Here is a 288,358-nt window from a genome sequence, read left to right on the forward strand (position 1 = left end):
GCAGAGAGAGAATCAGTTGCAGGTGTGAGGGAGAGAGAGAGAATCAGTGACGGCTGTGAGGGAGACAGAGAAAATCAGTTACAGCTGTGAGGGAGGGAGAGAGAATCAGTTACAGGTGTGAGGGAGAGAGAGAATCAGTTGCAGGTGAGAGGGAAAGAGATAGAATCAGTTACAGGTGTGAGGGCGATAGAGAGAATCAGTTGCAGGTGTGAGGGAGTTAGAGATAATCAGTTACAGGTGTGAGGTTGAGAGAGAGAATCAGTTACAGGTGTGAGGGAGAGAGAGAATCAGTTGCAGGTGAGAGGGAGAGAGAGAGAATCAGTTATAGGTGTGAGGGGGATAGAGAGAACCAGTTACAGGTGTGAGGGAGTTAGAGATAATCAGTTACAGGTGTGAGGTTGAGAGAGAGAATCAGTTACCGGTGTGAGTGAGAGGGAGAGAATCAGTTACAGGTGTGAGGGAGAGAGAGAGAATCAGTTACAGGTGTGAGGGAGAGAGAGAGAATCAGTAGCAGATCTGAGGGAGGGAGAGAATCATTTGCAGGTTTGAGGGAGAGAGAGAGAATCATTTACAGGTGTGAGGGCGAGAGAGAAAATCAATTACAGGTGTGAGAGAGAGAGAGAGAGAATCAGTTGCAGGTATGAGGGAGGGAGAGAGAATCAGTTACAGGTGTGATGGGGAGAGAGAGAATCATTTGCAGGTGTCACGGCGAGAAAGAGATTCAGTTACAGGTGTGAGGAAGAGAGATAATGAGTTACAAGTGTGCGGGAGAGAGATAATCAGTTACAGATGTGCGGGAGAAAGAGAGAATCTGTTGCTGGTGTGAGGAAGAGTGAGAATCAGAAACATGTGTGAGGAAGAGAGATAATCAGTTACAGGTGTGCGGGAGAGAGATAATCAGTTACAGGTGTGCGGGAGAGAGAGAGAGATTTAGTTACAGGTGTGAGGGAGAGAGCGAGCATCAGTTACAGGTGTGAGAGAGAGAGAGAATCATTTACAGGTGTGAGGGAGAGAGAGAATCAGTTACAGTTGTGAGGGAGAAAGAATCAGTTGCAGGTGTGAGGGAAGGAGAGAGAACCAGTTACAGGTTTGAGGGAGAGAGAGAATCAGTTACAGGTGTGAGGGAGAGAGAATTAGTTACAGGTGTGAGGGAAGGAGAGAGAACCAGTTACAGGTTTGAGGGAGAGGGAGAGAATCAGTTACAGGTGGGAGGGAGAGAGAGAATCAGTTTCAGGTGGGAGGGAGAGAGAGAATATGTTACAGGTGTGAGGGAGGGAGAATCAGTTCCAGGAGTGAGGGAGAGAGAGAATCAGTTGCAGGTGTGAGGGAGAGTGAGAATCAGTTACAGATCTGTGGGAGCGAGAGAATCAGTTACAGGTGTGAGGGAGGTGGAGAGAATCTGTTACAGCTGTGAGGGGGATAGAGAGAATCAGTTACAGGTGTGAGGGAGTTAGAGATAATCAGTTACAGGTGTGAGGTTGAGAGAGAGAATCAGTTGCAGGTGAGAGGGAGAGAGAGAGAATCAGTTATAGTTGTGAGGGCAGAGAGAGAATCAGTTACAGGTGTGAGGGAGAGAGAGAGAATCAGTTACAGGTGTGAGGGAGTGATAGAATCAGTTGCAGTTGAGAGGGAGAGAGAGAATCAGTTACAGGTGTGAGGTTGAGAGAGATAATCAGTTACAGGTGTGAGGGAGAGAGAGAGAATCAGTTACAGGTGTGAGGGAGAGAAAGAATCAGTTGCAGGTGAGAGGGAGAGAGAGAGAATCAGTTACAGGTGTGAGGGGGATAGAGAGAACCAGTTACAGGTGTGAGGGAGTTAGAGATAATCAGTTACAGGTGTGAGGTTGACAGAGAGAGTCAGTTGCAGGTGTGAGGGAGAGAGAGAGAATCAGTTGCAGATCTGAGGGAGGGAGAGAATAATTTACAGGTTTGAGGGAGAGAGAGAGAGAATCATTTACAGGTGTGAGGGCGAGAGAGAGAATCAGAAACATGTGTGAGGAAGAGAGACAGTCGGTTACAGGTGTGCGTGGGAGAGAGAGAATCATTTACAGGTGTGAGGGAGAGAAAGATTCAGTTGCAGGTGAGAGGGAGAGAGAGAGAATCAGTTGCAGGTGTGCGGGGGAGAGAGAGATTTAGTTACAGGTGTGAGGGAGAGAGCAAGAATCAGTTACAGGTGTGAGAGAGAGAGAGAATCATTTACAGGTGTGAGGGAGAGAGAGAATAAGTTACAGTTGTGAGGGAGAGAGAATCAGTTGCAGGAGTGAGGGAGAGAGAGAATCAGTTATAGGTGTGAGGGAGAGAGAATTAGTTACAGGTGTGAGGGAAGGAGAGAGAACCAGTTACAGGTGGGAGGGAGAGAGAGAATCAGTTACAGCTGTGAGGGAGAGAGAATCAGTTTCAGGTGGGCGGGAGAGAGAGAATCAGTTACAGATGTGAGGGAGAGAGAATCAGTTACTGATCTGAGGGAGCGAGAGAATCATTTACAGGTGTGAGGGAAGTAGAGAGAATCTGTTACAGCTGTGAGGGGGATAGAGAGAATCAGTTACAGGTGTGAGGGAGTTAGAGATAATCAGTTACAGGTGTGAGTGAGAGAGAGAGAATCAGTTACAGGTGTGAGTGAGAGAGAGAGAATCAGTTACAGTTGTGAGGGCAGAGAGAGAATCAGTTACAGGTGTGAGGGAGAGAGAGAGAATCAGTGACGGCTGTGAGGGAGACAGAGAAAATCAGTTACAGCTGTGAGGGAGGGAGAGAGAATCAGTTACAGGTGTGAGAGAGCGAGAATCAATTCCAGGAGTGAGGCAGAGAGAGAATCAGTTACAGGTGTGAGGGAGATTGAGAATCAGTTACAGATCTGAGGGAGCGAGAGAATCATTTACAGGTGTGAGGGAGGTAGAGAGAATCTGTTACAGCTGTGAGCGAGAGAGAGAATCAGTTACAGGTGTGAGGGAGAGAGAAAGAATCAGTTATAGGTTTGAGGGAGAGAGAGAGAATCAGTTTCAGGTCTCAGGAAGAGAGAATCAGTTACAGGTATGAGGGAGAGAGAGAGAATCAGTTGCAGGTGTGAGTGAGAGAGAATCAGTTACAGGCGTGAGAGAGAGGGGGAGAATCAGTTATAGGTGTGTGGTAGAGAGCAAATCAGTTACAGCTGTGAGGGAGAGAGGGTCAGTTACAGCTGTGAGGGAGAGAGAGAGAATCAGTCACAGGTGTGAGGGAGAGGGGGAGAATCAGTTACAGGTGTGTGGTAGAGAGCAAATCAGTTACAGCTGTGAGGGAGAGAGGGTCAGTTGCAGGTGTGAGGGAGAGAGAGAGAATCAGTTACAGGTGTCAGGGAGAGAGAGTCAGTTACAGGTGTGAGGGAGAGCGATCGAATCAGTTACAGGTGTGAGGGAAAGAGAGAAGCAGTTGCAGGTATGAGTAAGAGAGAGAGAATCAGTTACAGGTGTGAGGGAGAGAGAGAATGTTGCAGGTGTGAGGGAGAGAGAGAATGAGTTACAGGTGTGAGGGAGAGAGAGAGAGAATCAGTTACAAGTGTGAGGGAAAGAGACAAAGAATCAATTACAGGTGTGAGGGTGAAACAGAGAATCAATTACAGGTGTGAGGGTGAGAGAGAGATTCAGTTACAGGTGTGAGGCAGAGCAAGGGAATCAGTTGCAGGTGTGAGTGTGAGAGAAAATAATTTACAGGTGTGTGAGAGAGAGAGAATCAGTTACAGGTGTGAGGGAGAGAGAGAGAATCAGTTGTACGTGTGAGGAAGTGAAAGAATGTTGCAGGTGTGAGGGAGAGAGAGAATCAGTTGCAGGTGTGAGGGAGAGAGAGAAAGTCATTTTCAGGTGTGTGAGAGTGAGAGAATCAGTTACAGGTGTGAGGGAGAGAGAGTGAATCAGTTGCAGGTGTGAGTGAGAGAGAGAATCAATTACAGGTGTGAGGGAGAGAGAGAATCAGTGACAGCTGTGGGGAGAGAGAGAAAATCATTTGCAGGTGTGAGGGAGAGAGAGAATGTTGCAGGTGTGAGGGAGAGAAGGAACCTGTTATAGGTGGGAGGGAGTGAGAGAGAATCAGTTACTGGTGAGGAGAGAGAGATATTCAGTTACAGGTGTCAGGGTGATAGAAAAAATCAGTTGCAGGTGTGAGGGGAGAGAGAGAGTCAGTTACAGGTGTAAGGGCGAGATAGAGAATCAGTTACAGGTGTGAGGGAGAGAGAATCAGTTACAGGAGTGAGGGAGAGAGAGAATCAGTTACAGGTGTGAGGGAGAGAGAATTAGTTACAGGTGGGAGGGAGAGAGAGAATCGGTAACAGATGTGAGGGAGAGAGAATCAGTTCCAGGAGTGAGGGAGAGAGAGAATCAGTTGCAGGTGTGAGTGAGAGAGAGAATCAATTACAGGTGTGAGGGAGAGAGAGAATCAGTGACAGCTGTGGGGAGAGAGAGAAAATCATTTGCAGGTGTGAGGGAGAGAGAGAATGTTGCAGGTGTGAGGGAGAGAAGGAACCTGTTATAGGTGGGAGGGAGTGAGAGAGAATCAGTTACTGGTGAGGAGAGAGAGAGATTCAGTTACAGGTGTCAGGGTGATAGAAAAAATCAGTTGCAGGTGTGAGGGGAGAGAGAGAGTCAGTTACAGGTGTAAGGGCGAGATAGAGAATCAGTTACAGGTGTGAGGGAGAGAGAATCAGTTACAGGAGTGAGGGAGAGAGAGAATCAGTTACAGGTGTGAGGGAGAGAGAATTAGTTACAGGTGTGAGGGAAGGAGAGAGAACCAGTTACAGGTGGGAGGGAGAGAGAGAATCAGTTACAGGTGTGAGGGAGAGAGAATCAGTTTCAGGTGGGAGGGAGAGAGAGAATCGGTAACAGATGTGAGGGAGAGAGAATCAGTTCCAGGAGTGAGGGAGAGAGAGAATCAGTTGCAGGTGTGAGGGAGAGTGAGAATCAGTTACTGATCTGAGGGAGCGAGAGAATCATTTACAGGTGTGAGGGAAGTAGAGAGAATCTGTTACAGCTGTGAGGGGGATAGAGAGAATCAGTTACAGGTGTGAGGGAGTTAGAGATAATCAGTTACAGGTGTGAGGTTGAGAGAGAGAATCAGTTCCAGTTGTAAGGGCAGAGAGAGAATCAGTTACAGGTGTGAGGGAGAGAGAGAGAATCAGTGACGGCTGTGAGGGAGGGAGAGAGAATCAGTGACGGCTGTGAGGGAGGGAGAGAGAATCAGTTCCAGGTGTGAGGGAGAGAGAGAATCAGTTACAGGTGTGAGGGAGAGTGAGAATCAGTTACAGATCTGAGGGAGCGAGAGAATCATTTACAGGTGTGAGGGAGGTAGAGAGAATCTGTTACAGCTGTGAGCGAGAGAGAAAGAATCAGTTATAGGTTTGAGGGAGAGAGAGAGAATCAGTTTCAGGTGTCAGGAAGAGAGAATCAGTTACAGGTATGAGGGAGAGATAATGAATCAGTTGCAGGTGTGAGGGAGAGAGAGAATCAGTTGCAGGTATGAGGGAGAGAGAGAGAATCAGTTACAGGTGTGAGGGAGAGAGAGAATCAGTTGCAGGTATGAGGGAGAGATAGTGAATCAGTTACAGGTGTGAGGGAGAGAGAATCAGTTACAGGCGTGAGAGAGAGGGGGAGAATCAGTTACAGGTGTGAGAGAGAGGGGGAGAATCAGTTACAGGTGTGTGGGAGAGAGCAAATCAGTTACAGCTGTGAGGGAGAGAGGGTCACTTACAGGTGTGAGGGGGAGAGATTGAATCAGTAACAGGTGAGAGGGAGAGAGAGAGAATCAGTTACAGGTGTCAGGGAGAGAGAGTCAGTTACAGGTGTGAGGGAGAGCGATCGAATCAGTTACAGGTGTGAGGGAAAGAGAGAAGCAGTTGCAGGTATGAGGAAGAGAGAGAGAATCAGTTACAGGTGTGAGGGAGAGAGAGAATATTGCAGGTGTGAGCGAGAGAGAGAATGAGTTACAGGTGTGAGGGAGAGAGAGAGAGAATCAGTTACAAGTGTGAGGGAAAGAGACAAAGAATCAATTACAGGTGTGAGGGTGAAAGAGAGAATCAATTACAGGTGTGAGGGTGAGAGAGAGAATCAGTTGCAGGTGTGAGGCAGAGCGAGGGAATCAGTTGCAGGTGTGAGGGTGAGAGAAAATCATTTACATGTGTGTGAGAGAGAGAGAATTAGTTACAGGTGTGAGGGAGAGAGAGAGAATCAGTTGCAGGTGTGAGGGAGACAAAGAAAGTCATTTTCAGGTGTGTGAGAGTGAGAGAATCAGTTACAGGTGTGAGGGAGAGAGAGAGAATCAGTTGCAGGTGTGAGTGAGAGAGAGAATCAATTACAGGTGTGAGGGAGAGAGAGAGAATCAGTGACAGCTGTGGGGAGAGAGAGAAAATCATTTACAGGTGTGAGGGAGAGAGAGATTCAGTTTCAGGTGTCAGGAAGAGAGAGAGAATCAGTTGCAGGTGTGAGGGATGGAGAGAATGTTGCAGGTGTGAGGGAGAGAAGGAACCTGTTATAGGTGGGAGGGAGTGAGAGAGAATCAGTTACTGGTGAGGAGAGAGAGAGATTCAGTTACAGGTGTCAGGGAGATAGAAAAAATCAGTTGCAGGTGTGAGGGGAGAGAGAGAGTCAGTTGCAGGTGTGAGGGGAGAGAGAGAGTCAGTTACAGGTGTAAGGGCGAGATAGAGAATCAGTTACAGGTGTGAGGGAGAGAGAGAATCAGTTACAGGTGTGAGGGAGAGTGAGAGAAACACATACAGGTGTGAGGGATAGAGCGAATCAATTACAGGTGTGAGGGCGAGAGAGCAAATCAGTTACAGGTGTGAGGGAGAGAGAGAATCTGTTACAGGTGTGAGGGAGAGAGAGAGAGAATCAGTTACAAGTGTGATGAAGAGAGGGAACCAGTTACAGGTGTGTGGGCAAAGAGCGAGAGAAACACATAAAGGTGTGAGGGATAGAGAGCGAATCAATTACAGGTGTGAGGGCGAGAGAGCGAATCAGTTACAGGTGTGAGGGAGAGAGAGAATCTGTTACAGGTGTGAGGGAGAGAGAGAGAGAATCAGTTACAGGTGTGATGAAGAGATGGAACCAGTTACAGGTGTGTGGGCAAAGAGAGAGAGAAACACATACAGGTATGATGGATAGAGAAAGAATCAATTACAGCTGTGAGGGCGAGAGAGCGAACCAGTTACAGGTGTGAGGGAGAGAGAGAATCTGTTATGGGTGTGAAGGAGAGAGAGAATCTGTTACAGGTGTGAGGGAGAGAGCGAAAATCAGTTACAGGAGTGAGGGAGGGTAAGAATCAGTTACAGGCTTGAGGGAGAGAGACAGAATCAGTTACAGCTATGAGTGAGAGAGAGAGAATCAGTTGCAGTTGTGAGGGCAGAGAGAGAATCAGTTACAGATGTGAGGAAGAGAGAGAGAATCAGTGACGGCTGTGAGGGAGGGAGAGAGAATCAGTTACTGGTTTGAGGGAGAGAGAGAGAATCAGTTACTGGTGTGAGGGAGAGAGAGAGAATCAGTTACAGGTGTGAGGGAGTTAGAGGTAATCAGTTACAGGTGTGAGGTTGAGAGAGAGAATCAGTTACAGGTGTGAGGGAGAGAGAGAGAATCAGTTGCAGGTGTGAGGTTGAGAGAGAGAATCAGTTACAGGTGTGAGGGAGAGAGAGAGAATCAGTTACAGGTGTGAGGGAGAGAGAGAATCAGTTGCAGGTGAGAGGGAGAGAGAGAGTGTCAGTTACAGGTGTGAAGGAGAGAGAGAGAATCAGTTACAGGTGTGAAGGAGAGAGAGAGAATCAGTTACAGGTGTGACGGAGAGAGAGAGAATCAGTTACAGGTGTGAGGGCGAGAGAGAGAATCAGTTACAGGTGTGAGGGAGAGAGAGAGAATCAGTTACAGGTGTGAGGGCGAGAGAGAGAATCAGTTAAGGTGTGACGGAAAGAGAGAGAACCAGTTACAGGTGTGATGGAGAGAGAGAGAGAATCAGTTACAGGTGTGAGGGAGAGAGAGAGAATCAGTTACAGATGTGAGGGAAAGAGAGATAATCATTTGCAGGTGTGAGGAAGAGAGAGAGAATCAGTTACAGGTGTGATGGGGAGAGAGAGAATCAGTTACAGGTGTGAGGGAGAGAGTGAGAATCAGTTACAGGTGTGAGGGAGAGAGAGAGAATCAGTTGCAGGTGTGAGGGGGATAGAGAGAACCAGTTACAGGTGTGAGGGAGTTAGAGATAATCAGTTACAGTTGTGAGGTTGAGAGAGAGAATCAGTTACAGGTGTGAGGGAGAGAGAGAGATTCAGTTACAGGAGTGAGGGAGAGAGAGAGAGAATCAGTTACAGGTGTGAGGGAGAGAGAGAGAATCAGTTGCAGATCTGGGGGAGGGAGAGAATAATTTACAGGTTTGAGGGAGAGAGAGAGAATCATTTACAGGTGTGAGGGCGAGAAAGAGAATCAATTACAAGTGTGAGGGAGAGAGAGAATCAGTTACAGGTGTGAGTGCGAGAGAGAGAAGCAGTTACAGGTGTGACTGGGAGAGAGAGAATCATTTACAGGTGTGAGGGAGAGAGAGAGAGAGAGAATCAGTTACAGGTATGAGGTAGTGAGAGAGAATTAGTTGCAGGTGTGAGGGAGAGAAACTCAGTTACCGGTGTGAGGGAGAGAGAGGGAATTAGTTACAGGAATGAGGGAGAGAGAAAGAAGCAGTTACAGGTGTGAAGGGTGAGAATCAGTTACAGGTGTGAGGGAGAGAGTGAGATTTAGTTACAGGTGTGAGGGACAGAGCGAGAATCAGTTACAGGTGTGAGAGAGAGAGAGAATCATTTACAAGTGTGAGGGAGAGAGAGAATCAGTTACATTTGTGAGGGAGAGAGAATCAGTTACAGGTGTGAGGGAGAGAGAATTAGTTACAGGTGTGAGGGAAGGAGAGAGAATCAGTTACAGGTGTGAGGGAGAGGGAGAGAATCAGTTACAGGTGTGAGGGAGAGAGAATCAGTTACAGGTGTGAGGGAGAGAGAATCAGTTCCAGGAGTGAGGGAGAGAGAGAATCAGTTACAGGTGTGAGGGAGAGTGAGAATCAGTTACAGGTGTGAGGAAGAGAGAGAATCAGTTACAGGTGTGAGGGAGAGTGAGAATCAGTTACAGGTGTGAGGGAGAGAGAGAGAATCAGTTACAGGTGTGAGGGAGAGTGAGAATCAGTTACAGATCTGAGGGAGCGAGAGAATCATTTACAGGTGTGAGGGAGGTAGAGAGAATCTGTTACAGCTGTGAGCGAGAGAGATAATCAGTTACAGATGTGAGGCAGAGAGAAAGAATCAGTTATAGGTTTGAGGGAGAGAGAGAGAATCAGTTTCAGGTGTCAGGAAGAGAGAATCAGTTACAGGTATGAGGGAGAGATAATGAATCAGTTGCAGGTGTGAGGGAGAGAGAGAATCAGTTGCAGGTATGAGGAAGAGAGAGAGAATCAGTTACAGGTGTGAGGGAGAGAGAGAATCAGTTGCAGGTATGAGGGAGAGATAGTGAATCAGTTACAGGTGTGAGGGAGAGAGAATCAGTTACAGGTGTGAGAGAGAGAATCAGTTACAGGCGTGAGAGAGAGGGGGAGAATCAGTTACAGCTGTGAGGGCGAGAGAGAGAATCAGTCACAGGTGTGAGGGAGAGGGGGAGAATCAGTTACAGGTGTGTGGGAGAGAGCAAATCAGTTACAGCTGTGAGGGAGAGAGGGTCACTTACAGGTGTGAGGGAGAGAGATTGAATCAGTAACAGGTGAGAGGGAGAGAGAGAGAATCAGTTACAGGTGTCAGGGAGAGAGAGTCAGTTACAGGTGTGAGGGAAAGAGAGAAGCAGTTGCAGGTATGAGGAAGAGAGAGAGAATCAGTTACAGGTGTGAGGGAGAGAGAGAATATTGCAGGTGTGAGGGAGAGAGAGAATGAGTTACAGGTGTGAGGGAGAGAGAGAGAGAATCAGTTACAAGTGTGAGGGAAAGAGATAAAGGATCAATTACAGGTGTGAGCGTGAAAGAGAGAATCAATTACAGGTGTGAGGGTGAGAGAGAGAATCAGTTACAGGTGTGAGGCAGAGCGAGGGAATCAGTTACAGGTGTGAGGGAGAGCGATCGAATCAGTTACAGGTGTGAGGGAAAGAGAGAAGCAGTTGCAGGTATGAGGAAGAGAGAGAGAATCAGTTACAGGTGTGAGGGAGAGAGAGAATATTGCAGGTGTGAGGGAGAGAGAGAATGAGTTACAGGTGTGAGGGAGAGAGAGAGAGAATCAGTTACAAGTGTGAGGGAAAGAGACAAAGGATCAATTACAGGTGTGAGGGTGAAAGAGAGAATCAATTACAGGTGTGAGGGTGAGAGAGAGAATCAGTTACAGGTGTGAGGCAGAGCGAGGGAATCAGTTGCAGGTGTGAGGGTGAGAGAAAATCATTTACAGGTGTGTGAGAGAGAGAGAATTAGTTACAGGTGTGAGGGAGAGAGAGAGAATCAGTTGCAGGTGTGAGGGAGACAGAGAGAGAATCAGTTGTACGTGTGAGGAAGTGAAAGAAGGTTGCAGGTGTGAGGGAGAGAGAGAATCAGTTGCAGGTGTGAGGGAGAAAGAGAAAGTCATTTTCAGGTGTGTGAGAGTGAGAGAATCAGTTACAGGTGTGAGGGAGAGAGAGAGAATCAGTTGCAGGTGTGAGTGAGAGAGAGAATCAATTACAGGTGTGAGGGAGAGAGAGAGAATCAGTGACAGCTGTGGGGAGAGAGAGAAAATCATTTACAGGTGTGAGGGAGAGAGAGATTCAGTTTCAGGTGTCAGGAAGAGACAGAGAATCAGTTGCAGGTGTGAGGGATAGAGAGAATGTTGCAGGTGTGAGGGAGAGAAGGAACCTGTTATAGGTGGGATGGAGTGAGAGAGAATCAGTTACTGGTGAGGAGAGAGAGAGATTCAGTTACAGGTGTCAGGGAGATAGAAAAAATCAGTTGCAGGTGTGAGGGGAGAGAGAGAGTCAGTTGCAGGTGTGAGGGGAGAGAGAGAGTCAGTTACAGGTGTAAGGGCGAGATAGAGAATCAGTTACAGGTGTGAGGGAAAGAGAGAATCAGTTACAGGTGTGAGGGAGAGTGAGAGAAACACATACAGGTGTGAGGGATAGAGAGCGAATCAATTACAGGTGTGAGGGCGAGAGAGCAAATCAGTAACAGGTGTAAGGGAGAGAGAGAATCTGTTACAGGTGTGAGGGAGAGAGAGAGAGAATCAGTTACAAGTGTGATGAAGAGAGGGAACCAGTTACAGGTGTGTGGGCAAAGAGCGAGAGAAACACATGAAGGTGTGAGGGATAGAGAGCGAATCAATTACAGGTGTGAGGGCGAGAGAGCGAATCAGTTACAGGTGTGAGGGAGAGAGAGAATCTGTTACAGGTGTGAGGGAGAGAGAGAGAGAATCAGTTACTGGTGTGATGAAGAGATGGAACCAGTTACAGGTGTGTGGGCAAAGAGAGAGAGAAACACATACAGGTGTGATGGATTGAGAAAGAATCAATTACAGCTGTGAGGGCGAGAGAGCGAATCAGTTACAGGCGTGAGGGAGAGAGAGAGAATCTGTTATGGGTGTGAGGGAGAGAGAGAATCTGTTACAGGTGTGAGGGAGAGAGCGAAAATCAGTCACAGGAGTGAGGGAGGGTAGGAATCAGTTACAGGCGTGAGGGAGAGAGAGAGAATCAGTTACAGCTATGAGGGCGAGAGAGAGAATCATTTGCAGGTGTGAGGGAGAGAGAGAATCAGTTACAGATGTGAGGAAGAGAGAGAGAATCAGTGACGGCTGTGAGGGAGGGAGAGAGAATCAGTTACTGGTTTGAGGGAGAGAGAGAGAATCAGTTACTGGTGTGAGGGAGAGAGAGAATCAGTTGCAGGTGAGAAGGAGAGAGAGAGAATCAGTTACAGGTGTGAGGGGGAGAGAGAGAATCAGTTACAGGTGTGAGGTTGAGAGAGAGAATTAGTTACAGGTGTGAGGGAGAGAGAGAGAATCAGTTGCAGGTGAGAGGGAGAGAGAGAGAATCAGTTACAGGTGTGAGGGGGAGAGAGAGAATCAGTTACAGGTGTGAGGTTGAGAGAGAGAATTAGTTACAGGTGTGAGGGAGAGAGAGAGAATCAGTTGCAGGTGTGAGGTTGAGAGAGAGAATCAGTTACAGGTGTGAGGGAGAGAGAGAGAATCAGTTACAGGTGTAAGGGAGAGAGAGAATCAGTTGCAGGTGAGAGGGAGAGAGAGAGAGTGTCAGTTACAGGTGTGAAGGAGAGAGAGAGAATCAGTTACAGCTGTGAGGGAGAGAGAGAGAATCAGTTACAGGTGTGAGGGCGAGAGAGAGAATCAGTTACAGGTGTGAAGGAGCGAGAGAGAATCAGTTACAGGTGTGACGAAGAGAGAGAATCAGTTACAGGTGTGAGGGCGAGAGAGAGAATCAGTTACAGGTGTGAAGGAGTGAGAGAGAATCAGTTACAGGTGTGAGGGGGAGAGAGAGAATCAGTTACAGGTGTGAAGGAGAGAGAGAGAATCAGTTACAGATGTGAGGGAGAGAGAGAGAATCAGTTACAGCTGTGAGGGCGAGAGAGAGAATCAGTTACAGGTGTGACGGAAAGAGAGAGAACCAGTTACAGGTGTGAGGAAGAGAGAGAGAATCAGTTACAGTTGTGATGGGGAGAGAGAGAATCAGTTAAAGGTGTGAGGGAGAGAGTGAGAATCAGTTACAGGTGTGAGGGAGAGAGTGAGAATCAGTTACAGGTGTGAGGGAGAGAGAGAGAATCAGTTACAGGTGTGAGGGAGAGAGAGAGAATCAGTTACAGGTGTGACGGAGAGAGAGAGAATCAATTGCAGATCTGGGGGAGGGAGAGAATCATTTACAGGTTTGAGGGAGAGAGAGAGAATCATTTACAGGTGTGAGGGTGAGAAAGAGAATCAATTACAGGTGTGATGGAGAGAGAGAGAATCAGTTACAGGTGTGAGTGCGAGAGAGAGAAGCAGTTACAGGTGTGACTGGGAGAGAGAGAATCATTTACAGGTGTGAGGGAGAGAGAGAGGGAGAGAATCAGTTACAGGTGTGAGGTAGTGAGAGAGAATTAGTTACAGGTGTGAGGGAGAGAAACTCAGTTACCGGTGTGAGGGAGAGAGAGGGAATTAGTTACAGGAATGAGGGAGAGAGAAAGAAGCAGTTACAGGTGTGAAGGGTGAGAATCAGTTACAGGTGTGAGGGACAGAGCGAGAATCAGTTACAGGTGTGAGAGAGAGAGAGAATCACTTACAAGTGTGAGGGAGAGAGAGAATCAGTTACAGTTGTGAGGGAGAGAATCAGTTGCAGGTATGAGGGAGAGAGAGTGAATCAGTTACAGGTGTGAGGCAGAGAGAGATTCAGTTTCAGGTGTCAGGAAGAGAGAGAGAATCAGTTGCAGGTGTGAAGAATAGAGAGAATGTTGCAGGTGTGAGGGAGAGAAGGAACCTGTTATAGGTGGGAGGGAGTGAGAGAGAATCAGCTCCTGGTGAGGAGAGAGAGAGATTCAGTTACAGGTGTCAGGGAGATAGAAAAAATCAGTTGCAGGTGTGAGGGGAGAGAGAGAGTCAGTTACAGGTGTAAGGGTGAGATAGAGAATCAGTTACAGGTGTGAGGGAGAGAGAGAATCAGTTACAGGTGTGAGGGAGAGTGAGAGAAACACATACAGGTGTGAGGGATAGAGAGCGAATCAATTACAGGTGTGAGGGCGAGAGAGCAAATCAGTTACAGGTGTGAGGGAGAGAGAGAATCTGTTACAGGTGTGAGGGAGAGAGAGAGAGAATCAGTTACAAGTGTGATGAAGAGAGGGAACCAGTTACAGGTGTGTGGGCAAAGAGCGAGAGAAACACATGAAGGTGTGAGGGATAGAGAGCGAATCAATTACAGGTGTGAGGGCGAGAGAGCGAATCAGTTACAGGTGTGAGGGAGAGAGAGAATCTGTTACAGGTGTGAGGGAGAGAGAGAGAGAATCAGTTACTGGTGTGATGAAGAGATGGAACCAGTTACAGGTGTGTGGGCAAAGAGAGAGAAACACATACAGGTGTGATGGATAGAGAAATAATCAATTACAGCTGTGAGGGAGAGAGAGTGAATCAGTTACAGGCGTGAGGGAGAGAGAGAGAATCAGTTGCAGGTGTGAGGGAGAGAGAGAATCAGTTACAGATGTGAGGAAGAGAGAGAGAATCAGTGACGGCTGTGAGGGAGGGAGAGAGAATCAGTTACTGGTTTGAGGGAGAGAGAGAGAATCAGTTACTGGTGTGAGGGAGAGAGAGAATCAGTTGCAGGTGAGAGGGAGAGAGAGAGAATCAGTTGCAGGTGAGAGGGAGAGAGAGAGAATCAGTTACAGGTGTGAGGGGGAGAGAGAGAATCAGTTACAGGTGTGAGGGTGAGAGAGAGAATCAGTTGCAGGTGTGAGGTTGAGAGAGAGAATCAGTTACAGGTGTGAGGGAGAGAGAGAGAATCAGTTACAGGTGTGAGGGAGAGAGAGAATCAGTTGCAGGTGAGAGGGAGAGAGAGAGTGTCAGTTACAGGTGTGAAGGAGAGAGAGAGAATCAGTTACAGCTGTGAGGGAGAGAGAGAGAATCAGTTGCAGGTGTGAGGGCGAGAGAGAGAATCAGTTACAGGTGTGAAGGAGAGAGAGAGAATCAGTTACAGGTGTGACGGAGAGAGAGAGAATCAGTTACAGGTGTGAGGGCGAGAGAGAGAATCAGTTACAGGTGTGAAGGAGTGAGAGAGAATCAGTTGCAGGTGTGAGGGGGAGAGAGAGAATCAGTTACAGGTGTGAAGGAGAGAGAGAGAATCAGTTACAGATGTGAGGGAGAGAGAGAGAATCAGTTACAGGTGTGAGGGCGAGAGAAAGAATCAGTTACAGGTGTGACGGAAAGAGAGAGAACCAGTTACAGGTGTGATGGAGAGAGAGAGAATCAGTTATAGGTGTGAGGGAGAGAGAGAGAATCAGTTACAGGTGTGAGGGAAAGAGAGATAATCATTTACAGGTGTGAGGAAGAGAGAGAATCAGTTACAGGTGTGATGGGGAGAGAGAGAATCAGTTACAGGTGTGAGGGAGAGAGTGAGAATCAGTTACAGGTGTGAGGGAGAGAGAGAGACTCAGTTGCAGGTGTGAGGGGGATAGAGAGAACCAGTTACAGGTGTGAGGGAGTTAGAGAAAATCAGTTACAGTTGTGAGGTTGAGAGAGAGAATCAGTTACAGGTGTGAGGGAGAGAGAGAGATTCAGTTACAGGTGTGAGGGAGAGAGAGAGAATCAATTGCAGATCTGGGGAGGGAGAGAATCATTTACAGGTTTGAGGGAGAGAGAGAGAATCATTTACAGGTGTGAGGGTGAGAAAGAGAATCAATTACAGGTGTGAGGGAGAGAGAGAGAATCAGTTACAGGTGTGAGTGCGAGAGAGAGAAGCAGTTACAGGTGTGACTGGGAGAGAGAGAATCATTTACAGGTGTGAGGGAGAGAGAGAGGGAGAGAATCAATTGCAGGTGTGAGGTAGTGAGAGAGAATTAGTTACAGGTGTGAGGGAGAGAAACTCAGTTACCGGTGTGAGGGAGAGAGAGGGAATTAGTTACAGGAATGAGGGAGAGAGAAAGAAGCAGTTACAGGTGTGAAGGGTGAGAATCAGTTACAGGTGTGTGGGAGAGAGTGAGATTTAGTTACAGGTGTGAGGGACAGAGCGAGAATCAGTTACAGGTGTGAGAGAGAGAGAGAATCACTTACAAGTGTGAGGGAGAGAGAGAATCAGTTACAGTTGTGAGGGAGAGAGAATCAGTTACAGGTGTGAGGGAGAGATAATTAGTTACAGGTGTGAGGGAAGGAGAGAGAATCAGTTACAGGTGTGAGGGAGAGGGAGAGAATCAGTTACAGGTATGAGGGAGAGAGAATCAGTTACAGGTGTGAGGGAGAGAGAGATTCAGTTTCAGGTGTCAGGAAGAGAGAGAGAGAATCAGTTGCAGGTGTGAGTGATAGAGAGAATGTTGCAGGTGTGAGGGAGAGAAGGAACCTGTTATAGGTGGGAGGGAGTGAGAGAGAATCAGTTATAGGTGAGGAGAGAGAGAGATTCAGTTACAGGTGTCAGGGAGATAGAAAAAATCAGTTGCAGGTGTGAGGGGAGAGAGAGAGTCAGTTTCAGGTGTGAGGGGAGAGAGAGAGTCAGTTACAGGTGTAAGGGCGAGATAGAGAATCAGTTACAGGTGTGAGGGAGAGAGAGAATCAGTTACAGGTGTGAGGGAGAGTGAGAGAAACACATACAGGTATGAGGGATAGAGAGCGAATCAATTACAGGTGTGAGGGCGAGAGAGCAAATCAGTTACAGGTGTGAGGGAGAGAGAGAATCTGTTACAGATGTGAGGGAGAGAGAGAGAGAATCAGTTACAAGTGTGATGAAGAGAGGGAACCAGTTACAGGTGTGTGGGCAAAGAGCGAGAGAAACACATAAAGGTGTGAGGGATAGAGAGCGAATCAATTACAGGTGTGAGGGCGAGAGAGCGAATCAGTTACAGGTGTGAGGGAGAGAGAGAATCTGTTACAGGTGTGAGGGAGAGAGAGAGAGAATCAGTTACTGGTGTGATGAAGAGATTGAACCAGTTACAGGTGTGTGGGCAAAGAGAGAGAGAAACACATACAGGTGTGATGGATAGAGGAAGAATCAATTACAGCTGTGAGGGCGAGAGAGCGAATCAGTTACAGGTGTGAGGGCGAGAGAGAGAATCAGTTACAGGTGTGAGGGCGAGAGAGAGAATCAGTTACAGGTGTGACGGAAAGAGAGAGAACCAGTTACAGGTGTGATGCAGAGAGAGAGAATCAGTTACAGGTGTGAGGGAGAGAGAGAGAATCAGTTACAGGTGTGAGGGAAAGAGAGATAATCATTTATAGGTGTGAGGAAGAGAGAGAGAATCAGTTACAGGTGTGATGGGGAGAGAGAGAATCAGTTACAGGTGTGAGGGAGAGAGTGAGAATCAGTTACAGGTGTGAGGGAGAGAGAGAGACTCAGTTGCAGGTGTGAGGGGGATAGAGAGAACCAGTTACAGGTGTGAGGGAGTTAGAGATAATCAGTTACAGTTGTGAAGTTGAGAGAGAGAATCAGTTACAGGTGTGAGGGAGAGAGAGAGATTCAGTTATAGGTGTGGGGGAGAGAGAGAGAATCAGTTGCAGATCTGGGGGAGGGAGAGAATCATTTACAGGTTTGAGGGAGAGAGAGAGAATCATTTACAGGTGTGAGGGAGAGAGAGAATCAGTTGCAGGTGAGAGGGAGAGAGAGAGAATCAGTGACGGCTGTGAGGGAGGGAGAGAGAATCAGTTACTGGTTTGAGGGAGAGAGAGAGAATCAGTTACTGGTGTGAGGGAGAGAGAGAATCAGTTGCAGGTGAGAGGGAGAGAGAAAGAATCAGTTACAGGTGTGAGGGAGAGAGAATCAGTTACAGGTGTGAGGGAGAGAGAGAATCAGTTGCAGGTGAGAGGGAGAGAGAGAGTGTCAGTTACAGGTGTGAAGGAGAGAGAGAGAATCAATTACAGCTGTGAGGGAGAGAGAGAGAATCAGTTGCAGGTGTGAGGGCGAGAGAGAGAATCAGTTACAGGTGTGAAGGAGAGAGAGAGAATCAGTTACAGGTGTGACGGAGAGAGAGAGAATCAGTTACAGGTGTGAGGGCGAGAGAGAGAATCAGATACAGGTGTGAAGGAGTGAGAGAGAATCAGTTACAGGTGTGAAGGAGAGAGAGAGAATCAGTTACAGATGTGAGGGAGAGAGAGAGAATCAGTTACAGGTGTGAGGGCGAGAGAGAGAATCAGTTACAGGTGTGAGGGCGTGAGAGAGAATCAGTTACAGGTGTGACGGAAAGAGAGAGAACCAGTTACAGGTGTGATGGAGAGAGAGAGAATCAGTTACAGGTGTGAGGGAGAGAGAGAGAATCAGTTACAGGTGTGAGGGAAAGAGAGATAATCATTTACAGGTGTGAGGAAGAGAGAAAGAATCAGTTACAGGTGTGATGGGGAGAGAGAGAATCAGTTACAGGTGTGAGGGAGAGAGTGAGAATCAGTTACAGGTGTGAGGGAGAGAGAGAGACTCAGTTGCAGGTGTGAGGGGGATAGAGAGAACCAGTTACAGGTGTGAGGGAGTTAGAGATAATCAGTTACAGTTGTGAGGTTGAGAGAGAGAATCAGTTACAGGTGTGGGGGAGAGAGAGAGAATCAGTTGCAGATCTGGGGGAGGGAGAGAATCATTTACAGGTTTGAGGGAGAGAGAGAGAATCATTTACAGGTGTGAGGGTGAGAAAGAGAATCAATTACAGGTGTGAGGGAGAGAGAATCAGTTACAGGTGTGAGTGCGAGAGAGAGAAGCAGTTACAGGTGTGAGTGCGAGAGAGAGAAGCAGTTACAGGTGTGACTGGAGAGAGAGAATCATTTACAGGTGTGAGGGAGAGAGAGAGAGAGAGAATCAGTTACAGATGTGAGGTAGTGAGAGAGAATTAGTTACAGGTGTGAGGGAGAGAAACTCAGTTACCGGTGTGAGGGAGAGAGAGGGAATTAGTTACAGGAATGAGGGAGAGAGAAAGAAGCAGTTACAGGTGTGAAGGGTGAGAATCAGTTACAGGTGTGAGGGAGAGAGTGAGATTTAGTTACAGGTGTGAGGGACAGAGCGAGAATCAGTTACAGGTGTGAGAGAGAGAGAGAATCATTTACAAGTGTGAGGGAGAGAGAGAATCAGTTACAGTTGTGAGGGAGAGAGAATCAGTTACAGGTGTGAGGGAGAGAGAATTAGTTACAGGTGTGAGGGAAGGAGAGAGAATCAGTTACAGGTGTGAGGGAGAGGGAGAGAATCAGTTACAGGTGTGAGGGAGAGAGAATCAGTTACAGGTGTGAGGGAGAGAGAATCAGTTCCAGGAGTGAGGGAGAGAGAGAATCAGTTACAGGTGTGAGGGAGAGTGAGAATCAGTTACAGGTGTGAGGAAGAGAGAGAATCAGTTACAGGTGTGAGGGAGAGTGAGAATCAGTTACAGGTGTGAGTGAGAGTGAGAATCAGTTACAGATCTGAGGGAGCGAGAGAAACAGTTGTGGTCGATCCCTGTGGCACACCACTAACCACCGATTTCCAACCCTACTCTCCATTTATCCCGACTCTCTGCTTTCTGTTAGCCAGCCAATTCTCTATCCATGCTAATACATTTCCTCTGATTCCGCGTACCTCTATCTTCTGCAGTAACCTTTTGTGTGGCACCTTTTCGAATGCCTTTTGGAAATCTAAATACACCACATCCATCGGTACACCTCTATCCACCATGCTCGTTATATCCTCAAAGAATTCCAGTAAATTAGTTAAACATGATTTCCCTTTCATGAATCCATGCTGCGTCTGCTTGATTGCACTATTCCTATCTAGATGTCCCGCTATTTCTTCCTTAATGATAGTTTCAAGCATTTTCCCCACTACAGATGTTAAACTAACCGGCCTATAGTTACCTGCCTTTTGTCTGCCCCCTTTTTTAAACAGAGGCGTTACATTAGCTGCTTTCCAATGCGCTGGTACCTCCCCAGAGTCCAGAGAATTTTGGTAGATTATAACGAATGCATCTGCTAGAACTTCCGCCATCTCTTTTAATACCCTGGGATGCATTTCATCAGGACCAGGGGACTTGTCTACCTTGAGTCCCATTAACCTGTCCAGCACTACCCCCCTAGTGATAGTGATTGTCTCAAGGTCCTCCCTTCCCACATTCCTGTGACCAGCAATTTATGGCATGGTTTTTGTGTCTTCCACTGTGAAGACCAAAGCAAAATAATTGTTTAAGGTCTCAGCCATTGCCACATTTCCCATTATTAAATCCCCCTTCTCATCTTCTCAGGGACCAACATTTACTTTAGTCACTCTTTTCCGTTTTATATATCTGTAAAAGCTTTTATGATCTGTTTTTATGTTTTGCGCAAGTTTACCTTCGAAATCTATCTTTCCTTTCTTTATTGCTTTTTTAGTCATTCTTTGCTGTTGTTTAAAATTTTCCCAATCCTCTAGTTTCCCACTACCCTTGGCCACCTTATACGCATTGGTCTTTGATTTGATACTCTCCTTTATTTCCTTGGTTATCCACTGCTGGTTATCCCTTCTCTTACCGCCCTTCTTTTTCACTGGAATATATTTTTGTTGCGCACTATGAAAGAGCTCCTTAAAAGTCCTCCACTGTTCCTCAATTGTGCCACCGTTTAGTCTGTGTTTCCAGTCTACTTTAGCCAACTCTGCCCTCATCCCACTATAGTCCCCTTTGTTTAAGCATAGTACGCTCGTTTCTGACACAACTTCCTCACCCTCAATCTGTATTACAAATTCAACCATACTGTGATCACTCATTCCAAGAGGATCTTTTACTAGGAGAGCATTTATTTTTCCTGTCTCATTACACAGGACCAGATCTAAGATAGCTTGCTCCCTTGTAGGTTCTGTTATATACTGTTCTAAGAAACAATCCCGTATGCATTCTATGAATTCCTCCTCCAGGCTACCCCTGTGATTTGAGTTGACCAATCGATATGTAGGTATTAAATCCCCCATGACTACTGCCGTTCCTTTTTCACATGCCTCCATTATTCCCTTGATTATTGCCCGCCCCACCGTGAAGTTATTATTTGGGGGCCTATAAACTACGCCCACCAGTGACTTTTTCCCCTTACTATCTCTAATCTTCACCCACAATGATTCAACATTTTGTTCATTACAGCCAATATCGTCTCTCACAACTGCCCTGATATCATCCTTTATTAACAGAGCTACCCCACCTCCTTTCCCTTCTTGTCTATCTTTCCAAATTGTCAGATACCTCTGTATGTTTAATTCCCAGTCTTGGCCACCCTGCAACCACGTTTCTGTAATGGTCACCAAATCATTCCCATTTGTAATGATTTGTGCCGTCAACTCATTTACCTTATTTTGAATGCTGCATGCATTTAGGTAGAGTGTTTTAATACTAGTTTTTAAACCATGATTTATAGTTTTGACCCCTCCTGCAGCCCCTTTATATTCAGTGGTCCTTTTTGTTTTTTGCCTTGGTTGAGAGAGAGAATCAGTGACAGGTGTGAGGGAGAGAGAGAATCATTTACAGGTGTGAGCGAGAGAGAGAAGCAGTTACAGGTGTGAGGGGAGAGAGAATCAGTTACAGGTGTGAGGGAGAGAGAGAATAGCAGTTACAGGTGTGAGGGAGAGAGAGAGAAGCAGTTACAGGTGTGCAGGAGTCAGAGAGAATCAGTTACAGGTGTGATGGAGGGGGAGAGAGAGAATCATTTACAGGTGTGAGGGAGAGAGAGAATCAGTTGCAGATGTGACAGGAGAGAGAATCAGTTACAGGTGTGAGGGAGCGAGAATCAGTTACAGGTGTGAGGGAGAGAGAGAATCAGTTACAGATGTGAGGGAGAGAGAGAATCAGTTACAGGTGTGAGGGAGAGCGAGAATCATTTACAGGTGTGAGGGAGAGATAGAATGCAAGTGTGAGGGAGAGAGAGAGATTCAGTTGCAGATGTGAGGGAGAGAATCAGTTACAGGTGTGAGGAAGAGAGATTGAATTATTTACAGGTGTGAGGGAGAGAGATAGAATCAGTTACAGGTGTGAGGGAGAGCGAGAATCAGTTACAGGTGTGAGGGAGAGAGAGAGAGAATCAGGTTCAGGTGTGTGGGAGAGAGAGAGAATCAGTTGCAGGTGTGAGGTTGAGAGAGAGAATCAGTTACAGGTGTGAGGAAGAGAGGGAATCTGTTACAGGTGTGAGGGAGAGAGAGAGAATCAGTTACAGGTGTGAGGGAGAGAGAGAGAATCAATTGCAGGTGTGAGGGAGAGAGAGAGAATCAGTTGCAGGTGTGAGGGAGAGAGAGAATCAGTTACAGGTGTGATGGAGGGAGAGGGAGAGAATCAATTCCAGGTGTGATGGAGGAAAAGGGAGTGAATCAGCTACAGGTGTGAGGGAGAGAGAGAGTCAGTTCCAGGTGTGTGGGAGAGAGAGAATCAGTTACAGGTGTGTGGGAGAGAGAGAGAGAGAGAATCAGTTGCAGGTTTGAGGGAGGGAGAGAGAATCAGTTGCAGGTGTGAGGGAGAGAGAGAGAATCAGTTGCAGGTGTGAGGTTGGGAGAGATAATCAGTTACAGGTGTGAGAGGGAGAGAGAGAATTAGTTACAGGTGTGATGGAGAGAGAGAGAATCAGTTACAGGTGTGAGGGAGGGAGAGAGAATCAATTGCAGGTGTGAGGGAGAGAGAGAGAATCAGTTGCAGGTGTGAGGGAGAGAGAGAATCAGTTACAGGTGTGATGGAGGGAGAGGGAGAGAATCAATTACAGGTGTGATGGAGGAAAAGGGAGAGAATCAGCTACAGGTGTGAGGGAGAGAGAGAGTCAGTTCCAAGTATGTGGGAGAGAGAGAATCAATTACAGGTGTGTGGGAGAGAGAGAATCAGTTACAGGTGTGATGGAGGGAGAGGGAGAGAATCAGTTACAGGTGTGATGGAGGGAAAGGGAGAGAATCAGTTGCAGGTACGAGGGAGAGAGAGAGTCAGTTGCAGGTGTGAGGGAGAGAATCATGTACAGGTGTGAGGGTGATAGAGAGAAGCAGTTACAGGTTTGAGGATTGAAAGAGATAGTTACAGGTTTGAGGGAGATATAGAGAAACTGTCATGGGTTTGAGGTAGATGTTATGTATGTAACTATGTAATAGAGAAACTGTCATGGGTTTGAGGTAGATGTTATGTATGTAACTATGTAATACTTGCCACCAGAGGGCGCGACTGTTGGATTCCTAATGGTCACCTGCAAACACATGCAGGGCCAGTATAAAAAGTTGGCTGCTCTGTTGTTTAGGCACTCTGGAGTTGTAATATAGAAGACTAAGGTCACACTAAGTTTAGCTCACAGTACTCAGCCTCGTGAAGTTCTTCTATACACAACAATTGGCGACAAGTAACAGAATACGAACCTTCACGCAACCATGGCTGCCATTGGAATATTAGAGAGATTTGTAGAGGGTGATGATTGGGAAGCCTTCATCGAGCATCTCGACCAGCACTTCGTGGCCAAGGAGCTGGAAGGAGTCACTAACGCAGCCAAGCGCAGGGCGGTTCTCCTCACCGTCTGTGGGCCTAAAATATACGGCCTCATCAAGAATCTGCTTGCACCGACAAAACCAATGGAGAAGGAATATACAGAGTTGTGCACGCTGGTTCTGGACCACCTCAAGTCGAAGGAGAGTATTCTCATGGCCAGATATCGTTTTTACACGCGCCATCGCTCCGGGGGCCAGGACCTGGCGGATTATGTCGACGACTTGAGACACCTCGCAGAACCTTGCGATTTTGGAGCTGCGTTGGGGGAAGTGCTGTGGGGCTTTTTCGTGCTGGGCATCAGCCACAAGGTCATTCTTCGAAAGCTGCTGGCTAGACCTGAGCAGGGCCATCGCAATTGCCCAGGCATGCATGGCCACGGACAATAACACCAAACAGATATCTTCTCGACGTCGAAGCTCACTGGCAAGTACTGTGCATAAAATGACGTCGCTAGCAGGCCGAACAGCATATGGCGGGACCTATACGTCTGCGGCTGAAAGACCTGTGATGACTCAGAGTCCACCATCGCGGGTGAATGTGAATCCATTAGCACCATGTTGGCGCTGCGGGGGTAATCATCAGGCCCATCAATGTCGTTCAAGCACTACGTGGCAGAGGATGATCGATCCGGCACGGATCATGCAGCACAGGCAACTCAACCCGAGGAAGAAGTGTATGGGGTACATACCTTCACCACCAAGAGCCCGCCTATAATGCTGAAAGTCAAATTAAATAGAGTTCCAGTATCCATGGAGTTGGAAACGGGTGCGAGTCAGTCAATAATGAGCCAGAAGGCTTTCGAGAAACTGTAGGGCAATAAAGCACAAAGGCCCAAACTAGCCCGATTAATGTAAAGCTGCGTACCTACACCAAAGAGCTCATACCAGTCATTGGAAGTGTGGCAGTGAAGGTATCGTATGATAGAGCTGTGCATGACCTATCATTGTGGATTGTTCCAGGCAATGGCCCAACATTGTTCCGCAGAAGCTGGCTAGAAAAGATTAGATGGAATTGGAACGACATCAAAGCACTATCTTCAGTGGATGACGCCTCGTGAACTCAAGTGCTGAGCAAGTTTCCCTCGCTATTCGAACCAGGCATCGGCAACTTTAGAGGCACCAAGGTACAGATCCATCTAGGCCCCGATGCACGGCCCGTCCATCACAAGGCTCAGGCGGTTCTGTACATGATGAAGGAGAAAGTCGAGATCAAACTGGACAGACTCCAATGCGAAGGAATCATATTGCCAGTCGAGTTCAACGAGTGGGCCAATCCAATTGTTCTGGTGTTGAAAAGCGATGGCACGGTCAGAATCTGCGGAGACCACAAGGTAACAATTAACCGAGTCTCACTACCCAAGGTGGGTGACCTGTTTGCAACGTTAGCGGGGGGAAGTCGTTCACCAAGTTGGACCTAATGTTCGCCTACATGACAGAGGAGCTGGCTGAATTTTCGAAAAGACTGACATGCATCAACACACACAAAGGGCTGTTTATATACCACAGGTGCCCTTTCGGGATTTGCTCGGTTGCAGAGAAATATGGAGAGCTTGCTGAAATGTGTTCCGCGCACCGTTGCGTGTCAAGACAACATCCTGATTACTGGTTGTGACACCATCGAACATCTACACAACCTGGAAGAAGTTCTAAGTCGCCTAGGCAGAGTGGGACTCAGGCTGAAATGCTCCAAGTGTGTTTTCCTGGTGCCAGAAGTCGAATTTGTGGGGAGAAATACTGCAGCAGACTGCATCAGGCCCACGGACTCAAAGACAGAGGCCGCCAAGAATGCACCCAGACCACAGAATGTGACAGAGCTGCGTTCGTTCCTGGGACTCCTCAACTATTTCGGTAACTTTTTACCCAGGTTGAGCACGTTGTTAGAGCTTTTGCACATGTTGCTGCGTAAGGGTGACGACTGGGTTTGGGGCAAATCTCAAGACACAGCCTTTGAGAAGGCAGGAATCTGCTATGTTCAAATAAGTTACTTGTACACTATGACCCATGTAAGCATTTAGTGCTAGCTTGTGACGCCTCATTGTACGGGGTCGGCTGTGTGTTACAGCAAGCCAATGTATCGGCTCCAACCAGCTGCATAAGCTTCTAGAAGTCTGTCTAAGACTGAGAGAGTCTATAGTATGGTCGAGAAAGAGGTGTTTGCATGTGTATATGGAGTTAAAAAAATGCACCAATACCTATTTGGACTTCGGTTTGAGCTTGAAACTGACCACAAGCTGCTCACTTCGCTGTTTTCAGAGAGCAAAGGGATAAATACCAATGCTTCATCCCACATCCAAAGATGGGCACTAACATTATCAGCTTATGACTATGTTATCCGCCACAGACCAGGCACTAAAAACTGTGCCGATGCTCTCAGCCGGCTACCATTACCTACCACTGGAGTTGAAATGGCGCAGACCGCAGACTTGCTACTGGTCATGGATGCTTTTGAGAGTGAGGGGTCACCTGTCACAGCTCGCCAGATCAGGACCTGGACCAGCCAGGATCCTGTGCTATTATTAGTAAAGAGTTGCATCCTAAATGGGAGCTGGTCGGCCGTTCCCAGGGAAATGCAAGATGAAATTAAGCCGTTTCACTGACGCAAAGATGAAATGTCCATTTAGTCGGATTGTCTCTTGTGGGGTAATCGTGTGGTTTTGCCAAAAAAAGGCAGGGAAACGTTTATACGTGACCTACACTGTTCCCACCCAGGCATGGTCATTATGAAGACAATTGACAGATCGCATGTTTTGTGGCCCGGCATTGACTTGGACTTGGAGTCATGCGTGCATCAGTGCAACACTTGCTCGCAACTGAGCAATGCACCAAGGGAGGCTCCACTGAGTCTGTGATCATGGCCCTCCAAACCGTGGTCCAGATCCACGTAGATTTTGCCGGCCCCTTTCTAGGAAAGATGTTTTTAATAGTTGTGGACACTTACATCCAGCACGTCCACAGCCACCATTGAAAGCCTCCGGGCCATGTTCGCCGCCCACGGCTTGCCTGACGTCCTCGTCAGCAACAATGGACTGTGTTTCACGTCGGAATTCAGCGAGTTTATGACCCGCAATGGCATCAAGCATGTCAGGTCTGCTCTGTTTAAGCCTGCATCCAATGGTCAAGCGGAACGGGCAGTCCAAACAATCAAGCAAAGCATGAAACGCGTGACGGACGGCTCCCTGCAGACCCGCTTATCTCGGGTTCTGCTCAGTTACCGGACGTGACCCCACTCGCTCACTGGGGTTCCCCCGGCAGAATTAGAGCACTCAAACTCAGTCTCTCCCTCGTCCACCCGGATCTTAATGATCATGTGGAAACCCGGCGTCACCGGCTAAATATGTACCACGATCGCGTGGCTGTTTCACATGACATTGATGTTAACGACCCTGTGTTTGTCCTGAAATACGGTCATGGTCTCAAGTGGGTTGCTGGCACTGTTTTGGCCAAGGAAGGGAATAGGGTATTTATAATCAAACTGTTAAATGGGCAAATGTGCAGAAAGGAAATTGCGACAACCAGGAACGACTTGAAGAGGACATCACCATCGACGATCCACCAAACACACCCAACCAGCAATCGACCTCGCTGTCAATCACGAGGATGAACCGACCGTTCCTGACAGTCCGGTCAAACCAGCCGCAGTGCAGTGCAGCACTGGTCCGGCCAACTCACACACCCCAGGGCTTGAACTTAGACGATCAACTAGGGAGCGAAGGGCTCCGGATCGCCTCAACTTGTAAATAACTTGTACCGAAGACTTTGGGGGCGGGGGAGTGATGTTGTGTATGCCACCAGAGGGCGTGACTCTTGGAGTCCTAATGGTCAACTGCACTCACGTGCAGGACCAGTATAAAAGGTTGGCTGCCATGTTGTTTAGGCACTCTGGAGTTGTAATAAAGAAGACTAAGGTCACACTATGTTTAGCTCACAGTACTCCGCCTCGTGGAGTTCTTCTATAGACAAGAGGGTTCACAGGGAGCGAGCAGGTGGGGTCGATCTCCAGGCCGCTAGCCATTGATTTAGGGTCACTCCACACAAAATGGATGTGCGTCCTGCTGAAATGGGAGCAGCAGGTGTCAGGAGTCCAATGGGTCGACTTTATGTTAGCCCACAGAATCATAATGGATTTGCGGAATCACTGCCTTTGGGGAGCAGTGGGTTCCGATAAGGAGGAAGAAGTTGTAGTGATCCCAAGGAAGGGGGAGGGTAAAGGCACAGTGTGTACAATGAAGCCGAAGGGTAGTTACGACCTAGAGCAATTGGTCAATACTACCCCGGCCGAGTAACAGGCTTACGTGCGGGACAATCTCGCATCGTTCGCCACACACAAACGCGACTGCGGTAGGGTGACGGGGGTAGAAGTCAGGGTACAAGGGGACCCTATGTCCCGGTCGCAGAAACAGTATAATTTCCCCAGGGAGGCAGAGACCGTCTTCGAGACGGCACTGGGACCTCTGGTGGCCCAGGAGTGTTGAGGCCCATAGCCACACACGTGAACTCTCCACTTTGGCCGTTTCGGAAACCGGACCAGTCGTGGATGGCCACCGTGGACTATCGGGTGCTCAACAAGTGCATCCCAGCTTGAATGGCCACTGTCGCGGCCGTAGCCAACCTGATAGGGAGCATTCCAGCATCCGCGACCACATTCACGGTGCTGGTTATATCGAACGGGTGCTGGTCAATTCCCCTCAAGAGAAGACCAGTACAAGTTCGCATTCACATTTAAAGGGCAACAATATACCTGGACGTGCCTTCCCCAGGGTTTCCACAATAGCCCCTCCATCTTTCACCAGTGTATGGCCAACAGTTTAAAGGGTTTCAGCAGACCCCAGCAGTTGGTGCAGTATGCGCATGTCCCCCTTTTGTTCTCCGACGAGGGGGAGCAGCGTGGTCCGCTGCTGGCCGAGCTGCTGGAGCTGGTGGAGGACACCGGGTTCAAGGTCAATCCCAGGAAAGCTCAGATCGGTCAGAGGGAAGTCAAATTCCTCGGGCCGACCGTGAGGGCTGGGGAAAGGGCTGTGGACGAGGCCAAACGGAAGGCGGTACAGGAGTTACCAGCCCCCACGACCGTGACGGGGGGTGAGATCCTCCCTGGGGCTCACGGGGTACTGCAGGGATTTTATTGAGGATTACGCCGCCATGGCAGCCCCTCTACTTCGGCGCCTCCGCGAGGGGGTGGGATGGAAGTGGGATGAGTATTGCACGGCAGCGTTCAATCATCTCAAGGGACACCTGCACTCGGCACCCGCACTGGAGGCAATTAATGGTGGGGAGGACTTCTTTTTAGAAGTCGCAGCCAGCGGGGACAGTTTGAGCGCGGTGCTGCTCCAGGCGCGGCACGGCAAACTGCGACCCGTGGCGTACTCCTCAAGAGTCCTCGCAGATGTAGAACAGGGATACTCCAATTGCGAGAGGCATCTCCTCGCCGCGGGTTGGGCTGTGAAGCGCTCCCAGCTCTTCACGGGGTCATCCCAGATCATTCTACACACCCACCATGCCCTCACTCAGATATTGTTAGATGGGAGGATAAAGGACAGCACGGTGAGCAGCGCTTGCATTGCTCGCTGGACTTTATTGCTCTCACAGATGAATCTGAGAGTGCAAGGCCTGTATGAGCCCAAGCTGGCAGCTAACATGATCGATGCAGGGACGGCCCATAAGTGTTCAGCAGAGGGAGTATGGGACGCAGACATAGGATTTCGGGCCGGGTTGCACCCCACGGGCCGCGAGATCGTCACCGACGGATCCAGTTCGGTGGGTCGCAGGGGGGCGTTTCACCAGGTGTGGGATTTATGACCCGACGGCAGGCATTGCAAGGGTCATTAAACTCCCGAGCACCCTGAGCGCTCAGCACGCCGAACTGTCGGCGATGGTGTACGTCGTTACCCACGCCGACGAGTTCCCGACCCCATACACCATCTACTCGGATTCCATGTTCACATGCAATTCGTGCACCGACTACTTGGCCATCTGGTCTCGTCGTGGTTTCACATCCCTTAGCAACCAAACCACTGTTGCAAAGGATCCTAGAGGCCACGGGAACCCAGGGAAGCCATTACATTCATAAAGTAAAGGCCCATTCCAAGACAGAGCCCAGAGGGGAAGGCAACCAAAAGGCTGATGAGTTAGCCAAGGAGGGAGCCAAAACAGGAGAGTTTTGGGACCCATACGGATCCAGCCCAGTAGCAGCAAACCGGGACAAAGGGGGGACACAAGGGAGTGTAGGGGTAGCATTGGCCCCAGACTTGAGGAAAGTCCAGGCACAGGATCCCGTCTTCAATGTTGTCCTGGAGCTGCTGGCTAGGGGAGAAAAGGTAGAAGGCCCGTTCGGGGTAGTGGGCGTTACTTTAAAGGAGGGAATGCTTTTCAGGGGAGATCAGTGGGTGGTCCCAGAACAGCACCAGAGAGAATTCCTCCAGATAGCCCACGGGGGGCCCAAGAGCGGGATACCCAGGGCCGGAGACTACCTGGCAGAGGGTAGAACAGGCAGGGTGGTGGCCGCAACTGGGGACGATGACCACGATTTTTGCACAGACTCTGATGTGCACAACGAACAACCCCGATCCCCAGAAAAGAAAGGTTCCCACGGCACACACGAGAAAGGTAGAGGGACCATGGCAGTCGGTATAGGTCGATTACATCGGGCCACTGCCCACCGCAGTGGGGGGGTTACAAGTACTGTTTGGTCCTAGTGGACGTTTTCTCAAAATAGGTTGAAGCCTTCCCTTGCCGATCAGCCACAGCGTTGGCGACGGCAAGGATCTTGGTGAGGGAAGTGTTCTCTCGGTGGGGACTGCCGCAGATCGTGGAGTTCGACCAAGGGAGCCACTTCACGGGGCAAGTCATGCAGGCTACCTTGAAAGTGCAAGGGATAGAAGGGAAATGGCATGTGGCTCACAACCCACAGTCATCGGGGGTTGTGGAGCGACTTAATCGGACCATCAAAGAAAGACTGCGGAAGGAAACAGGGCCGTCCCCGAAAAGGTGGGTTGAGGTCCTGCCATTTGTCCTGATGGGGGTCCGAGCCAGCCTCTCCAGAAGCACAGGGTATTCCCCGTATGAGTTCATGACTGGTCGGGTCATGCGCACGCCCACCTATATTCTGCCGCCGGTTCTCACAGTGGGCAGGTTAGAGAGGTAAGCCAGGACAAGTTTGTCAAGAATCTGTTCGAGCACTTGAAACAGATTCATTGGCAGGCTGCCAGCAACTTGGGAAAGCAGTGCCGAAGGAATCAGTTGTTGCTCGAGCCCCGGAGAATCCACGAGGGGAAGGTAGGGGATCATGGTCCGCAATTACGCTCGGGTGGGCTCGTTTGAGCCTTTGTACATGGGACCCTACTGCATCGTAGATAAGGCCAGTCCCATGGTGTACGCAGTTAAGCTTCCGAAGCGCACAAATGGGAACCAATGAAGGGAGACAGAGGGAAACAAAAAGGAGACAAAAGCAAAGGACAGAAAGGAGATGAGTAAAAGTGGAGGGCAGAGAAACCCAAGGCAAAAAACAAAAAGGGCCACTGAATATAAAGGGGCTGCAGGAGGGGTCAAAACTAAAAATCATGGTTTAAAAACTAGTATTAAAACACTCTACCTAAACGCACGCAGCATTCGAAATAAAGTAAATGAGTTGACGGCACAAATCATTACAAATGGGTATGATTTGGTGGCCATTACAGAAACATGGTTGCAGGGTGGCCAAGACTGGGAATTAAACATACAGGGGTATCTGACGATTCGGAAAGATAGACAAGAAGGGAAAGGAGGTGGGGTAGCTCTGTTAATAAAGGATGATATCAGGGCAGTTGTGAGAGACGATATTGGCTCTAATGAACAAAATGTTGAATCATTGTGGGTGGAGATTAGAGATAGTAAGGGGATAAAAGTCACTGGTGGGCGTAGTTTATAGGCCCCCAAATAATAACTTCACGGTGGGGCGGGCAATAATCAAGGGAATAATGGAGGCATGTGAAAAAGGAACGGCAGTAGTCATGGGGGATTTTAACCTACATATCGATTGGTCAACTCAAATCGCACGGGGTAGCCTGGAGGAGGAATTCATAGAATGCATACGGGATTATTTCTTCGAACAGTATGTAACAGAACCTACAAGGGAACTAGCTATCTTAGATCTGGTCCTGTGTAATGAGACAGGAAAAATAAACGATCTCCTAGTAAAAGATCCTGTCAGAATGAGTGATCACAGTATGGTTGAATTTGTAATACAGATTGAGGGTGAGGAAGTTGTGTCAGAAATGAGCGTACTATGCTAAAACAAAGGGGACTACAGTGGGATGAGGGCAGAGTTGCTAAAGTAGACTGGAAACACAGACTAAACGGCGGCACAATTGAGGAACAGTGGAGGACTTTTAAGGAGCTCTTTCATAGTGCGCAACAAAAATATATTCCAGTGAAAAAGAAGGGCGGAAAGAGAAGGGATAACCAGCCGTGGATAACCAAGGAAATAAAGGAGAGTATCAAATCAAAGACCAATGCGTATAAGGTGGCCAAGGTTAGTGGGAAACTAGAAGATTGGGAACATTTTAAACAACAGCAAAGAATGACTAAAAAAGCAATAAAGAAAGGAAAGATAGATTACGAAGGTAAACTTGCGCAAAACATAAAAATAGATAGTAAAAGCTTTTACAGATATATAAAACGGAAAAGAGTGACTAAAGTAAATGTTGGTCCCTTAGAAGATGAGAAGGGGGATTTAATAATGGGAAATGTGGAAATGGCTGAGACCTCAAACAATTATTTTGCTTCGGTCTTCACAGTGGAAGACACAAAAACCATGCCAAAAATTGCTGGTCACAGGAATGTTGGAAGGGAGGACCTTGAGACAATCACTATCACTAGTGGGGTAGTGCTGGATAGGCTAATGGGACTCAAGGTAGACAAGTCCCCTGGTCCTGATGAAATGCATCCCAGGGTATTAAAAGAGATGGCGGAAGTTATAGCAGATGCATTCGTTATAATCTACCAAAATTCTCTGGACTCTGGGGAGGTACCAGCGCATTGGAAAGCAGCTAATGTAACACCTCTGTTTAAAAAAGGGGGCAGACAAAAGACAGGTAACTATAGGCCGGTTAGTTTAACATCTGTAGTGGGGAAAATGCTTGAAACTATCATTAAGGAAGAAATAGCGGGACATCTAGATAGGAATAGTGCAATCAAGCAGACGCAGCATGGATTCATGAAGGGGAAATCATGTTTAACTAATTTACTGGAATTCTTTGAGGATATAACGAGCATGGTGGATAGAGGTGTACTGATGGATGTGGTGTATTTAGATTTCCAAAAGGCATTCGATAAGGTGCCATACAAAAGGTTACTGCAGAAGATAGAGGTACACGGAGTCAGAGGAAATGTATTAGCATGGATAGAGAATTGGCTGGCGAACAGAAAGCAGAGAGTCGGGATAAATGGGTCCTTTTCGGGTTGGAAATCGGTGGTTTGTGGTGTGCCACAGGGATCAGTGCTGGGACCACAATTGTTTACAATATACATAGATAACCTGGAAGAGGGGACAGAGTGTAATGTAACAAAATTTGCAGATGACACAAAGATTAGTGGGAAAGCGGGTTGTGTAGAGGACACAGAGAGGCTGCAAAGAGATTTGGATAGGTTAAGCGAATGGGCTAAGGTTTGGCAGATGGAATACAATGTCGGAAAGTGTGAGGTCATCCACCTTGGGGAAAAAAAACAGTAAAAGGGACTATTATTTGAATGGGGAGAAATTACAACATGCTGAGGTGCAGAGGGACCTGGGGGTCCTTGTGCATGAAACTCTTTTGAGTTTACCTGCGAAAACATAAAACATTAAACGGTGCCACCCGACCTGGGTGACACTCCAGACATTTACAAGGCCCTTTTTTTTTTCCCCCCTTTTTTTTTTTGTGTTTTTCTTTTTTTTGGTTTTTTTTTTGGGCACTAGAATCACAATTTTCCCCAGTGCCCCCTATAAAAGGGAAGGGGGACACTAAAAGCACCGGCAATTAAAACAAATTAAACTTAAAAACGTAAAATCAAATTAAAATTTGGTTGCCGGGCGTGATGATGCACTCCAGTCCCTCCGGTGCCCACCTCTCGCGGAAGGCCGCGAGCGTACCGGTGGACACCGCGTGCTCCATCTCCAAGGACACCCTGGACCGGATGTAAGAGCGGAAGAGAGGCAGGCAGTCAGGTTGAACGACCCCCTCGACCGCCCGCTGCCTGGACCGGCTGATGGCACCCTTGGCCGTGCCCAGGAGCAGTCCTACAAGGAGGCCCTCGGACCTACCCGCTCCCCTCCGCACAGGGTGCCCAAAGATCAGGAGAGTGGGACTGAAGTGCAGCCAGAATTTCAGGAGCAGCCCCTTCAAATAATGGAACAGGGGCTGCAACCTCGTGCACTCAATAAAAACATGGAACACGGACTCCTCCAGACCGCAGAAATTGCAGGCAGCCTGGGAGTCCGTGAACCGGCTTAAAAATTTGTTGCACGGCACTGCTCCATGCACCACACTCCAGGCCAAGTCCCCGATGAATAGTGGGAGGACCCCTGCGTAGAGTGCCCTCCATCGGGGACCCCCGCCTCCTCCGGACGGCAAGATGGTACGCCATGGCGTGTCCGGACGGCCGGCGAGGATGGCAAAGTTGAGGGTGTGCAGGAGCAGCCCGTACAGGAAACCCCTCCGCGCGGAACTGAAAGGCACGGAGGGGATTTCCCTGAGGCGGCTCAAGTTGTGAGGCGCCGGCCCCCGAGGGAGGTTCCGGGGTTTGGCGCCGATGAGGAATTCCGTCCGGACGGGGGTCAGTTCGGACGGGATCTCCCCACGTGCTTGAGCCTCCTCGATGCACCTAACGGAGTCAGGGCCCAGAGCTGTTTTTAGCGACTCGATGGCATCGGCCGCGTGGCGGACGTTGGCAGAATTTAGGCGCCGCGCCAGCGTGTCTGGCGCCATCCAGCCCGCTCCTCCGCCATCGAGCAGGTCCCTGACCCTGGTCACCTCACCAGCCACAGCCCTCTCTTCCGACCGCCACATAAAACCTCGGCCGTGGAGGTACGGATTCCCGAGCAGCGGTTCCTGCAGGACGGCCGCCACTCCAGCCGGCGGAGAGCTGCGCTTGGTGGAGACTTTGTTCCAGACCCTGATGAGTTCCCTGTAAAAGACAGGCAGCTCCCGGAGGGCGGTCCTGGCACCCCCCAAGTTCACAAACAGGAGCTGCGTGTCATAATTGAGGTCGAGCTGCTGGCGGAAGAAATACCTCGCCAGAGCGCACCACCTAGGAGGGGGCTCGACGTAAAGGTATCTCTGCAGGGTCTGAAGACGGAAAGTCACGAGCTGGGCGCTGACGCACACCAACGACTGACCGCCCTCCTCAAGCGGGAGACTCAAGACCGCGGCAGAGACCCAGTGCTTCCTGTTGTTCCAGAAGAAGTCCACCAGCTTCTTCTGTATCTTGGCGACAAACGCAGGGGGAGGGGTCAAAGTGACCAGCCGGTACCACAGCATTGCGGCCACCAGCTGGTTTATGACTAGCGCTCGACCCCTGTAGGACAGCACTCGGAGCAGTCCTGTCCAGCGCCCTAGGCGAGCGGCGACCTTGGCCTCCAGCTCCTGCCAGTTCGCCGGCCAGGCTCCCTCGTCGGGGCTAAGGTAGACTCCCAGATAGAGGAGATGGGTCGTGCTCCAGGCAAAAGGCCTGAGCTCCTCCGGCAGGGAGTCCACCCGCCACTGACCCACCAGGAGTCCGGAACATTTCTCCCAGTTGATCCTGGCGGAGGATGCGGCCGAGTAAATCTCCTGGCACTCACGCATCCTCCGCAGGTCAGCGGGATCCTCTATTGCGAGGAGCACGTCATCAGCGTAAGCCGAGAGGACGACCTCCACGCCCAGCCCTTGCAGAGCCAGTCCCGTCAACCTCGTCCGCAAGAGGCGCAGGAAAGGCTCCACGCAAACGGCGTATAACTGGCTGGACATGGGGCATCCCTGGCGCACCCCTCTCCTAAAGCGAAGGGGCGCCGTCAAGGACCCGTTAACCTTAATCAGACACTCCGCGGCGGCGTACAAAAGTCGGATCCGGGCGACGAAATGCGTCCCGAACCCGAAAGCGCGCAGAGTTCCGAGTAGATAGTCGTGATCCACCCTGTCGAACGCCTTCTCTTGGTCGAGGGATAAGAAGGCGACCGACAGACCAGCCTCCTGGGAACAATGGATGAGGTCCCGGACCAGATGGATGTTATCGTGGATTGTCCGGCCCGGGACCGTGTAGGACTGGTCGGGGTGGATCATGTGGTCCATCCTTGTGCATGAATCCCAAAAAGTTAGTTTGCAGGTGCAGCAGGTAATCAGGAAGGCAAATAGAATGTTGGCCTTCATTGCGAGAGGGATGGAGGACAAAAGCAGGGAGGTCCTGCTGCAACTGTACAGGGTATTGGTGAGGCCGCACCTGGAGTACTGCGTGCAGTTTTGGTCACCTTACTTAAGGAAGGATATACTGGCTTTGGAAGGGGTACAGAGATGATTCTCTATGCTGATTCCGGAGATGAGGGGGTTACCTTATGATGATAGATTGAGTAGACTGGGTCTTTACTCGTTGGAGTTCAGAAGGATGAGGGGTGATCTTATAGAAACATTTAAAATAATGAAAGGGATAGACAAGATAGAGGCTAGTTGTTTCCACTGGGAGGGGAGACTAGAACTAGGGGGCACAGCCTCAAAATACGGGGGAGCCAATTTAAAACCGAGTTGAGAAGGAATTTCTTCTCCCAGAGGGTTGTGAATCTGTGGAATTCTCTGCCCAAGGAAGCAGTTGAGGCTAGCTCATTGAATGTATTCAAGTCACAGATAGATAGATTTTTAACCAATAAGGGAATTAAGGGTTAAGGGGAGAGGGCGGGTAAGTGGAGCTGAGTCCACGGCCAGATCAGCCATGATCTTATTGAATGGCGGAGCAAGCTCGAAGGGCTAGATGGCCTACTCCTCCTATTCCAAATTCTTATGTTCTTATGTTCTTAAAGTGGTTCCATGTGAACCAGTGCAAGTTGTTTAACCTGGGGGAAAGAACCACCAAGGCGCTGTAAACAGCATGGTGGGCGCTGGTCTTCCTCCCATAGTTTGGGACATCGAGGAACCCGTCGTGGTGGTGGTTAGGAGGTGTAGCAGGATCCCACGGCCGAGAGTGCCGTGGTCGACTCCTTACACACCACCGAGGAGCTGTAAAAGGTCCAGGGTCGTAGAGACATAGCGGGGCCACCCAGAGACGGGTGGCGGTGTATATAGTTTCCTTCTCAGTTTCGTGTTTTTACAGAGTGTGTTTTTGATGAAGCCAGACCTGTGGAGGTATCATCACAGGAAGCCAAGAGAAAGTTGGAGACAACCCTGGTAATCGTTCTTTGGAGCTTGGCCGGAACAGGGTACAGCAGGAGGGGGTTGTCCTTCCTCTACGGATGTACTGGGGTGAACGGTCCCACCATGACACAGGGGCGCAGGACAGGGGACACGGACAGGATGGCAGCCTACTTCCACGAGTAAAGGTGGCCAGGCTGGCTGGGGTCAAATTCGGCAAAATACTCCAGCCACGCTGGGTAGCTTCCATACCGTGTCCCAGACTGAAGGACACAGCCACACGGGTTAGGGTGACCGAGGGCAAGTGCGTATGCTTTGAAGTGCAAGGGACACATTCCCCTGGGACGGTGGTGGTGGCTCAGGAAATTGAGTCAAGACAGGGGGAACCAGACAGCGGACTGGGAATGACTGGGGAACAATACGTACCAACAGATCACGGGGCCAAAGGGGGGAGTGGAAGTATGCTGGGACAAGTGGTGGAAGGAGGAACAGGGAATGTGTGTGTGTATGTGGGGGTCGGAGTGGATCTGCCCAGCAGGTGTGTCGATTGCCTTTTCAAGGCAATGGCAGGACGCCGGGGCTGGGATCCAGATGGGATCGGAGTATGGACTCCTGCGCGATCCCAGAACCCCCCCCAACACAATAAATGCCACTGAACTTGTAGCACACAAGAGGAAGCCCCTGCCCACAGCCCCACCGGTACAGGCGACAGATGGTAGGTGTCCAGCCACCAAAGCAGGCCCAGGGAATGGTTTCGTTTTAGTCCCGACTGGAAAGGTTTTATTCCAGGGGGTGCATTACGTGATCAAGTCAGTCGTTTTAAAACTAACTGGGGTACATCTGCCCGAGTGGTGTCCGAAAGAAACTGAGCGGCTGTATGAGGCCAGTTCTTTGAACTCAGTTATGGGGATGTGAATCGGGAAAGGTTGTATGATATAGGAGTGTACGATAACGTTGGTCCGGGGAGGCGAGGGTTGCTCAATGAAGTTGCGACGGCGTTTAGCGCGGGTACATAAAAGCCGTTGAGCTCTCGCAGAAACATTATTTTACACTGGAACAGACAAATTGGAACATGGAAGGCGATTAAAGGGATAAATTCCTCGCCCTGGTGGGACCTTGGTATAAGTGTGGAGGTTCCTCCTTGGATCCGGATATGCTCACATGCTCTCGTCATGGTACAGTTTTCGATTGTGATATACCTGTTGTGTATTTCTTGTCGATGGGAGGCCGTAGTTAACGAACCTTGAATGTAGCTTTCTGTATCTATATGGTAACAGTGCGATGCATGATTGTATTTCAAGGATGTATTTTCGGGGTGTTTTAAAAATAAAAAGGGATAGGGTTGGTTGGAACACGATATGTTTTCACCAGCGGATGTTTGGTATTCCAGAAGGATCCTTGAAATATCACAGGGGCGACTGTAAGAACCGGCGAAACCATTGACGTAAACTTTTGGACTTATAAGTTTTGAACTTTGCTGGGACACATTCACTGTACAGCAGAAGAGCTAACCTGGGCAATTCCAAATATGTTTTAACTGTGTGTATGTATAACATAAGTATATACCCTGTACACTCAATGTACAGTTACATAAGACTACTGGATGTATCTTCACACTGCATGCACTCTGCCTGTACCACCAGAGGGTGCAACTGGTGGAGACCTAGGGGGTCACCTGTACACTACAGGTAACCAAGTATAAAAGGGAGCTCACCATGCTGTACCTTCACTCAGCAGCTGCAATAAATGAACTAAGGTTGTTGTGTATGGAGAAAGAGTCAGACTGAACACTGTGAGTTCAAAGTAAAGTGTGACCGTAGTCTTTTATTGCAGGTCTCCAGAGTGCCTCTCCAACCTGTGAAGCCTCCTTAAATACCTGCGTTCCCAAGGGATTATGGGATTCCTTGGGACTCCAGGGGATGAGCCCTCTGGTGGCTGTACAGAGCAAATACAAATATACATATATAACATCAGTCCCCCGCAAAGTCAACAGTGTAACTATTTACAATGTGAATTGATCTGGGGCCCTTCTTGCCCTGGTTGATCGCCTTGGTGTGAAAGCTGATGTTGTTGAATCATTTGTTGGGCCCTCGCTGGGCTGCTGTGCAGCTGGCCTTGCTTGGCTGCCTGGTGTGTTGGGCCCTGCAGGGCTGCTGTAGATGATGGGTTCTGCTTCGTGGTCAACCGTGGTGCCGATTGCCACTGGTGTGTGTGTTGGGGGATCAAAAAAGGTAGGGTCCAAGGTGGGTTGCTCAGGATAGTCCATGAATCTGAGCTTGATTTGGTCCAAGTGTTTCTGGTGAATGAGTCCATTTGAAAGTTTGACCCGAAACACCCTGCTCCCCTCTTTGGCCACGACAGTGCCGGGAAGCCACTTGGGACCTTGTCCATAATTCAATACAAATACAGGATCATTGATTTCAATCTCGCGTGACACATTTGCGCTATCATGGTATGCACTTTGTTAAGCCGCCTGCTCTCTATCTGTTCATGTAGATCAGGGTGAACTAACGAGAGCCTTGTCTTAAGTGCTCTTTTCACGAGCAGTTCAGCAGGTAGGATCCCAGTGAGTGAGTGTGGTCTCGTGCGGTAGCTAAGCAGGACTCGGGATAGGTGAGTCTGCAGTGAGCCTTCAGTTACTCTTTTCAAGCCTTGCTTGATGGTTTGCACTGCTCTCTCTGCCTGACCATTGGACGCTGGTTTAAACGGGGCCGATGTGACATGTTTGATCCCATTATGGGTCATGAATTCTTTGAACTCAACACTGGTAAAACAAGGTCCGTTGTCGCTCACCAGGACATCGGGTAAGCTGTGTGCGGCAAACATGGCCCGCAGGCTTTCAGTAGTGGCAGCGGACGTGCTAGCCGACATTATCTCACATTCAATCCACTTGGAGTATGTGTCTACAACCACAAAGAACATTTTACCCAAGAACGGGCCTGCATAGTCGACGTGTACCCTAGACCACGGTTTGGAGGGCCAAGACCATAAACTTTGCGACACCTCCCTGGGTGCATTGCTTAACTGCGAGCATGTATTACATCTGTGAACGCGGGACTCTAAGTCCGCATCGATACCGGGCCACCACACGTGGGATCTGGCTATCGCTTTCATCATTACGATGCCTGGGTGGGTACTGTGGAGGTGCCTCTGCCCTTCTTGGGGACCACTACTCGATTGCCCCACAGAAGGCAGTCTGCCTGTATAGACATTTCATCTTTGCGCCGCTGGAACGGCTTTATCTCTTCCTGCATTTCCACTGAGACACTGGACCAGCTCCCATGAAGCACACAGCTTTTGACTAGAGATAATAAGGGGTCCTGGTTTGTCCCGGTTTTAATCTGCCAGGCAGTGACGGATGATTGCTCACTCTTACATGCTTCAATAACCATGGCTAGATTTGTGGGCTGCGCCATTTCCACCCCGTGGTGGGCAATGGCAGCCTACTGAGAGCATCGGCGCAGTTTTCTGTGCCTGGCCTGTGGCGGATAGCGTAGTTATATGTGGACAACATGAGCGCCCATCTCTGGATGCGGGCCGATGCGTTGGTATTTATCTCTTTACTCTCGGAGAACAGGGATCTAAGTGGCATATGGTCAGTTACCAATTCGAATTTTAGCCCAAACAGGTATTGATACATTTTCTTTACCCCATAGACACATGCTAATACTTCTTTCTCAATCATGCTGCAGGCTCTCTCAGCCTTAGTCAGACTCCTGGATGCATAAGCAACCGGTTGCAGTTTCCCAAAATCATTAGCTTGTTGCAATACACACCCGACGCCATATGACGACACATCACATGCTAGTACCAAACGCTTACATGGATCATACAACACAAGCAATTTGTTTGAGCATAATAATTTTCTCGCTTTTACAAAGGCATTTTCTTTGCTTTTGCCCCAAACCTATTTGTCCCCTTTTCATAGTAAGACATGCAGTTGTTCTAACAATGTGCTGAGACCCGGTAAGAAGTTACCAAAGTAGTTCAGGCGTCCAAGAAACGAACGCAGCTCCGTCACGTTCTGTGGCTTTGGTGCGTACTCAATTGCCTCCAGCTTCGCGTTGGTAGGCCTGATGCCGTCCGCTGCAATCCTCCTTCCCAGGAACTCCACTTCAGGCACCAGGAAAACGCACTTCGAGCATTTTAACCTGAGCCCCACACGGTTGAGTCGACTAAGAACCTCCTCCAGGTTCTGCAGATGCTCGACTGTGTTCCGATCTGTGACCAAGATGTCGTCCTGGAAGACCACAGTGTGCGGGACCGACTTCAGTAAACTTTCCATGTTTCTCTGGAATATCGCCGCCACCGATTGGATTCCAAACGGGCATTTGTTATAAACAAAAAGACCTTTGTTTGTGTTAATGCAGGTGAGGGCCTTCGATGATTTCTCCAGTTCCTCTGTCATGTAGGCTGAATGCAATAAAGGTGCAGCAGTTATAATGGGTGACTTTAATATGCACATAGATTGGGCTAGCTTAAGGGATGGTTTTCTCGACCAATATATCGAGGAAACAACTAGGGGGGGAGGCCATCTTAGACTGGGTGTTGTGTAATGAGAGAGGACTAATTAGCAATCTCGTTGTGCGAGGCCCCTTGGGGAAGAGTGACCATAATATGGTGGAATTCTGCATTAGGATGGAGAATGAAACAGTTAATTCAGAGACCATGGTCCAGAACTTAAAGAAGGGTAACTTTGAAGGTATGAGGTGTGAATTGGCTAGGATAGATTGGCGAATGATACATAAGGGGTTGACTGTGGATGGGCAATGGCAGACATTTAGAGACCGCATGGATGAATTACAACAATTGTACATTCCTGTCTGGCATAAAAATAAAAAAGGGAAGGTGGCTCAACCGTGGCTATCTAGGGAAATCAGGGATAGTATTAAAGCCAAGGAAATGGCATACAAATTGGTCAGAAATAGCAGCGAAGCTGGGGACTGGGAGAAATTTAGAACTCAGCAGAGGAGGACAAAGGGTTTGATTAGGGCAGGGAAAATGGAGTACGAGAAAGAAGCTTGCAGGGAACATTAAGGCGGATTGCAAAAGTTTCTATAGATATGTAAAGAGAAAAAGGTTAGTAAAGACAAACGTAGGTACCCTGCAGTCAGAATCAGGGGAAGTCATAACGGGGAACAAAGAAATGGCAGACCAATTGAACAAGTACTTTGGTTCAGTATTCACTAAGGAGGACACAAACAACCTTCCGGATATAAAAGGGGTCAGAGGGTCTAGTAAGGAGGAGGAACTGAGGGAAATCTTTATTAGTCGGGAAATTGTGTTGGGGAAATTGATGGGATTGAAGGCCGATAAATCCCCAGGGCCTGATGGACTGCATCCCAGAGTACTTAAGGAGGTGGCCTTGGAAATAGCGGATGCATTGACAGTCATTTTCCAACATTCCATTGACTCTGGATCAGTTCCTATCGAGTGGAGGGTAGCCAATGTAACCCCACTTTTTAAAAAAGGAGGGAGAGAGAATACAGGGAATTATCGACCGGTCAGCCTGACCTCAGTAGTGGGTAAAATGATGGAATCAATTATTAAGGATGTCATAGCAGTGAATTTGGAAAATGGTGACATGATAGGTCCAAGTCAGCATGGATTTGTGAAGGGGAAATCATGCTTGACAAATCTTCTGGAATTTTTTGAGGATGTTTCCAGTAAAGTGGACAAAGGAGAACCAGTTGATGTGGTATATTTGGACTTTCAGAAGGCTTTCGACAAGGTCCCACACAGGAGATTAATGTGCAAAGTTAAAGCACATGGGATTGGGGGTAGTGTGCGGACGTGGATTGAGAACTGGTTGTCAGACAGGAAGCAAAGAGTAGGAGTAAATGGGTACTTTTCAGAATGGCAGGCAGTGACTAGTGGGGTACCGCAAGGTTCTGTGCTGGGGCCCCAGCTGTTTACATTGTACATTAATGATTTAGACGAGGGGATTAAATGTAGTATCTCCAAATTTGCAGATGACACGAAGTTGGGTGGCAGTGTGAACTGCGAGGAGGATGCTATGAGGCTGCAGAGTGACTTGGATAGGTTAGGTGAGTGGGCAAATGCATGGCAGATGAAGTATAATGTGGATAAATGTGAGGTTATCCACTTTGGTGGTAAAAACAGAGAGACAGACTATTATCTGAATGGTGACAGATTAGGAAGGGGGAAGGTGCAACGAGACCTGGATGTCATGGTACATCAGTCATTGAAGGTTGACATGCAGGTACAGCAGACGGTTAAGAAAGCAAATGGCATGTTGGCCTTCATAGCGAGAGGATTTGAATACAGGGGCAGGGAGGTGTTGCTACAGTTGTACAGGGCCTTGGTGAGGCCACACCTGGAGTATTGTGTACAATTTTGGTCTCCTAACTTGAGGAAAGACATTCTTGCTATTGAGGGAGTGCAGCGAAGATTCACCAGACTGATTCCCGGGATGGTGGGACTGACCTATCAAGAAAGACTGGATCAACTGGGCTTGTATTCACTGGAGTTCAGAAGAATGAGAGGGGACCTCATAGAAACGTTTAAAATTCTGACGGGTTTAGACAGGTTAGATGCAGGAAGAATGTTCCCAATGTTGGGGAAGTCCAGAACCAGGGGTCACAGTCTAAGGATAAGGGGTAAGCCATTTAGGGCCGAGATGAGGAGAAACTTCTTCACCCAGAGAGTGGTGAATCTGTGGAATTCTCTGCCACAGAAAGTGGCTGGGGCCAATTCACTAAATATATTCAAAAGGGAATTAGATGAAGTCCTTACTACTCGGGGGATCAAGGGGTATGGCGAGAAAGCAGGAAGTGGGTACTGAAGTTTCAGTTCAGCCATGAACTTATTGAATGGTGGTGCAGGCTAGAAGGGCTGAATGGCCTACTCCTGCACCTATTTTCTATGTTTCTATGTTTCTAAGTCAGATCCAGCTTCGTGAACATCTTTCCTCCTGCCAGCGTTGCAAAGAGGTCATCAGCTTTTGGTATTGGGTATTGGTCCGGCAGGGAGAAACGATTGATAGTTACTGAGTAATCGCCACAGATTCTGACAGTGCCATCTCCATTGAGGACTGGGACAATAGGACTGGCCCACTCATTGAACTCGATCGAGGAAATGATGCCCTATCTTTGCAGCCGGTCTAGCTCAATCTCTACCCTTTCTCTCATCACTTATGGTATTGCTCTCACCTTGTGATGGATGGGTCGCTCCCCCGGAATTAGGTGGATCTGCACTTTTGCTCCTTGGAATTTCCAGATGCCTGGTTCAATCAGCGAAGCAAGTTTGTTTAAGACCTTTGCACATGAAGTGTCGTCAGCGGGCGATAGCGTTCGGATGTCGTCCCAGTTCAATTCCAGCGTATCTTTCCCAGCCAGCTCCTGCTGAGCAGCGTGGGACCATCGCCCAGTACCACCCAGAGTGGTAGCTTGTGCACCGCTCCATCGTAGGAGACCTTTACGGTAGCACTGCCAATTACAGGAATCAGTTCTTTCATGTAAGTTCTTAGTTTCGTGCGAACTGGAGTTAAGACTGGCCTTGAGTCCTTGTTGCACCACAACCTTTCGAAAGTCTTTTTGCCCATGATGGACTGGTTCGTGCCTGTGTCCAGCTCCATTGATATAGAAACATAGAAAATAGGTGCAGGAGCAGGCCATTCAGCCCTTCTAGCCTGCACCGCCATTCAATGAGTTCATGGCTGAACATGAAACTTCAGTACCCTCTTCCTGCTTTCTCGCCATACCCCTTGATCCCCCGAGTAGTAAGGACTTCATGTAACTCCATTTTGAATATATTTAGTGAATTGGCCTCAACAACTTTCTGTGGTAGAGAATTCCACAGGTTCACCACTCTCTGGGTGAAGAAGTTTCTCCTCATCTCGGTCCTAAATGGCTTACCCCTTATCCTTAGACTGTGACCCCTGGTTCTGGACTTCCCCAACATTGGGAACATTCTTCCTGAATCCAACCTGTCCAAACCCGTCAGAATTTTAAACGTTTCTATGAGGTCCCCTCTCACTCTTCTGAACTCCAGTGAATACAAGCCCAGTTGATCCAGTCTTTCTTGATAGGTCAGTCCCACCATCCCGGGAATCAGTCTGGTGAATCTTCGCTGCACTCCCTCAATAGCAAGAACGTCCTTCCTCAAGTTAGGAGACCAAAACTGTACACAATACTCCAGGTGTGGCCTCACCAAGGCCCTATACAACTGTAGCAACACCTCCCTGCCCCTGTACTCAAATCCCCTCGCTATGAAGGCCAACATGCCATTTGCTTTCTTAACTGCCTGCTGTACCTGCATGCCAACCTTCAATGACTGATGTACCATGACACCCAGGTCTCGCTGCACCTTCCCCCTTCCTAATCTGTCACCATTCAGATAATAGTCTGTCTCTCTGTTTTTACCACCAAAGTGGATAACCTCACATTTATCCACATTATACTTCATCTGCCACGCATTTGCCCACTCACCTAACCTATCCAAGTCACTCTGCAGCCTCATAGCATCCTCCTCGCAGCTCACACTGCCACCCAACTTAGTGTCATCCGCAAATTTGGAGATACTACATTTAATCCCCTCGTCTAAATCATTAATGTACAATGTAAACAGCTGGGGCCCCAGCACAGAACCTTGCGGTACCCCACTAGTCACTGCCTGCCATTCTGAAAAGTACCCATTAACTCCTACTCTTTGCTTCCTGTCTGATAACCAGTTCTCAATCCACGTCAGCACACTACCCCCAATCCCTTGTGCTTTAACTTTGCACATTAATCTCCTGTGTGGGACCTTGTCGAAAGCCTTCTGAAAGTCCAAATATACCACATCAACTGGTTCTCCTTTGTCCACTTTACTGGAAACATCCTCAAAAAATTCCAGAAGATTTGTCAAGCATGATCTCCCTTTCACAAATCCATGCTGACTTGGACCTATCATGTCACCATTTTCCAAATGCGCTGCTATGACATCCTTAATAATTGATTCCATCATTTTACCCACTACTGAGGTCAGGCTGACCGGTCTATAATTCCCTGCTTTCTCTCTCCCTCCTTTTTTAAAAAGTGGGGTTACATTGGCTACCTCCACTCAATAGGAACTGATCCAGAGTCAATGGAATGTTGGAATGACACTGGGAGTTCATTCAGTTCAACATTCAGCATTATCGGGGGACAATTCGTGGTGAATGTGTGCACCCCATGAACCTCTATCTGAGGCTCTGGTTCGTCGTGGTCCCCTGTGGATCTGTCCTCCTCTGCAACATGGTGGTTTGCAGGTTTAACAGGCTTTGCAGCTTGCCTACTACACACTCATTGGAGGCGTTCCATTGTTGCACAGCCCTTGCAAACATACTCTTTGAACCGGCATGAATATAAACGATGATCACCCCTGCAGCGCCAACAAGGTGTTAATGGCCTTTCATTCATCACCCTTGATGGTGGACTCTGAGACATCTGCGGATGTGTAGCTGCAGGTATGTGTGACCTGCCCTGTACGTTGCGATTCGAAAACAACATCACTTTGTTCACAGTACTTGTAGCAGCACATGTGTGCTGAGAAATTTGCTTCGTATTGTCACTGGTGGCAATGAACGCCTGGGCTATCGCTATGGCCTTACTCAGGGTTGGGGTCTCTACAGTCAAAAATTTGCGAAGTATGGTTTCGTGGCCAATGCCAAGTATGAAAATGTCTCTGAGCATGTGCTCCAAATGTCCTTCAAATTTGCAATGTTCTGTAAGGCATCTCAGCTCGGTGACATAACTCGCCACTTCCTGGCCTTCAGACCTTTTGTAGGTGTAGAACCGGTACCTCGCCATCAGAACACTTTCCTTCATGTTCAGATGCTCCCGGACCAGTGTGCACAAATCGTCATTCGATTTCTCCGTGGTTTTCGCTGGCGTGAACAGATTTTTCATGAGGCCATACGTTTATGCCACACAGACGGTGAGGAGTATCGCCCTTCGTTTGGCAGCGCTCTCTTCCCTATCTAGCTCGTTGGCCACAAAGTATTGGTCGAGTCGCTCCACAAAAGTTTCCCAATCATCTCCCTCCGAGAATTTCTCCACGATGACCACTGTTCTCTGCATCTTTGGGTTCGCTATCTGTATCTCGTCGCCAGTTGTTGTGTATGGAGAACGAGCCAGACTGAACACTATGAGCCCAAAGTAAAATACCTTAGTCTTTTATTGCAGGTCTCCAGAGTGCCTCTCCAACCTGTGAAGCCTTCTTAAGTACCTATGCTCCCAAGGGATTATGGGATTCCTTGGGACTACAGGGGATGAGCCCTCTGTACAGAGTAAATACAAGTATACATATATAACAAAGGTCACAACAGTTCAAGTACAATACCTTACCTCGTGGAGTCATACTAGAGTGCTTACAAACACAACAACTGGCGACGAGATTACGAATTTCCATGCAAAAAATTGCTAACCTTGGCAAGTTCCAACAATTTGCCGATGGGGAAGATTGAAGATTTGTGGAAAGGCTCGAACACTTTTTCATTGCGAACGGCCTGGCTGGAGACACATCGACCTCGCTGGCTGATAAGCCGCAGAGCCATCCTGCTCAGCAGTTGTGGGCCCACCGTCGATGGCCTTGTCAGGGACTTGCTAGCCCCAGAGAAGACAATAACCAAAACGTATGCGGAGCTCGTAACGATGATACAGGAACAGCTCAATCCTAATGAGAGCATCCTCACAGCCAGACACCGGTTTTACACACACCGGCTGCCCGAAGGCCAAGAAATCGCAAAATATGCTGCAGACCTCAGACGATTGACTGCATCATGTGACTTTAGCGACCATCTCACCGAAGCACTGCTTCGTTATTGGAATCGGCCATGAGGGCCTTCTCCACAGCCTGCTTTCTGCGGACACCACGGTCACCCTGCAGAAGGCAATTAACGTGAGCCAAGCATGCATGGCCTTGGCCTACGATTCCAAGTGGATGATGACTCACCCCCAGGACTCTAACCCAGCAAGTACTGTGAACTGACTGGCGCCTTGTAGAGGCAAGGCTGCTGCAAGCGGTCTCTCTCAGGATAGGGAGAACAGAACCCCGAGTCCCACAACCCTGAGCCCGCCACATGGGACCAACCAGCGAGCCCCATGCTGGCGCTGTGGAGGAAATCACAGGGCCCACCAGTGCCACTACAAAGACTATATTTGCAAAGGCTGTAACACGAAGGGCCACTTCCAGCGAATGTGCAATAGAAATTTCACTCACCGAGTCGCTGAAGAGTTTGCCGATCATCCGGACTCCAGCGGCGATGAAGAGAGAGTCCATGAGGCAGCTCAGCCCCACGAAGAGGTGTACCAAGTGTTTACCTGCTCCACTGAGAGTTCTCCGTTGAAAATGGAAGTTGAAATCAACGCTGTTCCAGTCACGATGGAGGTGGACACAGGGGCAAGCCAATCGCTGATGAATCAGGCAGTCTTTGAGAAACTCTGGGACAACCCAATCAAACGGCCGAAAATGATCCCGATCCAAGTGAAGCTGCTCACCTACACAAATGACACCATACAGTCGTTGGCTGTGTGGATATCCAGGTGTCCCACGGCGGCACAATGCACAAGTTACCTTTGTGGATCGTTGCTGGTGATGGTCCAATGCTGCTAGGAAAAGATGGATGAAACAAATCCGTTGGAGCTGGGAGAACCTCCAGCCCCCAGTGATCGACGTCTGATGTGGCCCCAAATTTGGGTCCAGCACAACACCTGAAAAACCAATCGCCCAACTCGACTGCGTGGAGACGACTCAGACCGCTCAACCCAACGGTGAGATGATCCAGCCCAAACGACCCGACCTCACCTTCCGGGCTCCAGTGGCAGGACTCCGGAGGAAGAAAATCGGCGCAGAAGGTAACTTCCCTGTTTCCATGGCAGAACCTGGGGAGAAAAGGATCACCGCAGCCTACCTCGTGGAGAGAAAGAAGATGGCGCCCGCACCACAAGGTGAAGTGCCTGAAGTAAAGATGGCGGCAACCAGACCACGAGGGGCAGCGTTGAGGGACCAATGCGTGATGCCGAGGAGTGAACTGGATTGGGGTAAAGATTGCAAGGCCCTCTTAAAGGAGACCGGCAACCCATCACAATTAAAGGGACAGTGCCACTCTTTGTACAGCGATGCCGGTAATACACATGTAAAAGATGTAATTGACAAATGCAAGTATGTAAAGGCAACTAACAGTGTCGAGTCGGGTGATTGCTGTCGGAGCCAATGTATTATGACAGTAAATGAAGAAAATGGTGTGCGATGCTGGGTTCTACATGTACGCCGGCAAAACCAAGGGCAACCTCCTGTCGGAAGCATCCAGGTCCAGCGGGCTACCCGATCATGTAGCCTGCGTCTCCGGGACCAATGTGATGCCCCAGGGAGCATGGCCACACACAGAGGGAGTATACCAGCTGCAGGGCCAGTGATCAACGGATGGCAAAGGCACCACTACTGGCACGCTGCCCCAGATAGGCTCTATCTCTCTGGCCACTAGAACCAGTACTGGGAGCAAGAAGCTAGCATCCTCCAGTCCTCCCAATGGGACCTGGGATGACCAGGCTCCCACTACCGCTGAAGGACAGCAGGGAGACACTGCAGCCCTCAGAGGAGGACAGGGAAGCCAGACATTCCTGTGGCTCTGTCCACCACTAGGCAATGGCAAAGGCCCTGAGACTCAGCCAGGTGAGCAATCCGAGCCCACCCAGCTGGCAGTGGGTGCAGCGCCACCATCAGACAACCTGGACATAGTCCGGTCACTCTGAAACTAGCGTCCTCACCCACCTGCACCTACACAACCCAGGGGCAAGACTGTGATGCCATGTATGAACCTTACCTGTAAAATGTACTTGTTCCACTACTGCAAAACCCAAACACTGATGTAATTAATCCTATGTTCCCTTTTTTTTGGTTCTTTCCTTCTGTACATGTATGCACATGCAGATGTTGAGCCACACACATGGTCTATGTATGTGGGGCGGGGGGGGGGGGGTGGGGGGGGAAATGGATGTACGTAACCATCAACCCACTCAGCCCCTACTGCAACCTCTAACCGTCCACTGCTGACCACTTCCCAATGTTGTGGCAATAAGGACTTGGGGGATCTACAGGGAGAGAGCCAAGCCAAAGCATAAACAAGGTGCAAGGGCTTTGGGCACTCAAGTCCAGGATGAGAGCACACAAAGCCGAGACCAGTGGCACAAGACTTAGGGGAGAGTGATGTTGTGTATGTATAACATAAGTATATATCCTGTACACTCAATGTTCTGTTACATAAGATTACTGGATGTATCTTCACACTGTATACACTATGCCTATCCCACCAGAGGATGCAGCTGGTGGAGACCTAGCGGTCACCTGTACACGACAGGTAACCAGGTATAAAAGGGAGCTCACCATGCTGTAACCTCACTCAGGAGCTGCAATGATGGACTAAGGTCACAACAGTTCAAGTACAATACCTTACCTCGTGGAGTCATAACTAGAGTGCTTACAGACACAATATTATACAACATAAGAACATAAGAAATAGGAGCAGGAGTAGGCCATATGGCCCCTTGAGCCTGCTCCACCATTCAATAAGATCATGGCTGATCTGATTATGGACTCAGCTCCACTTCCCTGCCCGCTCCCCATAACCCCTTATTCCCTTATCATTTAAGAAACTATCTATTTCTGTCTTAAATTTATACAATGTCCCAGCTTCTACAGCTCTCTGAGGCAGCGAATTCCACAGATTTACAACCCTCTGAGAGAAGAAATTTCTCCTCATCTCTGTTTTAAATGGGCGGCCCCTTATTTTAAGATCGTGCCCTCTAGTTCTAGTCTCACCCACCCATCAGTGGAAACATCCTCTCTGCATCCACCTTGTCAAGCCCCCTCATAATCTTATACATTTCAATAAGATCACCTCTCATTCTTCTGAATTCCAATGAGTAGAGGCCCAACCTACTCAACCTTTACACATAAGTCAACCCCCTCATCCCCAGAATCAACCTTGTGAACCTTCTCTGAACTGCCTCCAAAGCAAATATATCCTTTCATAAATATGGAAACCAAAACTGCACGCAGTATTCCAGGTGTGTCTTCACCAAAAACTTATATAGCTGTAGCAAGACTTCCCTGCTTTTATACTCCATCCCCTTTACAATAAAGGTCAAGATACCATTGGCCTTCCTGATCACTTGCTGTACCTGCATACTATCCTTTTGTGTTTCATGCACAAGTACCCCCAGGTCCCGCTGTACTGCGGCACTTAGCAATCTTTCTCCATTTAAATAATAACTTTCTCTTTGATTTTTTCTGCCAAAGTGCATGACCTCACACTTTCCAACATTATACTCCATTTGCCAAATTTTTGCTCACTCACTTAGCCTGTCTATGTCCTTTTGCAGATTTTTTGTGTCCTCCTCACACATTGCTTTTCATCCTATCTTTGTATCATCAGCAAACTTGGCTACGTTACACTCAGTCCCTTCTTCCAAGTCGTTAATATAGATTGTAAATAGTTGGGGTCCCAGCGCTGATCCCTGCAGCGCCTCACTAGTTACTGGTTTCCAACCAGAGAATGAACCATTTATCCTGACTCTCTATTCTCTGTTAGTTAGCTAATCCTCTATCCATGCTAATATATTACCCCCAACCCCGTGACTTTTATCTTGTGCAGTAACCTTTTGTGTGGCACCTTGTCAAATGTCTTCTGGAAGTCCAAATACACCACATCCACCGGTTCCCCTTTATCCACCCTGTTCGTTACATCTTCAAAGAACTCCAGCAAATTTGTCAAACAGGTCTTCCCATTCATAAATCTATGCTGACTCTGCCTGACCGAATTATGCTTTTCCAAATGCCCTGCTATTGCTTCTTTAATAATGGACTCCAACATTTTCCCAACCACAGATGTTAGGCTAACTGGTCTATAGTTTCCTGCTTTTTGTCTGCCTCCTTTTTTAAATAGGGGCGTTACATTTGCAGTTTTCCAATCTGCTGGGACCTCCCCAGAATCCAGGGAATTTTGGTAAATTACAACCAATGCATCCACAATCCCTGCCGCTACTTCTCTTAAGACCCTAGGATGCAAGCCATCGGGTCCAGGGGATTTATCTGCCTTTAGTTCCATTATCTTACTGAGTACCACCTCCTTAGTGATTGTGATTGCGTTAAGTTCCTTCCCTCCATAGCCCCTTGACTATCCACTGTCGGAATACACTTGAATACACATCAGCTGGGTGGGAATGAGAATGGCTGAAAGCAGGAACATCATGGTTAAGTGGGCGCCTTTTAGCATGGATTTGGAACCCATCAGTGAGACAGTAAGTAAAGTGGCCGAGATTTCAGGCCATCGAAAGACAAAGGAAAGCTATTTTGACAACAGACTCATCGGAGCCACCCAGCGAGGGACAGCCCAGTTATCAAAGGGGCAGGCAAAGACTTGATTTTTGCTTTTCAGTTGGACAGCCTCAGGTGGGAAGGACAATTGGATTTTAAGCAGTCTTGCAGGTATAAGAACGCCAGTTGTAAGCTATCTCTCTCTCTCCCTCTTCTACTCCTGCTTGCAACGCACAAGGACTGAGCACTCCATCTGGGACGGAGAGAAGAAACCACCATCTACGAGCCAAGAGAGCCTTGCGACTTCGACTGGGAGGCTGATCCTGAGAATGGACTTGAATACCATTGTTTGGTATGGGCCCAGAAGCTACGCCTCATCGGGAGAAGCAGCGAGTAAGCCAGAGGGGTAATTGGTGAGCATTTATCCCAGCCCATGGATCTTTAAGACCAGCGCATAGTGTGAAAGGATGTTGTGTGTTCCAAACAAGCATTAGGGGTTTACAGGGGAGGTGTTTTAGATGTGGGTACTTCACATTAGGGGCCTGTTTAGACAGGCCAGACTGTGTATTGTTCTGCATTTGTTTGCTTTACACACCGGGGTGTGTGTGGTTACTGCGTGCAGGTGTGTATTTTAACTTTAATAAAGCATTGCCGGTTGAGACCAAGGTATTTGTCCGTGACTTGTTCATCTGTTCCGTACAGTAATAATTCCCAACGTTAGGTCTATTGTAAAGTGGGGGTGCTTTGAAAATACCTAAGAGAAACCACATACATAGGGGCCAAATTAAAAAGCCGAACAACAAAGGTAATAATCTCTGGATTACTACCTGAGCCACGAGCAAATTTGCCTAGGGTAAATAAGATCAGTGAGATGAACATGTGGCTCAAAGACTGGTGTGGGAGAAATGGGTTTTTATTCATGAGGCACTGGCACCGGTACTGATTTAAGAGGGAGCTGTTCCGTTGGGACAGGCTTCACTTGAACCAGGCTGGGACTAGTGTCCTGGTGAAGCGAATAACTGGGGCTGTAGAGAGGGCTTTAAACTAAATAGGGGTTGGGAGGAACGTTCAGGTGAGTGGAAATTTAAAAAGTCAAAGAACAAGGAGAAGGCAATAGAGCAGGGTTGCGGTGGGGGAAATGAAAACCAGGGTGTATAAAAATAAGAATGTTTCAGAAAGTGAGGAAAAATGCTAAAAAGACTAAATTAAAAGCTCTTTATCTGAATGCATGCAGCATTCATAACAAGATAGATGCGTTGACGGCACAAAAAAATATAAATGGGTATGAGCTGATAGCTGTGGGAGCACAAGCCTGCATTTCTGAACTCTTTGCTTTGGCACAGTCTGGAGAAATCAAAAGGGTTAAAAGTTGGAAGATAATATGGTGCCTTTTAGCCACTGAAATGAGAGCTGGTCATCTGTATGTTAATTATTTGTATGTATCATCGATACTATCTATACACGCTGATCATCTGGTTTGTGTGCAGTAATTCACATCATCTGTACTTTAATTATTTGAATGTCCCATTTGTTACTATGCAAGGAAACAATCTGGTTTGTGTATAGTAATTCAGAAAGCAGTTAGCCATGATTTCAGGACAATTCTACATCGTCTGCGTGTTAAGAGTTCAACGTTTTTTTTAGTATAAAGCTGAGGGTTTGACACGGACTGCTCAGACACTGGAATCTCAGAAGGTGTGTCACAAGCAGCCACGGAACTCGGAGCAAGCTAGAGCTGCCTTTGTGATGTATTTCAGTAACTTCCATAATGTTTAGAATGAATGTCTAAATAAGAGACACGATCCTGCCTTTACTACAACTGAGTGTGTGCGTAAAACGAAGAGAAAAGAGCGAGACAGCCGTTACAACATATTGGTGACCCCGACATGATTTTCAAAAGTTCGTTGGCTGAGTTTTTCGAAGAAGCAACAAGTGTTTCCCACACGTCAGTTCGAGGGGTGAGCATTCTCTTAGTTGTCGTGACTTAAAGGGATCTCCAGTTAGTAATGGGAGGATCAGGGGATATTCCAGATGAGGTCTGGTCATTTCTTCGTGAGTGGATTGAGTCAAAAGGGAGATCTTATGGGATAAGGCAGGAAACAATGACAGGAGGATGGAGAGAGACATGACAGTCCTTAGTGGAGAGTGTCCAGTTAAAAAAGATTAAAGTGTTTGGGTTAAAAAGTGATAAAAAGAGAAAAGCATTAATGTTGCAATGTCGAATGCTGGGGATTCAAAAGTTAGGAGAAGAGGCTGAGGCTAGAGATAGGGAAGTCTTAGAACTCAGAGAGCAGTTAACAACAGTGATGAAAAAAATAGAGAATTGGCGATTTCAGGCATTCGGGGCAGCCAGGACTGTTCTGATGCTGAATCAGCATCTTGCTGATGAACAGAACCGTAATCAAGATTAGCAACATTAGCGTCCTCGACCAGGCCAACATCCCCAGCATTGAAACACTGATGACACTTGATCAGCTCCATTGGGCGAGCCACACTGTTCGCATGCCTGACACGAGACTCCCAAAGCAAGCGCTCTACTCGGAACTCCTTCATGGGCAACGAGCCAAAGGTGGGCAGAGGAAACGTTACAGGGACACCCTCAAAGCCTCCCTGATAAAGTGCAACATCCCCACTGACACCTAGGAGTCCTTGGCCAAAGACCACCCTAAGCGGAGGAAGTGCATCTGTGAGGGCGCTGAGCTCCTCGAGTATCGTCGCCGAGAGCATGCAGAAATCAAACGCAGACAGCAGAAGGAGCGTGTGGCAAACCAGTCCCACCCACCCCTTCCCTCAACCACTGTCTGTCCCACCTGTGACAGAGACTGTGGTTCTCATATTGGACTGTACAGCCACCTAAGAACTCATGCTAAGAGTGGAAGCAAGTCTTCCTCGATTTCGAGGGACTGCCTATGATGATGATGAATCAAGATCTAGATAAAGGAATATCTAAGCTGCAGCAGATGGTGGTATTGCCCAGTGGAGACAGCAGTTGATAAAGCTGGGTGGTATTCGGAGGATTCCCCGGGTCTGAGAGTTGAAAAGGGGATTAAGGGAGAGGGAGAATGCCCACCGTTCCCTTCCGCAGCTCCTTTGTCTTCTCTGACTTCGGAGCCTCGAACCCGTGCGGTTCGTGTGGCAACGTTGGGTATGGAAGCGGAGCAGTTAGATGCTTCTTTGGTTCCTCAGACGCTTCACACTCCACAACATTACACACGGCCTTCCGATAATGTGGAGAGTGGGGGAAACACGTTCGAGCGGACAAGGCGAGAGCAGGGTCATGATTCCTCTGCTCCCTATGGAGCTCGTGAACGGAACTCTACCTTAAGTGGTTTTGGGGATTTGCTGGTATGAGCGAGGAGGGATAAGGTTACAGGACATGAGAGCTATCCTTAATGTAGTGGGACCTGCACAGCTTCAGGACCTTAATAAGTTTGCCCAATGGTGGTGCAATATTCTGCAATGGTGGCAGTCAGGGGACATATCAGAGAAACCAAGGGTTGTAATGATTCTGCGAGCTTTAGGGAATCACCGGGGAAAGGTATTAGGTTTTGAAACAACTTCCAGGTCCCTGCTTGGTAGAATAATAGTTGCAATCTTTGGTGCTCACTCAGGGCCACAGTTAATAAAGCGGCTTGCATTATTACCAGGGAAAGGACTCAGGGAAGCTGGGGAACGTATATTCCAGTTGTGTAAAAGTTTGGAAAGTAATTGGATTGATATCAGTCATTACGAGGATGGTACACATAGAGAGATCATTTTGACTGTCCTACCCTCCTCAGTAGTTCTGGAAGTAGATGCCTGGGGCACGGACGATAGTTTTGGTTGGCAAGGGTAGAAATCTTGTATCAGAGAGCTGCAGGTATCCCAATCATGGAAGTGAGACAGGGGTTACAGCGATGGAAGGCAGAAGAGCCTGTGTGGATGAATCCCGCGAGGAGTCGCATAAAAGAAGCAGGATCAAGTGGTGCCTGGATCCGGACCCGTCAGTTGATAGAGGACAGGGATAGACTGGCTAAAGAATTGGAAAAGTTCAAAGAAAAGTTGAAGAATCAGGAAAGAGAAGCTAGAGTCACAGACAGGGATGGTACCTCGGTTCAGTTGATGAGTTCAGGGGTAGATTCCGCAGGTGAGGGAGGATTCCTATAGGAATACCGCGCCTCACCCATGCATGTCTTTTCTTTCGACCCTTAATTCAGGATAGGGGTGGCCATACCCTTATCGAGGCTTGTGTGGAAGGGCAGCGGGAAATTAACACAGGGTCTGCCGGACAAATGGAGGTTGAGGTGTTCCTGGAGGAAGGGGATTCCCCTCTTCAGAGAAATACCCCAACATCCCAGATACACGAAGAGCTATCAGAGATGAAAGCAGTGGGAGAAGCTTGTTCAGAAGCATTTAACATTTCTGTAGGAATGGGCTGTCTCAGAATTGATGAGATGTTCAGTGAAAAGCTCAAATGTGGGAGTTATAAACATGATCTTAAACAATGCGAAATAGAAGTTGGAGCGTTGCAAATATCGAGAGAGGAAATGACAGCAGTTCCTAAGGGTGAACTGAGAGAAGGACTGGGTCTCTCGACTGACGATTCAGCATTTCCGTCATCCTTTACTCTATGTTGTTACACTTCTCCCACAAAGCAGAGGAAATTGTTAAAACCTGTGCAGAGGGCAACAGACTTGGTCGAAGACATCGATTGCGAGTTTACATTTCTAAATGTAAACAGCATGAAATTCAGTTGAAAATGGATATGGTGATCACAGACCAACGGATTTTAAAATGGCATCCTGAGAATCAGGATCTGCAGCAACCCGACTTTGACCCTAATCGTGCTGCTGTTTGGAAGAAGGAAATGCGGAAATGGAGTACAAGATTTCAACAGCTAAGGAGTTTGAATTAAGCAATTGTGGACATTGTGCTGGTCATTTTGATTTATTATGGATGGCGTGTTCGAAACCAAGGACTACAATTGGAGAATGCTGTTGAACAAGCCCAAATGGCCATACAAATGTTACCCAGATAAGACCTGCAGGGAGGCAAAGAGAAGAACGGGGGGAATGTGGGAGCACAAGCCTGCATTTCTGAAACTCTTTGCTTCGGCGTAGTCTGGAGAAATCAAAAGGGTTAAAAGTTGGAAGATTGAAGTTTGGATTAGAACAAGCTGCGGGGCGATATGGTGCCTTTTAGCCATTGAAATGAGAGCTGGTCATTTGTATGTTAATTATTTGTATGTATCATCGATACTATCTATGCATGCTGATCACCTGGTTTGTGTACAGTAATTCACATTGTTTGTATGTTAATTATTTGAATGTACCATTTGTTACTAAGCGAGGAAACGATCTGGTTTGTGTATAGTAATTCAGAAAGTAGTTAGCCGTCATTTCAGGATAATTCTACATCGTCTGCGTGTTAAGAGTTCAACGCTTATTTTAGTATAAAGATGAGAGTTTGACACGGACTGTTCAGACACTGGAATCTCGGAAGGTGTGTCACAAGTAGCCACGGAACTCGGAGCAAGCTAGAGCTGCCTCTGTGAAGTATTTCAGTAACTTCCATACTGGGTTTGTTTAGTATGAATGTCTAAATAAGAGACACAATCCTGCCTTTACTACAACTGAGTGTGTGTGTAATTCGATGTTTAAAGCAACGAAGTGAAAAGAGCGAGACAGTCATTCCAACAATAGCCATTACAGGGGTTGCAAGGCGACCAAGGCTGGGAACCAAATAATCAGGGGTATTTGACAATTTGGAAGGACAGGCAATCATTAAAGATGAAATAGCAGCACATTTGGAAAGCAGTGACAGGATCAGTCCAAGTCAGCATGGATTTATGAAAGGGAAATCATGCTTGACAAATCTTCTGGAATTTTTTGAGGATGTAACTCGTAAAGTGAACAAGGGAGAAGCAGTGGATGTGGTGTATTTGAACTTTCAAAAGGCTTTTGACAAGGTCCCACACAAGAGATTAGTGTGCAAAATTAAGGCACATGGGATTGGGGGTAATGTATTGACGTGGATAGAGAACTGGTTGACAGACCGGAAGCAGATAGTGGGAATAAATGGGTCCTTTTCAGAATGGCAGGCAGTGACTAGTGGGGTACCGTAAGATTCAGTGCTGGGACCCCAGCTATTTACAATATATATTAATGATTTGGACGAAAGAATTGAGTCTAATATCTCCAAGTTTGCAGATGACACTAAGCTGGGTGGCAGTGTGAGCTGTGAGGAGGATGTTAAGAGACTGCAGGATGACTTGGACAGGTTAGGTGAGTGGGCAAATGCATGACAGATGCAGTATAATGTGGATAAATGTGAGGTTATCCACTTTGATGGCAAAAACAGGAAGGCAGATTATTATCTGAATGGTGACAGATCAGTAAAAGGGGACGTGCAACGAGACCTGGGAGTCATGGTACATCAGTCATTGAAAGTAGGCGTACAGGTACAGCAGGCAGTAAAGAAAGCAAATGGCATGTTGGCCTTCATGGCGAGAGGATTTGAGTATAGGAGTAGGGAGGTCTTACTGCAGTTGTACAGGGCCTTGATGAGACCACACCTTGAGTATTGTGTGCCGTTTTAGTCTCCTAATCTGAGGAAGGACATTCCTGCTATTGAGGGAGTACAGCGAAGGTTCACCAGACTGATTCCCAGGATGGCAGGACTGACATATGAAAAAAGACTGGATCGACTAGGCTTATATTCACTGGAATTTAGAAGAATGAGAGGCGATCTCATAGAAACATATGAAATGATGACGAGGCTGGACAGGTTAGATGCAGGAAGAATGTTCCCGATGTTGGGGAAGTCCAGAACCAGGGGGTCACAGACTAAGGATAAGGGGTAAGCCATTTAGGACTGACATGAGGAGAAACTTTTTCACCCAGAGAATTGTGAACCTGTGGAATTCTCTACCACAGAAAGTTATTGAGTCCAGTTCGTTGGATATATTCAAGAGGGAGTTAGATGTGGCCCTTACGGCTAAAGGGATCAGTGGGTATGGAGAGAAGACAGGAATGGGGTACTGAAGTTACATGATCAGCCATGATCATATTGAATGGTGGTGCAGGCTCGAAGGGCCGAATGGCCTGCTCCTGCACCTATTTTTTTTTCTATGAAAGGAAAAGGAGGTGGGGTAGCTCTCTTTATAAAGGATAAGATCAGTGCAGTAGTGAGAAATGATATTGGCTCAGAAGATCGAGATCTAGAATCAGTTTGGGTGGAGGTAAGGAATAAGGGGAAGAAGTCACTGGTGGGCGTAGTCTATAGGCCCCCTAACAGTAGCTACACTGTTGGACAGAGTATAAATCAAGAAATAATGGAGGCTTGTAAGAAAGGAACGGCAATAATCATGGGCGATTTTAATCATCATATTGATTGGAAAAATCAAATTGGCCCAGGTAGCCTTGAGGAAGAGTCCATAGAGTGTATCTGGGATGGTTTCCTTGAACAGTTGTTGCGGAACCAACTAAGGTAGCAGGCTATCTTAGATCTGGTACTGTGTAATGAGACAGGATTAATAAATGATCTCATAGTAAAAGATCCTCTAGGAAAGAGTGATCATAGCATGATTGAATTTCAAATTCAGTTAGAGGGTGAGAAAGTTGGATCTCAAACCAGGGTCCTAAGCTTAAATAAAGGAGACTACAAAGGTATGAAGGCAGAATTGGCTAAAGTGGACTGGGAAAATAGATTAAAGTGTGGGACAGTTGATGAGCAGTGGCAGACATTTAAGGAGATATTTCATAACTCAACAAAAATATATCCCAGTGAGAAGGAAAGACTTTAAGAGAAGGGAGAACCATTTGTGGCTAACTAAGGAAATAAGGGATGGTATCAAATACAAAACTAGGGCATACAAAGGGGCCAAGATTATTGGGAGGCCAGAGGATTGGGAAATTTTTAAAAACCAGCAAAGGACGACAAAAAAAAATAAAGAGAGGGAAGATAGATTATGAGAGTAAACTAGCAAGAAATATAAAAAACAGATAGTAAGCTTCTACAGGTATATAAAAAGGAAGAGAGTAGCTAAAGTAAACATTGGTCCCTTAGAGGATGAGACTGGGGAATTAATAATGGGGAAGAGGGAAATGGCAGAGACATTGAACAAATATTTTGTATCGGTCTTCACGGTAGAAGACACTAAAAATATCCCAATGGGGGATAATCAAGGGGCTATAGGGAGGGAGGAACTTAATACAACCACTATCACAAAAGATAAAGTACTCAGTAAAATAATGGGACTAAAGGTGGACAAGTCCGCTGGACCTGATGGCTTACATCCCAGGGTCTTAAAGAAGTGGCTGTAGAGACACTGGATGCATTGGTTGTAATCTAGCAAAATTCCCTGGATTCTGGCGAGGTCCCAGTGGATCGGAAAACCGCAAATGTATCGCCCCTATTTTAAAAAGGAGGCAGACAGACAGCAGGAAACTATAGACCAGTTAGCCTAACATCTGTCGTTGGGAAAATGCTGCAGTCCATTATTAAGGAAGCAGTAGCATTATGTTTTTGAAGTGAGATACCTTAACTCCAGTTTCCTACAATATCCCCATGTCTCTTGATTCCCTTAATATCCAAATATTTATCGATCTCGAATATATTCAACGACTGAGCCTCCACAGCCCTCTGGGGTAGAGAATTCAAAAGACTCACAACCCTTTGAGGCTGAACGCCTCATCCGAATCACGGCGCCTCCAACAGTAACATACTGGAGTGTCAGGCTAGATTGAATGTGCAAGTCTCTGGAGTGAGTCCTGAACCCACAGCTTTATGACTCAGAGGCGAGAGTGCTACGGCACCGAGCTAAGACTGAAATTCAGTTAGAAAAAGATGTTCAAAATTAAGAGGTGTTTTGATCAGGTAAATTCCGCTGCTCGGTGAGTCAGTAATCTAGAGGACATCGGCTAAAAGTTTGGTAGCACTTCGTTAACAGCTGCAAGGTGGGAGTTCCTATGCCCGGTGCACAAGCCCCACCCCTCGAGCTATATTGGGCATAACGCCCCCGAGAGGAAGTGGAGCACAACATCTCAGGTTCCACTTCCTCTCGGGGGCGGGATCGGGATGCAAAGCCACGTGAAGTTTCCCGCACTACGCGGAGGGATATGTAGCACTGGCGGGAACATAAGAAATAGGAGCAGGAGTAGGCCATTTGGCCCCTCGAGCCTGCTCCGCTATTTAATACGATCATGGCTGATCTGATCATGGACTCAGCTCCATCTCCCTGCCCGCTCCCCATAACCCTTTACTCCCTTATTGCTCAAAAATCTGTCTATCTCCACCTTAAATATAGTCAATGACCCAGCCTCCACAGCTCTCTGGGGCAGAGAATCCCACAGATTTACAACCCTCTGAGAGAAGAAATTTCATCTCAGTTTTAAATGGGCGACCCTTATTCATGTCCCCTAGTTTTCGTGTCCCCTATGAGTGGAACTATCCTCTCTGCATCCACCTTATCGAGCCCCCTCATTACCTTATATGTTTCGATAAGATCACCTCTCATTCTTCTGAACTCCAATGAGTATAGGCCTAACTTACTCAACCTATCCTCATAAGTCAACCCCCTCATCTCCGGAATCAACTTCATGAACCTTCTCTGAACAGCCTCCAATGCAAGTAGATCCTTCCTTAAATTCGGAGACCAAAACTGTACGTAGTACTCCAGGTGTGGCCTCACCAATATCCTGTACAGTTGTAGCAGGACTTCTCTGCTTTTATACTCCACCCCCCTTGAATAAAGGCCAACATTCCATTTGCCTTACTGATTCATCACTTTACCTGCATACTAACTTTTTGCCTTTCATGCACAAGGATCCCCAGGGCCCTCTGCACTAAAGCACTTTGCAATGTTTCTCCATTTAAATTATAATTTGCTTTTCTATTTTTTCTGCCCGAGTGGATAACCTCACATTTTCCCACATTATATGCCATCTGCAAAATGTTTGCCCACTCACTTAGCCTGTCTGTATCCCTTTGCAGATATATTGTGCCCTCCTCACAGCTTGTTCTCCCACCCATCTTTGTATCATCAGCAATCTTGGCTACATTACACTCAGTCCCTTCATCCAAGTCATCAATATAGATTGTAAATAGTTGATAGTCAAAGATGATCGCCAAGGTGCCGACCCTGCAGGAGGGAGAAGGGGCCGTCACTAGACTGCCGGGGAGCGGGGTGCCGGGCTGCAAGATGCCACAAACCCCGCGATCTGCAGTGAAGAAGGCCGTTTTAAAAACATTTTTCACTGCTGCACCTCCCCTTTTCACCCCGCCTCTTATGTATGCATGCCAATGTTGTAATGATGTACTGTAACACTAGACCTGTATATACCTTCCCTGTACACCAGAGGGTGCTGCTGCTGGAGACCTAAGGGTCACCTGTACACTGCAGGTAACCCAGTATAAAAGGGAGCTCACCTCTTGATGTCCTCACTCTAGGAGCTGCAATAAAGGACTGCAGTCTGTACAGTTCAAGTGCCATACCCCTGCCTCGTGGAGTCATTTACAGAGTGCTTACATACACAATACCGCCAGAGGCATAAAGCCCGGGCGGCGTCCCGCAGAGCTGTTACAGCACTACCAGTAGGAGTGGGGCGCTACCGGTTAGCATTGCCGCTAAACTCCAGCGAGAGTCATTAGTGGTTCCTCGCACATACGGAAAGTCGTTTGCGCCTCATTAGCGCCCCCCGGGGGAACAAACGCGAGGCACACATGACCCGAATTTTTATATTTAAATTCATCAACGATTGTATGAAGGGAGGGGCTCGGAGAGTTTGTTTTTACCCAGAAGGCTTTTAAGATCTGTGGTGGAAGCAGTGTCTAGAATAGGTTTTAGCAGGCATCTTGAGAAATATCTTAAAAGGAAAAAATGTAAATGGGTAATAAGAACATAAGAAATCGGAAATAAGAGTAGGTCATACGGCCCCTCGAGCCTGCTCCACCATTTAATGCGATCATGGCTGATCCGATCATGGACTCAGCTCCACTTCCCCGCCCGCTCCCCATAAACCCTTATTCCCTTATCGGTTAAGAAACTATCTATTTCTGTCTTAAATTTATTCAATGTCCCAGCTTCCACAGCTCTCTGAGGCAGCGAATTCCACAGATTTACAACCCTCTGACAGAAGAAATTTCTCCTCATCTCTGTTTTAAATGGATGGCCCTTTATTCTAAGATTATGTCTCCCCCAACAGTGGAACCATCCTCTCTGCATCCACCTTGTCAAGCCCCCTCATAATCTTATACGTTTCGATAAGATCACCTCTCATTCTTCTGAATTCCAATGAGTAGCGGCCCAACCTACTCAACCTTTCCTCAGAAGTCAACCCCCTCATCTCCGGAATTACCCTCGTGAACCTTCTCTGAACTGCCTCCAAAGCAAGTGTATCCTTTTGTAAATTTGGAAACCAAAACTGCACGCAGTATTCCAGGTGTGACTTCGCCAATACCCTGTATAGCTGTAGCAAGACTTCCCAGCTTTTAAAGTCCATCCCCTTTGCAATAAAGGCCAAGATTCCATGATGGAAGAGAAGAGTACTGGGATTAGTTAATTCAGAAAGTCAGCACAGGTGTGATGGGCCGAATGGCCTCTTGTGTGGTAGAATTCTATATTGTCCTAAGTTGCCCAGTAACTACAATGCTGGAGTAATAGCAAAGAAAAATGGAGCATGAGGTCATAGAATAAGCAAGTCTAATGTTGTATCGATATGTTCACCCTGCTTAAACAATAGACCTAGTTAATGAGTTGTTTGGTGCTATGGCAGCTTTTGTAAAGCATCAACTTGCATTTATATAGCGCCTTATCGTTAAAACAATGGTCTCAAAGTGCTTCACAGATGTAGGGTCAAATGGACGCTGAGATAAAGAAGGATATTCTGGGAGGCGTTGACTGAAAGCTTGGTCATAGAGCTGGGTTTCAAATGGGCTTAAAGGTGGAGAGAGAGATGGAGTGGTTCAGGAAGGGGACTGCAGGGGGTGAGGCCAAAGCACGGCCAGCAATGGTGGGACAAAAGGGTAGGGGGTGCACAGCAGGTCAGAGTTAAGGGTGTTGGGGTTAGGACTGCTGGAGGTTACAGAGATAGGAGGGGCGAGGCCGTGAAGGATGATAATTTTAAGTTCGAGGCATTGGTGAACTGGAAGCTGGTGTCGGTAAGCGAGCACAGAGCTGATGGGTGGGAGGGAAATAGGCAAATAAATGCGGCAAAGGTGAGAATTAAAACAAGCCGTCCCACAGTGAGAGCTGCACAATGAGATTATTCACCCAGTCTGTTAGTTCCTCTTGGTTCCCTTGTACCTTTGCTTCTTTGTGTATTTCAATCTTTTAATCCCTAGAGCTCATTATCAAGCGATACAGTGCCCTAGCTAGGATGTCTGTGGTGCCGCTACATACTGGGCCGTCTGGGCTATGAGGCAACACACAGGAGAGTAGAATAGCAAGGCTGATCACAGTGTCAAGTGAAATGTTTCCAAGTCAGGATGGTGTGTGACTTGGAGGTGAATGTGGAAGGGGATTTGAGTACAGGGGCAGGGAGGTGTTGCTACAGTTGTACAGGGCCTTGGTGAGGCCACACCTGGAGTATTGTGTACAGTTTTGGTCTCCTAACCTGAGGAAGGACATTCTTGCTATTGAGGGAGTGCAGCGAAGGTTCACCAGACTGATTCCCGGGATGGCGGGACTGACCTATCAAGAAAGACTGGATCAACTGGGCTTGTATTCACTGGAGTTCAGAAGAATGAGAGGGGACCTCATAGAAACATATAAAATTCTGACGGGGTTAGACAGGTTAGATGCAGGAAGAATGTTCCCAATGTTGGGGAAGTCACAGTCTAAGGATAAGGGGTAAGCCATTTAGGACCGAGATGCGGAGGAACTTCTTCACCCAGAGAGTGGTGAACCTGTGGAATTCTCTACCACAGAAAGTTGTTGAGGCCAATTCACTAAATATATTCAAAAAGGAGTTAGATGAGGTCCTTACTACTAGGGGGATCAAGGGGTATGGCGAGAAAGCAGGAATGGGGTACTGAAGTTGAATGTTCAGCCATGAACTCATTGAATGGTGGTGCAGGCTAGAAGGGCCGAATGGCCTACTCCTGCACCTATTTTCTATGTTTCTATGTTTCTATGACGGTGTTCCATGCACCTGCTGCCCTTGTCCTTCTAGGTGGTAGAGGTCGCGGGTTTGGGGGGTGCTGTTGAAGAAGCCTTGGCGAGTTGCTGCAGTGCATCTTGTAGATGGTACACACTGCAGCCACGGTGCGCCGGTGGTGGAGGGAGTGGATGTTGAAGGTGGTGGATGGGGTGCCAATCAAGCGGCTGCTTTGTCCTGGATGGTGTCGAGCTTCTTGAGTGTTGTTGGAGCTGCACTCATCCAGGCAAGTGGAGAGTATTCCATCACACTCCTGACTTGTGCCTCGGAGATGGTGGAAAGGCTTTGAGGAGTCAGGAGGTGAGACACTCGCCGCAGAATACCCATCCTCTGACCTGCTCTTGTTTCCACAGTATTTATGTGGTTGGTCCAGTTAAGTTTCTGGTTTAGGATATTGATGGTGGGGGATTTGATGATGGTATTACCAATGAATGTCCAGCGGTGGTGGTTATACTCTATCAATAAAGACACCATCATCCACGGTGTCCTGGCCAATATTTATCCCACAAGCAACATCACTCAAACAGATGATCTGGTCATTATCACTGTTTGTGGGAGCTTGTTGTGCGCAAATTGGCTGCATTATAACAGTGACTACACTTCAAAAGTATTTCATTCGCTGTAAAGCACTTTGGGATGTCCTGAGGCCGTGAAAGGTGCGATTGAAACGTAAGTCTTTCTTTCATTTTTTAATTATTTTATAGACCTCTATCAGGTCACCTCTAAGTCTGCACAGCTTTAAAGAAAGGTCCTACCTTTCTGGGTAGCTTGTGATATATTTTTTACGACATCACAAACACACATATACAAGATGGCTCGACAGGAACTTGTCATGTGACCCTGTCGCATGATCCTTTTATTGTATTTACTGCAGCAGTTGCATTACCACAGTAGTCCACTAAGTGGAGCAGTAGTCCACTAGGTGGAGCTCTATTACACTTCTTCCTCCTTAATGAAGAAGTAATCATAACAAAATAATCATTAACATAACTTGCATGGTTATACACAACAAAAGATGTAAACTTATTTTGCCATATTTACAAATCAAACTTAACCACTGGTTTTCTGTTTCGAAAAGGATAGCTTCACTCTCGAACAGAACTTTCCAAATTTGATGTCGAACTCCGACTCATTCTAGGCTGAGCCTGAGGAGAATTTTTGTCGAAGGGCAACCCTTGATCTACATTTGGACTCTCTACAACTTCAGACTGTTTGTCTGCCTGACTCGGACTCAGACTTAAATTCTGACTTTCACTTGGACTTGTATCTAGTACATCTGATGTAGGATTTTCTACTGGTACTCTACTTGTAACAATCAGAAATAATCAAATCATTCCAACTTCCAACTCCTTCCACATCTGTAAGTAAAATATGACCAATGTGAACAAAGCTAACCTGTCCATGATCAACCTGTCCATGTCCATGTCCTGGACCAAATATGTGCGAGGACCACATATCTTCACTGCTCTTCCCGGTAGCCACTTTAATAATTTATGGTGATAGTTCTTCACTCTAACCTTCTGATTCAATTTCACACTTGTCTCTTTCTTTCTTAATTGTTTCTCTTCTACTGACTGTGCCAGGTTTGGATTTAACAACGAGAACATGGTTTATGGCTGTCGTTTGAGAAACAACTCTGCTGGTGTTCTACCAGTAGTTGTAGGAGGAGTATTATGATAAGTAATCATAACATTTGCTAGTTTGTGATTCAATGACAATTTCTTTGGAATTGGATCCAACATTTGCTTGATGAGGGTACATTTTATAAGTTGTACTGTGCACTCTGCTGCACCATTTGAAGCAGGGTGGTATGGTGGAACTTTCGTATGTTTCACACCATTTTTGCTCATGAACTGTGCAAATTCTGAACAAAATTGTGGCCCATTATCAGACACAATTTCTACTGGGAGGCCATATGAAGAAAACAATCTTTTCAAATTGTCTAGCGTTTTACTTATTGTTACTTTCTGCATAGGAAACACTTCTACCCACTTCGAATGGCTATCAATCACAATGAACAATTGCTGTCCTTCTAGCACAGCAAAATCTACATGTAACCTTTGCCACACCCTGGGAGGCCATTTCCATGGCTGGAGTGGTTTCTTGCTTATCGATTGACATATTGTACACTGACTGAAGTTGTACTCTATGGCTCTGAAATTCCGTTCAACCTCTTCCCACGGGGAAACAACCTAAAAAAACAAAAAGATATGCACTTAGCTGCTGCTGTGACTGTCCAAACTTCCGAGCTTGAGGCTCAGAGGTGATTGCGCGCACAGCTCGTGCACGTGGGGACGTGCGTAGGCCGGGATCTGGTGACAGCAGCCAATCAGGTACAGTATAGTTTCTCATTCATAGCAATAGGAGTTCCGTAGGTACAGAAATCCTACTGTTATGAATGAAAAACCCCACCCCCAAACACATAAAAACCAAAAAAAAATAGAAAATGAAATACACAATTAACATGCATTTAAATTAAAGTTGTTATAAAAAAAGTTTTCCGACTTAAAAAAAACTTTTTATTAACACTTAAAATAAACTTACAGTCGTTGGGAGGGTTTTTAAACATAAAAAGTGCTTTTATAACTTTATTTTTTATTTGTATGTGTATTTTTAACCACTTGAGCCTACAAAAGTAAGCTATACGTCTGCTTTTTCAGGCGCAGGATTTTAAAGGACATTTGCAGGGCAAGATATTTGTAAATATCAGAAATCTTACCCTGCAAGTGTTCTCGCTCCCAAGATACGACCATCTGTCAAGACCAAAAAACTTGACAGATCGGAAATGTCGGTTCCCAGTGCGTGCGCATTGCGCGCTGGAAACCGGCTTTTCCGATGCCTTCCCGGGTCTGTAGGAACTTCTTACGGACCCGGGACATCGGAATTTCAGGTCCTATATCTTTATCTAGACCTGGTCACCATAAGTAACCATGTGCAAAACTCTTGGTCAAGTACATTCCCGGGTGCTGGTCATGAAGATCTCCTAATAATTTGGACCTGAATTTATTTGGGATAACCACTCTTGCACCCCACATGATACAATCTTTATCCACTGATAATTCATTCCTATGAACGAAGTATGGATGAATATCCTCCTCTGATACCTGGTTTGGCCAGCCATTTGCTATGTAATCATACACCTTTGATATAACTGGGTCACGTTTGATTGCTCTACCAATCTCTTCAGCTATGACTGGCAGTTCATCAATGTATGAAAAATAGAACACTTCTTCCCTATTGGCTGTAACTTGTGATGGGGATGGCAACCTGGACATAGCATTAGCATTACCATCTGACTTAGGTACAACAATGGGTGTAGCCCAGTTACTTAAATTAACCTTAGAGATAATATTCTCAGTCTCTCGTCTTTTGAGTTCTTGCTCAACTTTCTCCTTGAGTGCATATGGTATGGAACGTGGCTTGCAGTAAACTGGTCTAGCATCCTTCTGTTCCCTGACACTCACCTTGAAGCTTGGATTGGACTGCCTATTTCATGGAACACTTTCAGACACTTCGTGATAACATCTACTTTCATTCCAATCCAGCTACACATCCCAATCAATTTCTACCTATTAAGGCAGGCTTGTCTCCTGCCACTACTAAGAAAGGCAAGCTCTGAAACTGATCCTTGTGTTTCACCGGTATGGTGTTACGTCCTACCACAGAAATGTTCTCTCCTGAGTAGCCTCGCAGCTCTATCTTCGATTTTCCAATGGAAAATCACTCAACTTGTCGAGTTATAGCGATTCTAGTACTATACTCACGGATGCACCAGTGTGGATTTCCATGGGTATCTGGTTCCTGCAACATCTACTTGAACAATGATACTTCATGAATCATTGCTAGATACCCTTGTGCTCCTGATGACATATATCTCCAGAACCTCATCGTCCTGTTGCTTCTCTTCAATGCTATGTAGTCTCTGGCGATTTCTACTTATAGCATTGAACATCGGTTTACTCTTCAGTCTGCATGCCTTTGCAAGCTGCCCAATTTTATTGCAGAAGAAACACTCTGCCTTCACATGTGGACAACTTTGAGCAATGTGTTGTCCCAGATAGCATGACTTCAATGCACTATTACCTTGGTCAGTTGCTGAGGCCTTGGGGCCCAACTGCCTTTTATTTTTAACCTGCAGGCGATTCACCTCGGTTGTCTGGCGACTGGAAATGGCGCAATATTCTCGGGAGTATTGGTCGGCCATATCCACCGACATAGCTGTCTGACAAGCTAAATCAAAAGTTAAGCTCGGAGTTGTCAACAACTTTCTTCTGATTGCTTCATTTTTCATCCCACAAACAAAGCGGTCATGCAATGCTTGGTCCTGAAAGTTTCCGAAATGACAGTGAATGAAAGCTTTTTTAATGCTACAATGTACTCACTGATACTCTCGTCAATTAATTGATCTCGTATTCCAAAATGATAATTTTCAGCAATTTCCAGGAGCTCAGGACTGCAGTGATGTTCTAACCTCCATCAGTGGCATGACAGGAAGAAGCAACGTTTTTAGGGTTTCATACACCTCGGGGCCTGCTTCAGCCAGGAAAATAGCCCGTTTCCTTTCTAACACCACCCGGTGACGGGTTTCATCATCGGGGACTTCAACTATACTATTTGCAGTGAAAAACATTTCTAGCCGCTCCACATGCGCTCTGAAAGTCTCTCGGTTACGATGGAACTTCCCCAAGCTCCCTATTATGCCCATAGGCGCGGCCATCTGGATTCTTCAGTTCAGACAAGTGTGCTCTAAGCTTGGAATCATTTTTGCAGCTCTCCTCTGGTCCTTTTCCAAGGCCACTATGTCATCCACCATTATTCCTCAGTGCCTTTCCTCCTCTATGTTTTACAGCCCCTTTATCACACTCCATCAGTCTTTCTCTCTTTGTTTCTCACTATTTCTCAATCTCTTTCTCGCTGTTCTTCACTCTTTTTCTCTTTGTTTCACATTTTCTCTCACAGTTTTTCTCTCTCTTTCTCATTCTCTCTCTTTCTCTCTGTCCCTCACTCTCTTTCTCTGTTCCTTTCCCTTTCTCTCTCTTTCTCTCTGTTCCTCTTTCTCTCTGTCCCTCTCTCGTTCTCTCTGGTCCTCTCTTTCTTTCTCTCTCTTTCTCTCTGTTGCTCTCTTTCTCTCTGTTCCTTTCTCATTCTCTCTCTTTCTCTCTGTTCCTCACTCTCTTTCTCTCTGTCCCTCTCACTTTCTCTCTGTCCCTCACTATCTTTCTCTCTGTCCCTCTCTCTTTCTCTCTGTCCCACACAATCTTTCTCTCTGTCCCTCTCTCTTTCTCTGTCCCTCACTCTCTTTCTCTCTGTCCCTCTCGCTTTCTCTCTGTCCCTCACTCTCTTTCTTTCTGTCCCTCTATATTTCTCTCTGTCCCTCATTCTTTCTCTCTGTCCCTCTCTCTCTTTCTCTCTGTCCCTCTCTCTTTCTCTCTGTCCCTCACTCTCTTTCTCTCTGTACCTCTCTCTTTCTCTCTGTCCCTCACTCTCTTTCTCTCTGTCCCTCTCTCTTTCTCTCTGTCCCTCTCTTTCTCTCTGTCCCTCACTCTCTTTCTCTCTGTCCCTCTCGCTTTCTCTCTGTCCCTCACTCTCTTTCTCTCTGTCCCTCTCTATTTCTCTCTGTCCCTCACTCTTTCTCTCTGTCCCTCTCTCTCTTTCTCTCTGTCCCTCACTCTTTCTCTCTGTCCCTCTTTCTCTTTCTCTCTGTCCCTCACTCTCTTTCTCTCTGTCCCTCTCTCTTTCGCTCTGTCCCTCACTCCCTTTCTCTCTGTCCCTCACTCTCTTTCTCTCTGTCCCTCACTCTCTTTCTCTCTGTCCCTCTTTCTCTTTCTCTCTGTCCCTCACTCTCTTTCTCTGTTCCTTTCTCTTTCTCTCTGTTTCTCTCTGTTCCTCTTTCTCTCTGTCCCTATCTTGTACTCTCTGGACCTCTCTTTCATTCTCTCTCTTTCTCTCTGTTCCTCTCTTTCTCTCTGTTCCTTTCTCATTCTCTCTCTTTCTCTCTGTTCCTCTCTCTCTTTCTCCCTGTCTCTCACTATCTTTCTCTCTGTCCCTCTCTCTTTCTCCCTGTCCCTCACTATCTTTCTCTCTGTCCCTCTCTCTTTCTCTCTGTCCCACACTATCTTTCTCTCTGTCCCTCTCTCTTTCTCTCTGTCCCACACTCTCTTTCTCTCTGTCCCTCTCACTTTCTCTCTGTCCCTCACTCTCTTTCTCTCTGTCCCTCTCTCTTTCGCTCTGTCCCTCACTCCCTTTCTCTCTGTCCCTCACTCTCTTTCTCTCTGTCCCTCTCGCTTTCTCTCTGTCCCTCACTTTCTTTCTCTCTGTCCCTCTCTATTTCTCTCTGTCCCTCACTCTTTCTCTCTGTCCCTCTCTCTCTTTCTCTCTGTCCCTCTCTCTTTCTCTCTGTCCCTCACTCTCTTTCTCTCTGTCCCTCTCTCTTTCTCTCGTTCTCTCTGTCCCTCTCTCTCTTTCTCCCTGTCCCTCACTCTCTTTCTCTCTGTCCCTCACTCTCTTTCTCTCTATCCCTCTCTCTTTCTCTCTGTCCCTCTCTCTCTTTCTCTCTGTCCCTCACTCTCTTTCTTGCTGTTTCTCTCTGTTCCTCTTTCTCTCTGTCCCTATCTCGTACTCTCTGGACATCTCTTTCTTTCTCTCTCTTTCTCTCTGTTCCTCTCTTTCTCTCTGTTCCTTTCTCATTCTCTCTCTTTCTCTCTGTTCCTCACTCGCTTTCTCTCTGTCCCTCTCACTTTCTCTCTGTCCCTCACTCTCTTTCTCTCTATCCCTCACTCTCTTTCGCTCTGTCCCTCTCTCTTTCTCTCTGTCCCTCACTCTCTTTCTCTCTGTCCCTCTCTATTTCTCTGTCCCTCACTCTCTTTCTCTCTGTCCCTCACTCTCTTTCTCTCTGTCCCTCTCTCTTTCTCTCTGTCCCTCACTCTCTTTCTCTCTGTCCCTCTTTCTTTCTCTCTGTCCCTCACTCTCTTTCTCTCTGTCCCTCTCTCTCTTTCTCTCTGTCCCTCTCTCTCTTTCTCTCTGTCCCTCTCTCTTTCGCTCTGTCCCTCACTCTCTTTCTCTCAGTCACTCTCTCTCTTTCTCTCTGTCCCTCACTCTCTTTCTCTCTGTCCCTCTCTCTTTCTCTCAGTCCCTCTCTCGTTCTCTCTGTCCCTCACTCTCTTTCTCTCACTCTCTCCCTCATTCTCTCAGTTCCTCACTCTTTCTCTCTGTTACTTTCTCTCTCGTTCTCTCTGGCCCTTACTCTCTTTCGTTCTGTCTCTTTCTCTCTGTCCCTCTCTCTTTCTCTCTGTCTCTCACTCTCTTTCTCTCTGTTCCTCACTCTTTCTCTGTGTCCCTCACTATTTCTTTCTGTCCCTCACTCTCTTTCGCTCTGTCTCCTCTGTCCCTCACTCTCTTTCTCTCTGTTCCTCACTCTTTCTCTCTGTTCCTTATTCCTTCTCTCTGTCCCTCACTCTCTTTCTCTCTGTCCCTCTCTCTTTCGCTCTGTCCCTCACTCTCTTTCTCTCTGTCCCTCACTCTCTTTCTCTCTATCCCTCTCTCTTTCTCTCTGTCCCTCTTTCTCTTTCTCTCTGTCCCTCACTCTCTTTCTCTGTTCCTTTCTCTTTCTCGCTGTTTCTCTCTGTTCCTCTTTCTCTCTGTCCCTATCTCGTACTCTCTGGACCTCTCTTTCTTTCTCTCTCTTTCTCTCTGTTCCTCTCTTTCTCTCTGTTCCTTTCTCATTCTCTCTCTTTCTCTCTGTTCCTCACTCTCTTTCTCTCTGTCCCTCTCACTTTCTCTCTGTCCCTCACTCTCTTTCTCTCTATCCCTTACTCTCTTTCGCTCTGGCCCTCTCTCTTTCTGTCTGTCCCTCACTATCTTTCTCTCTGTCCCTCTCTCTTTCTCTCTGTCCCTCACTCTCTTTCTCTCTGTCCATCTCTCTTTCTCTCTGTCCCTCACTCTCTTTCTCTCTGTCCCTCTCTATTTCTCTCTGTCCCTCACTCTCTTTCTCTCTGTCCCTCACTCTCTTTCTCTCTGTCCCTCACTCTCTTTCTCTCTGTCCCTCTTTCTCTTTCTCTCTGTCCCTCACTCTCTTTCTCTGTTCCTTTCTGTTTCTCGCTGTTTCTCTCTGTTCCTCTTTCTCTCTGTCCCTATCTCGTACTCTCTGGACCTCTCTTTCTTTCTCTCTCTTTCTCTCTGTCCCTCTCTTTCTCTCTGTCCCTCACTCTCTTTCTCTCTGTCCCTCTCGCTTTCTCTCTGTCCCTCACTTTCTTTCTCTCTGTCCCACTCTATTTCTCTCTGTCCCTCACTCTTTCTCTCTGTCCCTCTCTCTCTTTCTCTCTGTCCCTCACTATTTCTCTCTGTCCCTCTTTCTCTTTCTCTCTGTCCCTCACTCTCTTTCTCTCTGTCCCTCTCTCTTTCGCTCTGTCCCTCACTCCCTTTCTCTCTGTCCCTCACTCTCTTTCTCTCTGTCCCTCACTCTCTTTCTCTCTGTCCCTCTTTCTCTTTCTCTCTGTCCCTCACTCTCTTTCTTTGTTCCTTTCTCTTTCTCGCTGTTTCTCTCTGTCCTCTTTCTCTCTGTCCCTATCTTGTACTCTCCTGACCTCTCTTTAATTCTCTCTCTTTCTCTCTGTTCCTCTCTTTCTCTCTGTTCCTTTCTCATTCTCTCTCTTTCTCTCTGTTCCTCTCTCTCTTTCTCCCTGTCCCTCACTATCTTTCTCTCTGTCCCTCTCTCTTTCTCCCTGTCCCTCACTATCTTTCTCTCTGTCCCTCTCTCTTTCTCTCTGTCCCACACTATCTTTCTCTCTGTCCCTCTCTCTTTCTCTCTGTCCCTCACTCTCTTTCTCTCTGTCCCTCTCGCTTTCTCTCTGTCCCTCACTCTCTTTCTCTCTGTCCCTCTCTCTTTCGCTCTGTCCCTCACTCCCTTTCTCTCTGTCCCTCACTCTCTTTCTCTCTGTCCCTCACTCTCTTTCTCTCTGTCCCTCTTTCTCTTTCTCTCTGTCCCTCATTCTCTTTCTCTGTTCCTTTCTCTTTCTCGCTGTTTCTCTCTGTTCCTCTTTCTCTCTGTCCCTATCTCGTACTCTCTGCACCTCTTTCATTCTCTCTCTTTCTCTCTGTTCCTTTCTCATTCTCTCTCTTTCTCTCTGTTCCTCTCTCTCTTTCTCCCTGTCCCTCACTATCTTTCTCTCTGTCCCTCTCTCTTTCTCCGTGTCCATCACTATCTTTCTCTCTGTCCCTCTCTCTTTCTCTCTGTCCCACACTATCTTTCTCTCTGTCCCTCTCGCTTTCTCTCTGTCCCTCACTCTCTTTCTCTCTGTCCCTCTCGCTTTCTCTCTGTCCCTCACTCTCTTTCTCTCTGTCCCTCTCTATTTCTCTCTGTCCCTCACTCTTTCTCTCTGTCCCTCTCTCTCTTTCTCTCTGTCCCTCTCTCTTTCTCTCTGTCCCTCACTCTCTTTCTCTCTGTCCCTCTCTCTTTCTCTCGTTCTCTCTGTCCCTCTCTCTCTTTCTCCCTGTCCCTCACTCTCTTTCTCTCTGTCCCTCACTCTCTTTCTCTCTATCCCTCTCTCTTTCTCTCTGTCCCTCTCTCTCTTTCTCTCTGTCCCTCACTCTCTTTCTCGCTGTTTCTCTCTGTTCCTCTTTCTCTCTGTCCCTATCTCGTACTCTCTGGACATCTCTTTCTTTCTCTCTCTTCCTCTCTGTTCCTCTCTTTCTCTCTGTTCCTTTCTCATTCTCTCTCTTTCTCTCTGTTCCTCTCTCTCTTTCTCCCTGTCCCTCACTATCTTTCTCTCTGTCCCTCTCTCTTTCTCTCTGTCCCACACTATCTTTCTCTCTGTCCCTCTCTCTTTCTCTCTGTCCCTCACTCTCTTTCTCTCTGTCCCTCTCGCTTTCTCTCTGTCCCTCACTCTCTTTCTCTCTGTCCCTCTCTCTTTCGCTCTGTCCCTCACTCCCTTTCTCTCTGTCCCTCACTCTCTTTCTCTCTGTCCCTCACTCTCTTTCTCTCTGTCCCTCTTTCTCTTTCTCTCTGTCCCTCATTCTCTTTCTCTGTTCCTTTCTCTTTCTCGCTGTTTCTCTCTGTTCCTCTTTCTCTCTGTCCCTATCTCGTACTCTCTGGACCTCTTTCATTCTCTCTCTTTCTCTCTGTTCCTTTCTCATTCTCTCTCTTTCTCTCTGTTCCTCTCTCTCTTTCTCCCTGTCCCTCACTATCTTTCTCTCTGTCCCTCTCTCTTTCTCCGTGTCCATCACTATCTTTCTCTCTGTCCCTCTCTCTTTCTCTCTGTCCCACACTATCTTTCTCTCTGTCCCTCTCGCTTTCTCTCTGTCCCTCACTCTCTTTCTCTCTGTCCCTCTCGCTTTCTCTCTGTCCCTCACTCTCTTTCTCTCTGTCCCTCTCAATTTCTCTCTGTCCCTCACTCTTTCTCTCTGTCCCTCTCTCTCTTTCTCTCTGTCCCTCTCTCTTTCTCTCTGTCCCTCACTCTCTTTCTCTCTGTCCCTCTCTCTTTCTCTCGTTCTCTCTGTCCCTCTCTCTCTTTCTCCCTGTCCCTCACTCTCTTTCTCTCTGTCCCTCACTCTCTTTCTCTCTGTCCCTCTCTCTTTCTCTCTGTCCCTCTCTCTCTTTCTCTCTGTCCCTCACTCTCTTTCTCGCTGTTTCTCTCTGTTCCTCTTTCTCTCTGTCCCTATCTCGTACTCTCTGGACATCTCTTTCTTTCTCTCTCTTCCTCTCTGTTCCTCTCTTTCTCTCTGTTCCTTTCTCATTCTCTCTCTTTCTCTCTGTTCCTCACTCTCTTTCTCTCTGTCCCTCTCTCTTTCTCTCTGTCCCTCACTCTCTTTCTCTCTGTCCCTCTCTCTTTCTCTCTGTCCCTCACTCTCTTTCTCTCTGTCCCTCTCTCTCTTTCTCTCTGTCCCTCTCTCTCTTTCTCTCTGTCCCTCTCTCTCTTTCTCTCTGTCTCTCACTCTCTTTCTCTCTGTTCCTCACTCTTTCTCTGTGTCCCTCACTCTTTCTTTCTGTCCCTCACTCTCTTTCTCTCTGTCCCTCTCTATTTCTCTGTCCCTCACTCTCTTTCTCTCTGTTCCTCACTCTTTCTCTCTGTTCCTTATTCCTTCTCTCTGTCCCTCACTCTCTTTCTCTCTGTCCCTCTATCTTTTGCTCTGTCCCTCACTCTCATTCTCTCTGTCCCTCACTCTCTTTCTCTCTATCCCTCTCTCTTTCTCTCTGTCCCTCACTCTCTTTCTCTGTTCCTTTCTCTTTCTCGCTGTTTCTCTCTGTTCCTCTTTCTCTCTGTCCCGATCTCGTACTCTCTGGACCTCGCTTTCTTTCTCTCTCTTTCTCTCTGTTCCTGTCTTTCTCTCTTTTCCTTTCTCATTCTCTCTCTTTCTCTCTGTTCCTCACTCTCTTTCTCTCTGTCCCTCTCACTTTCTCTCTGTCCCTCACTCTCTTTCTCTCTATCCCTCACTCTCTTTCGCTTTGTCCCTCTCTCTTTCTCTCTGTCCCTCACTATCTTTCTCTCTGTCCCTCTCTCTTTCTCTCTGTTCCTCACTCTCTTTCTCTCTCTTTCTCTCTGTTCCTCTCTTTCTCTCTGTTCCTTTCTCATTCTCTCTCTTTCTCTCTGTTCCTCACTCTCTTTCTCTCTGTCCCTCTCACTTTCTCTCTGTCCCTCACTCTCTTTCTCTCTATTCCTCACTCTCTTTCGCTCTGTCCCTCTCTCTTTCTCTCTGTCCCTCACTATCTTTCTCTCTGTCCCTCTCTCTTTCTCTCTGTCCCTCACTCTCTTTCTCTCTGTCCATCTCTCTTTCTCTCTGTCACTCACTCTCTTTCTCTCTGTCCCTCTCTATTTCTCTCTGTCCCTCTCGCTTTCTCTCTGTCCCTCACTCTCTTTCTCTCTGTCCCTCACTCTTTCTCTCTGTCCCTCTTTCTCTTTCTCTCTGTCCCTCACTCTCTTTCTCTGTTCCTTTCTCTTTCTCGCTGTTTCTCTCTGTTCCTCTTTCTCTCTGTCCCTATCTCGTACTCTCTGGACCTCTCTTTCTTTCTCTCTCTTTCTCTCTGTTCCTCTCTTTCTCTCTGTTCCTTTCTCATTCTCTCTCTTTCTCTCTGTTCCTCACTCTCTTTCTCTCTGTCCCTCTCACTTTCTCTCTGTCCCTCACTCTCTTTCTCTCTATCCCTCACTCTCTTTCACTCTGTCCCTCTCTCTTTCTCTCTGTCCCTCACAATCTTTCTCTCTGTCCCTCTCTCTTTCTCTCTGTCCCTCACTCTCTTTCTCTCTGTCCCTCTCTATTTCTCTCTGTCCCTTACTCTCTTTCTCTCTGTCCCTCACTCTCTTTCTCTCTGTCCCTCTCTCTTTCTCTCTGTCCCTCACTCTCTTTCTCTCTGTCCCTCTCTCTTTCGCTCTGTCCCTCACTCTCTTTCTCTCTGTCCCTCACTCTCTTTCTCTCTGTCCCTCTCGCTTTCTCTCTGTCCCTCACTCTCTTTCTCTCTGTCCCCCTCGCTTTCTCTCTGTCCCTCACTCTCTTTCTCTCTGTCCCTCTCTATTTCTCTCTGTCCCTCACTCTTTCTCTCTGTCCATCTCTCACTTTCTCTCTGTCCCTCACTCTCTTACTCTCTATCCCTCACTCTCTTTCGCTCTGTCCCTCTCTCTTTCTCTCTGTCCCTCACTCTCTTTCTCTCACTCTCTCCCTCATTCTCTCAGTTCCTCACTCTTTTTCTCTGTTACATTCTCTCTCGTTCTCTCTGGCCCTCACTCTCTTTCGTTCTGTCTCTTTCTCTCTGTCCCTCTCTCTTTCTCTCTGTCTCTCACTCTCTTTCTCTCTGTTCCTCACTCTTTCTCTGTGTCCCTCACTCTTTCTTTCTGTCCCTCACTCTCTTTCGCTCTGTCTCCTCTGTCCCTCACTCTCTTTCTCTCTGTTCCTCACTCTTTCTCTCTGTTCCTTACTCCTTCTCTCTGTCCCTCACTCTCTTTCTCTCTGTCCCTCTCTCTTTCACTCTGTCCCTCACTCTCTTTCTCTCTGTCCCTCACTCTCTTTCTCTCTGTCCCTCACTCTCTTTCTCTGTTCCTTTCTCTTTCTCGCTGTTTCTCTCTGTTCCTCTTTCTCTCTGTCCCTATCTCGTACTCTCTGGACCTCTCTTTCTTTCTCTCTTTTTCTCTCTGTTCCTCTCTTTATCTCTGTTCCTTTCTCATTCTCTCTCTTTCTCTCTGTTCCACACTCTCTTTCTCTCTGTCCCTCTCACTTTCTCACTTTCTCTCTGTCCCTCACTCTCTTTCTCTATATCCCTCACTCTCTTTCGCTCTGTCCCTCTCTCTTTCTCTCTGTCGGGGCCAGAGAGAACGAGAGAGAATGTAACAGAGAAAAAGAGTGAGGAACTGAGAGAATGAGGGAGAGAGTGAGAGAAAGAGAGTGAGGGACAGAGAGAAAGAGAGAGGGACAGAGCGAAAGAGAGTGAGGGATAGAGAGTAAGAGAGTGAGGGACAGAGAGAAAGTGAGAGATGGACAGAGAGAGGCGGGAGTCGAGAGAGGCAGCGGCCTATAAAAGGCTCAGCAGTCCGGGGAGCGTCGAGAGAGGCGGGAGTCGAGAGAGGCAGCGGCCTATAAAAGGCTCAGCAGTCCGGGGAGCGTCGAGAGAGGCGGGAGTCGAGAGAGGCAGCGGCCTATAAAAGGCTCAGCAGTCCGGGGAGCGTCGAGAGAGGCGGGAGTCGAGAGAGGCAGCGGCCTATGAAAGGCTCAGCAGTCCGGGGAGCGTCGAGAGAGGCGGGAGTTGAGAGAGGCGTACCGGTGCAGCTCCAGCTGGGAGAGAAGGCAAAAAAGAAGTAGAAAGAAATCAAAAGGTGACGTCACAGCCAACGTGGTAAGTGATTGGCTGCTGATTGGTGAGTAGTTTTTCTTTTTCTTTATTAGTCAGTAACTTTTAACATTGTTGTCGGCAATTTAAGTGTATCTAAGGGTTAAGTCATGGCAGGACAGCTCGGTCATGTGATATGCTCCTCCTGTACCATGTGGGAACACAGGGACAACACCAATGTCCCTGACGACTACATGTGCGGGAAGTGTGTCCACCTCCGGCTACTGACGGTCCGCGTTGCGGAGTTGGAGCTGAAGGTGGATTCACTCTGGAGCATCCACGATGCTGAGAATGACGTGAGTATCACGTGTAGCGAGTTGGTCTTACTGCAGGAGAAGGGTCCACAGCCAGCGAGGGAATGGAAGACCAGCAGGAAGAGTAGTGCAAGGAAGGTAGTGCAGGGGTCCCCTGTGGTCATCCCCCTGCAAAACAGATACACCGCTTTGAGTACTGTTGAGGGGGATGACTCATCAGGGGAGGGCAGCAGCAGCCAAGTTCATGGCACCGTGGCTGGCTCTGTTGCACAGGAGGGCAGGAAAAAGAGTGGGAGAGCGATAGTGATAGGGGATTCAATTGTAAGGGGAATAGATAGGCGTTTCTGCGACCGCAACCGAGACTCCAGGATGGTATGTTGCCTCCCTGGTGCAAGGGTCAAGGATGTCTCGGAGCGGGTGGAGGACATTCTAAAAAGGGAGGGAGAACAGCCAGTTGTCGTGGTGCACGTTGGTACCAATGACATAGGTAAAAAAAGGGATGAGTTCCTACGAAATGAATTTAAGGAGCTAGGAGCTAAATTAAAAAGTAGGACCTCAAAAGTAGTAATCTCAGGATTGCTACCAGTGCCACGTGCTAGTCAGAGTAGGAATCGCAGGATAGCTCAGATGAATACGTGGCTTGAGCAATGGTGCAGCAGGGAGGGATTCAAATTCCTGGGGCATTGGAACCGGTTCTGGGGGAGGTGGGACCAGTACAATCCGGACGGTCTGCACCTGGGCAGAATCGGAACCAATGTCCTCGGGGGAGTGTTTGCTAGTGCTGTTGGGGAGGAGTTAAAAACTAATATGGCAGGGGGATGGGAACCAATGCAGGGAGATAGAGGGAAACAAAAAGGAGGCAAAAACAAAAGACAGAAAGGAGATGAGGAAAAGTGGAGGGCAGAGAAACCCAAGGCAAAGAACAAAAAGGGCCATTGTACAGCAAAATTCTAAAAGGACAGAGGGTGTTAAAAAAACAAGCCTAAAGGCTTTGTGTCTTAATGCAAGGAGTATCCGCAATAAGGTGGATGAATTAACTGTGCAAATAGATGTTAACAAATATGATGTGATTGGGATTACGGAGACGTGGCTCCAGGATGAGCAGGGCTGGGAACTCAACATCCAGGGGTATTCAACATTCAGGAAGGATAGAATAAAAGGAAAAGGAGGTGGGGTAGCATTGCTGGTTAAGGAGGAGATTAAGGCAATAGTTAGGAAGGACATTAGCTTGGATAATGTGGAATCTATATGGGTAGAGCTGCAGAACACCAAAGGGCAAAAAACGTTAGTGGGAGTTGTGTACAGACCTCCAAACAGTAGTAGTGATGTTGGGGAGGGCATCAAACAGGAAATTAGGGGTGCGTGCAATAAAGGTGCAGCAGTTATAATGGGTGACTTTAATATGCACATAGATTGGGCTAACCAAACTGGAAGCAATACGTTGGAGGAGGATTTTCTGGAGTGCATAAGGGATGGTTTTTTAGACCAATATGTCGAGGAACCAACTAGGGGGGAGGCCATCTTAGACTGGGTGTTATGTAATGAGAAAGGATTAATTAGCAATCTCATTGTGCGAGGCCCCTTGGGGAAGAGTGACCATAATATGGTGGAATTCTGCATTAGGATGGAGAATGAAACAGTTAATTCAGAGACCATGGTCCAGAACTTAAAGAAGGCTAACTTTGAAGGTATGAGGCGTGAATTGGCTGAGATGGATTGGCGAATGATACTTAAGGGGTTGACTGTGGATGGGCAATGGCAGACATTTAGAGACCGCATGGATGAACTACAACAATTGTACATTCCTGTCTGGCATAGAAATAAAAAAGGGAAGGTGGCTCAACCGTGGCTATCAAGGGAAATCAGGGATAGTATTAAAGCCAAGGAAGTGGCATACAAATTGGCCAGAAATAGCAGCGAACCTGGGGACTGGGAGAAATTTAGAACTCAGCAGAGGAGGACAAAGGGTTTGATTAGGGCAGGGAAAATGGAGTATGAGAAGAAGCTTGCAGGGAACATTAAGACGGATTGCAAAAGTTTCTATAGATATGTAAAGAGAAAAAGGTTAGTAAAGACAAATGTAGGTCCCCTGCAGTCAGAATCAGGGGAAGTCATAACGGGGAACAAAGAAATGGCGGACCAATTGAACAAGTACTTTGGTTCGGTATTCACGAAGGAGGACACGAACAACCTTCCGGTTATAAAAGGGGTCGGGGGGTCTAGTAAGGAGGAGGAACTGAGGGAAATCCTTATTAGCCGGGAAATTGTGTTGGCGAAATTGATGGGATTGAAGGCCGATAAATCCCCAGGGCCTGATGGACTGCATCCCAGAGTACTTAAGGAGGTGGCCTTGGAAATAGTGGATGCGTTGACAGTCATTTTCCAACATTCCATTGACTCTGGATCAGTTCCTATGGAGTGGAGGGTAGCCAATGTAACCCCACTTTTTAAAAAAGGAGGGAGAGAGAAAACAGGGAATTATAGACCGGTCAGCCTGACATCGGTAGTGGGTAAAATGATGGAATCAATTATTAAGGATGTCATAGCAGTGCATTTGGAAAGAGGTGACATGATAGGTCCAAGTCAGCATGGATTTGTGAAAGGGAAATCATGCTTGACAAATCTTCTGGAATTTTTTGAGGATGTTTCCAGTAGAGTGGATAAGGGAGAACCAGTTGATGTGGTATATTTGGACTTTCAGAAGGCGTTCGACAAGGTCCCACACAAGAGATTGATGTGCAAAGTTAGAGCACATGGGATTGGGGGTAGTGTACTGACATGGATTGAGAACTGGTTGTCAGACAGGAAGCAAAGAGTAGGAGTAAATGGGTACTTTTCAGAATGGCAGGCAGTGACTAGTGGGGTACCGCAAGGTTCTGTGCTGGGGCCCCAGCTGTTTACACTGTACATTAATGATTTAGATGAGGGGATTAAATGTAGTATCTCCAAATTTGCGGATGACACTAAGTTGGGTGGCAGTGTGAGCTGCGAGGAGGATGCTGTGAGGCTGCAGAGCGACTTGGATAGGTTGGGTGAGTGGGCAAATGCATGGCAGATGAAGTATAATGTGGATAAATGTGAGGTTATCCACTTTGGTGGTAAAAACAGAGAGACAGACTATTATCTGAATGGTGACAGATTAGGAAAAGGGGAGGTGCAAAGAGACCTGGGTGTCATGGTACATCAGTCATTGAAGGTTGGCATGCAGGTGCAGCAGGCGGTTAAGAAAGCAAATGGCATGTTGGCCTTCATAGCAAGGGGATTTGAGTACAGGGGCAGGGAGGTGTTGCTACAGTTGTACAGGGCATTGGTGAGGCCACACCTGGAGTATTGTGTACAGTTTTGGTCTCCTAACCTGAGGAAGGACATTCTTGCTATTGAGGGAGTGCAGCGAAGGTTCACCAGACTGATTCCCGGGATGGCGGGACTGACCTATCAAGAAAGACTGGATCAACTGGGCTTGTATTCACTGGAGTTCAGAAGAATGAGAGGGGACCTCATAGAAACATATAAAATTCTGACAGGGTTAGACAGGTTAGATGCAGGAAGAATGTTCCCAATGTTGGGGAAGTCCAGAACCAGGGGTCACAGTCTAAGGATAAGGGGTAAGCCATTTAGGACCGAGATGCGGAGGAACTTCTTCACCCAGAGAGTGGTGAACCTGTGGAATTCTCTACCACAGAAAGTTGTTGAGGCCAATTCACTAAATATATTCAAAAAGGAGTTAGATGAGGTCCTTACTGCTAGGGGGATCAAGGGGTATGGCGAGAAAGCAGGAATGGGGTACTGAAGTTGAATGTTCAGCCATGAACTCATTGAATGGTGGTGCAGGCTAGAAGGGCCGAATGGCCTACTCCTGCACCTATTTTCTATGTTTCTATGTTTCTATGTTTCTATGTCCCTCACTATCTTTCTCTCTGTCCCTCTCTCTTTCTCTCTGTCCCTCACTCTCTTTCTCTCTGTCCCTCTCTCTTTCTCTCTGTCCCTCACGCTCTTTCTCTCTGTCCCTCTCTATTTCTCTCTGTCCCTCACTCTCTTTCTCTCTGTCCCTCACGCTCTTTCTCTCTGTCCCTCTCTATTTCTCTCTGTCCCTCTCACTTTCTCTCTGTCCCTCACTCTCTTATTCTCTATCCCTCACTCTCTTTCGCTCTGTGCCTCTCTCTTTCTCTCTGTCCCTCACTATCTTTCTCTCTGTCCCTCACTCTCTTTCTCTCTGTCCCTCTCTCTTTCTCTCTGTCCCTCACTCTCTTTCTCTCTGTCCCTCTCTATTTCTCTCTGTCCCTCACTCTCTTTCTCTCTGTCCCTCTCTCTCTTTCTCTCTGTCCCTCTCTCTCTTTCTCTCTGTCCCTCTCTCTTTCTCTCTGTCCCTCTCTCTTTCTCTCAGTCCCTCTCTCGTTCTCTCAGTCCCTCACACTCTTTCTCTCACTCTCTCCCTCATTCTCTCAGTTCCTCACTCTTTCTCTCTGTTACTTTCTCTCTCTTTCTCTCTGGCCCTCACTCTCTTTCGTTCTGTCTCTTTCTCTCTGTCCCTCTCTCTTTCTCTCTGTCTCTCACTCTCTTTCTCTCTGTTCCTCACTCTTTCTCTGTGTCCCTCACTCTTTCTTTTTGTCCCTCACTCTCTTTCGCTCTGTCTCCTCTGTCCCTCACTCTCTTTCTCTCTGTTCCTCACTCTTTCTCTCTGTTCCTTACTCCTTCTCTCTGTCCCTCACTCTCTTTCTCTCTGCCCCTCTCTCTTTCGCTCTGTCCCTCACTCTCTTTCTCTCTGTCCCTCACTCTCTTTCTCTCTATCCCTCTCTCTTTCTCTCTGTCCCTCTTTCTCTTTCTCTCTGTCCCTCACTCTCTTTCTCTGTTCCTTTCTCTTTCTCGCTGTTTCTCTCTGTTCCTCTTTCTCTCTGTCCCTATCTCGTACTCTCTGGACCTCTCTTTCTTTCTCTCTCTTTCTCTCTGTTCCTCTCTTTCTCTCTGTTCCTTTCTCATTCTCTCTCTTTCTCTCTGTTCCTCACTCTATTTCTCTCTGTCCCTCACTCTCTTTCTCTCTGTCCCTCACTCTCTTTCTCTCTGTCCCTCACTCTCTTTCTCTCTGTCCCTCACTCTCTTTCTCTCTGTCCCTCTCTCTTTCTCTGTCCCTCACTCTCTTTCTCTCTGTCCCTCTCTCTCTTTCTCTCTGTCCCTCTCTCTTTCTCTCTGTCCCTCTCTCTTTCGCTCTGTCCCTCACTCTCTTTCTCTCTGTCCCTCTCTCTTTCTCTCAGTCCCTCTCTCGTTCTCTCTGTCCCTCACTCTCTTTCTCTCACTCTCTCCCTCATTCTCTCAGTTCCTCACTCTTTCTCTCTGTTACTTTCTCTCTCTTTCTCTCTGTCCCTCACTCTCTTTCGATCTGTCTCTTTATCTCTGTCCCTCTCTCTTTCTCTCTGTCTCTCACTCTCTTTCTCTCTGTTTCTCACTCTTTCTCTCTGTCCCTCACTCTTTCTTTCTGTCCCTCACTCTCTTTCGCTCTGTCTCCTCTGTCCCTCACTCTCTTTCTCTATGTCCCTCACTCTTTATCTCTGTTCCTTACTCTTTCTCTCTGTCCCTCACTCTCTTTCTCTCTATCCCTCACTCTCCTTCTCTCTGTCCCTCTCTATTTCTCTCTGTCCCTCACTCTTTCTCTCTGTCCCCCTCTCTCTCTTTCTCTCTGTCCCTCTCTCTTTCTCTCTGTCCCTCACTCTCTTTCTCTCTGTCGCTCTCTCTTTCTCTCTGTCCCTCACTCTCTTTCTCTCTGTCCCTCTCTCTTTCGCTCTGTCCCTCACTCTCTTTCTCTCTGTCCCTCACTCTCTTTCTCTCTGTCCCTCTCGCTTTCTCTCTGTACCTCACTCTCTTTCTCTCTGTCCCTCTCTATTTCTCTCTGTCCCTCACTCTTTCTCTGTCTGGCATAGAAATAAAAAAGGGAAGGTGGCTCAACCGTGGCTATCAAGGGAAATCAGGGATAGTATTAAAGCCAAGGAAGTGGCATACAAATTGGCCAGAAATAGCAGCGAACCTGGGGACTGGGAGAAATTTAGAACTCAGCAGAGGAGGACAAAGGGTTTGATTAGGGCAGGGAAAATGGAGTATGAGAAGAAGCTTGCAGGGAACATTAAGACGGATTGCAAAAGTTTCTATAGATATGTAAAGAGAAAAAGGTTAGTAAAGACAAATGTAGGTCCCCTGCAGTCAGAATCAGGGGAAGTCATAACGGGGAACAAAGAAATGGCGGACCAATTGAACAAGTACTTTGGTTCGGTATTCACGAAGGAGGACACGAACAACCTTCCGGTTATAAAAGGGGTCGGGGGGTCTAGTAAGGAGGAGGAACTGAGGGAAATCCTTATTAGCCGGGAAATTGTGTTGGCGAAATTGATGGGATTGAAGGCCGATAAATCCCCAGGGCCTGATGGACTGCATCCCAGAGTACTTAAGGAGGTGGCCTTGGAAATAGTGGATGCGTTGACAGTCATTTTCCAACATTCCATTGACTCTGGATCAGTTCCTATGGAGTGGAGGGTAGCCAATGTAACCCCACTTTTTAAAAAAGGAGGGAGAGAGAAAACAGGGAATTATAGACCGGTCAGCCTGACATCGGTAGTGGGTAAAATGATGGAATCAATTATTAAGGATGTCATAGCAGTGCATTTGGAAAGAGGTGACATGATAGGTCCAAGTCAGCATGGATTTGTGAAAGGGAAATCATGCTTGACAAATCTTCTGGAATTTTTTGAGGATGTTTCCAGTAGAGTGGATAAGGGAGAACCAGTTGATGTGGTATATTTGGACTTTCAGAAGGCGTTCGACAAGGTCCCACACAAGAGATTGATGTGCAAAGTTAGAGCACATGGGATTGGGGGTAGTGTACTGACATGGATTGAGAACTGGTTGTCAGACAGGAAGCAAAGAGTAGGAGTAAATGGGTACTTTTCAGAATGGCAGGCAGTGACTAGTGGGGTACCGCAAGGTTCTGTGCTGGGGCCCCAGCTGTTTACACTGTACATTAATGATTTAGATGAGGGGATTAAATGTAGTATCTCCAAATTTGCGGATGACACTAAGTTGGGTGGCAGTGTGAGCTGCGAGGAGGATGCTGTGAGGCTGCAGAGCGACTTGGATAGGTTGGGTGAGTGGGCAAATGCATGGCAGATGAAGTATAATGTGGATAAATGTGAGGTTATCCACTTTGGTGGTAAAAACAGAGAGACAGACTATTATCTGAATGGTGACAGATTAGGAAAAGGGGAGGTGCAAAGAGACCTGGGTGTCATGGTACATCAGTCATTGAAGGTTGGCATGCAGGTGCAGCAGGCGGTTAAGAAAGCAAATGGCATGTTGGCCTTCATAGCAAGGGGATTTGAGTACAGGGGCAGGGAGGTGTTGCTACAGTTGTACAGGGCATTGGTGAGGCCACACCTGGAGTATTGTGTACAGTTTTGGTCTCCTAACCTGAGGAAGGACATTCTTGCTATTGAGGGAGTGCAGCGAAGGTTCACCAGACTGATTCCCGGGATGGCGGGACTGACCTATCAAGAAAGACTGGATCAACTGGGCTTGTATTCACTGGAGTTCAGAAGAATGAGAGGGGACCTCATAGAAACATATAAAATTCTGACAGGGTTAGACAGGTTAGATGCAGGAAGAATGTTCCCAATGTTGGGGAAGTCCAGAACCAGGGGTCACAGTCTAAGGATAAGGGGTAAGCCATTTAGGACCGAGATGCGGAGGAACTTCTTCACCCAGAGAGTGGTGAACCTGTGGAATTCTCTACCACAGAAAGTTGTTGAGGCCAATTCACTAAATATATTCAAAAAGGAGTTAGATGAGGTCCTTACTGCTAGGGGGATCAAGGGGTATGGCGAGAAAGCAGGAATGGGGTACTGAAGTTGAATGTTCAGCCATGAACTCATTGAATGGTGGTGCAGGCTAGAAGGGCCGAATGGCCTACTCCTGCACCTATTTTCTATGTTTCTATGTTTCTATGTTTCTATGTCCCTCACTATCTTTCTCTCTGTCCCTCTCTCTTTCTCTCTGTCCCTCACTCTCTTTCTCTCTGTCCCTCTCTCTTTCTCTCTGTCCCTCACGCTCTTTCTCTCTGTCCCTCTCTATTTCTCTCTGTCCCTCACTCTCTTTCTCTCTGTCCCTCACGCTCTTTCTCTCTGTCCCTCTCTATTTCTCTCTGTCCCTCTCACTTTCTCTCTGTCCCTCACTCTCTTATTCTCTATCCCTCACTCTCTTTCGCTCTGTGCCTCTCTCTTTCTCTCTGTCCCTCACTATCTTTCTCTCTGTCCCTCACTCTCTTTCTCTCTGTCCCTCTCTCTTTCTCTCTGTCCCTCACTCTCTTTCTCTCTGTCCCTCTCTATTTCTCTCTGTCCCTCACTCTCTTTCTCTCTGTCCCTCTCTCTCTTTCTCTCTGTCCCTCTCTCTCTTTCTCTCTGTCCCTCTCTCTTTCTCTCTGTCCCTCTCTCTTTCTCTCAGTCCCTCTCTCGTTCTCTCAGTCCCTCACACTCTTTCTCTCACTCTCTCCCTCATTCTCTCAGTTCCTCACTCTTTCTCTCTGTTACTTTCTCTCTCTTTCTCTCTGGCCCTCACTCTCTTTCGTTCTGTCTCTTTCTCTCTGTCCCTCTCTCTTTCTCTCTGTCTCTCACTCTCTTTCTCTCTGTTCCTCACTCTTTCTCTGTGTCCCTCACTCTTTCTTTTTGTCCCTCACTCTCTTTCGCTCTGTCTCCTCTGTCCCTCACTCTCTTTCTCTCTGTTCCTCACTCTTTCTCTCTGTTCCTTACTCCTTCTCTCTGTCCCTCACTCTCTTTCTCTCTGCCCCTCTCTCTTTCGCTCTGTCCCTCACTCTCTTTCTCTCTGTCCCTCACTCTCTTTCTCTCTATCCCTCTCTCTTTCTCTCTGTCCCTCTTTCTCTTTCTCTCTGTCCCTCACTCTCTTTCTCTGTTCCTTTCTCTTTCTCGCTGTTTCTCTCTGTTCCTCTTTCTCTCTGTCCCTATCTCGTACTCTCTGGACCTCTCTTTCTTTCTCTCTCTTTCTCTCTGTTCCTCTCTTTCTCTCTGTTCCTTTCTCATTCTCTCTCTTTCTCTCTGTTCCTCACTCTATTTCTCTCTGTCCCTCACTCTCTTTCTCTCTGTCCCTCACTCTCTTTCTCTCTGTCCCTCACTCTCTTTCTCTCTGTCCCTCACTCTCTTTCTCTCTGTCCCTCTCTCTTTCTCTGTCCCTCACTCTCTTTCTCTCTGTCCCTCTCTCTCTTTCTCTCTGTCCCTCTCTCTTTCTCTCTGTCCCTCTCTCTTTCGCTCTGTCCCTCACTCTCTTTCTCTCTGTCCCTCTCTCTTTCTCTCAGTCCCTCTCTCGTTCTCTCTGTCCCTCACTCTCTTTCTCTCACTCTCTCCCTCATTCTCTCAGTTCCTCACTCTTTCTCTCTGTTACTTTCTCTCTCTTTCTCTCTGTCCCTCACTCTCTTTCGATCTGTCTCTTTATCTCTGTCCCTCTCTCTTTCTCTCTGTCTCTCACTCTCTTTCTCTCTGTTTCTCACTCTTTCTCTCTGTCCCTCACTCTTTCTTTCTGTCCCTCACTCTCTTTCGCTCTGTCTCCTCTGTCCCTCACTCTCTTTCTCTATGTCCCTCACTCTTTATCTCTGTTCCTTACTCTTTCTCTCTGTCCCTCACTCTCTTTCTCTCTATCCCTCACTCTCTTTCTCTCTGTCCCTCTCTATTTCTCTCTGTCCCTCACTCTTTCTCTCTGTCCCTCTCTCTCTCTTTCTCTCTGTCCCTCTCTCTTTCTCTCTGTCCCTCACTCTCTTTCTCTCTGTCGCTCTCTCTTTCTCTCTGTCCCTCACTCTCTTTCTCTCTGTCCCTCTCTCTTTCGCTCTGTCCCTCACTCTCTTTCTCTCTGTCCCTCACTCTCTTTCTCTCTGTCCCTCTCTCTCTCTTTCTCTCTGTCCCTCTCTCTTTCTCTCTGTCCCTCACTCTCTTTCTCTCTGTCGCTCTCTCTTTCTCTCTGTCCCTCACTCTCTTTCTCTCTGTCCCTCTCTCTTTCGCTCTGTCCCTCACTCTCTTTCTCTCTGTCCCTCACTCTCTTTCTCTCTGTCCCTCTCGCTTTCTCTCTGTCGCTCTCTCTTTCTCTCTGTCCCTCTCTATTTCTCTCTGTCCCTCACTCTTTCTCTGTCTGGCATAGAAATAAAAAAGGGAAGGTGGCTCAACCGTGGCTATCAAGGGAAATCAGGGATAGTATTAAAGCCAAGGAAGTGGCATACAAATTGGCCAGAAATAGCAGCGAACCTGGGGACTGGGAGAAATTTAGAACTCAGCAGAGGAGGACAAAGGGTTTGATTAGGGCAGGGAAAATGGAGTATGAGAAGAAGCTTGCAGGGAACATTAAGACGGATTGCAAAAGTTTCTATAGATATGTAAAGAGAAAAAGGTTAGTAAAGACAAATGTAGGTCCCCTGCAGTCAGAATCAGGGGAAGTCATAACGGGGAACAAAGAAATGGCGGACCAATTGAACAAGTACTTTGGTTCGGTATTCACGAAGGAGGACACGAACAACCTTCCGGTTATAAAAGGGGTCGGGGGGTCTAGTAAGGAGGAGGAACTGAGGGAAATCCTTATTAGCCGGGAAATTGTGTTGGGGAAATTGATGGGATTGAAGGCCGATAAATCCCCAGGGCCTGATGGACTGCATCCCAGAGTACTTAAGGAGGTGGCCTTGGAAATAGTGGATGCGTTGACAGTCATTTTCCAACATTCCATTGACTCTGGATCAGTTCCTATGGAGTGGAGGGTAGCCAATGTAACCCCACTTTTTAAAAAAGGAGGGAGAGAGAAAACAGGGAATTATAGACCGGTCAGCCTGACATCGGTAGTGGGTAAAATGATGGAATCAATTATTAAGGATGTCATAGCAGTGCATTTGGAAAGAGGTGACATGATAGGTCCAAGTCAGCATGGATTTGTGAAAGGGAAATCATGCTTGACAAATCTTCTGGAATTTTTTGAGGATGTTTCCAGTAGAGTGGATAAGGGAGAACCAGTTGATGTGGTATATTTGGACTTTCAGAAGGCGTTCGACAAGGTCCCACACAAGAGATTGATGTGCAAAGTTAGAGCACATGGGATTGGGGGTAGTGTACTGACATGGATTGAGAACTGGTTGTCAGACAGGAAGCAAAGAGTAGGAGTAAATGGGTACTTTTCAGAATGGCAGGCAGTGACTAGTGGGGTACCGCAAGGTTCTGTGCTGGGGCCCCAGCTGTTTACACTGTACATTAATGATTTAGATGAGGGGATTAAATGTAGTATCTCCAAATTTGCGGATGACACTAAGTTGGGTGGCAGTGTGAGCTGCGAGGAGGATGCTGTGAGGCTGCAGAGCGACTTGGATAGGTTGGGTGAGTGGGCAAATGCATGGCAGATGAAGTATAATGTGGATAAATGTGAGGTTATCCACTTTGGTGGTAAAAACAGAGAGACAGACTATTATCTGAATGGTGACAGATTAGGAAAAGGGGAGGTGCAAAGAGACCTGGGTGTCATGGTACATCAGTCATTGAAGGTTGGCATGCAGGTGCAGCAGGCGGTTAAGAAAGCAAATGGCATGTTGGCCTTCATAGCAAGAGGATTTGAGTACAGGGGCAGGGAGGTGTTGCTACAGTTGTACAGGGCATTGGTGAGGCCACACCTGGAGTATTGTGTACAGTTTTGGTCTCCTAACCTGAGGAAGGACATTCTTGCTATTGAGGGAGTGCAGCGAAGGTTCACCAGACTGATTCCCGGGATGGCGGGACTGACCTATCAAGAAAGACTGGATCAACTGGGCTTGTATTCACTGGAGTTCAGAAGAATGAGAGGGGACCTCATAGAAACGTTTAAAATTCTGACGGGGTTAGACAGGTTAGATGCAGGAAGAATGTTCCCAATGTTGGGGAAGTCCAGAACCAGGGGTCACAGTCTAAGGATAAGGGGTAAGCCATTTAGGACCGAGATGCGGAGGAACTTCTTCACCCAGAGAGTGGTGAACCTGTGGAATTCTCTACCACAGAAAGTTGTTGAGGCCAATTCACTAAATATATTCAAAAAGGAGTTAGATGAGGTCCTTACTGCTAGGGGGATCAAGGGGTATGGCGAGAAAGCGGGAATGGGGTACTGAAGTTGAATGTTCAGCCATGAACTCATTGAATGGCGGTGCAGGCTAGAAGGGCCGAATGGCCTACTCCTGCACCTATTTTCTATGTTTCTATGTTTCTATGTTTCTCTGTCCCTCTCTCTCTTTCTCTCTGTCCCTCTCTCTCTTTCTCTCTGTACCTCTTTCTCTTTCTCTCTGTCCCTCACTCTCTTTCTCTCTGTCCCTCTCTCTTTCGCTCTGTCCCTCACTCTCATTCTCTCTGTCCCTCTTTCTCTTTCTCTCTGTCCCTCACTCTCTTTCTCTGTTCCTTTCTCTTTCTCGCTGTTTCTCTTTGTTCCTCTTTCTCTCTGTCCCTTTCTCGTACTCTCTGGACCTCTCTTTCATTCTCTCTCTTTCTCTCTGTTCCTCTCTTTCTCTCTGTTCCTTTCTCATTCTCTCTCTTTCTCTCTGTTCCTCACTCTCTTTCTCTCTGTCCCTCTCACTTTCTCTCTGTCCCTCACTCTCTTTCTCTCTATCCCTCACTCTCTTTCTCTCTATCCCTCACTCTTTCTCTCTGTCCCTCACTATCTTTCTCTCTGTCCCTCTCTCTTTCTCTCTGTCCCTCACTCTCTTTCTCTCTGTCCATCTCTCTTTCTCTCTGTCCCTCACTCTCTTTCTCTCTGTCCCTCTCTATTTCTCTCTGTCCCTCACTCTCTTTCTCTCTGTCCCTCACTCTCTTTCTCTCTGTCCCTCACTCTCTTTCTCTGTTCCTTTCTCTTTCTCGCTGTTTCTCTCTGTTCCTCTTTCTCTCTGTCCCTATCTCGTACTCTCTGGACCTCTCTTTCTTTCTCTCTCTTTCTCTCTGTTCCTCTCTTTCTCTCTGTTCCTTTCTCATTCTCTCTCTTTCTCTCTGTTCCTCACTCTCTTTCTCTCTGTCCCTCTCACTTTCTCTCTGTCCCTCACGATCTTTCTCTCTCTCCCTCACTCTCTTTCGCTCTGTCCTTTTCTCTTTCTCTCTGTCCCACTATCTTTCTCTCTGTCCCTCTCTCTTTCTCTCTGTCCCTCACTCTCTTTCTCTCTGTCCCTCTCTCTTTCTCTCTGTCCCTCACTCTCTTTCTCTCTGTCCCTCTCTCTTTCGCTCTGTCCCTCACTCTCTTTCTCTCTGTCCCTCACTCTCTTTCTCTCTGTCCCTCTCGCTTTCTCTCTGTCCCTCACTCTCTTTCTCTCTGTCCCTCTCTATTTCTCTCTGTCCCTCACTCTTTCTCTCTGTCCCTCTCTCTCTTTCTCTCTGTCCCTCACTCTCTTTCTCTGTTCTTTTCTCTTTCTCGCTGTTTCTCTCTGTTCCTCTTTCTCTCTGTCCCTAAATCGTACTCTCTGGACCTCTCTTTCATTCTCTCTTTTTCTCTCTGTTCCTCTCTTTCTCTCTGTTCCTTTCTCATTCTCTCTCTTTCTCTCTGTTCCTCTCTCTCTTTCTCCCTGTCTCTCACTATCTTTCTCTCTGTCCCTCTCTCTTTCTCCCTGTCCCTCACTATCTTTCTCTCTGTCCCTCTCTCTTTCTCTCTGTCCCACACTATTTTTCTCTCTGTCCCTCTCTCTTTCTCTCTGTCCCTCACTCTCTTTCTCTCTGTTCCTTTCTCATTCTCTCTCTTTCTCTCTGTTCCTCACTCTCTTTCTCTCTGTCCCTCTCACTTTCTCTCTGTCCCTCACTCTCTTTCTCTCTGTCCCTCTCTATTTCTCTCTGTCCCTCACTCTTTCTCTGTCCCTCTCTCTCTTTCTCTCTGTCCCTCTCTCTTTCTCTCTGTCCCTCACTCTCTTTCGCTCTGTCCCTCACTCTCTTTCTCTCTTTCTCTCTGTCCCTCTCTCTCTTTCTCCCCGTCCCTCACTCTCTTTCTCTCTGTCCCTCACTCTCTTTCTCTCTATCCCTCTCTCTTTCTCTCTGTCCCTCTTTCTCTTTCTCTCTGTCCCTCACTCTCTTTCTCGCTGTTTCTCTCTGTTCCTCTTTCTCTCTGTCCCTATCTCGTACTCTCTGGACATCTCTTTCTTTCTCTCTCTTTCTCTCTGTTCCTCTCTTTCTCTCTGTTCCTTTCTCATTCTCTCTCTTTCTCTCTGTCCCTCTCTCTCTTTCTCTCTGTCCCTCTCTCTTTCTGTCTGTCCCTCACTATCTTTCTCTCTGTCCCTCTCTCTTTCTCTCTGTCCCTCACTCTCTTTCTCTCTGTCCCTCTCTCTTTCTCTCTGTCCCTCACGCTCTTTCTCTCTGTCCCTCTCTATTTCTCTCTGTCCCTCACTCTCTTTCTCTCTGTCCCTCACGCTCTTTCTCTCTGTCCCTCTCTATTTCTCTCTGTCCCTCTCACTTTCTCTCTGTCCCTCACTCTCTTATTCTCTATCCCTCACTCTCTTTCGCTCTGTGCCTCTCTCTTTCTCTCTGTCCCTCACTATCTTTCTCTCTGTCCCTGTCTCTTTCTCTCTGTCCCTCACTCTCTTTCTCTCTGTCCCTCTCTCTTTCTCTCTGTCCCTCACTCTCTTTCTCTCTGTCCCTCTCTATTTCTCTCTGTCCCTCACTCTTTTCTCTCTGTCCCTCACTCTCTTTCTCTCTGTCCCTCTCTCTTTCTCTCTGTCCCTCACTCTCTTTCTCTCCGTCCCTCTCTCTTTCTCTCTGTCCCTCACTCTCTTTCTCTCTGTCCCTCTCTCTCTTTCTCTCTGTCCCTCTCTCTCTTTCTCTCTGTCCCTCTCTCTTTCTCTCTGTCCCTCACTCTCTTTCTCTCTGTCCCTCATCTCTTTCTCTCTGTCCCTCTCTCTCTTTCTCTCTGTCCCTCTCTCTCTTTCTCTCTGTCCCTCTCTCTTTCTCTCTGTCCCTCTCTCTTTTGCTCTGTCCCTCACTCTCTTTCGCTCTGTCACTCTCTCTCTTTCTCTCTGTCCCTCACTCTCTTTCTCTCTGTCCCTCTCTCTTTCTCTCAGTCCCTCTCTCGTTCTCTCTGTCCCTCAATCTCTTTCTCTCACTCTCTCCCTCATTCTCTCAGTTCCTCACTCTTTCTCTCTGTTACTTTCTCTCTCTTTCTCTCTGGCCCTCACTCTCTTTCGTTCTGTCTCTTTCTCTCTGTCCCTCTCTCTTTCTCTCTGTCTCTCACTCTTTCTTTCTGTCCCTCACTCTCTTTCGCTCTGTCTCCTCTGTCCCTCACTCTCTTTCTCTCTGTTCCTCACTCTTTCTCTCTGTTCCTTACTCCTTCTCTCTGTCCCTCACTCTCTTTCTCTCTGTCCCTCTCTCTTTCTCTCTGTCCCTCACACTCTTTCTCTCTATCCCTCTCTCTTTCTCTCTGTCCCTCTTTCTCTTTCTCTCTGTCTCTCACTCTCTTTCTCTGTTCCTTTCTCTTTCTCTCTCTTTCTCTCTGTTCCTCTCTTTCTCTCTGTTCCTTTCTCATTCTCTCTCTTTCTCTCTGTCCCTCTCTATTTCTCTCTGTCCCTCACTCTCGTTCTCTCTGTCCCTCACTCTCTTTCTCTCTGTCCCTCTCTCTTTCTCTCTGTCCCTCACTCTCTTTCTCTCTGTCCCTCTCTCTTTCTCTCTGTCTCTCACTCTCTTTCTCTCTGTCCCTCTCTCTCTTTCTCTCTGTCCCTCTCTCTCTTTCTCTCTGTCCCTCTCTCTTTCTCTCTGTCCCTCTCTCTTTCGCTCAGTCCCTCATTCTCTTTCTCTCTGTCCCTCTCTCTCTTTCTCTCTGTCCCTCTCTCTTTCTCTCTGTCCCTCTCTCTTTCTCTCTGTCCCTCACTCTCTTTCTCTCTGTCCCTCACTCTCTTTCTCTCTGTCCCTCACTCTCTTTCTCTCTGTCCCTCTCTCTTTCTCTCTGTCCCTCACTCTCTTTCTCTCTGTCCCGCTCTCTTTCTCGCTGTCCCTCACTCTCTTTCTCTCTGTTCCTCACTCTTTCTCTCTGTCCCTCACTCTTTCTCTCTGTTACTTTCTCTCTCTTTCTCTCTGTCCCTCACTCTCTTTCGATCTGTCTCTTTCTCTCTGTCCCTCTCTCTTTCTCTCTGTCTCTCACTCTCTTTCTCTCTGTTTCTCACTTTTTCTCTCTGTCCCTCACTCTTTCTTTCTGTCCCTCACTCTCTTTCGCTCTGTCTCCTCTGTCCCTCACTCTCTTTCTCTCTGTTCCTCACTCTTTTTCTCTGTCCCTCACTCTCTTTCTCTCTGTCCCTCACTCTCTTTCTCTCTGTCCCTCTCTCTTTCTCTCAGCCCCTCTCTCATTCTCTCTGTCCCTCACTCTCTTTCTCTCACTCTCTCCCTCATTCTCTCAGTTCCTCACTCTTTCTCTGTTACTTTCTCTCTCTTTCTCTCTGTCCCTCACTCCCTTTCGATCTGTCTCTTTCTCTCTATCCCTCTCTCTTTCTCTCTGTCTCTCACTCTCTTTCTCTCTGTTCCTCACTCTTTCTCTCTGTCCCTCACTCTTTCTTTCTGTCCCTCACTCTCTTTCGCTCTGTCTCCTCTGTCCCTCACTCTCTTTCTCTCTGATCCTCACTCTTTCTCTCAGTTCCTTACTCTTTCTCTCTGTCCCTCACTCTCTTTCTCTCTGTCCCTCTCTCTTTCTCTCTGTCCCTCACGCTCTTTCTCTCTGTCCCTCTCTATTTCTCTCTGTCCCTCACTCTCTTTCTCTCTGTCCCTCACGCTCTTTCTCTCTGTCCCTCTCTATTTCTCTCTGTCCCTCTCACTTTCTCTCTGTCCCTCACTCTCTTATTCTCTATCCCTCACTCTCTTTCGCTCTGTGCCTCTCTCTTTCTCTCTGTCCCTCACTCTCTTTCTCTCTGTCCCTCTCTCTTTCTCTCTGTCCCTCACTCTCTTTCTCTCTGTCCCTCTCTATTTCTCTCTGTCCCTCACTCTCTTTCTCTCTGTCCCTCTCTCTCTTTCTCTCTGTCCCTCTCTCTCTTTCTCTCAGTCCCTCTCTCGTTCTCTCTGTCCCTCAATCTCTTTCTCTCTGTCCCTCAATCTCTTTCTCTCACTCTCTCCCTCATTCTCTCAGTTCCTCACTCTTTCTCTCTGTCCCTCACTCTCTTTCGCTCTGTCTCCTCTGTCCCTCACTCTCTTTCTCTCTGTTCCTCACTCTTTCTCTCTGTTCCTTACTCCTTCTCTCTGTCCCTCACTCTCTTTCTCTCTGTCCCTCTCTCTTTCGCTCTGTCCCTCACTCTCTTTCTCTCTGTCCCTCACTCTCTTTCTCTCTATCCCTCTCTCTTTCTCTCTGTCCCTCTTTCTCTTTCTCTCTGTCTCTCACTCTCTTTCTCTGTTCTTTTCTCTTTCTCTCTCTTTCTCTCTGTTCCTCTCTTTCTCTCTGTTCCTTTCTCATTCTCTCTCTTTCTCTCTGTCCCTCTCTATTTCTCTCTGTCCCTCACTCTCTTTCTCTCTGTCCCTCACTCTCTTTCTCTCTGTCCCTCTCTCTTTCTCTCTGTCCCTCACTCTCTTTCTCTCTGTCCCTCTCTCTTTCTCTCTGTCTCTCACTCTCTTTCTCTCTGTCCCTCTCTCTCTTTCTCTCTGTCCCTCTCTCTCTTTCTCTCTGTCCCTCTCTCTTTCTCTCTGTCCCTCACTCTCTTTCGCTCAGTCCCTCACTCTCTTTCTCTCTGTCCCTCTCTCTTTCTGTCCCTCTCTCTCTTTCTCCCTGTCCCTCACTCTCTTTCTCTCTGTCCCTCACTCTCTTTCTCTCTATCCCTCTCTCTTTCTCTCTGTCCCTCTCTCTCTTTCTCTCTGTCCCTGACTCTCTTTCTCGCTGTTTCTCTCTGTTCCTCTTTCTCTCTGTCCCTATCTCGTACTCTCTGGACATCTCTTTCTTTCTCTCTCTTTCTCTCTGTTCCTCTCTTTCTCTCTGTTCCTTTCTCATTCTCTCTCTTTCTCTCTGTTCTTCACTCTCTTTCTCTCTGTCCCTCTCACTTTCTCTCTGTCCCTCACTCTCTTTCGCTCTATCCCTCACTCTCTTTCGCTCTGTCCCTCTCTCTTTCTCTCTGTCCCTCACTATCTTTCTCTCTGTCCCTCTCTCTTTCTCTCTGTCCCTCACTCTCTTTCTCTCTGTCCCTCTCTCTTTCTCTCTGTCCCTCACTCTCTTTCTCTCTGTCCCTCTCTATTTCTCTGTCCCTCACTCTCTTTCTCTCTGTACCTCACTCTCTTTCTCTCTGTCCCTCTCTCTTTCTCTCTGTCCCTCACTCTCTTTCTCTCTGTCCCTCTTTCTTTCTCTCTGTCCCTCACTCTCTTTCTCTCTGTCCCTCTCCCTCTTTCTCTCTGTCCCTCTCTCTCTTTCTTTCTGTCCCTCTCTCTTTCTCCCTGTCCCTCTCTCTTTCGCTCTGTCCTTCACTCTCTTTCTCTCAGTCACCCTCTCTCTTTCTCTCTGTCCCTCACTCTCTTTCTCTCTGTCCCTCTCTCTTTCTCTCAGTCCCTCTCTCGTTCTCTCTGTCCCTCACTCTCTTTCTCTCACTCTCTCCCTCATTCTCTCAGTTCCTCACTCTTTCTCTCTGTTACTTTCTCTCTCGTTCTCTCTGGCCCTCACTCTCTTTCGTTCTGTCACTTTCTCTCTGTCCCTCTCTCTTTTTCTCTGTCTCTCACTCTCTTTCTCTCTGTCCCTCTCTATTTCTCTGTCCCTCAATCTCTTTCTCTCTGTCCCTCACTCTCTTTCTCTCTGTCCCTCTCTCTTTCTCTCTGTCCCTCACTCTCTTTCTCTCTGTCCCTCACTCTCTTTCTCTCTGTCCCTCTCTCTTTCTCTCTGTCCCTCACTCTCTTTCTCTCTGTCCCTCTCTATTTCTCTGTCCCTCACTCTCTTTCTCTCTGTCCCTCACTCCCTTTCTCTCTGTCCCTCTCTCTTTCTCTCTGTCCCTCACTCTCTTTCTCTCTGTCCCTCTCTCTCTTTCTCTCTGTCCCTCTCTCTTTCGCTCTGTCCCTCACTCTCTTTCTCTCAGTCACTCTCTCTCTTTCTCTCTGTCCCTCACTCTCTTTCTCTCTGTCCCTCTCTCTTTCTCTCAGTCCCTCTCTCTTTCTCTCAGTCCCTCACTCTCTTTCTCTCACTCTCTCCCTCATTCTCTCAGTTCCTCACTCTTTCTCTCTGTTACTTTCTCTCTCGTTCTCTCTGGACCTCACTCTCTTTCGTTCTGTCTCTTTCTCTCTGTTCCTCACTCTTTCTCTGTGTCCCTCACTCTTTCTTTCTGTCCCTCACTCTCTTTCGCTCTGTCTCCTCTGTCCCTCACTCTCTTTCTCTCTGTTCCTCACTCTTTCTCTCTGTTCCTTATTCCTTCTCTCTGTCCCTCACTCTCTTTCTCTCTGTCCCTCTCTCTTTTGCTCTGTCCCTCACTCTCTTTCTCTCTGTCCCTCACTCTCTTTCTCTCTATCCCTCTCTCTTTCTCTCTGTCCCTCTTTCTCTTTCTCTCTGTCCCTCACTCTCTTTCTCTGTTCCTTTCTCTTTCTCGCTGTTTCTCTCTGTTCCTCTTTCTCTCTGTCCCTATCTCGTACTCTCTGGACCTCTCTTTCTTTCTCTCTCTTTCTCTCTGTTCCTCTCTTTCTCTCTGTTCCTTTCTCATTCTCTCTCTTTCTCTCTGTTCCTCACTCTCTTTCTCTCTGTCCCTCTCACTTTCTCTCTGTCCCTCACTCTCTTTCTCTCTATCCCTCACTCTCTTTCGCTTTGTCCCTCTCTCTTTCTCTCTGTCCCTCACTATCTTTCTCTCTGTCCCTCTCTCTTTCTCTCTGTTCCTCACTCTCTTTCTCTCTCTTTCTCTCTGTTCCTTTCTCATTCTCTCTCTTTCTCTCTGTTCCTCACTCTCTTTCTCTCTGTCCCTCTCACTTTCTCTCTGTCCCTCACTCTCTTTCTCTATCCCTCACTCTCTTTCTCTCTATACCTCACTCTTTCTCTCTGTCCCTCACTATCTTTCTCTCTGTCCCTATCTCTTTCTCTCTGTCCCTCACTCTCTTTCTCTCTGTCCATCTCTCTTTCTCTCTGTCCCTCACTCTCTTTCTCTCTGTCCCTCTCTATTTCTCTCTGTCCCTCACTCTCTTTCTCTCTGTCCCTCACTCTCTTTCTCTCTGTCCCCCTCTCTTTCTCTCTGTCCCTCTTTCTCTTTCTCTCTGTCCCTCACTCTCTTTCTCTGTTCCTTTCTCTTTCTCGTTGTTTCTCTCTGTTCCTCTTTCTCTCTGTCCCTATCTCGTACTCTCTGGACCTCTCTTTCTTTCTCTCTCTTTCTCTCTGTTCCTCTCTTTCTCTCTGTTCCTTTCTCATTCTCTCTCTTTCTCTCTGTTCCTCACTCTCTTTCTCTCTGTCCCTCTCACTTTCTCTCTGTCCCTCACGATCTTTCTCTCTCTCCCTCACTCTCTTTCGCTCTGTCCTTCTCTCTTTCTCTCTGTCCCTCTCTCTTTCTCTCTGTCCCTCTCTCTTTCTCTCTGTCCCTCTCTCTTTCTCTCTGTCCCTCACTCTCTTTCTCTCTGTCCCTCTCTCTTTCTCTCTGTCCCTCACTCTCTTTCTCTCTGTCCCTCTCTCTTTCGCTCTGTCCCTCACTCTCTTTCTCTCTGTCCCTCACTCTCTTTCTCTCTGTCCCTCTCGCTTTCTCTCTGTCCCTCACTCTCTTTCTCTCTGTCCCTCTCTATTTCTCTCTGTCCCTCACTCTTTCTCTCTGTCCCTCTCTCTCTTTCTCTCTGTCCCTCACTCTCTTTCTCTGTTCCTTTCTCTTTCTCGCTGTTTCTCTCTGTTCCTCTTTCTCTCTGTCCCTAAATCGTACTCTCTGGACCTCTCTTTCATTCTCTCTCTTTCTCCCTGTTCCTCTCTTTCTCTCTGTTCCTTTCTCATTCTCTCTCTTTCTCTCTGTTCCTCTCTCTCTTTCTCCCTGTCTCTCACTATCTTTCTCTCTGTCCCTCTCTCTTTCTCCCTGTCCCTCACTATCTTTCTCTCTGTCCCTCTCTCTTTCTCTCTGTCCCACACTATTTTTCTCTCTGTCCCTCTCTCTTTCTCTCTGTCCCTCACTCTCTTTCTCTCTGTTCCTTTCTCATTCTCTCTCTTTCTCTCTGTTCCTCACTCTCTTTCTCTCTGTCCCTCTCACTTTCTCTCTGTCCCTCACTCTCTTTCTCTCTGTCCCTCTCTATTTCTCTCTGTCCCTCACTCTTTCTCTGTCCCTCTCTCTCTTTCTCTCTGTCCCTCTCTCTTTCTCTCTGTCCCTCACTCTCTTTCGCTCTGTCCCTCTCTCTTTCTCTCTTTCTCTCTGTCCCTCTCTCTCTTTCTCCCCGTCCCTCACTCTCTTTCTCTCTGTCCCTCAATCTCTTTCTCTCTATCCCTCTCTCTTTCTCTCTGTCCCTCTTTCTCTTTCTCTCTGTCCCTCACTCTCTTTCTCGCTGTTTCTCTCTGTTATCTTTCTCTCTGTCCCTATCTCATACTCTCTGGACCTCTCTTTCTTTCTCTCTCTTTCTCTCTGTTCCTCTCTTTCTCTCTGTTCCTTTCTCATTCTCTCTCTTTCTCTCTGTTCCTCACTCTCTTTCTCTCTGTCCCTCTCACTTTCTCACTTTCTCTCTGTCCCTCACTCTCTTTCTCTCTGTCCCTCACTCTCTTTCTCTCTATCCCTCTCTCTTTCTCTCTGTCCCTCTTTCTCTTTCTCTCTGTCCCTCACTCTCTTTCTCGCTGTTTCTCTCTGTTCCTCTTTCTCTCTGTCCCTATCTCGTACTCTCTGGACCTCTCTTTCTTTCTCTCTCTTTCTCTCTGTTCCTCTCTTTCTCTCTGTTCCTTTCTCATTCTCTCTCTTTCTCTCTGTTCCTCACTCTCTTTCGCTCTGTCCCTCTCTCTTTCTGTCTGTCCCTCACTATCTTTCTCTCTGTCCCTCTCTCTTTCTCTCTGTCCCTCACTCTCTTTCTCTCTGTCCCTCTCTCTTTCTCTCTGTCCCTCATGCTCTTTCTCTCTGTCCCTCTCTATTTCTCTCTGTCCCTCACTCTCTTTCTCTCTGTCCCTCACGCTCTTTCTCTCTGTCCCTCTCTATTTCTCTCTGTCCCTCTCACTTTCTCTCTGTCCCTCACTCTCTTATTCTCTATCCCTCACTCTCTTTCGCTCTGTGCCTCTCTCTTTCTCTCTGTCCCTCACTATCTTTCTCTCTGTCCCTCTCTCTTTCTCTCTGTCCCTCACTCTCTTTCTCTCTGTCCCTCTCTCTTTCTCTCTGTCCCTCACTCTCTTTCTCTCTGTCCCTCTCTATTTCTCTCTGTCCCTCACTCTTTTCTCTCTGTCCCTCTCTCTTTCTCTCTGTCCCTCACTCTCTTTCTCTCTGTTCCTTTCTCATTCTCTCTCTTTCTCTCTGTTCCTCACTCTCTTTCTCTCTGTCCCTCTCACTTTCTCTCTGTCCCTCACTCTCTTTCTCTCTGTCCCTCTCTATTTCTCTCTGTCCCTCACTCTTTCTCTGTCCCTCTCTCTCTTTCTCTCTGTCCCTCTCTCTTTCTCTCTGTCCCTCACTCTCTTTCGCTCTGTCCCTCTCTCTTTCTCTCTTTCTCTCTGTCCCTCTCTCTCTTTCTCCCCGTCCCTCACTCTCTTTCTCTCTGTCCCTCAATCTCTTTCTCTCTATCCCTCTCTCTTTCTCTCTGTCCCTCTTTCTCTTTCTCTCTGTCCCTCACTCTCTTTCTCGCTGTTTCTCTCTGTTATCTTTCTCTCTGTCCCTATCTCATACTCTCTGGACCTCTCTTTCTTTCTCTCTCTTTCTCTCTGTTCCTCTCTTTCTCTCTGTTCCTTTCTCATTCTCTCTCTTTCTCTCTGTTCCTCACTCTCTTTCTCTCTGTCCCTCTCACTTTCTCACTTTCTCTCTGTCCCTCACTCTCTTTCTCTCTGTCCCTCACTCTCTTTCTCTCTATCCCTCTCTCTTTCTCTCTGTCCCTCTTTCTCTTTCTCTCTGTCCCTCACTCTCTTTCTCGCTGTTTCTCTCTGTTCCTCTTTCTCTCTGTCCCTATCTCGTACTCTCTGGACCTCTCTTTCTTTCTCTCTCTTTCTCTCTGTTCCTCTCTTTCTCTCTGTTCCTTTCTCATTCTCTCTCTTTCTCTCTGTTCCTCACTCTCTTTCGCTCTGTCCCTCTCTCTTTCTGTCTGTCCCTCACTATCTTTCTCTCTGTCCCTCTCTCTTTCTCTCTGTCCCTCACTCTCTTTCTCTCTGTCCCTCTCTCTTTCTCTCTGTCCCTCATGCTCTTTCTCTCTGTCCCTCTCTATTTCTCTCTGTCCCTCACTCTCTTTCTCTCTGTCCCTCACGCTCTTTCTCTCTGTCCCTCTCTATTTCTCTCTGTCCCTCTCACTTTCTCTCTGTCCCTCACTCTCTTATTCTCTATCCCTCACTCTCTTTCGCTCTGTGCCTCTCTCTTTCTCTCTGTCCCTCACTATCTTTCTCTCTGTCCCTCTCTCTTTCTCTCTGTCCCTCACTCTCTTTCTCTCTGTCCCTCTCTCTTTCTCTCTGTCCCTCACTCTCTTTCTCTCTGTCCCTCTCTATTTCTCTCTGTCCCTCACTCTTTTCTCTCTGTCCCTCACTCTCTTTCTCTCTGTCCCTCACTCTCTTTCTCTCTGTCCCTCACTCTCTTTCTCTCTGTCCCTCACTCTCTTTCTCTCTGTCCCTCTCTCTCTTTCTCTCTGTCCCTCTCTCTCTTTCTCTCTGTCCCTCTCTCTTTCTCTCTGTCCCTCTCTCTTTTGCTCTGTCCCTCACTCTCTTTCGCTCTGTCACTCTCTCTCTTTCTCTCTGTCCCTCACTCTCTTTCTCTCTGTCCCTCTCTCTTTCTCTCAGTCCCTCTCTCGTTCTCTCTGTCCCTCAATCTCTTTCTCTCACTCTCTCCCTCATTCTCTCAGTTCCTCACTCTTTCTCTCTGTTACTTTTTCTCTCTTTCTCTCTGGCCCTCACTCTCTTTCGTTCTGTCTCTTTCTCTCTGTCCCTCTCTCTTTCTCTCTGTCTCTCACTCTTTCTTTCTGTCCCTCACTCTCTTTCGCTCTGTCTCCTCTGTCCCTCACTCTCTTTCTCTCTGTTCCTCACTCTTTCTCTCTGTTCCTTACTCCTTCTCTCTGTCCCTCACTCTCTTTCTCTCTGTCCCTCTCTCTTTCGCTCTGTCCCTCACTCTCTTTCTCTCTGTCCCTCACTCTCTTTCTCTCTATCCCTCTCTCTTTCTCTCTGTCCCTCTTTCTCTTTCTCTCTGTCTCTCACTCTCTTTCTCTGTTCCTTTCTCTTTCTCTCTCTTTCTCTCTGTTCCTCTCTTTCTCTCTGTTCCTTTCTCATTCTCTCTCTTTCTCTCTGTCCCTCTCTCTTTCTCTCTGTCCCTCACTCTCTTTCTCTCTGTCCCTCACTCTCTTTCTCTCTGTCCCTCACTCTCTTTCTCTCTGTCCCTCACTCTCTTTCTCTCTGTCCCTCACTCTTTCTCTCTGTCCCTCACTCTCTTTCTCTCTGTCCCTCACTCTCTTTCTCGCTGTCCCTCACTCTCTTTCTCTCTGTTCCTCACTCTTTCTCTCTGTCCCTCACTCTTTCTCTCTGTCCCTCACTCTCTTTCGCTCTGTCTCTTTCTCTCTGTCCCTCACTCTCTTTCGCTCTGTCTCTTTCTCTCTAGCCCTTACTCTCTTTCTCTCTGTTCCTCACTCTCTTTCTCTCTGTTCCTCACTCTTTCACTCTGTCCCTCACTCTCTTTCTCTCTGTCCCTCTCTCTTTCTCTCTGTCCCTCTCTCTTTCTCTCTGTCCCTCTCTCTTTCTCTCAGTCCCTCTCTCTTTCTCTCTGTCCCTCACTCTCTTTCTCTCACTCTCTCCCTCATTCTCTCAGTTCCTCACTCTTTCTCTCTGTTACTTTTTCTCTCTTTCTCTCTGTCCCTCACTCTCTTTCGATCTGTCTCTTTCTCTCTGTCCCTCTCTCTTTCTCTCTGTCTCTCACTCTCTTTCTCTCTGTTTCTCACTCTTTCTCTCTGTCCCTCACTCTTTCTTTCTGTCCCTCACTCTCTTTCGCTCTGTCTCCTCTGTCCCTCACTCTCTTTCTCTCTGTTCCTCACTCTTTTTCTCTGTTCCTTACTCTTTCTCTCTGTCCCTCACTCTCTTTCTCTCTGTCCCTCACTCTCTTTCTCTCTGTCCCTCTCTCTTTCTCTCAGCCCCTCTCTCATTCTCTCTGTCCCTCACTCTCTTTCTCTCACTCTCTCCCTCATTCTCTCAGTTCCTCACTCTTTCTCTCTGTTACTTTCTCTCTCTTTCTCTCTGTCCCTCACTCCCTTTCGATCTGTCTCTTTCTCTCTATCCCTCTCTCTTTCTCTCTGTCTCTCACTCTCTTTCTCTCTGTTCCTCACTCTTTCTCTCTGTCCCTCACTCTTTCTTTCTGTCCCTCACTCTCTTTCGCTCTGTCTCCTCTGTCCCTCACTCTCTTTCTCTCTGATCCTCACTCTTTCTCTCAGTTCCTTACTCTTTCTCTCTGTCCCCAACTCTCTTTCTTTCTGTCCCTCACTCTCTTTCGCTCTGTCTCCTCTGTCCCTCACTCTCTTTCTCTCTGTTCCTCACTCTTTTTCTCTGTTCCTTACTCTTTCTCTCTGTCCCTCACTCTCTTTCTCTCTGTCCCTCACTCTCTTTCTCTCTGTCCCTCTCTCTTTCTCTCAGTCCCTCTCTCTTTCTCTCAGTCCCTCTCTCTCTTTCTCTCACTCTCTCCCTCATTCTCTCAGCTCCTCACTCTTTCTCTCTGTTACTTTCTCTCTCTTTCTCTCTGTCCCTCACTCTCTTTCGATCTGTCTCTTTCTCTCTATCCCTCTCTCCTTCTCTCTGTCTCTCACTCTCTTTCTCTCTGTTCATCACTCTTTCTCTCTGTCCCTCACTCTTTCTTTCTGTCCCTCACTCTCTTTCGCTCTGTCTCCTCTGTCCCTCACTCTCTTTCTCTCTGTTCCTCACTCTTTCTCTCAGTTCCTTACTCTTTCTCTCTGTCCCTCACTTTCTTTCTCTTTGTCCCTCACTCTCTTTCTCTCTGTGTTCCTCAGTCCTTTTATTTCTGTATCTCTGTCTGCACTCTCACCATTGTAAAATGACATTGATATTGGCTGGATGCAAAAAATAATAGCTATGGGATAGGATCACACATCGTCAGTTCCAAATTAAACATATTTTTTTCATTCACATGAGAGCCATTATTTACCTCGAATTGAATCAGAGGTGAAGACCCCAAAAGAGGTAGTTTGATCCTGTCCAGGAATTAGTTACGTTTCTTTTGATGGCTGAGTTTTGATGAGTTTTACGATCAAATATTCAATGTCTCACCAGCCAGGAGTTGTAAGCGGTGCTAAGTATTCAGTAGCGAACTGAGTATCAGAGGGCTCACTTGGCATGGATATTAAAAGTGAGTTTGGAAGGCCAATCTCTGCCTTGTGTCACTGTCAAGTCAAACTCCATCTTAAATCCATCTACAAATCAAATCTGTTAGAAATGAATATCAGCCAACCTTCCAGTTCCTGAACCGTCTCTATTAGCCGCTCCTTGAAACTACACAGAATGATAAAGCATTTGCAGCATAGAAACAGGCCATTCGGCCCATCAGGGTGCGGCCGGTGTTTGTGCTCCACACAAGCCTCCTCCCACCCTGCTCCATCTAACCCTATCTGCGTATCCCTCAATTCCTTTCTCCCTCATATTTATCTAGTTTCCCCTTAAATGCACCTCTGTTATTCCCTCAACTACTCCTTGTGGTACCGAGTAACGTTCCCTCCAATTTTAGGGGAGGCGGGTCTACCGTGACCCCTTTATCAGAATTAGACAGTGCTCCGGGTCTAACCAGTTTTCAATACAAATTCAACATAACTTCTCTGCTTTTTAATTCTATCCCTCTTGACATGAACCCCAGTGTTTTGTTTACTTTTTCATGGTCTTATTGACCTGTGTCATTACTTTTAGTGCTTTGAGTATCTGTAGCCCCAAATCCCTCAGCTCCTCTACCCCATTTAGACTCTTAACATCCAAGCACTATGTGGCCTCCTTATACTTCTTACCAAAGTGCATCAGCTCACACATTGCTGTTTGTGGGAGCTTGCTGTGCGCAAATTGGCTGCCACGTTTCCTACATTACAACAGTGACTACACTTCAAAAAGTTCTTTATTGGTTGTGAATTGCTTTGGGAGGTCCGGAAGTCATGAAAGGTGCTATAGAAATGCAAGTATGTATTATTTCTTTTTGCTGAATTTCCAATCACCAAAGTGCTTTAAAACTCTTGACATGATAAACAGAATCATAGAATGGTTACAGCACAGAAGGAGGCCATTCGGCCCATCGAGCCCATGCGGGAGCATTTCAGCTAGTTCCACTCCCCCGCTCTTTCCTGATGCCTTGCTAATTTTTTTTCTTCACATAATTATCCAATTCCCTTTGACTTTGGAGTGCAATGATTGTGGAGATAAACATAAGAAATAGGAGCAGGAGTCGGCCATTTGGTCCCTCAAGCCTGCTCCACCATTCAATAAGATCATAGCTGATCTGATTTTGCCCTCAACTTGACTTTCCTGCCCGCTCCCTATCAGCCTGGATTCCCCTATAGTTCAAAAATCTGTCTCTCTCTACCTTAAATATATTCAATGACCCAGCCTCCACAGCTCTCTGGTATAGAGAATTCTAAAGATTCACAACCCTCAGAGAAAAGAAATTCCTCCTCATCTCTGTTTTAAATGGGCAATCCCTTATTCTGAAACTATGCCCCTAGTTCTAGATTCCCCCACAAGGGGAAAACATCCTCTCTGCATCGACCTTGTCGAGCCCCCTCAGAATCTTATATGTTTCAATAAGATCACCTCTCATTTTTCTAAGCTCACATTTTCCCACATTATACTACATCGGCCAAATTTTTGCCCACTCACTTAGCCTGTCAATATCCTGTTGGAGATTCTTTGCATACTCTTCACAAGTTGCTTTCCCATCTATCTCTGTATCATCAGCAAATTTGGTTATATTGCACTTGGTTCCTTCATCCAAGTCATCAATATAAATTTTGTTTCTTACCAGTCTGACTGGACTAAAATTTAAGCGCTGCGCATTCCCAACCGGAGCGACCACTGACCCGAGAGGCCCCGACCCGAGAGACCCCAAACCCTGACCCTGACCCAAGAGACCCCAAACTCCGACCCTGACCCGAGAGGCCCCGACCCGAGAGACCCCAACCCCCGACCCTGACCCGAGAGACCCCGATCCCCGACCCCGACCCGAGAGACCCCGACCCCTGACCCTGACCCGAGAGACCCCGACCCCCGACCCCGACCCGAGAGACCCCGATCCCCGACCCCGACCCGAGAGACCCCGATCCCCGACCCAAGAGACCCCGACCCCTGACCCTGACCCGAGAGACCCCGACCCCCGACCCCGACCAGAGAGACCCCGACCCCCGACCTTGACCCGAGAGTCCACATCCCCCGACCCCGACCCGAGAGACCCCGACCCCCGACCCCGACCCGAGAGACCCCGACCCCCAACCCCGACCCAAGAGATCCGCACCACCGACCCTGACCCGAGAGACCCCGATCCCCGACCCCGACCCGAGAGGCCCCGACCCGAGAGACCCCAAACCCCGACCCTGACCCGAGAGACCCCGACCCAAGAGGCCCCAACCCCCGACCCTGACCCGAGAGACCCCGACCCGAGAGACCCCAACCCCCGACCCCGACCCGAGAGACCCCGACACCCGACCCCGACCCGAGAGACCCCGACCCCCAACCCCGACCCAAGAGACCCGCACTCCCGACCCTGACCCGAGAGACCCCGATCCCCGACCCCGACCCGAGGGACCCCGACCCCCGACCCCGACCAGAGAGACCCCGACCCCTGACCCGAGAGACCCCGACCCCCAACCCCGACCCGAGAGACCCACAACCCCTGACCCCTGACCCCGGCCCGAGAGACCCCGATCCTCGATCCCCGACCAGAGAGGCCCCGACCCGACACATCACGACCCCCGACCCCGACCCCTGACCCCGACCTAAGAGCCTCGACCCTGAACCCCCGACCGCCGACCCAAGCGGCCCCAACCCCCGACCTGAGAGACCCCGACCCCGACCCGAGAGACCCCGACCCCCGACTCTGACCTGAGAGACCCCGACCCCCGACCCCGACCCGAGAGACCCCGATCCCCGACCCGAGAGACCCCGACCCCTGACCCTGACCCGAGAGACCCCGACCCCCGACCCCGACCCGAGAGACCCCGACCCCGACCCGAGAGCCCCCGACCCCCAACCCCGACCCAAGAGACCCGCACCCCCGACCCTGACCCGAGAGACCCTGATCCCCGACCCCGACCCAAGAGACCCCGACCCCCGACCCCGACCCGAGAGACCCCGACCCCTGACCCGAGAGGCCCCGACCCCCAACCCCGACCCGAGAGACCCACAACCCCTGACCCCTGACCCCGGCCCGAGAGACCCCGATCCTCGATCCCCGACCCGAGAGGTCCCAACCCCCGACCCTGACCCGAGAGACCCCGACCCGAGAGACCCCAACCCCCGACCCTGACCCGAGAGACCCCGACCCGAGAGACCCCAACCCCCGTCCTGACCCGAGAGACCCCGACCTCCGACCCCGACCCGAGAGACCCCGATCCCCGACCCCGACCCGAGAGACCCCGACCCCTGACCCTGACCCGAGAGACCCCGACCCCCGACCCCGACCCGAGAGACCCCGATCCCCGACCCCGACCCGAGAGACCCCGATCCCCGACCCAAGAGACCCCGACCCCTGACCCTGACCCGAGAGACCCCGACCCCCGACCCCGACCAGAGAGACCCCGACCCCCGACCTTGACCCGAGAGTCCACATCCCCCGACCCCGACCCGAGAGACCCCGACCCCCGACCCCGACCCGAGAGACCCCGACCCCCAACCCCGACCCAAGAGATCCGCACCACCGACCCTGACCCGAGAGACCCCGATCCCCGACCCCGACCCGAGAGGCCCCGACCCGAGAGACCCCAAACCCCGACCCTGACCCGAGAGACCCCGACCCAAGAGGCCCCAACCCCCGACCCTGACCCGAGAGACCCCGACCCGAGAGACCCCAACCCCCGACCCCGACCCGAGAGACCCCGACACCCGACCCCGACCCGAGAGACCCCGACCCCCAACCCCGACCCAAGAGACCCGCACTCCCGACCCTGACCCGAGAGACCCCGATCCCCGACCCCGACCCGAGGGACCCCGACCCCCGACCCCGACCAGAGAGACCCCGACCCCTGACCCGAGAGACCCCGACCCCCAACCCCGACCCGAGAGACCCACAACCCCTGACCCCTGACCCCGGCCCGAGAGACCCCGATCCTCGATCCCCGACCAGAGAGGCCCCGACCCGAGAGACCCCGACCCCCGACCAGAGAGGCCCCGACCCGACACATCACGACCCCCGACCCCGACCCCTGACCCCGACCTAAGAGCCTCGACCCTGAACCCCCGACCGCCGACCCAAGCGGCCCCAACCCCCGACCTGAGAGACCCCGACCCCGACCCGAGAGACCCCGATCCCCGACCCCGACCCGAGAGACCCCGACCCCCGACTCTGACCTGAGAGACCCCGACCCCCGACCCCGACCCGAGAGACCCCGATCCCCGACCCGAGAGACCCCGACCCCTGACCCTGACCCGAGAGACCCCGACCCCCGACCCCGACCCGAGAGACCCCGACCCCGACCCGAGAGCCCCCGACCCCCAACCCCGACCCAAGAGACCCGCACCCCCGACCCTGACCCGAGAGACCCTGATCCCCGACCCCGACCCAAGAGACCCCGACCCCCGACCCCGACCCGAGAGACCCCGACCCCTGACCCGAGAGGCCCCGACCCCCAACCCCGACCCGAGAGACCCACAACCCCTGACCCCTGACCCCGGCCCGAGAGACCCCGATCCTCGATCCCCGACCAGAGAGGCCCCGACCCGAGAGACCCCGACCCCCGACCAGAGAGGCCCCGACCCGAGACACCACGACCCCCGACCCCGACCCCTGACCCCGACCTAAGAGCCTCGACCCTGAACCCCCGACCGCCGACCCAAGCGGCCCCAACCTCCGACCTGAGAGACCCCGACCCCCGACCCCGACCCGAGAGATCCCGACCCCTAACCTCCGACCCGAGAGGACCCGACCCCCAACCCCGACCCTGACCCGAGAGACTCCGACCCCAGCCCGAGAGACACCCGGCCCGAGAGACCCCCGACTCGAGTGACCCCGACCCCCGACCCTGAACTCTGACCCCAACCCGAGAGACCATAACCCCCGACCCGAGAGACCCCGACCCCGACCCTGAACTCTGACCCCGACCCGAGAGACCTCGCCCCCCGACCTGCGAGACCCCCGCCCCTGACCCGAGAGACCGCAACCCCCGATCCCTGACCAGAGAGGCCCCGATCCAAGACACCTCGAACCCCGACCCGAGAGACCCCGACCCCTGACCCGAGAGACCCGACCCGAGAGACCCCCGACCCGTGAGAACCCAATCCGAGAGACCCCCGACCTGAGAGATCTCAACCCTCAACCCGAGAGACCACGACCCGAGAGACCCCAACCCTCAATTCGAGAGACCCCGACACCGACCCCGACACGAGCAACCCCGATCCCCGACCCCGACCCTAAACCCTGACTCTCAACCCCGACCCGAGAGACCCCTACCTGAGAGGCCCCGACCCTCGACCCCGACCCCAACCCCGACCTGAGAGACTGCCGACCCGAGAGACCCCGACCCCGATCCCTGACCCGAGAGACCCCGACACCCGACCCCTGACCCGAGAGACTCCGACCCCCGACACGAGACACCCAACCCCTGACGCGAGTGACCTCGGCCCGAGAGACCACGACCCGAGCGGCCCCGACCCCTGACCCCCGACCCACGATTTGAGAGCCCCCGACCCCCAACCCCCGACCCCGACCCGAGTGACCCCGACCCGAGAGCCCTCGACCCCGACCCGAGAGGCCCCAACCCTCGACCCCGACCCCCGACCCCGACCCGAGAGACCCTGACCCCGACCCGAGAAACCCCGACCCTGACCCGAGAGACCACGACCCGAGAGACCCTGACCCCGACCCCCGACCCGAGAGACCCCGACCCCGACCCGAGAGACCCAGACCCCAACCCCCGACCCCGATCTGAGAACCTGACCCCCGAACCCCGACCAAAGATGCCCCGACCCGAGAGACCTCGACCCCCGACCCCGACCCGAGAGACCCCGATCCCCGACCAAAGAGGCCCCGACCCGAGAGACACTGACCCCCGACCCGACCCGAGAGACCACGACCTGAGAGACCTGTGAAGTCCAAAAAACCATAGGGCAGTAACAGGGGATTTTAACTATCCTAATATTGATTGGGACAAATATAGTGTGAAGGGTATAGAGGGTGCCGAATTCTTAAAATCATTCAAGAGAACTTTTTTAGTCAGTATGTAACAAGTCCAACACGAGAGGGGGCGGTCTTGGATTTAGTTTTGGCGAATGAAGCCGGGCAGGTTGAAAGGATGTTAATGGGAGAGCACTTGGGTGCCAGTGACCATAATTCAGTCAGATTCAAATTGGTTATGGATAAGGACAAGGATATACCAGGAATAAAAGTCCCAAATTGTGTAAAAACTAACTTGGGAAGTGATTTGGCCACAGTGGACTGAAAACAGCTACTTGAAGGTAAATTAGTGTCGGAACAGTGAGAGGCATTCAAGGAGGAGATCTGGAGGGCTCAGGCCAAACATGTGCCCTTAAAGAAAAAGGGTGGGAATAACAATTCTAGAGCCCCCTGGATGTCTAAGGACTTACAGGGGAGGATAAAGAAAAATACTGTAGAATCTTTGGAGGAATATAGAAAGTTCAGAGGTAAAATTCAAAAGGATATTAGGAATGCTAAACGAGAGCATGAAAAATTCTTGGCAAATGAAATTAAGGAAAACCCCAACGATGTTCTATAAATATATTAAGAGCAAGAGGATAACTAAAGAAAGGGTAAATCCTATTAGAGACTATGAGGGTAATCTCTGTGTGGAGGCTAAAGATGTTGGTGTGGTTCTTAATGAATACTTTGCGTCTGTTTTCACAAAGGAAGGGGGCAATGCAGATACTGCTATCGAGGAGGAGTGTGAAATTCTGGATGAAATAAACATAGTGAGAGAGGAGGTATTAAGAGGTTTAGCAGCTTTGAAAGTGGATAACTCCCCAAGCCCAGCTGAAATGCATCCCAGGCTGTTGAGCAAAGCAAAAGAGGAAATAGCAGAGGCCTTGACCATCATTTTCCAGTCCTCTTTGGATTCAGGCATGGTGCAGGAGGACTGCTAATGTGGTACCCTTGTTTAAGAAGGGAGAAAGGGATAGGCCGAGTAATTACAGGCCTGTTGGCCTAATCTCAGTGTGGGAAAATTATTGGAAAAAATCCTGAAGGACAGGATAAATCTACATTTAGAAAGGCAAGGATTAATTAGTCAGCACGGATTTGTTAAGGGAAAATCGTGTTTGACAAACTTGATTGAATATTTTGAGGAGGTAACCAAGAGGGTCAATGAGGATAGTGCGTACAATGTCGTGTATATGGACTTCAGCAAAGCTTTTGATAAGGTCCCACATGGTAGACTGGTCATGAAGGTTAAAGCCCATGGGATACAGGGCAAAGTGGAAAGTTAGAACCAAACTTGGCTTAGAGGTAGGAAACAAAGGGTAATGATTGATAAATGTTTTTGTGGCTGGAAGGATGTTTCCAGTGGGGTTCCACAGGGCTCAGTACTGGGTCCCTTGTTTTTGTGATTATACATCAATGATCTAGATTTGAATATAGGGAGTACGATTAAGAAGTTTGCAGATGACACTAAAATTGGCTGTGTGGTTGATAATGAAGAGGAAAGTCATGGGCTGCAGGAGGATATCAATCTATTGGTCAGGTGGGCAGAGCAGTGGCAAATGGAATTTAATTTGGAGAAGTGTGAGGTAATGCACTTGGGGAGGGTTAATAAGGAAAGGGTATACACATTAAACGGTAGGCCACTTAGAAGCGTAGATAAACAAAGGGACCTTAGAGTACTTGTCCACAGATCCCTGAAAGTAGCAGGCCAGGTGGATAAGGTGTTAAGAAAGAATACGGAATGCTTGCCTTTATTGGCCGAGGCATAGAATACAAAAGCAGGGAGGTTATGCTTAAATTGTATAATATTCTGGTTAGGCCACAGCTGGAGTCCTGCGTGCAGTTCTGGTCGCCATATTATAGGAAGGACGTGATTGCACTGGAAAGGTTGCAGAGGAGATTTACTAGGATGGTGCCTGGAATGGAAAATCTTAGCTATGAGGACAGATTGGATAGTCTGGGTTTGTTCTCCTTTGAATAGAGGAGGCTGAGAGGAGACCTCATTGAGGAGAATAAAATTTTGAGGGTCCTGCATATAATGGATAGCAAGGCCTATTTCCCTTGGTGGAGAGGTCAATTATGAAGGGGCATAGTTTTAAGGTGGTTGGTGGAAGGGTCAGAGGGGTTTTGAGGAGAGCCTTCCTCACGCAGAGGGTTGTGGGGGTCTGGAACTCACTGCCTGGAAGTGTGGTGTATGCAGAAACCCTCACCACAGTTAAGAGATGGTTGGATGGGCACTTGAAGTGGTTACGGACCTAGAGCTGGTAAGTGGGAGTAGACTGGATAACCTTTTGTTGGCTGGTGCAGATATGATGGTAAGTACTGCAGGGAATCAAGGGTGATCTCCTGGACTAGTTTTGATTACCTGGATGGGTCCCCGATTTTTTTCCCCAATTGGCCTGGGTTTTTACCTGGTTTTTTTGCCTCTCCCAGGAGATCACATGACTCCGGTTGGGATGGAGTGTAGAATGTTTCAGTATAAGGGGTGTCGCAGTTGTGTGGGGCGGACTGGTTGGGCTGGATGCTCTTTGCCTTTCCGTCATTGTTCATAGGTTTATATGTAACTTTCAGGGCTGCTGACCGAGGGCCCTGCGGCTCTTTGTCGGCCGGCGCGGACACGATGGGCCAAAATGGCCTCCTTCTGCGCTGTAAATTCCCATGTCTCTATGTTTCTAAATAGTTGAGGCCACAGCACCGATCCCTGTGGCACGCTACAGTTTGTCAACCTGAAATTGAACATTTATCCCATCTCTCTGTTTTCTGTTCGTTAGCCAATCCTCTATCCATGCTAATATATTGGGGCTAAAATTCCAGCCTTGCCGGGTCTGTACACAGTGTGTATGGACCCAGCGAGGCCTTGCAAAAGCAGGTTTTCGGCGTGCAATGCGCATGCATCGAAAACCGGCTTTTCCGATCTGTCAAGAGTTCTCCTGAAAGATCATCCACATCTCCACAGCAAGGACATTCGCGTGGGAGAGATTGGGCTATTTGCCCAACTCTTGCCCAGCGAATGTCCTGAAAACTTGTGCGCCTGGTAAAAGCAGACACATAGCCTACCTTCACCAGCGTAAGAGTTTTAAAACACATAAAAATAAAATTTATACACACATTTTTATAGTGGGGGCCCTGTTCATTGAGGTAAATTTATTTTGGACCCGATTAAAAGATATAAAAAATAAATCCCCAAAATATATTCTTTTTATAAAACATTTGATTCACTTTAATTTCAATTGGTTTTGGAATTGTGGGGTGGGTTTTGTTGTTTGTTGTGTTGTGTTTGGGTGTTTTGGGGTTGCTTCTCATGGATAACAATGAGAAATTGGAGATACAGAGTTCCCATTACGATCAATGAGAATGCTGTACTGTGATTGGTTGTCCAAGCCCACGTAAATCCAGCTTCTCCATGCGTACCTGAAAGAAGTGAACATGTTCCGATTGGAATCTAAGGCGCTTCCAGGACCACCAGGTACATTCACAAAAGATTCTCGGGTCAGAAGCGTTCGTCCGAAGGAATCCTCCGACCAGAACTTCAGGGCCATTACCCCCAACCCCGTGAACTTTTATCTTGTGCAGTAACCTTTTATGTGGCACCATATCGAATGCCTTCTGGAAATCCAAATACACAACATCTACTGGTTCCTCCTTATCCACCCTGCTCGTTACCTCCTCAAAGAACTCCAACAAATTTGTCAAACATGATTTCCCTTTCACAAAACCATGCTGACTCTGCTTGACTGCATTGTGATTTTCCCAATGTCCTGCTAATACTTCCTTAATAATGGACTCCAGCATTTTCCCAGGCTAACTGGTCTATAGAAACATAGAAACATAGAAAATAGGTGCAGGAGTAGGCCATTCAGCCCTTCTAGCCTGCACCGCCATTCAATGAGTTCATGGCTGAACATGCAACTTCAGTACCCCCTTCCTGCTTTCTCGCCATACCCCTTGATCCCTCTAGTAGTAAGGACTTCATCTAACTCCCTTTTGAATATATTTAGTGAATTGGCCTCAACTACTTTCTGTGGTAGAGAATTCCACAGGTTCACCACTCTCTGGGTGAAGAAGTTTCTCCTCATCTCGGTCCTAAATGGCTTACCCCTTATCCTTCGACTGTGACCCCTGGTTCTGGACTTCCCCAACATTGGGAACATTCTTCCTGCATCTAACCTGTCTAAACCCGTCAGAATTTTAAACGTTTCTATGAGGTCTCCTCTCATTCTTCTGAACTCCAGTGAATACAAGCCCAGTTGATCCAGTCTTTCTTGATAGGTCAGTCCCACCATCCCGGGAATCAGTCTGGTGAATCTTTGCTGCACTCCCTCAATAGCAAGAATGTCCTTCCTCAAATTAGGAGACCAAAACTGTACACAATACTCCAGGTGTGGCCTCACAAAGGCCCTGTACAACTGTAGCAACACCTCCCTGCCCCTGTACTCAAATCCCCTCGCTATGAAGGCCAACATGCCATTTGCTTTCTTAACCGCCTGCTGTACCTGCATGCCAACCTTCAATGACTGATGTACCATGACACCCAGGTCTCGTTGCACCTTCCCTTTTCCTAATCTGTCACCATTCAGATAATAGTCTGTCTCTCTGTTTTTACCACCAAAGTGGATAACCTCACATTTATCCACATTATACTTCATCTGCCATGCATTTGCCCACTCAGCTAACCTATCCAAGTCACTCTGCAGCCTCATAGCATCCTCCTCGCAGCTCACACTGCCACCCAACTTAGTGTCATCCACAAATTTGGAGATACTACATTTAATCCCCTCGTCTAAATCATTAATGTAAAATGTAAACAGCTGGGGCCCCAGCACAGAACCTTGCGGTACCCCACTAGTCACTGCCTGCCATTCTGAAAAGTACCCATTTACTCCTACTCTTTGCTTCCTGTCTGACAACCAGTTCTCAATCCATGTCAGTACACTACCCCCAATCCCATGTGCTCTAACTTTGCACATTAATCTCTTGTGTGGGACCTTGTCGAAAGCCTTCTGAAAGTCCAAATATACCACATCAACTGGTTCTCCTTTGTCCACTTTACTGGAAACATCCTCAAAAAATTCCAGAAGATTTGTCAAGCATGATTTCCCTTTCACAAATCCATGCTGACTTGGACCTATCATGTCATCAATTTCCAAATGCGCTGCTATGACATCCTTAATAATTGATTCCATCATATTACCCACTACTGATGTCAGGCTGACCGGTCGATAATTCCCTGTTTTCTCTTTCCCTCCTTTTTTAAAAAGTGGGGTTACATTGGCTACCCTCCACTCGATAGGAACTAATCCAGAGTCAATGGAATGTTGGAAAATGACTGTCAATGCATCCGCTATTTCCAAGGCCACCTCCTTAAGTACTCTGGGATGCAGTCCATCAGGCCCTGGGGATTTATCGGCCTTCAATCCCATCAATTTCCCCAACACAATTTCCCGACTAATAAAGATTTCCCTCAGTTCCTCCTCCTTACTAGACCCTCTGACCCCTTTTATATCCGGAAGGTTGTTTGTGTCCTCCTTAGTGAATACCGAACCAAAGTACTTGTTCAATTGGTCTGCCATTTCTTTGTTCCCCGTTATGACTTCCCCTGATTCTGACTGCAGGGGACCTACGTTTGTCTTTACTAACCTTTTTCTCTTTACATACCTATAGAAACTTTTGCAATCCGCCTTAATGTTCCCTGCAAGCTTCTTCTCGTACTCCATTTTCCCTGCCCTAATCAAACCCTTTGTCCTCCTCTGCTGAGTTCTAAATTTCTCCCAGTCCCCGGGTTTGCTGCTATTTCTGGCCAATTTGTATGCCACTTCCTTGGCTTTAATACTATCCCTGATTTCCCTAGATAGCCACGGTTGAGCCACCTTCCCTTTTTTATTTTTACGCCAGACAGGAATGTACAATTGTTGTAGTTCATCCATGCGGTCTCTAAATGTCTGCCATTGCCCATCCACAGTCAACCCCTTAAGTATCATTCGCCAATCTATCCTAGCCAATTCACGCCTCATACTTTCAAAGTTACCCTTCTTTAAGTTCTGGACCATGGTCTCTGAATTAACTGTTTCATTCTCCATCCTAATGCAGAATTCCACCATATTATGGTCACTCTTCCCCAAGGGGCCTCGCACAATGAGATTGCTAATTAATCCTCTCTCATTACACAACACCCAGTCTAAGATGGCTTCCCCCGTAGTTGGTTCCTCGACATATTGGTCTAGAAAACCATCCCTTATGCACTCCAGGAAATCCTCCTCCACCGTATTGCTTCCAGTTTGGCTAGCCCAATCTATGTGCATATTAAAGTCACCCATTATAACTGCTGCACTTTTATTGCATGCACCCCTAATTTCCTGTTTGATGCCCTCCCCAACATAGTTTCCTGCTTTCTGTCTCTCTCCTTTCTTTGTGGTTTTCCAGTCCTCTGGGACCTCTTCAGAATCCAGGGAATTTTGGTAGATTACAACCAATGCATCCACTATCTCTGCAGCCACTGTTAAGGCCCCAGATTGCAGGCTATCGGGTCCAGGCAATTTGTTCACATTTAGTCCCATTAGTTTGCCTAGTACTTTTTCTCTGGTGATAGTGATTGTTTTAAGTTCCCCCCTCCCTATAGCCCCTTGGTTATCCATTACTTTTAGAATGCTTTTCGTGTCTTCTAACAGGAAGACCGATATAAAATATTTGTTAACAGTCTCTGCCATTTCCTTTTTTCCCATTATTAATTCCCCAGTCTCATTCTCTAAGGGACAAAAGTTTACTTTAGCTACTCTCTTCATTTTTATATACCTGTAGAAGCTCTTACTGTCTGTTTTTATATTTCTTGCTCGTAAGCTATCCTCTCCCTATTTATTTGTCCTTTGCTGATTTCTAAAAATCTCCCAATCCTCTGGCCTCCCACTAATCTTTGCAACATTGTATGTCTTTGTTTTTAATGTGATACCATCCTTTACATCCTTAGTTAGCGATGGATGGTTCATCCTTCTGTTAGAGTCTTTCTTTCTCACTGGAATATACCTTTGCTGAGAGTTATGAAATATCTCCTCAAGTGTTTGCCACTGCTTATCTACCATCTTACCCTTTAATCCATTTTCCCAGTCCACTTTAGCCAAATCTGCCTTCATACCTTTGTAATTTCCTTTATTTAAATTCAGGACACTAATTTGAGACCTAGGTTTCTCACCCTCAAACTGAATTTGAAATTCTACCATGCTATGATCACTCTTCCCTAGAGGGCCGTTTACTATGAGAGCATTAATTACTCCTGTCTCATTACACATTACCGGATCTAAAATAGCCTGCTCCCTGGTTAGTTGCACAACGTATTGTTGTAAGAAACCATCGTGAATGCACTCTATGAACTCATCCTCAAGGCTACCTTTGCCAATTTGATTTATCCAATCAATATGAAGATTAAAATTGCCCATGATTATTTCAGCACCTTTGTTTGAAGCCTCCAGTATTTCTTGACTTATACTCTGTCCTTCAGCTGTTAGGGGGCCTATAGACTACCCTGCACCCCCTCCCCCACCGCTCCCCAGTGACTTATTTCCCTTATTATTTCTTATCTCCACCCATACTGATGCTACATCTTACAAAAGCAAAATATTGCGGATGCTGGAATCTGGAATAAAAACAGAAAATGCTGGAAATCTCAGCGGGTCAGGCAGCGTCTGTGGAGAGAGAAACAGAGTTAACGTTTCGGGTCGATGACCCTTCGTCAGAACTGGAGAGTGTTCGGAAAGAACGGATTCTTAACAAGCACTGAAAGGGGGAGGGGAAGAAAGAACAAAGGGGAAGGTCTGTGATAGGGTGGAAGGCAGGAGAGATCAGAGAGACAAAAGGGATGACGGGCCGAATTGAAATGGTAATGGCAGGATTTAGAAAAAGGTTAGTCTAGCGAGGGTGTGAATGGTGGGATAATGACCAGCTGCCATTAGAGACCAGATCTTGATTCTATATCTTGATCTTCTGAGCCAATATCATTTATCACTTATGCACTGATCTAATCCTTTATTAAGAGAGCTAGCCCACCTCCTTTTCCTTTTTGCCTATCCTTTCGAAATGTCAAACACCCCTGATTATTCAGTTCCCAGCCTTGGTCAAATTGCAACCACGTCTCTGTAATGGCTAGCAGATCATACCCATTTGTATCTATTTGTTCCATCAACTCATCTGTCTTGTTATGAATGCTGTGTGCATTTAGATAAAGAGCTTTCAATTTTGTCTTTTTACCATTTTCCCCTACTCTGACTCTACTTTCTGGTGCACACTTATGTTTATACGCTCTGCCCCTTCCTGTCACACTGGTCCATTTGCGCTGCTCCCAGCTGCTTCCTTTTATCACCACTGCTGCTCTCATCCAGAGGTCATTCCCAGAGGTCATTATCCAATATTCTGCTACACTTCAATAAGTACTTCATTGGCTGTAAAGCGCTTTGGGGCGTCCTGAGATTGGAAAAGGCACTAAAGAAACGCGTAGGTTCTTCCTAACTGACCTGGTAAAAGCAGGCTGTAACCATCTGAAAACAGCCTGGGAGATGGGGAGAATGTGCTATATTGTCCCTGTTCTGACTTGTGATCGAGCTTCCTGTCCTTCTACCATCTTCCTTGAGCAAGATGTTGCTTCGAGATGGGCTATACGTCCCTTTGCCAGTGTTATATCACCACACAATCTTCCCATGTGAGCCTAGACACTGAGTGTTTCAGGTCGTTGACTTTCCCTCCATCATAAGGTCAGAAATGAGGATGTTCGCTGATGACTACACAGTGTTCACTTCCATTCGCAACTCCTCAGATAATGGATCAGTCCATGGCCGTATGCAGCAAGACCTGGACAACATTCAGGCTTGGGCTGATAAATGGCAAGTAACATTCGCGTCACACAATGCCAGGCAATGACCATCTCCAACAAGCGAGAATCTAACCACTGCCCCTTGACATACAACGGTATTACCATCACCGAACCCTCCACCATAACATCCTGTGGGGGTCACCATTGACCAGAAACTTAACTGGACCAGCCATATAAATACTGTGGCTACAAGAGCAGGTCAGAGGCTGGGTATTCTGTGGCGAGTGTCCCACCTCCTGACTCCCCAAAGCCTTTCCACCATCTACAAGGCACAAGTCAGGAGTGTAATGGAATACTCTCCACTTGCCTGGATGAGTGCAGCTCCAACAACACTCAAGAAGCTTAACACCATCCAGGACAAAGCAGTCACTTGATCGGCTCCCCATCCACCACCTTCAACACTCACTCCCTCCACCACCGGCGCACCGTGGCTGCAGTGTGTACCATCTACAAGATGCACTGCAGCAACTCGCCAAGGCTTCTTCAGCAGCACCTCCCAAACCCGCAACCTCTACCAGCTAGAAGGACAAGGGCAGCAGGCGCATGGGAACACCACCAGCTCCACGTTCCCCTCCATGTCACACACCATCCTGACTTGGAAATATATCGGTCATTCCCTCATCGTCGCTGGGTCAGAATCCTGGAACTCCCTCCCTAACAGCACTGTGGGAGCACCTTCACCACACGGTGATTCATGAAGGCGGCTCACCGCCACCTTCTCAAGGAGCAATTGGGGATGGGCAATAAATGCCGGCCTTGCCAGCGATGCCCACATCCCAGGGACAAATTTTTAAAAATTTGTCCTGAGAAGGGCATCACACACAAGCCCAATCTTACTCCACTCAATATCCAGCCACGTGCACGTTCCAGAAAGGGTCAGTTGAAAGACCCTTCCCCAACAGCTGCCAATCTCCTTAAGAAAGATAGAACTTGCATTTATATAGCACCCTTCATGACCTCAGGACGTCCCGAAGCTCTTTGCAGCCAATGAAGTATTTTTGAAATGTAGTCACTATTGTAATGTAGGCAACATGTAGGGAAAGACGGCGTCTCCAACATTGCAGCACTCCCCCAGTACTGCACTGGAGTGTCAGCCTGGATTATTTGTTCAAGTCTCTGGGGTGGGTCTTGAACTCACTGTTTTCTGAATCACAAGCGAGAGTGCTACCACTTTCTCTCTATCTGTCTCCGGCATCGCACAACGCCTTCTGTGAAAACAGTGACTTCCCTAATATCCCACCCCCTATTGACCGTTAACCAGGCAGGGATTTCTGCTTTGTGGTGAGAGGGAGTGGAGTTTCCTGCTCTTATAAATCTCCCAGCAGGTTTTATAACACTCTCAAATTAACTTTTCACAAGTAGGAATAAGACTGAGTGAGACAGGCTATTAAAAACCTGGGAGGAAGTGAAATGTCCTTAAGTGACTAATTCTGTATGACTGTGCGGTCTCACTAGCAAACACTAAATTGACTTGTTTCCTGCTGTATAAATAATCTGTTTGGCTCAATATTACATTACATAATAAGCCGGCTCAATGTTGACTGTTAAACACGTTGGTAAGTACAACTTCTCTGTCTCCCAGCCTCTCCTCCTGCCCTGAAGGTGCCTTGCCCACTTTGTGTGTGAACCCAGACGGTGAACATCGATGTGCTATTAGACTGTGGAGGGCAGCACGGTCCAGCTTAACCGTCATTATTTCACAGCAGGGATCACCAGAACACACTCGGGTGTCAGAACGCTCGCTCGTTTGTCTTTCCCCTTCTGAACCCATGGAGTCTGTAACAAATTGCAATGTCCCTCACATCACATAAGAACATAAGAACACAAGAAATAGGAGCAGGAGTAGGCCATATGGCCCCTCCGCCATTTAATACGATCATGGTTGATCTGATCATGGACTCAGCTCCACTTCCCTGCCCGCTCCCCATAACCCCTTATCCCCTTAGCATTTAAGAAACTGTCTATTTCTGTCTTAAATTTATTCAATGTCCCAGCTTCCACAGCTCTCTGAGGCAGCGAATTCCACAGATTAACAACCCTCTGAGAGAAGAAATTTCTCCTCATCTCTGTTTTAAATGGATGGCCCTTATTCTAAGATCATGCCCTCTAGTTCTAGTCTCCCCCATCAGTGGAAACATCCTCTCTGCATCTACCTTGTCAAGCCCCCTCATAATCTTATACGTTTCGATAAGATCACCTCTCATTCTTCTGAATTCCAATGAGCAGAGGCCCAACCTACTCAACCTTTCCTCATAAGTCAAGCCCCTCATCCCCGGAATCAACCTAGTGAACCTTCTCTGAACTGCCTCCAAAGCAAGTATATCCTTTTGTAAATATGGAAACCAAAACTGCACGCAGTATTCCAGGTGTGACCTCACCAATACCTTATATAGCTGTAGCAAGACTTCCCTGCTTTTATACTCCATCCCCTTTGCAATAAAGGCCAAGAATACCATTGGCCTTCCTGATCACTTGCTGTACCTGCATACTATCCTTTTGTGTTTCACGCACAAGTACCCCCAGATCCCGCTGTACTGCGGCACTTTGCAATCTTTCTTCATTTAAATAATAACTTGCTCTTTGATTTTTTTTTCTGCCAAAGTGCATGACCTCACACTTTCCAACATTATACTCCATCTGCCAAATTTTTGCCCACTCACTTAGCCTGTCTATGTCCTTTTGCAGATTTTTTGTGTCCTCCTCACACATTGCTTTTCCTCCCACCTTTGTATCGTCAGCAAACTTGGCTACGTTACACTCGGTCCCTTCTTCCAAGTCGTTAATGTAGATTGTAAATAATTGGGGTCCCAGCACTGATCCCTGCGGCACCCCACTAGTTACTGGTTGCCAACCAGAGAATGAACCATTTATCCGGGCTGAGAGGAGCTAGCTCAGGGGAGAGCGGGATAAACATAGAAACATAGAAAATAGGTGCCGGAGTAGGCCATTCGGCCCTTCGAGCTTGCACCACCATTCAATAAGATCATGGCTGATCATGCAACTTCAGTACCCCATTCCTGCTTTTTCTCCATACCCCTTGATCCCTTTAGCCGTAAGGGCCATATCTAACTCCCTTTTGACTCCATCTAACAAACTGGCCTCAACAACTTTCGGTGGTAGATAATTCCACAGGTTCACAATTCTCTAAGTGAAGAAGTTTCTCCTCATCTCGGTCCTAAATGGCTTACCCCTTATCCTTAGACTGTGATCCCTGGTTCTGGACTTCCCCAACATCGGGAACATTCTTCCTGCATCTAACCTGTCTAAACCCGTCAGAATTTTATATGTTTCTATGAGATCCCCTCTCATTCATCTAAATTCTAGTGATTGAACGTCCAACCTATTGTGTATGTAAGCATTCTGTTAATGACTCCACGAGGCAGGGGTATGGCACTTGAACTGTACAGACTGTAGTCCTTAATTGCAGCTCCCAGAGTGAGGACACCAAGAGGTGAGCTCCCTTTTAACATTGTTACATTACATCATATCGTTGTTGGCATACATACATAACACAACCTACCTACTCTAAAAGCCTTAGTACCATTCACTATTGTGTCAGCTGTGGCTCAGTGGGTAGCACTCTGGCCTCTGAATCAGAAGATTGTGGGTTCATGTCCCACTCCAGCGAGTTGAGCACTTAATCCAGGCTGATGCTCCCAGTGCTGTGCTGAGGGAATGCTGCACTGTTGGATAAAATATTAAACCAAAGCTCTCTCAGGAGGATGTAAAAGATTATACTGGCAGTGGAATTCTCCCAGTCTTCTGGCCAATATTTATTTCTAAAGCACAACTATTGCATTGTGGTTTGTGGGAGCTTGCTGTGCACAAATTGACTGCTATGTTTCCCGACATTGCAACTGCATCCACACTTCAAAAGTGCTTCATTAGCAGTGAAGTGATTTGGGATGTCCAGGAGGGCCTGAAGAAGACTACAGAAATGCAAGTTTTATCTTTCTCTCAGCTCATCCGCTGCTGAAGCCCTCATCCACGTCTTTGTCATCTCTAGACTCGACTACTCCAACGTACTCCTGGTTGGCCACCCACATTCTACCCAATGTAAATTTGAGGTCAATCAAAACTCGGCAGCCCGTGTCCTAACTCGCACCAAGTCCCGTTCACCCATCACCCCCTGTGCTCGCTGACCTACATTGGCTTCTGGTTAAGCAACGCCTTGATTTCAAAATTCTTATCCTTGTTTACAAATCCCTCCATGGCCCTCGCCCCTCCCTATCTCTGTAATCTCCTCCAGGCTCACAGACCTCTGCGCTCCTCAAGTTCTGCCCTCTTGAGCATCCCTGAGTATAATCGGTGGCCGTGCCTTCAGCTGCCTGGGCCCCAAGCTCTGGAATTGCCTCCCTAAACCTCTCTGTCTCTCTACCTCTCTTTCCTCCTTTAAGATGCTCCTTAAAGCCTACCTCTTTGACCAAGCTGTTGTTCATCTGCCGTAAATTTGTCTTATGTGGCTCAGTGTCAATTTTTTGTTGTTGTCTTATAACACTCCTTGAAGCACCTTGGGACGTTTTACTACGTTAAAGGCGCTATATAAATACAAGTTGTTGTTATATTTCAACCACTCTTCACATTCTAGACATTGAGCATTAGTGGCCTGTTCAAGTGTCACCGCAGAATAGGGATGGACATGAATCTTGGTGGTCACTGGGGTTTACACCAGGCCAAACCTTCAACTACCAGATCATCTGGGGAGTTCATGAGACAATTGGCCAAGACTTCACAACAGCACTAATTAATTGTATTAACCCTGGTTGTTTTATTATATCGTATTGAAAACTCTCAAAAGGAGGGAGGACGGGAGGAGCATGGGAGGTGGTGGGGGTGACAACGAAAGAGATGGAACTCAAACTGCAATCGCAAACTGCCAGTTTGACCATGGGATACCTTTTCTGCCCGCTGCCAAATTTAGGTTTACAACCCAAAAGAGACCAGAACCCTATCGAGGCAAAATTATATCCCCAATCTCGTCCCTCGCCCCATCCCATCTTTTTTTAAAGCAATGTTTTTTCAAAAAAAAACTAACACAGTTTCTTCTAAAACTTTTTGAAAATGGTACAAAGGTTGTATAGATTTGCCAAACGGAGTTATTAACTTGAAGAGATTTATGGTGGTCTCATATTAAAATGAAATGTTAAGTATATATATATCTACACCGCAATTCCATGTCTCCTTCTGTCGCTTCCGTCTGTGTCCTGAAGGGAGTAATTGGGTTTCATTTGTCACCTAATCTGAACTCCATCACTAATTTACAATTCGACTACCCAAGTTGTGGGGAAGAGGTCCGAGCAGGTCAGCTGGTCTTATGCAGGCAGCAATAACTCGTTCTTTATTTTGTAACCGTTCCTCTTAAACCCTCTTAATCCCTTACAGGGATTCGCCCAACCAGTCCATGCCGGCGTTTATGCTCCACTCGAGCCTCCTCCCATCTTTCCTCATCTAACTCCATCAGCCTAACCCTCTATTCCCTTCTCCCTCATGCATATATCTAGCTTCCCCTTAAATACATTTATACTATTCGTCTCAAACACTCCCTGTGGTAGCGAGTTCCACATTCTCACCACTATCTAGATAAAGAACTATCTTCTGAATTCCCTATTTGATTTCTTGGTGGCGATCTTATTCTGATGGCCTCTAGTTATGCTCTTCCCCACAAGGGGAAACTTTCTCTCGGTGTCTACTCTATCAAAACCTTTCATAATCTTAAAGACCCCCTTAAGAGAAAAGAGACCCAGCCTGTTCATCCTTTCCTGATAGGTAGAACTTCACATTTCTGGTATCATCCTTGTAAATCTTCTCTGCACCCTCTCCAGTGCCTCTGTATCCTTTTTATAATATGGCAAAGAGAATTGTACGCAGTGCTCCAAGTGTGGTCTAACCAAGGTGCGAGACAGGTTTTGCATAACTTCACTACTTTTCAATTCTATTCCTCTAGAAATAAACCCTAGTTCTTGGTTTGCTTTTGTTATGGCCTTATTAACCTGCATCGCAGTTTTTAGTGTTTTGTGTATTTGTACTCCCAGATCGCTTCTTCTCTACGCCATTGAGATTCTTATTTTCCAAGTAATATGCGACCTCTCTATTTTTCTTACCAAAATGTAATACCCCACATTTATCTGTGTTGAACTTCATTTGCCAATTATATGCCCATTCCGCAAGTTTATTAATGTCCTCCTGTAATTTGTTGCCATCCTCCTCAGTATTGACTCTCCCCCCAATTTGGTGTCATCCGCAAATTTAGAAATTGTGTTTTTGATTGCAAAGTCTAAATCGTTAATGTAAATTGTAAACAACAGTGGTCCCAGCACTCATCCTTGTGGAACACCACTACACACCTTCTGCCACTGTGAACAGTTACCCTTTACCCTACTCTCTGTTTTCTGTCTTGAAGCCAGCTAGCGATCCATTCTGCTACTGGTCCTCTGACTCCGCATTCTCTGACCTTGTTCATCAATCTATTATCTGATACCTTATCGAAGGCCTTTTGGAAAGCTAGATATATTACATCTACTACATTACCTTTGTCTAGGTTCTCTGTTACCTATGACTAAAATGAAGATTTTCTTCCCTTTCTATAATATCATTTTTGATTAAATATAACGCAGACAGTTTGATAAAGAAATACAGGAGGACACATTGACTCCTTGACGGGCACAAGATCCCATAGGTTTCCCTTCCTCCACTCATTCTTCACGTGTGAGTTGGGACATTGAATGTCAGCATGCTATTCTACCTTGTAGGGCACCACAGTCGCAATCTGATTCTGTCCTCAACCAATCAAATGTCCTTCTCATTGCTGGTCAGTGATGAGGGATCTGAGTATGTGCATTCCTAGGTGAGTTGAGGCCAATTGTAGGCCCAACCTGTGACCTTAGATATCTGTGCAGCTCAGTACCGTAAGATCCCAGGTTGGATCTCCGGCCTATGCTGTTAGCTTATCCACCCATTGAGCAACTCAGCAAGGCTTCTTTGGCAGCGCCTCCCAAACCTATGACCTTTACCACCTAGAAGGAGCAGGGCAGCAGGCACATGCAAGTTCCCCTCCAAGTCACACACCATCCTGACTTGGAAATGTATTGTTGTTCATTCATCGTCGCTGGGTCAAAATCCTGGAACTCCCTCACTAACAGCACTGTGGGAGCACCTTCACCACACAGACTGTAGCAGTTCACCACCACCTTCTCGAGGGCAATTAGGGATGGGCAATAAATGCCGGCCTTGCTCACATCCCATGAATTAATAAAAAAGGAAGCTGGTTATCCAGGGTAACGCTGTGAATTACCAGCACAGTGCAAGAAGATGGGAGATTGGGATCACAAGCATGAAATGCCTAGCAAACGTCAGTCATAGAAAATAGGAGCAGTAGTGGGCCATTCGGCCCTTCGAGTCTGCACCGCCATTCAATATGATCATGGCTGATCCTCTATCTCAATACCATATTCCCGCTTTTTCTCCATACCCCTTGATGCCTTTTGTGTCTAGAAGTCTATTTCCCTCTTAAATATATTCAGTGACTTGGCCTCCACAGCCTTCTGTGGTAGAGAATTCCACAGGTTCACCACCCTCTGAGTGAAAAAAATTCTCCTCATCTCGATCCTAAAGTTCCTACCCTGTATCCTGAGACTGTGATCCCTTGTTCTAGACTTCCCAGCCAGGGGAAACATACTCCCCGCATCCAGTCTATCCAACCCAGTCAGAATTTTATACATTTCAATGAGATCTCCTCTCATTCTTCTAAACACTAGTAAATATAAGCCTAGTCGACCCAATCTCTCCTCATATGACAGTCCTGCCATCCCAGGAATCAGTCTGGTAAACCTTCACTGCACTCCCTTTATGGCAAGTATATCCTTTCTTAGGTAAGGAGACCAAAACTGCACACAATACTCCAGGTGCGGTCTCACCAAGGCCCTGTATAACTGAAGTGAATGCTTGGGCTGATTTTGACTAGGAGTAGGGTTACAACAGTATGTCAAGGGACAGGGAACACGATAATGGCTTTGAGTTTATAGAAGGATGCTAGTGAATGAATTTGCAATAATCCAGCTGTATTCGTAGTCATATTTTAAGTGCCAACCCCAATAATTGCCAGATTTATGGAATTCAACTATTAATACTTGCCGTTTCAGGAGTTGATGCCTCAAATCTAGAATACTGATCCACTACAATAACCACGAGGCAACTGGACCAATCTGTTCAAGTTAATGACGGTGTCGCGATGTCATACGTTACAGTTCCCACCGTTTCCACCTCAGCACACTCTGCTCGTAGTGCTGGGACATCACAGAGGTGCAGTGTTGCTCGGCGAGGTGCAAAGCAGCAACTGCCATCAAATGGAGAGCGCAGGGAAGTAGAGAAGATGGTGGGGCCCTTGATGAAGACTTTCGATTGGTAGATTATGGGCGGTTTGTCCAAGGCAGCAACAAGCCTGACACTGTCCGAGCTGCCTGGCCCTTTAAGCTGCTGCAGGTGTCTGACAATTAGGGAAAAGGCCATTGGCCCCCTTCCCACCCTTTCCCAAGAAGATTAAAGGGTGATCTAATCGAGATGTTCAAGATGATTAAAGGATTTGATAGGCTAGATAGAGAAAAACGATTTACTCTGGTGGGGAGAGCTCATAACAAGGTATCAGCTGTGGCTCAGTGAGTAGCACTCTTGCCTCTGAGTCAGAAGGTTGTGGGTTCAATTTCCACTCCAGGGGCTTGAGTACATAAAAAAAAAAAATCTAGGTTGATGTTGCAGTGCTGAGGGACCAGACCACTGTCTTTTGGATGAGACGTTAACCCGAGGCCCCGTCTGCCCTCTCAGGTGGATGTAAAAGATACAATGGCACTATTTTGAAGAAGAGCAGTGGAGTTCTTCCCGGTGTCCTGGGCCAATATTTATTTCTCAATCAACATAACAAAAAAAAAAGATTATCCGGTCATGATCACATTGCTGTTTGTGGGAGCTTGCTGTGCACACATTGGCTGCCGTGTTTCCCACATTGCAACAGTGACTACACTCCAAAAGTACTTCATTGGCTGTAAAGCGTTTTGAGACGTCTGGTGGTTGTGAAGGCCACTATATAAATGCAAATGTAGAGATAGGCCATTCAGGGGTGATGTCAGGAAGCACTTCTTCACACAAAAGGAAGTGGCAATTGGAACTCTTTCTCCCAGAAGGCTGCGGGGGTGGGGGGGGGGGGGTGGGATGATTTTGATTGATTTTTGTACGGTAAGGATTGCAATGGAACCACGGCGGGTTTATGGAGTTAAGATAGAGATCAGCCCGTGATCGAGATGAATGACGGGAGAGGCTCGAGGGGCTGAATGGCCTACTCCTGTTCCTATGTTCCTTCCCACCAGCCTCTAACTTTCCCAACATCAGGTGGAGATTATTTTGTTTACGCAAAATCTCCTTGAAGAAAATATTCTGTGGTTGGGAGGGGTAGAAAAACAGCACGCAAAGAAAAACTGGCGTGTATCGAGCATCCTTTCACGATCTCAGGACATTCCAATGCGCCTTGCAGCCAATCAAGTACTTTTGAAGTGTCATCACTGTTGTAATGTCGGGAAACGCGGTAGACAATTTGCGCACAGCAAGCTCCCACAAACAGCACTGAGATAATGACCAGACAATCTTGTTTTTCAGTGATGTTGGTTGAGGGGTTAATATTGGCCAGGACAGCAGGGGGAACTCCCCTGCTCCTCTTCGGAACAGTGGCTCTGGGATCTTTTACATCCACCTGAACGAGCAGACGGGGCCTCGGTTTAACATCTCACCAGAAAGACGGCACCTCCGGCAGTGCTGCACTCCCTCAGTATCACACTGGAGCGTCAGATTGTGTGCTCAACTCTCTCCGTTGGAGCTTGAACCCATGACCCTTTGACCCGGAGAGGCGCGAGTGCGGCCCACTGAGCCACAGCTGACACGAGGGAACAGGGGGAGAGCGAGCAGAGACAAGCTTTCCATACTCCCAGACGTTGAATATTATTCTACCAGATTCCTTGAACCTTGGTCCTCCTAACCCCCACCCAATAAAAACACATTCAGAAATGTTTGTTAAAAAAAAACCCTGGCTCCATTCCCGCCTAACTCCATCAAGGAGTTCTGAAATGAAACAAAATTGCTTAAATCGTCTGCAAGAGCCCTGCTGATTTCAATTAATCTCTTTCAATTCCGTCAGTCGGCTGCACTGCAACTGTTCCAGCAGCAGTGGAGTCAGAGTAGGAACATCGAGATTAAATACCTCACCTCGTCCCGAGCCAAAGTAAATTCTGCCGCGCTTAATTGGCTGGTAATTCATGCCCCTAAGTGCACAATTACCAGGATCAACATGGAGTTTATCTAATAAAGGATGGGCGGTTAGGAGCGCAGATTGTGCCCAGGCCGTGAGGTTCTGTTTACCGCTGCTGGTTCAAGCAAATTACTTCATCATAATCAAGAGGCAAAATCAGCAACGATGCTTCGGAGCTGGGCTTTTTTTGCGAAAGATGATACTTTGGCAGAGCCGCTATTCACGAGTGAATTTTGTATGCTGTAATGCGATTTCAGTGTCCTCGTTCTAGAAACTGATATTAGCAGTTCTTGGCTCCCACACATGCTTGATTATGATATAAAGCAATTTTTTAGGGGTGGGAGGGGGGGGTGAATTTATGTTCTATATTATTTTTAAATATATGTATATATATAATCAAGCAATTTTCCACTCCTTGCTTCCCTCTGCCTTCTATTCCCATCTTGTGTTGAGTTTGCTTGGCTCAGGGGTTCTGCACTGGGTCTCGGCACCCCTAGGGGGGTGGAGGGGGGGGGGTGGGGGGGGGTTTGGGGAGGGAAATCAAATCAGCCCAGGTTCCTGCTCCTGATTGAAAGGGAGCCAGGCTGACTCGTTGCTCCTCGTGCACAAACAGTGCAGGGCAACCATGAGCAAATGGAACAAGGCACCGGGGCTTCGCTGCCAAATCGGCGGAGATCGAATCTCCACAAGTCGTGTACAAATCCACAAAATCACCAGGGGGTCTGGACAGAGTCGATCAAGAGAAGCTGTTCCCATTGGCGGAGAGGTCGAGAACCAGAGGTCTCAGATTTAAGGCGATTGGCAGAAGAACCAAAGGCGACATGAGGAAAATCTTTTTTTAGGCAGCGAGATAAATGCGTCATATTCCGGTTGGCAATCAGTTACTAGTGGGGTGCCGCAGGGATCGGTGCTGGGGCCGCAACTATTTACAATCTGTATTAATGACTTGGAGTTAGATGGCTAAAGGGATCAAGCGGCATGCAGAGAAAGCAGGAAAGGGGTACTGAAGTTGCATAATCAGCCATGATCATATTGAATGGTGGTGCAGTCTGGAAGGGCCGAATGGCCTACTCCTGCACATATTTTCTATGTTTCTATGTTTCTTTGAAGGGACTGAGTGTAATGTGGCCAAGTTTGCTGATGGTACAAAGATGGGTGGGAAAACAAGTTGTGAGGAGGACACAAAAAATCTGCAAAGGGATATAGACAGGCTAAGTGAGTGGGCAAACATTTGGCAGATGGAGTACAATGTGGGAAAGTGTGAGGTTATCCACTTTGCCAGAAAAAAATAGAAAAACAAATTATAATTTAAATGGAGAAAAATTGCAAAGTGCTACAGTACAGAGGGATCTGGGGGTCCTTGTCAAAAAGTTAGTATGCAAGTACAGCAAGTAATCAGGAAGGCAAATTGAATGTTGGCCTTCATTGCAAGGGGGATAGAGTATATGAACATAAGAACATATGAAATAGGAACAAGAGTAGGTCATTTGGCCCCTCGAGCCTGCTCCACCATTCAATAAGATCATGGCTGATCTGATCACGGACTCAGCTCCACTCCCCTGCCCACTCCCCATAACCCTTCACGCACTTATCGATCAAAAATCTGTCTATCTCTGCCTTAAATACAGAGTATTGGTGAGGCCACACCTGGAGTACTGTGTACAGTTTTGGTCTCCGTATTTAAGAAAGGATATACTTGCATTGGAGGCTGTTCAGAGAAGGTTCACTAGATTGATTCCGGAGATGAGGGGGTTGACTTATGAAGATAGGTTGAGTAGGTTGAGCCTATACACATTGGAGTTCAGAAGAATGAGAGGTAATCTTATCGAAACATATAAGATAATGAGGGAGTTCGACAAGGTGGATGCAGAGAGGATATTTCTACATCGGGGAAACTAAAACTAGGGGACATAGGAAAAGGGGCCGCCCATTTAAAACTGTGATGAGGAGGAATTTCTTCTCTCAGAGGGTTGTAAATCTGTGGAATCCTCTGCCCCAGAGAGCTGTGGAAGCTGGGTCATTGAATATATTTAAGGCGGAGATAGACAGATATTTGAGCAATAAGGGAGTTAAGGGTTATGGGGAGCGGGCAGGGAAGTGGAGCTGAGTCTGTGATCAGATCAGCCATTATCTTATTGAATGGCGGAGCAGGCTCAAGGGGTTAAATGGCCTACTCCTGCTCCTATTTCTTATGTTCTTATGAGTGGTTAGGATCTGGAACACACTGCCTGAAATAAAGAAAGAAAGACTTGCATTTATATAGCACCTTTCACGACCACCGGATGTCTCAAAGCGCTTTTGGAGTGTACTCACTGTTGTCATGTAGGAAACGTGGCAGCCAATTTACGCATAGCAAGCTCCCACAAGCAGCAATGTGATAATGACCAGATATCTGTTTTTGTTACGTTGATTGAGGGATAAAAACTGGCCCAGGACACCGGGGATAACTCCCCTGCTCTTCTTCAAAATAGTGCCATGGGATCTTTTACGTCCACCTGAGAGAGCAGACAAGATCTCGGCTTGACGTCTCATCCGTAGACAGCAGAAAGAGCGTGCGGCAAACCAGTCCCACCTATCCCTTCCTTCAATGACTATCTATCCCACCTGTGAGCGAGTCTGTATTGGGCTGTTCAGCCACCAAATAACTCACTTCAGGAGTGGAAGCAAGTCTTCCTCGATTCCAAGGGACTGCCTATGATGGGAAGTCTAGAACCAGGGGGACACAGTCTTAGGATAAGGGGTAGGCCATTTAGGACTGAGATGAGGAGAAACTTCTTCACTCAGAGAGTTGTTAACCTGTGGAATTCCCTACCGCAGAGAGTTGTTGATGCCAGTTCATTGGATATATTCAAGAGGGAGTTAGATATGACCCTTACGGCTAAAGGGATCAAGGGGTATGGAGAGAAAGCAGGAAAGGGGTACTGAGGTGAATGATCAGCCATGATCTTATTGAATGGTGGTGCAGGCTCGAAGGGCCGAATGGCCTACTCCTGCACCTATTTTCTATGTTTCTACCTCCGACAGTGCAGCACTCCCTCAGCACTGCGCTGGAGTGTCAGCCTAAATATATATGCTCAAGTCCCTGGAATTCTTCTGACTCAGAGGCGAGTGTGCTACCCACTGAGCCACAGCTGACATTGGTGAAGGGGAGGGTGATGGAGGCAGACTCAATCGTGACTTTTTTTTTAAAAGGGAATTGGTTAAGTATCTGATGTGGAGTATTACAAATATACTCGACACAAATCTGTTTTGCAGAAAAGAATCGTTTATTAAGTACTCGAACGAGGGAGAGCCAGCTTCTACACGAGTTCAGTAACTCGGTGACCCAAACCAGCTGTTTTCTCTGAACAATCATCGGGGTACTGTTTTTATACAGTCAAAATACATACAAAATCATGAAGTTCCGTGCGGTGGCTTTCCATTTGTTGTTTCCCTGCCGCGTCACAAACTTTTCTCCTACCTACTCATCATCATCATCACAGGCATCGGAATCGAGGAAGACTTGATTCCACTCTTGAAGTGAGTTCTTTGGTGGCTGAACAGTCCAACACGAGAGCCACAGACTCTGTCACAGGTGGGACAGATAGTCGTTGAGGGAAGGGGTGGGTGGGACTGGTTTGCCGCACGCTCTTTCTGCTGTCTGCGCTTGATTTCTGCATGCTCTCGCCGTTGAGACTCGAGGTGCTCAGCGCCCTATCGGATGCACTTCCTCCACTTAGGGTGGTCTTAGGCCAGGGACTCCCAGGTATCAGTGGGGATGAGGCTTTGAGGGTGTCCTTGTAGCGTTTCCGCTGCCCACGTTTGGCTCCTTTGCCATGAAGGAGCTCCGAGTAGAGCACTTGCTTTGGGAGTCTCGTGTCTGGCATGCGGACTATGTGGTCTGCCCAGCGGAGCTGAGCGAGTGTAGTCAGTGCTTCAATGCTGGGGATGTTAGCCTGAATAAGGACACTGATGTTGGTGCGCCTGTCCTCCCAGGGGATTTGTAGGATCTTGCAAAGACATCGTTGGTGATATTTCTCCAGCAACTTGAGATGTCTACTGTACATGCCCCATACAGGAGGGCAGCTATTACTACAGCCCTGTAGACCATGAGCTTGGTGGCAGTTTTGATGGCCTGGTCTTCAAACACTCGTTTCCTCAGGCGACCGAAGGCTGCACTGGCGCATTGGAGGCGGTGTTGGATCTCGTCGTCGATGCCTGCTCTTGTTGATAGGAGGCTCCCGAGATATGGGAAGTGGTCCTAATTGGTTGATACAATTATATTGACAGCAAGCTTTGTTACTTCCCCTGTGTGCCTTTTATCTGATAAGTTACGTGTCACATCATTCTCAAGTCTGCGAACTCTTCTCCTCTTGGCCTAACTGCTTTCAACCAGTTGAGATGTTTTTCAATTGTCTTTTGTTTCCTGTAATCTCTTACCACCCCATGTGACCTAGCCTTGGAGTGTATTTTTCCCAACTGTCTGGTTTATACTGTGATAAGATGATCTATCTTCCTGAGAGTTCTAATGTTGTCATTTTCCCTGTGTTCGTAGCACGCATTTTTTCTTTTTGCTCACAGCCTTGGTTTTGGTTTTGAACTTTTCTTAATTAGGTCCCCTTTGATCAATTAGGTTCCCTCTACTTAAATGTTTTTTTTTCTACAGTATCTGAAGGAAAAAAATTTGCGGGGCTACAGGGAGAGGGCAAGGGAGTGGGACTAGCCGAAGTGCTCTTGCAGAGAGCCGGCACGGGCTCGACAGGCCGAATGGCCTCCTTCTGTGCTGTAACCATTCGGTGATTCTATGCTTCTATGAATCTATGCTGAAGTTGTGCCCAGCTCCGGCGAGGTAGCAACTGGAGTTACTGAAATAAAATGAGAATATACTGGAAAACACTCAGCATCTGTGGAGAGGGAAAGACACAGAGTTAACGGGAGCAAAATTGGGCTCAGGTGCGCCTGCCATTAGCACCTCCAGGGGGGGCGGGGACAGCGCCCTCCATGAAATTGGGCGGGGGTTTTGCGGAGAGCGCTAAGAGGTAGCGCCCCGCCCGGCTACACCCAGCGATGATAACAACATGGCCGTGCGCAGCGCCCCGTTACCGCCCCGGAAGAGAAATTCAGCCGTGTCCCCTCACTTACCGCCAGGCGCTGACAATGTCAGCTTCAGCTGGCGAGTTGCAGTCGTGAGTCGGCTGGAGGAGCGCGATTTAAACGCGCCATCTTTACAAACAATTTTTGTCGGCCATTACTCCGCTCGATCACACATTGGCAGAGTGGCTGTTGGACAGATTTGAGTGATTTGCACTTCAAGGACTGTTCTGCCTCTTAACCATTCCTGTGTTACATTAAGGGCAGAATTGAAATGACAACATTGATATTGGCTCATGGGGGTTGTGCTGGCAATAGACCTTCTGCTCCAACATCGCCGTCAGATGTTTCTTAGACGGAGACAAAGGCAAAGAGAAAGGCAGAGAGACATTCAGGGAGCAGGACAGGGTGAAATAAAGGGAGCAGGACAGGGAGAAAGTCAGGGAGAAAGTCAGGGAGAAAGGCAGCAAAATGTGGCCAGAGGGAGAAGGCCCAACAGGGCTGGCAACAGGAGACCCCACCCTCCCAGGGTATTCCAGCAGCAGTTCTCCTACATCAGTTTCCCTGAGGAACAGTGTGTTCGAAGGCTGCGTTTCACCAAGGACGTGGTCACAGAGCTCTGCCACCTCCAGCAACCAGGCCTCGAGCCTCAGACCAGGGTGACGACGGCTCTCTCAGTGGCAGTCTAGGCCACCATCGCGCTCAATTTCTACACCAGCGGATCCTTCTAATGTGGAACAGGAGACCTCTCCAACATCTCCCAGTTTTCCGTCCATTGCTGCATCCGGGAGGTCACAGATGTTCTGTACAGAAGGAGGAGGGGCTACATCTCCTTCCCCATGACCAGAGAGAAGCAGCATGAGCGTGCATGTGGTTTTACCAGGATAGCGGGCTTCCCCATGGTGCAGGGCACCATTGACTGCACCCACATGGCTTTGCAGGCACCGCATCACAATCCTGAGGTATTCCGTAACCGCAAAGGCTGCCACTCACTGAATGTGCAGTTGGTGTGTGACCACACACACCGAATCCTCACCGTCAATGCCCGCTATCCTGGCAGCAGCCACGGTGCCTGCATCCTGCGCCAGACTGGTGTGCCAGCTCTCTTCCAGCCACCACATCAATCTCGCGGCTGGCTGCTGGGAGACAAGGGCTATCCACTCTCCACCTGGCTCATGACTCCCCTCCACAACCCCACTGCCCCTGCCCAGCACTCGTACAATGAGAGCCATGCCTCCACCAGGAACATCATTGAGCAGACCCTCGGAGTGCTCAAGCAACGGTTCCGCTGCCTTGACCGCTCGGGAGGGGCCCTCCAGCACTCGGCTGAGCGGGTGTCCCTATTCGTCATCGTCTGCTGCATGCTGCACAACCTCCCCATCATGAGGGCGCAGCCATTGCCACTAGGCATAGCCGCACCACCTCGGGAGGAGGAGGAGAAGGAAGAGGAGGAGGACGAGGAGGAGGAGGAGCAGGAGGAGGAGGGGGGAGAAGGAGGAGGGGGAGGGAGAGGAGGAGAAGGAGGAGGAGGAGAAAGAAGAGGAGGAGGAGGAGAAAGAGAAGGAGGATGAGGAGGAGGTGCAGGAGGAGGAGGAGGAGGAGGAGCAGGTGCAGGAGGAGGAGGAGGGGGAGGAGGAGGAGGAGCAGGTGCAGGAGGAGGAGGAGGAGGGGGATGGGGAGGAGGAGGAAGAGGAGGAGGAGGAGGTGCAGGAGGAGGAGGAGGGGGAGGGGGAGGGGGAGGAGGAGGAGAAGGTGCAGGAGGAGGACAAGGAAGAGGGGGATAAACACCAGCGACGGAGGAGGCAGCCACTCAATCGCGGTTCAGCAAGGGAGGTCAAAGCCCCAAAACTGAAAGATTCCAGTCAAAATGTATGTAATAACAATTAACTGTATGATAATGTATTTAAGATTCACCCTTGTGCATTTCCTCCGCAGTGGCTGCAGCAGGGCTGCTGGAAGGCTGCTGAGTGTCGGTGCCAGAGACTACAGGACGCCCTCGACCAGCTCTGGGCCTGGAAGGCCCGGCTGTAGACTGCACCACCTCAGGCTGGGCGGCAGCAGTCTGGGCTGGCTGGGTGGCAGGTAGCGACAAGTGCCAGTGGCAGTGGTGGGATCAGGAATGCTGCCATCCTGAGAGAGGACAGCAGGTTCCTTCTCCACTGACCCACCGCCACTCCCCCTGGGCAGCACCTCAGCATTCCCACCAGTCTCCTGGAGCACAGGTTGCTGGCCTGCTGGGACACCGTGAGATCCCCGGTGGGTTGTGGTGGACCCAGCGACGATGGCAGCAGTCAGAGCTTGCGTGACATCCAGCTGAGACTGCGTGAGAGCAGTCTGCGACTCGATGCCGCCAACCATCTGCCGTCTGCAGTACAGGCTCAAGATGTTGCGTGGCTTCCGCCTGTGTTGCAATGGAAGCTGCCACGTCGCCCACGACACGCGTCATGAGGTCTGGATCCACACGGTCTCTCTGGGAGTCCACCGTCGTCTGCACTCTGGCAATGATGGGCTCAATGGTGTGCGCAGAGCTCTGTGCAGTGCTGGAGGCCGACTCCTCCACGGTCCTGACCATTGCCGAGAGGCTCTCGGGCACCCTTGCCATTACACCTATCATGTCAGAGTGCATGGCCATCACCCTGTGTGTGCACACCTCCCCATCGAGATCCTCATCTGCCGCAGAACTAGCGTGCGAGCTCACCCTCCGGGGAGCTGGCTCCCGAGCTACCCTTTCCCCTTAACCGTGCTGCAGCCCACTAGGCCCCGGTGCATCACCCAGTGCTGACCCCTCTAGTAACCTAACCTCTAAGGACCGCGTAGTGCCAGTGTCTGAGCTGGTGCCTGCGGGTGAGAGATGCAGTGACGCAGTGCCTGGCTCCTCCTCTTCCTCCTCCTCCTCTTCCTCTCCCTTCTGATTGTTCGGAGGCCTCAGGTACAGGCTGCATATCTGCCAGCTGGTTATCTCAAAGCATAAATGGCACACGACTCGCGTTAAGGTGAGGGCGGGGGCGGGGGAGGGGGGGCAGGAACAGAGGAAGGAAGACAGACTGTATCAGGAGCTGGAAAGGGATAAAGTCTTCTGGTGTGAGGGGGAAGTGGGATGCGAACAGATTTCGTTGTTGCCCCCAGCGGGGTTGATGTCTCCATCAGCCACGGAGCTCACCACCTACTCGGCCACTTCTCACTACGTGGCCCGGAATACCTGTGGTGATGGTCTCCTTCCAGGTGGAGGGAACAGCGACTCCCTCCTGCTCCCCACTGCCCCCACCAATGTCTCCAACGCTGGATTATTAAAGCGCGTGGCCCTCTCCCGTGAAGCAGGATACCTACCAGCCAGCGCACAGAGGTGTCCCGGTTACTGAGAGGCCTGACTCAAGTGCAGCAATGCTGAAAATGAGCAGCAGCAGTTTGAAATTAGTTCCCCTTTAAGAGCTGGAATGAGCTAGAGGCAAGGATTGAAGGCTGATTGCTGAATGCAAGTCAGCTGAAATTGGGTAACTCCCTGGCAATAGCGTCTGTGCAGCACTCCCACTGAGGCCATTAGTGCCTCATTTAACCCCCCGCCCCCCCCCGCTCATCACTCCTGGGGTGACAACGCCCAATGTCCCACAATTTTGCAAGCCATGTCGCCCGGTGCTAACTTTTCAAAAATGTTAAAATAAATGCCCCAAAACGGGTCGCTGCGAATTTTGCCCCCAATGTACCAGCTCAGTGACCTTTCCTCAGAATTGGAAAAGGTTAGCGATGTAACAGGGTTTCAGCAAGTCATCATCATCATCATACCCAGTCCCTCGGAATCACAAGTGCAGAGGCAGGGAAAGGGGGGAGGGGAGGACAGAACAAAAGGGAAGATCTGATTGGTTGGAAGGCAGGAGAGGTTGAATGACAAAAGGGACGATGGTGTGAGGCAAAAGGGGACGGTAATGGGACAGGTAAAGAAACAAAAGATGGGTCTCGAGGAGGTGTGAATGGCGGATCCATGACCAGCACCTGGAGTAAGGGCGGTGAGGGGAAGGGGTGCGGCTCCAGGGAAGGTCCAGAGGAGAGGAACTAGGATGAGACCCAGGGCTGGGTTCTCCACTCTGTTTTTCACCCCGGAGCGCCAGCAATATCGGCGACGAGGCATTCTGGCCGAGCGGTCAGCCTCCAGCTCCCCGCCCCCGCAGGGATCCTCGGGTCCAGTTTTGAGGCAGCGCGGAGCAGCACTGCCCCGTGCTTGCGGCACCGGCCCGAGTTCTGACTCTTGCCCGACCCGTTCGCCCCACAGCGCGCCCCGCAGTGACCGCCTGGGTGATCAGGCAGTCTAACCGTCCCCACAGTGCAGAGGTGAGTAATGGGCTCCTGAGGTAAGTGGGAGTGGTTTTTCTGATCATTTTTTTGCGATCTATGTTGTGGTGGCGTGGGCAATGTTTTGGGGAATGTTTTTGTGGCTTTTTCACCCCGCCCCGCAGGCGTCTCTCGGAGCACTCCCGGCCCGGCTATTTAGCTCGGGAGTTTCCCATGCTAACGCCCGAAGAGAGGTGTACAACGCCTCCCTTAGCACTGCGCCCCACCTTGACGCAGGGCCCAGCTGGCCAGTGTTACTTCCTGAGGCACAAACCGTTCCCGGGCGCAAACTTTACCGCCCCGCTGTCATTACCGCCCCAAAAACATCAAAGCCGAAAATACAGCCCAGTATTAGAAGGGTGGGCTGCGACTCAGGGCCCCTCAGCATCAGAGGGGACCTCTGAGAAGATATTGAGAATCATAGCATAGTATAGTACAGAAAGAGGCCATTCAGCCCATCGGGTCTGCGCCGGCTCTTTCGAAGGGGAATCCAATTCGTCTCACTGCCCTGCGATTTTTCTTTTCTCCGTCAAGCATTTATCCAATTCCCTTTTGAAGACTACTATTGAATCTGTTTCCACCAGCCTATCAGGCGGTGCGTTGCACTTGATGGGGAGAGACGGGTGGCGGTGGCCAAAGACAGTCCTAAGTGGAGGAAGAGCATCCGGGAGGGCGCTGAGCACCTCGAGTCTCATCGCTGAGAGCATTCAAAAATCAAGCATAATTCTTGTATTGGACTGTTCAGTCACCTGAGAACTCACTTTTGGAGTGGAAGCAAGTCTTCCTCGATTTCGAGGGACTGCCTATGGCGATGGTGAGGTAGAGCTGGGTGTCGTCACGTACATGACGAATATGGTCGCCATGTCTTTGGGCGAGGTTACTGATGGGCAGCGTGTCAGTGAGGGAGAGGAGGGGGCCAAATATAGATCCCTGGGGGACTCCAGAGGTAATGGTGCAGGGGCAGGAAGAGAAGCCATTGCTGGAGATGCTCTGAGGATGATTGGAAATACAGGAGTGGAAGCAGATGAGGGCAGTGCCACTGTACTGGACAATGGAGGAGAGTGGTTGGAGCCGGATCGTGTGGTTGACATTTGCCAAAGGCTGCAGAGAGGGTAAGGAGGACGAGGAGGGAACATGAATCACAGTCAGTCACTGAGGGGCGTGTCTGCGTTGTGGCAGGTGATTGGAAACTTGTCCAGTTAGTGTTAGAGTGAGAGTAAAGGCACTGGTTGGTTAGATTAAGGACAGGGTTGGGGTAAATACATTGTTTAGTGAAAGTTAAGGTTAGGGAGCACTGGCTAGTTAGAGTTAGGGTTAGAGTTGAGGTAATGTCATTTTCTAGTTAAGGTTAAATTTAAGGTTCCTGAATGGCTCAGCTAGGGAAAGCCACTGGCTACTTAAGGTTAGGGATAGGATTACTCTATGGCTCTGTTGGGTAAATGCACTGGCTAGTTAGGATTAGAATTAGAGTTAGGATTTCCTAATCAGATTAGGATCAGAGTTAGAGATACGTTTAGGGTTAGAATTAGAGTTAGGGTTAGGGTTAGAGATAGGTTTAGGATTAGGGCTATTTCTAGCCCTAAATTTAACTCTAACCCTATCCCTATCCCTAACCCTATCACTAACCCTAACCCTATCCCTAACTCTATCCCTAACTCTAACCCCAACCCTAATCCTAACCCTAACTCTACCTCCAACCCTATCTCAAACTCTATCTCTAACCCCAACTCTAACTCCACCCTAACACTAACCCTAACTCTATCCCTACCTCTAACTCTAATCCTAACCTTACCTCTAACACTAACCTAACTCTATCCCTACCTCTAACTCTAACCCTAACCTTACCTCTAACACTAAACCTAACTTTATCCCTACCTCTAACTCTAACCCTAACCTTACCTCTAACACTAACCCTAACTCGAACTTTAAATTGAACCCTAACTCCAATCCTAACTCTACCTCTATTTCTAACCTTAACTATCCCTAACCCTATCCCTAACCCTATCCCTAACTCTAAACCTACCTCTACCTCTATCCCTAACTCGAACTCTATTCCTAACTCTACCTCTATCTCTAACCCTTTCTCTAACACAACTCTAACCCTAATCCTATCCCTAACCCAATCCCTAACTCTAACGCTAACTCTACCTCGAACTCTAAATCGAACTCTAACCCTAACGCTACCTCTATCCCTAACTTTAACTCTATCCCTAACACAGCACCTTCAGGATAGGAGGGATGAAAAATGAGAGCATTGTCAGTGATGGTGTTGGGGAAATCACATCAGAAAAAGAAAGAGAATAGGAGACAGGAATTAACGAGTTAAAGCGAATTTAAGTCAAAGTTTGAGAGCATAAATTCCAATGTCATTAAATTACATATATTATATACTTCCTGCGAGGTATAGTGTACAGTATTAATTTTTTTTAATATATAACTGGATTCATCCTGCTCTGCTCCAGTTACACCTAATGAGGATAATTATTCTGAGGCTTAACTATAATTCTGAATTGATTCCTAGGCTCTTGAAAGCTTTTATTGGCAGGAGTAGGCTTTCGGGGCTAACCAAAGGTATCTTCATTCTACATAAACAGATGGTCCGAGCCTCACCACTCCCTCCCCCCGCCTCTCCTCCCCCACCTCTGCTACTCAGACCCTGCGGCCAAACTGAAATAGGACTAATTCCCAAGTACGGTCACTTACAGCAAATTTAAGGATGGGATTAAGACTGACTCATACTGGAAGGTAGAAGGTTGATTTTTTTTTCCCTGAACAAAAATATGCAGTTAATTCCATCTTGTCAGCAGCGGGTATTAAAGATTATTAATTGGCAGATGCAGGTTGCGTGGAACCACAATGGGCACACTGTTGATGCTTAATTTCAGAGACATGGCCTGGATCTGGGATATAAGCAGGGTATCATCTGAACGTGAGTGTGCGGAGGGGGGGGGGGGTTTACTGAGGTGTGTTAGGGAACTACAGTAAGAGTTGTACTGGGGTCATTCGGTGGAAAGAGAGCTGAGTTTGGAAGGAAGATTGTTTCCTCATTTTATTTAGGTATTTTTTGTGTTAAATTTTCTCACGCGTTTTATTCCAATTATTTTGGTTTCCACCACCCCCTGCTCCCTCCCCGTCCTCCTCCCCCCCCCCCCCCACAATTCCTGCCCACCCTTCAGCTGCAAAGATTCACCAATGTTGGTGTTGACCACCATGTCCTCGCAGCCTCTGATGACCTCTGCCCATCTCAGGATCAGTCAGGGGGCGGTCAGGTTCAACTCTGTCATATCAACCATCCAACTCCAAACCCCAGGTGATGCTCTGCTGTTCTGGAATGTTCTGGTCAGTATCTCTCCTGTCAGAAGGTTGGCCTATGACTTAGGGAAAGAAGGAAGGAAGGAAGGAAGGAAGGAAGGAAGGAAGGAAGGAAGGAAGGAAGGATGAAAGGGAGGAAGGAAGGGAGGGAGGGAGGAAGGAAGGAAGATAGGGAGGGAGGGAGGGAGGGAGGAATGAATGAAGGAAGAAAGGTGGGGAGGGAGGGATGGAGGGAAAATAACTTGCATTTCAATAACGACTTTCACAACCTTAGGATGTTCAAAAGCACTTTTGGGAAATGTAGTCACTGTTGTAATGTAAGAAATGAGTGAAAGGAATTGAATCTAAGCAAATGTTGAGCTAGTCGCTTTTGGTAAAGAGGAGCCCTGGAAGATTGAAGTTCTCAGGTTTATGAAGGGATCAGACAAAGGTGACGAGATGCTGCTTATCCAGCAGCGAGTGGTTGTATACCCGCTCCGTCCACTCCGTTCCTGTCTGCTGTCAGTATCTCAGCACCAGCTGATGCAGAGCACCGTTTTCCTATTGTGCTAATTGGCATGTATATAGATAGAGCTTGTTCCACATTGCTTGGCACTATGGGAAAAAGAGCCTCCATTGTCATGAGATCATCATGCTCTTTTCACACACCGCTACTTGCACTCATTCTCTCACTCTCTACTCTCCAACACACAGTCTCGCTCTGCTTTATCACTCACACTTTGTCTCTTGCTCATTCTTTCATTCTCTCTCACTCTGACACTCCAGCGCAGTACTGAGGGAGTACGTTTTGCCGAGTGTGACATCAAGGAGCCTTAATAAAACTGAAGTCAATGGGAATCAGGGGGAAAACTCTCAACTAGCTGGAGTCATACCTAGCACAAAGGAAGATGGCTGTGGTTGTTGGAGGCCAATCATCCCAGCCCCAGGACATCGCTGCAGGAGTTCCTCAGGTCAGTGTCCTAGGCCCAACCATCTTCAGTTGCTTCAGCAATGACCTTCCCTCCATCATAAGGTTAGAAGTGTGGACATTCGCTGATGTCTGCACAGTGTTCAGTTCCAGCGCAGATAATGGAGCAGTCCGTGCCCGCAGGCAGCAAGACCTGGGCGACATTCAGGCTTGGGCTTATTCACGGCAAGTAACATTCACACCACACAAGTGCCAGGCAATGACTATCTCCAACAAGCGAGAGTCTACACATCGCCCCTTGACATTCAATGACATTACCATCGCCGAATCCCTCACCATCAACATCCTCGGGGGGTCATCATTGACCAGAAACTTAACTGGACCAGCCACATAAATAATGTGGCTACAAGAGCAGGTATTCTGCAGTGAGTGTCTCACCTCCTGACTTGCCAAAGCCTTTCCACCATCTGCAAGCACAAGTAAGGAGTGTGATGGAATACTCTCCACTTGCCTGGATGAGTGCAGCTGCAACAACACTCAAAAGAGCATCCAGGACAAAGCAGCCCGCTTGAGCGGCACCCCATCCACCACCTACAACACTCACTCCCTCCACCACCGGCGCACCGTGGCTGCAGTGTGTACCATCTACAAGATGCACTGCAGCAAACTCGCCAAGGCTTCTTCGGCAGCACCTCCCAAATCCACGACCTCTACCACCTAGAAGGACAAGGGCAGCAGGCGCATGGGAACACCACCACCTCCACGTTCCCCTCCGAGTCACACACCATCCCGACTTGGAAATATATCGGCCGTTCCTTCATCGTCGCTGGGTCAGAATCCTGGAACTCCCTCCCTAACAGCACTGTGGGAGCACCTTCACCACACGGACTGCAGCGGTTCAAGGCGGCTCACCACCACCTTCTCAACGGTGATTAGGGATGGGCAATAAATGCCGGCCTTGCCAGTGATGCCCACATCCCATGAACAAATTTTTTTTTAAACTGTGGGAGGTGCCGTCTTTCGGGTATGATGTTAAACCAAGGCCCGTCTGCTCTCTCAGGTGGATGTAAAATATCCAATGGCACTATTTCAAAGAAGAGCAGGGCAGTTCTCCCTGTTGTCCTGGCCAATATTTATCCCTCCAACAACATCACCAAAACAGATGATCTGGTCATTATCACATTGCTGTTTGTGGGAGCTTGCTTGTGCGCAAATTAGCTGCCGCGTTTCCCACATTACAACAGTGACTACACTTCATAGAATCCGAGTATCTGAGAATGGCTACAGCACAGAAGGAGACCAGTCTGCCCATCGAGCCCATGCCGGCTCTCTGCAGGAAAAAAAGTACTTCATTGGCGGTAAAGTGCCTTGGGATGTCCTGCAAGGTGCTATATAAATGCAAATCTTTCTTTCTTCTTTCTATCTCACTGTCAGCCAAAATCTCACCAGATCTCATTTTCATAATCATTCTCACACTTGCTGCTGGAAAATCTCATCAATTTTAATTGCAATTCCCACCCCTCCTGCACCATCACATGGTCCAGTTCTGACTCTGCCTTCCCCTTCCTGCAGATGAATGGGGGGGGCACGGTGTTGGGGGCATGTAAGGGGGAGAGTGATTCAGCCTGGAAACAGTGAGAGCAAAAACATGAGTCTTGCCCAGTTGCACCACAGTTCTGTGTTCTGTGGGTTATCAAAAGGCCTAAGTGTCTGCCGTGGCTCAGTGGGTAGCACTCTCGCCTCTGGGTCAGAAGGTTGTGGGTTCAAGTCCCACTCCAGAAGCTTGAGCACATAAATCTAGGCTGACACTCCCAGTGCAGTGCTGAGGGAGTGCCGCACTGTCGGAGGTGCCGTCTTTCGGATGAGACGTTAAACCGAGACGACTGCTCTCTCAGATGGTCGTAAAAAATCCCTTGGCACTATTTCGAAGAAGAGCAGGAGAGTTATTCCTGGTGCCCAGTGGGGCGTGGGCCGCCCCGAGCTGTGTGAGAACACCACTGCAGGTCGGGGCTATAAATAGAGCTGGAGCGCCGGGTCCTGGAACATTGTGATGGAGGTGTGGCAAATGAGGGTACGGGGCCCAGAAGAGGCGAGGGCCCAGGGGCAGCATGGGCCAGCCCACACTGCGATATGTGTGTGTACCAGGTCTGTGCAGCAGAGCAGGTCTCCAGTCGCCCTGGTTAACCCTTGCCACTGGACCAAGACCTAACTCTGTCAAGCCCGTGTGGTGGCTGGTATGCAACGGTCACCCCATGTTAAAAAAATCCACGCACAGGCATCTTCCACCCCCTCAATTGGAGCTGAGGACTGGAACATCGGGTCCTTCATTGAAACATCTGTGAACTCATGTGGAAGCAAGTCATCCTCGTTCGAGGGACTGCCTATGATGATGACTGGCCAATATTTATCCCTCAACCAACATCACAAAAACAGTTTATCTGGTCATTATTGCTGTTGTGGGAGCTTGCTGTGCGCAAATTGGCTGCTCCGGTTCCCACATTACAACAGTGACTACACTTCAAAAGTACTTCATTGGCTGTAAAGCGCTTTGAGACGTCCGGCGGTCGTGAAAGGCGCTATAGAAATGTAAGTCTTTCTTTTTCTTTTCTAAGGAGGCAGACTCTGGGTCATATGAAGCCAATTCTGGGTCGTTTGAAAAACTTCCAGTAATGTTTATCTTGGCCAGATGGCGCCCAAGCCAGTGATGTTCTACCAAGTCAAGATTTATTCAGTGTCAGGAATTCCCATTCCTAGATTCCTCTTTTTTTCCCAGTTGTTATTATTTGTAAATGCAGCGGGATTGTGTCTACGGGTTCCCACTTTGATGCTGGAGTTAAGCTCTGAAGTGGCTTCCAATGTAATATTTATTGGTGCTGTCAGTGTTTGAAATTCCCTGAGCGAGTTGCTGAGCTGGGAGTCTGTGGTTTGAGTGACTCTCAGCCAAAGATTTCCCAATCAGTAATCCCGGCGAATGTCTGACCCAGACAGTGCTCCCACAGAGGCTCGCTGGATGCCTGCACTGCCCAGTGTTGAATTAAACCGCAAAGGGAGATCCCAGGCTTGATTCCGCGCTGGTTACTATGTGAGCTGACCTCAGCCACAGACAGGCAGCGAGAGTCCGAGAGTCGGGCCGAGTTTAGGGATGGGAAAGCTTTTGGCTTTCAAATGGGAGTTGGATAAGTAGCTGAAGGAAACATAATTGCAGGGCTCCGGGGCAAGGTTGGGAGAGTGGGACTGGCTGAAGTGCTCTTGCAGAGAGCCGGCACGGGCTCAATGGGCCGAATGGCCTCCTTCTGTGCTGTAACCATTCTATGATTCGAGGAAAGCGATCAGGGTTCCTGCACCTGGACACCGCTTGGTGACACCTACACACACACACACACAGACACACACACACACAGACACACACACACACACACAGACACAGGCACACACACACACACACACACACACAGACACACAGACACACACACACACAGACACACACACACACACAGACACACACAGTCACACACACACACAGACACACACACACACAGACACACACAGACACACACACACACAGACACACACAGTCACACACACACACAGACACAGTCACACACACACACAGACACACACACACACACACACACGTACACACAGAAACACACACAGACACAGACACACACACATACACACACACATACACACGTACACACAGAAACACACACAGACACAGACACACACACACTCATACACACACACACACACACACACAGACACACACACACACAGACACACACACACACACAGACAGACACACACACACACACGTACACACAGAAACACACACAGACACAGACACACACACACTCATACACACACACACACACACACAGACATACCCATGCAGACACACACACACACAGGCCCACATACACAGACACACACGCACAGACACACACACACATTCACACATACAAAAACACAGACAGACACACACACACTCACTGACACACACATCACACACACACACACACACACACACACACACTGACACACACACACCGTTACACAGACACATAAATACAGACACATACACACAGACACACACACTGTTACACAGGCACACACACACACCATTACACAGACACACACACAGAGACACACACACACACCGTTACACAGACACACACAGACACACACAGCCACACACGCAGACACACACACACAGACACACATATACACACAGACACACACACACTCATACACACACACACACACACACACACGTGCAGACACAGACACACACAGGCCCACACACACATACACATACACACACAGACACACACACACATACACATACAGACACACACACACACTGTTTCACAGACACACACACACATACACACATACAAAAACACAGACAGACACACACACACTCACTGACACACACATCACACAGACACACAGACACACACACACCGACACACACACGCCGTTACACAGACACATAAATACAGACATATACACACAGACACACAGACACACACACCGTTACACAGACACACACACATGCACACACACACACCGTTACACAGACACACAGACACACATACATACACACATACAAAAACACAGACAGACACACACACACTCACTGACACATATCACACACACACAGACACACACACACAGACACACCGTTACACAGACACATAAACACAGACACATATACACAGACACACACACACACACACCGTTACACAGACACACACACACACCATTACACAGACACACACACACACACAGTTACACAGACACACACACACACCGTTACACAGACACACACAAATACATACACACATACAAAACACAGACAGACACACACACTCACTGACACACACATCACACAGACACACACACACACGCGCACACACATACTGACACATCATCATCAATGTCATCATCATAGGCAATCCCTCGGAATCGAGGAAGACTTGCTTCCACTCTTAACATGAGTCCTTAGGTGGCTGAACAGTCCAATACAGGAACCACAGTCCCTGTCACAGGTGGGACAGATAGTCGTTGAGGGAAAGGGTGGGTGGGACAGGTTTGCCGCACGCTCTTTCCGCTGCCTGCGCTTGATTTCTGCACGCTCTTGGCGATGAGACTTGAGGTGCTCAGCGCCCTCCCGGATGCACTTCCTCCACTTACGGCAGTCTTTGGCCACTGACACACACACAGTCACACATATACACACACACACACTCACATACACCAACACACAGACATATACACACACAAACATATACACACTGACACATACACACACACAGACATAGACACACACAGACATAGACACACACACACACACACTGACATGCACATATACACACACACACTCACATACACCGACACACAGACATACACACACACACAGACACATATACACTGACACACACACACACCGACACAGAGACACACACACAGACACCGAAACACACACACATATACACAGACACACACACACACATACATACACACAGGCAGATATACAGACAGACACATGCAGACACTTATACACAGACACAGTCACACATACATACGCACATAGACACACACACACATATACACAGAGACACACCGACACACAGACACACACATATTCTCATACACGCACACTTGCATACACACACAGGCAGACACACGGACAGACACATGCAGACACTCATATACAGACACAGTCATACATACACACACACAGACAGAGGCAGGCGTACACAAACAGACAGACACACACATACACAGTTAGCTACATACAGAAAGGCACACACACACACACACACACAATAAGACACACATACAGGCTGTAAATTGGGCGATCGATTCGCTACCACCCGTTATCCGCCCGGTGAATGCACATGGTGTCCTCACTCAGCTCTGATCGCGGGAATGCCAGCAAACCTGCCCCTCCCTGTGCTCGGGACACAGGTCAGTTGCACTGCCTGGGACCCACTGCTCCATGGGCTACGATCGATTCGGACAATCGCAGCCACAGAGCCCTTTTGCAGATTCCTTTCACTGAGTCTTTGGGTGATCTTGTGCCGCTGTGAGGTTTCTCGCTCCCATGGAGCTCTGACAGGAAGCTAAACAGATGTGGAGTCAACATCCCAGAGTCACTGCCCAAAAATACCCCTCCTGACCTTTCAAATGGAAGACAATTTCTTTGTACCTTCCTTCTCAATGGGCCTGCAATTATAGTAATAATTATTATTTCTATCACTTGAATCAATGTGGATGTAATTAACAGCTCGATTACTGTCTGGAGTGATGTTTGCCAGGTTAGGCTTGACATCCCATCAATGGTCATGCAGCTCATGGTCAACCAGTTGCCTTTCCACGGCAGTGAGCTTGGCCACATTAGATATTCTCACAAGGGCTGGTGTTTGAGATGATTTATCTCTGTGATCTCATCCATCCCTGACTTTAGTCGCTCCACCATTGACAGCCATGCCTTCAGATGCCTAAGCTCTGAAACTCCCTCCCTAAACCTCTCACAAGAACATAAGAAATAGGAGCAGGCCATACAGCCCCTCGAGCCTGCTCCGCCATTTAATGCGATCATGGCCGATCCGATCATGGACTCAGCTCCACTTCCCTGCCCGCTCCCCCTAACCCCTTAATCCCTTATCGGTTAAGAAACTGTCTATTTCTGTCTTAAATTTATTCAATGTCCCAGCTTCCACAGCTCTCTGAGGCAGCGAATTCCACAGATTTACAACCCTCTGAGAGAAGAAATTTCTCCTCATCTCAGTTTTAAATGGGCGGCCCCTTATTCTAAGATCATGCCCTCTAGTTCTAGTCTCCCCCATCAGTGGAAACATCCTCTTTGCATCCACCTTGTCAAGCCCCCTCATAACCTTATATGTTTCGATAAGATCACCTCTCATTCTTCTGAATTCCAATGAGCAGAGGCCCAACCTACTCAACCTTTCCTCATAAGTCAATCCCCTCATTTCCGGAATCAACCTAGTGAACAGCACCCTCCGTCTCGCGACCTCTCTTTCGTCCTTTAAGACGCTCCTTAAAACCTACCTCTTTGATCAAGCTTTTGGTCACCTGCCCTAATATCTCCTTGTGTGGCTTGTGGTCCAATCTTGTTTTGTTAACACTCCTGTAAAGCGCCTTGGGACTTTTTACGCTGTTTAAGGTGCTATATGAATACAAGTTGTTGCTGCTGTTGTTGTAAAAGGATTAGAGAGGGTAGATAGAGAGAAATTATTTCCTCTGGTTGGGCGGGGTGGGGGGGGACCAGAACAAGGGGCACAACCTTAAAATTAGAGCCAGGCTGTTCAGAAGTGATGTCAGGAAGCACTTCTTCACACAAAGGGCAAAGGAAATCTGAAACTCTCTCCCCTAACAAGCTGTTGAGGCCGGAGGAGGGCAATTGAAAATATTGAAACTGAGATTGATTTTTGTTCCGCTAGGGTATTAAGGATAATGGAACCAAGGTAGGTAGCTGGAGGTGAGATACAGACCAGCCCTGATCCCATTGAATGGCGGAACAGCCTCAAGGGGCTGAATGGCCTCCTCCTGTCCCTGTGTCCAGCACGGAAGAGTCAGCAGCATATGAGCACAGCTGAGAGCCTTGCTGGAAAGGCGGTGGAGTGACAAAGCGGGAGAAATCCAAATGTACGCCGGCATGCGTGATATGAAAAGGTTCCATGTCTGGAGGTACCATTCCCCTGTTGAGTGTGGATGGCTCCACCATGTTCACCGATAAGACCCAAACCCTGGGCACTGACACATTGAGGTCGTGGATCAACCAGCTCAAGGTCTGGTCACAGTGGGGCCGAAATTCAGCCTCGCGGAATGGCCTCTGACCATTGGATAGCGGCGGCCCCGCGGGGGAGTCGAATGGCCGCCGCCGGCGACATTCACCTCACGGCGGGGGGGGGTTTATCCGATGGTCCCCACTTCTGCCCCGCTTCTATCCAACCGACCGACCCCTCCTAAGTGCGTAAGCAAAGCGCGCACCGCCGATCTCCCTCACCTCCAGCCAAATCCACCCCGGAAAATCTGCCGCCTGCTTTTACCAGCGGAATCATTTGAAGGACACTCGCTGGGCATGAGTTGGGCCAAGAGCTCAAATCTCTGCCCCGCGGAGGCCCTTTTACTTCTCTGTCAAGAGATTTTCTGACAGATCGCAAGTGCCGGGTTTAGGCGCCTGCGCTTGTTATACCTAAACCCGGAACTAGTGGAGACCTCACAGACGCAAGCACACCTCGTACACGCCCACGGAGAGCGTGATTTCAGGCCCTATGTGTTTTATTTCATTTCGCCTGAACGCTTTGGTTAATTAATTATCATCAGCATCATAGGCGGTCCCTTGAACGAGGATGACTTGCTTGCACATGAGTTCACAGATGTTTCAATGAAGGACCCGATGTTCCAGTCCTGAACTCCAGTTGAGGGGGTGGAAGATGCCGCCCTCCCCCCCTAGCTGTGCTGCATGGACCTAGTGCTCACACATATCGCTGTGTGGGCAGGCCCGTGCTGCCCCTGGGCCCTCAGCTCTTCTGGGCCCCGTACCCTCATTAGCCGCACCTTCGCCCACAATGTTCCAGGGCCCAGTGCTCCAGCTCTATTTATAGCCCCGATCTGTGTGAGAACGCCAATGCAGGTCGGGGCTATAAGTCGGGCTGGAGCGCCAGGCCCTGCAACATTGTGGGCCTCCCCGACCTAATTAATTATAATGAGGAGAAAAAGACTGTCTGGAGGCAAGAGGTCATGTGGTAAACCCTCCAGGACTACATCCAATCAGAGTTGCCAACCCTAGGCACGGGTCCTTATATAAGTGATAGGCCTCTCATTAGCACATTGAAGGGGCCCAATTTCAGGTGGAATGTGTCCTCGTGGTGCAGGGCCTTGTGCCATAAAAATCGTCCTTTCCGCGCCCGATTAGCGCCTATAAAACGCGGGCAATGAAGACCAATTGACTCAAGCTTAAACAAGGATGACACCCAGATTGTTCACATTGAATTACTTTATTGCAGAGGGTGATGAGTGTATGGAATGGATTACTCAGTATGGGTTGCCGTCGCCAACCCTGCATTTTGTCTCGGACACTGCCGCGAGCGAGTGGGAGAGAAAAATCGCAGCGGCATTAAAAAATAAAATTGTGTGTGTTTTTTAAATAAACTTCTTTGAACATTTTCTTTCCATTAGTTACAAACATATTGAAGATGAGAAGAAAAATAAGTTGTCTGACTGACAGTCAAGAATCATCCAATCGGGTAGCGAAAGGTCTATTGGCGTTTCAATTGACACGGAGAGTTGAGGGGGGGCTGGTTGGATATTTGTCTATCCAGTGTTAACAACGTCACTGCCCAGAGAGCTGGAGGCAATCATTCATTGTGAGCCTCACATACGTGCACACACACAGAGCAGGAAAGGCCCAGCCTGCATCTAGGCTGTGCTCATCGCATCCACATGGGGAATGGTCTTCGGGACGCTGGAATTGGGGCTCCTGCTCCGGATCACCGCCCAGCAACTCCGACCAGGAAGTTGTAATGAGTGTTGGGAGAGAACATGGGAACAGGAAGAGGCCCATTTAGCCCATTAACATAGGATCAGCAGGTCTCCAGACATCCTGGTTCAACCCTTGCCATTGGATAAAGGCCGAGCTCTGTCAAGCTCGTGTGGTGGCTGATGTGCAACAGTCACCACACATTAAAAAAATCCACGCACAGGCATCTTCCAACCCCTCAATTGGAGTTCAGGACTGGAACATCGGGTCCTTTATTGAAACATCTGTGAACTCGCGTTGGAGAGACTGCCTACGATGATGATGATGATAGGAACAGGAGGAGGATGACTTGCCCCTCGAGCCTGTTACACAGGAACAGGATCTCTCGCCGCTCCTCCGCCATGATCTCCCACCGAATCTCAGCCATGATCCCTCATCGCTCCTCTGCCTCGAGCACTGTTTGTGGCGGAAGAGCGGCGAGAGATCGTGGCGGAGGTGCGGCAAATGAGGATGTGGGGCCAAGAAGAGCCGAGGGCCCAGGGGCAGCACGAGCCCAGCCCACACTGCGATATGTGTGTGCGCACTAGGTCCGTGCGGCAGAGCAGGTCTCCAGTCATCCTGGTTAACCCTTGCCACTGGACCAAGACCTAGCTCTGTCAAGCCCGTGTGGTGACTGGTGTGCAACGGTCACCCCACGTTAAAAAAATCCACGCACAGGCATCTTCCACCCCCTCAATTGGAGTTCAGGACTGGAACATCGGGTCCTTCATCAGAACACCTGTGAACTCATGTGGAAGCAAGTCATCCTCGTTCAAGGGTCTGCCTATGATGATGATGAACAGAGAGATAATAGTGTGGGAAAGTTTAAAGGAGAATTGGAAGTGGGTGGGAGGGGAATTGAGAGGCAGTTATGTTTGGGGCCAGTAGGGATACAGTGCATTACTTTATGTTGCTAACCGAGTTTCAACCACAAACCCCTGAAGGCAGTATAGGGGGACCATGAAACACAAAAAGATAGTATGCAGGTACAGCAAGTGATCAGGAAGATCAATGGAATATTGGCCTTTATTGCAAAGGGGATGGAATATAAAAGCAGGGAAGTCTTGCTACAGCTATACAGGGTATTGGTGAGGCCACACCTGGAATACTGCGTGCAGTTTTGGTTTCCATATTTACGAAAGGATATATTTGCTTTGGAGGCAGTTCAGAGAAGGTTCTCTAGGTTGATTCCGGGGATGAGGGGGTTGACTTATGAGGAAAGGTTGAGTAGGTTGGGCCTCTACTCATTGGAATTCAGAAGAATGAGAGATGATCTTATCGAAACGTATAAGATTAAGAGGGGGCTTGACATTGGATGCAGAGAGGATGTTTCCACTGATAGGGGTGACTAGAACTAGGGGGCATAAGCTTAGAATAAGGGGCTGCCCATTTAAAACTGAATTATGAGGAGGAATTTCATCTCTCAGAGGGTTGTAAATCTGTGGAATTCGCTGCCTCAGAGAGCTGTGGAAGCTGGGACATTGAATAAATTTAAGACAAAGATAGTTTCTTAACCGATAAGGGAATAAGGGGTTATGGGGAGCGGGCGGGGAAGTGGACCTGAGTCCATGATCGGATCAGCCATGATCGTATTAAATGGTGGAGCAGGCTCGAGGGGCCGTATGACCTACTCCTGTTCCTATTTCTTACGTAAGGCTGGGCCCGGTAACTGAAATCTTGGCAGCAGGCCTTAAAAAAAAAATAAGGCTCCGTAGCCCTGGAAACCCTGGTCGAGAACCTGTAACCAGGCCAAGGCCTGTAAAAACAAAAGCCTGGTCACTAAGGTCTACCCGGTGGCAGGATGGGTAAGAAGCAGCAGCCTCTGCAAGTACCTCTTCTTACCCTCAGTAAGTTCTCTTCCTGTGCAACTCTGACAGGATCAGGCAAGAATTTTCTGTGACTAATTAAGTTAATGCTCACCACAGAAAGCCTGGTCACTGCTTGCTGGAGTCTTTTGGAGTATTGAATGTATGTAAACGGAGAGATTTATATATTTGGAGGGAAAGAGGAGAAAATTCTGAGCTGGATTTAGGTTAATTTCCTTCCAATTAGAGTAAGGGAAGATTTATGCTATAGCTCCCCAAATCCATCCTGTTTCATTTATTAAATCAGTGATGAAATCCCCCAAACCTCTGTTACGAATTCTCTTCCTGCGTATACAGTTTCAGTATCTACAGAGGAACTTGACATGCAAACCCTATTAATTTATCAGACGCAGCATAGAATCAAATCTATGCTTTTCTCTTCAGGCAAGCAGCTGTGTTAAAGAGAGGCACTCTCCTTAAGCTCAGGGGAAACACAAATGAGCTACGTGTGCTTTTAATGGTGGCCGCAGAAGAGAGTTTCTGCGTGCGTTGTATCATTGCCTCGTTGAGTGTTTGTAGAACAAAATGAATAAAGAACTCTCCTGACCCGTCCCGTCCTTAAAGGAAAGAAGTTGCATTTCTATAGTGCCTTTCCTGACTCCAGGATGTCCCAACGTGCTTTGCAGCCAATGAAGTACTTCTGAAATGACGAAAACCCAGCAGCCATTTTACGCACAGCAAGCTCCAAAGTGATAATGACCAGCGAGTCTGTTTTTAGTGATGTTGGTCATGGGATAAACATTGGCCCCAGGACACTGGGAAGAACTCTTCCTCCCAACCCCCAACTGCTTTTCTTCAAAATAGTACCGTAGGATCTAACTGAGGGAGCAGACGGGGCCTCGGTTTAATGTCTCATCCGAAAGACGGCACCTCCGACAGTGCAGCACTCCCTCAGTACTGGGACTGGGTGTGTCAGCCCTGATTACGGGCACAAATCTCTCGACCCATTACCGCTTTTGAGGACAATGGGGGTAGTCCCGTCATCCCCCACATGCTGAGCCGAGACAGTAGGTGTTCGAAGGACATTGGAGCTCGTCCTCAGGTGAGACCGACCTCCTCCAACCCCATCTCCCTCTCCCCCCGCCCCGCCCCCATGACACTTTTACACATGCACGCTGTCCAGCAGGAGGCACTAGTGCCCAAGTTCCAATCGATGACCTCACGTACAAGGGAGCGAAGCATTAGTTCCACGATCCCGTGCGGTATAAAATGAAGGGGTCAACGCCTGCATATCGATAGCGCACAATGAGCGTTGAACCTCGCCAATCAGAAATTCGAGCCTCTTGTCCATTGATCGGAAGGAAAGAAAGACGTGGATTTATATAGTGCCTTTCATGACCACCGGATATCTCAAAGTGCTTTTGGAGTATAGTCACTGTTGTAATGTGGGAAACGCGGCAGCCTATTTGTGCACAGCAAGCTCCCACAAACAGCAATGTGACAATGATCAGATAAGCTGTTTTGTTATGTTGACTGAGGGATAGATATTGGCCAGGATGCCGGAGATAACTCCCCTGCTCTTCTTTGATAGTAGGAAGTAGGAGCTCCCACTGATTTCAACCCCACCCAACCTATCTCAGAGGCTCTGAGAGCGATTGCAGAGACAAGCAGCTTAAGGTGAACTAATTCAGCACCAACCAAGACCATTAACACTGGCATTTTACATAGAATGCACAGTACACAAACAGGCCACTTTGGACAAGTGGCCTCTGTCAGTTTTCTGCTCCACACCAGCTCCCTCACAACTTACTCATATCATTCTATTCCTTTCCCTTGCACATCACCGATTTTAATTGCTCCACCATTGGTTTTCATGTGTTGTATCTGACTGGGTCTGTTTCTGATATTTGTTGTATCTGACCCGGGCTGTATCTGACCTGGGCTCTGTCTACATCGGATATACGGCACAGAAACAGGCCATTCGGCCCGACCACTCCATGCCACCGCTTATGCTCCATTGGAGCCTCCTCACATCTTTCCTCATCTATCTCTGTCAGCATAACCCTCTATTTCCTTCTCCCTCATATGCTTATCTAGTCTCCCCTTAAATGCATCTATATTATTTGTTTAAATTATTCTTCCTGGGATTTGGGTGTCGCTAGCAAGGCCGGCATTTATTGCCCATCCCTAATTGCCCTTGAGAAGGTGGTGGTGAGCCGCCTTCTTGAACCGCTGCAGTCCATGTGGTGAAAGTGCTCCCACAGTGCTGTTAGGGAGGGAGCTTAAGGATTTTGACCCAGCGACGATGAAGGAACGGCCGATATATTTCCAAGTCAGGATGGTATGTGACTTGGAGGGGAACGTGGAGGTGATGGTGTTCCCATGAACCTGCTGGCCTTGTCTTTCTAGAGGTCGCGGGTTTGGGAGGTGCTGCCGAAGAAGCCTTGGCGAGTTGCTGCAGTGCATCTTGTAGATGGTACACACTGCAGCCACGGTGCGCCGGTGGTGGAGGGAGTGAATGTTGAAGGTGGTGGATGGGGTGCCAATCAAGCGGCTGCTTTGTCCTGGATGGTGTCGAGCTTCTTGAGTGTTGTTGGAGCTGCACTCATCCAGGCAAGTGGAGAGTATTCCATCATATTCCTGACTTGTGCCTTGTAGATGGTGGAAAGGCTTTGGAGAGTCAGGAGGTGAGACACTCGCCGCAGAATACCCAGCCTCTGACCTGCTCTTGTAGCCACAATATTTATGTGGCTGGTCCAGTTAAGTTTCTGGTCAATGGTGAGCCCCAGGATGTTGAAGTTGAGGGATACAGCGATGGTAATGTCGTTGAATATCAAGAGGAGGTGGTTACACTCTCGCTTGTTGGAGATAATCGTTGCCTGGCACATGTGTGGCGCGAATATTACTTGCCACTTATCAGCCCAAGCCTGAATGTTGTCCAGGTCTTGCTGCATGTGGGCATGGACTGCTCCATTATCTGAAGAGTTGCGAATGGAAGTGAACACTGTGCAAACATCAGCGAACATCCCCATTTCTGACCTTATGATGGAGGGAAGGTCATTGATGAAGCAGCTGAAGATGGTGGGGTCTAGGACACTGCCCTGAGGTACTCCTGCAGCGATGTCCTGGGGCTGAGATGATTGACCTCCAACAACCACAACCATCTTCCTTTGTGATGGGTATGATTCCAGCCAGTGGAGAGTTTTCCCCCTGATTCCCATTGACTTCAGTTTTACTGGGACTCCTTGATGCCACACTCGGTCAAATGCTGCCTTGCTGTCGAGGGCAGTCACTCTCACCTCACCTCTGGAATTCAGCTCTTTTGTCCACATTTGGACCAAGGCTGTAATGAGGTTTGGAGCCGAGTGATCCTGGTGGAACCCAAAGTGAGCATCGGTGAGCAGGTTATTGGTGAGTAAGTGCCGCTTGATAGCTCTGTCGACGACACCTTCCATCACTTTGCTGATGATTGAGAGTAGACTGATGGGGCGGTAATTGGCCCGATTGGATTTGTCCTGCTTTTTATGGGCAGAACGCACCTGGGCAGTTTTCCACATTGTCAGATAGATGCCAGTGTTGTAGCTGTCCTGGAACAGCTTGGCTAGAGGCTTGGCTTTCTCTGAAGCACAAGTCTTCAGCACAACAGCCAGGATGTTGTATGGGCCCATAGCCTTTGCTGTATCCAGTGTGCGCTCAGACGTTTCTTCATATTACGTGGAGTGAATCACGTGGCTGAAGACTGGCTTCTGTGATGGTGGGGATCATCCACTCGGCACTTCTGGCTGAAGATGGTTGCAAACACTTCAGCCTTGTCTTTTGCACTCACGTGCTGGACTCCGCCATCATTGAGGATGGGGATATTCATGGAGCCTCCTCCTCCCGTTCGTTGTTTAATTGTTCACCTCCATTCACAATTGGATGTGGCAGGACTGCAGAACTTTGATCTGATCCTTTGATTGTGGGATCGCTTAGCCCTGTCTATACCATGCTGTTCCCGCTGTTTAGCATGCATGTAGTCCTGTGTTGCAGCTTCCCCAGGTTGGCACCTCATTTTTAACTACACCTGGTGTTGCTCCCAGCATGCTCTTCTGCACTCCTCATTGAACCAGGTTTGGTCCCCTGGCTTGATGGTAATGGTAGAGAATGAGGGATATGCCAGGCCAGGAGGTTACAGATTGTGGTGGAATGCAATTCTGCTGCTGCTGATGGCCCACAGCGTCTCACGGATGCCCAGTTTTGAGCTGCTAGATCTATTCTGAATCTATCTCAATTAGCACGGTGGTAGTGCCACACAACACGACGGAGGGTGTCCTCATTGTGAAGACGGGATTCTGTCTCCACAGTGACTGTGCGGTGGTCACTGCTACCAATGCTGTCCGGGACAGGTGCATCTGCGACAGGTAGATTGGTAAGGACGAGGTCAAGTAGGTTTTTCCCTCGTGTTGGTTCTCTCACCACCTGCCACAGGTCCAGTCTGGCAGCTCTGCTCTTCAGGACTCGGTCAGCGGTGGTACTACCGAGCCACTCTTAGTGATGGACATTGAAGTCCCCCACCCAGAGTACACTCTGTGCCCTTGCTACCAATGTTCCCTCTGATTTTCTGTTGTACTGAGTGGGCCACAAACTCCTTTGAAGGTGAACTTTTCATACGTGAGCAAATTTTAAAACAATGACTGCAACAGCAACCACTTAAAAGCAGATATACAGTAAGGCCACACTGCCACCCCTCCGCCCCAAATCATGAGACAATCAGACAAGGTTCTATACAAGCTTAACTAACCTCTCTGCTTTCCAATTCTATTCCTCTAGAAATGAGCCCAGTGCTTTATTTGCACTTTTATAGCTTTTATGGCTTTCCCCTGGGAGGACAGATGCACCATCATTAGCGTCGTCAACCAGGCCAACATCTCCAGCATTGAAGCACTGACCACACTTGATCAGCTCCGTTGGGCAGGCCACATTGTCCGCATGCCAGACACGAGACTCCCAAAGCAAGTGCTCTACTCAGAACTCCTTCACGGCAAACGAGCCAAAGGTGGGCAGAGGAAACGTTACAGGGACACCCTCAAAGCCTCCCTGATAAAGTGCAACATTCCCACCGACACCTGGGAATCCCTGGCCAAAAACCACCCTAAGTGGAGGAAGTGCATCCGGGAGGGCGCTGAGCACCTCGAGTCTCATCGCCGAGAGTGTGCAGACATCAGAAGGAGCGTGCGGCAAACCAGTCCCACCCACCCCTTCCCTCAACGACTGTCTGTCCCACCTGTGATCGGGACGTGGTTCTCGGATTGGACTGTTCAGCCACCAAAGGGCTCCTTTTTAGAGTGGAAGCAAATCTTCCTTCGATTCCGAAGGACTGCCTATGATGATGGCTTTTTGAACCTGTGTTGCTACTTTTAATGAACTGTGAATCTGTACCCCGAGCTCCCTTTGCACCTCTAACACCAGTTAGACTCTGATTTTCCATGGAGTAGGCTGCCTCCTTATTGCTCCAGCAATTGCACCACCTCGCACTTATTTATATTGTAATTCATTTGTCAGTTACATGCCTATTCTGCAAGTTCTTTATGGTAGAGTTAATTTAAAATGTTTAGTTGGTCATGTTCAAACTCTATTTAATAAAAAATTACTTGTCAGAAATGAGTGGGATATAAAGGAACTGTATAATAACGCATTAGCACTTCAGAAACGTCACTCAGTTACACGGTGATGCATCGACAAACAATCCAACAGCCCAAGGTGAGCTGAACGAGGCATATCTATTCGTGCAATCTGTATTCATTTTAACAGTTTAAACGTATGAGCCCGTCCCTCTGACACACAATGGCTGCACAAGCAGCAGGAGCTGTGCCTTTCCAATGGCCCTGATATGCTGTCCATCCACATAAATAATTGGAATATTAATCACAATGCAAACGTACAACCAACAAATATAGAGTGATGCAATCTTTAGTTCACAGTATTATAAAGAATTGAACAAAAACGGGTATCTGTATTTCCAACTTCAATCACGTCCATGAATAAACGTTGCCCTCTTGAACCAGCGCCCACGCCCCCGTGACACGTGTCAGAAATGCACTTATTCACAAGTGCAGAAAAACACATACTCAATTGTGTCACCGAATTAAACACAAAAAGCAGGAAAAGCTATGATTTAACAGAAATAAACATTCATCCTGGACAGGAGAACCAATCAGACTGACTTGGAAATATTTACTAATATGTTGACGTAAAAATGTTAATTTACGAATTTCTTTCTAATGTTTTTCTCTCAAACATTCTCCACAATATTAATCCCTGCTTTGATCGCGAAAAGTGTTGAATTATTTTAGGTACTTCCCAATTAAATAGTGGGGAACAAACTTCATTGGACTCTGAATTTTTAATCTCCGATTTCAAACATTTATACCAAATCTAATTTGTACATTATCAGTTTAATCAAAGTAGTTTCTGTGCTTTCTCAATAAACAATTAGTAGTTTCTTCTAAAGTAGTTTCCTGCAATTTTTATACATCATTCCATAGCTCTTGTTTCTATTAACACTCCAATAAACGTTTACGAGGAAATCGATATTTACATTATTCCTGGGACTTGTTAGGACTGTAGAATGACAAACAAAATAAAATGGTTTGAGTTTTCCCCTTGTTTGGTTCTCTTCCTAAACGTTTTAATATTTTTAAAAAGTCAATAAAAAGTAATATCCAGCTCCTGCAAATCCTCCCCACCACACCCCCAACAACACAAATCTTCCCTCCCTCCACCAACAGCACAAATCCTCCCCACTTCCCACCTCCTCAACTCCTACAAATTCTCCCTGTTCACCCACCCCCAACAGTACAAACCCTCCCCCCCCCCCCACAACAGCATAAATCCTCCCCACCTCCCCTCAATAGCACAAGTCCTCCCCACTTCCCCCCTCCTCAACTCCTACAAATTCTCCCTATCCACCCCCCACCGCGACAACACAAATCAGCCCCACCCTCCCCCTCCTCAACTCCGACCCATCCTCCCCCACAGTACAAACCCTCCCCCCCGCAACAGTACAAACCCTCCCCCCAACTCCCCTCCACCAACAGTTCAAACCCTCTCCACCCTCCCCTTCTCCCCACCAACAGTACAAACCCTCTCCACCCTCCCCCCCCTCCCCCCCCAACAGTACAAACCCCCCCCAACAGTACAAACCCTCCCCCCCCAACAGTACAAACCCTCCCCCCCTCCCCCCCCCAACAGTACAAACCCTCCCCCCCCAACAGTACAAACCCTCCCCCCCTCCCCCCCCAACAGTACAAACCCTCCCCCCCTCAACAGTACAAACCCTCCCCCCCACAACAGTACAAACCCTCCCCCCCTCCCCCCCCAACAGTACAAACCCTCCCCCCCCCAACAGTACAAACCCTCCCCCCCTCCCCCCCCAACAGTACAAACCCTCCCCCCCCCAACAGTACAAACCCTCCCCCCCCCAACAGTACAAACCCTCCCCCCCTCCCCCCCCCAACAGTACAAACTCTCCCCCCCCAACAGTACAAACCCTCCCCCCCTCCCCCCCCCAACAGTACAAACCCTCCCCCCCCCAACAGTACAAACCCTCCCCCCCTCCCCCCCCCAACAGTACAAACCCTCCCCCCCTCAACAGTACAAACCCTCCCCCCCTCCCCCCCCAACAGTACAAACCCTCCCCCCCCCACAGTACAAACCCTCCCCCCCTCCCCCCCCAACAGTACAAACCCTCCCCCCCTCAACAGTACAAACCCTCCCCCCCTCCCCCCCCAACAGTACAAACCCTCCCCCCCCCAACAGTACAAACCCTCCCCCTCCCCCCTCAACAGTACAAACCCTCCCCCCCCAACAGTACAAACCCTCCCCCCCTCCCCCCCCAACAGTACAAACCCTCCCCCCCTCCCCCCCCAACAGTACAAACCCTCCCCCCCCAACAGTACAAACCCTCCCCCCCTCCCCCCCCAACAGTACAAACTCTCCCCCCCCCAACAGTACAAACCCTCCCCCCCCAACAGTACAAACCCTCCCCTCCCCCCCCAACAGTACAAACCCTCCCCCCCTCCCCCCCCCAACAGTACAAACCCTCCCCCCCTCCCCCCCCCCCAACAGTACAAACCCTCCCCCCCCCCAACAGTACAAACCCTCCCCCCCTCCCCCCCGCAACAGTACAAACCCTCCCCCCCCCAACAGTACAAACTCTCCCCCCCCCAACAGTACAAACCCTCCCCCCCCCAACAGTACAAACCCTCCCCCCCCAACAGTACAAACCCTCCCCCCCTCCCCCCCCAACAGTACAAACCCTCCCCCCCCAACAGTACAAACCCTCCCCCCCTCCCCCCCCAACAGTACAAACCCTCCCCCCCTCCCCCCCGCAACAGTACAAACCCTCCCCCCCAACAGTACAAACCCTCCCCCCCCCAACAGTACAAACCCTCCCCCCCTCCCCCCCCAACAGTACAAACCCTCCCCCCCCCAACAGTACAAACCCTCCCCCCCCCAACAGTACAAACCCTCCCCCCCTCCCCCCCCAACAGTACAAACCCTCCCCCCCCCAACAGTACAAACCCTCCCCCCCCAACAGTACAAACCCTCCCCCCCTCCCCCCCCAACAGTACAAACCCTCCCCCCCCCAACAGTACAAACCCTCCCCCCCTCCCCCCCCAACAGTACAAACCCTCCCCCCCCCAACAGTACAAACCCTCCCCCCCTCCCCCCCCAACAGTACAAACCCTCCCCCCCCCAACAGTACAAACCCTCCCCCCCCAACAGTACAAACCCTCCCCCCCTCCCCCCCCAACAGTACAAACCCTCCCCCTCCCCCCCCAACAGTACAAACCCTCCCCCCCTCCCCCCCCCAACAGTACAAACCCTCCCCCCCTCCCCCCCCAACAGTACAAACCCTCCCCCCCTCCCCCCCGCAACAGTACAAACCCTCCCCCCTCCCCCCCCCCAACAGTACAAACCCTCCCCTCCCCCCCCCAACAGTACAAACCCTCCCCTCCCCCCCCCAACAGTACAAACCCTCCCCCCCAACAGTACAAACCCTCCCCCCCTCCCCCCCCCCAACAGTACAAACCCTCCCCTCCCCCCCCCAACAGTACAAACCCTCCCCCCCAACAGTACAAACCCTCCCCCCTCCCCCCCCCCAACAGTACAAACCCTCCCCTCCCCCCCCCAACAGTACAAACCCTCCCCTCCCCCCCCCAACAGTACAAACCCTCCCCCCCAACAGTACAAACCCTCCCCCCTCCCCCCCCAACAGTACAAACCCTCCCCCCCAACAGTACAAACCCTCCCCCCCGCAACAGTACAAACCCTCCCCTCCCCCCCCCCAACAGTACAAACCCTCCCCCCCCCAACAGTACAAACCCTCCCCCTCCCCCCCCAACAGTACAAACCCTCCCCCCTCCCCCCCCCAACAGTACAAACCCTCTCCACCCTCCCCCCCTCCCCCCCCAACAGTACAAACCCTCCCCCTCCCCCCCCAACAGTACAAACCCTCCCCCCTCCCCCCCCAACAGTACAAACCCTCCCCCCCAACAGTACAAACCCTCCCCCCCCCAACAGTACAAACCCTCCCCTCCCCCCCCCCAACAGTACAAACCCTCCCCCCCCCAACAGTACAAACCCTCCCCCCTCCCCCCCCCAACAGTACAAACCCTCCCCACCCTCCACCTCCTCAGAAGCAGGGTTGCAAGTTTGTGTAAAGTAACTCACTTCCGTCGATTGATCAAAATCAAATATTCAGAATTTTCAATTGTAAAATGTTTTAAGCATTTCAGAACCTCTTTAAAAGCATTTGGACTTCAAGACCTGGTTGGAACTTGTTTAAATGTGGGGGAAAATATAATTTTGTTTCTGTTTCTTCCAAAGTCATATTCGAAACTTAGGGGGGAAAGAAGTGTTTTCAACATTCATTTTTTGTGAAAAGTTCATTAAAAAATATTTAAATTCTTTCAAGTCCCTTTGACAGAAGTTGCTCCAAGTTTCTCTTTCCCTCTTCAACGCTGTCGTTAAGCATAGAACAAAAATTAATAAACTCTGGGACCAAAATTGGCCTCTTGTGCACCTGCCGTTAACGCCTCTGTTAGAGGCTAACGGGGCGCAAAATGTTTTCCGCCCGGGCGCGCAGTAACAGCGCTTCTGGCGGGATTGGGCCGGGGTTTTGTGGAAGCACCCCGCTCAGCTGCGCGCACCGATAATGGGTTCACCGCTGTGCGCAGCGCCCCGTTACCACCGCGGAAGTGAAATTTGGCCACACCCCCAAGGCAGCTTCAGCGAGCGGGTTGGAGTCGGGAGTCGGCTGGAGGGGCGATACTTAAAAGCGCCTTCTGGCCATTACCCTTTGCAGCTTGCGAACACGTCGGCAGAGTGGCTGGTGGACAGGCCGTAGCCATTTTGACTTCAAGGAGTGTTCTGCCTCCTAACTCTTCCCCTGTATCATTCAGGGCAGATTTAAAATCACAACATTTATCTCGCTTCATGGGAGCTGTGTTGGCACGCGACCTGCTGCTCCCATGTCACCGTCGGTGGATGCTTAGGCAAAGGCAAAGGCGGAGAGAAAGGCAGGGAGAAGGACATGGGACAAGGCAGGGAGAGGCACAGGGAGAAAGACAGGGAGAGACAGTAAAATGTGGCCGGAGGGAGAAGGCCCAATAGGGCTGGCAATAGGAGACCCCACCCTCCCAGGGTATTCCAGCAGCAGTTCTCCTACATCAGTTTCCCTGAGGAACAGTGTGTTTGAAGGCTGCGCTTCACCAAGGATGTGGTCACAGAGCTCTGCTATCTCCAGTAACCAGACCTCGAGCCTCAGACCAGGGTGACGACGGCTCTCTCAGTGGCAGTCTAGGCCACCATCGCGCTCAATTTCTACACCAGCGGATCCTTCTAATGTGGAACAGGAGACTTCTCCAACATCTCCCAGTTTGCCGTCCATTGCTGCATCCGTGCGGTCACAGATGCTCTGTACAGAAGGAGGAGGGACTACATCTCCTTCCCCATGACCAGAGAGATGCAGCACGAGCGTGTATGTGGTTTTACCAGGATAGCGGGCTTCCCCATGGTGCAGGGCACCATCGACTGCACCCACGTGGCTTTGCAGGCACCGCATCACAATCCTGAGATATTCCGTAACCACTCACTGAATGTGCAGTTGGTGTGTGACCACACACACCGAATCCTCGCCGCCAATGCCCGCTATCCTGGCAGCAGCCACGGTGCCTGCATCCTGCGCCAGACCGGTGTGCCAGCTCTCTTCCAGCCACCACATCAATCTCGCGGCTGGCTGCTGGGAGATAGGGCTATCCACTCTCCACCTGGCTCATGACTCCCCTCCACAACCCCACCGCCCCTGCCCAGCACTCGTACAATGAGAGCCATGCCTCTACCAGGAACATCATTGAGCAGACCCTCGGAGTGCACAAGCAACGGTTCCACTGCCTTGACCGCTCGGGAGGGGCCCTCCAGCACTCGGCTGAGCGGGTGTCCCTATTCGTCATCGTCTGCTGCATGCTGCACAACCTCCCCATCATGAGGGCGCAGCCATTGCCACACCACCTCGGGAGGAGGAGGAGGAGGAGGAGCAGGAGGAGGAGGAGCAGCAGGAGGAGCAATAACGGAGGAGGCAGCCACTCAATCGCGGTTCAGCAAGGGAGGTCCGCGACCGTCTCATCAGACTTCGGTTCCAATGATTTCCATCCCAATTCCTGATTCCTCTGGACGTCCCCATCACCACATCAACTTGCCCTTCCATACAAAGCCACACAGCTGAAATGAGAGACAACAGCAAAGAATAAACATTCCAATCCAAATTTATATCACACCAACAAACACTTACATACTGTATTTACCAATCACCCTTGTGCATTTCCATATAACCCCTCTTTGGTTGATCTACTCTAGTGCTCCTCCGCAGTGTGTCCCCTGTGGCTGCAGGACGGCTGGTGGAAGGCTGCTGAGTGTCGGTGCCAGAGATACAGATGGCCTTGCAGGATGCCCTCGACCAGCTCTGGGCCTGGAAGGCCCGGTTGTAGACTGCACCACCTCAGGCTGGGCGCCAGCAGTCTGGGCTGGCTGGGTGACAGGCAGCGACAAGTGCCATGGCGGAGTGGCAGTGGTGGGCTCAGGAATGCTGTCATCCTGAGAGAGGACAGCAGGTTCCTTCTCCACTGGCCTACCGCCACTCCCCCTGGGCAGCACCTCAGCATCCCCACCAATCGGCTGGAGCACGGGTTGCTGGCCTGCTGGGACACCGTGAGATCCCCGGTGGACTGTGGTGGTCCCGGCGACGATGGCAGCAGTCAGAGCTTGCGTGACATCCAGCTGAGACTGCGTGAGAGCAGTCTCAGAGTCGATGCCGCCAACCATTGTCTGCAGTACAGCACTAAGACGTTGCGTGGCTTCCGCCTGTGCTGCATGGAAGCTGCCACATCGCCCAGGCATCATGAGGTCTGGATCCACACGGTCTCTCTGGGAGTCCACCATCGTCTGCACTCTGGCAATGATGGGCTCCATGGTGCGCGCAGAGCTCTGTGCACAGTGCAGGAGGCGGACTCCTCCACGGTCTGTACCATTGCCGAGAGGCTCTCGGGCACCCTTGCCATTACACCTATCGTGTCAGAGTGCATGGCCATCACCCTGTGTGTGCACACCTCCCCATCGAGGTCTTCATCTGAGTCCTGTACAGCAGCATTCCCATGCAAACTCGCCCGAGGTTCCCTTTCGTCTCAACTGTGCTGCAGCCCGCTCGTCCCCGGTGCATCACCCAGTGCAGACCCCTCTACTAAACTTGCCTCTAAAGATCGCATAGCGCCAGTCTCTGAGCTTGTGCCTGCAGGTGAGAGAAGCAGTGACACAGTGCCTGGCTCTTCCTCCTCCTCCTCCACCCCCCCTCCCCCCGATGTCTTGGGGGGGGGGGGGTGCTCAGGCGGAGGATGGACAGTTATCTCAAAAGCATAAACGGTACAAGAGTCGCGTTAAGGCATAGGCAATGGGGCAGGAATGGAGCAAGGAAGGCAGACAGTATGAAGAGCTAGGAAGTGATAAAGCCTTCTGGTGCGGGGCGGGTGGGCAGGGGGATGGGGGGTGGGAAGTGGAATGAGAAAAGGATAGGGGATAAAGATAAAATTGTTTCCTCCAGTGAGGTCGACATCTCCGCCAACCACGGTGCACGCCACCTGCGGGCCAATAAGCCCCAGCACTCGCTCCTCAAGGTTACAGAGTGACTCCAGTTCAGGTTTCCCTCCTCCAGTCCTCTGCTGCTCACGTCTGGTGTGAGTAAGAGTCCAGCTATGCATGTGGAAGATATGCCTGCCGTGGCTGAATAGCTGTGAATGTAGGCAAGACCATGAGATGAGGATGTGAGTGTGAGTAGCTGCAGATGTTTAGTGGTTGAGTGGTGGGGAAGTGGTGGTTTGCACAGTGCACGCAGACCGAGGATGAGAGGAGATTGTACTCACCTTCACAATCCGCCAAAGGTCATTGAATTTTTTGCCGCACTGGGTCTCTGCACCACAGTGCTGGCCGACACCTCCCGGGCCACCCCCGGAAAACCTGCGGTGATGACCTCCTTCCCGATGCCGGGAACAACGAATCTCTCCTGGTCTCTAGTGCCCCACCAATACCTCCAGGGCCACAGCGTTGAATCTTGGAGCCCTCTCCCTTGAAGGGGGATGATCAGCAGACATTTCACAAGCTTCCTCAGCTCCAGAGGTCACTGACTGACTTCAGCAAAGCTGACAATGAGCAGCAGCAGGTTCAAATGATGTTAAGCTGACAGCTCTATAGTTCCACAGAAATGTTCTATCTCCCTTTTTAAAAATAGGAATTCTCTTAGCTATCCAACAGTCCTCAGACACAACACCTTTTTCGAACAAATTATGAAATATATGTTGTAATGCCTCTGACCTGGTCTGTATCTGACATGTGCCATATCTGACCAGTGCTGTATCTGACCAGTGCTGTATCTGACCTGTGTTGTATTTGACCTGTGCTGTATCTGACTGTGCTGTATCTGACCTGTGCTGTATCTGACCTGTGCTGTATCTGACCTCTGCTGTACTTGACCTGTGCTGTATCTGACCTGTGCTATATCTGACCTGTGCTGTATTTGACCTGTGCTGTATCTGACCTGTGCTGTATCTGACCTGTGCTGTATTTGACCTGTGCTGTATCTGACCTGTGCTGTATTTGACCTGTGCTGTATCTGACCTGTGCTGTATCTGACCTGTGCTGTATTTGACCTGTGCTGTATCTGACCAGTGCTGCATCTGACATGAGCTGCATCTGAGCAGTGCTGTATCTGACCTGTGCTGTATCTGATTAGTGCTGTATCTGACATGAGCTGCATCTGAGCAGTGCTGTATCTGACCTGCGCTGAATCTGACCAGTGCTGTATCTGATCAGTGCTGTATCTGAACAGTGCTGTATCTGACCTGTGCTGAATCTGACCTGTGCTGTATCTGATCAGTGCTGTATCTGACCTGTGCTGTAACTGACCAGTGCTGTATCTTACCTGTGCTGAATCTGATCTGTGCTGTATATGATCAGTGCTGTATCTGACCTGCGCTGTATCTGATCAGTGCTGTATCTGACCAGTGCTGTATCTGATCAGTGCTGTATCTGACCAGTGCTGTATCTGACCTGTGCTGTATCTGACCAGTGCTATATCTGACCAGTGCTGTATCTGACCTGTGCTGTATCTGACCTGTGCTGCATCTGACCAGTGCTGTATCTGACCTGTGCTGTATCTGACCTGTGCTGTATCTGACCTGTGCTGTATCTGACCAGTGCTGTATCTGACCTGTGCTGTATCTGACCTGTGCTGTATCTGACCAGTGCTGTATCTGACCAGTGCTGTACCTGACCTGTGCTGTATCTGACCTATGCTGTATCTGAACAGTGCTGTATCTGACCAGTGCTGTATCTGACCTGTGCTGTATCTGACCTGTGCTGTATCTGACCAGTGCTGCATCTGTCATGAGCTGCATCTGACCAGTGAAATATCTCACCTGTGCTGTATCTGACCTGTGCTGTTTCTGACCAGTGCTGTATCTGACCAGTGCTGTATCTGACCTGTGCTGTATCTGACTGACTTGTGTTGTATCTAAACACTATTATATCTGACCTGCGCTGTATCCACCCTGTGCTGTATCTGCCCTGTGCTGTATCTGACCTGTGCTGTATCTGACCTGAGCTGTACCTGCCCTGTGCTGTATCTGCCCTGTGCTGTATCTGACGTGTGCGGTATCTGACCTGTGCTGTATCTGCTTTGTGCTGTATCTGCTCTGTGCTGTATCTGACCTGTGCTGTATCTGACATGTGCTGTATCTGCTCTGTGCTGTATCTGACATGTGCTGCATCTGCCCTGTGTTGTATCTGATCTGGTCTGTATTAGACCTGTGCTGTATCTGACCAGTGCTGTAGCTGACCTGTGCGGTAACTGACCTGTGCTTTATTTGCCCTATGCTTTATTTGCCCTGTGCTGTATCTGACCTGTGCTGTATCTGACCTGTGCGATATCTGACCTGTGCTGCATCTGACCTGTGTTTATTTGACCTGTGCTGTATCTGCCCTTTGCTGTATCTGATATGGTCTGTATTTGACCTGTTCTGTATCTGCTCTGTGCTGTATCTGTTCTGTGCTGTATCTGACCAGTGCTGTATCTGACCTGTGCTGTATCTGACCAGTGCTGCATCTGACCTGTGGTGTATCTGACCAGTGCTGCATCTGTCATGAGCTGCATCTGACCAGTGCTGTATCTGATCTGGTCTGTATTTGACCTGTGCTGTATCTGACCTGTGCTGTATCTGACCTGTGCTGTATTTGACCTGTGCTGTATCTGACCTGTGCTGTATCTGAACTGTGCTGTATCTGACCTGTGCTGTATTTGACCTGTGCTGTATCTGACCTGTGCTGTATCTGACCTGTGCTGTATTTGACCTGAGCTGTATCTGAGCAGTGCTGTATCTGACCAGTGCTGCATCTGACATGAGCTGCATCTGAGCAGTGCCATATCTGATCAGTGCTGTATCTGACCTGTGCTGAATCTGACCTGTGCTGTATCTGATCAGTGCTGTATCTGACCTGTGCTGTATCTGACCAGTGCTGTATCTGATCTGTGCTGAATCTGACCTGTGCTGTATCTGATCAGTGCTGAATCTGACCTGCGCTGTATCTGATCAGTGCTGTATCTGACCAGTGCTGTATCTGAGCAGTGCTGTATCTGACCAGTGCTGTATCTGAGCAGTGCTGCATCTGACCTGTGTTGTATCTGACCTGTGCTGTATCTGCCCTGTGCTGTATCTGATCTGGTTTGTATTTGACCTGTTCTGTATCTGCTCTGTGCTGTATCTGTTATGTGCTGTATCTGACCAGTGCTGGATCTGACCTGTGCTGTATCTGACCTGTGTTGTATCTGACCTGTGCTGTATCTGCCCTGTGCTGTATCTGATCAGGTCTGTATTTGACCTCTTCTGTATCTGCTCTGTGCTGTATCTGTTCTGTGCTGTATCTGACCAGTGCTGTATCTGACCTGTGCTGTATCTGACCAGTGCTGCATCTGACCTGTGGTGTCTCTGACCAGTGCTGCATCTGTCATGAGCCGCATCTGACCAGTGCTGTATCTGATCTGGTCTGTATTTGACCTGTGCTGTATCTGACCTGTGCTGTATCTGACCTGTGCTTTATTTGACCTGTGCTGTATCTGACCTGTGCTGTATCTGACCTGTGCTGTATCTGACCTGTGCTGTATTTGACCTGTGCTGTATCTGACCTGTGCTGTATTTGACCTGTGCTGTATCTGACCTGTGCTGTATCTGACCTGTGCTGTATTTGACCTGAGCTGTATCTGACCTGTGCTGTATCTGACCAGTGCTGCATCTGACATGAGCTGCATCTGAGCAGTGCTGTATCTGACCTGTGCTGAATCTGACCAGTGCTGTATCTGATCAGTGCTGTATCTGACCAGTGCTGTATCTGACCTGTGCTGAATCTGACCTGTGCTGTATCTGATCATTGCTGTATCTGACCTGTGCTGTATCTGACCAGTGCTGTATCTGACCTGTGCTGAATCTGACCTGTGCTGTATCTGATCAGTGCTGTATCTGACCTGCGCTGTATCTGATCAGTGCTGTATCTGACCAGTGCTGTATCTGATCAGTGCTGTATCTGACCAGTGCTGTATCTGACCAGTGCTGTATCTGACCTGTGCTGTATCTGACCAGTGCTGTATCTGACCTGTGCTGTATCTGACCTGTGCTGTATCTGACCTGTGCTGTATATGACCAGTGCTGTATCTGACCTATGCTGTATCTGAACAGTGCTGTATCTGACCAGTGCTGTATCTGACCAGTGCTGTATCTGACCTGTGCTGTATCTGACCTGTGCTTTATCTGAACAGTGCTGTATCTGACCAGTGCTGTATCTGACCTGTGCTGTATCTGACCTGTGCTGTATCTGACCAGTGCTGCATCTGTCATGAGCTGCATCTGACCAGTGAAATATCTAACCTGTGCTGTATCTGACCTGTGCTGTTTCTGACCAGTGCTGTATCTGACCAGTGCTGTATCTGACCTGTGCTGTATCTGACTGACTTGTGCTGTATCTAAACACTATTGTATCTGACCTGCGCTGTATCCACCCTGTGCTGTATCTGACCTGTGCTGTATCTGACCTGTGCTGTATCTGCCCTGTGCTGTATCTGACCTGTGCTGTATCTGACCTGAGCTGTACCTGCCCTGTGCTGTATCTGCCCTGTGCTGTATCTGACCTGTGCGGTATCTGACCTGTGCTATATCTGACCTGTGCTGTATCTGACATGTTCTGTATCTGCTTTGAGCTGTATCTGCTCTGTGCTGTATCTGACCAGTGCTGTATCTGATCAGTGCTGTATCTGACCAGTGCTGTATCGGACCAGTGCTGCATCTGACCTGTGCTGAATCTGACCTGTGCTGTATCTGACCTTTGCGATATCTGACCTGTGCTGTATCTGACCTGTGTTGTATCTGACCTGTGCTGTATCTGCCCTGTGCTGCATCTGATCAGGTCTGTATTTGACCTGTTCTGTATCTGCTCTGTGCTGTATCTGTTCTGTGCTGTATCTGACCAGTGCTTTATCTGACCTGTGCTGTATCTGACCAGTGCTGCATCTGACCTGTGGTGTCTCTGACCAGTGCTGCATCTGTCATGAGCTGTATCTGACCAGTGCTGTATCTGATCTGGTCTGTATTTGACCTGTGCTGTATCTGACCTCTGCTGTATCTGGCCTGTGCTGTATTTGACCTGTGCTGTATCTGACCTGTGCTGTATCTGACCTGTGCTGTATTTGACCTGTGCTGTATCAGACCTGTGCTGTATTTGACCTGTGCTGTATCTGACCTGTGCTGTATCTGACCTGTGCTGTATTTGACCTGAGCTGTATCTGACCTGTGCTGTATCTGACCAGTGCTGCATCTGACATGTGCTGCATCTGAGCAGTGCTGCATCTGACCTGTGCTGTATTTGATTAGTGCTGTATCTGACATGAGCAGCATCTGAGCAGTGCTGCATCTGACCTGTGCTGAATCTGACCAGTGCTGTATCTGACCAGTGCTGTATCTGACCTGTGCTGAATCTGACCTGTGCTGTATCTGATCAGTGCTGTATCTGACCTGTGCTGTGTCTGACCACTGCTGTATCTGTCCTGTGCTGAATCTGACCTGTGCTGTATCTGATCAGTGCTGTATCTGACCTGCGCTGTATCTGATCAGTGCTGTATCTGACCAGTGCTGTATCTGATCAGTGCTGTATCTGACCAGTGCTGTATCTGACCAGTGCTGTAGCTGACCTGTGCGGTAACTGACCTGTGCTTTATTTGCCCTATGCTTTATTTGCCCTGTGCTGTATCTGACCTGTGCTGTATCTGACCTGTGCGATATCTGACCTGTGCTGCATCTGACCTGTGTTTATTTGACCTGTGCTGTATCTGCCCTTTGCTGTATCTGATATGGTCTGTATTTGACCTGTTCTGTATCTGCTCTGTGCTGTATCTGTTCTGTGCTGTATCTGACCAGTGCTGTATCTGACCTGTGCTGTATCTGACCAGTGCTGCATCTGACCTGTGGTGTATCTGACCAGTGCTGCATCTGTCATGAGCTGCATCTGACCAGTGCTGTATCTGATCTGGTCTGTATTTGACCTGTGCTGTATCTGACCTGTGCTGTATCTGACCTGTGCTGTATTTGACCTGTGCTGTATCTGACCTGTGCTGTATCTGAACTGTGCTGTATCTGACCTGTGCTGTATTTGACCTGTGCTGTATCTGACCTGTGCTGTATCTGACCTGTGCTGTATTTGACCTGAGCTGTATCTGAGCAGTGCTGTATCTGACCAGTGCTGCATCTGACATGAGCTGCATCTGAGCAGTGCCATATCTGATCAGTGCTGTATCTGACCTGTGCTGAATCTGACCTGTGCTGTATCTGATCAGTGCTGTATCTGACCTGTGCTGTATCTGACCAGTGCTGTATCTGATCTGTGCTGAATCTGACCTGTGCTGTATCTGATCAGTGCTGAATCTGACCTGCGCTGTATCTGATCAGTGCTGTATCTGACCAGTGCTGTATCTGAGCAGTGCTGTATCTGACCAGTGCTGTATCTGAGCAGTGCTGCATCTGACCTGTGTTGTATCTGACCTGTGGTGTATCTGCCCTGTGCTGTATCTGATCTGGTTTGTATTTGACCTGTTCTGTATCTGCTCTGTGCTGTATCTGTTATGTGCTGTATCTGACCAGTGCTGGATCTGACCTGTGCTGTATCTGACCTGTGTTGTATCTGACCTGTGCTGTATCTGCCCTGTGCTGTATCTGATCAGGTCTGTATTTGACCTCTTCTGTATCTGCTCTGTGCTGTATCTGTTCTGTGCTGTATCTGACCAGTGCTGTATCTGACCTGTGCTGTATCTGACCAGTGCTGCATCTGACCTGTGGTGTCTCTGACCAGTGCTGCATCTGTCATGAGCCGCATCTGACCAGTGCTGTATCTGATCTGGTCTGTATTTGACCTGTGCTGTATCTGACCTGTGCTGTATCTGACCTGTGCTTTATTTGACCTGTGCTGTATCTGACCTGTGCTGTATCTGACCTGTGCTGTATCTGACCTGTGCTGTATTTGACCTGTGCTGTATCTGACCTGTGCTGTATTTGACCTGTGCTGTATCTGACCTGTGCTGTATCTGACCTGTGCTGTATTTGACCTGAGCTGTATCTGACCTGTGCTGTATCTGACCAGTGCTGCATCTGACATGAGCTGCATCTGAGCAGTGCTGTATCTGACCTGTGCTGAATCTGACCAGTGCTGTATCTGATCAGTGCTGTATCTGACCAGTGCTGTATCTGACCTGTGCTGAATCTGACCTGTGCTGTATCTGATCATTGCTGTATCTGACCTGTGCTGTATCTGACCAGTGCTGTATCTGACCTGTGCTGAATCTGACCTGTGCTGTATCTGATCAGTGCTGTATCTGACCTGCGCTGTATCTGATCAGTGCTGTATCTGACCAGTGCTGTATCTGATCAGTGCTGTATCTGACCAGTGCTGTATCTGACCAGTGCTGTATCTGACCTGTGCTGTATCTGACCAGTGCTGTATCTGACCTGTGCTGTATCTGACCTGTGCTGTATCTGACCTGTGCTGTATATGACCAGTGCTGTATCTGACCTATGCTGTATCTGAACAGTGCTGTATCTGACCAGTGCTGTATCTGACCAGTGCTGTATCTGACCTGTGCTGTATCTGACCTGTGCTTTATCTGAACAGTGCTGTATCTGACCAGTGCTGTATCTGACCTGTGCTGTATCTGACCTGTGCTGTATCTGACCAGTGCTGCATCTGTCATGAGCTGCATCTGACCAGTGAAATATCTAACCTGTGCTGTATCTGACCTGTGCTGTTTCTGACCAGTGCTGTATCTGACCAGTGCTGTATCTGACCTGTGCTGTATCTGACTGACTTGTGCTGTATCTAAACACTATTGTATCTGACCTGCGCTGTATCCACCCTGTGCTGTATCTGACCTGTGCTGTATCTGACCTGTGCTGTATCTGCCCTGTGCTGTATCTGACCTGTGCTGTATCTGACCTGAGCTGTACCTGCCCTGTGCTGTATCTGCCCTGTGCTGTATCTGACCTGTGCGGTATCTGACCTGTGCTATATCTGACCTGTGCTGTATCTGACATGTTCTGTATCTGCTTTGAGCTGTATCTGCTCTGTGCTGTATCTGACCAGTGCTGTATCTGATCAGTGCTGTATCTGACCAGTGCTGTATCGGACCAGTGCTGCATCTGACCTGTGCTGAATCTGACCTGTGCTGTATCTGACCTTTGCGATATCTGACCTGTGCTGTATCTGACCTGTGTTGTATCTGACCTGTGCTGTATCTGCCCTGTGCTGCATCTGATCAGGTCTGTATTTGACCTGTTCTGTATCTGCTCTGTGCTGTATCTGTTCTGTGCTGTATCTGACCAGTGCTTTATCTGACCTGTGCTGTATCTGACCAGTGCTGCATCTGACCTGTGGTGTCTCTGACCAGTGCTGCATCTGTCATGAGCTGTATCTGACCAGTGCTGTATCTGATCTGGTCTGTATTTGACCTGTGCTGTATCTGACCTCTGCTGTATCTGGCCTGTGCTGTATTTGACCTGTGCTGTATCTGACCTGTGCTGTATCTGACCTGTGCTGTATTTGACCTGTGCTGTATCAGACCTGTGCTGTATTTGACCTGTGCTGTATCTGACCTGTGCTGTATCTGACCTGTGCTGTATTTGACCTGAGCTGTATCTGACCTGTGCTGTATCTGACCAGTGCTGCATCTGACATGTGCTGCATCTGAGCAGTGCTGCATCTGACCTGTGCTGTATTTGATTAGTGCTGTATCTGACATGAGCAGCATCTGAGCAGTGCTGCATCTGACCTGTGCTGAATCTGACCAGTGCTGTATCTGACCAGTGCTGTATCTGACCTGTGCTGAATCTGACCTGTGCTGTATCTGATCAGTGCTGTATCTGACCTGTGCTGTGTCTGACCACTGCTGTATCTGTCCTGTGCTGAATCTGACCTGTGCTGTATCTGATCAGTGCTGTATCTGACCTGCGCTGTATCTGATCAGTGCTGTATCTGACCAGTGCTGTATCTGATCAGTGCTGTATCTGACCAGTGCTGTATCTGACCTGTGCTGTATCTGACCTGTGCTGTATCTGACCTGTGCTGTAATCTGCTTTATGCTGTATCTGCTCTGTGCTGTATCTGACCAGTGCTGTATCTGATCAGTGCTGCATCTGACCAGTGCTGTATCTGACCAGTGCTGCATCTGACCTGTGCTGAATCTGACCTGTGCTGTATCTGACCTGTGCGATATCTGACCTGTGCTGTATCTGACCTGTGTTGTATCTGACCTGTGCTGTATCTGCCCTGTGCTGCATCTGATCAGGTCTGTATTTGAACTGTTCTGTATCTGCTCTGTGCTGTATCTGACCAGTGCCGTATCTGACCTGTGCTGTATCTGACCAGTGCTGCATCTGACCTGTGGTGTCTCTGACCAGTGCTGCATCTGTCATGAGCTGTATCTGACCAGTGCTGTATCTGATCTGGTCTGTATTTGACCTGTGCTGTATCTGACCTGTGCTGTATCTGACCTGTGCTGTATTTGACCTGTGCTGTATCTGACCTGTGCTGTATCTGACCTGTGCTGTATCTGACCTGTGCTGTATTTGACCTGTGCTGCATCAGACCTGTGCTGTATTTGACCTGTGCTGTATCTGACCTGTGCTGTATCTGACCTGTGCTGTATTTGACCTGAGCTGTATCTGACCTGTGCTGTATCTGACCAGTGCTGCATCTGACATGAGCTGCATCTGAGCAGTGCTGCATCTGACCTGTGCTGTATCTGATTAGTGCTGTAGCTGACATGAGCTGCATCTGAGCAGTGCTGTATCTGACCTGTGCTGAATCTGACCAGTGCTGTATCTGACCTGTGCTGTATTTGACCTGTGCTGTATCTGACCTGTGCTGTATCTGACCTGTGCTGTATCTGACCTGTGCTGTATTTGACCTGTGCTGTATCAGACCTGTGCTGTATTTGACCTGTGCTGTATCTGACCTGTGCTGTATCTGACCTGTGCTGTATTTGACCTGAGCTGTATCTGACCTGTGCTGTATCTGACCAGTGCTGCATCTGACATGAGCTGCATCTGAGCAGTGCTGCATCTGACCTGTGCTGTATCTGATTAGTGCTGTATCTGACATGAGCTGCGTCTGAGCACTGCTGTATCTGACCTGTGCTGAATCTGACCAGTGCTGTATCTGATCAGTGCTGTATCTGACCAGTGCTGTATCTGACCTGTGCTGAATCTGACCTGTGCTGTATCTGATCAGTGCTGTATCTGACCTGTGCTGTATCTGATCAGTGCTGTATCTGACCAGTGCTGTATCTGATCAGTGCTGTATCTGACCAGTGCTGTATCTGACCTGTGCTGTATCTGACCTGTGCTGTATCTGACCTGTGCTGTATCTGACCAGTGCTGTATCTGACCTATGCTGTATCTGAACAGTGCTGTATCTGACCAGTGCTGTATCTGACCAGTGCTGTATCTGACCTGTGCTGTATCTGACCAGTGCTGCATCTGTCATGAGCTGCATCTGACCAGTGAAATATCTGACCAGTGCTGTATCTGACCTGTGCTGTATCTGACCAGTGCTGCATCTGTCATGAGCTGTATCTGAACAGTGCTGTATCTGACCAGTGCTGTATCTGACCAGTGCTGTATCTGACCAGTGCTGTATCTGACCTGTGCTGTATCTGATCAGTGCTGTATCTGACCAGTGCTGTATCTGACCTGTGCTGTATCTGACCAGTGCTGTATCTGACCTGTGCTGTATCTGACCTGTGCTGTATCTGACCTGTGCTGTATCTGACCAGTGCTGTATCTGACCTATGCTGTATCTGAACAGTGCTGTATCTGACCAGTGCTGTATCTGACCAGTGCTGTATCTGACCTGTGCTGTATCTGACCAGTGCTGCATCTGTCATGAGCTGTATCTGAACAGTGCTGTATCTGACCAGTGCTGTATCTGACCAGTGCTGTATCTAAACACTATTGTATCTGACCTGCGCTGTATCTACCCTGTGCTGTATCTGCCCTGTGCTGTATCTGACCTGTACTGTATCTGACCTGTGCTGTATCTGCCCTGTGCTGTATCTGACCTGTGCTGTATCTGACATGAGCTGTACCTGCCCTGTGCTGTATCTGACATGTGCTGTATCTGCTTTGTGCTGTATCTGCTCTGTGCTGTATCTGACTTGTGCTGTATCTGACCTGTGCTGTATCTGACCTGTGCTGTATCTGACCAGTGCTGTATCTGACCTGTGCTATATCTGATTTGAGCTGTTTCTGACCAGTGCTGTATCTGACCAGTGCTGTATCTGACCTGTGCTGTATCTGACCAGTGCTGCATCTGACATGAGCTGCATCTGAGCTGTGCTGTATCTGACGAGTGCTGTATCTGATTAGTGCTGTTTCTGATATGAGCTGCATCTGAGCAGTGCTGTATCTGACGTGTGCTGAATCTGACCAGTGCTGTATCTGATCAGTGCTGTTTCTGACCAGTGCTGTATCTGTCATGAGCTGCATCTGACCAGTGAAATATCTGACCTGTGCTGTATCTGACCTGTGCTGTTTCTGACCAGTGCTGTATCTGACCAGTGCTGTATCTGACCTGTGCTGTATCTGACTGACTTGTGCTGTATCTAAACACTATTGTATCTGACCTGCGCTGTATCTACCCTGTGCTGTATCTGCCCTGTGCTGTATCTGACCTGTACTGTATCTGACCTGTGCTGTATCTGCCCTGTGCTGTATCTGACCTGTGCTGTATCTGACATGAGCTGCACCTGCCCTGTGCTGTATCTGACATGTGCTGTATCTGTTTTGTGCTGTATCTGACCTGTGCTGTATCTGACCTGTGCTGTATCTGAGCTGTGCTGTATCTGACCAGTGCTGTATCTGACCTGTGCTATATCTGATTTGTGCTGTTTCTGACCAGTGCTGTATCTGACCAGTGCTGTATCTGACCTGTGCTGTATCTGACCAGTGCTGCATCTGACATGAGCTGCATCTGAGCAGTGCTGTATTTGATCTGTGCTGTATCTGATTAATGCTGTATCTGACATGAGCTGCATCTGAGCAGTGCTGTATCTGACGTGTGCTGAATCTGACCAGTGCTGTATCTGATCAGTGCTGTATCTGACCAGTGCTGTATCTGACCTGTGCTGAATCTGACCTGTGCTGTATCTGATCAGTGCTGTATCTGACCTGTGCTGTATCTGACCAGTGCTGTATCTGACCTGTGCTGAACCTGACCTGTGCTGTATCTGATCAGTGCTGTATCTGACCTGCGCTGTATCTGATCAGAGCTGTATCTGACCAGTGCTGCATCTGTCATGAGCTGCATCTGACCAGTGAAATATCTGACCTGTGCTGTATCTGACCTGTGCTGTTTCTGACCAGTGCTGTATCTGACCTTTTGCTGTATCTGACTTACTTGCGCTGTATCTAAACACTATTGTATCTGACCTGCGTGTATCTACCCTGTGCTGTACCTGCCCTGTGCTGTATCTGCCCTGTGCTGTATCTGACCTGTGCGGTATCTGACCTGTGCTATATCTGACCTGTGCTGTATCTGACATGTGCTGTAGCTGACCAGTGCGGTATCTGACCTGTGCTTTATTTGCCCTGTGCTTTATTTACCCTGTGCTGTATCTGACCAGTGCTGTATCTGACCTGTGCTGAATCTGACCTGTGCTGTATCTGATCAGTGCTGTATCTGACCTGTGCTGTATCTGACCAGTGCTGTATCTGACCTGTGCTGAATCTGACCTGTGCTGTATCTGATCAGTGCTGTATCTGACCTGCGCTGTATCTGATCAGTGCTGTATCTGACCAGTTCTGTATCTGACCAGTGCTGTATCTGACCTGTGCTGTATCTGACCAGTGCTGTATCTGACCTGTGCTGTATCTGACCAGTGCTGTATCTGACCTGTGCTCTATCTGACCAGTGCTGTATCTGCCCTGTGCTGTATCTGACCAGTGCTGCATCTGTCATGACTGCATCTGACCAGTGCTGTATCTGATCTGGTCTGTATTTGACCTGTGCTGTATCTGACCTGTGCTGTATCTGACCTGTGCTGTATTTGACCTGTGCTGTATCTGACTTGTGCTGTATCTGAACTGTGCTGTATCTGACCTGTGCTGTATTTGACCTGTGCTGTATCTGACCTGTGCTGTATCTGACCTGTGCTGTATTTGACCTGAGCTGTATCTGAGCAGTGCTGTATCTGACCAGTGCTGCATCTGACATGAGCTGCATCTGAGCAGTGCCATATCTGATCAGTGCTGTATCTGACCTGTGCTGAATCTGACCTGTGCTGTATCTGATCAGTGCTGTATCTGACCTGTGCTGTATCTGACCAGTGCTGTATCTGATCTGTGCTGAATCTGACCTGTGCTGTATCTGATCAGTGCTGAATCTGACCTGCGCTGTATCTGATCAGTGCTGTATCTGACCAGTGCTGTATCTGATCAGTGCTGTATCTGACCAGTGCTGTATCTGAGCAGTGCTGCATCTGACCTGTGCTGAATCTGACCTGTGCTTTATCTGAAAAGTGCGATATCTGACCTGTGCTGTATCTGACCTGTGTTGTATCTGACCTGTGCTGTATCTGCCCTGTGCTGTATCTGATCTGGTTTGTATTTGACCTGTTCTGTATCTGCTCTGTGCTGTATCTGTTATGTGCTGTATCTGACCAGTGCTGTATCTGACCAGTGCTGTATCTGACCTGTGTTGTATCTGACCTGTGCTGTATCTGCCCTGTGCTGTATCTGATCAGGTCTGTATTTGACCTCTTCTGCATCTGCTCTGTGCTGTATCTGTTCTGTGCTGTATCTGACCAGTGCTGTATCTGACCTGTGCTGTATCTGACCAGTGCTGCATCTGACCTGTGGTGTCTCTGACCAGTGCTGCATCTGTCATGAGCTGCATCTGACCAGTGCTGTATCTGATCTGGTCTGTATTTGACCTGTGCTGTCTCTGACCTGTGCTGTATCTGACCTGTGCTGTATTTGACCTGTGCTGTATCTGAACTGTGCTGTATCTGACCTGTGCTGTATCTGACCTGTGCTGTATTTGACCTGTGCTGTATCTGACCTGTGCTGTTTCTGACCAGTGCTGTATCTGACCTGTGCTGTATCTGACCTGTGCTGTATTTGACCTGAGCTGTATCTGACCTGTGCTGTATCTGACCAGTGCTGCATCTGACATGAGCTGCATCTGAGCAGTGCTGTATCTGACCTGTGCTGAATCCGACCAGTGCTGTATCTGATCAGTGCTGTATCTGACCAGTGCTGTATCTGACCTGTGCTGAATCTGACCTGTGCTGTATCTGATCAGTGCTGTATCTGACCTGTGCTGTATCTGACCAGTGCTGTATCTGACCTGTGCTGAATCTGACCTGTGCTGTATCTGATCAGTGCTGTATCTGACCTGCGCTGTATCTGATCAGTGCTGTATCTGACCAGTGCTGTATCTGATCAGTGCTGTATCTGACCAGTGCTGTATCTGACCAGTGCTGTATCTGACCTGTGCTGTATCTGACCAGTGCTGTATCTGACCTGTGCTGTATCTGACCTGTGCTGTATCTGACCTGTGCTGTATCTGAACTGTGCTGTATCTGACCAGTGCTGTATCTGACCTATGCTGTATCTGAACAGTGCTGTATCTGACCAGTGCTGTATCTGACCAGTGCTGTATCTGACCTGTGCTGTATCTGACCTATGCTTTATCTGAACAGTGCTGTATCTGACCAGTGCTGTATCTGACCTGTGCTGTATCTGACCTGTGCTGTATCTGACCAGTGATGCATCTGTCATGAGCTGCATCGGACCAGTGAAATATCTAACCTGTGCTGTATCTGACCTGTGCTGTTTCTGACCAGTGCTGTATCTGACCAGTGCTGTATCTGACCTGTGCTGTATCTGACTGACTTGTGCTGTATCTAAACACTATTGTATCTGACCTGCGCTGTATCCACCCTGTGCTGTATCTGCCCTGTGCTGTATCTGACCTGTGCTGTATCTGACCTGTGCTGTATCTGCCCTGTGCTGTATCTGACCTGTGCTGTATCTGACCTGAGCTGTACCTGCCCTGTGCTGTATCTGCCCTGTGCTGTATCTGACCTGTGCGGTATCTGACCTGTGCTGTATCTGCCCTGTGCTGTATCTGATCAGGTCTGTATTTGACCTCTTCTGTATCTGCTCTGTGCTGTATCTGTTCTGTGCTGTATCTGACCAGTGCTGTATCTGACCTGTGCTGTATCTGACCAGTGCTGCATCTGACCTGTGGTGTCTCTGACCAGTGCTGCATCTGTCATGAGCTGCATCTGACCAGTGCTGTATCTGATCTGGTCTGTATTTGACCTGTGCTGTCTCTGACCTGTGCTGTATCTGACCTGTGCTGTATTTGACCTGTGCTGTATCTGAACTGTGCTGTATCTGACCTGTGCTGTATCTGACCTGTGCTGTATTTGACCTGTGCTGTATCTGACCTGTGCTGTTTCTGACCAGTGCTGTATCTGACCTGTGCTGTATCTGACCTGTGCTGTATTTGACCTGAGCTGTATCTGACCTGTGCTGTATCTGACCAGTGCTGCATCTGACATGAGCTGCATCTGAGCAGTGCTGTATCTGACCTGTGCTGAATCCGACCAGTGCTGTATCTGATCAGTGCAGTATCTGACCAGTGCTGTATCTGACCTGTGCTGAATCTGACCTGTGTTGTATCTGATCAGTGCTGTATCTGACCTGTGCTGTATCTGACCAGTGCTGTATCTGACCTGTGCTGAATCTGACCTGTGCTGTATCTGATCAGTGCTGTATCTGACCTGCGCTGTATCTGATCAGTGCTGTATCTGACCAGTGCTGTATCTGATCAGTGCTGTATCTGACCAGTGCTGTATCTGACCAGTGCTGTATCTGACCTGTGCTGTATCTGACCAGTGCTGTATCTGACCTGTGCTGTATCTGACCTGTGCTGTATCTGACCTGTGCTGTATCTGAACTGTGCTGTATCTGACCAGTGCTGTATCTGATCTATGCTGTATCTGAACAGTGCTGTATCTGACCAGTGCTGTATCTGACCAGTGCTGTATCTGACCTGTGCTGTATCTGACCTATGCTTTATCTGAACAGTGCTGTATCTGACCAGTGCTGTATCTGACCTGTGCTGTATCTGACCTGTGCTGTATCTGACCAGTGATGCATCTGTCATGAGCTGCATCTGACCAGTGAAATATCTAACCTGTGCTGTATCTGACCTGTGCTGTTTCTGACCAGTGCTGTATCTGACCAGTGCTGTATCTGACCTGTGTTGTATCTGACTGACTTGTGCTGTATCTAAACACTATTGTATCTGACCTGCGCTGTATCCACCCTGTGCTGTATCTGCCCTGTGCTGCATCTGACCTGTGCTGTATCTGACCTGTGCTGTATCTGCCCTGTGCTGTATCTGACCTGTGCTGTATCTGACCTGAGCTGTACCTGCCCTGTGCTGTATCTGCCCTGTGCTGTATCTGACCTGTGCGGTATCTGACCTGTGCTATATCTGACCTGTGCTGTATCTGACATGTTCTGTATCTGCTTTGTGCTGTAACTGCTCTGTGCTGTATCTGACCAGTGCTGTATCTGATCAGTGCTGTATCTGACCAGTGCTGTATCGGACCAGTGCTGCATCTGACCTGTGCTGAATCTGACCTGTGTTGTATCTGACCTGTGCTGTATCTGCCCTGTGCTGCATCTGATCAGGTCTGTATTTGACCTGTTCTGTATCTGCTCTGTGCTGTATCTGTTCTGTGCTGTATCTGACCAGTGCTGTATCTGACCTGTGCTGTATCTGACCAGTGCTGCATCTGACCTGTGGTGTCTCTGACCAGTGCTGCATCTGTCATGAGCTGTATCTGACCAGTGCTGTATCTGATCTGGTCTGTATTTGACCTGTGCTGTATCTGACCTCTGCTGTATCTGACCTGTGCTGTATTTGACCTGTGCTGTATCTGACCTGTGCTGTATCTGACCTGTGCTGTATGTGACCTGTGCTGTATTTGACCTGTGCTGTATCAGACCTGTGCTGTATTTGACCTGTGCTGTATCTGACCTGTGCTGTATCTGACCTGTGCTGTATTTGACCTGAGCTGTATCTGCCCTGTGCTGTATCTGACCAGTGCTGCATCTGACATGTGCTGCATCTGAGCAGTGCTGCATCTGACCTGTGCTGTATCTGATTAGTGCTGTATCTGACATGAGCAGCATCTGAGCAGTCCTGTATCTGACCTGTGTTGAATCTGACCAGTGCTGTATCTGACCAGTGCTGTATCTGACCTGTGCTGAATCTGACCTGTGCTGTATCTGATCAGTGCTGTTACTGACCTGTGCTGTGTCTGACCACTGCTGTATCTGACCTGTGCTGAATCTGACCTGTGCTGTATCTGATCAGTGCTGTATCTGACCTGCGCTGTATCTGATCAGTGCTCTATCTGACCAGTGCTGTATCTGATCAGTGCTGTATCTGATCAGTGCTGTATCTGACCAGTGCTGTATCTGACCTGTGCTGTATCTGACCTGTGCTGTATCTGACCTGTGCTGTAATCTGCTTTGTGCTGTATCTGCTCTGTGCTGTATCTGACCAGTGCTGTATCTGATCAGTCCTGCATCTGACCAGTGCTGTATCTGACCAGTGCTGCATCTGATCTGTGCTGAAGCTGACTTGTGCTGTATCTGCTCTGTGCTGTATCTGACCAGTGCCGTATCTGACCAGTGCAGTATCTGACCAGTGCTGCATCTGACCTGTGGTGTCTCTGACCAGTGCTGCATTTTGATGAGCTGTATCTGACCAGTGCTGTATCTGATCTGGTCTGTATTTGACCTGTGCTGTATCTGACCTGTGCTGTATCCGACCTGTGCTGTATTTGACCTGTGCTGTATCTGACATGTGCTGTATCTGACCTGTGCTGTATCTGACCTGTGCTGTATTTGACCTGTGCTGCATCAGACCTGTGCTGTATTTGACCTGTGCTGTATCTGACCTGTGCTGTATCTGACCTGTGCTGTATTTGACCTGAGCTATATCTGACCTGTGCTGTATCTGACCAGTGCTGCATCTGACATGAGCTGCATCTGAGCAGTGCTGCATCTGACCTGTGCTGTATCTGATTAGTGCTGTATCTGACATGAGCTGCATCTGAGCAGTGCTGTATCTGACCTGTGCTGAATCTGACCAGTGCTGTATCTGACCTGTGCTGTATTTGACCTGTGCTGTATCTGACCTGTGCTGTATCTGACCTGTGCTGTATCTGACCTGTGCTGTATTTGACCTGTGCTGTATCAGACCTGTGCTGTATTTGACCTGTGCTGTATCTGACCTGTGCTGTATCTGACCTGTGCTGTATTTGACCTGAGCTGTATCTGACCTGTGCTGTATCTGACCAGTGCTGCATCTGACATGAGCTGCATCTGAGCAGTGCTGCATCTGACCTGTGCTGTATCTGATTAGTGCTGTATCTGACATGAGCTGCATCTGAGCAGTGCTGTATCTGACCTGTGCTGAATCTGACCAGTGCTGTATCTGATCAGTGCTGTATCTGACCAGTGCTGTATCTGACCTGTGCTGAATCTGACCTGTGCTGTATCTGATCAGTGCTGTATCTGACCTGTGCTGTATCTGATCAGTGCTGTATCTGACCAGTGCTGTATCTGATCAGTGCTGTATCTGACCAGTGCTGTATCTGACCTATGCTGTATCTGAACAGTGCTGTATCTGACCAGTGCTGTATCTGACCAGTGCTGTATCTGACCTGTGCTGTATCTGACCAGTGCTGCATCTGTCATGAGCTGCATCTGACCAGTGAAATATCTGACCTGTGCTGTATCTGACCTGTGCTGTTTCTGACCAGTGCTGTATCTGACCAGTGCTGTATCTGACCTGTGCTGTATCTGACTGACTTGTGCTCTATCTAAACACTATTGTATCTGACCTGCGCTGTATCTACCCTGTGCTGTATCTGCCCTGTTCTGTATCTGACCTGTACTGTATCTGACCTGTGCTGTATCTGCCCTGTGCTGTATCTGACCTGTGCTGTATCTGACATGAGCTGTACCTGCCCTGTGCTGTATCTGACATGTGCTGTATCTGCTTTGTGCTGTATCTGCTCTGTGCTGTATCTGACCTGTGCTGTATCTGACCTGTGCTGTATCTGACCAGTGCTGTATCTGACCTGTGCTATATCTGATTTGTGCTGTTTCTGACCAATGCTGTATCTGACCAGTGCTTTATCTGACCTGTGCTGTATCTGACCAGTGCTGCATCTGACATGAGCTGCATCTGAGCAGTGCTGTATCTGACCTGTGCTGTATCTGATTAGTGCTGTATCTGACATGAGCTGCATCTGAGCAGTGCTGTATCTGACGTGTGCTGAATCTGACCAGTGCTGTATCTGATCAGTGCTGTATCTGACCAGTGCTGTATCTGACCTGTGCTGAATCTGACCTGTGCTGTATCTGATCAGTGCTGTATCTGACCTGTGCTCTATCTGACCAGTGCTGTATCTGACCTGTGCTGAACCTGACCTGTGCTGTATCTGATCAGTGCTGTATCTGACCTGCGCTGTATCTGCTTTGTGCTGTATCTGCTCTGTGCTGTATCTGACTTGTGCTGTATCTGACCTGTGCTGTATCTGACCTGTGCTGTATCTGACCAGTGCTGTATCTGACCTGTGCTATATCTGATTTGAGCTGTTTCTGACCAGTGCTGTATCTGACCAGTGCTGTATCTGACCTGTGCTGTATCTGACCAGTGCTGCATCTGACATGAGCTGCATCTGAGCAGTGCTGTATCTGACGAGTGCTGTATCTGATTAGTGCTGTATCTGATATGAGCTGCATCTGAGCAGTGCTGTATCTGACGTGTGCTGAATCTGACCAGTGCTGTATCTGATAAGTGCTGTTTCTGACCAGTGCTGTATCTGACCTGTGCTGAATCTGACCTGTGCTGTATCTGATCAGTGCTGTATCTGACCTGTGCTGTATCTGACCAGTGCTGTATCTGACCTGTGCTGAACCTGACCTGTGCTGTAGCTGATCAGTGCTGTATCTGACCTGCGCTGTATCTGATCAGTGCTGTATCTGACCAGTGCTGTATCTGATCAGTGCTGTATCTGACCAGTGCTGTATCTGACCTGTGCTGTATCTGACCTGTGCTGTATCTGACCTGTGCTGTATCTGACCTGTGCTGTATCTGACCAGTGCTGTATTTGACCTGTGCTGTATCTGACCTGTGCTGTATCTGACCTGTGCTGTATCTGACCAGTGCTGTATCTGACCAGTGCTGTATCTGACCTGTGCTGTATTTGACCTGAGCTGTATCTGACCTGTGCTGTATCTGACCAGTGCTGCATCTGACATGAGCTGCATCTGAGCAGTGCTGCATCTGACCTGGGCTGTATCTGATTAGTGCTGTATCTGACATGAGCTGCAACTGAGCAGTGCTGTATCTGACCTGTGCTGAATCTGACCAGTGCTGTATCTGATCAGTGCTGTATCTGACCAGTGCTGTATCTGACCTGTGCTGAATCTGACCTGTGCTGTATCTGATCTGTGCTGTATCTGACCTGTGCTGTATCTGATCAGTGCTGTATCTGACCAGTGCTGTATCTGATCAGTGCTGTATCTGACCAGTGCTGTATCTGACCTGTGCTGTATCTGACCTGTGCTGCATCTGACCAGTGCTGTATCTGACCTATTCTGTATCTGAACAGTGCTGTAGCTGACCAGTGCTGTATCTGACCAGTGCTGTATCTGACCTGTGCTGTATCTGACCTGTGCTGCTTCTGTCATGAGCTGCATCTGACCAGTGAAATATCTGACCTGTGCTGTATCTGACCTGTGCTGTTTCTGACCAGTGCTGTATCTGACCAGTGCTGTATCTGACCTGTGCTGTATCTGACTGACTTGTGCTGTATCTAAACACTATTGTATCTGACCTGCGCTGTATCTACCCTGTGCTGTATCTGCCCTGTGCTGTATCTGACCTGTACTGTATCTGACCTGTGCTGTATCTGCCCTGTGCTGTATCTGACCTGTGCTGTATCTGACATGAGCTGTACCTGCCCTGTGCTGTATCTGACATGTGCTGTATCTGTTTTGTGCTGTATCTGACATGAGCTGCATCTGAGCAGTGCTGTATCTGACGTGTGCTGAATCTGACCAGTGCTGTATCTGATCACTGCTGTATCTGACCAGTGCTGTATCTGACCTGTGCTGAATCTGACCTGTGCTGTTTCTGATCAGTGCTGTATCTGACCTGTGCTGTATCTGACCAGTGCTGTATCTGATCTGTGCTGAACCTGACCAGTGCTGTATCTGATCAGTGCTGTATCTGACCTGCGCTGTATCTGATCAGTGCTGTATCTGACCAGTGCTGTATCTGATCAGTGCTGTATCTGACCAGTGCTGTATCTGACCTGTGCTGTATCTGACCTATGCTGTATCTGACCTGTGCTGTATCTGACCTGTGCTGTATCTGACCAGTGCTGTATCTGACCTGTGCTGTATCTGACCAATGCTGTATCTGTCCTGTGCTGTATCTGACCAGTGCTGTATCTGACCAGTGCTGTATCTGACCTGTGTTGTATCTGACCTATGCTGTATCTGAACAGTGCTGTATCTGACCAGTGCTGTATCTGACCTGTGCTGTATCTGACCTGTGCTGTATCTGACCAGTGCTGCATCTGTCATGAGCTGCATCTGACCAGTGAAATATCTGACCTGTGCTGTATCTGACCTGTGCTATTTCTGACCAGTGCTGTATCTGACCTTTTGCTGTATCTGACTTACTTGCGCTGTATCTAAACACTACTGTATCTGACCTGCGTGTATCTACCCTGTGCTGTACCTGCCCTGTGCTGTATCTGCCCTGTGCTGTATCTGACCTGTGCAGTATCTGACCTGTTCTATATCTGACCTGTGCTGTATCTGACATGTGCTGTATCTGCACTGTGCTGTATCTGACATGTGCTGTTTATGCTCTTTGCTGTATCTGACATGTGCTGCATCTGCCCTGTGTTGTATCTGATCTGGTCTGTATTAGACCTGTGCTGTATCTGACCAGTGCTGTAGCTGACCAGTGCGGTATCTGACCTGTGCTTTATTTGCCCTGTGCTTTATTTACCCTGTGCTGTATCTGACCAGTGCTGTATCTGACCTGTGCTGAATCTGATCAGTGCTGTATCTGACCTGTGCTGTATCTGACCAGTGCTGTATCTGACCTGTGCTGAATCTGACCTGTGCTGTATCTGATCAGTGCTGTATCTGAACTGTGCTGTATCTGACCAGTGCTGTATCTGACCTGTGCTGTATCTGACCTGTGCTGTATCTCACCTGTGCTGTATCTGACCTGTGCTGTATCTGACCAGTGCTGTATCTGACCTGTGCTGTATCTGACCAATGCTGTATCTGACCTGTGCTGTACCTGACCAGTGCTGTATCTGACCAGTGCTGTATCTGACCTGTGTTGTATCTGACCTATGCTGTATCTGAACAGTGCTGTATCTGGCCAGTGCTGTATCTGACCTGTGCTGTATCTGACCTGTGCTGTATCTGACCAGTGCTGCATCTGTCATGAGCTGCATCTGACCAGTGAAATATCTGACCTGTGCTGTATCTGACCTGTGCTGTTTCTGACCAGTGCTGTATCTGACCTTTTGCTGTATCTGACTTACTTGCGCTGTATCTAAACACTACTGTATCTGACCTGCGTGTATCTACCCTGTGCTGTACCTGCCCTGTGCTGTATCTGCCCTGTGCTGTATCTGACCTGTGCGGTATCTGACCTGTGCTATATCTGACCTGTGCTGTATCTGACATGTGCTGTATCTGCACTGTGCTGTATCTGACATGTGCTGTTTATGCTCTGTGCTGTATCTGACATGTGCTGCATCTGACCTGTGCTGTATCTGATCAGTGCTGTATCTGACCTGTGCTGTATCTGATCAGTGCTGTATCTGACGAGTGCTGTATCTGATCAGTGCTGTATCTGACCAGTGCTGTATCTGACCTGTGCTGTATCTGACCTGTGCTGTATCTGACCTGTGCTGTATCTGACCAGTGCTGTATCTGACCTATGCTGTATCTGAACAGTGCTGTATCTGACCAGTGCTGTATCTGACCAGTGCTGTATCTGACCTGTGCTGTATCTGACCAGTGCTGCATCTGTCATGAGCTGCATCTGACCAGTGAAATATCTGACCAGTGCTGTATCTGACCTGTGCTGTATCTGACCAGTGCTGCATCTGTCATGAGCTGTATCTGAACAGTGCTGTATCTGACCAGTGCTGTATCTGACCAGTGCTGTATCTGACCAGTGCTGTATCTGACCTGTGCTGTATCTGATCAGTGCTGTATCTGACCAGTGCTGTATCTGACCTGTGCTGTATCTGACCAGTGCTGTATCTGACCTGTGCTGTATCTGACCTGTGCTGTATCTGACCTGTGCTGTATCTGACCAGTGCTGTATCTGACCTATGCTGTATCTGAACAGTGCTGTATCTGACCAGTGCTGTATCTGACCAGTGCTGTATCTGACCTGTGCTGTATCTGACCAGTGCTGCATCTGTCATGAGCTGTATCTGAACAGTGCTGTATCTGACCAGTGCTGTATCTGACCAGTGCTGTATCTAAACACTATTGTATCTGACCTGCGCTGTATCTACCCTGTGCTGTATCTGCCCTGTGCTGTATCTGACCTGTACTGTATCTGACCTGTGCTGTATCTGCCCTGTGCTGTATCTGACCTGTGCTGTATCTGACATGAGCTGTACCTGCCCTGTGCTGTATCTGACATGTGCTGTATCTGCTTTGTGCTGTATCTGCTCTGTGCTGTATCTGACTTGTGCTGTATCTGACCTGTGCTGTATCTGACCTGTGCTGTATCTGACCAGTGCTGTATCTGACCTGTGCTATATCTGATTTGAGCTGTTTCTGACCAGTGCTGTATCTGACCAGTGCTGTATCTGACCTGTGCTGTATCTGACCAGTGCTGCATCTGACATGAGCTGCATCTGAGCTGTGCTGTATCTGACGAGTGCTGTATCTGATTAGTGCTGTATCTGATATGAGCTGCATCTGAGCAGTGCTGTATCTGACGTGTGCTGAATCTGACCAGTGCTGTATCTGATCAGTGCTGTTTCTGACCAGTGCTGTATCTGTCATGAGCTGCATCTGACCAGTGAAATATCTGACCTGTGCTGTATCTGACCTGTGCTGTTTCTGACCAGTGCTGTATCTGACCAGTGCTGTATCTGACCTGTGCTGTATCTGACTGACTTGTGCTGTATCTAAACACTATTGTATCTGACCTGCGCTGTATCTACCCTGTGCTGTATCTGCCCTGTGCTGTATCTGACCTGTACTGTATCTGACCTGTGCTGTATCTGCCCTGTGCTGTATCTGACCTGTGCTGTATCTGACATGAGCTGCACCTGCCCTGTGCTGTATCTGACATGTGCTGTATCTGTTTTGTGCTGTATCTGACCTGTGCTGTATCTGACCTGTGCTGTATCTGAGCTGTGCTGTATCTGACCAGTGCTGTATCTGACCTGTGCTATATCTGATTTGTGCTGTTTCTGACCAGTGCTGTATCTGACCAGTGCTGTATCTGACCTGTGCTGTATCTGACCAGTGCTGCATCTGACATGAGCTGCATCTGAGCAGTGCTGTATTTGATCTGTGCTGTATCTGATTAATGCTGTATCTGACATGAGCTGCATCTGAGCAGTGCTGTATCTGACGTGTGCTGAATCTGACCAGTGCTGTATCTGATCAGTGCTGTATCTGACCAGTGCTGTATCTGACCTGTGCTGAATCTGACCTGTGCTGTATCTGATCAGTGCTGTATCTGACCTGTGCTGTATCTGACCAGTGCTGTATCTGACCTGTGCTGAACCTGACCTGTGCTGTATCTGATCAGTGCTGTATCTGACCTGCGCTGTATCTGATCAGAGCTGTATCTGACCAGTGCTGCATCTGTCATGAGCTGCATCTGACCAGTGAAATATCTGACCTGTGCTGTATCTGACCTGTGCTGTTTCTGACCAGTGCTGTATCTGACCTTTTGCTGTATCTGACTTACTTGCGCTGTATCTAAACACTATTGTATCTGACCTGCGTGTATCTACCCTGTGCTGTACCTGCCCTGTGCTGTATCTGCCCTGTGCTGTATCTGACCTGTGCGGTATCTGACCTGTGCTATATCTGACCTGTGCTGTATCTGACATGTGCTGTAGCTGACCAGTGCGGTATCTGACCTGTGCTTTATTTGCCCTGTGCTTTATTTACCCTGTGCTGTATCTGACCAGTGCTGTATCTGACCTGTGCTGAATCTGACCTGTGCTGTATCTGATCAGTGCTGTATCTGACCTGTGCTGTATCTGACCAGTGCTGTATCTGACCTGTGCTGAATCTGACCTGTGCTGTATCTGATCAGTGCTGTATCTGACCTGCGCTGTATCTGATCAGTGCTGTATCTGACCAGTTCTGTATCTGACCAGTGCTGTATCTGACCTGTGCTGTATCTGACCAGTGCTGTATCTGACCTGTGCTGTATCTGACCAGTGCTGTATCTGACCTGTGCTCTATCTGACCAGTGCTGTATCTGCCCTGTGCTGTATCTGACCAGTGCTGCATCTGTCATGACTGCATCTGACCAGTGCTGTATCTGATCTGGTCTGTATTTGACCTGTGCTGTATCTGACCTGTGCTGTATCTGACCTGTGCTGTATTTGACCTGTGCTGTATCTGACTTGTGCTGTATCTGAACTGTGCTGTATCTGACCTGTGCTGTATTTGACCTGTGCTGTATCTGACCTGTGCTGTATCTGACCTGTGCTGTATTTGACCTGAGCTGTATCTGAGCAGTGCTGTATCTGACCAGTGCTGCATCTGACATGAGCTGCATCTGAGCAGTGCCATATCTGATCAGTGCTGTATCTGACCTGTGCTGAATCTGACCTGTGCTGTATCTGATCAGTGCTGTATCTGACCTGTGCTGTATCTGACCAGTGCTGTATCTGATCTGTGCTGAATCTGACCTGTGCTGTATCTGATCAGTGCTGAATCTGACCTGCGCTGTATCTGATCAGTGCTGTATCTGACCAGTGCTGTATCTGATCAGTGCTGTATCTGACCAGTGCTGTATCTGAGCAGTGCTGCATCTGACCTGTGCTGAATCTGACCTGTGCTTTATCTGAAAAGTGCGATATCTGACCTGTGCTGTATCTGACCTGTGTTGTATCTGACCTGTGCTGTATCTGCCCTGTGCTGTATCTGATCTGGTTTGTATTTGACCTGTTCTGTATCTGCTCTGTGCTGTATCTGTTATGTGCTGTATCTGACCAGTGCTGTATCTGACCAGTGCTGTATCTGACCTGTGTTGTATCTGACCTGTGCTGTATCTGCCCTGTGCTGTATCTGATCAGGTCTGTATTTGACCTCTTCTGCATCTGCTCTGTGCTGTATCTGTTCTGTGCTGTATCTGACCAGTGCTGTATCTGACCTGTGCTGTATCTGACCAGTGCTGCATCTGACCTGTGGTGTCTCTGACCAGTGCTGCATCTGTCATGAGCTGCATCTGACCAGTGCTGTATCTGATCTGGTCTGTATTTGACCTGTGCTGTCTCTGACCTGTGCTGTATCTGACCTGTGCTGTATTTGACCTGTGCTGTATCTGAACTGTGCTGTATCTGACCTGTGCTGTATCTGACCTGTGCTGTATTTGACCTGTGCTGTATCTGACCTGTGCTGTTTCTGACCAGTGCTGTATCTGACCTGTGCTGTATCTGACCTGTGCTGTATTTGACCTGAGCTGTATCTGACCTGTGCTGTATCTGACCAGTGCTGCATCTGACATGAGCTGCATCTGAGCAGTGCTGTATCTGACCTGTGCTGAATCCGACCAGTGCTGTATCTGATCAGTGCTGTATCTGACCAGTGCTGTATCTGACCTGTGCTGAATCTGACCTGTGCTGTATCTGATCAGTGCTGTATCTGACCTGTGCTGTATCTGACCAGTGCTGTATCTGACCTGTGCTGAATCTGACCTGTGCTGTATCTGATCAGTGCTGTATCTGACCTGCGCTGTATCTGATCAGTGCTGTATCTGACCAGTGCTGTATCTGATCAGTGCTGTATCTGACCAGTGCTGTATCTGACCAGTGCTGTATCTGACCTGTGCTGTATCTGACCAGTGCTGTATCTGACCTGTGCTGTATCTGACCTGTGCTGTATCTGACCTGTGCTGTATCTGAACTGTGCTGTATCTGACCAGTGCTGTATCTGACCTATGCTGTATCTGAACAGTGCTGTATCTGACCAGTGCTGTATCTGACCAGTGCTGTATCTGACCTGTGCTGTATCTGACCTATGCTTTATCTGAACAGTGCTGTATCTGACCAGTGCTGTATCTGACCTGTGCTGTATCTGACCTGTGCTGTATCTGACCAGTGATGCATCTGTCATGAGCTGCATCGGACCAGTGAAATATCTAACCTGTGCTGTATCTGACCTGTGCTGTTTCTGACCAGTGCTGTATCTGACCAGTGCTGTATCTGACCTGTGCTGTATCTGACTGACTTGTGCTGTATCTAAACACTATTGTATCTGACCTGCGCTGTATCCACCCTGTGCTGTATCTGCCCTGTGCTGTATCTGACCTGTGCTGTATCTGACCTGTGCTGTATCTGCCCTGTGCTGTATCTGACCTGTGCTGTATCTGACCTGAGCTGTACCTGCCCTGTGCTGTATCTGCCCTGTGCTGTATCTGACCTGTGCGGTATCTGACCTGTGCTGTATCTGCCCTGTGCTGTATCTGATCAGGTCTGTATTTGACCTCTTCTGTATCTGCTCTGTGCTGTATCTGTTCTGTGCTGTATCTGACCAGTGCTGTATCTGACCTGTGCTGTATCTGACCAGTGCTGCATCTGACCTGTGGTGTCTCTGACCAGTGCTGCATCTGTCATGAGCTGCATCTGACCAGTGCTGTATCTGATCTGGTCTGTATTTGACCTGTGCTGTCTCTGACCTGTGCTGTATCTGACCTGTGCTGTATTTGACCTGTGCTGTATCTGAACTGTGCTGTATCTGACCTGTGCTGTATCTGACCTGTGCTGTATTTGACCTGTGCTGTATCTGACCTGTGCTGTTTCTGACCAGTGCTGTATCTGACCTGTGCTGTATCTGACCTGTGCTGTATTTGACCTGAGCTGTATCTGACCTGTGCTGTATCTGACCAGTGCTGCATCTGACATGAGCTGCATCTGAGCAGTGCTGTATCTGACCTGTGCTGAATCCGACCAGTGCTGTATCTGATCAGTGCAGTATCTGACCAGTGCTGTATCTGACCTGTGCTGAATCTGACCTGTGTTGTATCTGATCAGTGCTGTATCTGACCTGTGCTGTATCTGACCAGTGCTGTATCTGACCTGTGCTGAATCTGACCTGTGCTGTATCTGATCAGTGCTGTATCTGACCTGCGCTGTATCTGATCAGTGCTGTATCTGACCAGTGCTGTATCTGATCAGTGCTGTATCTGACCAGTGCTGTATCTGACCAGTGCTGTATCTGACCTGTGCTGTATCTGACCAGTGCTGTATCTGACCTGTGCTGTATCTGACCTGTGCTGTATCTGACCTGTGCTGTATCTGAACTGTGCTGTATCTGACCAGTGCTGTATCTGATCTATGCTGTATCTGAACAGTGCTGTATCTGACCAGTGCTGTATCTGACCAGTGCTGTATCTGACCTGTGCTGTATCTGACCTATGCTTTATCTGAACAGTGCTGTATCTGACCAGTGCTGTATCTGACCTGTGCTGTATCTGACCTGTGCTGTATCTGACCAGTGATGCATCTGTCATGAGCTGCATCTGACCAGTGAAATATCTAACCTGTGCTGTATCTGACCTGTGCTGTTTCTGACCAGTGCTGTATCTGACCAGTGCTGTATCTGACCTGTGTTGTATCTGACTGACTTGTGCTGTATCTAAACACTATTGTATCTGACCTGCGCTGTATCCACCCTGTGCTGTATCTGCCCTGTGCTGCATCTGACCTGTGCTGTATCTGACCTGTGCTGTATCTGCCCTGTGCTGTATCTGACCTGTGCTGTATCTGACCTGAGCTGTACCTGCCCTGTGCTGTATCTGCCCTGTGCTGTATCTGACCTGTGCGGTATCTGACCTGTGCTATATCTGACCTGTGCTGTATCTGACATGTTCTGTATCTGCTTTGTGCTGTAACTGCTCTGTGCTGTATCTGACCAGTGCTGTATCTGATCAGTGCTGTATCTGACCAGTGCTGTATCGGACCAGTGCTGCATCTGACCTGTGCTGAATCTGACCTGTGTTGTATCTGACCTGTGCTGTATCTGCCCTGTGCTGCATCTGATCAGGTCTGTATTTGACCTGTTCTGTATCTGCTCTGTGCTGTATCTGTTCTGTGCTGTATCTGACCAGTGCTGTATCTGACCTGTGCTGTATCTGACCAGTGCTGCATCTGACCTGTGGTGTCTCTGACCAGTGCTGCATCTGTCATGAGCTGTATCTGACCAGTGCTGTATCTGATCTGGTCTGTATTTGACCTGTGCTGTATCTGACCTCTGCTGTATCTGACCTGTGCTGTATTTGACCTGTGCTGTATCTGACCTGTGCTGTATCTGACCTGTGCTGTATGTGACCTGTGCTGTATTTGACCTGTCCTGTATCAGACCTGTGCTGTATTTGACCTGTGCTGTATCTGACCTGTGCTGTATCTGACCTGTGCTGTATTTGACCTGAGCTGTATCTGCCCTGTGCTGTATCTGACCAGTGCTGCATCTGACATGTGCTGCATCTGAGCAGTGCTGCATCTGACCTGTGCTGTATCTGATTAGTGCTGTATCTGACATGAGCAGCATCTGAGCAGTCCTGTATCTGACCTGTGTTGAATCTGACCAGTGCTGTATCTGACCAGTGCTGTATCTGACCTGTGCTGAATCTGACCTGTGCTGTATCTGATCAGTGCTGTTACTGACCTGTGCTGTGTCTGACCACTGCTGTATCTGACCTGTGCTGAATCTGACCTGTGCTGTATCTGATCAGTGCTGTATCTGACCTGCGCTGTATCTGATCAGTGCTCTATCTGACCAGTGCTGTATCTGATCAGTGCTGTATCTGATCAGTGCTGTATCTGACCAGTGCTGTATCTGACCTGTGCTGTATCTGACCTGTGCTGTATCTGACCTGTGCTGTAATCTGCTTTGTGCTGTATCTGCTCTGTGCTGTATCTGACCAGTGCTGTATCTGATCAGTCCTGCATCTGACCAGTGCTGTATCTGACCAGTGCTGCATCTGATCTGTGCTGAAGCTGACTTGTGCTGTATCTGCTCTGTGCTGTATCTGACCAGTGCCGTATCTGACCAGTGCAGTATCTGACCAGTGCTGCATCTGACCTGTGGTGTCTCTGACCAGTGCTGCATTTTGATGAGCTGTATCTGACCAGTGCTGTATCTGATCTGGTCTGTATTTGACCTGTGCTGTATCTGACCTGTGCTGTATCCGACCTGTGCTGTATTTGACCTGTGCTGTATCTGACATGTGCTGTATCTGACCTGTGCTGTATCTGACCTGTGCTGTATTTGACCTGTGCTGCATCAGACCTGTGCTGTATTTGACCTGTGCTGTATCTGACCTGTGCTGTATCTGACCTGTGCTGTATTTGACCTGAGCTATATCTGACCTGTGCTGTATCTGACCAGTGCTGCATCTGACATGAGCTGCATCTGAGCAGTGCTGCATCTGACCTGTGCTGTATCTGATTAGTGCTGTATCTGACATGAGCTGCATCTGAGCAGTGCTGTATCTGACCTGTGCTGAATCTGACCAGTGCTGTATCTGACCTGTGCTGTATTTGACCTGTGCTGTATCTGACCTGTGCTGTATCTGACCTGTGCTGTATCTGACCTGTGCTGTATTTGACCTGTGCTGTATCAGACCTGTGCTGTATTTGACCTGTGCTGTATCTGACCTGTGCTGTATCTGACCTGTGCTGTATTTGACCTGAGCTGTATCTGACCTGTGCTGTATCTGACCAGTGCTGCATCTGACATGAGCTGCATCTGAGCAGTGCTGCATCTGACCTGTGCTGTATCTGATTAGTGCTGTATCTGACATGAGCTGCATCTGAGCAGTGCTGTATCTGACCTGTGCTGAATCTGACCAGTGCTGTATCTGATCAGTGCTGTATCTGACCAGTGCTGTATCTGACCTGTGCTGAATCTGACCTGTGCTGTATCTGATCAGTGCTGTATCTGACCTGTGCTGTATCTGATCAGTGCTGTATCTGACCAGTGCTGTATCTGATCAGTGCTGTATCTGACCAGTGCTGTATCTGACCTATGCTGTATCTGAACAGTGCTGTATCTGACCAGTGCTGTATCTGACCAGTGCTGTATCTGACCTGTGCTGTATCTGACCAGTGCTGCATCTGTCATGAGCTGCATCTGACCAGTGAAATATCTGACCTGTGCTGTATCTGACCTGTGCTGTTTCTGACCAGTGCTGTATCTGACCAGTGCTGTATCTGACCTGTGCTGTATCTGACTGACTTGTGCTCTATCTAAACACTATTGTATCTGACCTGCGCTGTATCTACCCTGTGCTGTATCTGCCCTGTTCTGTATCTGACCTGTACTGTATCTGACCTGTGCTGTATCTGCCCTGTGCTGTATCTGACCTGTGCTGTATCTGACATGAGCTGTACCTGCCCTGTGCTGTATCTGACATGTGCTGTATCTGCTTTGTGCTGTATCTGCTCTGTGCTGTATCTGACCTGTGCTGTATCTGACCTGTGCTGTATCTGACCAGTGCTGTATCTGACCTGTGCTATATCTGATTTGTGCTGTTTCTGACCAATGCTGTATCTGACCAGTGCTTTATCTGACCTGTGCTGTATCTGACCAGTGCTGCATCTGACATGAGCTGCATCTGAGCAGTGCTGTATCTGACCTGTGCTGTATCTGATTAGTGCTGTATCTGACATGAGCTGCATCTGAGCAGTGCTGTATCTGACGTGTGCTGAATCTGACCAGTGCTGTATCTGATCAGTGCTGTATCTGACCAGTGCTGTATCTGACCTGTGCTGAATCTGACCTGTGCTGTATCTGATCAGTGCTGTATCTGACCTGTGCTCTATCTGACCAGTGCTGTATCTGACCTGTGCTGAACCTGACCTGTGCTGTATCTGATCAGTGCTGTATCTGACCTGCGCTGTATCTGCTTTGTGCTGTATCTGCTCTGTGCTGTATCTGACTTGTGCTGTATCTGACCTGTGCTGTATCTGACCTGTGCTGTATCTGACCAGTGCTGTATCTGACCTGTGCTATATCTGATTTGAGCTGTTTCTGACCAGTGCTGTATCTGACCAGTGCTGTATCTGACCTGTGCTGTATCTGACCAGTGCTGCATCTGACATGAGCTGCATCTGAGCAGTGCTGTATCTGACGAGTGCTGTATCTGATTAGTGCTGTATCTGATATGAGCTGCATCTGAGCAGTGCTGTATCTGACGTGTGCTGAATCTGACCAGTGCTGTATCTGATCAGTGCTGTTTCTGACCAGTGCTGTATCTGACCTGTGCTGAATCTGACCTGTGCTGTATCTGATCAGTGCTGTATCTGACCTGTGCTGTATCTGACCAGTGCTGTATCTGACCTGTGCTGAACCTGACCTGTGCTGTAGCTGATCAGTGCTGTATCTGACCTGCGCTGTATCTGATCAGTGCTGTATCTGACCAGTGCTGTATCTGATCAGTGCTGTATCTGACCAGTGCTGTATCTGACCTGTGCTGTATCTGACCTGTGCTGTATCTGACCTGTGCTGTATCTGACCTGTGCTGTATCTGACCAGTGCTGTATTTGACCTGTGCTGTATCTGACCTGTGCTGTATCTGACCTGTGCTGTATCTGACCAGTGCTGTATCTGACCAGTGCTGTATCTGACCTGTGCTGTATTTGACCTGAGCTGTATCTGACCTGTGCTGTATCTGACCAGTGCTGCATCTGACATGAGCTGCATCTGAGCAGTGCTGCATCTGACCTGGGCTGTATCTGATTAGTGCTGTATCTGACATGAGCTGCAACTGAGCAGTGCTGTATCTGACCTGTGCTGAATCTGACCAGTGCTGTATCTGATCAGTGCTGTATCTGACCAGTGCTGTATCTGACCTGTGCTGAATCTGACCTGTGCTGTATCTGATCTGTGCTGTATCTGACCTGTGCTGTATCTGATCAGTGCTGTATCTGACCAGTGCTGTATCTGATCAGTGCTGTATCTGACCAGTGCTGTATCTGACCTGTGCTGTATCTGACCTGTGCTGCATCTGACCAGTGCTGTATCTGACCTATTCTGTATCTGAACAGTGCTGTAGCTGACCAGTGCTGTATCTGACCAGTGCTGTATCTGACCTGTGCTGTATCTGACCTGTGCTGCTTCTGTCATGAGCTGCATCTGACCAGTGAAATATCTGACCTGTGCTGTATCTGACCTGTGCTGTTTCTGACCAGTGCTGTATCTGACCAGTGCTGTATCTGACCTGTGCTGTATCTGACTGACTTGTGCTGTATCTAAACACTATTGTATCTGACCTGCGCTGTATCTACCCTGTGCTGTATCTGCCCTGTGCTGTATCTGACCTGTACTGTATCTGACCTGTGCTGTATCTGCCCTGTGCTGTATCTGACCTGTGCTGTATCTGACATGAGCTGTACCTGCCCTGTGCTGTATCTGACATGTGCTGTATCTGTTTTGTGCTGTATCTGACATGAGCTGCATCTGAGCAGTGCTGTATCTGACGTGTGCTGAATCTGACCAGTGCTGTATCTGATCACTGCTGTATCTGACCAGTGCTGTATCTGACCTGTGCTGAATCTGACCTGTGCTGTTTCTGATCAGTGCTGTATCTGACCTGTGCTGTATCTGACCAGTGCTGTATCTGATCTGTGCTGAACCTGACCAGTGCTGTATCTGATCAGTGCTGTATCTGACCTGCGCTGTATCTGATCAGTGCTGTATCTGACCAGTGCTGTATCTGATCAGTGCTGTATCTGACCAGTGCTGTATCTGACCTGTGCTGTATCTGACCTATGCTGTATCTGACCTGTGCTGTATCTGACCTGTGCTGTATCTGACCAGTGCTGTATCTGACCTGTGCTGTATCTGACCAATGCTGTATCTGTCCTGTGCTGTATCTGACCAGTGCTGTATCTGACCAGTGCTGTATCTGACCTGTGTTGTATCTGACCTATGCTGTATCTGAACAGTGCTGTATCTGACCAGTGCTGTATCTGACCTGTGCTGTATCTGACCTGTGCTGTATCTGACCAGTGCTGCATCTGTCATGAGCTGCATCTGACCAGTGAAATATCTGACCTGTGCTGTATCTGACCTGTGCTATTTCTGACCAGTGCTGTATCTGACCTTTTGCTGTATCTGACTTACTTGCGCTGTATCTAAACACTACTGTATCTGACCTGCGTGTATCTACCCTGTGCTGTACCTGCCCTGTGCTGTATCTGCCCTGTGCTGTATCTGACCTGTGCAGTATCTGACCTGTTCTATATCTGACCTGTGCTGTATCTGACATGTGCTGTATCTGCACTGTGCTGTATCTGACATGTGCTGTTTATGCTCTTTGCTGTATCTGACATGTGCTGCATCTGCCCTGTGTTGTATCTGATCTGGTCTGTATTAGACCTGTGCTGTATCTGACCAGTGCTGTAGCTGACCAGTGCGGTATCTGACCTGTGCTTTATTTGCCCTGTGCTTTATTTACCCTGTGCTGTATCTGACCAGTGCTGTATCTGACCTGTGCTGAATCTGATCAGTGCTGTATCTGACCTGTGCTGTATCTGACCAGTGCTGTATCTGACCTGTGCTGAATCTGACCTGTGCTGTATCTGATCAGTGCTGTATCTGAACTGTGCTGTATCTGACCAGTGCTGTATCTGACCTGTGCTGTATCTGACCTGTGCTGTATCTCACCTGTGCTGTATCTGACCTGTGCTGTATCTGACCAGTGCTGTATCTGACCTGTGCTGTATCTGACCAATGCTGTATCTGACCTGTGCTGTACCTGACCAGTGCTGTATCTGACCAGTGCTGTATCTGACCTGTGTTGTATCTGACCTATGCTGTATCTGAACAGTGCTGTATCTGGCCAGTGCTGTATCTGACCTGTGCTGTATCTGACCTGTGCTGTATCTGACCAGTGCTGCATCTGTCATGAGCTGCATCTGACCAGTGAAATATCTGACCTGTGCTGTATCTGACCTGTGCTGTTTCTGACCAGTGCTGTATCTGACCTTTTGCTGTATCTGACTTACTTGCGCTGTATCTAAACACTACTGTATCTGACCTGCGTGTATCTACCCTGTGCTGTACCTGCCCTGTGCTGTATCTGCCCTGTGCTGTATCTGACCTGTGCGGTATCTGACCTGTGCTATATCTGACCTGTGCTGTATCTGACATGTGCTGTATCTGCACTGTGCTGTATCTGACATGTGCTGTTTATGCTCTGTGCTGTATCTGACATGTGCTGCATCTGCCCTGTGTTGTATCTGATCTGGTCTGTATTAGACCTGTGCTGTATCTGACCAGTGCTGTAGCTGACCAGTGCGGTATCTGACCTGTGCTTTATTTGCCCTGTGCTTTATTTACCCTGTGCTGTATCTGACCAGTGCTGTATCTGACCTGTGCTGAATCTGACCTGTGCTGTATCTGATCAGTGCTGTATCTGACCTGTGCTGTATCTGACCTGTGCTGTATCTGACCTGTGCTGAATCTGACCTGTGCTGTATCTGATCAGTGCTGTATCTGACCTGTGCTGTATCTGATCAGTGCTGTATCTGACCAGTGCTGTATCTGACCAGTGCTGTATCTGACCTGTGCTGTATCTGACCTGTGCTGTATCTGACCTGTGCTGTATCTGACCTGTGCTGTATCTGACCTGTGCTGTATCTGACCTGTGCTGTATCTGACCTATGCTGTATCTGAACAGTGCTGTATCTGACCAGTGCTGTATCTGACCAGTGCTCTATCTGACCTGTGCTGTATCTGCCCTGTGCTGTATCTGACCAGTGCTGCATCTGTCATGACTGCATCTGACCAGTGCTGTATCTGATCTGGTCTGGATTTGACCTGTGCTGTTCTGACCTGTGCTGTATCTGACCTGTGCTGTATTTGACCTGTGCTGTATCTGACCTGTGCTGTATCTGAACTGTGCTGTATCTGACCTGTGCTGTATTTGACCTGTGCTGTATCTGACCTGTGCTGTATCTGACCTGTGCTGTATTTGACCTGAGCTGTATCTGAGCAGTGCTGTATCTGACCAGTGCTGCATCTGACATGAGCTGCATCTGAGCAGTGCCATATCTGATCAGTGCTGTATCTGACCTGTGCTGAATCTGACCTGTGCTGAATCTGACCAGTGCTGTATCTGATCAGTGCTGTATCTGACCTGCGCTGTATCTGATCAGTGCTGTATCTGACCAGTGCTGTATCTGATCAGTGCTGTATCTGACCAGTGCTGTATCTGACCAGTGCTGTATCTGACCTGTGCTGTATCTGACCAGTGCTGTATCTGACCTGTGCTGTATCTGACCTGTGCTGTATCTGACCTGTGCTGTATCTGACCTGTGCTGTATCTGACCAGTGCTGTATCTGACCTATGCAGTATCTGAACAGTGCTGTATCTGACCAGTGCTGTATCTGACCAGTGCTGTATCTGACCTGTGCTGTATCTGACCTATGCTTTATCTGAACAGTGCTGTATCTGACCTGTGCTGTATCTGATTAGTGCTGTATCTGACATGAGCTGCATCTGAGCAGTGCTGTATCTGACGTGTGCCGAATCTGACCAGTGCTGTATCTGATCAGTGCTGTATCTGACCAGTGCTGTATCTGACCTGTGCTGAATCTGACCTGTGCTGTATCTGATCAGTGCTGTATCTGACCTGTGCTCTATCTGACCAGTGCTGTATCTGACCTGTGCTGAACCTGACCTGTGCTGTATCTGATCAGTGCTGTATCTGACCTGCGCTGTATCTGCTTTGTGCTGTATCTGCTCTGTGCTGTATCTGACTTGTGCTGTATCTGACCTGTGCTGTATCTGACCTGTGCTGTATCTGACCAGTGCTGTATCTGACCTGTGCTATATCTGATTTGAGCTGTTTCTGACCAGTGCTGTATCTGACCAGTGCTGTATCTGACCTGTGCTGTATCTGACCAGTGCTGCATCTGACATGAGCTGCATCTGAGCAGTGCTGTATCTGACGAGTGCTGTATCTGATTAGTGCTGTATCTGATATGAGCTGCATCTGAGCAGTGCTGTATCTGACGTGTGCTGAATCTGACCAGTGCTGTATCTGATCAGTGCTGTTTCTGACCAGTGCTGTATCTGACCTGTGCTGAATCTGACCTGTGCTGTATCTGATCAGTGCTGTATCTGACCTGTGCTGTATCTGACCAGTGCTGTATCTGACCTGTGCTGAACCTGACCTGTGCTGTAGCTGATCAGTGCTGTATCTGACCTGCGCTGTATCTGTTCCGTGCTGTATCTGACCAGTGCTGTATCTGATCAGTGCTGTATCTGACCAGTGCTGTATCTGACCTGTGCTGTATCTGACCTGTGCTGTATCTGACCTGTGCTGTATCTGACCTGTGCTGTATCTGACCAGTGCTGTATTTGACCTGTGCTGTATCTGACCTGTGCTGTATCTGACCTGTACTGTATCTGACCAGTGCTGTATCTGACCAGTGCTGTATCTGACCTGTGCTGTATTTGACCTGAGCTGTATCTGACCTGTGCTGTATCTGACCAGTGCTGCATCTGACATGAGCTGCATCTGAGCAGTGCTGCATCTGACCTGTGCTGTATCTGATTAGTGCTGTATCTGACATGAGCTGCAACTGAGCAGTGCTGTATCTGACCTGTGCTGAATCTGACCAGTGCTGTATCTGATCAGTGCTGTATCTGACCAGTGCTGTATCTGACCTGTGCTGAATCTGACCTGTGCTGTATCTGATCTGTGCTGTATCTGACCTGTGCTGTATCTGATCAGTGCTGTATCTGACCAGTGCTGTATCTGATCAGTGCTGTATCTGACCAGTGCTGTATCTGACCTGTGCTGTATCTGACCTGTGCTGCATCTGACCAGTGCTGTATCTGACCTATTCTGTATCTGAACAGTGCTGTAGCTGACCAGTGCTGTATCTGACCAGTGCTGTATCTGACCTGTGCTGTATCTGACCAGTGCTGCATCTGTCATGAGCTGCATCTGACCAGTGAAATATCTGACCTGTGCTGTATCTGACCTGTGCTGTTTCTGACCAGTGCTGTATCTGACCAGTGCTGTATCTGACCTGTGCTGTATCTGACTGACTTGTGCTGTATCTAAACACTATTGTATCTGACCTGCGCTGTATCTACCCTGTGCTGTATCTGCCCTGTGCTGTATCTGACCTGTACTGTATCTGACCTGTGCTGTATCTGCCCTGTGCTGTATCTGACCTGTGCTGTATCTGACATGAGCTGTACCTGCCCTGTGCTGTATCTGACATGTGCTGTATCTGTTTTGTGCTGTATCTGACCTGTGCTGTATCTGACCTGTGCTGTATCTGACCAGTGCTGCATCTGACATGAGCTGCATCTGAGCAGTGCTGTATCTGATCTGTGCTGTATCTGATTAGTGCTGTATCTGACATGAGCTGCATCTGAGCAGTGCTGTATCTGACGTGTGCTGAATCTGACCAGTGCTGTATCTGATCAGTGCTGTATCTGACCAGTGCTGTATCTGACCTGTGCTGAATCTGACCTGTGCTGTATCTGATCAGTGCTGTATCTGACCTGTGCTGTATCTGACCAGTGCTGTATCTGATCTGTGCTGAACCTGACCAGTGCTGTATCTGATCAGTGCTGTATCTGACCTGCGCTGTATCTGATCAGTGCTGTATCTGACCAGTGCTGTATCTGATCAGTGCTGTATCTAACCAGTGCTGTATCTGACCTGTGCTGTATCTGACCTGTGCTGTATCTGACCTGTGCTGTATCTGACCTGTGCTGTATCTGACCAGTGCTGTATCTGACCTGTGCTGTATCTGACCAGTGCTGTATCTGACCTGTGCTGTATCTGACCAGTGCTGTATCTGACCAGTGCTGTATCTGACCTGTGTTGTATCTGACCTATGCTGTATCTGAACAGTGCTGTATCTGACCAGTGCTGTATCTGACCTGTGCTGTATCTGACCTGTGCTGTATCTGACCAGTGCTGCATCTGTCATGAGCTGCATCTGACCAGTGAAATATCTGACCTGTGCTGTATCTGACCTGTGCTGTTTCTGACCAGTGCTGTATCTGACCTTTTGCTGTATCTGACTTACTTGCGCTGTATCTAAACACTACTGTATCTGACCTGCGTGTATCTACCCTGTGCTGTACCTGCCCTGTGCTGTATCTGCCCTGTGCTGTCTCTGACCTGTGCGTTATCTGACCTGTGCTATATCTGACCTGTGCTGTATCTGACATGTGCTGTATCTGCACTGTGCTTTATCTGACATGTGCTGTTTATGCTCTGTGCTGTATCTGACATGTGCTGCATCTGCCCTGTGTTGTATCTGATCTGGTCTGTATTAGACCTGTGCTGTATCTGACCAGTGCTGTAGCTGACCAGTGCGGTATCTGACCTGTGCTTTATTTGCCCTGTGCTTTATTTACCCTGTGCTGTATCTGACCAGTGCTGTATCTGACCTGTGCTGAATCTGATCAGTGCTGTATCTGACCTGTGCTGTATCTGACCAGTGCTGTATCTGACCTGTGCTGAATCTGACCTGTGCTGTATCTGATCAGTGCTGTATCTGAACTGTGCTGTATCTGATCAGTGCTGTATCTGACCAGTGCTGTATCTGACCAGTGCTGTATCTGACCTGTGTTGTATCCGACCAGTGCTGTATCTGACCTGTGCTGTATCTGACCTGTGCTGTATCTGACCTGTGCTGTATCTCACCTGTGCTGTATCTGACCTGTGCTGTATCTGACCAGTGCTGTATCTGACCTGTGCTGTATCTGACCAATGCTGTATCTGACCTGTGCTGTATGTGACCAGTGCTGTATCTGACCAGTGCTGTATCTGACCTGTGTTGTATCTGACCTATGCTGTATCTGAACAGTGCTGTATCTGGCCAGTGCTGTATCTGACCTGTGCTGTATCTGACCTGTGCTGTATCTGACCAGTGCTGCATCTGTCATGAGCTGCATCTGACCAGTGAAATATCTGACCTGTGCTGTATCTGACCTGTGCTGTTTCTGACCAGTGCTGTATCTGACCTTTTGCTGTATCTGACTTACTTGCGCTGTATCTAAACACTACTGTATCTGACCTGCGTGTATCTACCCTGTGCTGTACCTGCCCTGTGCTGTATCTGCCCTGTGCTGCATCTGACCTGTGCGGTATCTGACCTGTGCTATATCTGACCTGTGCTGTATCTGACATGTGCTGTATCTGCACTGTGCTGTATCTGACATGTGCTGTTTATGCTCTGTGCTGTATCTGACATGTGCTGCATCTGCCCTGTGTTGTATCTGATCTGGTCTGTATTAGACCTGTGCTGTATCTGACCAGTGCTGTAGCTGACCAGTGCGGTATCTGACCTGTGCTTTATTTGCCCTGTGCTTTATTTACCCTGTGCTGTATCTGACCAGTGCTGTATCTGACCTGTGCTGAATCTGACCTGTGCTGTATCTGATCAGTGCTGTATCTGACCTGTGCTGTATCTGACCAGTGCTGTATCTGACCTGTGCTGAATCTGACCTGTGCTGTATCTGATCAGTGCTGTATCTGACCTGTGCTGTATCTGATCAGTGCTGTATCTGACCAGTGCTGTATCTGACCAGTGCTGTATCTGACCTGTGCTGTATCTGACCAGTGCTGTATCTGACCTGTGCTGTATCTGACCTGTGCTGTATCTGACCTGTGCTGTATCTCACCTGTGCTGTATCTGACCTGTGCTGTATCTGACCTATGCTGTATCTGAACAGTGCTGTATCTGACCAGTGCTGTATCTGACCAGTGCTCTATCTGACCTGTGCTGTATCTGCCCTGTGCTGTATCTGACCAGTGCTGCATCTGTCATGACTGCATCTGACCAGTGCTGTATCTGATCTGGTCTGGATTTGACCTGTGCTGTTCTGACCTGTGCTGTATCTGACCTGTGCTGTATTTGACCTGTGCTGTATCTGACCTGTGCTGTATCTGAACTGTGCTGTATCTGACCTGTGCTGTATTTGACCTGTGCTGTATCTGACCTGTGCTGTATCTGACCTGTGCTGTATTTGACCTGAGCTGTATCTGAGCAGTGCTGTATCTGACCAGTGCTGCATCTGACATGAGCTGCATCTGAGCAGTGCCATATCTGATCAGTGCTGTATCTGACCTGTGCTGAATCTGACCTGTGCTGTATCTGATCAGTGCTGTATCTGACCTGTGCTGTATCTGAGCAGTGCTGTATCTGACCAGTGCTGTATCTGATCAGTGTTGTATCTGACCAGTGCTGTATCTGAGCAGTGCTGCATCTGACCTGTGCTGAATCTGACCTGTGCTTTATCTGAAAAGTGCGATATCTGACCTGTGCTGTATCTGACCTGTGTTGTATCTGACCTGTGCTGTATCTGCCCTGTGCTCTATCTGATCTGGTTTGTATTTGACCTGTTCTGTATCTGCTCTGTGCTGTATCTGTTATGTGCTGTATCTGACCAGTGCTGTATCTGACCAGTGCTGTATCTGACCTGTGTTGTATCTGACCTGTGCTGTATCTGCCCTGTGCTGTATCTGATCAGGTCTGTATTTGACCTCTTCTGTATCTGCTCTGTGCTGTATCTGTTCTGTGCTGTATCTGACCAGTGCTGTATCTGACCTGTGCTGTATCTGACCAGTGCTGCATCTGACCTGTGGTGTCTCTGACCAGTGCTGCATCTGTCATGAGCTGCATCTGACCAGTGCTGTATCTGATCTGGTCTGTATTTGACCTGTGCTGTCTCTGACCTGTGCTGTATCTGACCTGTGCTGTATTTGACCTGTGCTGTATCTGACCTGTGCTGTATCTGACCTGTGCTGTATCTGACCTGTGCTGTATTTGACCTGTGCTGTATCTGACCTGTGCTGTATTTGACCTGTGCTGTATCTGACCTGTGCTGTATCTGACCTGTGCTGTATTTGACCTGAGCTGTATCTGACCTGTGCTGTATCTGACCATTGCTGCATCTGACATGAGCTGCATCTGAGCAGTGCTGTATCTGACCTGTGCTGAATCCGACCAGTGCTGTATCTGATCAGTGCTGTATCTGACCAGTGCTGTATCTGACCTGTGCTGAATCTGACCTGTGCTGTATCTGATCAGTGCTATATCTGACCTGTGCTGTATCTGACCAGTGCTGTATCTGACCTGTGCTGAATCTGACCTGTGCTGTATCTGATCAGTGCTGTATCTGACCTGCGCTGTATCTGATCAGTGCTGTATCTGACCAGTGCTGTACCTGATCAGTGCTGTATCTGACCAGTGCTGTATCTGACCAGTGCTGTATCTGACCTGTGCTGTATCTGACCAGTGCTGTATCTGACCTGTGCTGTATCTGACCTGTGCTGTATCTGACCTGTGCTGTATCTGACCTGTGCTGTATCTGACCAGTGCTGTATCTGACCTATGCAGTATCTGAACAGTGCTGTATCTGACCAGTGCTGTATCTGACCAGTGCTGTATCTGACCTGTGCTGTATCTGACCTATGCTTTATCTGAACAGTGCTGTATCTGACCAGTGCTTTATCTGACCTGTGCTGTATCTGACCTGTGCTGTATCTGACCAGTGATGCATCTGTCATGAGCTGCATCTGACCAGTGAAATATCTAACCTGTGCTGTATCTGACCTGTGCTGTTTCTGACCAGTGCTGTATCTGACCAGTGCTGTATCTGACCTGTGCTGTATCTGACTGACTTGTGCTGTATCTAAACACTATTGTATCTGACCTGCGCTGTATCCACCCTGTGCTGTATCTGCCCTGTGCTGTATCTGACCTGTGCTGTATCTGACCTGTGCTGTATCTGCCCTCTGCTGTATCTGACCTGTGCTGTATCTGACCTGAGCTGTACCTGCCCTGTGCTGTATCTGCCCTGTACTGTATCTGACCTGTGCGGTATCTGACCTGTGCTATATCTGACCTGTGCTGTATCTGACATGTTCTGTATCTGCTTTGTGCTGTATCTGCTCTGTGCTGTATCTGACCAGTGCTGTATCTGATCAGTGCTGTATCTGACCAGTGCTGTATCGGGCCAGTGCTGCATCTGACCTGTGCTGAATCTGACCTGTGCTGTATCTGACCTTTGCGATATCTGACCTGTGCTGTATCTGACCTGTGTTGTATCTGACCTGTGCTGTATCTGCCCTGTGCTGCATCTGATCACGTCTGTATTTGACCTGTTCTTTATCTGCTCTGTGCTGTATCTGTACTGTGCTGTATCTGACCAGTGCTGTATCTGACCTGTGCTGTATCTGACCAGTGCTGCATCTGACCTGTGGTGTCTGTGACCAGTGCTGCATCTGTCATGAGCTGTATCTGACCAGTGCTGTATCTGATCTGGTCTGTATTTGACCTGTGCTGTATCTGACCTCTGCTGTATCTGACCTGTGCTGTATTTGACCTGTGCTGTATCTGACCTGTGCTGTATCTGACCTGTACTGTATCTGACCTGTGCTGTATCTGACCTGTGCTGTATTTGACCTGAGCTGTATCTGACCTGTGCTGTATCTGACCAGTGCTGCATCTGACATGTGCTGCATCTGAGCAGTGCTGCATCTGACCTGTGCTGTATCTGATTAGTGCTGTATCTGACATGAGCAGCATCTGAGCAGTCCTGTATCTGACCTGTGCTGAATCTGACCAGTGCTGTATCTGATCAGTGCTGTATCTGACCTGTGCTGAATCTGACCTGTGCTGTATCTGATCAGTGCTGTATCTGACCTGTGCTGTTATCTGACCACTGCTGTATCTGACCTGTGCTGAATCTGACCTGTGCTGTATCTGATCAGTGCTGTATCTGACCTGCGCTGTATCTGATCAGTGCTCTATCTGACCAGTGCTGTATCTGATCAGTGCTGTATCTGATCAGTGCTGTATCTGACCAGTGCTGTATCTGACCTGTGCTGTATCTGACCTGTGCTGTAATCTGCTTTGTGCTGTATCTGCTCTGTGCTGTATCTGACCAGTGCTGTATCTGATCAGTGCTGCATCTGACCAGTGCTGTATCTGACCAGTGCTGCATCTGACCTGTGCTGAATCTGACCTGTGCTGTATCTGATCTGTCCGATATCTGACCTGTGCTGTATCTGACCTGTGTTGTATCTGACCTGTGCTGTATCTGCCCTGTGCTGCATCTGATCAGGTCTGTATTTGACCTGTTCTGTATCTGCTCTGTGCTGTATCTGACCAGTGCCGTATCTGACCAGTGCAGTATCTGACCAGTGCTGCATCTGACCTGTGGTGTCTCTGACCAGTGCTGCATCTATCATGAGCTGTATCTGACTAGTGCTGTATCTGATCTGGTCTGTATTTGACCTGTGCTGTATCTGACCTGTGCTGTATCTGACCTGTGCTGTATTTGACCTGTGCTGTATCTGACCTGTGCTGTATCTGACCTGTGCTGTATCTGACCTGTGCTGTATTTGACCTGTGCTGCATCAGACCTGTGCTGTATTTGACCTGTGCTGTATCTGACCTGTGCTGTATCTGACCTGTGCTGTATTTGACCTGAGCTATATCTGACCTGTGCTGTATCTGACCAGTGCTGCATCTGACATGAGCTGCATCTGAGCAGTGCTGCATCTGACCTGTGCTGTATCTGATTAGTGCTGTATCTGACATGAGCTGCATCTGAGCAGTGCTGTATCTGACCTGTGCTGGATCTGACCAGTGCTGTATTTGACCTGTGCTGTATCTGACCTGTGCTGTATCTGACCTGTGCTGTATCTGACCTGTGCTGTATTTGACCTGTGCTGTATCAGACCTGTGCTGTATTTGACCTGTGCTGTATCTGACCTGTGCTGTATCTGACCTGTGCTGTATTTGACCTGAGCTGTATCTGACCTGTGCTGTATCTGACCAGTGCTGCATCTGACATGAGCTGCATCTGAGCAGTGCTGCATCTGACCTGTGCTGTATCTGATTAGTGCTGTATCTGACATGAGCTGCATCTGAGCAGTGCTGTATCTGACGTGTGCTGAATCTGACCAGTGCTGTATCTGATCAGTGCTGTATCTGACCAGTGCTGTCTCTGACCTGTGCTGTATCTGACCTGTGCTGTAATCTGCTTTGTGCTGTATCTGCTCTGTGCTGTATCTGACCAGTGCTGTATCTGATCAGTGCTGCATCTGACCAGTGCTGTATCTGACCAGTGCTGCATCTGACCTGTGCTGAATCTGACCTGTGCTGTATCTGATCTGTCCGATATCTGACCTGTGCTGTATCTGACCTGTGTTGTATCTGACCTGTGCTGTATCTGCCCTGTGCTGCATCTGATCAGGTCTGTATTTGACCTGTTCTGTATCTGCTCTGTGCTGTATCTGACCAGTGCCGTATCTGACCAGTGCAGTATCTGACCAGTGCTGCATCTGACCTGTGGTGTCTCTGACCAGTGCTGCATCTATCATGAGCTGTATCTGACCAGTGCTGTATCTGATCTGGTCTGTATTTGACCTGTGCTGTATCTGACCTGTGCTGTATCTGACCTGTGCTGTATTTGACCTGTGCTGTATCTGACCTGTGCTGTATCTGACCTGTGCTGTATCTGACCTGTGCTGTATTTGACCTGTGCTGCATCAGACCTGTGCTGTATTTGACCTGTGCTGTATCTGACCTGTGCTGTATCTGACCTGTGCTGTATTTGACCTGAGCTATATCTGACCTGTGCTGTATCTGACCAGTGCTGCATCTGACATGAGCTGCATCTGAGCAGTGCTGCATCTGACCTGTGCTGTATCTGATTAGTGCTGTATCTGACATGAGCTGCATCTAAGCAGTGCTGTATCTGACCTGTGCTGAATCTGACCAGTGCTGTATTTGACCTGTGCTGTATCTGACCTGTGCTGTATCTGACCTGTGCTGTATCTGACCTGTGCTGTATTTGACCTGTGCTGTATCAGACCTGTGCTGTATTTGACCTGTGCTGTATCTGACCTGTGCTGTATCTGACCTGTGCTGTATTTGACCTGAGCTGTATCTGACCTGTGCTGTATCTGACCAGTGCTGCATCTGACATGAGCTGCATCTGAGCAGTGCTGCATCTGACCTGTGCTGTATCTGATTAGTGCTGTATCTGACATGAGCTGCATCTGAGCAGTGCTGTATCTGACCTGTGCTGAATCTGACCAGTGCTGTATCTGATCAGTGCTGTATCTGACCAGTGCTGTATCTGACCTGTGCTGAATCTGACCTGTGCTGTATCTGATCAGTGCTGTATCTGACCTGTGCTGTATCTGATCAGTGCTGTATCTGACCAGGTGCTGTATCTGATCAGTGCTGTATCTGACCAGTGCTGTATCTGACCTGTGCTGTATCTGACCTGTGCTGTATCTGACCTGTGCTGTATCTGACCAGTGCTGTATCTGACCTATGCTGTATCTGAACAGTGCTGTATCTGACCAGTGCTGTATCTGACCAGTGCTGTATCTGACCTGTGCTGTATCTGACCAGTGCTGCATCTGTCATGAGCTGCATCTGACCAGTGAAATATCTGACCTGTGCTGTATCTGACCTGTGCTGTTTCTGACCAGTGCTGTATCTGACCAGTGCTGTATCTGACCTGTGCTGTATCTGACTGACTTGTGCTGTATCTAAAAACTATTGTATCTGACCTGCGCTGTATCTACCCTGTGCTGTATCTGCCCTGTGCTGTATCTGACCTGTACTGTATCTGACCTATGCTGTATCTGCCCTGTGCTGTATCTGACCTGTGCTGTATCTGACATGAGCTGTACCTGCCCTGTGCTGTATCTGACATGTGCTGTATCTGCTTTGTGCTGTATCTGCTCTGTGCTGTATCTGACCTGTGCTGTATCTGACCTGTGCTGTATCTGACCAGTGTGTATCTGACCTGTGCTTTATCTGATTTGTGCTGTTTCTGACCAATGCTGTATCTGACCAGTGCTGTATCTGACCTGTGCTGTATCTGACCAGTGCTGCATCTGACATGAGCTGCATCTGAGCAGTGCTGTATCTGACCTGTGCTGTATCTGATTAGTGCTGTATCTGACATGAGCTGCATCTGAGCAGTGCTGTATCTGACGTGTGCTGAATCTGACCAGTGCTGTATCTGATCAGTGCTGTATCTGACCAGTGCTGTCTCTGACCTGTGCTGTATCTGACCTATGCTGTATCTCAACAGTGCTGTATCTGACCAGTGCTGTATCTGACCTGTGCTGTATCTGACCTGTGCTGTATCTGACCTGTGCTGTATCTGATCAGTGCTGTATCTGACCTGCGCTGTATCTGATCAGTGCTGTATCTGACCAGTGCTGTATCAGATCAGTGCTGTATCTGACCAGTGCTGTATCTGACCTGTGCTGTATCTGACCTGTGCTGTATCTGACCTGTGCTGTATCTGACCTGTGCTGTATCTGACCAGTGCTGTATCTGACCTGTGCTGTATCTGACCTGTGCTGTATCTGACCTGTGCTGTATCTGACCAGTGCTGTACCTGACCAGTGCTGTATCTGACCTGTGCTGTATCTGACCTGTGCTGTATTTGACCTGAGCTGTATCTGACCTGTGCTGTATCTGACCAGTGCTGCATCTGACATGAGCTGCATCTGAGCAGTGCTGCATCTGACCTGTGCTGTATCTGATTAGTGCTGTATCTGACATGAGCTGCATCTGAGCAGTGCTGTATCTGACCTGTGCTGAATCTGACCAGTGCTGTATCTGATCAGTGCTGTATCTGACCAGTGCTGTATCTGACCTGTGCTGAATCTGACCTGTGCTGTATCTGATCAGTGCTGTATCTGACCTTTGCTGTATCTGATCAGTGCTGTATCTGACCAGTGCTGTATCTGATCAGTGCTGTATCTGACCAGTGCTGTATCTGATCAGTGCTGTATCTGACCAGTGCTGTATCTGACCAGTGCTGTATCTGACCTGTGCTGTATCTGACCAGTGCTGCATCTGTCATGAGCTGCATCTGACCAGTGAAATATCTGACCTGTGCTGTATCTGACCTGTGCTGTTTCTGACCAGTGCTGTATCTGACCAGTGCTGTATCTGACCTGTGCTGTATCTGACTGAATTGTGCTGTATCTAAACACTATTGTATCTGACCTGCGCTGTATCTGCCCTGTGCTGTATCTGCCCTGTGCTGTATCTGACCTGTGCTGTATCTGACATATGCTGTATCTGTTTTGTGCTGTATCTGCTCTGTGCTGTATCTGACCTGTGCTGTATCTTAACTGTGCTGTATCTGACCTGTGCTGTATCTGACCAGTGCTGTATCTGACCTGTGCTATATCTGATTTGTGCTGTTTCTGACCAGTGCTGTATCTGACCAGTGCTGTATCTGACCTGTGCTGTATCTGACCAGTGCTGCATCTGACATGAGCTGCATCTGAGCAGTGCTGTATCTGACCTGTGCTGTATCTGATTAGTGCTGTATCTGACATGAGCTGCATCTGAGCAGTGCTGTATCTGACGTGTGCTGAATCTGACCAGTGCTGTATCTGATCAGTGCTGTATCTGACCAGTGCTGTATCTGACCTGTGCTGAATCTGACCTGTGCTGTATCTGATCAGTGCTGTATCTGACCTGTGCTGTATCTGACCAGTGCTGTATCTGATCTGTGCTGAACCTGACCTGTGATGTATCTGATCAGTGCTGTATCTGACCTGCGCTGTATCTGATCAGTGCTGTATCTGACCAGTGCTGTATCTGATCAGTGCTGTATCTGACCTGTGCTGTATCTGACCTGTGCTGTATCTGACCTGTGCTGTATCTGACCAGTGCTGTATCTGACCTGTGCTGTATCTGACCTGTGCTGTATCTGACCTGTGCTGTATCTGACCAGTGCTGTATCTGACCAGTGCTGTATCTGACCTGTGCTGTATCTGAGCTATGCTTTATCTGAACAGTGCTGTATCTGACCAGTGCTGTATCTGACCTGTGCTGTATCTGACCTGTGCTGTATCTGACCAGTGCTACATCTGTCATGAGCTGCATCTGACCAGTGAAATATCTGACCTGTGCTGTATCTGACCTGTGCTGTTTCTGACCAGTGCTGTATCTGACCTTTTGCTGTATCTGACTTACTTGCACTGTATCTAAACACTACTGTATCTGACCTGCGTGTATCTACCCTGTGCTGTACCTGCCCTGTGCTGTATCTGCCCTGTGCTGTATCTGACCTGTGCGGTATCTGACCTGTGCTATATCTGACCTGTGCTGTATCTGACATGTGCTGTATCTGCACTGTGCTGTATCTGACATGTGATGTTTCTGCTCTGTGCTGTATCTGACATGTGCTGCATCTGCCCTGTGTTGTATCTGATCTGGTCTGTATTAGACCTGTGCTGTATCTGACCAGTGCTGTAGCTGACCAGTGCGGTATCTGACCTGTGCTTTATTTGCCCTGTGCTTTATTTACCCTGTGCTGTATCTGACCAGTGCTGTATCTGACCTGTGCTGAATCTGACCTGTGCTGTATCTGATCAGTGCTGTATCTGACCTGTGCTGTATCTGACCAGTGCTGTATCTGACCTGTGCTGAATCTGACCTGTGCTGTATCTGATCAGTGCTGTATCTGACCTGCGCTGTATCTGATCAGTGCTGTATCTGACCAGTGCTGTATCTGACCAGTGCTGTATCTGACCTGTGCTGTATCTGACCAGTGCTGTATCTGACCTGTGCTGTATCTGACCTGTGCTGTATCTGACCTGTGCTGTATCTGACCTGTGCTGTATCTGACCTATGCTGTATCTGAACAGTGCTGTATCTGACCAGTGCTGTATCTGACCAGTGCTCTATCTGACCTGTGCTGTATCTGCCCTGTGCTGTATCTGACCAGTGCTGCATCTGTCATGACTGCATCTGACCAGTGAAATATCTGACCTGTGCTGTATCTGACCTGTGCTGTTTCTGACCAGTGCTGTATCTGACCAGTGCAGTATCTGACCTGTGCTGTATCTGACTGACTTGTGCTGTATCTAAACACTATTGTATCTGACCTGCGCTGTATCTACACTGTGCTGTATCTGCCCTGTGCTGTATCTGACCTGTGCTGTATCTGACCTGTGCTGTATCTGCCCTGTGCTGTATCTGACCTGTGCTGTATCTGACATGAGCTGTACCTGCCCTGTGCTGTATGTGACATGTGCTGTATCTGCTTTGTGCTGTATCTGCTCTGTGCTGTATCTGACATGTGCTGTATCTGACATGTGCTGTATCTGCTCTGTGCTGTATCTGACCAGTGCTGCATCTGTCATGAGCTGCATCTGACCAGTGAAATATCTGACCTGTAATTTATCTGACCTGTGCTGTATCTGACCAGTGCTGTATCTGACCTGTGCTGTATCTGACCTGTGCTGTTTCTGACCAGTGCTATATCTGACCAGTGCTGTATCTGACCTGTGCTGTATCTGACCAGTGCTGCATCTGACCTGTGCTGCATCTGAGCAGTGCTGTATCTGACCTGTGCTGTATCTGATTAGTGCTGTATCTGACATGAGCTGCATCTGAGCAGTGCTGTATCTGATCTGGTCTGTATTTGACCTGTTCTGTATCTGTTCTGTGCTGTATCTGTTCTGTGCTGCATCTGACCAGTGCTGTATCTGACCTGTGCTGTATCTGACCAGTGCTGCATCTGACCTGTGGTGTATCTGACCAGTGCTGTATCTGTCATAAGCTGCATCTGACCAGTGCTGTATCTGATCTGGTCTGTATTTGACCTGTGCTGTATCTGACCTGTGCTGTATCTGACCTGTGCTGTATTTGACCTGTGCTGTATCTGACCTGTGCTGTATCTGACCTGTGCTGTATCTGACCTGTGCTGTATTTGACCTGTGCTGTATCTGACCTGTGCTGTATTTGACCTGTGCTGTATCTGACCTGTGCTGTATCCTACCTGTGCTTTATTTGACCTGTGCTGTATCTGACCTGTGCTGTATCTGACCAGTGTTGCATCTGACATGAGCTGCATCTGAGCAGTGCTGTATCTGACCTGTGCTGTATCTGATTAGTGCTGTATCTGACATGAGCTGCATCTGAGCAGTGCTGTATCTGACCTGTGCTGAATCTGACCAGTGCTGTATCTGATCAGTGCTGTATCTGACCAGTGCTGTATCTGACTGTGCTGAATCTGACGTGCGCTGTATCTGATCAGTGCTGTATCTGACCTGTGCTGTATCTGACCAGTGCTGTATCTGACCTGTGCTGTATCTGACCTGTGCTGTATCTGACCTGTGCTGTATCTGACCAGTGCTGTATCTGACCTATGCTGTCTCTGAACAGTGCGGTATCTGACCAGTGCTGTATCTGACCTGTGCTGTATCTGACCTGTGCTGTATCTGACCATTGCTGCATCTGTCATGAGCTGCATCTGACCAGTGAACTATCTGACCCGTGCTGTATCTGACCAGTGCTGTATCTGACCTGTGCTGTATCTGACTGACTTGTGCTGTATCTAAACACTATTGTATCTGACCTGTGCTGTATCTACCCTGTGCTGTATCTGCCCTGTGCTGTATCTGACCTGTGCTGTATCTGACCTGTGCTGTATCTGCCCTGTGCTGTATCTGATCTGGTCTGTATTTGACCTGTTCTGTATCTGCTCTGTGCTGTATCTGTTCTGTGCTGTATCTGACCAGTGCTGTATCTGACCAGTGCTGCATCTGACCTGTGGTGTATCTGACCAGTGCTGTATCTGTCATGAGCTGCATCTGACCAGTGTGTATCTGATCTGGTCTGTATTTGACCTGTGCTGTATCTGACCTGTGCTGTATCTGACCTGAGCTGTATTTGACCTGTGCTGTATCTGACCTGTGCTGTATCTGACCTGTGCTGTATCTGACCTGTGCTGTATTTGACCTGAGCTGTATCTGACCTGTGCTGTATCTGATCTGTGCTGTATCTGACCTGTGCTGTATCTGACCTGTGCTGTATTTGACCTGTACTGTATCTGACCTGTGCTGTATCTGACCAGTTCTACATCTGAAATGAGCTGCTTCTGAGCAGTGCTGTATCTGACCAGTGCTGTATCTGACCAGTGCTGTATCTGACCTGTGCTGTATCTGACCTGTGCTGTATCTGACCTGTGCGATATCTGACCTGTGCTGCATCTGACCTGTGCTGTATCTGATTAGTGCTGTATCTGACATGAGCTGCATACAAGCAGTGCTGTATCTGACGTGTGCTGAATCTGACCAGTGCTGTATCTGATCAGTGCTGTATCTGACCAGTGCTGTATCTGACCTGTGCTGAATCTGACCTGTGCTGTATCTGATCAGTGCTGTATCTGACCTGTGCTATATCTGACCAGTGCTGTATCTGACCTGTACTGAATCTGACCTTGCTGTATCTGATCAGTACTGTATCTGACCTGCGCTGTATCTGATCAGTGCTGTATCTGACCAGTGCTGTATCTGATCAGTGCTGTATCTGACCAGTGTTGTATCTGACCAGTGCTGCATCTGACCTGTGCTGAATCTGACCTGTGCTGTATCTGAACTGTGCGATATCTGACCTGTGCTGTATCTGACCTGTGTTGTATCTGACCAGTGCTGTATCTGCCCTGTGCTGTATCTGATCTGGTCTGTATTTGACCTGTTCTGTATCTGCTCTGTGCTGTATCTGTTCTGTGATGTATCTGACCAGTGCTGTATCTGACCTGTGCTGTATCTGACCTGTGTTGTATCTGACCTGTGCTGTATCTGCCCTGTGCTGTATCTGATCTGGTCTGTATTTGACCTGTTCTGTATCTGCTCTGTGCTGTATCTGTTCTGTGCTGTATTTGACCAGTGCTGTATCTGATCTGTGCTGTATATGACCAGTGCTGCATCTGACCTGTGGTGTATCTGACCAGTGCTGCATCTGTCATGAGCTGCATCTGACGAGTGCTGTATCTGATCTGGTCTGTATTTGACCTGTGCTGTATCTGACCTGTGCTGTATCTGACCTGTGCTGTATTTGACATGTGCTGTATCTGACCTGTGCTGTATCTGACCTGTGCTGTATCTGACCTGTGCTGTATTTGACCTTTGCTGTATCTGACCTGTGCTGTATTTGACCTGTGCTGTATCTGACCTGTGCTGTATCTGACCTGTGCTGTATTTGACCTGTGCTGTATCTGACCTGTGCTGTATCTGACCAGTGCTGCATCTGACATGAGCTGCATCTGAGCAGTGCTGTATCTGACCTGTGCTGTATCTGATTAGTGCTGTATCTGACATGAGCTGCATCTGAGCAGTGCTGTATCTGACCTGTGCTGAATCTGACCAGTGCTGTATCTGACTGTGCTGAATCTGACCTGTGCTGTATCTGATCAGTGCTGTATCTGACCAGTGCTGTATCTGATCAGTGCTGTATCTGACCTGTGCTGTATCTGACCTGTGCTGTATCTGACCTGTGCTGTATCTGACCTGTGCTGTATCTGACCTATACTGTATCTGAACAGTGCTGTATCTGACCAGTGCTGTATCTGACCTGTGCTGTATCTGACCTGTGCTGTATCTGACCAGTGCTGCATGTGTCATGAGCTGCATCTGAACAGTGAAATATCTGACCTGTGCTGTATCTGACCTGTGCTGTTTCTGACCAGTGCTGTATCTGACCAGTGCTTTATCTGACCTGTGCTGTATCTGACTGACTTGTGCTGTATCTAAACACTATTGTATCTGACCTGCACTGTATCTACCCTGTGCTGTATCTGCCCTGTGCTGTGTCTGACCTGTGCTGTATCTGACCTGTGCTGTATCTGCCCTGTGCTGTATCTGACCTGTGCAGTATCTGACCTGTGCTATATCTGACCTGTGCTGTATCTGACATGTGCTGTATCTGCTCTGTGCTGTATCTGACCTGTGCTGCATCTGCCCTGTGTTGTATCTGATCTGGTCTGTATTAGACCTGTGCTGTATCTGACCAGTGCTGTAGCTGACCTGTGCATTATCTGACCTGTGCTTTATTTGCCCTGTGCTTTATTTGCCCTGTGCTGTATCTGACCAGTGCTGTATCTGACCTGTGCTGTATCTGACCTGTGCGATATCTGACCTGTGCTGTATCTGACCTGTGCTGTATCTGATCAGTGCTGTATCTGACCTGTGCTGTATCTGACCTGTGCGATATCTGACCTGTGCTGTATCTGACCTGTGCTGTATCTGAACAGTGCTGTATCTGACCAGTGCTGTATCTGACCTGTGCTGTATCTGACCTGTGCTGTATCTGACCTGTGCTGTATCTGACATGTGCTGTATCTGACCTGTGCTGTATCTGCCCTGTGCTGTATCTGACCTGTGCAGTATCTGCCCTGTGCTGTATCTACCCTGTGCTGTATCTGACCAGTGCTGTATCTGCCCTGTGCTGTATCTGACCAGTGCTGTATCTGCCCTGTGCTGTATCTGATCTGGTCTGTATTTGACCTGTGCTCTATCTGACCTGTGCGTTATCTGACCTGTGCTGTATCTGACCTGTGCTGTATCTGACCAGTGCTGTATCTGACCTGTGCTGTAACTGCCCTGGTCTGTATCTGCCTTGTGCTATATCTGCACTGTGCTGTATCTGCCCTGGTCTGTATCTGCCCTGGTGTGTATCTGCCCTGTGCTGTATCTGACCTGTGCTGTATCTGACCTGTGCTGTATCTGACATGTGCTGTATCTGCCCTGTGCTGTGTCTGCCCTGTGCTGTATCTGACCTGTGCTATATTTGACCTGATTTGTATCTGCCCTGAGCTGTATTTGCCCCGTGCTCTATCTGATCCGGGCTGTATCTGACATGTGCTGTACCTGCCCTGTGCTGTATCTGACCTGTGCTGTATTTGCCCTGTGCTGTATCTGACCCGGGCTGTATCTGATCTGGGCTGTATCTGACATGTGCTGTATCTGCCCTGTGCTGTATCTGACCTGTGCTGTATCTGACCTGTGCTTTATTTGCCCTGTGCTGTATCTGACCTGTGCTGTATCTGACCTGTGCTGTATTTGCCCTGTGCTGTATCTGACCTGTGCTGTATTTGCCCTGTGCTGTATCTGACCTGTGCTGTATCTGACCTGTGCTGTATCTGACCTGTGCTGTATTTGCCCAGTGCTGTATCTGACCAGGGCTGTATCTGCCCTGTGCTGTATCTGACATGTGCTGTATCTGACCTGTGCTGTATTTGCCCTGTGCTGTATCTGACCCGGGCTGTATCTGCCCTGTGCTGTATCTGACATGTGCTGTATCTGCCCTGTACTGTATCTGACCTGTGCTGTATCTGACCTGTGCTGTATTTGCCCTGTGCTGTATCTGACGCGGGCTGTGCTCTATCAGATTGGGCGATATCTGGTTCATGGTTCAGCACTACAATCGGCAGTGCAGTTACCCTCTGCACCATTGAGCATTGGCTTGCCAGATACTTTGAGACGAAATCTTCCTCCCTGGAATGTTGGAGCTGCTGCCTGGAGCGGTGTATTAAATCATTAACTGCCGTTTGTGTTGGCATTCCCTTTTAGTTATGAATCTCAGCAGATTTATATACAGCAGAGCAATACAGGAAATATCTAACACTATATTGGGTGACACACTGCGAGGTGTTAAATCAGTTTTACAGCCCACAAGGGCCGAGCAAGTAAACTGCAGGCCAGATGATTCAGGCGAGCCTTTTTTAGCTGTGTCAGCCATGACTCGGAGGGTCGCACTCTCACCTCTGAGTCTGAGACGGTCGTGGAATCATTGCAGACGCAAATTCAACTTGTAGGGTATGACATGATAACCTTTACTGAGACGCGGCTGCAAGACATTCATGACTGGGAACTAAATATACCCGGTTATTAGGTCTACAAGAGAGCTAGAGAAAACGGTAGAGGGGGAAGAGCAGCCTTAGTGATTAAGGATAAAATCACTTCATTGACAAGAGAGGATATAACAAGAGGTAAGCAGGCAGTGGAGCCTTTATGAGTAGAGTAATAGAAAATATAAATGAGATGAGGAGGAATTTCTTCTCTCAAAGAGTTGTAAATCTGTGGAATTCGCTGCCTCAGAGAGCTGTGGAAGCTGGGACATTGAATAAATTTAAGACAGATAGACAGTTTCTTAAACCGATAAGGTAATAAGGGGTTATGAGGAGCAGGCAGGGAAGTGGAGCTGAGTCCATGATCGGATCAGCCATGATCTTATTAAATGTCGGAGCAGGCTCGAGGGGCCGTATGGCCTACTCCTGCTCCTATTTCTTATGTTCTTAAAATATAAGACTATAGTGGTAGCAGCTATGAAGTGGTAGAATGTATAAATGCAGAGATTAGACAAGCATGTAGTAAAGACCGAAAATACTTAAATGGGGATGTTAATTTACATATAGATTGGGATAAGCAGACCAGTTCATAACAGAAAGAAAGTTAAATTTTTTGAGTGTGTCTGGGATAGCTTTCTGCAACAATATGTCCTACAGGCAACAAGGGGACAGGCCATATTACATTTAGGAATGAGTAATGAGCCAGATTTAGTTAACAGCCTTACTGTATGTAAACATTTATCCAACAGCGATCATAATATGATCAAATTCAAGGCAATGTTTCAAAGGGACAAACACAAAACAACTACTAAGATTCTAGATTTGGGCAAAATGACAGAAGATCAGTGGGATGTTTTCAAAAAAGAATTTAATGTGATACAGAAACCAGTTTATAGGCCTGTGGGGCAAGAGCTCGATAAGTTCATCCAAAACTTTGCTGTCCGTATCTTAACTCGCACCAAGACCTATTCACCCATCACCCCTGTGCTCGCTGAACTTCATTGGCTCCTGGTTAAACAATGCCTCGATCTAAAAATTCTCATCCTTTTTTTCAAATCCCTCCTTGGCCTCACCCCTCCCCATATCAGTAACCTCCTCGTGCCCTAAACTCTCCGAGATCTCTGCGCTCCTCCAATTCTGGCCCCTTGCGCATCCTAGATTTGAATTGCCTTCAGCTGCCTCAGCTCAGGAATTCCCTCCCTAAACCCTCTGCCTCTCCACCTCTCTTTCTTCCATTAAGACGCTCCTTAAAACCTACCTCTTTGACTAAGCTTTTGGTCATCTGCCCTAATATCTCCTTATGCGGCTCGGTGTCAAATTCTGTTTCATAATCGCTCCTGCGATGCATCTTGGGGACGTTTTACTACGTTAAATGCGCTACATAAATGAAAGTTGTTGTTGTTGTTGTTACGGGAAGGCGGTGCTATGGTAAGATGGATGTGTTGGGTGACTAATAGTGGGAGCATGGGGGCAGGGCAGTTGGAGGTCATGTGATGAAACCTCCTGGAATATATCCATCCCGAGATCCCAACCCAGCCCTGGGGTGGAATGTTGGAGGTAACAATATAAAACACAATTTTCCTGTCCGGCCCTTGCACTTTGACCTCTGCTGGGTTTACTTTCCCTGCACACTAATTGGCTAAACTGATGAATGAGGGATGTGTGTTAAATGGCTCTAAACCTCATCTATCAAACTCCCTATGAGACACAGGCACTCATTAAAAAGTGCTGCATTTGTATTTGGTGTTTCAAAACAGTTCCCACATAAATCTCCGTTCATATGAGCTGTGTGAATCGTGTCATATCGATTCATATTTAATTCCTTCTGTCAAATTTCATATCACAGGGGCCAATGCCAGCTTCACTGGAAAAGGATTAGCTCTTGAGATCCAGTTAATTCCCTCAGTGCTATTAAATTTTCATTTCAGAAAAATGGTTTCCTTACTTGCTGCTTCGGAGCTAAAATCTGCAATAGTTTTTATGTGGGACTGGGTTACATAGTTGGTTAACACAGTACCCTTTCACTTCTGGGCCACTACTCAAATCTAGCCTAGACTCGGGTGACTGCCTCCTGCTGTGTTAATGCAGTGTGTACAATCTGTGGGATGTTCTGCAGCAACTCGTCAAGGCTGCTTCAGCAGCGTCTCCCATTGGTCAGATGGGCAGGGCAGCGGCAAATGCAATTCAGTCCAGAAAAGCATGAGGTAATGCATTTGGGGAGGGCTAACAAGGCAAAGGAATCACCATCATCACAGGCAGTCCCTCGAAATCAAGGAAGTCTTGCTTTCACTCCAAAAGTGAGTTCTCAGGTGACTGGACAGTCCAATACAGGAATTACAGTCTCTGTTACAGGTGGGACAGACAGTGGTTGAGGGAAGGGGTGGGTGGGGAGTCTGGTTTGCCGCACGCCCCTTCCGCTGCCTGCGCTTGCTTTCTGCATGCTCTCGGCGACGAGACTTGAGGTGCTCAGCGCCCTCCCGGATGCTCTTCCTCCACTTAGGGCAGTCTTTGGCCAGGGTCTCCCAGGTGTTGGTGGGGATGTTGCACTTTATCAAGGAGGCTTTAAGGGTGTTTCCTCTGCCCACCTGGGGCTCACTTACCGCGTAGAAGTTCCAAGCAGAGTGCTTGCTTTGGGAGTCTTGTATCCGGCATGCAAACAATGTGGCCCGCCCAACACAATAAATGATAGGACACTGAGAAGTGTAGAGGAACAAGAGGACCTTGGAGTGCAGGTCCACAGATCCCTGAAGGTAGCAGGCCAGGTAGATAAGATGGTTAGGAAGACATACGGAATACTTGCCTTTATTAGTTGAGGCATAGAATTCAAGAGCAAGGAGGTTATGCTTCAACTCTATAAAACACTGGTTAGGCCACAGCTAGAGTACTGCGTGCAGTTTTGGTCACCACATTCCAGGAAGGGTGTGATTGCACTGGAGAGGGTACCGAGGAGATCTTAGCTATGAGGAAAGATTAGATAGGCTGGGTTTGTTTTCCTTGGAACAGAGGAGGCTGAGGGGAGACCTGATTGAGGTGTATAAAATTATGAGGGGCCTGGATAGAGTGGATAGGATGGACCTGTTTCTCTTGGCAAAGGGGTCAACAATCAGGGGATAGCGATTTAAAGTAATTGGGGGGAGGTTTAGAGGGGTTATGAGGGGAAATTTCTTCACCCAGAGGGTGGTGGGGGTCTGGAACTCACTGCCTGAGTGGGTAGTAGAGGCAGAAACCCTCACCACATTTAAGAGGTGCTTGGATGTGCACTTGAAATGCCGTAACCTGCAGGACTACGGACCTAGAGCTGGAAAGTGGGATTACGCTGGATAGCTCTTTGTCAGCCAGCACGGACACAATGTACTGAAATGGCGTCCTTCCGTGCCATAAATGTTTATGATTCATACCCGCGACCTCCACCACCGAAAGGGACAAGGGCAGCAGGTGCATGGGAACACCTCCGAGTCACGCACCATCCTGACATAGACATATATCGGCCGTTCCTTCACAGGCGCTGGGTCAAAATCCAGGAACTCGCCAACTAACAGCACTGTGGGAGCACCTTCACCACACGGACTGCGGTGGTTCAAGAAGACGGCTTACCACCACCTTCTCAAGGGCAACAAAGGGATGGGTAATAACTACCGGCTTGGCCAGCGATGCCCACATCCTAGAAATTAATACAAATAAAAGAATGTTTTCTTTCAGTTGGCACCCAAAATTTTCGCTCCCTTCCCTTTAGCCAGGGTTCCATGGGCATCAGGCTCTCCCAGGACCAGGTTGAGGGCCGGATGGGCCTGGGGCAAAGGGATCGAAATGGGCCTGTAGTTATGTTTGTTCATGTTCATTGCATTACGTATATGATTCTGATTCTGAGCATGAAAACATAGGCCAGTGTATTCAACAATGAAAACATATATTCTGTATCAAGTAGGTATATATGCTGGTTCTGGTAACATTGCAATACTAGATTCCTATACATATATGCAAATCTGTCTCAGTAACATGTGAAATAAAACAGGCTGGTACGTATTCTGTTCTGTACATCTGTACATTAGTGCATGTAGGTACATAAGAACATCAGAACATAAGAAATAGGAGCAGGAGTAGGCCATACGGCCCCTCGAGCCTGCTCCGCCATTTAATACGATCATGGCTGATCCAATCATGGACTCAGGTCCACTTCCTGCCCGCTCTCCATAACCCCTTAATCCCTTATCGGTTAAGAGACTGTCTATCTCTGTCTTAAATTTATTCAATGTCCCAGCTCTCTGAGGCAGTGAATTCCACAGATTTACAACCCTCTGAGAGAAGAAATTATGCCTCATCTCTGTTTTAAATATGCGGCCCCTTATTCTAAGTACTTCTGTATACAGGTATAAACAAGTGAATCTATTTTCCTCGGCCTTGTTTCTTCTTGTATTGTCTATTCCATTCAGCCTATTTGGGAGGCCTTACATTTTTTCTCCGACATTTATTTGGTGGGCCTGGGGCTGCCCCGTGGTTAATCCACCCCCAGGCACTCCACACCCACAGCCTCATTCTTCGATTGTCCACAGGCAGCCAAAGAGAGACCATCATAGACGAGACTGATTCTTGACTCATGACCCGATTCACAGCAGGTTGCTGAATAGTTTATGAGGAGCAGTTATCCCAGAGAGAGTGAACCCATCGTAGAGCCCACACTGAGATCAGCTAAGTCCGGGGATTAAACGTGAGATTTTCCTGGCCCAGCTACTCAAAGAACTCACAATATATATCGAAAGCTTTTGTTAACTCTGTTTCACAGACATCTTCATCACACTTCTCTCTGTTATTACAACTCTCCTCGAAGAAAAATGGGATAATAACCGTCCTTATTACTTAAGAGCAAAAATATTACTAATTTCGAGTTGTTTTTCCTACAGATTATGTGAGATGATTGGTTCATTCAATGACCTTCGATCGTAGGGTTCTGGGTTCAAAGCACTGATTGGAGATGTTATATATGTATACTTGTATTTACTCTATACATCCATCAGAGGGCTCATCCCCTGGAGTCGCAAGGGATCCCATAATTCCTTGGGAGCACAGGTATTTAAGGAGGCTTCACAGGTTGGAGAGGCACTCTGGAGACCTGCAATAAAACACTAAGGTCATACTTTACTTTGAGCTCACAGTGTTCCGTCTGACTCTTTCTCCATACACAACAACTGGCGACGAGATACAAATAGTGAACCCAAAGATGCAGAGAACAGTGGGCATCCTGGAGAAATTCTCGGAAGGAGATGATTGGGAAACTTTTGTGGAGTGACTCGACCAATACTTCGTGGCCAACGAGCTAGATGGGGAAGAGAGCGCTGCCAAATGAAGGGCGATCCTCCTCACCGTCTGTGGGGCACCAACGTATGGCCTCATGAAGAATCTGCTCACTCCAGCGAAAACCACAGAGAAATCATACGACGATTTGTGCACACTGGTCTGAGAGCATTTGAAGCCGAAGGAAAGCGTTCTGATGGCGAGGTACCGGTTCTACACCTACAAAAGGTCTGAACGCCAGGAAGTGGCGAGTTATGTCACCGAGCTAAGACTCCTTGCAGGACATTGCAAGTTTGAAGTACATTTGGAACACATGCTCAGAGACTTTTTCGTACTTGGCATTGGCCACGAAACCATACTTCGCAAACTTTTGACTGTAGAGACCCCAACCTTGAGTAAGGCCATAGCGATAGCCCAGGCGTTCATTGCCACCAGTGACAATACCAAGCAAATTGTAACGTACAGGGCAGGTCACACATACCTGCAGCTACACGTCCGCAGATGTCTCAGAGTCCACCATCAAGGGTGATGAATGCAAGGCCATTAACACTTTGTTGGCGCTGCGGGGGTGATCATCGTTTCCATTCATGCCGATTCAAAGAGTACGTTTGCAAGGGCTGTGGAACAATGGGACATCTCCAACGAGCCTGTTAAACCTGCAAACCACCATGTTGCAGAGGACAGATCCACAGAGGATCACAACAAACCAGAGCCTCAGATCGAGAAGGCAGAGGTACATGGGGTGCACACATTCACCACGAATTGTCCCCCGATAATGCTGAATGTTGAACTAAATGGACTTCCGGTGTTAATGGAGCTGGACATGGGCACAAGCCAGTCCATCAGGGGCAAAAAGACTTTCGAAAGGTTGTGGTGCAACAAGGTCTCAAGGCCAGTCTTAACTCCAGTTCGCACAAAACTAAGAACTTACACTAAAGAACTGATTCTTGTAATCGGCAGTGCTACCGTAAAGGTCTCCTACGATGGAGCGGTGCACAAGCTACCACTCTGGGTGGTACCGGGCGATGGTCCCACGCTGCTCGGCAGGAGCTGGCTGGGAAAGATACACTGGAACTGGGACGACGTCCGAGCACTATCGCCCGCTGACGACACTTCGTGTGCCCAGGTCTTAAACAAAGTTCCTTTGCTGTTCGAAACAGGCTTTGGGAAATTCCAAGGAGCAAAAGTGCAGATCCACCTAATTCCGGGGACACGACCCATCCATCACAAGGCGAGAGCAGTACCATACATGATGAGAAAAAGGGTAGCGATCGAGCTAGACCGGCTGCAAAGAGAGGGCATCATTTCCTCGATCGAGTTCAATGAGTGGGCCAGTCCTATCGTCCCAGTCCTCAAGGGAGATGGCACTGTCAGAATCTGTGGCGAATACAAAGTAACTATCAATCTTTTCTCCTGCAGGACCAATACACTACCAAAGGCCGACGACCTCTTTGCAATGCTGATGGGAGGAAAGACGTTCACGAAGCTGGATCTGACTTCAGCCGACATGAAGCAGGATCTGGAGGAATCATCGAAGGCCCTCACCTGCATCAACACGCACAAAGGTCTTTTTGTTGATAACAGATGTCCATTTGGAATCCGATCAGCAGCGGCGATATTCCAGAGAAACATGGAAAGCTTACTGAAGTCGGTTCCGCACACGGTGGTCTTCCAGGACGACATCTTGGTCACAGGTCGGAACACAGCCGAGCATCTGCAGAACCTGGAGGAGGTTCTTAGTCGACTCAACTGCATGGGGCTCAGTTTAAAACGCTCAAAGTGCATTTTCCTGGCGCCTGAAGTGGAATTCCTGGGAAGGAGGGTTGTGGCTGATGGCATCAGGCCCACCAACGTGACTCTGGAGGCAATCGAGAATGCACTGAGGCCACAGAATGTGACGGAGCTGCGGTCGTTTCTGGGACTCCTAAACTACTTTCTTACAGGGTCTCAGCACACTGTTAGAACCACTGCATGTCTTACTACGAAAAGCAGCGAAGGTTCACCAGACTGATTCCAGGGATGGCTGGACTGTCATATGAGGAGAGACTGGATCAACTGGGCCTTTATTCAATGGAGTTAAAAGGATGAGAGGGGATCTCATCGAAACGTATAAGATTCTGACGGGACTGGACAGGATAGATGCGGGAAGAATGTTCCCGGTGTTGGGGAAGTCCAGAACCAGGGGACATAGTCTTAGGATAAGAGATAGGTCATTTAGTACTGAGATGAGGAGAAACTTCTTCACTCAGAGAGTTGTTAACCTGTGGAATTCCCTGCTGCAGAGAGTTGTTGATGCCAGTTCATTGGATATATTCAAGAGGGAGTTAGATATGGCCCTTACGGCTAAGGGGATCAAGGGATATGGAGAGAAAGCGGGAAAGGGGTACTGAGGGGATGATCAGTCATGATCTTATTGAATTTGGTGCAGGCTCGAAGGGCCGAATGGCCTACTCCTGCACCTATTTTCTATGTTTCTATGTTTCTATGTAAGGGGATGAATGGGTTTGGGGCAAAAGCCAAGAAAATGCCTTTGTAAAAGCGAGAAAATTGTTATGCTCAAACAAATTGCTTGTATTGTATGATCCATGTAAGCGTTTGGTACTATCATGTGATGCGTCATCATATGGCGTCGGGTGTGTATTGCAACAAGCTAATGATTTCGGGAAACTGCAACCGGTTGCTTATGCATCCAGGAGTCTGTCTAAGGCTGAGAGAGCCTACAGCATGATTGAGAAAGAAGCGTTAGTGTCTATGGGGTAAAGAAAATGCATCAATACCTGTTTGGGCTGAAATTCGAATTGGAAACTGACCATAAGCCACATATATCCCTGTTTTCTGAGAGTAAAGGGATAAATACCAACGCATCGGCCCGCATCCAGAGATGCGCGCTCACGTTGTCCACATACAACTACACCATCCGCCACAGGCCAGGCACAGAAAACTGCACCGAAGCTCTCAGTAGGCTGCCATTGTCACCACGGGGGTGGAAATGGTGCAGCCCACAGATCTAGCCATGGTTATGGAAATATTTGAGAGTGAGCAATCATCCGTCACTGCCTGGCAGATCAAATCTGAACAAACCAGGACCCCTTATTATCTCTAGTCAAAAGCTGTGTGCTTCACAGGAGCTGGTCCAGTGTCCCAGTGGAAATGCAGGAAGAGATAAAGCTGTTCCAGTGGCGCAAAGATGAAATGTCTATACAGGCAGACTGCCTTCTGTGGGGCAATCGAGTAATGGTCCCCAAGAAGAGCAGAGACCCCTTCATCAATGACCTCCACAGTACCCACCCAGGCATCGTAATGATGAAAGCGATAGCCAGATCCCACGTGTGGTGACCCGGTATCGATGCGGACTTAGAGTTCTGCATTCACAGATGTAATACATGCTCGCAGTTAAGCAATGTACCCAGGGAGGTGCCGCTATGTTTATGGTCTTGGCCCTCCAAACCGTCGACTATGCAGGCCCGATTTTGGGTAAAATGTTCCTTGTGGGTGTAGACGCGTACTCCAAGTGGATTGAATGTGAGATAATGTCAGCTAGCACGTCCGCTGCCACTACTGAAAGCCTGCGGGCCATGTTTGCCATACACGGCTTACCCGATGTCCTGGTGAGCGACAACGGGCCATGTTTTACCAGTGCTAAGTTCAAAGAATTCATGACCTGCAACGGGATCAAACATGTCACATCTGCCCTGTTTAAACCAGCGTCCAATGGTCAGGCAGAGAGAGCAGTGCACACCATCAAGCAAGAGGGTAACTGAAGGCTCACTGCAAACTCGCCTATCCCGAGTCCTGCTTAGCTACCACACGAGACCCCACTCACTCACTGGGATCCCACCTGCTGAACTGTTCATGAAAAGAGCACTGAAGACAAGGCTCTCGTTAGTTCACCCTGATCTACATGAACAGGTAGAGAGCAGGTGGCTTCAACAAAGTACATACCATGATAGCGCAAATGTGTCACGCGAGATTGAAATTAATGATCCTATATTTGTATTAAATTATGGACAAGGTCCCAAGTGGCTTCCTGGCACTGTCGTGGCCAAAGAGGGGAGCAGGGTGTTTCGGGTCAAACTTTCAAATGGACTCATTCACCGGAAACACTTGGACCAAATCAAACTCAGATTCATGGACTATCCTGAGCAACCCACCATGGACCTTACCTTTTTTGATCCCCCAACATACACACCAGTGGCAAGACACCACGGTTGACCAAGAAGCAGAACCATCATCCACAGCAGCCCAGCAGGGCCCGACACGCCAGGCAGCCCAGCAAGGCCAGCTGCACAGCAGCCCAGCGAGGGCCCAACAAATGATTCAACAACACCAGCTTTCACACCGAGATGATAACCAGGGCAAGAAGGGCCCCAGATCGACTCACATTGTAAATAGTTACACTATTGACTTTGGGGGGGTGGGGAGTGTTGTTATCGAAACATAGAAACATAGAAATTAAATGAATACTTGTATTTGCTCTGTACAGCCACCAGAGGGCTCATCCCCTGGAGTCCCAAGGGATCCCATAATCCCTTGGGAGCACAGGCATTTAAGGAGGCTTCACAGGTTGGAGAGGCACTCTGGAGACCTACAATAAAAGACTAAGGTCACACATTACTTTGAGTTCACATTGTTCAGTCTGACTCTTTCTCCATACACAACAGGAGGAAAGGTTCCTTCTCGCTGACATATGAACAAATGAAAATGCCGGACCGGAAAAGACCCACTGGTCCACCTAGCCTGTCTCAGAAATTTCACATTTCATTGACGGCCACAAGTCTGACGCCAGCACTTTCTGCTGGCTCAGTGGGCAGCACCCTCGCCTCTGAGTCAGTAGGTTGTGGGTTCAAGTCCCACTCCAGGGACCTGAGCACGTAAATCTGGGCTGACACTCCCAGTGCAGTGCTGAGGGAGTGCCGCACTATCGGAGGGGCCGTCTTTCGGATGAGACGTTAAACGAGGGATGAGACGTTAAACCGAGGCCCCGTCTGTCCTGTCAGGTGGATGTAAAAGGTCCCATGGGACTATTTTGAAGAAGAGCAGGGGAGTTATTTCTTTCTTTCTTTCTTTCCTTCACTAAAAAGGCACCTGACAGCCTTTCCCCCACTTTTATTTTCTGGGTAAAAGAGAGTTTGGAGCTTCCACACTAACCAGTTTCTACAACTTTCACTCCTTCCTTTTCTTCCAACGTCGTGGTAGAGAACCTTGTCTTCTGGATGTTTAATGTATGGCCCAGATTCTCGTACTCTTCAGTGAAGTTGTCAACCGTGGAGTTCAGCCTCTGAGTGTGCAAAAATGCAAGTGTTGTCTGCATTCAGTGACAGAGGATGGGACAACCTTGGATCTGGACTGGAGGAGACGGAGGTTGAACAATTTCCTGTAGATTAGCTTCACTCCAGCAGGGAGCCGCAAGAGACCATCAGCGGCAGGTCGGGGCCATAAAAGGAGCAGTGAGCGGCGGCCCCTGGACAGCGTGGCAAGGTACCACGGCAAGGTACAGCGCGAGCTGGTGCAGGAGGGCGACGGCAGCGAACATTATCAAGGTCCAGGTCAGTGATTGGAGCGTGGGCAGGTACAGCAGGAGCGGCGAGGTCGGGACGAAGGAGCGGCAAGAGACTGTAGAGGGAAGTGATCGGGACCCGGGAGAGGCATGCGTTGGGGCCATGGGGCAGCACAGCTCACACTGCGATATGTGTGCGCACTAGGACCATGCAGCAGAGCTGGTCTCCATTCGTCTTGGGTAATCCTTGCCACTGGACCAAGACCTAGCTCTGTCAAGCCCGTGTGGTGGCTGGTGTGCAACGGCCACCCCACGTTAAAAAAATCCACGCACAGGCATCTTCCACCCTTCAGGATGTAGTTCGGAACCTGGAATATTAGGTCCTTCATTGAAACACTTGTAAACTCATCCCTTTTTGGCGTGGAAGCAAGTCACCCTCGCTTCGAGCGACCGCTTATGATGATGCTGAATGTTTTTCAATGATTGTGACATCATTATCCAAATCAATGGAACAATGACTTGCAGATATTGGCCCTGAAATCCCGGTTTACTCTTCCCGCGGGTGTTGAACTAAAAATAGGAGAAAAGATGCACACTTACTTTTTGGTCAAACGCTCGCCAGAGATCCCGGCCTCTTCTTCTAGCACAACGGAGCGCGTTCACCTTGGGACATCCGCAGGAGTCACGTGGGCCTGGACACCCAATCACGGTAAAGTATTTTCTCATTCATAGTAATCGGAGTTTAGTAAGTTGGAAACTCCTATTACTATGAATGAGAAACACCCCCAAACAACCAAATACTACATAAAAAATTAAATAAACACCTCACATAAATACATTATAGAAATTAAAGTTGATAGAAATGTTTTTGAAAAAAAAATATTTGCCGATTTAAAATAAAGTTTTAATTATGGTTTAAAATAAAATTATCTGAGTGGGCAGGGTTTTTAAACATAAATGTGTATTTTTAAATTTTACTTTTATATGTTTTTGATATATTTTAAAACTCTTATGCTGGTAAAAGTAGGCTATGTGCCTGCTTTTACCATGCGCAAGAGTTTTAAGGACATTCGCAGGGCAAGAGATGGGCAAATAGCACGATCTCTGCTGTGGGGATGTCCTTCTCCCCGAGATGCGGAGGAAAAGCCAGTTTTCGGCACATGCGCATTGTGCCCTGAAAACCAGCTTTTGTGATGCCTTCCCGGGTCCGTACACACTCCGTACACACCCCGTACACACTCCGGACACACCCCATTCACACCCCATACGCACTCCGTACGCACCCCGTACACACCCCTTACGCACTCTGTACGCATTCCGTACGCACCCCGTACACAGTCCGTACACACCCCGTACGCACTCTGTACTCACTCCGTACACACCCTGTACGCACTCCGTACACACTCCGTACGCACCCCATACTCACTCTGTACACACTCCGTACGCACTCCGTACTCACTCTGTACACACTCCGTACGCAATCCGTACTCACTCTGTACACACTCCGTACGCAATCCGTACTCACTCTGTACACACCCCGTCCGTATACACTCCGTACACACTCCGTACAGACCCAGGGAGGCCGAGATTTCAGGGCGAAAGTACAATGGGCCTATACCCTCTGGAGTTTAGAAGAATGAGAGGCGATCTCATTGAAACAAAAAAGGTTCTGAAGGGGATTAACAGGGTAGATGCTGAGAGGTTGTTTCCCCTGGTTGGAGTATCTAGAACCAGGGGGCATAGTCTCAGGATAAGGGGTCCGCCATTTAAGACTGAGATGAGGAGGAATTTCTTCACTCAGAGAGTTGTGAATCTTTGGAATTCTCTGCCCCCAGAGAACATAAGAATATAAGAATTAGGAACAGGAGTAGGCCATCTAGCCCCTCGAGCCTGCTCCGCCATTCAATAAGATCATGGCTGATCTGGTCGTGGACTCAGCTCCACTTACCTGCCCTCTGCCCATAACCCTTGGTTAAAAATCTATCTATCTGTGATTTGAATACATTCAATGAGCCAGCCTCAACTGCTTCCTTGGGGAGAGAATTCCACAGATTCACAACCCTCTGGGAGAAGAAATTCCTTCTCAACTCGGTTTTAAATTGGCTCCCCCGTATTTTGAGGCTTTGCCCCCTAGTTCTAGTCTCCCCGACCAGTGGAAACAACCTCTCTGCCTCTATCTTGTCTATCCCTTTCATGATTTTAAATGTTTCTATAAGATCACCCCTCATCCTTCTGAACTCCAAGGAGTAAAGACCCAGTCTACTCAATCTATCATCATAAGGTAACCCCCTCATTTCTGGAATCAGCCTAGTGAATTGTCTCTGTACCCCTTCCAAAGCTAGTATATCCTTCCTTAAGTAAGGTGACCAAAACTGCACGCAGTACTCCAGGTGCGGCCTTACCAATACCTTATACAGTTGCAGCAAGACCCCCCTGCTTTTGTACTCCATCCCTCTCGCAATGAAGGCCAACATTCCATTCGCCTTCCTGATTACCTGCTGCACCTGCAAACTAACCTTTTGGGATTCATGCATAAGGACCCCCAGGTCCCTCTGCACCACTGCATGTTGTAATTTCTCCCCATTCAAATAATATTCCCTTTTACTGTTTTTTTTCCAAAGGTGGATGACCTGACACTTTCCGACATTGTATTCCATCTGCCAAACTTTAGCCCATTTGCTTAACCTATCCAAATCTCCTTGCAGCCTCTCTGAGTCCTCTACACAACTCGCTTTCCCACTAATCTTAGTGTCATCTGCAAATTTTGTTGCACTACACTCTGTCCCCTCTTCTAGGTCATCTATGTATATTGTAAACAGTTGTGGTCCCAGCACTGATCCCTGTGGCACACCACTAACCACTGATTTCCAACCGGAAAAGGACCCATTTATCCCGACTCTGTGCTTTCTGTTCGCCAGCCAATTCTCTATCCATGCTAATACATTTCCTCTGACTCCGCGTACCTTTATCTTCTGCAGTAATCTTTTGTGTGGCACCTTTTCGAATGACTTTTGGAAATCTAAATACACCACATCCATCGGTACACCTCTATCCACCATGCTCGTTATATCCTCAAAGAATTCCAGTAAGTTAGTTAAACATGATTTCCCTTTCATGAATCTATGCTGCGTCTGCTTGATTGCACTATTCCTATCTAGATGTCCCGCTATTTCTTCCTTAATGATAGTTTCAAGCATTTTCCCCACTACAGATGTTAAACTAACCAGCCTATAGTTACCTGCCTTTTTCCTGCCCCCTTTTTTAAACAGAGGTGTTACATTAGCTGCTTTCCAATGCGCTGGTACCTCCCCAGAGTCCAGAGAATTTTGGTAGATTATAACGAATGCATCTGTTATAACTTCCGCCATCTCTTTTAATACCCTGGGATGCATTTCATCAGGACCAGGGGACTTGTCTACCTTGAGTCCCATTAGCCTGTCCAGCACTACCCCCCGAGTGATAGTGATTGTCTCAAGGTCCTCCCTTCCCACATTCCTGTGGCCTGCAAATTTTGGCATGGTTTTTGTGTCTTCCACTGTGAAGATGGAAGCAAAATAATTGTTTAAGGTCTCAGCCATTTCCACATTTCCCATTATTAAATCCCCCTTTTCATCTTCTAAGGGACCAACATTTACTTTAGTCACTCTTTTCCGTTTTATATATCTGTAAAAGCTTTTACTATCTGTTTTTATTTTTTGCGCAAGTTTACCTTCGTAATCTATCTTCCATTTCTTTATTGCTTTTTTAGTCATTCTTTGCTGTTGCTTAAAATTTTCCCAATCCTCCAGTTTCCCACTAACCTTGGCCACCTTATACGCATTGGTCTTTGATTTGATACTTTCCTTTATTTCCTTGGTTATCCACGGCTGGTTATCCCTTCTCTTGCCGCCCTTCTTTTTCACTGGAATATATTTTTGTTGCGCACTATGAAAGAGCTCCTTAAAAGTCCTCCACTGTTCCTCAATTGTGCCACCGTTTAGTCCTTGTTTCCAGTCTACTTTAGCCAACTCTGCCCTCATCCCACTGTAGTCCCCTTTGTTTAAGCATAGTACGCTCGTTTCTGACACAACTTCCTCATCCTCAATCTGTATTACAAATTCAACCATATTGTGATCACTCATTCCGAGAGGATCTTTTACGAGGAGATCGTTTATTTTTCCTGTCTCATTACACAGGACCAGATCTAAGATGGCTTGCTCCCTTGTAAGTTCTGTTACATACTGTTCTAAGAAACAATCCCATATGCATTCTATGAATTCCTCCTCCAGGCTACCCCGTGCGATTTGTTTGACCAATCGATATGAAGGTTAAAATCCCCCATGACTACTGCCGTTCCTTTTTCACATGCCTCCATTATTCCCTTGATTATTGCCCGCCCCACCATGAAGTTATTATTTGGGGGCCTATAAACTACGCCGACCAGTGACTTTTTCCCCTTACTATCTCTAATCTCCACCCACAATGATTCAACATTTTGTTCATTGGAGCCAATATCATCCCTCACAACTGCCCTGATATCATCTTTTATTAACAGAGCTACCCCACCTCCTTTCCCTTCTTGCCTATCTTTCTGAATCGTCAGATACCCCTGTATGTTTAATTCCCAGTCTTGGCCACCTTGCAACCATGTTTCTGTAATGGTCACCAAATCATACCCATTTGTAATGATTTGTGCCATCAACTCATTTACTTTATTTCGAATGCTGCGTGCGTTTAGGTAGAGTGTTTTCATCCTAGTTTTTAAACCATGATTTTTAGTTTTGACCCCTCCTGCAGCCCTTTTATATTCAGTGGCCCTTTTTGTTTCTTGCCTTTGGTTTCTCTGCCCTCCACTTTTACTCATCTCTTTTCTGTCTTTTGTTTTTCTCTCCTTTTTGTTTCCCTCTGTCTCCCTGTATTGGTTCCCATCCCCCTGCCATATTAGTTTAACTCCTCACCAACAGCACTAGCAAACACTCCCCCTAGGACATTGGTTCCGTTCCTGCCCAAGTGAAGACCATCCAGTTTGTACTGGTCCCACCTCCCCCAGAACCTGTTCCAATGCCCCACGAATTTGAATCCCTCCCTGCTGCACCACTGCTCAAGCCACGTATTCATCTGTGCTATCCTGCGATTCCTACTCTGACTAGCACGTGGCACTGGTAGCAATCCCGAGATTACTACTTTTGAGGTCCTCCTTTTTAATTTAGCTCCTAGCTCCTTAAATTCGTCTCGTAGGACCTCATCCCTTTTTTTACCTATGTCGTTGGTACCAATGTGCACCACGACAACTGGCTGTTCTCCCTCCCTTTTCAGAATGTCCTGCACTTGCTCGGAGACATCCTTGACCCTTGCACCAGGGAGGCAACATACAATCCTGGAGTCTCGATTGCGGCCGCAGAAATGCCTATCTATTCCCCTTATGATTGAATCCCCTATCACTATCGTTCTCCCACTCTTTTTCATGCCCTCCTGTACAACAGAGCCAGCCACGGTGCCATGAACTTGGCTGCTGCTACTCTCCCCTGATGAGTCATCTCCCTCAACAGCACTCACAGCAGTGTATCTGTTTTGCAGGGGGATGGCCAGATGGGACCCCTGCACTACCTTCTTTGTACTACTCTTCCTGCTGGTCTTCCATTCCCTAGCTGGCTGTGGATCCTTCTCATGCGGTATGACCAACTCACTACACGTGCCACTTATGTCATTCTCAGCATCGTGGATGCTCCAGAGTGAATCCACCCTCAGCTCCAATTCCGCAACGCGGTCCGTCAGGAGATGGAGGTGGATACACTTCTCACACACGTAGTCGTCAGGGACACCGGAAGTGTCCCTGAGTTCCCACATGGTACAGGAGGAGCATATCACGTGACCGAGCTCTCCTGCCATGCCTTAGATACACTTAAATTGGTAACAACAATGTTACAGTTTACTTACTGATATAAAAAAGAAAAAGAAAAGCTACTCACCAATCACCAGCCAATCACTTACCCCATTGGCTGTGACATCACCTTTTGATTCCTTTCTACTTCTTTTTTGCCTTCTCTCCCACTGTAGCTGCACAAGTACGCCTTTATAGGCCGCTCCGACACTGCTCCCGCCTCTCACCAACTGCTGCTGTCTGTGGAACACCCGCTGGGCCTTTATAGGCCGCTCCGACACTGCTCCCACCTCTCACCGACTGCCGCTGCCTGTGGAACACCCGCTGGGCCTTTATAGGCCGCTCCGACGCTGCTCCCGCCTCTCACCAACTGCCGCTGACTCTCGAGCTCCCGCTGGGCCTTTATAGGCCTCACCACGCTGCTCCCGCCTCTCACCAACTGCCGCTGGAGGGCTGTGGATGCTGAGTCTCTGAGTATATGCATGGCTGAGATAGGTAGATTTTTGGGGTCTAGGGGAATCAAGGGATCTGGAGATTGGGCGGGAAAGTGGAGTTGAGGTCAATGATCAGCCATGATCTTATTGAATGGTGGAGCAGGCTCGAGGGGCTGTGGGGCCAACTCCTGCTCCTATCTTTAATGTTCTTATAATCACTAGGAATAGGTAGAGTCACACTATAAAGCATACCTTTTACTAATGCTAAATCCCTGTTAGTCAGCACAGCAGAGACGATGGGGCTGAATGAATTCACTTCACTGCTGTCAGTTCTGAATTAAGTGGGCCACTTCAGACATTTGTATCCCTTTTCTGTGACAAGTCACTTTTAAGAATATAAGAACATAAGAACATAAGAAATAGGAGCAGGATTAGGCCATTTTGCCCCTCGAGCCTGCTCCACCATTCAATAAGATCATGGCTGATCTGATCATGGACTCAGCTCCACTTCCCTGCCCGCTCCCCTTTATTCCCTTATCGCTCAAAAATCTGTCTATCTCCACCTTAAATTTATTCAATGACCCAGCCTCCACAGCTCTCTGAGGCAGAGAATTCCATAGATTTACAACCCTCTGAGAGAAGAAATTCCTCCTCATCTCAGTTTTAAATGGGCGGCCCCTTATTCTAAGACTATGTGCCCTAGTTTTAGGTTCCCCAAAGTGGAAATATCCTCTCTGCATCCATCTTGTCAAGCCCCTTCATTATGATCTTATTGAATGGTGGTGCAGGCTCGAAGGGCTGAATGGCCTACTCCTGCACCTATTTTCTATGTTTCTATGTTTCTATGTAATAAGTTTCAGTAAGATCACCTCTCATTCTTCTGAACTCCAATGTGTAGAGGTCCAACCTACTCAACCTATCCTCATAAGTCAACCCCCTCATCTCCTAGTGAATCTTCTCTGAACAGCCTCCAATGCAAGTATATTGTTCCTGAAATACGGAGACCAAAACTGCACGCAGTACTCCAGGTGCGGCCTCACCAATACCCTGTACAGTTGCAGCAGGACTTCTCTGCTTTCATAAACTATCCCTTTTGCAATAAAGACCAAGATTCCATTGGCCTTCCTGATTACTTGCTGTACCTGCATACTAACCTTTTGTGTTTCATGCACAAGGACCCCCAGGACCCTCTGTACTGCAGCACTTTGCAATTTTTCTCCATTTAAATTATAATTTGCTTTTCTATTATTTCTGCCAAAGTGGATAACCTCACATTTCCCCACATTATACTCCATCTGCCAAATGTTTGCCCACTCACTTAGCCTGTCTATATCCCTTTGCAGATTTTTTGTGTCCTCCTCACAATTTGCTTTCCCACCCATCTCTGTATCATCAGCCTTGTTCATCCAGCGCTTCCTAGATCTTCCTCGGTTTCTTGCTCCGTGTACCTCTGTACGCGAGCCATGAAAAGTATTTTAGCCCTTTCCATGCCTCAAGCCATCCGTTGTCTTTCCTGGATCCGCTGCAGGAGTGTTGCCTCTTGTCCAAGCTTATTATATCATTCCTGCCTTTATGCATCCCGGATATTCCCGGTATTCCTCTCAACCAAATCATCGCTGCAGTCGGTATCTTTTGTTCGTCAACTTCTCTCATGCTCCAGCATCAGATCCGTGTAACACTATTAGGATAACCATCGCTTCACAAGCTCTTCCAAAGAGGTACTTTTGAGGTGTAGTCACTGTTGTAGGAAATGTGTTCCACCTCGATCGAACCTCCACTCTCTCTCTCTCAGGTGGTCCCTCGTATCGAGGATGATCTGATTCCATGCCTAAAAGTGATGAATTCGATGAGTTCACAGGTGTTTCAAAGAAGGGCCTAATATTCCAGGTCAAGACCGAAGCCATTGTTTTCGGTCCCCGCCACAATCTCTGTTCCCTCGCCCCTGACTCCATCCCACTCCGCGACTTCTGTCTGAGGCTGAACCAGACTCCTGGATGGCCTCCCACATTCTAGCCCAAGTAAACTCAAGGTGATCCAGAACTCGGCTGCCCGTGTCCTAACTCACATCAAGTCCCGCTCACCCATCACCCCTGTGCTCGCTGACCGACATTGGCTCCCGGTTAAGCAACACCTCGGTTTTAAAATTCTCATCCTTATTTTCAAATCCCTCCGTGACCTCGCCCCTCCCTAGCTCTGTAATCTCCTCCAGCCCTACAACGCCCCGAACCCTCCATTGCCTCTGTATGGTCAGACTGCTTGTTTGACACCGAGTCCTGGATAAACCTCCGGTTAAACAATGCGACTCAGTGTCAGTAAGTCATTGTCCCCGCCACAAACTCCGCAGCCGATCACAAACTCCATCCTGGCCACTGCCTCGGGCTGAACCAGAGACTTCTCAACCTGGGCATCCTACTCGACCCCAAGCTGAGCTTCCGTCCCCACATCCTCTCCATTGCAAAGACCGTCTGGTTGTCCCTCCGTAACACCGCCCACCACCCCCGCAAACTCAGCCCATCTGCTGCTGCAACCCTTGATCACCTCCAGACTCGACAATTCCAATTCTGGCCACCTTCCCACCTTCCACCCACCATAAACATCAGCTCCTCCTGCTCCTCACCCCTCTGCTGTCTGGCATACATTGGGTCCCGCTGCTGCAGGAGGGCGACGGCTGTGAAGCCAGGTCGCTGATTGCAGTGCGGGCAGGCGCAGCAGGAGGGGCGAAGGAGCGGCGAGAGATTGTAGAGGGAAGTGACCGGGGCCCAGGAGGGGCGTGAGTTTGGGGCCCAGAAGAGGTGAGGGCCCAGGGGCAGCACGGGCCCAGCCCACACTGCGATATGTGTGCGCACTAGGTCCGTGCAGCAGAGCAGGTCTCCAGTTGTCTTGGGTAACCCTTGCCACTGGACCAAGACCTAGCTCTGTCAAGCCCGTGTGGTGGCTGGTGTGCAACGGTCACCCCACGTTAAAAAAATCCACGCACAGGCATCTTCCACCCTTCAACATGTAGTTCGGGATCGGAATATCAGGTCCTTCATTCAAACACCTGTGAACTCATCCCTTTTTGGCGTGGAAGCAAGTCATCCTCGATACGAGGGACCGCCTATGATGATGATGACATTGGATTGCAGTTCCTCAACATCTCAAATTTGAAATTCTCGTCCTTGTGCCTTCCCTCCATGGCCTCACCCCTCCCTATCTCTGTAACCTCCTCCAGCCCTAAAATCCCCAGTCGCTCCATTCTCAACGTTCTCCTCACTGGTCCCTTGTGCACCCCACTCTCTGGAATTCTTTAAACTCTTCTACCTCTCCACTTCTCATTCCTCCTTTAAGACTGTCCTTAAAAACCTCTTTGACAAAGTTTTTGGACGCCCTCCGAATATCTCCTTCGTTGGCTCACAATCTATTTGCTCTTGTGTTGCTCTGCAGCATCTCGTATTTTATTATTTGCAGCTGAATAGAACACTTGGCGGTATATTTGGGGGTATATTTTTGAGAATAGAGCTGGTTGGAGGATAATAGAGATGTGGAATTCTCTCTCACAAAAAGCAGTGGAGGCTGGGGAAATTGCAGCCTTAAAGACTGAGATCCATAGATAGTTGTTAGGTTCAGGGTATCAAGGGATATGGAGCAAATGGAGTAAAGGTCACAGATCAGCCATGATCCAATTGAATGGCGGAACAGGCTCGAAGGGCTGAATGGCCTCCTCCTGTTCCTATGTTCCTAGTACAGGAGCTCCTCTGCAGTACAGACTGTGGATCTGGGTCACACAAAACTGAGGGAAGCCTTGCTACAGTTATATACGGTATTGGTGAGGCCACACCTAGAATACTGCGCCCAATTTTAGTTTCCATGTTTAAGAAAGGATTATTATCATAGGTAGTCCTTCGGGGGTTGAGGATGACTTGCTTCCACAATAAAAATGAGTTCTCAGGTGACTGAAGTACTCATTTTAAATGGTGGAAGAAGCCTGTGCGTGAATTATTTTAACGTGGGGTGGCCGTTGCACACCAGCCACCACATGGGCTTGACGGAGCAAGGTCTTGGTCCAGTGGCAAGGGGATCCGCCAGATGTGCCAATACACACACACACACACTCAAGCATACTCCTACTGTCCTCCTTCCCACAGGACCTCTCTCTACGTGGAATTCATAGTACGCAATGTGAGTCTCACAGCCTCGCTATTGGCCCGTGCTGCACCTTCTCTTGGTCTTGTCTACACTGCTCCACCTCTGGGCTCTGACCTCTCTGTTCCTCTGTGCCTCGTCCAACCTCGAAGGTCCCGATCTCTGGACCTCGCTGCTCCCCACCTTTATACTTGCTTTGGAGGTAGTTCAGAGAAGGTTCACTCGGTTGATTCCGGAGATGAGGGGGTTGACTTATGAGGAAAGGTTGAGTAGGTTGGGTCTCTACTCATTGGAATTCAGAAGAATGAGAGGTGATCTTATCAAAATGTATAAGATTATGAGGGGGGTTGACAAGGTGGATGCAGAGAGGATGTTTCCACTGATAGGGGACACTAGAACTAGAGGGCACGATCTTAGAATAAGGGGCCGCCCATTTAAAACTGAGATGAGGAGGAATTTCTTCTCTCAAAGGGTTGTAAATCTGTGGAATTCACTGCCTCAGAGAGCTGTGGAAGCTGGGTCATTGAATAAATTTAAGACAGAGATAGACAGTTTCTTAACCGATAAGGGAATAAGGGGTTATGGGGAGCGGGCAGGGAAGTGGAGCTGAGTCCATGATCAGATCAGCCATGATCGTATTAAATAATGGAGCAGGCTCTAGGGGCCGTATGGCCTACTCCTGCTCCTATTTCTTATGTTCTTATATTACAGTGCCCCCACTGGTGGGAGTATGTAATTACAGCGTGACACGTTTACATAAGTAATTTCCATTATAACTGTGGCTATACAGGAACAAAAATGTTGACACATGAAAACAAAACATTCTGTACACAGCAAGTGATTGCAAGCATTATATGTTTATTATATTATCGATAGATACGCCATATAATCATCTATAAGATACAATTATAGTTAGTGCACATATAAAATAATGGCCCTGAAATTCCGTTTTGTCCTTCTCGTGGGCATTTTAGAGAAAAAATATGCACTTACCTTAAGCTGCTGTCCACATTCGACTTTCCAAAGCTGTGGCCTCTCCTGACCGCGCGTCTCAGTGCATGCATGTCGACGCGTGCGCAGGCCTGGAGCTGGAGTCACATGGCTCTGGGCAACCAATCAGGTAAAGTATATACTCATTCATAATAATAGGAATTCTGTAAGGTCCTAAACTCCTATTTCTATGATTGAGAAACAGTCCCAAACACCCAAAACACTAATAAAAAATAGAAAATATACACTACATTCATTTAAATTAAAGTTATTAATGTCTTAAAAAAATATATATTTTCCCGACTTTTTAAAAATAAACTTACTGTTGTAGGGAGGGTTTTTATTGATAAAATCTGTTTTCATAACTTTATTTTTATATGTTTTTGTGTTGTTTAAAACATTTGTCAGGCGCAAGATTTTTGAGGACATTTGTAAGCGTAAATATCGGATATTTGCACTTACAAATGTCCTCGCTCCCGATCTGTGGAGGATCTGTCAAGCCAGAAGCTTGACAGATCGGAAAAGCCGGTTTTTAGTGCATGCGCATTGCGCGCCGAAAACCGGATTTTCCAATGTCTTCCCGGGTCCGTACAAACTTCGTACTGACCCGGGACATCGGAATTTCAGGGCCAATAATTCATTGCATTTATGTATGTATGTATCTATCTGTCTATCTAGCTACCTATCTATATCTATATAACTATATATTTCTATTGATTTATCTGTCTATAGCTACCTATCTATCTATAGCTGGCACTCCCAGTGCAGTGCTGAGGGAGTGCTGCACTGTCGGAGGTGCCGTCTTTTTGGATGAAATGTTAAACCGAGGCCCCGTCTGCTCTCTCAGGTGGACGTAAAAGATCCCGCGGCACTATTTCGCAGAAGAGCAGGGGAGTTATCCCTGGTGTCTCAGACAATATTTAATCCCTCAATCAACATAACAAAAACAAAAATCTGGTCATCATCACGTTGCTGTTTGTAGGAACTTTCTCTGCACACATTGGCTACAGTCCAACAGCAAACTACACTTCAAAAGTACTTCATTGACTGTAAAGCGTTTTGGGATGTCCGGTGGTCATGAAAGGTGGTGCCCTGGACAAGGTGGACCATTTTCCATACCTCGGGAGCCTACTATCAGCAAGGGCAGACATCGATGACGAGGTCCAACACCACCTCCAGTGCGCCAGCGCAGCCTTCGGTCGCCTGAGGAGGAGAGTGTTCGAAGATCAGGCCCTCAAATCTGGCACCAAACTCATGGTTTACAGGACAGTAGTGATACCCATCCTCCTGTGGGGCTCAGAGACATGGACCATATACAGTAGACACCTCAAATCGCTGGAGAAGTACCACCAGCGATGCCTCCGCAAGATCCTGCAAATCCCCTGGGAGGACAGACGCACCAACCTTAGCCTCCTCGATCAGGCCAACATCCCCAGCATCGAAGCACTGACCACACTCGACCAGCTCCGTTGGGCGGGCCACATCGTCCACGTGCCCGACACAAGACTCCCAAAGCAAGCGCTCTACTCGGAACTCCTACACGGCAAGCGAGCCCCAGGTGGGCAGAGGAAACGTTTCAAGGACGCCCTCAAAGCCTCCCTGATAAAGTGCAACATCCCCACCGACACCTGGGAGTCCCTGGCCAAAGACCGCCCTAAGTGGAGGAAGTGCATCCGGGAGGGCGCTGAGCACCTTGAGTCTCATCGCCGAGAGCGTGCAGAAATCAAGCGCCGGCAGCGGAAGGAGCGTGCGGCAAACCAGACTCCCCACCCACCCCTCCCTTCAACCACTGTCTGTCCCACCTGTGACAGAGACTGTAATTCCCGTATTGGACTGTTCAGTCACCTGACAACTCACTTTTAGAGTGGAAGCAAGTCTTCACCGATTTCGAGGGACTGCCTATGATGATGATGGTGATATATAAATGTAAGTCTTTCATTCTTTTTCGTTTATCTCTATGTCACCCTACTTAATATATATCTCAAAGCACCTTGTTCGTTACGCCAGGAGAGATGGCGAGAGGATTGGGAAACATCCAGTAATCACTTTCCCTTGTCCTACATATTGATGAGCAGCCAATTCATTACTGAGCCTGTAACGAGCTTTCATTCACAATGAAGGACCGCAAAGACTATTTCTTTTCCTGCAGGTCTTCTAACAGCTTTTAAGCCCCCAGGGACCACCTAGGTAGGGAGCTTGTGGATCATGGCTCACGCTGCCCCGTCCACTGCCCACCCAGCCGTTGTACTGGAGAAGGGCCATTGAGCAGAGTAATCCTGGGCTTGGTCAGAAAGCTGCTAAGCAGGCCCTGATAATTAATTGGACAATGAACCGATTAGAGGGGAGCTGCTCTGTGTCAACAGCAGGTCCTTTGTCCAGGAGGAGGCTGGAGTCTTGTCAATAGTCGCAGATGTGTGGGGTTAGGAAGAGGGTTGATGGTGGTGGGAGGAGGGGAGGGGAGGGGGTGGCTTGGTTAGCCATGCCTTGACCACCTGTGCGAAGCAATTGCGGCCAACTTTTGAATAAAACATATGAGAGCTAGAGCTAAACAAGGAACAATGAAGGATGTTCAAATCATTCTTTTCTTCGCCAAGATGTTTTTGTGTTTTTTTTATGATGTGCTGTTGACTGCTAAAATGTGTTACATGTGTCGGCCTGTCAGAACTTCACAGTGAGTTCCACATCATAACAGCTCACTGCGTTAACAAAAAGATCCCCTGAGCGCCCCCTGGTGTCAGCTGTGGCTCAGTGCCTCCGCAAGATCCTGCAAATCCCTTCGGCAGGATAGGCACACCAACGTCAGTGTTCTCGCTCAGGCCAACGTCCCCAGCGTCGAAGCACTGACCCCCACACTCGACCAGCCTCCGTTGGGCGGGCCACACTGTCCGCATGCCCAACACGAGACTCCCAAAGCAAGCGCTCTACTCGGAATTCCTACACGGCAAGCGAGCCCCAGGTGGGCAGAGGAAACGCTTCAAGGACACCCTCGAAGCCTCCTTGATAAAATGCAACAGCCCCACCGACGCCTGGGAGTCCCTGGCCAAAGACCACCCTAAGTGGAGGAAGGGCGTACGGGAGGGGCGCTGGGCACCTCGAGTCTCGTCGCCGGGAGCACGCGGAGGCCAAGCGCAAACAGTGGAAGGAGCGCACGACAACCCAAGCACCCCACCCACCCGTCCCTCCAACCACCGTCTGCCCCATCTGTGACAGTGACTGCAGGTCCCGCATTGGACTCACCAGTCACCTGAGAACTCATTGTTAGTGCGGAAGCAAGGTGTCCCCGACTCCGAGGGACCGCCTCAGAAGAAGAAGAAATGGGTAGCACTCTCCCCTCTGAGTTAGGAGGTTATGGGTCTAAGTCCCACTCCAGAGACTTGAGCACAAAAATCTAGTTGGAGGTGCCGCCTTTCGGATGAGCCGTTAAACCGAGGCCCCATCTGCTCTCTCAGGCGATGTAAAAGATCCCATGGCCACTATTTCAAAGAAGAGTAGGGGAGTCCTCCCTGGTGCCCTCGCCAATATCTATCCCTCAATCAACATCACTAAAACAGATTATCTGGTCATTATCACGTTGCTGTTTGTGGGAGCTTGCTGTGCGCAAAATGGCCGCCACATTTCCCACATTACAACAATGACTACACTCCAAACGTACTTCATTGGCTGTAAATCGCTTTGGGATGTCCGGTGGTGAAAGGCGCTATAGAAATGCAAGTCTTTCTTCTCGTTCTCCGGATAGGGGTAGGAGAGGGGAGGGGGAGGGACAGGAGGTTATTGTCCCTTCTACGCTCATAGAAGGGCAGGGGTGAAATGGGTCTCTGGCAGTATATCGCAGCGGGGACGATCGCGAAGCGGGGACCCCCATTTTACACCCCACCCAATTCCCTTTTTCCATTTGCCAAGGTGTAGGGGGTTGCCAACCCTCCGGGATTGCCCTGGAGTATCCAGGAATGAAAGATTAATCTCCCGGATACAGCAGCGAGCAACACCCGGGAAAAAAATCATTTTCAAACAATGTGTTTATTTTCTATTTTCTTCGAACGCTTTCACTCATTAGTTATATTACTATGGCTCAGAGACGTGGACCATATACAGTACACACCTCAAGTCGCTGGAGAAACACCACCAACGATATCTCCGCAAGATCCTACAAATCCCCTGGGAGGAGAGACGCACCAACATCGGCGTCCACGTCCAGGCCAACATTCCCAGGATTGAAGCACTGACCACACTTGACCATCTCCGCTGGGCGGGGCCACATTGTCCGCATGCCCGACACGAGACTCCCAAAGCAAGCGCTCTACTCGGAACTCCTACACAGCAAGCGAGCCAAAGGTGGGCAGAGGAAACGTTACAAGCACACCCTCAAAGCCTCCCCTGATAAAATGCAACATCCCCACCGACACCTGGGAGTCCCTGGCCAAAGACCGCCCTAAGTGGAGGAAGAGCATCCGGGAGGGCGCTGAGCACCTCGAGTATCGTCACCGAGAGCGTGCAGAAAGCAAGCGCAGGCAGCGGAAGGAGCGTGCGGCAAACCAGTCCCGCCCACCCTTTCCTTCAACCACTGTCTGTCCCACCTGTGACAGAGACTGTAATTCCCGTATCGGACAGTACAGCCACCTGAGAACTCACTTTTAGAGTGGAAGCAAGTCTTCCTCGATTAAGAGGGACTGCCTATGATATGATGATCAAAATATTGGAGACGGGAAAAGGATCTCTTTGACCGAGAGTCAAGAATCATCCAATCAGGTAACAGAGAGTCTGTTTGCCTTCCAGTGGGCCGCGGGAAGGCGGAGCGTGGCGAGGGTGGGTGTGTGCGGTAACCAATGGCGGGAGGGTGGGGGTTAGTGAGGGGAAGGTCCAGCTCAGCTTTCTGCTCCCGATTCCTACACAGCGACGGCCGCTGGAGAGGGCAGGGGCTGGCAGCAGGTGAGCTGAGGGTCAGACCTGGCTGTGTTGCCCCGACACCCCGAGGGAACGGCCGACTGGAGCTCACTGCCCTGCCTCACACCCGGGAGACTGGCGGCTCGGACAAGGTGTCAGAGGGACGGCAGCATGGGCGGAACCCGATCCCAGCAACAAGCAAGGGAGAAAAGGGAATCGAGAAAGCACTTGCATTTCTGTATCGGGGGACCCCAGAGCGGCTATGAGGCCGCAGTGGGATCTCCTAGTTAACTGTACCCAACCCCGTATAAATAAACACACACTCACATCCGACCTCTCCGAGACACCCTGTCAGAATTGGCAGATTTTTATGAAGTGTCTGTACCAAAGCCAAGTACCAGAGCAACTCGGCCTGTCAAGCTGTTCCGAGTGGGAACTCTGTCTCGCTTGTCTGCGGCTTTTACCCGTGGGAGTGACTGTGCCTGGACATTTATTGAATGGGGAAGGGCTCCCCTACACTCTATGACAGCCTGGCTGCGAGAGATGGGCTGCCAGGTGCCGAGTCTCCTGACATGGATGCGGCTGGATGTCAACAGGGACTAGGCATACTCTGCGGCCTACTGAATGAAGGCTTCTTATCAGCAGAAAGCAAGCCGTGAGACTTGAGCACATAACCCGGGCTGACACACCCAGTGTGGTACTGGGAGAGCACCGCACGGTCGGAGGGGCCGTCTTTCGGAGGAGACATTAAAACCGAGGCCCCCTCGAGTTGACGGAAAAGATCCTGTGACACTATAACATAGGAAAAGGGGAGTACTCAGTGTCCTCAACCACCATCATTAGAACTGATCAACTGGTTATTATAAGAGCATAAGAAATAGGAGCAGGAGTAGGCCTTACGGTCCCTCGAGCCTGCTCCGCCATTTAATACGATCATGGCTGATCCGATCATGGACTCAGCTCCATTTCCCATTCGCTCCCCATAACCCCTTATCCCCTTATCATTTAAGAAACTGTCTATTTCTGTCTTAAATTTATTCAATGACCCAGCTTCCACAGCTCTCTGAGGCAGCGAATTCCACAGATTTACAACCCTCTGAGAGAAAAAATTTCTCCTCATCTCTGTTTTAAATGGGCGGCCCCTTATTCTAAGATCATGCCGTCTAGTTCTAATCTCACCCATCAGTGGAAACATCCTCTCTGCATCCACCTTGTCAAGCCCCCTCATAATCTTATACGTTTCGATAAGATCACCTCTCATTCTTCTCAATTGCAATGAGTAGAGGCCTAACCTACTCAACCTTTCCTCATAAGTCAAGCCCCTCATCCCCGGAATAAACCTAGTGAACCTTCTCTGAACTGCCTCCAAAGCAAGTATATCCTTTCGTAAATATGGAAACCAAAACTGCACACAGTATTCCAGGTGTGGCCTCACCAACACCAATATGTATAGCTGTAGCAAGACTTCCCTGCTTTTATGTTCAATCCCCTTTGCAATAAATGCCAAGATACAATTGGCCTTCCTGATCAATTGCTGTACCTGCATACTATTCTTTTGTGTTTCATGCACAAGTACACCCAGGTCCCGCTGTACTGCGGCACTTTGCAATCTTTCTCCATTTAAATAATAACTTGCTCTTTGATTTTTTTCTGCCAAAGTGCATGACCTCACACTTTCCAACATAATACTCCATCTGCCAAATTTTTGCCCACTCACTTAGCCTGTCTATGTCCTTTTGCAGATTTTTTGTGTCCTCACACATTGCTTTTCCTCCCATCTTTGTATCGTCAGCAAACTTGGCTACGTTACACTCGGTCCCTTCTTCCAAGTCGTTAATGTAGATTGTAAATAGTTGGGATCCCAGCACTGATCCCTGTGGCACCCCACTAGTTACTGGTTGCCAAACAGAGAATGAACCATTTATCCCGACTCTCTGTTAGTTAGCCAATCCTCTATCCATGCTAATATATTACCCCCAACTCCATTGCTGTTTGTGGAAACATGAAAATCAGGAATTATCTCCTCCTCAAGTTAAACTCATACGTTGACCCATGAATGGAGATCTGGAGCTGGCTTTGGAGCGCATTTCAGCGACCCCATTTATCCGAGTGGGATTGATTCTCCAAATGCTATTTAAATCCAATTATATTCTTGAAATTGCACGATTTGAATAAATGGTTATTAATCTTTATTCATTTACCGATTCTGTTGCACATCACTTGAATGTTACTGAGCCCCATTCTTGAACACGTTGGAAAGGACTTGCATTTCTATAGCGCCTTTCATGGCTTCGGGACTTCCCAAAGCGTTTACAGTCAATGACGTACTTTCCATCACCGAGAGCATGCAGAAAGCAAGCGCAGACAGCGGAAGGAGCGTGCGGCAAACCAGTCCCACCCACCCTTTCCTTCAATCACTGTCTGTCCCACCTGTGACAGAGACTCTAATTCCTGTATTGGACTGTTCAGCCACCTGAGAACTCACTTTTAGAATGGAAGCAAATCTTCCTCGATTTCGAGGGACTGCTTATAATTTGGATGACTTTTGAAATGTTGTAACGTAGGAAATGCGCAGCCAATTTGCACACAGCAAGCTCCCACAAGGAGCAGTGAGATAAATGACCAAATAATCTGTTTCTTTTAATGTTGATGAGGGCTAAATATTGGCCCAGGGCACCAGGGAGACCTCCCCTGCTCTTCTACAAAATAGTGCCATGGGAGCTTTTACATCCACCTGAGGGGCCCTCAGGTTCACGTCTCATCCCAAACATAGAAACATGGAAAATAGGTGCAGGAGTAGGCCATTCGGCCCTTCGAGCCTGCACCGCCATTCAATTTGATCACGGCACCTCCGACAGTGCGGCACTCCCTCAGCACTGCACTGGGATTGTCAGCCTGGATTTTGTGCGTGTCTGGAGTGGGGCTTGAACTATCAGAGACGGGAGTGCTATCACACGAGTCACAGCTGACACCTGTGGACAAGGGCCAGGAAAGTTGAGCCTCCTGTGTGCGCACGGACACTTTCCAATGGGAGTTACTGGATAATGAGTGGGTACCTGGGCTGATTCTCTCTCCATGCCCTGAACCAGGGATGCGGAGGCCAATTGTAACTGTCCTGACGATGTTCCACCTGTGAGCAGGCAGCTCGGTACAGATTGGGGAAGCAAACCAGGGCCTTACCTGGCTCGGAACAGCTCAGTCCACCGGTCCCTCGCGACCGAATATGCTCAAGACTATGGGCCTGAATTTGCGCTCCACACGGGCGCGTACGAGGTGCATACGTGCCCGTGGGGTCGCCGCAGGTTCCCGGTTTAGGTGTGCCAAGCTCACGCGCCTAAACCCGGAACTTGCGATCTGCCAAGAATTCTCTCGACCGATCCTCCGCATCCGAAACGAAAGGGCCTCCGCGGACTATTTGCCCAGCAAATGTCCTTCAAATTCTTACAACTTGTAAGGTCTGCTTTTATCAACATAAGACTTTTAAAGTACAGAAAAATTAATTTTTAAAAATAATTTAACTGTTTAAAATCCTATTAAATAAGGTAAGTTTATTTTTAGACCCTTTAAAATATGTAAATTTATTTTTCAATAAATTAAACATTTGTTTTAAATTAGTAATTAAATTCCACTTTTATTAATTTGAAATAGATGATGTTTTTGTTAGTTATTTTCAGTGTTTGTGTGTTTTGAAGGGTATTTGCATTTACACTTATGGTGATTCCCTACATACGGAACTCACATAAGTATGAATGGGGATCCCCCTGCTCTGATAGGCTGGGCCGGCCAGCGTGATCCCAGGGAAGCTCCTGGGATACGTGGACCTCTACGAAGGCCTTCACAAGTCGCCGTACCTCCGGGACCACCAGGTACTTTTGTGGAAGTTTTTGCGGTCGGAGGTTTGGTGTAGGTGCGCAACTTTTCCTGTACTGGAACCAGCTCGGGTCGTTTTTCATTCCACAGCCTCTCGAAGGCATCCTGGCTCATCACTGACTGGCTCGCTCCCGTGTCCACTTCCATGAAGACTGGAATGCTGTTTATCTCGACTTCCATCTTTTTCTGAAGGACAATCGGTGGTGCAGGTATACACTCCATACACTTCTTCTTGGGGCTGAGCTGCCTCTCTGGCCAAATAATCATACTCCCCTTCATTCAAAGTCATCTACCGACTCCTCTGCTAGACGGTGAGTCATATTTCTTTTACACATGTGCTGGAGGTGTCCCTTCGTGTTACAGGCTTTGCTAATATCGTTTCTCACTTGTAACCACGTGTAGCTTCATTGTTATCAGCTGTGGCTCAGTGGGTAGCACCCTTGCCTCTGAATCAGAAGATTGTGGGTTCATAGTCTCACTCCAGGGACTTGTCTACTTATCGTTGTTATGTCTATAGTGTACCTATGAATGACCGCACAAGGCAATGTGTTGTACTTGAACTGTAGTGACCTTGGTCCTTTATTCCAAACTCCAGAATGGTGTGCAGCCTTTTATACTGGGCCCTGCCACCAGGGCAGAAAACCCCCAGTCTCCACCAGTTGCACCCTCTAGTGATGCCAGCATGTATGTACACGGTGTGAACCTTTTTGATAGTACATCAGGTAAACAAGTCTCCATCTTATACAATCTCACAGTGACTACACAGAGTACATCAATAGTCAGCATATACAAGATCACTCTTCCCCCAAGTCCTTTGTGCCAATTACCTTTGCACTATGTGCTCTGGCTTAGCTCTCCCCAGACTTAAGTGCCAATAGTCCTTGCACCTTGGCTGTGCTTTGGCTCGGCTCTCTCCCTGTTAACCCCCAAGTCCTTTTGCCACAATGTTGGGTAGTGGTTATCAGATTGGATGGTTTGATGACACTGACACCTGGGAGACCCTGGCCGAAGACCGCCCGAGGTGGAGAAAATGCATCCGGGAGGGCATTGAGCTCTTCGAGTCTCAATGCAAAGAGCGTGAAGAGGCCAAGTGCAGGCAGCGGAAGGAGCGCGCGGCAAACCAGTCCCACCCACCCCTTCACTCGACGAATGTCTGTCCCACCTGTGTCAGGGTCTGTGGCTCTCGTATCGGACTGTTCAGCCATCAACGAACTCACTTAGGGAATGGAAGCAAGTCTTCTTCGATTGCGAGGGACTTCCTATGATGATGGGGTGGTTCGATGATGCGGTGGAGGTTCCAGTGGGATCTGGGTGTGATCCATGTGTATGTCCATGGCTACATACATCCATTTCCCCCACCCCTTCCCTCCCACACAGCGAGATCATGCAGCTGACCCGTTACATTAACATACAGGATCAGACACAGTACAAAGAAAGGAAGAAAAAAAAAAAATGTTTCAGTTTATATCATGGCACCTAGGTTCAGTGACTTACATTCGTTACGTTTTACGGTCGTGCGCCAGGATTGGGCAGATTGCATCCATGGTTCAGTCATGGTCAGTACTGAGGTAGCAGTACAGGTATGTGAGGACTCTAGTTCCAGAACAACCGGACGGGGTCCTAGTCGTCTGCTAGCGGGGCGGGCTTGGTTCGCTCACCGAGCCAGGACTCAGGGCCTTTGCCTTTGCCTAGTGGTGGGCAGAGCCACAGATGTGTGTGGCCTCCCTGTCCTCCTTTGAGGGCTGCAGAGTCTTCTGCCTGCTCTCTCACGCTCAACTGGCTGTTCCAGGTCCCGTTTGGGGAACTCGTTGGTTCTGACCTTTCGCTCCCGGACATGGCCGAGGTAGTGACCGGGTCCGGGGGCTGCGCCGTCTCCACCCGGGTGGTGGGCAACGGCAGCCGACTGCGCGTATTGGCACCATTTCCGTTTCCTGGGCGGTGGCGAATGGTGCCATCGGGTGCCTGCAGCGTGGGATAGACCTGGGGCAGGGTATCAGGTCAGAGCCCTTACCCTTCCGAATTCGCTCGCTTGCTGCTCTTGGGGACATTCTATTCCGGACATCATGCAACAACATTTGGTTCTTTATATTCGGACTGGTACCGACATCTCATAACAACATTCTGTTCTTTACAGTGCCGACATCACGCAACAACATTCTGTTCACAATCTTAATTGGTTCATTACATTGATTGCCATGCATACAATGTCTCTTTAAGTTCACTTGGTTGCAGGTCTCCTTTAAGAGAACCCTGCTGGCTTTACCCCAATCAGATCCTTTGTTGGACCCACGTGTTGGTCCCTCAGTGTTGCACCTTGTGATATTGCCACGGCAATCTTTCTTTTCAGTCACGCTGTCCCTCGCTGCAGCAGGGACACCATCTTGCCTCTGTCCTCGAGGTCGACTGCCTTGATCCTTCTCTCCCGCGATTTTGCCACAAAAACTGGAAGAGTGCCTGTGAATTCGATCTTCCTCCCAGGAGTCCTGCCACTGGAGCCGGGAAGGTACTTTTAGGTCGTTCCGGTCGGATCATTGCCACGCAGTCGTGACGGACGGTCTGTGCCTCAGGTGCTGCGCTGGTCTGTTCTCTGGTGCCTGGCCCAAGCGAAGGTGAGGTTTTGCTCTGCCTCTGAGCATGGGGGACATCGATTGCTGGAGTGAAGAGGCCTTCCCATTTCCACTGGATCTTCCCCATCCACCTTCTTCCGAGTAGCGTTGGACCATCACCTGCAACAATCCACAGAGGTAACTTGTGCACCACGCCATTATGGATTACACTTACATCTGCACTACCAAGGACTGGGATCAGCTCCTTGGTGTAGGTGCGCAACTTTTCCTGTACTGGAACCAGCTCGGGTCGTTTTTCATTCCACAGCCTCTCGAAGGCATCCTGGCTCATCACTGACTGGCTCGCTCCCGTGTCCACTTCCATGAAGACTGGAATGCTGTTTATCTCGACTTCCATCTTTTTCTGGAGGACAATCGGTGGTGCAGGTATACACTCCATACACTTCTTCTTGGGGCTGAGCTGCCTCTCTGGCCAAATCATCATACTCCCCTTCATTCAAAGTCATCTACCGACTCCTCTGCTAGACAGTGAGTCGTATTTCTTTTACACATGTGCTGGAGGTATCCCTTCGTGTTACAGGCTTTGTATACGTACTCCGCAAACTGACACTGGTGAGCCCTATGATTTCCTCTGTAACGTCAGCATAGTGCTACTCGATTAGCACCCCTCGGCAGACTCTGAGTTCTTGAACCCTGAGGTCTGTGCTCTCTGCCCTGGGCAGAGCCACGTTCTACAGTCTTGCCTGTGAAAGGCACCATTCTGTGTACAATACTTGCCGGGTTTGAGTCCGCAGGCTGAACGATTTGCTTGGTGCTGCAGGTCGAGGTCATGAACACCTGACTGATGCCGATGGCTTTCTTCAGATTGACTGTGGTGTCGGCAGATAATAGCTTGTGAAGGAGGCCCTCGTGGCCAATTCCCATAACGAAGATGTCTCGCAATGCTTCGTTGAGGTGTATGCTAAAATCACACGGTGCCGCAAGTCTCCTGAGGTCAGCAGCATATATTGCAATCATCTGGCCCTCAGGTCTGCGGTGAGTGTAGAATCTGTGCCTGGCCGTGAGGATGCTCTCCTTTGGTTTAAGTTGGTCACGAATTAGTTCAGTCAGCTCATCGTACATCTTATCCTTGACCTTCGTGGGTGCCAGCAAGTCCCTGACGAGGCGGTAGACCTCAGGCTCCCAACTGGTCAGCAGAATAGCCTTGTGCTTCTCCGCCAATGTGTCCGTCTCCCCTGCCAGGTCGTCTGCCACGAAATATTGTTCGAGCCTTTCTGTGAAGGCATCCCAATCATCATCCTCCACGAAGTCTTTTAGTGTGCCAAAGATAGCCATGATCGCATGAAAGTCCTTATTCTCGTCGCCAGTTGTTATGTCTATAGTGTACTTATGAATGACTCCACAAGGCAATGTGTTGTACTTGAACTGTAGTGACCTTGGTCCTTTATTCCAAACTCCAGAGTGCCATGCAAGCATGGTGTGCAGCCTTTTATACTGGGCCCTGCCACCAGGGCAGGAAACCCCCCGGTCTCCACCAGTTGCACCCTCTAGTGGTGCCAGCATGTATGTACATGGTGTAAACCTTATTGATAGTACATCAGGTTAACAAGCCTCCATCTTATACAATCTCACAAAGACGACACATAGAGTACATTCATAGTCAGCATATACAACAATCATCATCATCATAGGCAGTCCCTCGAAATCGAGGAAGACTTGCTTCCACTCTAAAAGTAAGTTCTCAGGTGACTGAACAGTCCAATGCGGGAATTACAGTCTCTGTCACAGGTGGGACAGACAGTGGTTGAAGGGAGGGGTGGGTGGGACTAGTTTGCCGCACGCTCTTTCCGCTGCCTGCGCTGATTCCTGCATACTCTCGGCGACGAGACTCGAGGTGCTCAGCGCCCTCCCGGATGCACTTCCTCCACTTAGAGCGGTCTTTGGCCAGGGACTCCCAGGTGTCGGTGGGGATGTTGCACTTTATCAGGGAGGCTTTGAGGGTGTCCTAAATCTAGGCCGATGACCTGTGCCGTATATTCTATGTAATCTGTATTCGATTTGGGAGTTTTCCCCGGCGTCCTGGCTGATAGCTATCCCTCAACCAACGTCACTGAAGAACAGACTATCTGCCCATTTATCCCACTGCTGTATGCGGGAGCTTGCTGTGTGCAGTTTGCCCGTCACATTTCCCACATTCCAACAGTGACTACACTGTTCGAAAAGTACTTTGTTGGCTGTAAAGCGCCTTGGGTTGACCAGAGGTCGTGGCAGGCGCTACATAAATGCAAGACCTTTCTTTGGACTCTCGGGGAACCAAGGGATATGGGGATCGGGTGGGAAGATGGAGCCGAGTTCGAAGATCAGCCACGATATTAAACGGCGGAGGAGGCTCGAGGGGCTGTGCAGCCCAGTCCTGCCAGGATTTCTTCTGTTCTTATGTTGAAGGGCGCGTGGCAGTTAAAACAAGGCGTGTGTTTCGAAAGGCGTTCGGCATTTGAAGGGTTACAGGATTCAGTTGGGCGACAGGCACTCAGCCCGCATCAGGCCTTGTGGTTACGGCAATGAAAGGTCAAGGTTCAGGAAACATTGGCAGGCTGAGAAATAAACAGATTAAAACAAATCCACTGCCATTAAATCTGGGCGGGGGATAATTACACCCTGTGCGTTTCTGCTTATTTACCTTGTACTTGAAGAGTTTCTGTATAATGCCGATTCCTTGATTGTTTCTGCTTGTCTTGATTACCGCGCCGTGCAAGACCCGACCAGTTGGTCGTCATTGCAAGATGCAGTCTTCGGTCTGATGGGGCATGGAGACTGAGTGAAATGTGTTCAGATATCCACCGGCAATCTGTTCAAATATCTGAATATTCCAACTCTGTACTGTCCCACTGGAGTCCCTGTGACTTCAACTTCCCGGAAGGTCAAGGTCACTTGGGAGTTCAGTGCACCAGCAAGGAACATAGGAACAGGAGGAGCCCATTCAGCCCCTCGAGCATGTTCTGCCATTCATTGAGATCAGGGTTGATCTGTAGCCTAACTCCATCCACCCACCTTGGATCCATATCGTTTTATACCCTTAGTGAGTAAAAATCTATCGATCTCCGGTTTAAAATTATTAATTGGGCTCGCATCTACTGCTTTTTGTGGGAGAGGGTTTCACACCTCTAACACCCATCCGATGTCATCGCAAGGTCCTACAAATCCCCTGGGAGGACAGACGCTTCAACATTAGCGTCCTCGACCAGGCCAACATCCCCAGCATTGAAGCACTGACCACACTCGATCAGCTCCGCTGGGCAGGCCACATCGTTCGCATGCCAGACACGAGACTCCCAAAGCAAGCGCTCTACTCGGAACAAGTCCACGGCAAACGAGCCAAAGGTGGGCAGCGGAAACGTTACAAGGACACCCTCAAAGCCTCCCTGATAAAGTGCAACATCCCCACTGACACCTGGGAGTCCCTGGCCAAAGACCACCCTAAGTGGAGGAAGTGCATCCGGGAGGGCACTGAGCACCTCGAGTCTCATCCCTGAGAGCATGCAGAAACCAAGCGCAGGCAGCGGAAGGAGCGTGCGGCAAACCAGACTCCCCACCCGCCATTACCCTCAACGACTATCTGTCCCACTTGTCACAGGGACTGTGGTTCTTGGATTGGACTGTCCGGCCACCTAAGGACTCATTTTAAGAGTGGAAGCAAGTCTTCCTCGATTCCGAGGGACTGCCTATGATGATGATGAGTAAAAGTCATTCCAACTTCCCTCCTGAATGACCAGGCTCTGATCTTAAGGTTCTGTCCCCCTGTTCTAGACACCCCCGCCAGCGGAACAATGTTTTTCTCTTTTCACCCGATCAATTCATTTCACAATCCCACAAACTTCAATCAATTCAGCCCTGAACTTTCTATATTCCAAGGAAGAGGGCTATCAGCATTAGCAGGGCAGAGATGCAAGCTTGCGAATTAAAGTTTCCCAGGCCCCTGAACTGAGATAAAACCATAGACATTTACAGTAAAGCAGTAGGCCATTCAGCCCATCCTGTATGTATTGTCGTGTATCGAGAGCAATCCCAAACTAATCCCACTGTCCCGCTCTCTCCCCATAGCCCTGTATCAATCCCAAACTAATCCCACTGCCCCGCTCTCCCCATAGCCCTGTATCAATCCCAAACTAATCCCACTGCCCTGCTCTCTCCCCATAGCCCTGTATCAAGCTCAAACTAATCCCACTGCCCTGCTCTCTCCCCATAGCCCTGTATCAATCCCAAACTAATCCCACTGCCCCACTCTCTTCCCATAGCCCTATATCAATTCCAAACTAATCCCACTGCCCCACTCTCTCCCCATAGCCCTGTATTATTCCCAAACTAATCCCACTGCCCCGCTCTCTCCCCATAGCCCTGTATCAATCCCAAACTAATCCCACTTCCCCGCTCTCTCCCCATAGCCCTGTATCAATCCCAAACTAATCCCACTGCCCCACTCTCTTCCGATAGCCCTATATCAATCCCAAACTAATCCCACTGCCCCACTCTCTCCCCATAGCCCTGTATTATTCCCAAACTAATCCCACTGCCCTGCTCTCTCCCTATAGCCCTGTATCAATCGAAAACTAATCCCACTGCCCCGCTCTCCCCATAGCCCTGTATCGATCCCAAACTAATCCCACTGCCCCACTCTCTTCCCATAGCCCTGTATCAATTCCAAACTAATCCCACTGCCCTGCTCTCTCCCCATAGCCCTGTATCAATCCCAAATTAATCCCACTGCTCCGCTCTCTCCCCATAGCCCTGTATCAATCCCAAACTAATCCCACTGCCCCGCTCTCTTCACACAGCCCTGTATCAATCCCAAACTAATCCCACTGCCCCGCTCTCTCCCCATAGCCCTGTATCAATCCCAAACTGATCCCACTGTCCTGCTCTCTCCCTATAGCCCTGTATCAATCCCAAACTAATCCCACTGCCCCGCTCTCTCCCCATAGCCCTATATCAATCCCAAACTGATCCCACTGCCCCGCTCTCTCCCCATAGCCCTGTATCAATCTCAAACTAATCCCACTGCCCTGCTCTCTCCCCATAGCGCTGTATCAATCCCAAATAATCCCACTGTCCCGCTCTCTCCCGATAGCTCTGTATCAATCCCAAACTAATCCCACTGCCCCGCTCTCTCCCCGTAGTCCTGTATCAATCCCAAACTAATCCCACTGCCCCGCTCCCTCCTCGTAGCCCTGTATCAATCCCCAAACTAATCCCACTGCCCCGCTCTCTCCCCGTAGCCCTGTATCAATCCCAAACTAATCCCACTGCCCCGCTCCCTCCTCATAGCCCTGTATCAATCCCCAAACTAATCCCACTGCCCCGCTCCCTCCTCGTAGCCCTGTATCTTCCTCTACTTCACCATTAATCCAACATTCTTTTAAAAGATGCAATGGTCCCTGCCTCAACCATTCCCGATGTCAAAGTTCCAACAAGTGTAAGGAAATTTCTCCTAACCTCTCGCTTAGGAGCAGGAGTAGGTCATTCAGCCCCTCGAGCTTGTTCCGCCATTCAGTGAGATCATGGCTGATCTGCAATCTAACTCCATACACCTGCCGTATCCCTTAATACCTTCGGTTGACAGAAATCGACAAATCTCAGGTTTATAATTAACAATTGACCCAGCATCCACTGCTGTTCCAGACATCGGCCAGCCTTTGCATGTAGAAGTGTTTCCTAATTTCATACAACGATAGAATCATAGAAATTTACAGCACAGTAGGGGGCCATTCGGCCCATCGTGTCTGTGCCAGCCGACAATGAGCTAGCTGGCCTAATCCCACCTTTCAGCTCTTGGTCTATCCTGGCGGCAGCGAGGGAAGGAATCACTGCATGAGGTAAGTGTGATTGTGTTTTCTTTGTTTATTTTTGCGATTTATCTTTATTTGGGGTGAGCAATGTGTTTGCAATGTTTTTTGTGCCGATTTTCTTTTCCATAAGAACATAAGAACATAAGAACTAGGAACAGGTGTAGGCCATCTAGCCCCTCAAGCCTGCTCCGCCATTCAACAAGATCATGGCTGATCTGGCCGTGGACTCAGCTCCACTTACCCACCCGCTCCCCGTAACCCTTAATTCCCTTATTAGTTAAAAATCTATCTCTGTGATTTGAATACATTCAATGAGCTAGCCTCAACTGCTTCCTTGGGCAGAGAATTCCACAGATTCACAACCCTCTGGGAGAAGAAATTCCTTCTCAACTCGGTTTTAAATTGTCTCCCCCGTATTTTGAGGCTGTGCCCCCTAGTTCTAGTCTCCCCGACCAGTGGAAACAACCTCTCTGCCTCTATCTTGTCTATCCCTTTCATTATTTCAAATGTTTCGATAAGATTACCCCTCATCCTTCTGAACTCCAACGAGTTAAGACCCAGTCTACTCAATCTATCATCATAAGGTAACCCTCTCATCTCCGGAATCAGCCGAGTGAATCGTTTCCAGGGACGCCTCTCTTGGGGCTCGCCGAGGCCGGCCCTTGAGCAATGGATTTTCACTTGCTCAGCCGGCCGAGCGCCCCGAGAGAGATGTGGAACGCCTCCCTTAGCGCTCCGCTCCACTCTCAGGGCCCAGCTGCGGAAGTTTGTGCCGACAGCCGCAAACGATTTCCCGGCGCAAAGTTTACCGTCCCGCCGCCATTCGCGTCCGTCCGAAAATCCGGCCCCGAGACTCCCCAACCCGCGGAAATGGTTTCTGTCCAGCTATCCTATCAGGTCCCCTTACTACCTCGGAAAATGTAATCAAATCACCCCTTAACCTTCTAAATTCCAGGGAATACAATGCTAGCTCGTGGAATCTCTCCTCGGAATCTAACACTTGGGAGTCCTTGGAGTTAAAGATTTTAAATTGATGAACCCATGTCACCAACACCCATCAGAGGACACAGTCTTCTCCTAATCACCCTATAAAAACTCTTCATAATGTCACAAAGAGTGACTAGTTGGGTGGCGAACTGGATGGGGGAGCCCAGAGCCTGTTCAATCGGACCCTAGCAAGGAATTAATATTCATAAGACCATCAGAAATAGGAGCAGGAGTAGGCCATTAGGCCCCTCGAGCCTGCTCCGCCATTTAATGAGATCATGGCTGATCTGATCTTGGCCTCAACTTTCCTGCCCGCTCCCCTTGACCCTTGACTCCCCTATAGTTCAAAAATATATTCAATGACCCAGCCTCCACAGCTCTCTGGGGTAGATAATTCCAAAGATTCACAACCCTCTGAGAGAAGAAATTCCTCCTCATCTCCGTTTTAAATGGGTGACCCCTTATTCTGAAACTATGCCCCCTAGTTCTAGACTCCCCCACAAGGGGAAACATCCTCTCTGCATCCACCTTGTCGAGCCCCCTCAGAATCTTATGTTTCAATAAGATCACCTCTCATTCTTCTAAACTTCAATGAGTATAGGCCCAACTTACTTAAACTTTCCTCATAAGACAACCCCTTCATTTCAGGAATCAACCTGGTGAACCTTCACTGAACAGCTTCCAATGCAAGTATATCCCTCCTTAAATACGGAGACCAAAACTGTACGCAGTACTCCAGGTGTGTCCTCACCAACACCCTGTACAGTTGTAGCAGGACCTCTCTGCTTTTATACTCCATCCCCCTTGCAATAAAGGCCAACATTCCATTTGCCTTCCTGATTACTTGCTGTACCTGCACACTAACTTTTTGTGTTTCATGCAGAAGGACCCCCAGATCCCTCTACCGCAGCATTTTGTAGTTTCTCTCTATTTAAATAACTTCTTCCTACCATTTTCCCACAGTATACCCCATCTGCCAAATGTCTGCTCACTCACTTAGCCTGTCTATATCCCTTTGCAGATTCTTTGTGTCCTCTTCACAACTTGCTTTCCCACCCATCTTTGTATTGTCTGCAAACTTGGCTACAGTACACTCGGTCCCTTCATCCGAGTCATTGATATAGATTGTAAATAGCTGAGTCCCAATCTATGTTCAATATTCTATATTCTCCCAATTCAGGAGTTTGGGGAAAGAATTTGGAGTGGAAAAAAATACTTTCAGAATGAACAATGGATGTCATTCTGTGGGACGGGATTGTAGAGCAACAGATCCTATAATTTGCTGTGCAATCAAAATGCCTTTTATTTTGTTTCTTTCCCCCTTGGCTTCTTCATTATTCTGGACTGAGTTTGGTAATGGAAAACATGTCCGTATTGTATAAAGGCGCCGGGGGGAGTCCAGTGATACCAGAAGAACAGAGTCCTTTCACTGCGCTCAGGATCAGGGGAGACTAACGCATTTGGCAGCACCAGTCAAGCAAATGCTACGTCTGAGCAACTGAAAATGCTACTGCCATTTCCCCCAGCGGGCTGCCTCACTCGGGCCACAAGCACAGCACGGGAAGAAAGAACTTGGCTTTATCTAGCACCTCAGGATGTCTCGAGGCACTTCAGATCCAATTAATTATTTTTAAAGTGTAATCACTGTTCTGTAAGCTGGCAAGCAAAGGCTGGAAAATTCGCAGCAACATCCCACAGGCAGCAAATTGAAATGCATGACTGGTCAATCTGACTTTTGGCCGGGATACCAGGAAAACTAACCCCCTGCTCTTCCCTCGAGTGATGCCGCAGCCTCGGTTTAGCGTCTCGCCCAAAAGGACAGGGCCTCCGACAGTGCGGCACGCCCTCGGCGTGGAGCGTGGAGGCCCCGACCTGCATGACAACACCAGCGGCAGGTCGGGGCCATAAAAGGAGCGGAGGTGCGGCAGCCCTGGAGCAGCGTGGAGGCGTGCTATTTCAGGGAGCAGCGGGAACTGGTGCAGGAGGGCGACGGCAATGAAGAGTGAGGTCAGCAAGGTCCAGGTCGGTGATTGGAGCGTGGGGCAGGTAGAGCAGGAGCGGCGAGCTCGGGGCGAAGGAGCGGCGAGAGACTGTGGAGGGATGTGATCGGGGCCCAGGAGGGGCGTGGATTCGGGGCCCAGGGGCCCAGGGGCAGCACAGGCCCAGCCCACACTGCGATATGTGTGTGCACCCTTGGTTAACCCTTGCCACTGGACCGAGACCTCGCTCTGTCAAGCCCGTGTGGTGGCTGGTGTGCAACGGCCACCACACGTTAAAAAAATCCACGCTCAGGCATCTTCCACCCTTCAGGATGGAGTTCGGGATCCGGAATATTAGGTCCTTCATTGAAACATCTGTGAACTCATCCTTTTTTGGCGTAGAGGCAGGTCATCCTCGACACGAGGGACTGCCTATGATGATGATGACTCCCTCAGTGCAGTGCTGAAGTACCAGCCTAGATTAGAGGCTCATGGGCCTGGAGCGAGGAGGAGGTGGGGTTGAGGGGTTGTGGGGGGGGGGGGGGGGGGGGTTGGTGGCTCGACCCCACGACCTCTGTCCCAGAGGCAAGCGGGTTACCCACAGAGCCGAGGTGACTAATTGCAAGCTACGCAGACGGTCGCATGGTTCTAAGCCTCGGGAAAGGCTGGTTTTAACCCCCACCCGGGCCCAGCGGGAATGAGGAGGGTTAAAATGGCAGCTGCATCCTGCACACAGGATCCAAATTGCGCATAGGTGGGTTTCGGGCTGCGTGCAACGCCCTTTACCCAGGACAGGCCAGGACCTCGTTGACACTATAATGACACATATTTGAGGCCCCGATGGCTTTTTAATCTGGAGCAGTGCATTTGGCAACCAAACCCAGGCCTCGCCAGGGACACTGAAGATGAGAAGCCCTGAAAAAGGTTAGTCAAGTTTATGTGTTAAAGGTTTCCTTGTGGACCCAAGAGACAAAAAGCTTCTCCTAGTCAGTTTTCATTACTCTTAGAGTCAATATGGACAAAAGGAGGCCACTCGGCCCATCGAGTCCATACCAGCTCTGTGTAGAGCAATCTACTCAGTCCCATTCCCTCGCTCTATCCCCGGAGCCCTGCAAGTTTATTTCCCTCAAGTGCCTATCCAATTTCCTTTTGAAATCATTCATCGTCTCCGCTTCCATCGCCCTCATCGGCAACGAGTTGTTCCAGGTCATTACCACTCGCTGCGTAAAAACGTTCTTCCTCACATCCCCACTGTTGCCCAAAACCTTAAATCTGTTTGCCCCTAGTCCTTGTACCATCAGCTAATGGGAACAGCCTTTCCCTGCCTACCTGATCCAAACCCGTCATAATCCTGCACTCCTCTATCAAATCTCCCCTCAGCCTCCTTCGCTCCAAGGAGAACAACCCCAGCTTCTCCAACCTAACCTTGTAGCTAAAACCCTTCACCCCGGGACCATTCTGGTAAATCTACTCTGTACCCTCCCGAGGTCCTTCACATCCTTTCTAAAGTGCGATGACCAGAACTGTCGGGATTTCCAGTCCCCTTCCCCCAACCGCAATCGCCTATCACCCCTCCCCCCCCACCCCCACCCCTTACACCACCTAACTGCCCCACTTACCTCACTGCCGGGGAACTGTTGCCCTGGATACCCGACCGTTGTCTCCTGCTGCGCTCGCCTGACGCCCGCCCGCCGGTCCCATGTCATTGGCGCTGGGTTCGGGTGGGAGTCAGGCCTGGCAAATGAGGCCCGGGAGTTAAAATGGCCCCGGACCTTCCTGTCAGCTTGCCACTCGCACCGAGCTAAAATCGAGCTTTCGATATCAGGAAAAAACATTGCTTTCTCTCATATGATAGTTGAATGTGGAACTCGCTAACACAACGAGCAGCTAGAATCAGAGAACGGTTACAGCACAGAAGGAGGCCATTCGGCCCGTCGAGCCCGTGCCGGCTCTCTGCAAGAGCACCTCAGCCAGTCCCACTCCCCCGCCATTTCCCCGTAGCTCTGCACATTCTTTTCCTTCAGGTACTTATCCAATTCCCTTTGGAAAGCCACCAGTGAGTCTGCCTCCACCATCCTTTCAGGCAGCGCATTCCAGATCCTAACCACTCGCTGCTTAAAAAAGTTTTTCCTCATGTCGCCTTTGGTTCTTCTGCCAATCATCTTAAATCTGTGTCCTCTGGTTCTCGACCCTTCTGCCAATGGGAACAGTTTTCTCTCTCTCTACTGTCAAGATTTTGAACACCTCAATCAAATCTTCTCTCAACCTTCTCTGCTCCAAGGAGAACAACCCCAGCTTCTCCAATCTATCCATGTAACCGAAGTCCCTCATCGCTGGAATCAGTCTTGTAAAACTTTCTGCACCCTCTCTAAGGCCTTCACATCCTTCCAAAAGTGCGGTGCCCAGAATTGGACACAATACTCCAGTTGAGGCCAAACTAGTGTTTTATACAGGTTCATCATAACTTCCTTGTTGAGGTGAATAGCAGAGATTCATTCAAGGGGGAGCTGGATAAACACATGAGGGAGAAAGGAACAGAAGGATATGTCGATAGGGTGAGAGGCAGAGGAGTGGGAGGAGGCTTATGTAGAGTATACACACGGGCACGGACCAGTTGGTCTGAATAGTTTGTTTCTGTGTTGTGTATTCTATGTAATTCTATGATCTACAGAATCACAGAGTAGAGTAGTTCTGATTGGGGCCGATTAAAAAAAGAGCTGGATCGATATTGGTTGAGGGCAAGAGTGAGGTTACCAGCACAGCTCTGATAGACTCGACCAGCTCCGTTGGGCGGGCCACATTATCCGCATGCCAAACACGAGGCACCCAAAGCAAGCGCTCTACTCGGAACTCCTTCACGGCAAGCGAGCCCCAGGTGGGTAGAGGAAACGTTACATGAACACCCTCAAAACCTCCTTGATAAAATGCAACATCCCCACCGACACCTGTGAGTCCCTGACCAAAGACCGAGCATCCAGGAGGGCGCTGAGCACCTCGAGGCCCGTCACCGAGAGCATGCAGAAATCAAGCGCAGGCAGCAGAAGGAGTGTGCGGCAAACCAGTCCCACCCACCGTTACCCTCAACCACTGTCTGTCCCACCTGTGACAGAGACTGTGGTTCTCGTATTGGACTGTACAGCCACCTAAGAACTCACTTTTAGAGTGGAAGCAAGCCTTCCTCGATTTCGAGGGACTGACTCTGATGAGGATGATGATATTGTTGCAGGAGGGGACCGGGAAGGAATTTTCAGTGTTCCCTAAAAGGAGTCAACGGGTGGTGTGGGAGTGAAGTCCCACATGGAATAACCGCGCGAAGTGGACCTCTCGAACAGGCTTTTGGCTCGAGCATTAGACAGGTGCTGCATTGCTTCTAGCGAGAGCTGGGCCTTGTTCCTGGCTTTGGCGGACATCTCCTTCTACAAAAGGTCGGTACTGCATCAAAATGATCAGGGCCAGAGTGATCTGTTGGATTCGTCTCGAAAGCCTAAGGAGGGGAATTTTTGCGGATTTTTTCCCTCCAGATTGGCCTGGGTTTTCTTTCACCTGCTTTTTCCCGCCGCGACCAGGAGATCACATGACTTCTTTCGAGTGGGGGCGGGGAGTTTCTGAATCGTGATGCACAAGGCAGTGTGGGACAGGCTGAGTGGGATCAGATATTCTTTTCCTGTCCGTCATTGGTCGTAGGTGGGGGAGGGAAAATTTCCTGGGAGCTGCCCCCCGCTTCGCTGTCATACGTTTGCCCCATTTACGCACTTAAATTGGGTTTCTGCCACACTTCCAATGAAGTCACAGCAGCGAGGAGAGAGTGAGAGCGCGGCCTCAAGGAAAGTCGTGGCCACGGGAGGGGAATCGATGGGCCGAATGGCCGTTCCTCATTCTGGGTGCTGCTATGTCTGTTGGTGATTCCTGGGATAGGAGGGCTGTCCTATGATGAGAGATTGTGTAGAATGGGCCTATACTCTCTGGGGTTTAGAAGAATGGGAGGTGGTCTCATTGTAACATACAAGATTCTGAAGGGGATTGACAGGGTAGGTGCTGAGAGGTTGTTGCCCCCTGGGCTGGAGTGTCTAGAACCAGGGGGCACAGTCTCAGGATAAGGGGTAGACCATTTAAGACAGAGATGAAGAGGAATTGCTTCACTCAGAGGGTTGTGAATCTTTGGAATTCTCTGCCCCAGAGGGCTGTGGACGCTGAGTCTCTGAATGTATTCAAGGCTGAGATAATTCGATTTTTGGGGTCTAGGGGAATCAAGGGATATGGAGATTGGGAAAGTGGAGTTGAGGTCGATGATCAGCCATGATCTTATTGAATGGTGGAGCAGGCTCAAGGGGCCGTATGGCCTACTCCTGCTGCTAGTTCTTATGCTCTTATGTCCTTAACTTCAAAGGTATCCACAACAAAAGGGAGCCCGGCAGACAGGCCGTCTATCGGGATTCCCGAGCGAGTGACCAACGTCGGAAGAGGATTAACGGTTACGAAAGAAAGAACGTTCACTTCTGCAGCTCGCTTCATGACCTCGAGGCGTCCCAAAGTGTTTCACAGCCCAATGAAGTACTTTTGAAGTGTAGTCACTATTATAATGTAGCAGACCCGAAGGGCCTACTCCTGCTCCTGTTTATTACGTGCTGTCGAAACGCCGCAGGCAATTTTGCGCACAGCAAGCTCCCACAGCAAAGTAAGCATAAAAAAATAATAAATAAAACATCTGGGGAATAAAGAAAATGAATTGGAGGAGGGAATGCAAAGGCTGGTCATTCCCAGCAGAGCTGGGCTGATGAAGATTAAATAATGAAGCTTTGATTTAATTGAAGAATTTAGATGATATTGCAAACCACAAGGTCTGAAATACAATTGGTTAATGGCTGTCATCTACACCCAGAGATTATATTACACTCTTGTTGCTTGCTCCCAATCATCCGTAATTTTTTTATATTATATATTATGGTTTTAATAAAAACGAAAATCAAGCTAATGATAGATGAAAGCAGAGCCCAAATTATCCCGATTGGGGACCAGGAGGTTATCTGAATGTCAGTACAGGATAGGACAGGAGCGTTTATTAAAGGGACTCGGCAGAGAGGCCACTGTGTGCATTTTCTTTTTTTATCCTCGTTTTGCCTCCTCTCCTGAAGATGTTGTCTCTTACTGTGCCTTTGGCCCAGTGGCCATGCCTCATACGTTCCTCTTTCCCACGGCAGCCGGTGGTGATTCCGCCATTCACGCCCCATCTAGACGCATCTTTTGTTTCCTAACCTGTGCCATTGCCATCTCATTTCTGCCTATCATCCCTTTTGTCTCTCAAATCTCTCCTACCTTCCACCCGATCACAGATCTTCCCTTTTGATCTTTCCTCCCCTCCCCCTTTCAGTGGCCCCTGCACTTCCTTAACAATCTGTTACATCTCGAACATTCGCCAGTTCTTACGAAGGGGCGTTGACCCGAAACGTTAACTCTGTTTCTCTCTCCACAGATGCTGCCTGACCCGCTGAGATTTCCTTCCAGCACTCTCTGTTTTTATTTCCGATTCCAGCGTCCGCAGTATTTTGCTTTTGCCATCATAGTGTCAGCTTGACTCAGCTCTGAGTCCGAAGGCTGTGGGTTCAAGCCCCACTTGTGAATATTTTTCCGCAGCAAGGCAGGATTGCAATGTTGGAGGCGAGGTCTTTCAGACGTGATGTTAAAGCAAAGTCCTATCTGTGGAGGTGAAAGGTCCCAGGGGCACAACCTGAATGAGAATGGGGGAGTTCTCCTGTACTGTATTTGCTTCAAGTGTTCTTTGCTTAAGAATTCATAGCAACACATCGCTATTATGAACTAGTTGGTGTATTAGCAATGGTTTAACAATCACATGACACATTTCCAGTTCATCCACCAGGCTCACCACCACCTGCCTCATTGTGGATGAACTAGACCCAACTGGCTGGGGTTTTATTGAGTCTTGTGAACATCATGTGACTGGCTAAGCCACTCACAACTCAACAGCTCCACAACTATTTTAAGTTGCACCTGTAAATCAAGTGTCCCCTGATTAAAGGGGGGCTCTAAAACCGACAAACTTAAACAAATTAAACTTTAGACATTAGTGGATCAAATTAAAATTTGGTTGCCGGGGCTGATGATGCACTGAAGTCCCTCTGGTGCCCACCTGTTCAATTGGGGGTAATGTATTGACGTGGATAGAGAACTGGTTAGCAGACAGGAAGCAAAGAGTGGGAATAAACGAGTCCTTTTCAGAATGGCAGGCAGTGACTAGTGGGGTACCCCAGCTATTTACAATATATATTAATGATTTAGACGAAGGAATTGTATGTAATATCTTCAAGTTTGCAGATGACACTAAGCTGGATGGCAGTGTGAGCTGTGAGGAGGATGCTAGGAGGCTGCAGGGTGACTCAAATCCTCTCGCTTGGACAGGTTAGGTGAGTGGGCAAATGCATGGCAGATGCAGTATAATGTGGATGTGTGAGGTTATCCACTTTAGTGGCAAAAACAGGAAGGCAGATTATTGTCTGAATGGTGACAGATTAGTAAAAGGGGAGGTGCAACGAGACCTGGGTGTCATGGTACATCAGTCATTGAAAGTAGGTATGCAGGTACAACAGGCAGTAAAGAAAGCAAATGGCATGTTGGCCTTCATAGCGAGAGGATTTGAGTATAGGAGCAGGGAGGTATTACTACAGTTGTACAGGGCCTTGGTGAGACCACACCTTGGGTATTGTGTGCAGTTTTGGTCTCCTAATCTGAGGAAGGACATTCTTGCTATTGAGGGAGTGCAGCGAAGGTTCACCAGACTGATTCATGGCTTCGCAGGGCTGACATATGAAGAAAGACTGGATCGACTAGGCTTATATTCACTGGAATTTAGAAGAATGAGAGGGGATCTCATAGAAACATATAAAATTCTGATGGGACTGGACAGGTTAGACGCAGGAAGAATGTTCCCGATGTTGGGGAAGTCCAGAACCAGGGGTCATAGTCTAAGGATAAGGGGTAAGCCATCTCAAGATGAGGAGAAACTTTTTCACCCAGAGAATTGTGAACCTATGGAATTCTCTACCACAGAAAGTTGTTGAGACCAGTTCGTTAGATATATTCAAAAGGGAGTTAGATGTGGCCCTTAAAGGGACCAAGGGGTACGGAGAGAAAGCAGGAATGGGGTACTGAAGTTGCATGATCAGCCATGATCATATTGAATGGTGGTGCAGGCTTGAAGAGCCGAATGGCCTACTCCTGCACCTATTTTCTATGTTTCTATGTTTCTACGTTTCAACAGTACTCCTGTGAGCATACTCATGAGTACATACATTACATCTCCCAGTGTCCTGGATCAACAATTCTCAATCAACCAAAACACATCACCTGATCTTTTATCCCTTTGCTGTCGGAGCCAGCCTTCGGTTCTCTGGTAGAAGTCCTGCCTCTGTGTGAGAAGGTGCAGGTTTCAAAACCCACCCCGGACAGTCTCAGCGAGTGGAGTCCAGAACACTTGAAGTGGATCTGAGTCCATGATCAGATCTGCCATGATCGTATTAAATGGTGGAGCAGGCTCGAGGGGCCGTATGGCCTGCTCCTATTTCTTATGTTCTTATGTAACTCCGCCTTTTGGAGGTGCTATCTTTCAGATGAGACGTTAAACCCTGCCTGCCCTTTCCGGTAAAAGATCCCAAGGCACTATTTCAAAGAAGAGCTGGAGAGTACTGCAGGTGTCCTGGGCCAATCGTTACCCCTTAACCAAAATTGCTAAAAGAAGATTATCCTGTCATTATCACATTGTTGTGTTTTGGAGCTTGCTGTGCACAATCTGGCTGCCGCGTTTCCCACATTACAACAGTGACTACACTTCAAAATGTACTTCATTGTCTGTAAAGCGCCTTGGGACGTCCTGAGGTCGCGAAAGGCGCCATATAAATGCAAGTTCTTTCTTTCACTCGCACAATAATCAGACAGGCCATGCGATTTTTTTAAATTGTCATTATTTGCTCGAGCGAGACCACATTTATTGACCATCCCCAGTTGGCCTGAGAAGGCGGTAGTTTGCTGAGCCACATCAAAAGGTACGAAGAGTCAACCAGGCAGTGTGGGAATGGAGTCAAGTGTAGGGGTGGCAGGTTCACTTCCCTGAAGGGCATTAGTGAATCAGTGGAGTTCTTAAACGACAATCGCGGCAGCTTTCATAGTCATTTCTAACTGGTGCCAGCCCCCAAAATTACTAGACTTATCAAATTAAATTCCACAATTTGCCACAGCACCATAACCAGCACATGGCCACACTCACCTCCAACTAGAATTGGGAAGGTACTGTGCAGTCTGCACCCTCTCCATGCAGGTTCGTATAACAAGTAATGTCAGGGGGCCACAGTGCAGCCCACTAGATAACGACTGTGGTATTTATAAGACAAACCCACCCTTAAAGTGACTAACACAGCAAACCGTTGTTTAACAGTAGGGGTCAGGGGATGGCCCAGAGATTGCTCGAGGCGTGTTATTGCTGCTTATGACATTGCCTTAGAAACCCCTCGATTGAATTACAGCCTTGTAACAGACTCCCGGGTATGTGTCATTTTATATTTATTCAATAATCCTAAAGGCAGTAAATGGAGAATAATATGTTTCCGGAGCAGCGAAACCATCTGGCAGTAGGAAGCCCTCTGATAAAAATCAACGCAGGTCAGCCAAAGAAAGAAAAAGTGATCTCATAAATGCTCGGCAACATATGAACTGGAGACAGGGTGGACCCGCGCTCAAAGTACTCAGAGTGCAGTTGCAGAAGGTAAACTATCGGCCATTGCTCAGGGATACACAAATCATTTGGCAAAGAGTTCCCTTTCCATGGCCCTAATGAGCTGTGGCTCAAAGGCTTTTGAAGTTCTCCATGTTGTTTACCTTAAACCCCCATTCTTGTGCCACCAGCACATTTCCCAGATTGTGTTCCCTCCGGCCATATCCAAATCATTGAGTGAGAGCCAGAATAAAAACGGACCCAGCGTTGACCACCAGGAATTCCAATTCTTCTCCAGCCCGAGCAACACCACCATTTTTGATCATGATTGGTGAATTCCAGACATTCTACCTACATTTAGATCTTCTCTCTCTGAATCAGAAGGTTGTGGGTTCAAGTCCCACTCCAGGAACTTGAGCACATAATTTTCGGCTGACACTTCAGTGCAGTGCTGAGGGAGTGCTGCACTGCTGGATGTGCTGCCTTTCATATGAGTCGTTAAACCGAAGCCCCGTCTGCCCTCTCAGGCGGATATAAAAGATCCCATGGCCACTATTTCGAAGAAGAGTAGAGGAGTTCTCCCTGGTGTGCTGGCCAATATTTGTCCCTCAATCAACATCACTAAAACAGATTATCTGGTCATTACCACATTGCTGTTTGTGGGAGCTTGCTGTGCGCAAATTGGCTGCCGCGCTTCTTACATTACAGCAGTGATTACACTCCAAAAGTACTTCATTGGCTGTAAAGCGCTTTGAGATGTCCTGAGGTAGTGAAAGGCGCTATAGAAATATAAGTCCTTTATTTACAATCCCAAATGAATCCCAATGCTCTCTTCCCATAGTCCTGCATCTAACTTTTCTTCAAATGTTATTCCACACTTCCCCGAGAAAAAGCAACGGTCTCTGCCTCAACCATTCCGTGTGGGAAAGTATTCCAACAAGTCCCAATGCCCATTGGGAATTTCCTGGGGATTTCACCCGATCAGATGCCATAACGTCTGCAAAAGCCCCACTCACACATCAACCCTCGCTTCCTGCTGTTCTTCAGGTGAGGCCGATCCTCAATGCGCAATATTGTGCCGGATAGAGACCAGTGTCGGAAACGTTGGAACAATGTGGTGGCGTCAGCAAGAGTGAGTGACCATTTATTGGAGCCCTCCTGTACACTTGCAAAAGGTTCTGATCCAGATGTGTGTATGTGTGTGTGTGTGTGTGAGGGTGTGTGAGTGTGTGTGGGGGTGTGTGTGTGTGTGTGTGTGGGGGGGTGTGTGTGAGTGTGGGGCATGAGCAAAAGGGGTCAAGGCTGCAACGTTTCTTTCTGCAGAAGAATAATTCATCCAAGGCAGCCAGCCTGAGAGCCACGGGAGGGGGGCCCAGCAGAGGTCATAGAGTTGAGCAGCCTGGAGGAGCGTGCGTTGGCATTGGTGGGTGACCACAATGTGCCACCACAAAGGCTGATGCAGATCCCATGCTAGAGCATGGTAAGGTTATACTAATCTCCGCTGTGCGTAACGCTGATGGCATGAAAGCTCATGCAATGTTAAGTTCACAGTGTTTTCACACACACTTTGTCGGCCATTATTGGTGTGCCCAAGTAACAATGGAACTCCTTGATGGCACAATGTGAGATGGCATGGCTCACGCGTCATCATGACCAGCCCCGCCCCCAGCTACAGACTGAAATGTTGTCCTCTACTTGCAGGTAGTGATTCAGACAGCACACCATCCACCTCTGGCACACAAAGGAGGCATGTGACCCCAATTTCTCCAACCCCGACGTTGCCATTGTTATGTCTCAAATAAAGCAATGTGACTGAGTACTGTAGACTTGAGTAAGTGTGACCTTAGTCTCTTTATTCTGACTCCAGAGTGCTGGCACAGCATGGGAGGCCTGCTTATATGCAGTGCTCCCAAGGGGTGCTGGGATCCCTTGGGACTCCAACAGATGCGCCCTCTGGTGGCGGTAGAATGCTGGTTACAAGGTATTGCGTAAATAACAGTCATCAGCCCAAGACTCCTTCCTCCACCACCCCCCCAAGATCACCCATATCCACCGCGCCCATCTCCGCTTCCCAGAGTCAGGAACACCAGGAGAGAGAGATGGGAGAAGTGCCAGTGTTGGAGCCACTGGAGGTCAAAGAGCTGCAAGAGGAAGACACCAGTCTCCTGACATTTGTGTCACCTGTCCTTGGAGCCTCGACGTCGGGCTCAGAATTCATGGAGTTGGAAGCGGACGAACCAAGAACAAATGCTGGCAGGCGCGGAGGCCGTGGTGTTAAACCAACCACGGCGCATTCACCCACACAGACCCAACAATCAGCTGAGGATGCAGGATGGCTTGCGGCTATTAACGAGATAGTCCAGCCATCGAGGACCAACGGTGAGCTAGGTCGCGATCTGCTACAGACCATGGCTGGGATAGCTGCCAGCATCGCGACCCTCACTCAGCGCCACACTGACAGCATGGAGCGGCTCATTCGTGCGGTGGAGCGCAACACCGAGTCGGTCAAGGCGATGAGGCAAGCGATGGCTGCTGGCCAGGTCGTACCTACCCCCCCCCCCCGACCCCCGAGCCCACAGCCTGAAGGCACACAGATCCCGAGGAGCCGGAAATGCCGGCTCCATCAATCACGCCCCCTTACCTTCTCGCCGAGGCGGACACGTCTGCAGAGATCCAGCTGCCCTCCTGCACAACCTGCTCGGGCAGAGGTGGTGAGGGGCAGGGGTGCGGCTCGCCGTGTTGGAGGCAGAGCGAAGAAGAGGACGATGGGCCTCACATTGGGGGCGGGGGAAGAGAGGTGGTGGTGGCGGGTAGAGGGGTGGGTGATAGTGGTGGAGATGTTCGTTAATGTTAGTGCTATGATGTTCTGCCCCTTTTGGAATGCTTCACATCTCAACAAATTCACATTGTTCACCCATTCTTGGTCAGTGTCTCATTTTGACATATTGTGTGGTGCCTTCCGAGAGAAACACAGCTCTCCCTCGGGTGTTCCGCTGTATGAGGAATACCTTGCCCTCGACATATGATTTTACTGTATAATGGGTCCTTCCATCAGGCCATCGCGGCATGACAAGGGTCACCAATGCAGGAAGGCTTCCATTCAATGAGAGTCAGTTGAAGTACTTGCAGGGCACACGTTAAGGCTTGCACTTCACTCAACCTTTTCTCATGCCAAACATCGCGCAGTGGGGTCCCCTGAGATGACATGTGCATCAGTGACATCGCAGTCCATTATATGTATTTTTCCGTCTTCCATACCTCATGTCATGCTGTTCTCACTATCACATGCAGCGACCTGCTAGAGCTTCACATCTTCCAACGTTGGCCTATTTACTCCGACATAAGCTCATACCATCCGCGCAGTCACAATCTGTGACTAAATATGTCCCGCCTCAAATGGTTTCAAGACTCATGTAGGGCATCTGTATTAATCCTTTACCATCCATTGCTACTCATTCGCAGCCCTTCGACCACAACTTCCCTTCAACGAGGGAATGTGGATTTACATATCTCTCTTTGTGTGCGGGTTAAGGTCCATCGCATTATTCTATTTCTGTCACTGTTCATGCTGCAGCATGTGCACGATACCCGGGATGAGAAGCGCTGTAGCACTGAGCCATTCTCCCTGCCACCCGTCTCGCAGCCAGCTCACAGCAGCTTTTCACCAGCACGCCTTCTGGCAGGCGGCAGGGCAGTCTTGGCCCATGGTGCCTGAGGGAAATCCCGGGTTTCCAGCCTCTGGCACGGGCGGGCGGTAGCGAGTGGCACCAACGGAACCTCAGCGAGGAATCTCCCGGCGGGCAACACCTGGGCGGGACCGTAGGAATCGTCTAAAATAAAAGACCATGGTGCGCCGGAACCTCGGTGGCTGTGGGTGGAACCTCGACCAATTTCGGGCCCTGTATGATCTCTCTATGGGCTAGAACCTCCACTTTTGAGCTTATCGCCCCCAAAATGGGCGTTATTCCCGGCGTGGGCGATTAAAAAAAGGGTTTTCAGATCGCCGGCTTCTCGCCCATTCTCAAAACACCTAGTTTACATTTTTGAAAACGGGCGTTACCGTGAGCGATATCAAATGGGCGGTAGCGTTATATTTTTCTGACCTTCTGCCATAAAGTGTGGCCGTCCTTAGCAACGGCATGGCAACGCTCGATTCCCGCGATTCTGGAGGTCAAGGGTCACCATGACATGCGCAGAAGAGGAGACAGAGAGAGAGGGAGCTCAGAGGGACTGAAGGCGTGGCTGGGTGTGGTGTGGCTGCTTTGGGAGGAAGGAGGGAGACTTTAGAGCTTCACAGCAAGTAGGCAAACAAAAAGTAGCTGTTAACAGCCACATATTTGACTGAATTTGCCCTATAATGGAGGGAGAGGAGGAGGCATCACAGCATGCTGTGGAGACTGACGCTGGAGAGAGCAGTGAGGTGGGAGAGGAGCACATTGGAGGACGCAAAAGAGCCAGGAGGTTCTCGGATGAGGCAAATGCCTCCCTCCTGCAGGAGGTTGAGTCATGTTGGGGTGATTTGACATAGGGAGGGCGTGGGAAGCCCACCCCAAAGGCTTACCAGAGGATATGGACCGAGATAGCAGAGGTGGTCTCGTCAGCGACCAACGAGGTGCGTGAGGGCAACCAATGCCGCAAACGATGGAACGACCTTGTGGGATCCGCAAGAGCAAGTATTACATTGAGATTTACATGTACGTATGTATTTATATAATTTGATTTGTAACAGTCATGAGTGACTATCAGCAGATGTGAGCTCTTGCACTTTTACCGGAATATTTTACTCAAAGCCTGCGGTCACGGTGTACGTCTTTAGGTAAAGAATGATAATACTTATAATAATCATGATTACCTCTGTCGGTTATGTGTTGTAGCAGTCTCTGTGACAGTACCTAGCAATGATATCAAGCAATGATCTCATGCCATGTCATCCTGTCACCTTTTACAGAAGAAGCTATCGATGATAAGCAGAGGTGCAGAGACGAACGGGTGTGGGGGCCACCAGTCCCCAGCGAAACATCACTGACATGGAGGAGCGAGTGCTCGCACTCATGGGTAAGCACCCCCCGGACAGCCACGGACGCATCTGCAGACGATGAAGTGATGGCACATGAGTAAAGCTTACACCATTGCATGATGTAAAGTCAAATAGATGCCACACCAACTCATAGCTGACCAGTCATATATGATAGATGATCTCTAAAAGTGTCATGGAAATAATAGTGGCCTAATGAAAATCATTGCAATCCACAATGTGTTGATGGTCATGAAATGTGAGGTCTGCGATGATTTTGAGAGCGGTGGTGCTTTTGTCGTGCATATGCTGTGTGTAGCGCTGGACTCACCTTGTCACCCTAGCAACCCACCCAGGCACTGACCGCTGCCATCATGTCTGGGGCCCATCAGTTGCACGGGGAACTAACGTTGGCGAAGCACGCCAGCAATCTGCGCTCAGCCAGATAGCTCCAGATGCTGAGGCTCTGCCCCGGGGGCATAGCGCCATGTCGGGGCTGTTGGAACGTGATGTCCTCTCTCAGGACGACATCACGCCATCCTTGCCCCTGCAGCTCTCTGCCACCCATCCACCACAGAGTGCTGCCGTCCATGCTGAGGTGATGCAGTCCGCAGCCGGCCCTTCCAGGGACCGAGCTGGTGCAGAATGTACTGCTAGGCCACCAGCTGTGGCAGTAGCGCCAACAGAGCGACCTTCTGCAGCCTTGCTGCGGGCACTGAGACCCATTGAGGAGAAGCAGTAAGCCTGGGAGAAGGGAAAGGTGGAAAAGCACTGAGAAAGAGCCAGTAAATATGTTTGTGCGAGTGGTCAGAAATGGTGATCTTGCTCGAATATGAACTTGTTATGTATTGTCCATGTACATTAAATGTATAGTTACAATGGGGCACCACAAGGGGCACTGTGGTGGGAGACCTGAAGGTACCTGCGAGACAGAGTATAAAAGGCTGCCCACCACACCTGAGGGGCACTCTGGAGTTGTACAATAAAGGACCAAGGTCACAGCAGTTACTACAACACCAGACTGTGTGGAGTCAGTGATTTGAGTGCTACATACATTACAAATTGGCGACAAGGACACGGACGAGCTCTTCACGCAACCATGGCTACTTTGGGCACGCTAAAGGATTTCACAGAGGGTAATGGCTGGGATGCCTTTACGGAAAGGCTCAAGTACTATTTTATAGCAAACGACCTGACAGCGAACATGATGCACTGATAGAGAAGCATAAGGCGATATTGCTGTCCAGTTGTGGCGAGGAGGTTTACTGTCTCGTCAGGGATTTGCTGGCACCCGTGAGCGCCAAGGACAAGTCATATGAGCAGCTGATTGAACTCATTCGTAACCAACTGAAACCAAAGGACAGCATCCTCATGGCCAGGCACAAATTCTACCACCACTGCAGACCTGAGGGCCAGGATGTCACAAAATATGCTGCGGACATCAGGAGACTTGCGGCGCCGTGCGATTTTGGCACACACCTTGACGAGGCGTTGCGAGACGTCTTTGTTATGGGGATTGGCCAGGAGGGTCTCCTTCACAAGCTGCTATCCACTGAACCTACAGTCAGCCTGCAGCAAGCCATCATCATCAGCCGGGCATTTATGATCGCGACTTGCAGCACCAAGCAGATGAGGTCTCGAACCCGGCAGGTACTATTCACAGGATAGCGCCCGTCACGGATAAAACTGCAGAACATGACTCTGCCCAGGGCAGTGAGCACGGACCTCAGGGTCCTGGAACTCAGAGTCCGCCGAGGGGGGCTAATTGAGTAGCACCATGCTGGCGCTGCGGAGGAAGCCATGGGGCTCACCGGTGCAGGTTTGCGGAGTAGACGTGCAATACCTGCCACACGAAAGGCCGCCTTCAGCGTATGTGCAAAAGAGACACGACTCACCGTGTGGCTGAGGAGATGGTAGATGATCTGCTGTCCAGCGAGGAGCATTGCGGTTTGGCTCGACGGGCCTCCCAGCCCCAGGTAGAAGAAGATGATGCGTTTGGACTGTATACGTGTACCGACGGTTCGGCCCCAGTGATTATGGAAGTCTAGATTAACGGAGTCCCAGTGAGTATGGAAGTGGACACGGGGTCGGGTCAGTCACTGATGAGTCAGGAAACTTTTGATAAACTGTGGATCAACCCAGCTGCACGACCCGAGCTGGTCCCGGGTCACGGCGAAGCTGCGTACCTACACCAGGGAACTGATACCTGTTCTCGGCAGAGCGGATGTGCAGGTATCTCACGGGGGCGAGATGCACGGTTTACCTTTGTGGATCATTGCGGGCGATAGGCCGACGCTACTCGGCAGGAGATGGGATGGGGAAGGTCTGTGGGAGCTGGGAAGACTTCATTCCTCCACAGACCGCTGTCTGTGTTCACAGGCAGAGCAGGCCTCCACCTTCGGATCGGATGGCAGTGAAGGAAGCGTGTGTGGGGTTGGGCAGAGCAGCGGCGGCCGTCGACTCCCCCCCGGCAAAGTCTGAGAGTGAGAAAGAGGCGCTGGAACCAGCAGCAGGACCGACCGAGCTGGAGAAGAGAGAAGGGCTTCAACAGGCTGCCCCAGCAGGCACCGTCGGCCCGCAGGCAGAGGCGGCCGTTCACGGGGCTTGCAGCGGGAGGAGCGGTGAATCGGCAGTTTCGGGAGTGGGACTCGCTCGGCGATGTCGTGAGGGCCGGTGCTCCGAGGAGCGGGGCTCGCCCAGGATCGGCCGCGGCAGTGAGGAGGTCGGCTCCGGAGGACGTGTGTGTGTGTGGGGGGCGGCTCCCAGGCAAAAAGGTCAGCTGCGTGAGGTGCTCCAGAGGATGCGGCGGTGCGGGGGCCGGTGTGTTGTGGCTCCCGGGTGTGTTCAGAGTGTGGCGGTTCTCTCTCTCTCTCTCTCTCTCTCTCTCGATCAGGCAGCAGCACAGCGAGTTCAAGATGGCAGCGAGCCTCGTGGCAGCAGAGTTCTGCAGAGAGGCGCAGGCAGGCACCAGCAGAGCACCTAAAATGGCGGCGCCCAGTAGAAACCTCGTGGGAAAACAAAATGGCATCTTAAAAGGGAAATGTACCCGGGAGTCTTAAAGGGGCCTTACACTGTTGGCAGTCCCCACAAAGAGACTTTTGTAAGGGCAAGAAGTGAGTCAAAATGATTACTGTGATTTGTATGATGACGTGATTTATGACAAGGGTTAATATCACAATGCACAGTTAAAAGGGTGAATGGATCTGTGACTAACATGACTAATAGATTAATGCGATTTCTGATTTTATGTGATTTATGCAATTGTTCAGCGGCTGCAGACAAGCTGCAAAGGCAACTATTTTCTGAGAACAGAGGCAACACACCAGTTGCCATACCCTGTCTCAGCGCAGCCCATTACCTCGGGCAAAAATGGGCAGTATGCCGTCACCACTCCTCACCCAGTGGAGCTGGGATTTAATAACTGTTCAGTGTACCTGCAACCTTTTGATATAACTCTTCAACACATCTCTATTTATCATACAAAAGTACTGTTTATGTGTACCTGCTTTCTACTGGAGATTATGTTTGTGTACTTGTATCACCCATGTAAGGACTGCAAATACCACATGCTTGCACCGGATCGCAAGCATAATCTCTACATGGGGGGAAAGAGGGAAGTGGATGGTCATGGACTCACACTCACAAATCAACCAGGACGAACCAGGCCGAGGTTACCGGCAATTTGCTTTTGGAACTGGGGTGGTGGTGGGGGGGGGAGTGAGATGTTATGTATTGTCCATGTACATTAAATGTACAGTTACAATGGTGCGCCACAAGGGGCACTGTGGTGGGAGACCCGAAGGTACCTGCGAGACAGAGTATAAAAGGCTGCCCACCACACCTGAGGGGCAATCTGGAGTGACACAATAAAGGACCAAGGTCACAGCAGTTACTACAACACCAGACTGTGTGGAGTCAGTGATTTGAGTGCTACATACATCACAGAACTGATGTAAATAGTTGCAGTTGGATGAGCCAATAAAGAATGGTGTGATGCCCGGAAATTGTGTTCCATGATGAAGTAATGTGAATAGTTGCACGTGCATGTGGGTGATAATGTTTCAAAGGGTCTGGTTTCAATTATTGTTTACTGTGGATGATGGCGTCATTTACATCACACTACGGTGTTTCCTGTCAATAAAAGTTCGTTTCATTAGTCACAATCTTGTATTGTCATTTGCATGTACAGAGGCTTGGGAGTGGGGCGCGATGTCTTCAGCAGATGGCCAGGTGAAGAGGGTGGCCAGGTGAGGCAGGTTCCGCAATGCCGGATGCGTACAATCAATGGCCCCCTAAACCCTGGGGAAGCCCGCTATCCTGACGCAGCCACGCGCGCGCTCATCCAGGTCTTCCCTGGACATGCTGAACTTGATGTAATCCATTCGTTTGGTGTAGAGAGCGTCGGTCACCTGGCGAATGCAGCAATGTACTGCAAACTACAGGATGTTGCATATATCGCCCACAGGAGACTGGAAGGAGCCGGTAGCAGAGAAGCTGAGGGCTGCTGTCACTTTCACTGGTGCCGATGTCAGCTGCCAGGTATGTCTGCAGAAGGTTGCAAAGCTCCGTGAGCACCTCCTTGCGGAGCCTCAGCCTTCTTAAGCACTGCTCCTCGGACATCTGAAGACAAGAGGTGGTTGGTGGAAGGTTTAGAGGGGATTTGAGGGGGGGCTTCTTTACGCAGAGGGTTGTGAGGATCTGGAACTCGCTGCCTGGAAGAGTGGTGGATGCAGAAACCCTCAGCACTTTTAAGAGATGGTTGGATGGGCACTTAAAGTGCAGTAACCTGCAGGGTTACGGACCTAGAGCTGGTAATTGGGATTAGACTGGATGACCTTCTGTTGGGCGGAGCAGATATAATGGTAAGTACTGCAGGGAATAGAATACGGCCAGGGTGATCTCCTGGACTAGTGTCGATCGCCTGGATGGGTCGGAGAGGAATTTCCCCAGATTTTTTTCTCCCTAAATTGGCCTGGGTTTTTATCTGGTTTTTGCCTCTCCCAGGAGATCACATGGCTCCGGTTGGGGTGGAGTGTAGAATGTTTCAGTATAAGGGGTGTCGCAGTTGTGTGAGGCGGACTGGTTGGGCCTGGGTGCTCTTTGCCTTTCCGTCATTGTTCATGGGTTTATATGTAACCTTCAGGGCTGCTGACCGAGGGCCGTGCGGCTCTTTGTCGGCCGGCGCGGACACGATGGGCAGAAATGGCCTCCTTCTGCGCTGTAAATTTCTATGTTTCTATGTTTCTAAGAGTAATGCGCACAGTAAACCCTGCGTCTGTACGGCCTCCTGCCTCACCGTCTCAGATGACTCCTCTGGGGAGGCTCCACATTTGCCCCTAAGCTATCTCTGCAGCCGGCAGCTTTCAAGTGGTCACCGCAGGATGACGTGGTGTGCAATCTCGGCCCCCATCACTTGGCAGAGATCACAGCGATATGCAACTTTCACATTTTTCCGATATGGAACCCAGCAATGTGTCTGAGATACCAGTACTCAATCTGACAAGTCAACAGCAACACCCTACTCTCTGTGCGAGCATCGAACGCTGCACTGACTGGGACCTCTGAGCCCCGGCGATAACTCCCTATAAATAACGCCCTGGATTCGTTTCTCTGCCTTGTGCAGTCCAACCTCTTCAGACGTTATCGACACCAACCGCTAAAGGAGGCGACACAAGTCAATGCGGCGAGAAGGGCGCCAAGGAGGCGTTGCACGCGTACTGACGGCATGATTTCCATGGCGTTAGCCGATGGGATGTAACATTTTTACACCCTTAAAAAATGATCACCGAATTTCGCGTCAGGCGTGACCAGCACCGAGCGCCACTCCCAACCTCCCAACTCCCAGTTAACACCCAACACCGGCGTTATCAGTAGGCATGAACAACCGCATTTTGACCCCAAAATGTTGCTGACCTTTTTTTTTCGGCACCTGTACTTCCACTTTGAATGAATTGTCCATTTGAACCCCTATGTCTCTCTGTTCACCCACACCTTTCAGCATCTTCCTTTAGGGTGTACACTCCCAATCCCTTGTTTTTCCTGCCAAAATCCCTCACCTCTTAATTATCCATATTATCTTGTTCTGTCACCTGTCTCCTCATTCTGCGAACCTGTCTATGTCCTCCTAAAGCCTTTTACAATCCTCCCCGTTGTTTGCCAAAACCCCCATCGGTAAACTCCCAAAATTACGTTCCCTGTAACCAAGTCCAAATTATCGATATATGCCGAGGGACTCAGCGCTGATCCCTGTGGTACATCACTTCCAACCCTTCTCCAATTCGATCAACACCCATCTATCCCAAATCTGTACCTTCCTATTTGTCAGCTCAACTCTCTATCCATCATGCACCATTACCTCTTATAACATATACATTTTATTAACAAACCTCCTGTGAGGCACCTTATCGGATGCCTTCTGTAAATCCATGTACACTACATCTCCTGTATTTTGTTTATCAAAAATGGCAAATGGAATTCAATCCTTGTTCTTGTATTCCATGCCTCAACTAATAAAGGCAAGTATTCCATTCTGTATGCCTTCTTAACCACCTTATCTACCTGGCCTGCTACCTTCAGGGATCTGTGGACCTGCACTCCAAGGTCCCTTTGTTCCTCTACACTTTTCAGAGAAGTGGAGCTGAGTCCATGATCGGATCAGCCATGATCGCATTAAATGGCGGAACAGGCTCGAGGGGCCGTATGGCCTACTCCTGCTCCTATTTCTTATGTTCTTATGTTAACAACTTGAATTTGTCAAATTTGACTTGCCTTTTACAAATCTATGCTGATTGAGCTTCATTAACCCATGCACTAAGCACTAATTTTATCTCAATTTTTAAATTCAAAGAAAGGCTTGCATTTATATAGCGCCTTTCACAACCACCAGACATTCCAAAGCCCTTTACAGGCAATGAAGTACATTTTGAAGTGTAGTCACTGTTGTAGTAGAATCATAGAATCATAGAAATTTACAGTACAGAAGGAGGCCATTTCGGCCCATCGTGTCCATGCCGGCTGACAAAGAGCTATCCAGCCTAATCCCACTTTACAGCTCTTGGTCCGTAGCCCTGTAGATTGCATCACAAGCAGTGAGTTCCAGACCCCCACCACCCTCTGGGTGAAGAAATTACCCCTCATATCTCCTTTAAACCTCCCCCCAATTATTTTGAATCTATACCCCCTGATTGTTGAATCCTCTGCCAAGGGATCCACTCTATCCAGACCCCTCATAATTTTATACACCTCAATAAGGTCTCCCTTCAGCCTCCTCTGCTCCAAAGAAAACAGAGCCAGCATCTCCAATCTTTCCTCCTAGCCAAAATTCTCCTCTGCACCCTTTCCAGTGCAATCACATCTTTCCTGTAATGTGGTGATCATAAGAACATAACATAAGAAATAGGAGCAGGAGTAGGCCATACGGCCCCTCGAGCCTGCTCCGCCATTTAATACGATCATGGCTGATCCGATCATGGACTCAGGTCCACTTCCCTGCCAGCTCCCCATAACTCCATGGGCTAGAACCTCCACATTTTTTTGCATGCTTAACACCCACTTAACATCCATTTTACCGCTGAAATGACGTACAAAGACCATATAATCGCCCATTTTGGCACTAAATGGAAACTGGCGGGCATTTTTCGGAAACTTATCGCCCAGCGTTACTTTCCGCATGGAATTAACGCAGAGAAAAAATATTAACGCCCGCCCATTTTCTTTTTGTCTTAAAGATCATATTTACCCA

This window comes from Pristiophorus japonicus, chromosome 4, assembly GCF_044704955.1.
Source record: "Pristiophorus japonicus isolate sPriJap1 chromosome 4, sPriJap1.hap1, whole genome shotgun sequence".
Classification (NCBI taxonomy): domain Eukaryota; kingdom Metazoa; phylum Chordata; class Chondrichthyes; family Pristiophoridae; genus Pristiophorus; species Pristiophorus japonicus.